This window comes from Lipophrys pholis, assembly GCF_963383615.2.
Source record: "Lipophrys pholis genome assembly, chromosome: 6".
Classification (NCBI taxonomy): domain Eukaryota; kingdom Metazoa; phylum Chordata; class Actinopteri; order Blenniiformes; family Blenniidae; genus Lipophrys; species Lipophrys pholis.
Window position 1 is genome coordinate 6828769 of NC_137629.1, and position 288358 is coordinate 7117126.

The 288358-nt window shown below is 41.0% G+C and overlaps 11 protein-coding genes across 28 annotated transcripts; 3 read left to right on the forward strand and 8 right to left on the reverse strand.

Moving 5' to 3' along the window:
• Positions 1-12355: 12355 nt before the first annotated feature.
• smyd5 (SMYD family member 5) lies at positions 12356-38773 on the reverse strand. Of its 3 annotated transcripts, XM_080466331.1 has the most exons (14): positions 38643-38773; positions 36919-37027; positions 35602-35741; positions 30969-31090; positions 30093-30162; positions 25126-25230; positions 24842-24904; positions 23481-23551; positions 23274-23380; positions 23016-23072; positions 22824-22918; positions 22303-22373; positions 21724-21827; positions 12356-15121 (listed from the first exon to the last, which is right to left on the reverse strand). In XM_080466331.1, exons 1-14 carry the CDS (start codon positions 38733-38735, stop codon positions 15105-15107), a joined length of 1224 nt encoding a protein of 407 aa, XP_080322457.1. In that variant the 5' UTR covers positions 38736-38773; the 3' UTR covers positions 12356-15104. The 3 variants fall into 3 exon arrangements, with proteins under 3 accessions (XP_080322457.1, XP_080322456.1, XP_080322458.1); XM_080466330.1 differs by lacking the exon at positions 12356-15121 and having other exon boundaries at positions 20642-21827; XM_080466332.1 differs by lacking the exon at positions 12356-15121 and having other exon boundaries at positions 21425-21793.
• A 3842-nt stretch (positions 38774-42615) lies between these two features.
• Positions 42616-56435, reverse strand: sfxn5b (sideroflexin 5b; the record flags this gene model as incomplete). Its single annotated transcript, XM_080466334.1, has 14 exons — positions 42616-42693; positions 42934-43051; positions 44419-44504; positions 44705-44820; positions 46164-46254; positions 46471-46536; positions 46762-46818; positions 46950-47003; positions 47146-47171; positions 47274-47328; positions 47416-47442; positions 47595-47672; positions 52049-52117; positions 56379-56435. 14 exons carry the CDS (start codon positions 56433-56435, stop codon positions 42616-42618), a joined length of 978 nt encoding a protein of 325 aa, XP_080322460.1.
• A 1856-nt stretch (positions 56436-58291) lies between these two features.
• rab11fip5b (RAB11 family interacting protein 5b (class I)) lies at positions 58292-71988 on the reverse strand. Of its 2 annotated transcripts, XM_080465768.1 has the most exons (6): positions 71288-71988; positions 68649-69172; positions 66957-67575; positions 63911-66313; positions 61623-61758; positions 58292-60195 (listed from the first exon to the last, which is right to left on the reverse strand). In XM_080465768.1, exons 1-6 carry the CDS (start codon positions 71665-71667, stop codon positions 59935-59937), a joined length of 4323 nt encoding a protein of 1440 aa, XP_080321894.1. In that variant the 5' UTR covers positions 71668-71988; the 3' UTR covers positions 58292-59934. The 2 variants fall into 2 exon arrangements, with proteins under 2 accessions (XP_080321894.1, XP_080321895.1); XM_080465769.1 differs by lacking the exon at positions 63911-66313.
• Positions 71989-74748: 2760 nt separating this feature from the next.
• On the reverse strand, positions 74749-85728 carry bend4 (BEN domain containing 4). Its single transcript, XM_080465815.1, has 6 exons — positions 84903-85728; positions 80302-80934; positions 78408-78499; positions 78175-78201; positions 77816-78056; positions 74749-76450 (listed from the first exon to the last, which is right to left on the reverse strand). The coding sequence occupies exons 1-6, from the start codon at positions 85345-85347 to the stop codon at positions 76218-76220; spliced, it is 1671 nt and encodes a 556-aa protein (XP_080321941.1). The 5' UTR covers positions 85348-85728; the 3' UTR covers positions 74749-76217.
• Positions 85729-86766: 1038 nt separating this feature from the next.
• On the forward strand, positions 86767-89926 carry shisa3 (shisa family member 3). The gene is made up of 2 exons (XM_080465070.1): positions 86767-87368; positions 88856-89926. The coding sequence occupies exons 1-2, from the start codon at positions 87098-87100 to the stop codon at positions 89425-89427; spliced, it is 843 nt and encodes a 280-aa protein (XP_080321196.1). The 5' UTR covers positions 86767-87097; the 3' UTR covers positions 89428-89926.
• Positions 89927-91321: 1395 nt separating this feature from the next.
• atp8a1 (ATPase phospholipid transporting 8A1) lies at positions 91322-206389 on the reverse strand. 3 transcript variants are annotated; one of them, XM_080465386.1, is made up of 37 exons: positions 205998-206384; positions 185658-185772; positions 177720-177819; positions 176261-176359; positions 172872-172917; positions 172312-172352; positions 167903-167976; positions 166484-166553; positions 166259-166386; positions 165524-165635; positions 165152-165317; positions 162025-162152; positions 160912-160989; positions 160719-160807; positions 157057-157101; positions 152234-152306; positions 147810-147915; positions 145137-145219; positions 143502-143551; positions 143101-143170; positions 140812-140896; positions 135991-136130; positions 133611-133749; positions 130297-130361; positions 124350-124522; positions 123005-123188; positions 120979-121089; positions 114512-114586; positions 113105-113227; positions 109021-109099; positions 107425-107486; positions 107125-107181; positions 106803-106910; positions 97757-97845; positions 97360-97452; positions 95826-95917; positions 91322-93736 (listed from the first exon to the last, which is right to left on the reverse strand). In XM_080465386.1, exons 1-37 carry the CDS (start codon positions 206044-206046, stop codon positions 93639-93641), a joined length of 3495 nt encoding a protein of 1164 aa, XP_080321512.1. In that variant the 5' UTR covers positions 206047-206384; the 3' UTR covers positions 91322-93638. The 3 variants fall into 3 exon arrangements, 2 of the variants coding, with proteins under 2 accessions (XP_080321512.1, XP_080321513.1); XR_013935411.1 differs by lacking the exon at positions 157057-157101 and adding an exon at positions 94535-94856 and having other exon boundaries at positions 91331-93736; positions 205998-206388; XM_080465387.1 differs by lacking the exon at positions 157057-157101 and having other exon boundaries at positions 205998-206389.
• Positions 206390-216204: 9815 nt separating this feature from the next.
• grxcr1a (glutaredoxin and cysteine rich domain containing 1 a) lies at positions 216205-223921 on the forward strand. The gene is made up of 4 exons (XM_080465962.1): positions 216205-216790; positions 219081-219320; positions 219393-219458; positions 222344-223921. The coding sequence occupies exons 1-4, from the start codon at positions 216392-216394 to the stop codon at positions 222521-222523; spliced, it is 885 nt and encodes a 294-aa protein (XP_080322088.1). The 5' UTR covers positions 216205-216391; the 3' UTR covers positions 222524-223921.
• A 1719-nt stretch (positions 223922-225640) lies between these two features.
• Positions 225641-240282, reverse strand: slc30a9 (solute carrier family 30 member 9). Of its 2 annotated transcripts, XM_080464946.1 has the most exons (18): positions 240165-240282; positions 239663-239932; positions 238587-238781; positions 238261-238308; positions 238052-238151; positions 237740-237832; positions 237553-237635; positions 236064-236122; positions 235576-235643; positions 234547-234705; positions 231679-231814; positions 231549-231588; positions 231393-231464; positions 230506-230613; positions 230256-230421; positions 229759-229888; positions 228712-228825; positions 225641-227024 (listed from the first exon to the last, which is right to left on the reverse strand). In XM_080464946.1, the coding sequence occupies exons 2-18, from the start codon at positions 239766-239768 to the stop codon at positions 226980-226982; spliced, it is 1722 nt and encodes a 573-aa protein (XP_080321072.1). In that variant the 5' UTR covers positions 239769-239932; positions 240165-240282; the 3' UTR covers positions 225641-226979. The 2 variants fall into 2 exon arrangements, with proteins under 2 accessions (XP_080321072.1, XP_080321073.1); XM_080464947.1 differs by lacking the exon at positions 240165-240282 and having other exon boundaries at positions 239663-240093.
• Positions 240283-249917: 9635 nt separating this feature from the next.
• Positions 249918-260222, reverse strand: gsr (glutathione reductase). Of its 11 annotated transcripts, none has more exons than XM_080466292.1 (13): positions 259992-260222; positions 257160-257322; positions 256025-256051; positions 255845-255933; positions 254984-255053; positions 254705-254852; positions 254536-254590; positions 254349-254448; positions 254011-254265; positions 252474-252585; positions 251801-251932; positions 251473-251606; positions 249918-250583 (listed from the first exon to the last, which is right to left on the reverse strand). In XM_080466292.1, the coding sequence occupies exons 2-13, from the start codon at positions 257301-257303 to the stop codon at positions 250434-250436; spliced, it is 1416 nt and encodes a 471-aa protein (XP_080322418.1). In that variant the 5' UTR covers positions 257304-257322; positions 259992-260222; the 3' UTR covers positions 249918-250433. The 11 variants fall into 11 exon arrangements, with proteins under 11 accessions (XP_080322418.1, XP_080322413.1, XP_080322417.1 ...); XM_080466287.1 differs by lacking the exon at positions 259992-260222 and adding an exon at positions 259000-259063; XM_080466291.1 differs by lacking the exon at positions 259992-260222 and adding an exon at positions 258783-259063.
• Positions 258665-269980, forward strand: LOC308111402 (uncharacterized protein). Its single transcript, XM_080466283.1, has 2 exons — positions 258665-258809; positions 265264-269980. Exon 2 carries the CDS (start codon positions 265399-265401, stop codon positions 267862-267864), a length of 2466 nt encoding a protein of 821 aa, XP_080322409.1. The 5' UTR covers positions 258665-258809; positions 265264-265398; the 3' UTR covers positions 267865-269980.
• Positions 269981-272683: 2703 nt separating this feature from the next.
• lman2 (lectin, mannose-binding 2) lies at positions 272684-281902 on the reverse strand. 2 transcript variants are annotated; one of them, XM_080465963.1, is made up of 8 exons: positions 281684-281902; positions 279657-279775; positions 279416-279533; positions 277355-277437; positions 276378-276539; positions 276013-276127; positions 275768-275887; positions 272684-275002 (listed from the first exon to the last, which is right to left on the reverse strand). In XM_080465963.1, the coding sequence occupies exons 1-8, from the start codon at positions 281817-281819 to the stop codon at positions 274842-274844; spliced, it is 1014 nt and encodes a 337-aa protein (XP_080322089.1). In that variant the 5' UTR covers positions 281820-281902; the 3' UTR covers positions 272684-274841. The 2 variants fall into 2 exon arrangements, with proteins under 2 accessions (XP_080322089.1, XP_080322090.1); XM_080465964.1 differs by lacking the exon at positions 277355-277437 and adding an exon at positions 277210-277289 and having other exon boundaries at positions 281684-281899.
• Between the last annotated feature and the right edge of the window lie 6456 nt (positions 281903-288358).

Below are 288358 nucleotides of genomic sequence, written 5' to 3' on the forward strand. Positions count from 1 at the left end.
ACTTAGGCACCGAACATTTGTATCCCACATACAGTAGAATAGAATAGAATAGAATAGAATAGACATTATCAAGCCCAGAGGGGAAATTCTTAAGTCTAAAGTTACAGTTGGAGAAAGTTACTCGGAGACATTTGTGACAGCTGAAAACACCAGGCGTGAGATGTGACGCCTTCAGGAAAAACACATAAGTCTTTAAAAAAACCAACATAAAATCAAATGTAAAATTTTGTGATATTAAATACTTTTATTCGGGCGCTCAATATAAATATCATTAAAATCCATTTAATGTGATCAGCTTGGCTTTGGGGGGATTAAAGCTATAATATGTAATTGTTATCGAAACAAACACATTGGGGGAAACTGTTGAAAAAGTTTTGTTGAAATAAAATTAAAATCAAAAAGTTTTCCACAATCCCATTTCTAAATCCTACAAACTGCTACTCTGCTGAACGATAGAACAGAACACGATGGGCACCTTTTTGTCTCATTTTTAGTATCAATGCATAAATCATCTGCGAACTGCGGGTTAGAGGTGCTTTACCAAAGTATATGAACAAAACACTAAAGTGGTTTTATCATTTTGAGAAGTGAAAATCATCACGTAAATTCAATGTTTTGACAAATATTATTCACATTTTGGAGTCAAGTCACAAGCTATTTCAATTGTGTATTCTCTGCTGAGAGAAATAAGTAGAAAAGGTAAAAAAATAAAAGGGTTAAGTTATTGGAACACATCAGGGGCAGTAATATGTAACTTGTATCTTGTTTCAATAAGGTTACTTGCCATTAAGAATTTTTTTTTTCTTCATGTGAGGACATGTGTTCATGTTACATAATAGAAGTAGAAGTTTCAAAATATTCATGCAAGTCAGTGTGATGTCCTTGAGCATGATAGATGTGCGTGTCTTGTGTGTGCGTTTGCTTGTTGTAGATCAGTTTTGGTTTGTTCATGTGAAGAGGATCCTAATTGATGCACATCAACACGTTATTTAGCAGCTGCCTGCTGTGGCATGTAACGGAAATTGTTGCCAACCCCCCCCCCCCCCAAAAAAAAAGTGTTGATGCTGATCATTTGACATCCGATGTGATAATTAATGATCTGTTTTCTTTCGTGCCGAAGGTGTGATGTACGTAAAGCCTATGGCTGCTCTGACATTAGGATGTGATTCAATCTTTTGCCCCAGAGGTAAATAGGTGCTATCCTTCAAACCATGCAGCATTCAGCTCCGTAGGTTTTTCATCGACTTACATTGCTTATACTGGCCTGAGGTTTCCATGAATATTGCACTGTACTCTTCTCTACGGTGAACTTGGTGTTGTGTGCAGTGTATCCCATTACTTCATGAATTATAAATGGGGGTTGTAGAGGAGCTTACCTCACTTTCAGTGCACTTCTCCAATACTGATTCTGGTTGAAATCAGGATATGTTTCCTGTATTTAAAACCTGATTTATTTCAAAAGATGAGCTTGTTGATTTATTTTTACTCTTTTGAAATGCAGTTAGTTCAAAGCTACTTCGTTTGTAACTAAATTATACACTGCAAACATGTTGTAAACACATGTTTATAGGTGTAATGCATATCAATGTCATAAAGAATCAGCATAAAACACGAAGTTTAAGTCTTTTTCAAACCCAACAAATAAATCAATGTGCAGGGGTGTATTGGTTATTTATGACTCACTAACAATGTCAGTGTAAGCAAATACTAACTAAATGCACAACATGGATGACAAAGCAAATGTTTGTCTTGAGTTTTTAATATGCATCGTTTTCTAAAGCAGTTTTTATATCCGTAAGTGAGATTAATCTGTCTTAGTTTTACTTCTGCATAAAAATCCTGTTATCAATTAGCACTCCAGTCATATAATTTAGATTGTTAATTTCACCTGCAGCCTTACATTTATCCCAACATATGTTACAGCTGTTTGTACTCTACAGGTTTCATAAATCAGCAAGAGGAGGGAAAACAGTCAGTGATGGTCACTGGAGAGGCTGTGTTATGATTTTAACTTAACTCTCTTTGCAGCCGCACTCTCGTAAGCCGTCATTGTAAAACCTCTCACATAACGTGCAGCAAGCATTATAAATAATAAGGCAATCTGCTGTAGGTGTCATCCCCGCCTGCTTTAATAAATAACTGCTCCAAGTACCGGTCCCTTAGTCTCATAGCGCTCGCACTTCACAGTTAAGCTGGAAATCACAGCTATATAACACGCTATATTCTTTGTTCTTCCTGCAAAGGTGAGAAATTCAAGACCATTTATTTGTTCTTTGTCTTCCTGTATGCATTCCCCTGCTAGATTTGTTTTCCTCTGCATGATTTACTGCCCAGTGTGAAGAGCTGCTTATTCCAGACTTTGAGATTGGTCTGTATGTTTCTGTCTACTGAGGTCTTTTGTGTGTCTTTGTTGAAAAAAACAGAAGAGTTACATGTTGCACACCACGGAGAGTCAGGTTGTATTTGAATGTGCTTGACCTGGTGAACTGCACGTTTTGACTGATGCTGCATAAACGTTCAGGTGGTATTGCTCAGTGTTATCCTTGGTTTCAGTTGAACTTCTTCATGTTGTTCAGATTTAGTCGCTTTCTCGAGTTTGTTCTTTTAAATTTAATCTGTGTGTGTGTATTTGCACCAGATAACAGCTTCTGGAAACTTTTGAACTCTAGTGTTTTTTTTGTTTTTTTTTACTGAAGTTATATCAAACATTACTTCTTGCTGGATTTCTTCTTGTTCTTAGGAATTTGTTTAAAAAAAAAACGTTTTTCAACACAGGCCAATAGTAACTAAGTATTTCTGCTTCTTTCCAGTACTTTAATAGATCCATCAAGTACCTTGAAGCCACTCTAACTGTATTTGTTTTTATGACAATGCTTCTACTTCAGCTAACCACATCTGAACACAAATATCTGCACTTTCTACTCTTTACATTTCCACTGGCTCGATGCTTGTTTTAATCTCTTGTGGTTAAATTCACTCACATGGAAGGGATCAAACCAGTTGATGGTAACAGTCATCTATAGTGAAGAGTGAATCATGTTAATCATATTTAAGTTTTAGGTTCTTTTCTATTTATTTATCTTTTTGTCTGTTTGTAATATACCAAAGGGCCTCTTGGTCAGGAAATGGTGAAGAAAAACCAACAACAATAAAAACAATATTAAATGCCTACATTTCCCATTTCTGTTTGAACTGAAAAGTGTTTTATTTTCTACCTGACTCAAAACTATAAGACTTTATAACTATGATAAAAACTCAAGTGGCCTTAAAAAAAATGTACATTGTGTAACAATAAAGTTCTGTTACTTCAGTTCATTTGTTTGGCCAAAGTAAAAGTACTAATTCAACTTTTTCTAAGTGACGTCTTTTATATTCTTTTACTTAAGATCATAAAATGACTACTTTTGAGTTCTTTAATTCTCTATGTAAGGGGATTTAAATTACTTGAAATGCCCCCTTGGTTATATTGTTTTCTTCAGTATAGTTAATGAGCTACTCAACAAAATCCGAAGCAGCGTAACTGGTAACATAAGAATAATAATCTAATTATCACACTGTCAAACATTCAGGTCATTTTTTACAGTGAAAAACAAACACTTAACATGATTGACACAACTTGAAACCAATTACAATTGAATTGGCCCCTCGGAGGAAGAATATGTTGACATATCAGAAATCTTTTGCTCTGATCTGTTGGAGAAGTTTAATGGATTTACCCCATGGATTAATTATGTAATCAAAATGTTGAACAAACAAACTTTACAATGTGGCAAGTTAATTAACAGTGTCACTGTGTGTGTTTTTTCAAAACCAGCAACAGAACAAATTTGTCACATTTTTCAGTTGTTTTATTTTCCATCTTCACATTTTGAGCCCTGGAGATGTCTGGTAGAAGTGCAGAAATAATGGAGGTACAATCAACTCTGATTGAGAGAATTATGCAATATCTGTTGACTAATGTGATAATTGGTCATTATGCTGCTGAGAAGAGAAGGAAGGTTGATAAGAGGCACTGTGCGAAAATAAATATTACATTTGTTATTAGCTCAAAAGTAAAGGCAAAGTTCATTTCACAAATTATATACTATTAAAAATAAATAATGCCAGCTCTCCGTGTGGTCATTAGGCTGGATGAAAAGTTGAAACGGTGGACTGAACATGAACCATTTCCATTATTGCATTATACATATTAATTATGTAATATGTCTCCTTGTGATTCCGTGGGGAATCTCATATCCGGAAATAGACATATGTTAAAAGCAAATGTGAGGACGATGTGATCAGGGGAAATCAAAGTTAATCACAGAAAACCAGTATTTTGTTTGATGTCGTTATCTGTGAGAGAAAGTTAAAGGGGGATCTGAGGGGCGAGCAGGTTCTTTGTCTCGGTGTGTTTTCATTGAGGGGCGTCTCAATACTTTGACATCACTTTCTTCTGAAATACATTTCATATTCATGATAAGACAAGGTAATCTAAAACACATGCATTTTATGATCTTATACTGCACATCACAAACAACATGCAGAGTTATTCAGGTCCATGGGAAATGTGCCCCTGCGTCCCCTGGGGAGCCCGAGTGAATAGGAAGATTCAGGATCCGCTCGGCTGGAGAGGGATTACATCCCACAGGGTCTCGAGGGGAGAAAGACACAGATGCTGCATTGATCCTGCTGATAAACACTGAATGGCTGGAAGCTTGAGTAAGTGTCAGGTTCCCCAAACGGAAACGACAAGCCAGCCCGGGATGAAGTTTAGAGCTACGCATGAATGATTTTCAGATAAAGCTGCAGTATGTAAAATTAGCAGAACTAATGTGTGTTATTTGCCAATAATCTCCATAATTTTCCCATTGCAGTGTAATTGATGGAAACATGAAGTTAACGAGAGACAGACCTGGGTGTTTTCCTCTGCAGCGTGTGGTCGTCTCTCACAGTGTCATAATGTGAGCAACATATAGACCATTACAATTCAGACAGGAAGAGAAAAGTCTGATTACATGACTGACAGTTTCATAATGTGAGGTCCTTGAGGAAAGCCTGGCTGTTATCCACTTATTAAGGGGTTAGGTTGCTTCGCTCAGGCTGCTGACGTGTGCCAAAATGTAGACCGAGGAACTCTTTCATACCTGCTGTTGTTGGCCTTTTGAACAGGGAAACGTGAGGTAACGGTAGCTGTTGGGTTTTTCTTGCTGTGTGTTTGTCTTTGTGGTCGTTACTGTTGTTGAATGCAAAACAAATCGAGCACTGAGGGTATTAATCATATCCTTGGTACTCAAACTTTTAAAGTGCACAGGAGAATCTACAGCAAATTTAACAGAGCATCACTTATTGTATTCTTGTGTAATGTCGGGATAGACATGTTTGAATAGATTTTGGTGCATGAAATCATTTCTTCAGCCAGCCACATGCTGAAAGAGAAGATGGCATTCATAAGTTCACCCTGCATCATTAATTAACCTTTGTTCTATCTTAAAAGATCATCAAATATCTGAAATACAAAAAGAAATGCTCGTATATATCCCGGGAACTATAATATAAGGAGTATGAAATGGTTGGATGAGTTTTAAATTATCTTGAATTTTTCATTCTCATGGTAATTTGGCACTACTTGTTTCTATTGTTGTTGTATTCTTTAATTTCTTTCTGCATGTCTTTTGTACCTGCATATTTCAAAAAGGGGTGGACACACTTAACAAGTAAGTCAATTTTGATGATGATCAAAAGCTGACAGTCACTAACAATCACACCTTTGGGAAATGTATTAATTAAATTCACCTCAGATGCATGTTTCTAGAGTGTGTCAGAAAAGCACAGTGCCCAGTGAAAACTTGCACGTGCATAGAGAGAACATGCAAACTCCACACAAAAAGTCCACAGGCCCAATACAGACTCGAACTGGGTCACATCTCCATGTGAGAAAAGAGTGTGAACCACTGCAGCCCTGTTCTGATTGCACAAGGAACAAGAGCAGTCAGAGATTTCAAGGGTCGACATGGACACAGGGAACTGGCAGGGGATATTCCACATCCAGATCAACTGCCTTTATTCATTCATTTAGTTTGGTGATCACGTGATTTTATTTCATAATTTGAAAAAACACAAGGTAAGACAATATATTGCAAAATCAACATTTTCTTTTGTAACAATTAGTTTGGATTTGGATTCCCACCAAGATTTAATGGGTTCTTTCTTTTATCAAAATGCACTTGTGTACCAATTTATATGACAATCTGCTCATTAGTTTTTAAAATATCTCGTTAACAGATGGGATGATTTTATAACCTCCTTTGCAGAGGTAATAATATTTAGTCTCAAGCTTTTTTTTTTTTCCCTCTAATTTCTTTTCAGCTTGTTTATTTGTTATAGCCTTTTTGTTCCCATTAGAATACTTTATCGCAAACATTTAAATAACAATATACCGTAAACATACTTGAACATCTTGCTTGTTGATATCTATCAAGTAAATAATTGATTTGATGATTAATTATCTCAGCACTGAAGACAGGGAATCAATACTGACGGCAATTTTCAGCTGGATATTTACTCTGAAATTGTTTTTATTCCAGCAGTTTCCCTGAAACTGTGCCATTAAAGACAAGATCCGCAGAAAGGCAGAGAAAACCAATTACAATGGACAAAGTGTGGGACCTTCACAGTGGTCACACAGTAGAACTGGAGCCTCCTGACCACACAGGAGGGGAGCTTCTGTGGAAAAGACAGGATGCTGCACAGTAGAGAGGGGAAGAAAAATAATCTCACCCCTACTGCTCTTTGATTTGCACAGTATGAAATGACGGTCCTGTTTGCATGAACAGGGGCTTGGGCCACCCATCAGGTAGGGGCTGTGGCGAGAGGTCCAAGAGGCCCTTGTGAATTAAGGGTACATTCATGGAGTCTCCAGGGAGGTCTGCTGATTGCCTGCAGCACTGCTAATTGATTTAGTGCAAGGTCGCAGCCTGAGTGACAGAGGGTGAAGGGAAGAATTTCCTGTTTCTGCATCTATAATTCAGTGGCTTCCTGTGTGCGATAGTGAAGACGTGCTCTTGTATTATGGAAATGCATTCATCAATTCACGGTGCTTCATAAATATCTACTTTACAGTGTACATAAACAGTTAGAAAAATATCACCATTCCCAGGGCTGTAAATCAACATAATGTTCAACACAGAAATAATCAACTGTTTTTATATTTAAAGCTGAAATTTGTCATAATGAAATTCTTCTTCTTTTTTTCTTCTTCAAATGATCTGATGCTGGCTTATTAGAGTAGCAATCTCCCACACTCAAGGCCAAGATTCAACTCCATAAGAATGGAAAATGTAGGTTTTCAAGCCCAATATTAAAATGTCATCATTCAGCAAATTATATTCACCAATTGAAGTGAAACTTGTTAAAAAATACAGGTCCCTATACCTATGATGCCACAGTAACAAATTATCTGGTAAAGAATTCAATGTTTTCCAGCTATGAGGTATTTTATTAATAAGAAACATGCTGATGGCAAAATGCTCTGTTGTACTTGCCAGATAAACATATTTTAAAGGGGGTGCATAACTGCAGAAAACTTTGAGATCAATAGCAACAGTGGTAGGAACTCGTACAGCACTTAATATTTAGTCAGGGATCTTCTTGCATGAATTACCACAGCATATATATAAAAAAGAAGGTGGGCTAATATTTACCTCTCATGCTGCAATCAAGCTGGTCCACGTGCTTAATGCGACATCGGTTCATTGATAAGACTGTAAAACGCCACTGCTGTGTTCTTTTTTTAATATCAGCATTAACAAATATTGTCCAAAATAAATGTATTTTCTGGTAATTCCTCCAATTATTGTCACCACATTTGATATTTTTGTTTATCTTCCATTTGGCTTCCTGGTGAAAACTGTCCGGGAGCCATGATTCTGGTTAATTCCAGGATGTTTACCTGGTGCATGTCTCATTGAATTCTTGTCTGTGTCAAAGACAAAAGCAACAGTCATAGTTACATTTCACTTTCTGTAGCTTTTTAGAATTGAACTAAGATCCTTTAACACACTACTATGTATTGTCCCTTATTTACCAAAACAGGTTGCTTTTAGCTGCTTGATGAGCTCCTTTAATCTGCCCAAATGGTGTCTTTACCCTCCATTCAAACCATCTTTAATTCAATCCAGTTAATTATTTTTCTCTATTATCAGTCTCATCTCATTCACTGCAGTGCTTCTAACTTATACATTTTGCAAGGGACTTCTTTTTTCAACTTACAGTTGTAACTCTTTAAAGGTATTTATGTGTATTTAGGACTTTTAGCAGGATGTATCATACAGACGAACACAGACAGACTAAACATCACCCAACCTACTAATGGGAATGCTTCTGGATTCCAGGAAGAAAAAGGATTACCAGGAGAAACCCCGCAAAGGCACATGGACGACATACAAACTTGACACCTGAACTTTTCCCTCTTCACAAATAAAGAGAAGAATTTGTTTTCTTTCACATACTATGATCGAATCTGTGATCTTTTCACGCAGCCTGCAGCAAATCAGTGTAACTGTGTCTTGGTCTGGAATTGTTTTGAAAGTTTAAATGTCTTGACCTGGACATGGCTTGTTCATCTGTACTGGTGAGTGATGCTTTGTTTTTGTGTGCCGCTCTGTTAACTGAGATTGTGTTGTACGGGACGCAAGCTGTCCAAACCAGCAGCCTGCCAACACTCTCCGCTGTGCTGTCTCTTTGAAGGTCTGGTGGATTTCCCTCTGGTGTCTCAAGAATCTTCAACCAGCCACACAAACAGACCGCCAGCTTCATGAGAGAGCCCTTTGTTTTTGTCCTCTTCCTCCACATCATTTGAGCCGTCCCGCTACAATTGGACAAACACTGCAGTGTTGCAGAATCTGTGATGCAATTCTTCTTCCCGCGAGCAGAAGAAACTAAACCACTGAAACAAGGAGCGACGCAATTTCAACTCAAGGTAGTTCAAGTCATTTACATAGTCAGAGTCACAACATGCACACAGTGGCTCAGTCAGAGCATATATGTGGTTTGATTATCCATCTCCTCCTGAAGATGCCAATTCATCTTTACATGACTTCCAAGGTGGTGTAAATTCATCTTATATGTAATTTCTTTTTCGCATTTAACATGCATTATGATGTTTATTAACATAAAAAGTTGAATAAGGTCAATGTTACATTATAAGTGACAGACTAGAATAGAAATATTTCTTTCTACAGACAGATATTTCATAATATTAAGAAAGAAATAATAATTTTGCTGAATATCTTTCTTTCTATGAAGTGAAACATGCATTTCAGTGAACATGGTAGTGTACTTTTTTTTCCCCGAAACCAGGATGTGGTCTCTGTTTGGCTTCATAACGCACACTGTTTTATTATTGAGGTACTTTTGTTGAGGCTACAATGACCCTGAACTTCTAAGAATTTAAAATAACCTAAAGGCTTTCCCCTAAATTTGTGGAGTGTGTCTCTCTGTAAGGAGGAGGAGGGGAGACTGCGTTGTTAATTTGCTCTCTGGACCAGAGAAGGTGTTTTCTACATCTACACGCAAAGCCTTTCACCAAGAGAAAGAACGAGACTGAATCAGCCCAAAGCAACTTAAGTGTTTCTCTTTCAGCCACAGTGATTCCCCCCCTTCAATATCCTTCCCCCAACCCCCGCCCCACCCCCCCACCCTCCCAAAAAAAAAAAAAATCCATCACATTTTAGAGAAACATCTGTCACTTCTGGGGCCTTCATTCTATGTCCCAGTAAACAGGTTTATGTTAACAAAATGCTAAAAGTCTCCAGAGGGGCCGTGCAGAATTACGGTGTTGGCTTTGGGATTTGTCCAACGGATCCCTCACCACAGGTTCAGGCCTTAATCACATTTCCAGCTTGTGCTGTTATCCGACTTTCTGCCCCGGTGGATTTTGCACCCCTGAACACAATCACAAAACTTTCTGGAAGAGTTTGGTTTGAGACAACGCAGGCCTTCAGAAGCATGCACTTCTCTTCTATCTGGAGAATCAGCAACGCCACGGTTTATACAGAAGCACCAAACACAGCGACTGATCACAGCTCAGCTGGACTTCTATGAGAATCCTGACTCATCTGGGAATTTATCCATATTGTGGGCATGAAAAATGGTCTCATTTTTAAAGGTTTTATCTGTTCATTTAATGAGGGAGTGTAAGATGCAATACGAAGCTGTTGCTAGATGATGTGCCCATTGTCTGTCTTTGCAACTGTGTTGCTTAGTAATTAACTGTAGATAATGCTCTGAGGTGATATTGATGACTCATAATATTTCCTCTAATAAAGGGAGCTCTGCTTGCAGCACGGAGCTTGTTGATAAGCAATATGTTCAGAAAAGGATTTGTTTGTCTATAATAGAGGCTTGTTGATAGACCATGTAGAAAACTGAAATGAAAAGGCCTTTTTTCCTGGATTTCATTCTTCTTTTCACAGGGTTTTAAAAAGCCGCACACTAAACTTGTTCTACAGGTAAACAGGAATAGAAGCAACAAATCAAAAACACTCAAATAGCATATTTTATTCACCTTAAAGAGAATCATTTTAAGCATTTAATTGTGCTCAAAAATAATTTGTACCTTGTAGTTTTTATTCACTTCAGTACTATTCACAGAGATCTAATTAATATTGAGATCTGCTGATCCGCATTTCTGGATCTAAACTGTTTCTTTTAACTGTGAAATGTTGTAATTTCTTCACTTCACGTTTCTCTGAGAGATTTTATAGTCATTTTGCTTTTTTCAATGAATATTAAGCCTGTGTTTGACAGTGTCATTTAAGGTGCTTCCAAAGTGGCTAAAATTTCTAATAATTTTTGAGAAGAGTGCATTATTACAACAGCAGTCACACTGTGTGTGTGTGTGTGTGTGTGTGTGTGTGTGTGTGTGTGTGTGTGTGTGTGTGTGTGTGTGTGTGTGTGTGTGTGTGTGTGTGTGTGTGTGTGTGTGTGTGTGTGTGTGTGTGTGTGTGAGACAGGAATGCAGTTTAGGTATCATAAGTATATATAAATATGGTATATATAAACACGTACAATACCTACACCTTTCTATGATATATAGCACTTAATGACAGAGTTAAATTGTTTGAATATTTCCAGTAACCAACAGTTTCAACAGAAATGTTATGAGAAAAACAATATTAAAAGAAATCTGAGGGAAAATTACAAAATGCAGTCACACATGACAAATACATAATGTGTTGTCCAATTAGAATCAGACAGACAAATAAACGCTGTGCGTGTCACAGGCTTTCTTTCAATCAAACATATGCAACATCCATTCAAGCAGCCATCAGAGGATTGTCATGCAAGGCAGCACGTTAGAAAAGTGGGACCTTCACCTTTTGGTTATAAATCTGTTTTGGTAAAACATTATAAGGAATCCTCTGATATTTATTGATGGATTTTAAAGCTGTGATTCAGTAAAATCTGAAATGCTGCATTTAAGGATAAAACTTTAAAAATCTGACGCTAATTAAGGCGACGAGAAATCAAGCTCTTGTGACTGTTGTTAAGGACCATTCAGACACGAGGCAGTTTCATTGAACAGTATTCATAACATAAAGCCACAACATGGACAAGGACGCAACATGTCTAAAATATTCACAACATATCCACAAAAGATACAACAGATGCAATTGTTGAGTGTTTTGCATGCGTGTGCTTTGGGCTTTGCCTCTATTGATAGTCTTCAAGGCCACCAAATAATGAAAGCCATTACTGTGAGAACTTGTTCGGTAGGTGCTTGAACATTATTGATGTACAATGATGTTTCATGTCAGAAAATACAAAGTGTGTTTGTGCAGATACAGCATATGTGAAGAGAAGAACAGGGTTTTCTCACCCTGAATACACAAAACACAATGATAGTGGCCTGCAGAAACCAAGGCTCCTCTGTGGTCGTTCCATGAGTAATCAATGGAGATTGTGAAGGCCTCAAATAACTGCAAAACATTAGGCATGCCACCCCTGCCTCCCCCATGATGGTCAAAGTATGTCCTCAGGGCCTGTGGTGATGAAGCAGGAAGGGAGGACTGGCTTACTTTCTCACGAAGGCCATTCCATTTCATTTTGGAGGGAGGAGTGAAATCTACAGATGCTGGATCATTTTCCTTTCAGCTCAAATATGGAGACTATACAGCTTGAAAGGATCACTTCAGTGGGGCCCCTGCAGACCTTTTGGAGATTGATGGGAACACAAAATTGTCATGAGTCCCAGGGGCTAATGTAGTGATCCATATGTGAAAGCCCCGGGAGGTTGGAGGTGTACAAAGTTATTCAGGCTCCGGGATTCTTTTTTTTTTAAGGTAATTCTAACCATTTTCTGGCATTTATTTTTCTGAAAGAATATTTCTGCAATCTTATACATTCAAATAAAATGCACAAACGTGTATTCGTTGTGGCCTAATAATGTAAATTATCAAGAGGAATGAAGTGATATTGCTACTTCTCGTGTTGTTTTAGTTTAGGTGGATGGAAGACTCTATTGAATTGTTATTGACTCTTGACTTTACATTTTGGTAAATGATGTTGGTCAATCCAAATGAAAAACTATAAAGCAGTTTCATGAATTATCCGCTAACATTTTGTAAATAGAGCTATGCTCAAGTATAACAAAAAAAAACCAAACACAACCCTGAATTGTCTCATTTCATTATTGGCCTCTGTTGTAATTGGTTCACAGATGTGACCTTTTGTATGATGAGCAGTTCATCAACCAGCAGCCCACAGGACGCAAGAGAAGCCCTTGATATTGAAAAGTGTCTTATCTGGCCAAGCTATCCTGCTAGCATGCTTATGATTCTGACTTGTGAGAATATGCTGCATATAATTGGATATTGTTGCGCCTTTCGCACTACGAAATGCCACAGCCCAAAGACAGCATTAGCCTCACACAGCAAGGATGTGCTGAATGTCCAGCGAGAGATGTGAGAACGAGATAGCACGAGATAAAGCTCAATAGCCAGAGTGTTTCAAATGCCTCATTTGCACTACATGAGTCAGACCATGTTTGGTCTCAGTGGGAATGTCTGGCTTGACCTTAGAGGAAGAATTTCTGGAGGCATTCACAGTTGATCACAGTTGACCTCGTTCACATATAGCACAAAGGCTTTATTTTAATTGTCGAAGCCTCGAAATTGGGGAACCTAAAATACAGAATGTGAACGTCATGGAGGTCATCACAGGGATCTCGACCACAGGAGAAGAAAGGACGAATCGGGAGGGGGGTGGAGACCTCAACTGATGAGATTCATATTTCTAAAGTCTCTAAAGACATTTTCTCACCTGCCGCCAACATTAGCCTGTTTTTTCCCGTTTGTAAAACAGAATATTTAAAGTTTTTCTGTGATTTTTGACTTTTAATCAGCTCGTCAACGTGTGCAGTGCCTGTGCTAACAAGCATCGACATTTACAGCTTTAGAATTACATGTACTGATATTGATCGGTAGACGAATGTAGCTAATAGTGTCATGTGACCACCTTTCTACAGGTGATGTGAGCCGAATCCCATCCAAAGTGTCTTATTACGATGAGGTCAGAGGAAAGAAGGTTGTTCACTGAATGTGACAAAACATGACATATGGCGGCTGTGGACAACAGCTGAAATCGATGAAGACATATAGAAGACGGATGGATGGACAAACTATAGAAAGCATTCATTGGAGGACAGGCCATGGAAAAGTAACGGTGAAATCTGAGATTCTCTCTGCAGATGTTGAGATCTTTAACAGATCAAGTAAAATTTGATCTGAAAACACAACAGATGAAAAATTGCTGCCTTCATTCGAATTGGTCTGCTTCACACTTGGGAAATCATGAATGTCTGCACCGAATGTTTATACGTTATATATCAGTCCTGAATTAATCAATTAATCACTAGTTGAGCCAAAAAACACCCTTGAAACCAAACAAACTACTTGAACTAGTCGTGAGCTCAGAATGTTGAAAGTCAGCAGTATTGTTCTGGTTCAGCCATCCATCAAAATTGCACAGTTCTGTTTCTCAGTCTCAACAGTGAAGCAACCCAAAACGTCTCTGTAGAATGAGCTATTTCTCATGTTTAACCTCCTATTGGATGCTGCTTTCACACAAAAAGGAGAATATGGTCACAGTGACATATCAAGTATCATAAAATCAGCTTTTCTCTTGTTTTCTTTTTCAATCAGTGGCGTTGGTTCTTCTGCGTGACCTGCTGCACTGTAACATTTGTGATGCTAAAGCCTCCCGTTTGGATGATTCATAACTCAATTCTTCATGTTCCGTTCCACAGGCTCAGGCCGCACACTGAGATTTATATGATGACATTGAGGCCTTAAACGTTTCCCCCCTAAGATGAATGCGAGGTTACTGGAATGGCCACAATGTTTCAAAGTATCCCAAATGGCTGCACGGCAGAAGCACCGACGGCGATTTGTGCCATTCTTGATTTTAACCACAGGGAACGATTTCAGCAGAACCGAACCACAGAAATCTGAAACACTGATCAGGACCAGCAGGTCACTCAGAAACCATGTTTGTCTCCTTAAACTGTGTTTCTGGTGTGTTTATTTTAATTTGGAGGTGAACTAAAGTGCAATAACTTTTACTTCAGGTCGGCTGATTTCACGTGAAGCGGTCATCCATCAGTGGGGTTGCAGCGCAGCCCTCCAAGGCAGCAATGGTATCCGTTGCGGTAACCGATGTGGACAGGGTTAATGTAGGCTGGAGATTGTTCCCATATGGGGCCGGCAGCAGACGGACTCGCTCTGCTTTGGGTCTGAAAAGTAGCTTCTATTTCATAGCTTTCCCACTTCGACCATTCAAAGTGCAACACTCAGAAAACTTTAGCACCAGCAGTCGTAAACAAGACTGTCGACCTTTGACCTCTTGGGATAAATCAGCAGCAGGTTGAAGCAAACTCCGAAGCTGATGACGTTTTTGCTCTTAAACCAGTTGTGTACATTTTACAACCAGGATTGTAGTGAATTGCCAATACAATGCTGTATTTCAGGGTATTTCAGGGTGTTTCCGTGACATCACAGGATATGATGCGTCCATGGGTTTTGTCCAGTTTAGGGGAAGTTGAAGTCGATCCCAGCTAAGTAAGGCTAAAGGTCAGTACATCCTGAAAATACACAAACACAGAGACACACAGTCACATTCACACTTACCTTCAATTTAGAATCAGAAATTTACTTCAAAGGCAGGATTTTGGACTTTGGAAGGAATCAGGAGTTTAAAACAAAAAGTCATTCTTCTGCAGATTCAACCTGCAAATTACAAAGACGTCAACCAGGGACATTCTGGCTGTGAGGCAAACTACTGCAGCACCATTCTGCTTATGACAGTTATTTAGATTAAACGCGGTAAACATTTATGGTGCTAAAAGATAAATACATGGCTTCACATTTTTACAGTAAAATTTCAAATATCCTTGATGACTTTTCATTCAGATTCCTGACTGTTTGATGGCTAAAACAAGATATTCAACTTAACTAGTGCTAGAGAAAGAATCAAACATATATGATGTAACCTTGGCTGCATTCTTTAAGTTATATATTTTTCCATGCCGTAACTACTCAACATAAATAAGTGCTACTGTACACTACAGTATAAATACTGTATAATTTATGATTACTACAAAGGGAATCAAGTAATCAGTCACATTTTTTTTTCCTTTTCTGAGTTATTCCACATCTTATGAGGCACGGCTCATATTTTATTCAACTGTATAGATCCCAGAGCAGAATTCCATAAGCTTCTCAGCTTTAATAAGACAATGTTTGGCCAGCCTTCCAAGTTATAGCTGACGTGTATTTCGTTCACATTACATTAACATTCTGAGGGAAAAAAAACATTTTTATCTGTTTAACTGTCGTCAAGTGGTTTCACTCCTCCAGCTGCATAAGAAATGACACAATATGCCAGTTTTATATCTTGAACTTGAAAAGTACTTGAAGCGTTTTGTGCTTGATTTGTCAGAATACTCTTTCCCTGTATAGCAATAATTACTCTTCAGAACAGTTGCTCTGCTTCCCTTCTCTTTTCCTCAAACCCCCGATTTCATTTCTGCTCCTTCACGACCCAAATGGGAATCTGTGTGACCCACTTCTGTCAGATCAGACCTCCATGATTCCTCTATGTGAAAGAACCAGGATGTATGGTGTGGAGACCTATAACAGCCACGTTTGTCGGCCAGGATCGACCCCTGCAGTGACCTTCTGCACCGAGGTCCATGTTTTCAGAGTTACAGCGCTCCTGGCACTGCTTCAGAGGAGCTCATCTGACGTTGGAGGAGCTTCTGTGGGGAGGATGTGAGCAGAAGACCTCTGACCTCACTCCGTCCCAGGTGGGTATTATTTCACAGATATAATGTGCTCTCGTTTTACATGTTTCTTTTTAGTGCATTCTGTATATTTTGATACAAAAAACTGGGTACTGAGTGGACAATGATGGAGGAGTGCTGGACATGTGGCACCTGGAAAGGCACTTTCACTGATTGGTTCTTCTCATGTATCTAATGCACCAATCACACCCTCACCTTCCAATAACCTAACCACCTAACTTAATGCTCACTGATCAAATAACTATCAAGAATTCTCCCTACTTTCTTCAAAATGTTAAAACATTCAGAAATATTAAAGTGATCAAGCATATGGTCTTTCGCATGAATATTTGCAGTTTCATCTTTTTGAAAGGAAATCCAATTAAAAGAAATAAGTGACGGGTAAAACTATCAATAAATGTATTGAAACACGTTTTTATAACTGAATTTAATGTGGGTGTGTTTAAAACAAATTAAACCAGATGAGCTTTACTGAAAAAACCTAAAAATAATTGTAACAGTTAAGAACAAATACTTAAATATTTTTAAAAAAAGCATTTAACGTCTAGTTGTGTGAGACAAAGCTCGTGTGAGCTGAAGGGGCTTGTGGGCCATTTTTGGAACCCAACATTGCAAACATTAAGTATTTCTTAACCCATTTCTGGAAAAACTGCCACATTAATGCCAAATCATATGACTAATCTGCCTCCTTAATGAGAGAAGCTCATTTAGCCAAGCTGCAGTGGTGTAGTGGTATGTGCAGCAAGAAGAACCTGGTCTGAACCCAGGGCCTCTCACTGTGCCGTTTGCATGAGCTACCCAGGAGTTATTCTCCTGAGATTTAGGGATTTTTCCTCCGTGTACAATAATCCAAATATTGAGAATACAAATGAGAATGGCGTGCCAAGAATGAATGTCGCCTCTTTTACATTGAGTCTGTTTTAATTATTTACAATTCAATATATCTAAGTTTGATAAATTGAGTTATGGGCAATTTACATACTTGGCAGTACTTTGTAATCTGCCATGCTCTGTATAGTCATAGCTGTTTATACAGTCTGAAATATTATAATGACCTATATCCCAATTCAGCATGAGTGGTTTACTGTAATTCAAAAAATATTAACACTTTCATTTCAGTAGAACCGAGTCAAAATAAAATGATCAATGTCCATGGTGGATGCATGTGAATAATAAATGCATAGAAATCATTGCTTTGTTTTTTTTTACTAAATTGCAGTTTCTTCTTCAGAAATTTAATGTGATTTATATGAACAGTGTTAATATACAGCAGTTGCCCAATGCCCAAGTTTTTTTTTTTACAGCTCTCACCAATATGCAATGGTTGTTAAATTTAATGAGATTGAGGTGAGTTTTGAGGGCAGATTTGGTTTGTTTGGGAGAAGTTTAGAGGTGGGAGTTGTGTTAACCACTGACAAAGTTTGAGTGAGCAGCTGAGCAGTTGGCATTTTTCAGTTGAGAAATGAGTTTTTAGGACTATAAAAGATTTTTAGCAAAAAGGAAGCTCGATACGACAGCTGAAAAACTAAATCAGGTATTCGACAGTCGATTTTTTTGCAAAGTGGATTAATAGCTTTCACGTTTTAAATGGGAGGACACAAAGAAAGACTTGGAAAATCTGAAAGTTTGAGATTTATTGGTATGAAAAAGGATCTGTAATATGAGCTGCCGACGTGGTTGAAGCAAGAGACTTTGTGGAAAAAAGAATCCACCCCCCAAAAAAACAAAAAAACTATTACAGAAAGTAAATTTTCCCTCTCCAGAAAGACAACGTGACGAGGATTTGTAGTTGCTATGCAAGGACTAAACAAATGTTTTAGCAGTACCATCTTGTGTAGCAAAGACAGGTGGTGTGTAAACCAGATAAATGACTCAACAGACATCCAATTTCAATGGTTTATGCCAGCGTAGTAAAAATGACAAGTCCCTGGCTCTGTTTGCGGCTGTTAAAACATTTAAATTTTACATGCGACTTACACAACCGCACCAGTGCGGTAAATGCCAACCGAGAGAAGCGGGACAAGTCATTCAATATTTCCAATCTTTGTTGGGTAAGTGAAAATATTGGGTTTTTTGATTACAGTCATTGTTATAATATTGATTCGTGTCGGGCGGCAGCAGCAATTGCACTGATGTGGAACTGCGGTTTGAAATACAGTTTTCAACAGAGGGCAAACAGTTACTGACAAAGCAATTTTCCACTCAAGGTCCCCATTATACATTAAGTAATGTTTAAGTTAACCCCATAGATCATGCTATGAAAACCAAACTATATTTCACTGGCTAGATGCCTCCCGTATGACAAGGCTGTAATTACACTGGAATATAAATAGTGTAGCTCTTCAGTATAATGTGCATAGTCATGTAAGAAACTATAGAAGAAGAGGGGGGAAAAACAAAAACCTCCTGAGAACCAGATAATCTTTGCTTAATCGATTTGCTTTTTTTACAAGGAATAAAAAAAATAAAAAATAAAGTAAAAAAAAACTCCATATGAGCAACACTGACCGAAGAAGAGTAGAAGTAATGTTTTGTTTTTGCTTTTCGCTCATGCACTTTGTCACATGAGGAAAGGAGCTGCGGTTTCGCTTCGCAGCTAATTACTATTTCAAATATTAACAGTGAACAGAATTACTCATCCGATCTCACATTACAGCAACTCTTCCTGCACAGCTTGACCAACAGGATGGCTGCAAAGCAGCAGGTCAACAGAGGCTGTAGACGGATAACTTCACACTAACAGACCAAGAAAACTCCTCTTTTAAAATGCTGTTGGGGTCTTTAGGTCCATCTTTAATATTTAATAGAACAGGTTAACTCAGGCTCAGGGTGTTCCCACATAATGCAACAAGAAGCCCACTTCAAAATATCAACAAATATTAAAAACATTTTCACCTCTTTGCAACCAAATTATCTCAGACACTTTCCATTTAAAACTTGGGGTACAATAAGCATCCCAACCCTTACTCTTTTTGCACTATTGCTGCTAAATGTTGCCGTTACTTCTTAAAGTCAATAGATTATCATTTCATTACTGCAGTTTCAGCTGTTAGTTTGATTTCCCAGCCACAACTTATATCATTATGATTGACTGCAGCAGCACAACAACTAAAATACACATGATTAAAAATACCAAGTTTAACTGCCAACTATCAGCCGGACAAACAATGTGAATGTTATTTCTTCACAGTGAAGAATTTGGACCAGATTCCAATTCAAATGTGTCATTTTCCCCCAAGAAATGGAAACAGATTTTTTGAAATGAAAGTTAAATCCTTCATCACTTTAGTTTCAAGCTGTAAGCTGCAACGACATGGACACTTTCCTTTGTATCTTCTGCTATTGAAGAAAAAAAAAAAAGGAAAAGAGAAAGATGTGATAATTCTAGCATTTCACTGCCCGTGTGGGTAAACTAATCATTTACCTCCACAAGTGTTCTCTGAAAGTACAAGGCCACACAGCCAAGTAAAGGAGACATAAAGAGATGTTTTTCCACACGAGAGTGGATGTTATAATGATCACGGGTATTGAAACACAGCCGAAGTACCCAACATGCTACTTGAAGAGACCAGTATGTTTTACTGAGGGGTTTCACGTGAGAATAATCATGCATAAAACACAAGTTCATCCGTAACTTAAACAACAACCTTCTGCTATTGTAATGTGGGAAGAAGGAAAAAATAAAACTGAACGCAGGATTACAAGGTGCCATTTCTGACCATTTAAACTCCATATAATTGAAAATGTAAACCCATCCTTGAAAACTGCCCTTACATCCTTAAAACCATGAGGTTTTTCTGCAGTTTTAATATATTTAGATTTTACTGTTTGAACACTGACAAATTACTTTAATGCTTTAGATTAATTCACATTTGGTCAGTCTTTCTCTTGCTGCGCAAGTTGCTTGTACATTATGAAGAAGCAGGTTTAGTTAAAATCACCAAAGCAAAGACTATGAAGCAAGTTGTAATATTCAACAGTGGCTCCAGCAAAATTCAAGAATTAAGGAAGCAGCCAATTAGACCTTACTACTATAGTTTAGAACATGGGTGTCAAACATAAGGCCCGAGGGCCAAAACTGGCCCACAAGAGACTCCAATCTGGACTAACCGCCAAGCAAATGCTAAACATTCCAAAGAAAACATTGATTTTATGCTGAGATTGCAGGAATTTTCAATCATCATTGTCATCCATTTCCATCACGTATACTCTGTGGCACAACAAAGAAAAACTTAAAGTTAAAGGTTATTATGGCACTAGTTCACTAGTCTGACCCACTTGCAATGACTCAAGACTTTTCATGCTGCCATCCTCTTTATGATATTTGCAACAACAGTGTATTTATGGGTATACAATTAGGAATATGCTGCAGGACGAATGGTTTTCTTGGACAATACAAGTGATTTTCTGTTGTGTTGTTGGCTATTTATTTTGGAGCTTTTGCTTCATTTCGACTGCTGTCTTAGTGTTGTTTACCTTGTAAAACAGGTTTACACCTCAATGAGCCTTTCTGGGAACTTAAAGGTGAAAAATGTTTAATATTAACCCTTTTTATAACTGGACTGTCTGGAAAACTCTCTGTGATTGGACGGCCCTGAAGCAAGTTCCTGATGAAATGACCTTCAGGATGCAAAGCTCCATTTATCCGTCTGGTAGTTTCTGAATTTTCTCGATATCATAAACGGTCCAGGAGTTATGATTACGAGAAGCACACCTGCCAAATCTCAACAGTTGCCACACGACAGATGTAAATGGACGGGAAAATCTGATGTAACTCGTAACACGTCTGTGCAGAACCAAATGGAATTGAAGGTTGCTGCTGTAGGCTTCGTCTTGAAGAGAAACATTCTGTTCACAGAAAGAGCAGGCTAAAAATTGGACTTTGGGTGAGATTAGGCTTTAAATTTATTTTTGAAATCAATTTCAAGGTGTTTAAGAAGTGAGGAGCTTAAATTAAAACCACACTTGTCTTTGAGATGTGTATTTGCCATTGTGTGTTAACTGCAAAAAAGCCAATCTAAAAGATCCTTCGCTCAAAATTTGCAGAGAATTCAGCCCCCAGATAATTGTCTTTGTTTTATTTCAAACCGTCAGTGCATAAGTAGAGCAAACACAGAACTGCCTTAACAAGCGGTTTATTGGCCTGCTTTGGATGACTTTAGAACAGAGAAGAAGTGGAATGTGTTGCCAATATGTCATCGTTTCACACATTTGGACACTATCCGCTGAAATGTGGATCAAGGTCTGGGTTGTTTTGTTTTGTTTTATTCTTCTGAGCTCCGTGGTTGCTTAGCGTAGTGGCGGAGAATGGGAACAATATGGCCGAGTCTTTCATCAGACATCTGTCATTTCATCCTCTAGCTCATCCCTCTCCGTTTCACCTTCTGCTTCGCCTTCGTCTTCGTCTTCCTCCTCAGATGTCACATCCAGCTCATCCATCTGGGAGGCACACTTTGGACACGAGCACACAAACAGGTAGTTCTCCCTGGGAAACAATAACGGAAGCACTTGCAGTCACGTTGTTGCACCTTTAATAGTCTGAAGAAAGCCTGCAGCTTCCCAGCAACTGATTAACAGTGTAATTAATACTCGTGGTACAAGTAATTCTTTCAGTCGGCGGGTGTGATCGCGGTGGTGTGGCTGCAAGTCTTTAGTGAAACGCCACCTTCTGGAGCCTGACAATTGTCAATTAGCAGCTAGATGCTCTCAAAACTTTGTGCAGCTCAGAGACTTGTTAAACAAACTTGGCTCCTCCCTCCCCCCCTCCCCTCCCTCCCGCCCGCCCGCCCGCAGTATAGGAGTTGAAATTCATATAGAAATTGACATAATTTGAATCAAACACATGTGAACACAAGAGCAACCATCAGACCCTAAAGCATCTCTGCTTCATGACCGCCCATATCCTGGAAGTCCCCCCCCCCAGGTCAATGAGAATTAATCAAGGGATTACAGATGTTTACCTCAGGATTTTATGTCTGCTGTGTCGGCTTCTGTCCCGTTGACAGCAGTCCAAATAACTGATGCAGATCTCCTGAAAATTGACAACACACACACACACACACACACACGCACACGCACACAAAATTCAATAACATCACATTTCGTTTATTCCTGCAAACATACTACGAGCTTTTCATCAGAAGTCTTGTATTATCAGCCACATGTCTTTGTTCAATTATCTAGGAAGTCGCTCAGTCCTTCCATTTCTCCGCTTGTAAAAAGCCGCACAAAGCTTTTTTTTTTTTTTCTGTTTGCCAGCATTCAGAGCTTTTGCTTTGCTGCGGCTGCTTTGACATTACTGTGCAGAGCAGATGTAAGGCTTCTCAATCTTTGTGACAGCTTGACAAACCCACTCCAATCCTGAAAGTCTCAGCCTTCTAATACCACCTGACAAGGGAGAAGACAAAGCCAGAGAGAGATGTTCGGCCCCGTCTATCCCGGGCCAACATTTATCACTCTGAACACAGACGCATCGGCTGACCTCTCCTGGGCTGATGTCACTCAGGGCACTGAGGTGAAGCAGGAAATTGTTGTCGGGGAATGAAGCCTCTGCGTTGGGCATACAGCTGTGGTTACCTGCAGGGGGGCGTCAAAGAAAAACCACCACGGATCACCAGAATGCCACTTCAGCACAGTAAAAGCATTTCTGACTTGAAGCAACATTGGTACTTACAGGAGCTTTGAAGCAGGAAGAGTCCGGATCCCTCACAGTTCAAAAAGTCTCCCGTTTCTGCGAGGAAAAGACAATAGTTATGCACAATTCTGACATTTGTTTGGATCAACACACTGATTAAATAATCAGAGCACAGTCACAAGTGAAAATTGCAATGCAGAAAATAATTAAGATTCACTCAAAGCAACACAACCGGCGCAAATCTGCAAAATAATTTACAATCCACAAATTCCTGCAAGACCGAGATAAAACTATGACCTTTTTCTATGTCCTTGTAGAGCTGGTCGATAAAAGAGTCTAAATGCTCCCTCTGCTGGGCGGGAAGCTCAAGTGCATCACAGGCGTGAACCCATTGACTCAAAGAGCTGAAAGGGCAGAAGGTGAATGGAAAGAAATAAACATTTGGGACAAACTCAAGAAGGATTGATATCTGGTTGATGTCTGGAAAACAACAGCAGGCTTTACCTGGTACCGATGCCTTGCCCATTGGTACCAACCAAAGCAAAGAGAGAGCGGAAACCTTCAGGAACAAACCACTGCAAACACAATAATGCCTTTATTTATCCAGGTGGAAAGATTTTCAATTGATTACAACGCTATTTGAGCTAAAGACAATTTCTGCAAATTATTAAAGGTAGATCTGCCGTATTTAAAGCGAGTCAACACAGCGCAACTGAAAGTTTGATAACTATATCAGAAGGAAGTTACTTATATCTTCATGATTTGTGTGACGTGTCAGCTCAGAGAAATGGTTTCACATTTTCTTATATCAAAAATGATAAATGCTTTACCAGGAGGATCTTCGTATGGACAGTACTTGATGCACAATGTCTCGGATGGACTGTTAATTACAGCAACAATAATGATGCTAACTGGCCCCCAGGAAAAAGTTTAAAGTTTGCAAATAATCTAAGGTAGAACTGGGATGGCACCTTTTTTCTTTGTTAGTGAGAAAAAGCAATAATGCATGATGGCAAATTAATCTGCTGTGACATTTTTAGAAAGTTTCTAATCAAATTTTTGTGTTTAATTCAACCAATTGCATGGTCTACAAATGAAATTAGTCATTGAATTGTCCATCCTACAAACTACTGACTGCATTCCTGGAGGGAGAGGAATTTCTGATATAGATGGTAGGCAAAGAAATATAATGACAAAAAAATTGAGGGCCGAGGAGAAAGAACTAGAGAAACAAGAGGGCAAGGAAATGATGAATTATAATAATTAGCAATGCTACAGATCTATAGCTGCATGTGTAAATATTAATAGAAACTCCAAATTTGTTATTCATCCAACCAATAGCCCACCACTTAAGACTTCACATTTGCAAAGATAATAAACAAAAAGTCAGCAAATCTGCACGTCTGAAGAGAAGTAATCAAAGATTGTTTCTTCAAAAACCTACTCAAATCAAACCATCCCGAGGGAGGCAGATTCATTTTCAGATGACTACTTCACACTAAATATCATGTATGACGAAACAGAAATAATCAATATGGCTTTGGGATGTTGTGAGAAGAATTTTTTATTTGAGTGAAAACTATTTTGCATCAGGAGGCCTTGAATTGAATTGTTTTTCAGTCGCCAACAATTCTTGCAGACGTCGTCGTCAGTGTGACACAAATAACATTTCAGGAGCGCTGACATTTACACAAAAGGTGATTTAATGGATAAGGCAACTTTTAAAAGGCAGAGAAGGCCAAATAAAATCAAAACTGTCAGCTCGCAGTTCACCTCTGAGACACTGTAATAAGCTGCGTGTTTTTGAGAGAGATGGAGCTTTTTGAATGTGATTTACAGGAAGCAGGCGTTTGAGACTCACTCACCCGACCGAGGTGGTCTTCATAAAGTGCTGCTGTGAAAAGGCTGTGTAACAACGCCAACTGGCCCTGAAAGCATAAAGACAAATAAATAAATAATCCACTTTACGTAAGAGAAGACATACATCATAAGCACAAGTAGCCACGGGGGGGATTGAAACTCCCTCACTGACTTGCTCATTGAGCTGTAAAGACGAGCGTGATCTTGTCTTTGAACCAAAGGACCTTGTGCGTTCTGCACCTCAACCGCTTTGCACCTCTCGAGCAGAAATAACATGAAAGTAACTCACTCTGAACTGTTCTCCCAGGAGCTTATGGGCGATTTCCTCCTCCTCGTTCGCGGTGCGGCTGCAGAAGTGAGAAAAGAGCTTCTGCCAGTGCACTTTATCTTTGGCCTGCAAAACAATAATAACACATATCACAGGGTGAGAACGCTGCATTTCTTTGTCACCGCCTATTCAGAAGGACAATAATCTATTTCAACAAAGCAGAGAGGTGTGATTTAGAGAAAATAACTCCTACCAACAATATTATTTAAAAGAATGTGAACTTAAGCTAAAACATAGCTTCTCAGCTAACGACCCCTCAGCAGTTTGGAAAGGCCTGCGAGACGTCACCAAATACAGGAAACCCTCCCCCCACCCTGCAGGTAACAATAGACTGGCTGAGGACCTGGGGCCTCATTTATAAAACTTGCTTACACACAACACTGGTCCTGAAAGATGCGTACGCCACTTCCCACGCAAAGTTTGTGATTTAAAAAAATAAACTTTGCAGAGGAATGTGCGTACCGGTACACAAACTTTGAACCTTGAGCAGCACATTTTGGAGACGGGGAACCTGCAGCACTGATTGTGAGGTGGAGAATTGAAGCGAGATTCATCTCACACAGTTAATATCTCCAAATATCAGACTTACAGATCCACGTAATCATAAACAGCCAAGCTGCAGTGTATAGATGTTTCTTTAGTGGAACATTAATACTGAATCAGCAGCTCTATGTTCACATGTCATAGTTTCATCTTCCAATGAAACAGAGCAGTGGATAGAACTGATTGATCACCATCAGTCTAATTTCAGGGTAAACACATAAATAGCGCGGTGACAGCCGTGTGTAAAGCTGCAATGTCGGGAGCGCACACTGACTGGCTGTCGATGGGGACGTCTGTTCTGTTCCAGCTGCTTTTATTAGGATTTACAGCTATAATGTACAAATATACTAAACTGTATGTACACGGTAACAACAAATGTGAGTCTCTGGGAAAAAACAGAGCTTTCAAAAACCGATGCAAAAACAAACTGCAATTGAGATGATTTACCAATGGGTTACATGTAAAATAAAGAAATTAAAGATTTTATATTGCTTATTTTATTATTATACATATGTGATATGTGATACAGTTTAGTATATTTCTACGTTCTGGCTGTAAATCCTTATAAAAGCCTCTCGAGGTACAGTCATCCGCTCGGGACGCACTAGGGCTGCAGACAGAACAACCTCCTCGTCACCCTCCACTTCCACCTCTGGAGTGACTGAGGATAAAACACAAAGTCCACTCAGCCTTTTTACAGTCCCTATTCAAATATTTAAATTCATACATTTAATAAACAGGTAAAACTGAACTTTCTCGGTCTGCTGTGTCTCCACCAAAATCTCTCCTTCCTCTCCGACACTCTGACACACGGTGGCCGTCACAACCATGGGGGCTGTTTTGGGGTCCAGCAGTGAGCTCTGGTGCTGATGCCATGATGTCACTCTCCTCTGGCCTCCACTTCAGATACTTCTTCTCCACCTCTGCAGTCAATGATCTCTCTGTGACTCTCGCACTATTTCGTTTATTAGTGATTCCACGACTGTGACACCAAATAATATCATTTTCCTGACCTCCACCTACTCCATGAGTATTTCGCTCTCCATAAATTCCTTTTCTTCGTCTTCTCTGTCATGATTTAACGTCAAATGCCGGCGATCAACAGGCTGAGTGAGATGCAAAAATATAGAAAAGGCACTTTGCATTGACCATATATGGTAGAAAGTAGGCGTGTTGAGGGCGGGGTCTGAACTGCACAACTTTCCAGGTGGACTGATATTTATAAAAGGAAAGTGCGTGCAGATGTGTGTACGCACGGTTTTATTGATTAGAAATTTTCAGGGCGCACGTCATTTTCAGCTTTTCGGCGCACGTACATTTCTTATAGGAATCCTACGCAATGTTTTATAAATGAGGCCCCTGAACAGCTTCTATTGCAGGTTTTCACACCCATCACATCAACATCACCCCAACACTCTGACTCTGCCCTACCTGCTCCCCCCAAAACCTCCTCCCTCTTCCCCTCTGACCCCCACACTGACGATCAGTGGAAAGGATGTGTGCCAGCTCTTCAAGAAACAAAAGCTCAGAAAGGCTCCAGGACCAGACGATGCGTCCCCCCCCCTCCTTCCTGAGAGTCTGTGCTGAGCAACTGGCCCCCATCTTCACGCAGATCTTCAACTCATCACTGGAGCTGTGCCAAGTGCCTTGATGCTTCAAAACCTCCACCATCATCATCCCAAAGAAACCTGCCATCACAGAACCCAATGACTATAGACACGTCGCCCTGACGTCTGTGGTCATGAAGTTGTTTGAGAGACTGGTGTTGAGACACCTGAAGGACGTCACAGACCCCCTGCTGGACCCTCTGCAGTTTGCCTACTGGCCAAACAGGTTGGTGGAGGATGCAGTCAACATAGGACTGAACTACATCCTGCATCACCTCGACTCCCCAGGGCCTTGTTTATCCTGTTTATGGACTTCAGCTCTGCCTTCAACACCATCATCCCAGATGTCCTGCACTGCAAACTCACCTAACCAGCCTCCACCTGTCAGTGGATCACCAACTTCCTGATTGACAGGAGGCAGCAGGTGAGGCTGGGGAGCATCACATCCAGCACCCGGACAATCAGCACTGCCGCCCCCCAGGGGTGTGTTCTCTCCCCACTGCTCTTCTCCCTCTACACCAGGAGTTGGCAACCCGCCACTCTGGAGCATGTGGCTCTTTCGTCCCTCTGTCCCACTGAAGTACATCCCTGAATGCAGCGGTTTGGTAAGGCAAAGCGCAACCAGACTCAACTGTGTTGCCCAGTCCCACTACAGAGGGTGCGGTAAAATGTAGGCGGGGTTGTGACCAAGGCAGGAATGTAATGTTATTACGTAATAATAGTGACGCAAAGAATGTGTAAGTTACGGCAGCTGCAGCTCCGTGGTCATCCGAGGCCGTGAGCTTCCATTATCTGAGACACAGTGGAAAACTTTCTCAATCCGAACTGCAGTGTCCATCTCTCGCTGGATCTCCTCCTCTCCTGAACCCACCTTTCGGTGCGGCTCCCAATGTGTTGTGTTCAGTGGGAAACAGGTCCAAATGGCTCTTGTGTTGACGGTTGCGGACCCCTGCTCTAGACCAACGACTGCACCTCAGGGGACCCTTCTGTGAAACTCTTAAAGTTGGCAGACGACACCATCGTCCTCGGTCTCATCCAGGACGGTGACGAGTCAGCCTAGAGACAGGAGGTGGAACAGCTGGCCCATGCAGTCAGGACCATCTGGAGCTGAACCCGCTCAACACTGTGGAGACGACAGTGGACTTCAGGAGAAACCCCACCATCACCATCCTGAACAGCAGAGTGTCTACTGTGGACTTCTTCAGGTTCCTGGGATCCACAATCTCTCGGGACCTGATGTGGACCTCCCACATAGACACCATCAGAAAGAAAGCACAGGAGATGATGTACTTCCTGTGTAGGCTCAGGAAGATCAACCTGCCCCAGGAGCTGCTGATCATGTTCTACACCTCCATCATTCAGTCTGTTCTGTGCACCTCCATCACAGTCTGGTTTGAATCTGCAACCAAACTGGACAGACAGACTACAGCGGACAATGAGGACTGCAGAGAAGATCATCGGTGTCGACCTTCCCCCCATGCAGGACTTGTACCAGTCCAGGGTCAGGAAACGAGCAGGTAGCATCACTGCAGACCCGTCACACCCCGGACACAAACTGTTCAAACTCCACCCCTCCGGCAGGCGTTACAGATCACCGTACACCAAAACAACCCGCCACAAGAACAGTTTCTTCCCCCAGGCTGTCACTCTGATGAACGCTACTCAGTCACTGAATGTCAGACTTAATGCTGTGGAATTACCCTGAAACAAAACTGTCACTGTGAATGTACATATATGTATATTTTTTAATTTAAATGATCATCTACGCACACTCTATAATGTAAATACTGAAAGTTTAACTACCTCATGTTTACTTTATCATCCTTTTGCACTATTCACCACTGCACTATTATCTTATGTAGTCTTGAACATATTTGTCTTTAATTATTAATTTATATTTTTTGTTTATTGTTATTATTTAATGTTTACATTTGTACAAAGAGAGCACAGTCTACCGAATATAAATTCCTTGTGTGTTAAACATACTTGGCAAATAAAGCTCTCAAACACTCAAAAAGTCAGATTAATTGCATACAAGAAATGTGTTTCCCTGCAGATAAGTGATAAAAGGGGTGTTAACACAGAATATATATTGATTATTATACATATGTATATAAACACTTTGATCTACTGTATACAGGAGCATCTTGAAACATTTCATCAGTGGCGGGCCGTCAGGGCCTGCAAGGCCTTCTCTGCAGGCCGAAGAAAAATAGCAGAATCACAAATTGATGCTGATTATAATTCTACAGTCTCGACCCAAAGTTATTCAATTCAATTCAACTTTATATATATATATATAGCACCAAATACAACACAGTTATCTCTAGGTGCTTCTTACAGAGAGAAACCCAATAGATCCACTTTTGTGACCTTGTAAATTACTCAAAAATTCAAATAAATTTACTTTAATGACTTTCATGATCGAGACAATAGAATGGCTTAAAGTTTTCTATTTGTACATAGGAACACATTATTCATGGAAGTACAGGGACAAAACAGCAAATATTTGTCTCATCAAGCAGGAAATGTCAAATCGAATGAGCAATCTTTTTAATTACCAGCATTTCGAACAGAAGCAGTTCATTTCAAGCTACGTTTAACACCATAAAGTACAACTGCTCATTCAATTACATGCAGCGTGCATTGTCCCTTTATAGTGAGGTGATTATTTTGTGTTTGTGATATTTGTTGGCTTTATTTGAAAGTGCACAGTGAAATATTTTCCTCACCGCAAAAAACGATAAATGTAAAAAAAATTTAAAAACTAACACTTGCCTGTTTGACCACAGCTACCATTCGAGCCATTAGCATGATGCTGGAGGTCTCCGGAGGATAATGCATACTCCTGAAACAAAGAAGGACAGAGGAGATTAGAATATTTCTGGAACAAAAGTGGAGATTTTAGAGACGAAGAGTTGACATTGCATTAGGAGGGAAATAAATGGCACCTTCACCTTCTGGTGAGTTTGAAAACTGTAGTAATGACATATTTCTTCCTACATGAACAAATCGTGACAAGAAAAAAAACAAAAACAAATAAGGTAAGCTTAAAACTAACTTCTACTTTATCAAAACACAGATTTGTGTAACTCACTGCAATGTCAACGGAATAAGGACGAGTTAAAGTCACAACAGTCACCTACATTTTAAAACCAACTCAAGAAGACCAAAAGACTAAAAGCTCCAGCTATGCTCTACTTTAAATAAACAAAGAGCAATCAATCCACACTCAGCCTTCATTAAATCAATATTTCTTCTTTTCTTTTTAAGTATTGCACAATAATAGTACAGTTGGCAGGTGCAGATATTTTTCCCCATATGGCCACTCTAATGCTCATGTTTTCTTTGGAATTAACAAAATTAGAAAGCATGCACACACTTTTTGACCACTAGTTTTTCCACAACTATTTTTTGTGTGTATATCAAAGTAAGCAATCTGCATGACAGTTTTTACATTAAGGTTTTAACATGAATTTGAGGACTGCTGGTTCTTTGGAAGCTTACACAACAAACCAATGTCATATTTAGAGGTGAATAACAGAAATGAACGGTGAGAGAAACTACTGACAATACGGCTCTGTGCCAACCTGTAGGAGCATCTGAGGCAATGCATAAATGTATATAATCCATGTATATAATGTGGTTTCTTACCTCCACGCGTCCTTGAGCTTGTTAACGGGGTGGTCTGGATCTTCCTGAGAAGGTCCCAAACACAGAGCTCGGTGGTACTGATCAGCTGCTGTTTGTCGACACTCGCTGCTACAGTACATCACCTGCAGATTCACACAGAATAATGTCTCATTAACGAACAATTCAGGTTAGAGGAAGTCGTGTTTGTCGCCATTAAAAAAGAATATTATATATATATATATATATATATATATAAATATATATCTACAGCACAATCACAATGTGTTCATGGAAATCTATAACTTTGGGAACATATCAGATTTTTCTAAAAAGAATAACTGATGATTTGCGACTACAGTGTGAGACAAGAGACAGAAAATTAACTCAAGCAACCATGAAATTATGTGTAATTCATTTGCAGATGAGCCATAAACAAACCATGAGGGGTAACTGTTCTCTTTCCTTTGCTGAACAGAAAAGAATAAACCGACGTATTGATTGAGAGTCGCTACAGGGTTTTTCTCTACATTCATTTAGGAGTGGCGGGCTCGCTGCTAAAGCCAGTTTATGTAGCGGCAGCTCCATTTCAGAGCAGTTTTAGGCATCGAGCCTCCAACCGTCATCTGTACGGTTAATTTTCGAAAAAGACGGACAAAAGATAGCACGCAGGTTGCTCAAAGCCTTCTAAAATATGTGTACAGTAGAACCCGGTAAGAATGGTCATGCACGGAGAGGTTTTAACTTTAACATACTTTAATGAGTGTACAGCCTCCCTCACAGCGCCATGATGCAATATGACTTTGCTGAAGTTTCACTTTCACTTTACACCTGGAGTCAAACATAAGGCCAGTGGACAAAAAACGGCCACAAAAGGCTCCGATACAGCCGCATAAACCACCAAGCAATGTGGTTATATAGGATTTATAGACTTTTTTTTTCTTCTTCATTTCACTGTATTTTGCAGTAGATGGTTTCATTAAATTGACTTTGTGTTGAAATTGTAGTAATATTTATTAGTAATTGTTTGATCTTGTTTCATCACCTACACTGTGCACCACAAAAAAGAAACACTTTCAAGTGTAGTTTTAAAGGTTATTCTAGCAATATTTTGCCAGTCCAGCCCGCTCAAGATGAAACAGGATGTATGTGACTTCTGAAGTAAACTTCTGAAGTAAAATTTCATCTAGTATTTATTTTGTATACATCTTTGAATTTTTTTATTTATAAGTGTGTATATATTTTGTATACATCTTTATATTGGTTCAGATAAGTGATTTTAAATACGTATGTTTCTTCCATAACATATTGGGTGTTTGATTCTATCAATATCAGCTAATTCTACAATTTATCACGCCACAATGTAGTATTTAGTAGGCCACAATGCACTAGAATGCACCAGTTAAGGTCATTTTTATCAAAATGTTCAGGTGTTTGTGACGGGCAAAACCTTTTTTTTGCTAATATATTTATTTTTAATTCATATTTACTTAATTTTATTTTATGATTGTATAGTAATAACAAAAATAATTAAAGCTGCAAGCAGCCTTGATCGGGACCTCGCACTCTGGCCCGTTGGGGTCGGGTCAATCATGGCCTCTGGCCCATTTATATATTGATAAAATATATATTTTGAAGGTTTTACCAAAAAAGGACTTTTATTTAGAAAAATGTGAGGGCTTTTATTTTGAAAGCCAACTAATCTCTAATCTTTTTAAATCGCTAAATATACATTTTTGAGGGTTTTGGTGTCATTTTTAATAAGGAGCGAGCTGTTCATTGTTTTGATGCCGCGGTCTGTGCCGTTCTCCTCGGGGAGCTGGAGTTTTAAAACAGTGACGTCTGTTGACAAAGCGACCGCCTCGCTGCACACCTGCTTTGCTAACATCCACGTTGCTGCGTTGCTTTGTGGTGTTTTGAGTGTAAAATACAAACAGCAACATGTTGTCATGAAAAGTTGGACAGTAGCACAGTGCGACTTCCCTAGCCTGCTCGCTGGCTGCAAACTGTGGAATGGATTTCCTGACTCATTCCTCCTCGTCTCATTGAGACCCGCCTCCCTTCAGAAATCCAGTCCACAGTTTGCAGCCAGCGAGCAGCAGCAGCAGCAGCAGCAGCAACACTTGTGGAGTCATTTCAGTAACAGTGAAGCAGATGAGGCTTCATGGATCAGAAATCCCCGCAGGTTGGATCAGAAATTTCCGATGCGTGAATTACGTTGGTATCAGAACCCGATCCCGGATCGGATCGGCTCCATCCCTAAAAACCACTAGCCCGTCCGGCCAAAGTGGGCAGATGACATGCGCAGGACGCGCAAGTCGTCGCGTGACCAGATCACTTGAGCAAGTCAAATTGCAGTCCTTGCGATTAGAAAATCCTGTTTTATCATATCGCGATATTTTTGCAAATGCAATTAATCGTTCAGCCCGAGTGTGAATGATGCAACACTGATGGACTCAGCTGCAGTTAGTGATGTCATCAGAGTGGGAGAGGATGGATTTTATCGACATATTTTTGAAAGAACTCCTCTGAATCACGTTTTCTGGCAAATATTTTCTTAAAATTATAATTTCTTCAGAGGAAAATTGGTTGTCTTTCAGTCTGTGTGGGTTTCGAAGAAGTCAAGACATCAACTTTAGACCCTAGGAGTAGGTATGTGAAGATCGAGGCCGCCATTTTCTTCCTGATTAGTGATGCACAGTTTGGTCAGTGACGCGCTGCGTCTTACCCGGAAAATATGCATTTTGATTGGATAGCGTTGCGGAATTCCTCGGGATTCCCTCGAATTACGCAGTCAGGAAACTCCTCCTCATCCGCCATTTTGAATTTTTCACTGTCAACATTCAGATCGTCACCGGAACGTTTTAAAAACTCAGTCGACTTCAACACATACAAACAACTTCAACGGATTAAGTGACGATTTTGAAAGGTAAAATGACGTATTTTTGATGATTTGATGAAGTTTCATAACTTTAATGTTTCAGAAAAAAAGTTGACTGAGCAGGAAGAGGAAGAGGGACGGGATTTGATTTGTTATTGACCAATATAATAAAAATACATGACACACATTTACCAGGTTATTAAAAAAACATGTATATGAATAAAAAGTGACTGATGCAATAAATATTGTGTGGTAGTATGCAGTATGTAGTAGTCTGGTAGTAGGGTGTGGCAGCTAGAATCTTAATACTATCAAATTTATTTCAGACCAAGAACAAACTTAAAATGGATGTTATTATTCCTTCTGATTGAAGAGTATAAAGAGATACACGTTCCCTGAAAGTTTATATCTTGATTATTAAAGAAACTACAAGTGTTTTTATGTAAAAAGTTTTTGGTCACAGATTTGTGTACTAAATACCTTTAAGAAAATTGCACTAATTAGTAAACTTCTTTTGCCAATAAATTCAGTATTTGTTAAGATATCTGAGTGGTTCGGGTGTTTTCTTTGTTTTTCCCTGCTCTTTCCAGTGGTACAAGTTCCATTCAATTTGGTTGACTTTTCCATTTTCCTTCACATGCCTGCTCGGAGGCTCAGTTTGACGCAGACGCACGATTTTGCTCCATCTGACTCCATGATAAATGTCGCTTGAAATCATGGGAACAAAAAACACGACAGCATTGTTCTCTCTTGTCAAAAAGGTCTTGTCGCGCTTCTGATCTGCTCGCTTTGTCAATCAGAGTCACGGTTTAGCCACAGTCTCCACTTGTTCTATTGTGGCTTTTTTTGAGGAGACATTTTGGTTTTCCCATGTATTTGAATGAGAGGAGGGAGGCGGCAGGATTTAGAGTTTGGAACTTTGACAGCTAATAAAAACGAAATCAATCGACTAGTCAACAAGTTGGACTGAATGTTTGAGAAGGAGCGTCTCCTCTGTCATTTAATAATGTTTTGAAGCCGATACGATATTCTCCCTCAGAGGAGATAGCGTCTGCGTGAGGGCCTTTTTTGGGTGAAAATCTTATTTGAAAGGCAAAGGCTTCCTGTTGGATTCAGGTCAGGGGTATCAGTGCGTGATTTTCAGGTCTTGATGAGACGAACAATTGGATTTTGGTTTGATCTCTCCAGGACATTTCTACAGGCCGTGGTGCCCGTTTTAGTGTTTCTAGGTGGCGTGAGTGAGCACATTTTGGCACTTTGGGGGTTAATTTTTACATTGTCTTATGTTTTTCACTAGTCTTGATGAGCATGTCAAATTTGACAAGCTTTTGAGTGCAATTAGTGGCTCAAATTTGGGTTTAATGACACGGCGAAATAACAAGAAGAAGAAGAAGAAACAAAATCAATAGTGTCCTGGCCTTTTGGGCTCGGTCCCTAAAAATTACCAGCACTGGTCGCTGCCCAAATGTTTCATGTACTAAGGATTAATACAGTGCTATAAATTTAAAAAAATAAAGATAACAATCCCCCCCCCCCCCCCCCCCCCCCCCCCCCCGGGAAAGCCTGCCCCTGCTGCTGAAAAACATCCTCGAGGAAATGATGCAGTATCTGTTAACGACTCAAAATGTATCTGCAAATCATGACATCTAAAACTCCCATTTTGCTCACTTCTGGCCGACAATTCAGACCTCGTCATGGTCTGGCTGAGCTTATAAGTAAGAGAAATAAGATCTATTTCAAGAACAAATCAGTCCTGACAGGACTTCTCAGACTTACCTGACACTGAGGGCAGGCTTGGTGCAGCTCAGGTCGAACGCTGCAGAGCTCAGGATGAGGGAGACTCAGTCCGGCGATGCCGCTGAGCCTCCTCGCATTGTCTTCTGCAGTCTCCAGCGCTCGTAAGCAGAACTCACAGGCTGTACGTCAAGTAGGAAAAGTAAACCAACGTCACTGACTCCACAGTCACTCTACCAAGGAGCACTGATTATTCAGTGATAAAGTACATTTCTGGATGTATTTCAATATTAATACAACTTCATTTAAATTCTCTGCAGGTGTGAATGTCAGTGTGTTACTTCCTGTTGCTATGTGTGAGAATGGTTGTTTATCTCTTTACAGCTCTTCACACGTCTCACAATATATTATCCTCACTATAGAAATGTCATAAAAGTCAATAAACAATTATAGGACTTGACGTAGCCACTACCCTAAATCTAACGTTAAGTTTTATCCTCGCCTTGATCAGAACTCTTAACCTGAACACTGTTGGGGCTTTTCCCACCAAAAAGAACCAGGTTCTAGTTCAGGGTCGGTTCATAAATGAGCACCGCCAAAGAACCGGTTGTTTTTCCACCGTTAAAGGAGCCAAGTGAGGCCACGTCATTGCGTCACTCCAAAATGTCGTATGTCACTGATTTCACAACGTAACGCTCATAAGGAACGGGGAGACAAACTGTATTATCGGTTTCATCCGGGTCGCTTCATCTAGTCTGGCCTGAATGGATATAGAACAAAGAGCCAGAAAACATTGCATCTCCTTGTTGCTCTATTGTTGTTATTTCACGTCCGTCTTTCTTTAGTCCAGAGCCCCGGAGTGGCCATAAATAATAATTTTTCAACATTCCATAGTGAATGTCTGCTCCTTTCACTTTATTTCTGAATGTGTCTGAATAAAATGCTTCAACATGGAGGAATGGAGGTGTAGAATGATAGAACGCAGCTCGACAGCCGTTTTCATGGCGACCTACGTAAACATACGCTGCTTCTAAATGATATATCTGATGTAGCTGACAGGGCAGGAGCTCTGCAGCATAACAGTTTGAGAGCCTTAGGTGGCTTTGTGTATGTGACATGTGCAGACAAGGTTAGAACGTTTAATGGCTGTTGATGTACAGCATCAATTAAAACAATCTTTTAGAGTATGATTTATGTAATTTATTCTCTTAATAATAATCATGTTTGTAACTCTGAGACTTCCCTGTTTGGCAGTGTTTTGGTTCATTTTGTTAAGCGTCTAATACAACTACTTCTCATGTTGTACCTTCAACATTTCAAGGATTTAATATAAAAAAAAAGATGATTTTTCTTTCTTACCTTTATATTTATACAAAGAATTCCACAAGAACTGGGCAGCGACAAGAGGACGCTCAATAAAAATAGTTTCTCCCTTCTTGATGCTTCTTTTGGCGAAGAGACCTTTACCCTGAAACATGAATAACATATGTCACGGTGGTACACAATTACAGCAGCATTCTTGGAAAGAAAGAAGGTTTAAAATACTTCTGCCACTATTAACCATTTTAAAAAGCCCTGATAAGAGCAATCTCAAATTGAACATGATGGTAGTAACAACTGTGAATAAACTATTTTGAGTGCAATTTGAAAGAAATGTTAAAAATAAACTACCAATAAAATGACTTCAGTCAAAGATTGACAACGCACTAGTGACTATCATTATTATAATATATAATGTATTATTTGCAAATAGAATACATTTAAAAATGTATTAAGTAGTGAGGGTTTTTTCTAACTTAATTTTTTTTTCTTCATAAACAAAACAATTGGTTGTCTAAAAACCTTAAATAGCTATACGAGTATTTAAAAGCTTTCTCTATCTGGTGTCCTGTGCCATATAGTTGTCCCACTTTAAAGACTGTTTAAAGAATGTTTTCTCTTTTTGCCAAATTATAAAGGTCAATTTCTCCATCAAAACAATCTCTGGCACAATATCCAGCCACTGTTCTTGTCTTGGGTCATTTGCATTGATTTGGAAGTATGTGTCTTCACACATAATATAATTTTTCTTTGGTACATAAGCTGTACATATGTTTCATATCCTTAAATAGCTTTTATGATATTGTTAACATGTTTTTCCAAAATTGGTTCACCTTTGTACAGGTCAAAAGGTTATTTAATGGGTCACATCTGCCAGTCCACTCTTCCTTTAGGCACTTGTTTTGTGTTAAAACACTTTCCTTTACAAATCATCAGGTTAAAGCATCAACCAGGGGCAATGAGCGAGAAGCAGGATGCAATAACAGCAGCGGAATAGATAGAATCTCTGCCTGTAAATCAGCAATGAGGATCTCTGGATTGTTCTGTTTTATTCAGGAGGATTAAATCACAGATGTGTGCAGTGCACATCCAGTCTGGTTTGTAGTCTTGACCCGTTTTCTTTGTTTTGATTTGTCTTTAGTCAGCAGGATCTCGTTCCTCAATGGATGTACCCATACTGAAAAGCTTTACTCATACGGGGGACATAGATATTAAAACCTACTTTAAGAAAACGCTGAATAAGGAAGTGGATATTTTAATGAGGTTTGAATAAATAATAGCTTATGTAAACAAAGTGCTAAACTTTATTGGAAAAGTCATTTTTCACATTAGGAAATAAACCAATTGTACATCATGTACTTTGATTATTACAACCACTAATTCAAACCGTTTGTGGGCTGTATTATAGTTATTTTCAACAGCTAATTGTTGACTTTTGTTCGTGTTGGTTTAAAGGCTAAAGTGTGGCTTTCATACACGTGTTTAAGATAAACAACGTTTGTTTGCTGAACTTTGGCCTTTTAGAGTCAGCTTTGCCGGTTAATACAGTTTTGCAGAGGTCTGTCATTTCGCTGTAGTTTAATAAACACGTAGAGATGATGAACTTTGAGGTTTGATGGATTTAGCAGCTCCACAGCTGAAAGAGTATGGAGATCGGCTGGAGCCGACACGAGACCAACAATCACCGCGCCGCCAGAAAACTCCTTCATTTAGCCACAAATCTGCTCCAACACGCTCAACGCCGCAAACTTAACCTGTCTCACCTTTACGTTGTCGATAAATCTCACTTCCACGCAGCCGGCAACTTTACTGGAGTCCACGCAGAGGGAAAACATGTCATCTAGGGGAGCCGCCATGTCTTCGACCACCTTTTACTTTTCAACCCTGACCCTGCAAAGGCTACCAGAGAGCTGCAGAGCCCTCCGGTGGCTTGGCGGGGAACTGCACCACCATCTTATGCCAGACGTGGATCAGCAGCTCCAACAATAACTGCAGCGTGCTCTAGTGGTCTAACGGTGAACAGCAGCTCCAACAAGCGGCTCACTGCTCAACACTGCTGGGATATCAAGTCCACGTCTACAGAAATCTTTAACAAGATCGATTCTGTTATTTAGGGCGAATTTTAGAAAAGTATTCCTTCCACAGACGTTATGAAAACCCGCTGAAACGCTCACTTCTTGTGCCCTTTAAACACTATTATTGCTACTTATTTTATTACCTTTGTCTAAATAAAGCGTATACTTTATTTATTCACCTTTTTAGAGTGTTCTTAATCTGTCTTTGTTGTAATATATTTTCCAATCTTGACCGCCAAAGATTTTTCATTGCATGCTTTAATGTATGTCTTTTATTTCTGTGTAAAGCACTGTGAATTGCCTTGTGCCTCAGTGGTGTCATATAAATGAATTTGCCTTTCCTTGACTTGCCGTGCCTCCATAAATAACATTTGCTCTTCAGTGAAGAGAATATATACGATTTGATCCGTAGAAATGATACAAAGTGAAAAATAGTTCCAATTTGCACCACTTAAACCATAATGAACCCTTGAGCATTGGAAATATATGGTTGATATTACTATTACTATTACTGCTGCTACTGCTACTCTTTCTTCTACTAATAATAATAAATTGTTGTCATGACCTATTTCATTCATTCATGTTTAGAGTTGTTTACCAAAAGCAGTTCATAGTTTGTGCATTGTATCTGTACAGTTTGCTCTATCAAAAGAATGACTTTCCACAGGTATGCTCTAAAATTCACTATCGCTTTAATATTCTTATCTGTTCACATCTTGTGTGCAACGTGGAGCTGCAGAGATCTTTTCTTTTCTCTTGTTGAAGTTTGTGCCTTGAAGCTAAAGTAGTGTCTCTTCAAGTGGTGTGTTATGGTTGTTATCCAGACCTTCGTGTGCAGCAATTCAAACACAGGAAGGCCTCTTTTCCACAGTTTGTTAGTCCACTCACTAGTAAAGTTTTTTTTAAATTTGTTTTGCATTATGGTTTTAAATTGGTGGTTGTGATTAAGTTAAAAAACAAAATGTTGCCATGTTTTTTCCACACCCTTTATTATTTTCTGCTAAAAGCAGGACTCACAGCTATTTTTTCTAGGATCATGTTTTTTAAAATTAGCTACCATCGTTTGTCTTTAAGCAAAGTGATATTTAGGTGTCTGTAAAAACCTTTGATAACAAAGTTCATGGTTAAATTTGGATGCCTTTTGTTTTTTAATCAGAAATATACACAAAAAAAATGTTTGCTTCATATTTGCTGTTAATCCTATTATGGTATAAATAAGCCTTTAAATGGTTTGAAGAATAGAAATAAAAAGCCCCACAGGAGAATACATGAAATGTCTTCTTGCACCATTAAGCAAGTGAAGCAGAAAACACACAAATTGCAAATAGTCAGAGTATTTATTATATTTTGTATAATGTAACTGTATTCAACATCTAATAAACTTGTAGTAGCAGTAAAAATATCATACAAATAATTACAAACAGAATTATTGTGTGTGTGTGTGTGTGTGTGTGTGTGTGTGTGTGTGTGTGTGTGTGTGTGTGTGTGTGTGTGTGTGTGTGTGTGTGTAGTAATCCATAAAATACAGCAGTGGATTGACATCTGACGAGGAGCAATATGTTAAAAATGAGTAAATGACACGTTGGTTAGGATTTGTTTACTTCACATTAGGTGGGTTACAATATGAACGATATCAAACATCTGGAGTGGCGTCTTCACATGTAAAGTATCTAAACAGTACAGTATGGAGCATACAAACTGTCTGCATGCACATCACTCACTTGCTTACAAGTTACAGAGTTTGGTCAAATCCTTATCCTTTTCTTTTCTCTCTGTCCTGCATCGAGCAAACAAGTTGGTTTTCCAGCTGTAAATTGTCCCGTAAAGGGTTGAACATGTTTTTATCGATTGTTGATCAGGCCTTTTGTTCAAACTGAGAAAGAGCTGCAAAGTTATGTGATCGTTTGTGACAAAATTCAACAATTCAACGAGCAGGATGGAAAATTCCCTGATATATGAGATCTTTCCAACTTAGCGTTAGAGTATTTCATTTGTAGAAGAACAATGAGGTTCAACTACAGGAAAACATACTTTTAAAGTTGCAGTAATATGTGCAAAAGGTGATTTTCCTTATGAGTGATAATGATAAAAAAAATTATCAAAGCTAACAATTTTGGAGGAAATTGATTGAAATAAATTACTCTGATCAAAATACCACTTTGTGTTAAAATTTAATACCAGAAATCCATCCTCTGTCTAAAGCAGGGGTGTCAAACATGGGATCGTGGGCCAAAACTGGACCGCAAGAGGCTCCAATGCAGCCAAACCACCAAATGGAAATAATTCAAAGAAAACATTGATTTTTTTTTTTTTTAAACAAATTTACTCAGAGTTGCAAGGTCGAGACAACACTGAGACCTCAGCTGAGACGTCGGTGATGCTGCCATGAAAGAAAGCTCCCTCACTCTTCTTAAACTAGCCTCCAAGCCGTGCTGTCAGGAGGAGTTTGTAAAAAAACACATAATGCAACAGCTATAGGAGAAAGTCTCTGAACATTTCACTGTATTTAGCACCAGAAGGTTTCATTAAAATTGGATTTATGTTGAGATTGTTTTCGTTTTTGATAGTAATTGTTTAGTTTTGTGACAATATAGACATTTCCATCGTGTATACTCTGCACCACAACAAAGGAAACACTTTAAAGTTTAAATTTGAAGGCTACGATGGCAGTGTTTCACCGGTCCGGCTCTCTCAAGGTGAAATTGTGCTGTTTGAACTGAAAAGTGTTTGACGCCCCTGATCTAAACCACTAGAATGGACTCCCAGGGGCCGAAGCTGCAGAAAGGAGAAAACAAATGTCTCGAATCAGAAACAAGAACTTGCAGCATTTGAAGATCATTAAACACATTTTATGATAGTTAAATTTCTTCTGATAAATCGATGCAACTCTGGAATTCAGTCATGAGATATGAAGTCCTCTCGGTACACGACAAACTGTGCAGTCATAGTTAAACTTTTAGAGGCTTTAGAAAATGGATGGTGGACTTCTTATGAACTCTGCAGCCCCCCCTTCAGTTGTATAGACCTTTCTGACCTCTTTTCCTGTTTGTCCATCGTCTGTTATGGCTCACTTGCAGCTGTTTTGTTAAAAGGGAAAAAAAACCTCTCTGCACACAGGATGCACACCACCGGATGAGAAACAGTGGAGCCTTTCACGACTCAAGGTATGGATATGTTTCTCTGAAAGGCAGTTGAGTTAATTAGGAGACGTAACAATTGGATTTATACTGCATTTCTCCATATGCGGTAGATGACTGAGCAGCTTCACAATAAAAGGTAATGATAAATCAGTGTATGTTTACATGAACCAAATCATGACGTATTGCTCATTCAAACTGATTTTATAAACATTTCTCATTTTAAAAACAGGTTCAGGAGTACATCAGCCACCAGGACTAAGTTAGTCAAACCTTCATATAAGTACTTTTATATAATAAATATTGTATTAATACCATAAAAGTAATTTTACAGTCATTATTTCTTAAGAAAAGGAAAAAAGAAACTCAATGATGGCTGGTACCTTGAGGACAGTAGAAAACAGGTTAAGAAATGCTGGGTTAATATAGAGACGACAGATAGTCATCAGACTGCTTCTCCATGACGGCTCGTCACTGTGCAGCCTTGGTTCTGTCCTCTCTGCTGCTCTGCAACGCACCATCCATCATAAACCCTTGTTGTAGGTCACCACCTTGCAATCTGTTGCCATGGAGATCTCGGGTTCAAGGCGAGACACCTCGATCTGTCAGCGGAGAAGAAAAACAGGAGCAGGTATGATTCAAGCCTTGTGTTTAGCCTTGAAAACCCTTTGAGGTTTGTAATTCGGCGTGTGTGTGTGTGTGTGTGTGTGTGTGTGTGTGTGTGTGTGTTCTGGGGGGTGCACAAAAGAGTGAATGTGCATGTTAAGTGGCGTGTATGTAATTGGAATGCATTCACAGCTGCTCCCTGAGCCTGGCCTGGTTAGCAGCAGCAGCCATGATACCTGGGACATCTGCGGGAACAGGCTGATGGCCACGGGCAGCGAGAGGCCGAAGGTCACCAGGCACACCAAGCTGTGGATCGGCAGCAGCAGTCTGCGGTTGCACTGCAGAAATCGCAGCCTACACAAGTCGAGACAGAGATGGAAGGAGATGTGAGGCTGCAATGTGGATCGATCCCCGATGACTACCGCAAAGCCAGGAGTTATTTTGGGATGTGGAGGAGAAAAAAACCAAAAAACATCATGTGCAGATTGGAGGAACATTTTCACACAATTACTGGGTGGGAAAACGTCTCAGTATGTGTGAGTTTAGTGGGTGAGATGAAGATTATGATTCAGGATGGAAACACAGGTTTTATCTTGTTGTTCATCTTTCCTATTGGATAAGTTTGCTTCTTCTCTCACTGTCCTGGCCTAGTAATAAATGAGCGAGTACAAAGAAAGCACTTTAGGGCAGAACATATGTTGACTTTGGCTCAGTGTGCACTCTGATATTTGCTGAGTATTTTTAGATCCGACTCCGGCAGATCAGATCAGAAGCCTTATGAAGACAGAGAGCAGCAACGGCAGTGAAGAATAACCGTTGTAAGGTAGATTATGCAATAAGTGAAACAATAGAATGTGGGATCTTGTAGATTGAATGCAGTTTTAGCCTGGTGACTTTATATTGTGTTGTCAGATGATTAAATATGACATAAAAACATAAAAATGTAATGTTGTTAGGAACTGAAAGACAAAAGAGTTCATCTTCAATCAGATAACTAAACTAAAGATTTTGCATTTATGCATCATATTTACAACTATTCATCTGTGGGGATTTAAGATGCTATTTTGAATTAAGCAAAAATTTACAATTTCTCTATAAATTGAATCATTATAACTTTATTTATACTTGTGTGCATCTTGTTAAGTCTTCGTCAGTGACTTCCTGAGGCAACCAGTGTAACAGCAAGCATCCAAATAAGTGGATGACTGGCTTGTGGCGGCTAAGCGTTGGATTGTTCACCCACTAATAGAGAACGTGAGCTTGGATTAGACCATCATGAGACACGTTAGTTTTACCCTACTGATGATGTGTTGTTGCAAGAGTGAACCATTTACAAAGGAAATAAATACAAAAATCAGCTTTTGTCTGCTATGGTTTCAGGATGCTGACACTTCAATAATGTTTTTCGATGAATCACAAATAACAGATTCTTGTTACAAGTGAGTTTTGATTTAACTTCTCTTTGCCGCTCACTAATATACCACTGACCTCTGCAATTAAAATATAAAAACATACATTTGGTTGATGAGATAATGATAACTTGCGTTGCTGCTGAGTTAACATATTTATTTAATGTTGTCCAGAGTATTTGAACAATTTTTTTTGTCGTGAACCCCTAAAAAAAATTGACATTTTTAATACTAAGTAACTTCGTTCTTAGAGAAAATATACTAAAATAGCCTTCATTTCTTTACAGGAAGGAAGAATATCCCAACACCAACCTCTCGAGGTAGGACATGATGATGGGGGGCAGGACAAAGATCGGCATCGGGAGGACCACACGTGTGAAGGCAGTCTCCATGATCGCCTGGGGACAAAACATTGTGCACACGCTCCATTTGAAATATTGCAATGACTTGGAAATAAAATCTCTTTTATGAGTTACAGTCCCGGCACAGGAAGTGATACGTGTCCCACAATCAGCCACCGTCACATTTGTAAATCAAGAAATAAAGCTGCAACTGTCAAAACGAGAGTGTAAGAAAAAATAAGAAAAGACGCACTCACATGTCTTGCAGCAATTTTTGAAGATCCCACCACATTTCCGTTGTTGTCCAGCACGTCGATCCCTTCAGACAGCTCGTTGTGTCTCATCAGGCCCACATTACAGATGTTTGCACTCGCTGAAACAGCAGAGAGACGTAGACAAACAAGTAATAAAGTCATATATCAAAAGTGAAATCCTTTAAGGGAACACATTACCACTTCAAGAGGTGTTAGAAAGCAATTGCTTACATTCATAAGAAACCAATCCAGCTCTGAAATTACAGATATTTGTATAATGTTTATAAAATGTCCATTAAATATCAGAAAACTACTGGTCGTTGCAATTGCTTACTTTACTGTTGTTTTACAGCACAACAGACAATTGAACACAAACGCTTGTTGTATGTCACCATACATCACTAACAGCAGTTTTCTGTGGAACGTTTACATGTTTACACATTTACATGAGATTCAAGTTTGGTTAAGGCTGAGTTGAAGAAGATGTGTGGCCTTTCTACCGTTGAACAGTTCGTTCGAACTTGGACCTTTAAAAAAGTCAAAGCAGTATCAAACATGTGTCATGGTTCTGGGGGGGGGGGGGGGGGGGGGGGGGGGGGGGGGCAGACCCAAGATGCAGAACACACGAGATAACGTTGGACAAATTTGAAAGGGAAAAAATCCAAAGTTTATTGGGGGATCCTTCAGCTCCCAGTCAACCGCCGCTGAGAAGCTTCTCCACGGTGCAGGATGGGAGAGGATGGCGAGGACCGGGAAACAGGAAATGTTGTGAGCTCTGGGATCATCACCAGGGGGTAAAACTCTGAAGAGCGCGCTGGCACAAACGACTACCCTCACAGGAGTACGGACTGGCGACGACCTACTGGCAGCTCCAGGCTTTTAAGGGCGGAGCCGCTGATGAGCCACAGGTGAAACGAGTTATCCTCTCACACTCATGCGAGGGGGAGGAAGGAACACCACACACAGAACAGAAAGACCACACCCGCCAAAACAAACAGAACACAAAACTGCCAGGACCGGACCCACCGAATCCTGACAACATGCAGTAATTGAAGTTCTTCTTCCTCTCATTATTTAGATTTGTCTCTTGGATGCTGTAACTTTTTACCTTTTTAATAACTTTCATTGAATGTGTGCTCTACATTTTTAATGTGATGCTACTTAAAGTGGAATTAATTATATATAAGAAGGCTAAAGTCTCTTTAGTATAAAGAAAACACATGACCATATAATGACTGACCATAAACACCTACAACACCGAAAGACGAAGGATTTGAAAAGGATCGCATTTGTCACTTTTAAAAACTTTACTTAACATTATAACAACAGCTTGCTGAAAACTCTCAGCCTCTGTAAAATATTTTCAGTGTAAATAAACGCTGACATAAACGTGACTCCAACCAGCAGAGGGCCACACAGTGACCAAACCTGCTCCAACACACAGGGTCGGTCAGAAACCCACCCACAGCCGGGAAGGGAACCAATCTCTGGATTATCATTCTGGTGGCAGGGCTCAACTTGTTGGCCTTCTGAATCAACACATTCAGTCCCACCTACAAAACAAAAAGAAAAGGAAAAAAAGAAACCTCAAGCACATCAAAAGGTTACATAAAAATGTAGAAACCCGATTGAAACACTGAAAAACACTTTTGCTTCTGAGGTAAAGAAGCAGTGCTCTGACATACTGGCAGCAGCTGCATTGTGTTTGTAAAATAATGTTTCAGACTTATAATGATAATTTGCAGCGATCGTAGTGAAGGAGCACTCACTGCGATAGACACGGCACTCGTCACAGCTCCCACGTAACCTTGGAGAAACTTGGACGTCGGGGTCGGCTTCAGGGAGTCAACAGAAGCATAATGTCACACCGTCATGCACAACTAATCTATTGTGATTACTGCATGCTTGTATTTAATGTTTTGAAGTAGTGAATGTTGTGTTTGAACTGGAAATAAACTTTAACATGAGGTTCTATTGTGGGGATCAAAGTGGTATGTACACAATCCAATCATAGAATATTTAAAAAAATATTTTAATAAATGATTAACAATTGTTTGTACCTTGGTTGCATTCCGGTTGGCGTAGTTCACACAAGCATTGTGACTCTGGTTCAACCACTGAAAAAAACGGGAAAGAATAAAAGTTAATTCCATGAGTAGATAGATAGATAGATAGATAGATCGATAGATGTTCATCCAGGTGGTAAAGCTCAGTTGAAGTGGATGATTTGCATGTTTCCTCACAGTACCTGCCAGATAATGGTGGACACCACAGTCTGGTTTGGGAGGAGGAGGCCAATGACCTAGATGAAACCAGGGAATAGGAGCTTATTTTGAGACAAAATAAGTTCAAAGGCTCATTTCATCTGCCCCAAACAATGACATGGGTAACAATCGAGTAAAGTCCAGTGAAATGTGAAACGTATGGCTTCATGTGGGACTTACAATTGGTGTTCCAAATGGTACATAACCTGCACAGTGAAAACATGAGTTTCAGAGTAAAAAAAAAAAAAAAAACAGTGGCAGAAATGGACTCGGCCAAATTCAGCAAAGATCTTCATCTGAAGTCATACCTGACATTCGAAAAGGCATGAAGATCTTCTCTCCTGTGTCAGGATGAATGATGGCCTGCGTGCAGAGAGCGTGAAAACTTCCTCATGCTGCCCAGACACTCAGATGTATGGAGAAGCAGTTCATGAACGACCAACCACTTACCTGCTTGATCTTCTGGGCTTCCCACAGCTGAACAGTCAAAATAAAATAAAAATTTAATTTATCATTGTGTTTGCACATCTCTGTTTACTACATTGGAAAAGTGGCAGTCATGAACCATATACTATGATATTACTGCCTCGTACACAGTCCTGGGTCACAGTAACTTCGGTCAGCCTCACCTGGCAGTCGGACACATCAGGTGGAAGGGAGCCATGTTTGTAGTCATCGAGGAGCTGGATGGAATCTTTCAGACGTTGCTGCAAAGACAGGAAAATAACATTTTAGAAATGTGGAATTCTTCTACATTATTGCAGAAATACTTCTTTAATATATGTACATATAGGGGAAGAAGAATTGCTTTTCACATAGATTTTTTTGAAAAATAAATCTTTAGTATTTTAGTTGTATTGACCAGAAGATTAAACATTTAGATTTAGTTTTTTTGTTTGTTTTAATTCTTAATAATTTTAGTATATAAGTCACAAAACTCTTCAGTAAATTAGAGGCCATAATTATTACGATACAAATGTTTAAATACTTGAAAATCTTCAGTTTATACATTACAAGAACCCTTTTACTAATATTAGGTTTTGGGGGAAATTTATTTTTGCATTTACCAATAACAGTTTAAAACAAGCAACTTAGTCTTACTTTAATAATCAAAAAAACAATTACCACATCAACTATGCCCATTTGAAACATGGACTAAGTTTGAGTACCCGAATGATCCTAGGAGCTATGTTGTCGGGGGGCTTGCCCCCCAGTAGGGTCTCCCAAAAGCAGTTCAACAAGCCCCCTATGAAAATACAACGAAAGAGGAAAGTGACGTCGCCCGGCGAGGCGCAGCCGGGGCCTCACCCTGGAGCCAGGCCTGGGGTTGGGGCTCGCATGCGAGCGCCTGGTGGCCGGGCCTTTGCCCGCGGGGCCCGGCCGGGCCCAGCCCGAAGGGATGACGCGGGTCCCTCCTCTTCCTCCTGTGAGCTCACCACCCACAGAGGCAACCGTAGGGGTTGGGTGCAATGTGGATTGGGTGGCAGTCGACGGCAGGGGCCTCGACGACCTGATCCCCGGACACGGAACCTAGCTTTTGGGACATGGAACGTCACCTCGCTGGGGGGGAAGGAGCCTGAGCTTGTGCGGGAGGTAGAGAGATACCGGCTAGATATAGTCGGGCTCACCTCCACCCACAGCTTGGACTCTGGAACCCAGCTCCTTGACAGGGGCTGGACACTCCACTTCTCTGGAGTTGCCCGCGGTGAGAGGCGGCGGGCTGGCGTGGGCTTGCTTATTGCCCCACAGCTCAGCCGCCATGTGTTGGAGTTCACCCCGGTGAGCGAGAGGGTTGCGTCCCTACGCCTTCGGTTAGGGGACAGGTCTCTGACTGTTGTCTCGGCCTACGGACCGAACAGCAGTACAGAGTACCCGACCTTCTTGGAGTCCCTGGGAGGGGTGCTGGATAGTGCTCCAACTGGGGACTCCATTGTTCTATTGGGGGACTTCAATGCCCACGTGGGCAACGACAGTGTGACCTGGAAAGGGGTGATTGGGAGGAACGGCCTCCCTCATCTGAACCCGAGCGGTGTTCTGTTATTGGACTTCTGTGCTAGTCACAGTTTGGCCATAACGAACACCATGTTTGAGCACAGGGGTGTCCATAAGTGCACTTGGCACCAGGACACCCTAGGCTGGAGGTCGATAATAGACTTTGTGGTCGTGTCATCTGACCTCCGGCCACGTGTCTTGGACACTCGGGTAAAGAGAGGGGCAGAGCTGTCAACTGATCACCACCTGGTGGTGAGTTGGATGCGCTGGACGGGGAGAAGGCCGGACAGACTCGGCAGGCCCAAACGTGTCACGAGGGTCTGTTGGGAACGCCTGGCCGAGCCCTCTGTCCGCGCAGTCTTCAACTCCCGCCTCCGGGAGAGCTTCTCACGGATTCCGGGGGAGGTTGGAGACATTGAGTCCGAGTGGACTATGTTCTCCACCTCCATTGTTGAAGCTGCTACTTGGAGCTGTGGTCGCAGGGTCTCTGGTGCCTGTCGTGGCAGCAACCCCCGAACCCGGTGGTGGACACCGGAAGTAAGGGATGTCGTCAAGCTGAAGAAGGAGTCCTATCGGGCGCTCTTAGCTCATAGGACTCCTGAGGCAGCTGACGGGTACCGGCAGGCCAGGCAGGCCGCAGCCCGGGCCGTGGTGGAGGCAAAAACTCGGGCCTGGGAGGAGTTCGGGGAGGCCATGGAGGAGGACTATCGGTCGGCCCCGAGGAAATTCTGGCAAACCGTCCGGCGCCTCAGGAGGGGGAAGCAGTTTTTCACCAACACCGTTTACAGTGGAGGTGGGGAGCTGTTGACCTCAACTGGAGATGTCGTCGGGCGGTGGAAGGAATACTTCGAGGACCTCCTCAATCCCACCATCACGTCTTCCGCTGAGGAAGCAGAGGCTGGGTTCTCAGAGGTAGACTCGTCCATTACCCGGGCTGAAGTCACCGAGGTAGTTGCTAAGCTCCTCGGTGGCAAGGCACCGGGAGTGGATGAGATTCGCCCTGAGTTCCTTAAGTCTCTGGATGTGCAGGGACTGTCGTGGCTGACACGTCTCTGCAACATTGCGTGGCGGTCGGGGACAGTGCCTCTGGAGTGGCAGACCGGGGTGGTGGTCCCTCTTTATAAGAAGGGGGATCGGAGGGTGTGTTCCAACTACAGGGGGATCACACTCCTCAGCCTCCCTGGGAAAGTTTATTCCAGGGTACTGGAGAGGAGGATCCGGCCATTAGTCGAACCTCGGATCCAAGAGGAACAATGCGGTTTTCGTCCAGGTCGTGGAACACTGGACCAGCTCTATACCCTCCACCGGCTACTCGAGGGTTCATGGGAGTTCGCCCAATCAGTCCACATGTGTTTTGTGGACCTGGAGAAGGCGTTCGACTGTGTCCCTCGGGACGTCCTGTGGGGGGTGCTCCGGGAGTATGGAGTCCGGGACCCTTTGCTAAGGGCTGTCCGGTCCCTGTACGCCCGGAGCAGGAGTTTGGTTCGCATTGCCGGCAGTAAGTCGGACCTGTTCCCAGTGCACGTTGGCCTCCGGCAGGGCTGTCCTTTGTCACCGGTTCTGTTCATAACTTTTATGGACAGAATTTCTAGGCACAGCCAGGGACCGGAGGGGGTCTGGTTTGGGGACCACAGGATCTCGCCTCTGCTTTTTGCAGACGATGTGGTCCTGGTGGCTTCATCAAACCTGGACCTTCAGCGTGCACTGGCGTGGTTCGCAGCCGAGTGTGACGCAACTGGGATGAGGATCAGCACCTCTAAATCCGAGGACATGGTTCTCGACCGGAAAAAGGTGGCTTGCCCCCTTCAGGTCGGTGGAGAGCCCTTGTCCCAAGTGGAGGAGTTCAAGTATCTCGGGGTCTTGTTCACGAGTGGGGGGAAGATGGAGCGTGAGATCGACAGGCGGATCGGTGCAGCGTCTGCAGTTATGCGGTCGCTGTATCGGTCCGTCGTGGTGAAGAAGGAGCTAAGCCAAAAGGCGAGGCTCTCGATTTACCAGTCGATCTTCGTTCCTACCCTCACCTATGGTCATGAGCTTTGGGTCATGACCGAAAGAACGAGATCCCGGATACAAGCGGCTGAAATGAGTTTCCTCCGTAGGGTGGCTGGGCGCACCCTTAGAGATAGGGTGAGGAGCTCAGTCACCAGGGAGGAGCTCGGAGTAGAGCCGCTGCTCCTGAGCATCGAGAGGAGCTAGCTGAGGTGGCTCGGGCATCTGTTTCGGATGCCCCATGGACGCCTCCCTCGGGAGGTGTTCCGGGCATGTCCCTCTGGTAGGAGGCCTCGGGGCAGACCTAGGACACGCTGGCGAGACTATGTCTTTCGGCTGGCCTGGGAACGCCTCGGGGTCCCACCGGAGGAGCTGGAGGACGTGTCTGGGGCGAGGGAAGTCTGGGCTTCCTTGCTTAGACTGCTGCCCCCGCGACCCGGCCCCGGATAAGCGGAAGAAAATGGATGGATGGATGGATGGACTAAGTTTTAAGAGCCTAATATGTCATCTTCAAAAGTACTTTTGTCTGATTTTCCCTTATTTGCACAAATTTATTCGAGTGAACCTGCAGCAACGGGTGTTGTGTAAACCTATAAAAGCTGATTAAAGTTAACCAAACACTGTCATCTCATAACTGACTGACTGGCTGACTGACTGGCTGACTGACTCAATGAATGAATGAATGAATGAATGAATGAATGAATCAATCAATGAATGAATCAATGAATGAGTGATTGTTGCCCTATTTATTTTCAAGATGGAAACATAAAAAAATGAGAAAGAAATTAAACAAAAGTATCAGGAGGAAGTTTAAATTCATCTACCCCCTAACTGAAAATAGGTACTAATATTTAATGAATTACTTATAATCAAAAACTTATATTGTTATATTATATTACAATATAAGCATTTGATAATTATTTATTATCAAATGCTTATATTGGTATATAACATATTCTTAACCTGTAATATATATATAGGATCTTATCGAAAAAGGCTTTCATCATCCTGATCATGTTTGTTGCTAAGACACAAACAAGATAATTGAAGTACATGTTAATCCAGAAGTTTGAAGTAGCTGCAGTTCAGTAGTGAGTTTTACCTCAGACACGAACAAGGTGCTGGGATCGATGATGTCCACAAAGTGTCTCAGCCGACCAAAAAACGAACCCTGGAAGTCAGACTAGAGTTAATTCCTAATGCAAGTCAATGTTTAGTAACAGCAGCGGATCAATCATCCACCCTGTAACTGTATCACTGAGGTCACATATTCATTTATTTACAGTAATTCATCCTCTGAGTTCATGTGTCTTCAATCACTCCCCCATGTTTATCTGGTTGTGAAGCCACTTATTAAACATGAAGAAAAGCCCAAATGTCATCTGTTAACATTCAACAGTACAGTCATGTGGATGAGGATGCGTCCCCCCCCCCCCCCCCCCCCCCCCCACCCACCACCCCCACCCCACAAAAGCATGCATTTCAATTGACAACTTTGAAAATGGCAGAGATGTAATCAAAGTAAGCATGTGCGCACACACAGGTTTTGATCTCTTGCACTAATGACTAATTGGTATAATTGGTGAATTCACCAGGGCCCCTCGGCTTCGGAACGACCTGCCTGAAGAGATAATGCCCACAGAATCAGTGACCTCTTTTAAATCACTTCTGAAAACTCACTTTTATAGACCTGCTTTTATTTGAAGTTTAACTTTAGCTTTAATTTGTCTTACAGTTCCATTGCTTTATTTTTACTCAAAATTCTGCCCTTTTATCTCACATATGTTGTCTTTTTAGCCACCGAGGCCTTAATTGATTGCTTGTCTCCTCACGTCTCACCTGACTTTTAAATGCTTGTTTTTACTGTCAAAGCACTTTGTGATTAAAGGTGCTCTATAACTAACTAACTAACTAACTAACTAACTAACTAACTAACTAACTAACTAACTAACTAACTGTCTAAATAAATAAATAAATAAATAAATGTTATGATTATTATAATTCTTCATCCTCTTGCTTTCCTTGTTCTTTCTCTGCCTCCTCTCTGAGATGGAAACATACAAAATTAGCCTTTTCTCGGAGCACAGCACTTTCTTTCACATATTTATTTATTTTACTAGAAAAATGTGAAAACATTTTTTCTTCATGAGACATTGAAGATAAACTGTGACAAAAAAAGGTATATTTAAGATTCTCTATTGCATCACTTTTTAAGTTTTAGTACTAGTAGACCATTTCAAGACAAATTACTTGATGAACTAGGCTGACTATTTCAAACGTTTACCATCATTGAGCTGAACGAACTGTCTTTGCTCTTTTAACTCTCAGGATGAAGCAAATCGCTGCAACTACTGTTGAATGTTTAAATTCATGGCTGATTAAACAGAGTTTGTACCTTTTTTCGCATTATAGGTTTTGACGGAAATGTGTGACAAAGACACATTAAAACCATGTCAGAGTTTTCTGGACTAATTAAACAAAATATATAAAAAAAAACCTATGTTCTCCTAAGTGCACAGTGTATAACTTTAATATGATGTTAGAACCTGTGTGTTAAGATTAAAGTATGAGAAACTGCACCGCTAATCTGAGTAAGTTCACATTCATCAACACAAATGGAGCTTTAAGCTGCTGGTCAGCACCCAGTTTATTTGGTTCCCATTCTCTGTCTTCATCAGCATGCCAACAGCTCAGTGTGAGAGCCAACAGTCTCAAAAGACCCAATAGCGCTTCATGCCAAGAGTCTCTTTGGCAACACAGATGGGCGACAACATAGCAGCTACAATCACATTCCCTCGGAGACATCTATCAGTTATGAAAGGCAGCAAACTGCAGCGGAAAGACAGTGGAACCGACGAGTCTCTACCTTAATTATCTCCCTGACATCTAATTGAAATGACTAGAAACAAACAGTCAGTTCCCAGGAAGACGGTGGATAAAGCTTTTCCGTCACTGCCAGTCCGTCATCACACGTCTCCTCCTCTGACAGGCCATATGTGCTGCAGTGCTGTTTTGTAAGACTGGGGGTAGAGAGAGGATCCATGTGAGGAGCTCTCTTTAATTATGCATGAGTTTCAGCTCCCCGGAGAGTACACAACAAGGCTAGCAGAGCTGGAACGCGGCAGAGAGCACACACAACACAAACCCAAACGAGATTTATGCTGATTCAAGGACTGGCCTCGTTTTAACTGCTTCAACGCAAAGAACCGAACGTATCACAGCACCATTATCATGAACTGCAGGGAGCAGATGGTAAAATGTGGGGTCACAATGAACAGATTTATTATTAGAAAGCACACAAATAGGCAAAAATATCTCTGTCACTTGTATATAAAGGTCATTTTGTATTATCTTTAAGTCAGTCTTTTTGTCTTTAGGCCGATTTGCGTCCTTCTGTAGCAGATTTAGTCAAACCTTCCTGTCTCAAACATTGTTCTAATTATGGAAATGTTTGACTTATTTGTATCCTTAGACAATTTTCCAACCTTACTCTTGAATTTTTATGCATCCGTGCATTAGTTGCATCCAACATGTCTTGCTGTGGCAATTTTGCATCCCTTCATACGAGCGAGGTGTTTTGGAAATGTTGCAATTCCTGTACCTGTCTTCTTTCTTTTTCTTGCATTTGTACATTATTTTTTTAACTTATCTGCATCTTGTGGCCGTTTTTAAACCCTCTTCTTGCACTTTGGAGCCTTTATGCTTGTTTTACAATTTTTCATCCACCTTCAGTTGTTTTGCATTCCACAGTGGAAACTCTTCAACCTTTTACGTATCCCTTTCAAGTCTTCATTGGGGCAATTTTGCATCCCCTTTCCCCGGTTTATGTTGCATTGTGACAAATTGCATCTCTCTTTTGGTGGTTTGCATCTCATCAAGGCAATTTTGCACCCCCATGTGGCTAATCTATGCCTTTTAATGTGACTATTTTGTATCATCGGGTTTTTTTTAGTCATGCAACTGACAATTCTGCACAACAAATTATGCTTATTTTGCTTGTGATTCTAGTTCTACACAATTTGTTCTGCATCAACGTAGCTGTAAACTCATCTTAAAACGTATCTTTTGAAGCATAATCATGTTGGTGTGCTGAAAATCTATGGTTTTTTTTTAATGTTGTTGCTGTCCAGTTACTGTGATTACTGCACAGGTGGAGTACCGATGAACCGATGCAGACCCAAGCATTTCTATTCAGTGTTCTTGTAGTTTAATTTATCTTTTTTTAAAGATGTAAAGCAAATGCTGAACACACCAGGTTTTCCGATAGAAAATTGTAGTTGTCTGTTGGTCTGTTCAATTCACTCCAACTCCACCTGTGCAGTGATGACATCAAGCGAACACTAAAGCACTGAAAAACCGTCATTTCAATAAAGTGACAATTCTTTATCTTCTTCCTGTGACCAATGCCCTCTAACATTTGCAACCTGTGCCCAACTACCGCCACCATGTGTCCAAATAATGCAACAAAAAATTTAAATAAACTAAATAACCTGCCAACAATAATTATAAATAGTTCCTACACGGTGTCTTTAACATCTTTATTTCATAATGTACAGTGACCTTGGACGTCCCGAAAGGTGCTTATAGTTAAAAATGGATCACTATCTATTTGTGTATATTTACTAATTACAATATTCGATTGATGTTTACATTTTTAATACATTCTGCATTTTTAAATGATTATTTCATATTGCACTTCTGATGACAGCAGATCAAGAAGTTCTGTCACAACTTGCGTTTTGCTCTGTTTCTATGTACCAGTCAAATAATTGCTGCTTTGAATGAACTCTACGGGAGGTGGAATGCATTTCAGTGTAGCTGGTCTGGTCAACGTGCCATGCAAGTAGACGTGAAGGTCACATCATCTTCCTGCAAGGCTGACCAATGCAAATTCATTTCTGGACGGACAGATGAGCAATGGGTTTCAGAGAGAAGGTAAAGAAACAGTCCGTCTGCAGGAAAACACCCAAACTTTAAAGGTATTACAGTGTGATTCTCTGTGGTGATGCACTGAATGAAACAAACGCTGGCTGCTTTAAATTGACGCGTAAAAATCAAGATGTCTTGGCCGCAGATCCAAACTGTGATATAATCTTTGAGGGAGCAGCAGCAGCAGCAGCATGCAGGCGGTGGAATCTGTCAGCGGAGATGAGAAACAGCAACGACGAGACAAACAAAGATCCCCGACACTGAAACTGCAATCAAAGTCAAAAGTGATCCGATCGCGCGCAGAAGTTCAGAATCAGCTGGGAGTTGTTTTCTTTGGAGGAAACAACAACCGAGATCGCGCATCAAAGACAACTTTGGCTACAAAGTATCATCATCTGGCTGGAGGGCGGAGGAGGAGGAGGAGGAGGTGAGGAGGAAGAGGAGGATGGGGGCTGTTTTTCAACCTGCAAAAACAAAATCCCTGCATGATAAAGAGGACTTACCTGGTCGTACCGGGCTCTCCCGAGCTGGAAAGCAGGACACGCCGCAGATTCCGCCATGACACCCAACTATTTATTTATTAATGAAGTGAATCATGAAGGGATCTCCAAGTGCAGCGAACTACATTCAACGTGTAACTAGTGGAGCGATGCGCCGCGACGTCTGCCGGGACTCGTAGTTTTCTGCTCTGCCTGAACGCTGGCAAAGTTGAAGCGCATGACTACACATCCCAAATAATCGATAAGGATGAGAGAGAAAAAAAAGCCATTGCATAACTGTCCGGATCGATCCTCTGCAGGAGATAGCAGTTGAGGCGTCACATCAGATTGACCCAATTAATCAGACTGAGAGGTGCGGCCCGCAGGAGGGAGGAGATGTCCGTGTGGAGCGACGATCAGACTGGAGAATGAACCTGCAGCAAAAAAACTGTAACATCAGTCAACACTGGACACTTTCATTATGCTCATGTCATGCTGCGACCACTGGCTGCCCCTTCTCTTAAACAACAACAACAACAACAACAACAACAACAACAACAACATTGATCAAAAATAATTAGAAATGTTTTCTTGCTTGCGTGAAAAATAAAATAAAAACGAAATAAAGACAACAACAGAATTAATGGAAAATGAGCCTTTACAATACATATTAATGTGTTTTCTTGCTTGTAACACATTTGTTGTACTTTGTTTTCTGCTGTTGATACGAAACATACATGCTCTGTTACCAGGCTTCATATGTTCAAAGTCTAAGTCTGTTTGGAGTGGCTAAATGTACTGTATATTCATGAGAGTAAGCAATAATAAATAAGATGAATATATCATATATATATATATTTGTGCACAGAGACAATACATTTCTCAACAGCTTGATGCATGATGTCAGACCAAATTGTCACAGCTTTCTGAAAGCTTCGATTTTCACAGTTGGAAGCTTGCATTTCACATTTCACACTCCCAAGACACACCACTTACACACCAGAAACCAAACAGCCATTAAGAATTTTTTTTTTGTACTTTCTTAGATTTTCCATTAATGTAAAATGTATCATGTACACAGAATCTCTTCAAAAGCATTTAACAAACATGATTTGATTTGAAATGTTGTCTTGCTTGCAACAGTGGAACAAATGACTGTAAATGAAACAAAATCAATAGATAAGTTCATAATGAATGGCAAAATGTGCTTATTTTTACCATTCCAGGTCCCAGTTCCATGGACACGGCATAATGATAACTGACTTTACCTGCTTATACTTCATTTTGTTGCCATTTAATTTTCACATTTTCATAATTTAAAGTCAGGCACTGTGTTTTGTAAAATGCTTCAATATCAACCTATGTTTACATGTTAAAAATTAAACCATAATAAATGTACCCATGGCATAATCTCAAATAAAGCTTTTAATTCTTCACCCAAAATACTTCTGCATGTTTTTTAAAGAGTAGGAAGAAATCATGAGTATATGGAGAAAACCAATGCACAGAAACAACATGCAAACTCAACGCAGACTCAAACTGGGATTGTCCTGGCTGTGCAGAATGCTACTTTAAGCCAATTTTGAACTGTACATATTTTGGGGTCAGATTGTAAAAATCTGCTTCCAGTTTATTAGTTTTAATTACTTTGTAGCCCATAAATGAATGTAAAATTCAAATTTCACATTTTGAGAGAGAGAGACAACTAAGTCAAGTGGTCATGAGTGGAGCTCATCCAAATACATGTACAGTCATACAATATAAATTATATTATATAAATGCTGAAACAGCAGGTATCCAGGCTAAACAGTAAAGACAGGAGTGCCTTCTAGTGGACATACACCATCACTGCTACATAATTGACAACATCCAGGACATGTTTTTTATTCCTAAAGAAGCTAAATCGGGATGATAAAAAGAAAAAAGCAATGAGCTTTAGTTCATGTGCAGTTTATTTTATAACAGTACAGTACTGCGGTCATGTAAAGCGTTGCGAGAAGCTACAGTGCTACTAGGGTGGAATCAGAAGATATATTATCTTGACAAAAGTACATGGCAGAAATAACTTAGAAGACTTCATTTTACTGCATTGTTACTTTGTAATACTTGACATGAAATCACAAAATGTTTATTTTAAGAAATAAAAAGACAACAAAACCTCCAAAATATATTAAAAGAATCTCATTGCCCCAGCCCAATTTCAGGGTTTTAAGAAGTACAATGTTTTTTTTAAAAAAAGAAAAGAAATAAAATACATACAATAAGTCTTTAGCCTCTTCATTCCTCCATCGTATGAACATGAGTATTTGTTGCTCATCATACAGCATTGTTAGTGCAGAAACATCTTTTTCTCATATTGTTGACACTGAAAAGCAACACTTTAAGGCGCAGTTCCACCGCACTTTCTGTGCCGGAGCGTCGCGGGACGGGGCGGGGCGGGATTTCTCGTGGTCCGACTGAAAAGTTGTGGATGGTACGGAAAGAACCCGCGACCACCGGATACGATTTTCCACTACCTCCCCGTTGAGGTACCGGGCACCGAGGAACGGGTCTGTGAGGACGAGCTGCAATGCAGCCGTCTGCTGATTGGTGGTGACGATTGTCACTCTCGACTTGCCTGCAATATTTAAATATTTCATCTGCTGTAAAAATCTGCTCACTGGTTGATTTGTTAACTGGGTTTACTGAAACGTCGGCGCGTGACACAACATCATGGTCTTTTAACGAGATACAGACGCTCCTCTCAGGGATAGGAGGAGGAGATTCATCAGGAGCGTGACGCTGCAATGAGAAAGTTTAACCTGAGTCACAGAAAACAACTCGGACGGCCACCGACCGCTTCCATGTTCTTCGCTGGACGCGTCTCCGAGTCGTTCACAACCCCGCCTACATTTTTACCGTGCTTTCTGTGGTGGGACCGCGCGACAGAGTTGGGCCTGGGTGCGTTTTGCTGTACCGTATCCTCCCGCCCCGGCACGTACTGCGCGGTGGAACAGCGACTTAAGTGTCGCAGGTGTATTATATACTTAAATGCTAACTTCATCTAGGTAATTAACTCAAGCTGATCTTAGTGACACTGAAAGGGACTATTTGAGATCAAACAGTCTCAAAATACTGTATCAAAAATGCTTTCTTTAAAACCCAATAGTTAATTCAGCGAACACTATTTAGCCCCTGAAGAGCAAATGGAATGCTCTTCAAATGAGCATTTTTTCCCCCTTCATTAATTTCCTTTTATCCAGAAGTGAAAGCAGAGGTGGTTTAAGTTAATCTGGCAAAAGCTGACTACCTTAATGTTTTCTAGTAAGCATGAGCGAAATAATCATCTCACATATCTGATGATATGAACTTCTGTTTGTGCCAAATTGAGACAGTAACCAGCATGCATGTGGGGTCATAACTAGTCTATATCAATGGGGCAGTATTTGCAGTGAGAGGACCTGGATTTTCTGTGAGATCAGTGTGAAGCATTCGTCCGGACTGCAGCGACCTCTAGACTCCCTGCCATAACCGTGTGTCGAACACTCTCTCTCCAGGAAGCACAATGCACACGTTGTGCAGACGTACGCCGGCGCTGCCGTCACTTATGTCGGGTGCGCACTTGCAACAGCGTGGGTGTCTGCTCAATGATGCGCAGCAACAGATTATCGATATAGTCCTCCAGATCTCGCACCTGCGCCTTGACCTTCTTCAGCTCGGCCTCACATTTCTGCAGCTGCGCTCCCTGACGCTCCGACGACGCCTGCTGCTTCTGCATGTCCATCTCCTGCTGCAGCAGCAGGGAGATCAGCTCCATGTTGGTCAGGTGCTGGTACTGAGCCGAGTTGTCCACTGTCGCCTCCTGAAGGATGAGATAAGATTAGGCAAGTTTGTGTAGATGCAAGTTTAACAGATTGCTGCAGAGATAACACATTATTGCACCCGTAAACAAGAAATCAGTATCGCCTTGATTTCAAACAACCAATCAGATATTTCCTCTCATTTTTACAATGTTGCACAACAAAACCATGTTATCACTACAGATTCATAAAGCACCATTCAGACTATCAGCGCATTACCTCACTGGAGCGAGCAGATACAGTTTATGTGCACACAGACACTGAACTGAAGTTTCTGCTTTGTGCCTTTGCAGTTCCTTCTTTTAGATACAATTTCAGAGCATTTAGAAATCTGAGCATGCATTGCTACCAATCTTACATGCTTAGATGTATTCAAGTAGTACGTGCTAGATTTTCATTCAAAGATTTTTATACCAAATGAGCCTGCGAGTAAGGAAACATTTATTTGCAGTGTATGTGTGAGTTACCTCTAGAAGAGAGATGATTGGACGCTAGAGGAAGGACAAACTGATTGGAGAAACATAAGAATTCCCTCCTGCCCTGTCTCCTTCCATGTCATTTTGTTTTTAGAAGTTATCATTTTTGAATAAGTTTTAAATGCAGGATAGAAATATTTTTGTGTTTTATAAAGAGTACAGAATGTTTTAGTCATTTCGTCATCATTTAAAAAGTCATTTAAAACCTTAAAGGGTGATGTTACCACCACAGTTAAGGTCCTGCACATCATTTATTAACACTATGTGCACTGTTGGTCTTAATAATTGCTCATTGAAGCATTTAACAGCCCACAGACCTAATGGCATACTGTGATTTATCATGACATGTTAATGACTTAATTTCTATGCTGTTTGCACAAAGGCAGGCATGTGCAGCATTATTGATATCATTGGGAAATTGGCTTGGCGTGATAAATGTTAACCCATAAATTAATTTAACTGTAGGTATAATAATGGACACCAGGCTCATCAGACTGTTTGTGCATATAATATAGAATAGATACAATTCAATCATTGATTCACGGTTGAACAGAAAGCTGGAATGTGACTAGGATTCTCTTTTTTTCAGTTTGAATACATCTGTTTCAGCTTCTGCATTAAAAATGTATGTTACCAAATAAGAAATCATGAATAACTAAACAATCTCACATTTGTATGTTATTTCAGGTAAGCCTGAAGGTCTGAACTGTTATCTGGGCCACCTAATTACGTCTCACATGAGGGAAGTAATGGATCAGTATTTCTCTCCACAGTGTGAGAGACAACCTCAGACTACCATGGAGCTGTTAGGCAACAGCTGCAGACTTTGATGTATTCTGACAGACTGATCCTGGGATTGTCTGAATATCTGTTGAGTCTTTATAGCAATTAAGACAGAAATAGTCCTTCTTCGTATCACAATGAGTTTTGAAGTGTCAGACTTTTTTTTTTACCTGAGTTTTCTCAGATTCAGCTGCACCCTGATGGGCGGAGCGTCCAGGGTGGATGGTAGATTTGAGCTTCTCCAAAACTGAGCGGCTCTCCTTTTTCTCTGATTGGCTGGACGTTAACGGCTTCACTGGATGAGATCTGGAAAAGCGAGGAGGTCAGGACGAGTATTTCATCACAGTGCAGGGTTTCTTCCTATTAATTCTCCTTGTCCAGTCAAATGATGGCGTGTCACAGCACTTCTTAATAATCAGCGGTTATCTATCCAGACTGCATATATAGAGGATAAAACAGTTCTTCCTGTATGAAAGGATGGTGGAGCAGTATATAGATTAAGATGGGATTTTCAAAGTGTTTGAATATCAGCTCCTTAACCCCTGGCGTTCCCCACCAACTCCTCCAACCTTTCACTATACTTATGAAGTAAGTAGTTGTGGTTTTTTTTATTGAAATGAGTCTAAAAGGAGTTTTTTTTAAGCTGGGACTATGGTTTATAACCTTATTGTATTATTTAAATCTCTATCTATACAACACTCACAATAAATGCAGTCATCAAAAAGAGTATTATAATTAAATAATCACATGTTTTAGCTTACACTTCATCTCCACCTGGACTTTTTAATCATAAGTTGTTTGATTTTTTTCAAAATGTGAAAAGAAAAATCATGCTGGGAGACGGCATTCTCCCTACAACCACTTTGAGAAGGCATTAGTCTAAAATACTGCTTTTAAGTATTAATATCTGCATTATACTGATACAGCTTCAAACAAGTGTATTTTAGATCCACAAATAAATTAAGACACATTAAAATCTAATAATCGAGTAACAATGAATTTTGATTATGTGGCCACGAATGAAAAAAAATATACTTCTTATAGAGAGGAAGAACAAAAATTATTATGGTGTGTGAATTCATCAAGAGTTCATTTTTATGTAAGGAAAGCCTCAAAGTGTAAGTCTAGTGCAGTACAACGCACCAGTGATGTTTGGGTGAATAGGTCAAATACATTAATTTACACAGGAAGTTCAATAAGGCCACATAAATAAATGAAACAGTGTGACTTTGATAACTGTATAGATGAGATCCAAACAGCAAGACAGCAGGAAAGATGGACAAAAGTTAACACAATTAATGCTGACATATTTACATTGTTGAGAAATCGAAAGTAACAACTCCAGTTAATTAATTAATTTTTTTAAATGGTCGATTTACCCTTTTCTCCTGGTCATTTTGCCACTGCCTCGGGGCAAGGTTTGCTGTTAGGATGACTTTACCTGGATAGAGCATTGATTTATCCAGGTTATGAATTTTAAAGGTTATTGCTGATGTTAATAATGTATTAATAATGTTACTAATTTTACTGTAGGTTTTATTCACAATGTGTATTGTGATGTTGTGTTCCTGCTTGTTGCCTTGTTTGTATAATGTATTGGATAGGATTTTTAGTATTCTGTGTGTATTTTAGGAAACAAGGTGATAGATTTTAATGGTCATTACTGATGTTACTAATGGTACTGTAGGCTATATTTGTAATATGTATTACAATGTGTTCCTGCCCGAGGACTACGGATAGAAACTAGCAAATGGCTAAATCTGGTACAAAGCATCTTTTCTTTAAGATTAATATATTTTGTACATGGTCCCTTAGAAATAAACAAAGAAACTTAAACTTATCTATAAACAGCAATAGTTAATTATAACCTCAATTAATGTTAAGGAGTACACTAGAACAAGAGGCAAATGGAGTATTTCTTTAAATGTGCTTTTATATTAAACTTAGAATTAAAAGGTAAAGTGGTTCTTTATCAGATTCACTGGTCTGATTTGTTGCACTTGTTTCTTAGGAAGCCATTTGTCAAAATATAAAATAACCCCGGGTACGAAACTGATCATTCACACCGTAGTATATCAACATTCAGAATATGTGACTACAAGACGGAAACTTATCTTTCAATAGCAGGCAGCCAAATAGCAGCAAAATTAACAGGGTAATAAGAGTACGACAAAATTACAATATAGCCAACAAGAAGCTGAAACGTGAGATGAAGAACAAAAATGGAAAGCAAAGCCAAGAATAAAGAAGCAGAGCGCCATCCAACAACTTTGGATGAAATGGCAGAAAATAGGTACAAAATGCATTCAAGATCTAAAACAAGCCAGAGCAGCAAGTAAAAAAACTGTCAGAGCAACCAAAACCAAACAAACATCCTCTTTACATATTTGGTGGTAGTATGTGTGTGTCTGTTGTTTTGGGTTTAGTACGGCTTGTCTCTGTGTATTCAGAGTCTCACCTGCTCTCCTGACGGGGCAGGTTGCTAGCTGGCTGTGTCTCCTCAGGCAAAAGTGAGTGCCGTGCAGCCAGGGGCTGGTCAGTGGTGGAGGTGGTGGAGTAGGAGGAGGTGTAGGGAGCCACGGCCAGCGTAGTGCTGGCTCCAGCACTTGGCCCTATGCTTGAGGGATGTATGGAGGGGAAACAGACAGGGGTATCAGCTGGTAAGGAGAGTGCAGAGTAGGTAGAGGGTGAAGAGGATTCAGGCTCTCGCAAAGATTGACCAATCTTTGTCTTTGAAGGGGTTCTCGAGTTTGGTGCTACTTGTGCGTGAAGGTCTTCAAAGTTAATCTCGGACAGCTTTTCTGTTACACTGTGATGTGTTTGGTCATTGTCGACGCTGCCTTCAAGCTTTATGGAGGGCATAGCTGCTTTAGTGGGCTGATACGATGATGGACCTTCACTGAACTCATCGGAGATGTTTTGAACGAGGCACAAAAACTGTTCAAACTCCCTTTCTCCACTTTTGCTTCGGCCATTTTGGCTGTCAGTGCTGCTCTGTCGGGATACTCCCTTTGGCCGTATTCGTGCACTAACTATCGCTGGAGTAGAACCTGTCTGGTCCGGTTTGGCTAACTCGGCTTGCAGATTGCCATTATCATCAATGTCCCTCTGTGTTTTTTTCAAATCTTCATCACTTCTTTGCATCTCATCTCTGTCTTCACTTTCAACATCCAATGAATCTTGTGCTTGACTATAAGACATTAAAGCAGCAATATCTCGACTATTTACCCTGGAGTGACCGTAAGGTGCGATGTTTTTCAGTTTGCACTGACATTCTTGACAGTTGCCTTGGCAAACTGCAGATATTTTACACAGTTTGTGTGAAGACACAGTGATTTCGAAGGAAGAGTTAATCTCAGGTATGTAGGTGTCCTTCAGCATGAACATGTCTTCTGGTGCTTTTGTCTCGTTGCAAAGAGCCGTTTGGGAGTCTTCTGGTAGTGGCGAAAAAGTCCCGCTTAAAGTATTGATGCTTTTGAGAGTATCAGCTACCTCTGATAGAGAAGATCCATCAGAATCGATAAAACCAAAGTCCGTATGATTCACATTCATGTTCTGATCCTCTAAAGTCAGAGAGAAGGACACGTTATTGTTGATGCACATGGTTTCGGGTGGATTTGCCTCAAGTATTTTCTCCATAGGAATTGATAAACTATCCTGTACGTTGACATCTGGCTTTGATGGAAGAGTGCATGGCATGTTCAAAAGGTCTGTAACAGAAATCTCTCTGTCACCAGGCATGTTTGGTCCTGAGTTCTTTAATGTGTTCACAGTTTCGTCAGTATTTGCGGATAAACAATGGTTGTTCACTTTAGGTGCTCCATAATTTGCTCGACACATTCGTCCATACAGGTCTTGCTCAAACAACATCCCGCCCCAGCGATCACTTTCATCCTCCAAAGGCTCATATTTGAACTTCTTCTCTCCCAGCATGAAGTCTGGAGAGGTGATGTTTGTTCCTGGCTGGGATCGACGGCAGTCTGTGGTTTCGCTGCCTGAGTGAGGGTCTGGAGAAATACTGTTTCTTTTGGATTCCCCTTCTTTTCCACGTTGCAGTGAGGCCACGCCGGTCTGAGAGAGGAGGTAGGCCTCTTTATGGACAGCTAGCTCCTGACCTCTGTGCAGCCAGCCATCAGAAAAAATCTCATTCGCTGAATTTCGTACAACTCTCCTCGGAGGTAACGGTGGAGGCTCCACTTTGCATGTCAGTAGTTCCTGTGCCTGATTATTGTGACTGAGCGGAGGATAACTACGTTTACGACACAAGGTGGGACTGGGTCTTGGCTGCTGTGGAAGGAGGCTCTCTTTCGGGGAGTTGAACCTGCTAGCGGCGAAGGCGTCAAAGGACTCATCATCACGTTCTCCTGCACTCTCTGACATGGAGCGAGGAGCCGAGTTGGACAAGTTCGGGGTGGTTCCTTTTGGTAATAACACAGGGAGAGATATCTGCCTGGCTACTGGCCTGGGGCGTGCTCGCTTTATGGAAGCCATACTTGCAGTGATGACTTCATGAGTGGCGGCGGCTGAGGAGGGCTGATCGGGGAGGGTGGTGTAGTGAAAGGGAGATGAGCCAGAAGAAGAGCAAGGCACGAAAGGAGGCGACTTCTGCAAGTCTTCTGCTACGAGTTCCTCAAAAAAGGGGTTGCACTGGATACGTGGGAGGAAAGGGTTTGAAGGGGAGATGGGTGCTGAGGATGGGGAGGCTGAAGGGGTGAAGAGATTGATGTGACTGCAGTCATCAGGTGAGACATGACTGGGGGGGGAAGCAGAAGGAGAGGAGCACTGAGGAGGTACGGGGGAGCGAGGCGGGAGGGGAGGGGGTACATCTGAGCTGTTTTCTACCTTAGGAGAAACTTCCAGCCTGTGGAGGAAAATAGGGCACAATAGTCCTCTTAGTTAATGATGTGCCAGGTCACCAGATGGGGAACATTGTTCTCACACAAACAGAAAAGACAACCAGACTATGAGTTGATATAAAAGGGGGGGGGGGGGGGGGGGGGGGGGTTGCCCACTATACAAACATCAGAAGATATCAAATTGGCCAAATGACGAATTTATGGAAAAAGGCAACAGAAATTTAATTGAAAACCAAAGCACTTTTGCAAATAAATTCAAGCAAAAATAATGACGGATGCATCATAAGCCATTCTAGCACCACCTGCATAGGCAGCTATTCTGTTGGGTCAGCTCATATCATCATGGAATGATTCACAGCAGATCTTTTTTTTCTGTTTATCATAGTGACTTTGCTACAGAAACACACCACAGTAAAGAAAATGGCAATGGTGAAGTGCTCTTAGTGGAAAATGCAGTATGAGGCGATGACACAGCATGGTTTTAAAATGGAGAGTGAACTGCAATCTAAATCAATTCCATTTTCAAGATGAGCAGTGAGCAGAGCAAACCCTGGACTCTGGACACCCAACTGAATGCAGGTTATTTACATGCCTATGTAACAAACCCACGAAGCCCAGAGGCCAAGCTGCCAATGAACCCCGACTCACCTCGGCTTGTTCTGGGAGTCGCCAGAGCCAAACCAGCCTCTGAGTCTCCCCTCAGAAGCAGAACCAGCCTGGTTGAGGTCCGACTTTGCTGGAAGAGAGTCACTCCTCCCACCAGAGAATAACGTCTTTCTTATTTTCCTGGTTTTATCAGGTGAACCATCAGCAGAGGAGACGTTTGATGTTGCCGCCTGAACCAAGCGACCCCCGAGTTGAGCCTCTTGGTTTGGAGGCGACGACGACGACGACATCTGCGCTTCCTGTTCGTCCTCTTTCTCTTCTTTTTTGGTCTTGTCAAAGGACCAACGACGGCCCTCTGCAAAAGAGCCTTTGTCCTCACTTCTTTTGGTGAGATTCTGCAGCGACCGAGACAGCGGGGAGCATTTCTCCAGTAGGACCAGCTTGGACGGGAGCGCTCCACAGCTCTTTGGAGTCGACGGCTCAGAGTCGTACACATGGCTTCCATTTATACACAAGGACGACTTGGACTGAGTCATGGTCTGGCCTTTGAGAGACTCCACTGCGGGATTTGTTCGAGGGAACGCTGTGGTGATCTTGCTAACTTCATCGCTGAAGGCTCGCTTGTGTGTGAGAACCTTTGTGGTGTGCTGGCTGGTGAGCACTGGGAGAAAGACAAAAAATCACAAACAAAATGAAGATCGAAAGGGATTTTTCTATCAAATCTTTTAACTTAACCTTGATATTCCTATCCTGTTACCACAAATAATTATTGGCAAGCCAATTATAATAGAGAAAATTAGTCAGTAAGTCTCAGGACTTCCTCAGTAAAATCGTCCAATCATGGGACAAGATGTGCCAAAAATAATTGCCAAATATTCAAAGCTGAAGATGGGAAAACGTTTGACAATTCTGCAGCCTTAAAAGCTCAATAATCCAGAGGGTTAAAGAATAGTCTCATTTATGATTAGGTGTTCTGTGAAATGCTTATTATTGTTTTTTCACTTTCACAGCTGTAGTGAAGTGCACTGACAAAGTGCACTGACAAAGTGGGACCCCAAGTGGATATATAAGAAATAGCACTTAATTCTAGTTAATTGCAGCCTATGTGTGTTGAGCATTACATTACTAGCAAAAACCCTTAAAGCCTCACTTCCTGGGCCGGATTTGGTCTGCAGGCTGGAAGTGTGACACCCCTGCTGTGTGCACTATAGTTGAAGAATTACACATGTTGTTCCTGGTTTTAATGAGTGAGGACAAAAAGGGTTTGGAGTTGTTGAAGTTTATAAATTGAGAAGAGTTGAACATGTGTTTCATCATTATAATAGTAAATAGTTTTCACCACTAGTTAAATTATTTAGGCTTAGTAGTAATCAATCTGATTGATTACAACAGAACATGGATTCATATCTATGTTCAAACTTTCGCAATGTCTGTAGCTAGAACTCAGTGTGGGTAAAGGAACAACCTGCAGAGGTCCATCATGGGGCGTGTTTTTGGTGAACTCAGGTTAAACAACAGAACAACTGTCTGTGGTTATCAAGATGTCTCTTATCAAACCATGACACATCACAACATGTTCCCAATGAAGTCATCAGATACAGGTTCAAACAACCCCCACATTTAATGAGTATTTGTGTTATTTTGTGAAAAGAAAAAAAAAAATCTACTCATTGATTATTAATCTGATGGATGATGGAAACCGTTTTTTTGTTCATGCTTCTTTTCACAGCCTACCTTTCTTAGCCAAGTCTGTCTCTCCATAGTGGGCGTCCACTCTCACTTTGCTCGTGTAGACGGGGGAGCTGGGAGGATCTGACAGCAGGTTCAGGCAGGGGGGAGGCCCGAGGTTATCGCTGGCCATGGAAGACAAGCTGCTGTCTGAAGCAAGCGACGAGCACGACCTCGTGTCGGACGACTTCCTCAACCTGCCCTTGAAGAAATCCTTCACCTTACTCCTCTTCTCCTCTGTTATCTCTGCTTCTCGTGACTGCGCCAGCCCTCCGCCCTCTTGTCCAAATGGCTGAGAGCCGGACAGGGCGGCGTAACGCCCGGGCACGATGGCCGAGGAGGATTCCATGTCCCCCCTCTTCCTGCCTGTGACGCGGTCCTTCAGTTTGCCGAACGCTGAGCGAGGTTTGTCCTTCATTGTGAGGTCAAACATGCTGGCGGTCATGTTGTTTCGAGTGAACTGGACTGTCACCTGGAGTTCACCTCGCTCCTTCTCCTTCCTGCCGGCCTTAGAGTTGAGCTTGAACCATCTGAAATGAATGAAACACACTGTTAGAATCCATGATAAGGCATTAATCCAATATGAAAACTACACAACACTTCAGTATCTTCAGTGTGATGAGCATTTCAAAGCTCAAATCCCAACTCCTGCAAGAATTTCCTTTTGGAAAAATCTGTCCACATATTACATAATCTGGATGTATTGCTCGGGGGACGGTGGTAAAAAGCATGTCTCTGACTAGCTGTTTTGTAAGACTAAGAGCAGGAAATCCCAAATTCCTCCAGACAGGGTCCACCCACCTACACCTGAGTATGTGCTGGGAGAAAAAAAGACACAGAGAAGTCCACTAGTGAAATCCTCCCTCTGTCCCGGCCTCCTGCGCCCCAAGTGGACCAGAGAAAAAGGTACAGAACCAAAACTAACAGCAGGAATTCATGAGCAAGTTTTACTGAGGGGAGAAACAGGAGAGAGGGCGGAGAAGCCACAATTAAAGCCAGATGTGTAGAGCTGTTTCTGCGCCTCAGTGCTGATAGTGGACGTTTCACACAGTAAAAATGAGTCCAGTTATGTCATCTGTTTCACAACTGGGCTCTTCAATAAATGATCACAACTCATGGCTCTCAGCTTAGTCTGGTATTGTGTTGTTGTTTTTTACATATTGCTTCCATAAAGAAAACTAATTTGGACCAAAGCCTAAACAATCATAGACATTTAGGAAAGAAAATTGAGAAAAAAACTATAAACAACCTTTGATTTGAGCTGCTGGTTCAGATAGAGTTCATCCTCTAATAAAAGTTTAATAACTGAACAATGTCGCAGCATTGCAAAATCTGACTGTCACTTTTCTGATGCAGAGCTCCAATAAAGAGACACACTATCAACTGCCCTTCAATACTCAGTCTATTTGCTCCCTTGTCTTTCAGAAAGAGCTTTATATTTCAGTTTAGCCAGTTACTTTTAATCATAATGTGTTTCATTGAGGAAATGTGTCCATGCATGACCACTTTTTTCAATGTTTAACTTCCAAGTGAATCAAAATGTCCAAACTGTAGTATTCATATCAAATCATGTAAACTGACTTTTTAATTCATAGACATTTACTGGTTATTATTCCTGTTTTTATTAACAATGACTATGCAGCAATCCAATCACATTTATACTGGTACATGGCCGATTCTTCAAGACTGACATAGGCCATGTTAATTAAAAACACTCATCTGGCTTTCCTGTTGTGTTTTGACTGCATGGGTCAACGACAGTGGATGTGAATTACAGTGTTTCTATGTGCTCAGGTCTGTGGTCAAGTACAGAGAAATATTCTGCAAAAGCTTTTAATTGCACTATTTTTTTTCTTTTCATAACTACAACCATTATGCATTTTTATGATTCTGTCTCTCTGGCTGGCGACAAAGAAGTGCAGTAGTTGAAGTCAGTTCTCAGGCTACTACAATTTCCTCCCACAGTTCAAAAACCTGTGCTTTAAGCTAATTGGTGGATCTCAGTTGGCTTGTGTGTGATTGTTTGTCTCTCTCTCTGTGATGGACCTCACTCCTCATCTTGATGTGCAGTGCAGTGCAGTGTGCAAACTGCTGCTCGTGGACAATATAAATCTAGAAGAGCAACTATTTTCGATATGTCATCCTCCAAAACACCACATCTGAATTGAACTCCTCCACAACAAGGGCATCAAACTTGAGGCCAATGGGCCAAAACCAGCCCATTGGAGCTCCACTCAGCCCATGGAATGACATTGCAAATGTACCAAAAAATACAAACATGCCTTTTCAATGAAATAAACTTCTGGACTTAATTTCTGACTTGTCAGGTGTATTTCACCACACTAAGACCAACGAATAAAGCCAGATTCTATAATTAAAGCTTTCACATTGGCATTAAAACTGAATATTTTGTAAAAACAGCATCAAATTGTACAACCTTGCACTAAAACAAAGAGTTTGACAGCTTTAGACAGTTACTGGTCAGATCATGGCTGTTAATCAGTGTGCAGTGGAAAGCTGCATGTCATCCTGATCATTTTATCTTTATGGACATAAAGACGTGACTCAACACTTTGTGTTTCTGAGCAGTAAACTAACACATGGCAAGAAATAAAAAAATAAAAAATAAAAAAACCACAACCTACTCATCTCTGGGACACACTCCATCCTGAAAGATCTTATCAAGAGGGATGATGGTTTGACCGAGGAACACGTCCAGGCCGATAAGGACCCGGTGCATGACGGTGAGCACCAGATCCCCGCTCCCCGGGGGGTACCCGCCGCGCCCGCCGTCCTCCAGGATCCCGGGCAGCAGCTCGAAGCAGCACTCCTCGTTCCACTCCGGCACCTCCGCCTTCTCCACCAGCCCCGTGGTGTACTTCTCCTTCCCCGCCTGGATGATGGTGTACAGGTAGCGGCTGCCATGCTTGCCCTTGGTGCGCAGTCCCCGCGCGCGGAGGACGGTGACATTCACGTGCGTCGGCACCCACCGCTGATCATCGTCCAGATCGATCAGCGACATCATCCTGCACGGCTGCACGGTGGGGGGCCTGAAGACACCCGCAATAGTCGGAATTTGGCCTAGCAGCTGCAGATTTCATCGACCATCCCTCCTTTTGTTTTTTTTTAACGCTGCGCCAGAGTTTCCGTGATGCGCAAAATGCCTCTGCAGAATCTCTCCAAAGTCTGTCAGCTCCCACACGGCGACACTCGGCCTCTGCTCTGCTCTGGAACCTCCTATGTTCTATGTTCTATGTTCTATCCTCCATCTTCTATCCTCTATCTTCTATCTTCTACCAGAGCAAATCACGTTCAGCAGTGACGCGACTCAAGAATCCTCATCAGTGAGTCCACACTGCGCACACGTGTGTGTGTGTGTGTGTGTGTGTGTGTGTGTGTGTGAGTGTGTGTGTGTGTGTGTGTGTGTGTGTGTGTGTGTGTGTGTGTGTGTGTGTGTGTGTGTGTGTGTGTGTGTGTGTGTGTGTGTGTGTGTGTTGTGGACCGCCCTCCTCCAGACAAGAGGAGGGATGCCGCAGAATTAAAGAGAAACACCCAGCCGAGCCTCCATCTCTCTCTCTCTCTCTCTCTCTCTCTCTCTCTCTCTCACACACACACACAACCAGCTTAAAGTTAACTTTTTATAAATGTTTTGTTGAGTCATACTAATCCCTGTGCTCTAATTTCTCCATTAATAAAATCTTTACGTTGAGGGACATCATCTACTGCAGCGCCATCTAGTGGACTTTCATTCAAGTTGAGAAAAATCAAGACAAAGACAATTAGACATCACAATACTTCCAGATGGAGGAGCTGCAGGAGTCATTTCTTACTCAGACTAAATGAGCATTACGAGGATTTATGGTAAACCAAAACAGTTTAATACATGAAGGAATATAAATGGGTCCGTAAAATTTTTCAGTATTGTATTTAATATTATTTGTGTGTGGATATTTTAGTTTTATCTTTATTTTCATCTATCGATCGATCGATCGATCTATCGATCTATCTATCTATCTATCTATCTATCTATCTATCTATCTATCTATCTATCTATCTATCTATCTATCTATCTATCTATCTATCTATCTATCTATCTATCTATCTATCTATCTATCTATCTATCTGTCATGGCTTGTAGGTAAACCTCCCAGAGACACTTGCTGCCTTAAACATTTCTGTGCTATATTAAAAAACATAATGTATCAAAAAGAAACATAAGCTGATGTAACTCACTATAATCTTTCCATCGTACATTTAAATAGCTCATGTTACATTCAAATACAGACAAAAAACCAACACTCCCACATGACTTTTCATGATGCATTTTTGTTTCTCAGAATTTTGAGAAATCATGATAAACATAGATAAATGGAACAAAAAACGAATAATTATTGAGTTAAAATAAACATTTTATCATTGGTATAATCTACATTTAGGGGGGGTTAAACATGTATTTATTGAACAAGTTTCTGTCTGATCCTAACAACTGAATTCATCATTGAGACGAAGGTTAAAAAATGGGTTGGAGTCACATTTCTCTTCTTCCAGAAAGCTGAAGAGATTCAGCTTCACATAAAGGTTTTCAAACATATTCTGCATCTCAACATTTTATCTCAGATGTGAAAAATTCTGCAGAGTACGAAGAGACAAAGTGCCCACACTGAATATTGATTTGACCTAAATTTTGCTATCATCACTTCTTTTAGTCCAATTACTAAAATATGAAATAAACACCTCCATTTATTATCTCATTCTCTCAATCCTGCACAGAACAATATTCTAATACCAGTTTTCCCTCACAACCCCTGTTATCAGATCACTTCCTGATATTGCTTTGAATTTATTTACTGGCTTTACAGCACCTGTAAATAAATTAAAATATAGGAGATTTCTATCAGACAAAGTTGTGGCCAAATTCAAGGAAATAATCCTATTGATATTGACTTCAGTCCCATCTATGTATCAAGTGGGAAACATCTGTCATAGCATTAGCATGAGCATTAACATTAGTCCCACTCAAGGTGATTCTGTTACAGATGGAGCATCCGACTCAATTTGCTCCACACTTGATTCTGTTGCCCCCCTGAAGATAAAAGCAACAAATCAGAGGAGGCTAGCTCCATGTATAATGATCATTTGCGAACAATAAAGAAATTAGCATGAAAACCGGAGAGGAAATGGCACTTAACTCAATAAGAAGTATTTCAAACAGCCTGGAGAGATAGTTTATTAACCTATAAAACAGCCCTCCGCAAAACTCGAACTGCTTACTATTTCTCCTTAATAGAAGAAAAAAGGTTCAACCCCAGGTTTCTCTTCAGCGCTGTAGCCAGGCTGACAAAAAGTCACAGCTCTGTCCAACCTCATATCCTTTAACTTTGAGCAGTAATGACTTTGTAAACTTCCTTAATGGCAAAAATCTATTAGGGATCAAATCAAAGACTCACTGCCCAAAGCTGTCGCAGACCTATCAGCCACATCAGCTTGCTAAACTAGACACTTGTCTTGAAGTTATAAATGTCTGGATGAGCCATAATTTTCTATTTCTGAACTCAGATAAAACAGAAGTTTATCATATTTGTCCCAAAGCATCTGACAGAGAAATAATCTGAAGCTATAGTAACACTGGATGGCAATACTTTGACCTCCAGTGCCGCTGTGAAGAACCTGGGACTTATTTTCGAACAGGAATTATCTTTCAACTCTCACATTTGACAAGTCTGCATGGCTGCCTGTTTTCACCTCCATGATTTTTCTAAAATCAGCAACATGTTGATTCAGAGTGACGCTGAAAAACTAATCTGTCAAATTTATACTTATTACCATCAAATGTTGCAAATTTTATCTAGAAATCTATTCAGAAACATAAGAAATAACAAGAAATGTATCTAACTGGGTCAGAAATTGAGCTCCACCTCATCAACACCAAGACATTACATCAGTACCAAGAGCGATCCTGTCTAACATTGACATTTAAACATTTTTTCTCTCAGTAAAGTCTCAATAGTGTTTTTTCTTAACTACATCACGTACTTCAATAACTGACTCAACAACCTACAACTGATGTGATGCTATTGATTGGTAAATGAGTGAATAAACATGTTTTCATCTTCAGTGCTTATTTTATTTAACATAAATAAAAAACAGAAACTATTAGATCTGTAAAAATCCGACTGATGCTTCACAGTGTTGATAACAGCCACTTTGAGGGTAAAGGAGTAAATACAAACCAATGCTCACATTCAGAACAGCAACACAACGACAGAATCCGACTGCTTTAAGGTTTCTGTGGCACTTTTCTACTTGGCTTCGTAAAGAGGGAGACACCTCGCACAATAACTGTACTTTATATTACACATTTACACAGCACTGTTGACGTGGCCAACTGATCCCGATACAAGTGGTACATTCAAACGCAGGAAACAATGGAGTGGAAATACTGAACGACAATTAAAACAAAAGCTAAACAATAAAGAAATGATTCAACTCAGCTCAGGAGCGTCTCTTGAGACACCTGAAAGTGCAAATGAGAATTCAGTAAAGTAGATTTGCTCCATTTTATTATCTACCTTGATAGGACTTTATAGAAAACAACTTTAGTTTGAGGCAGAAACTACACACGTTAACACTTTTAAGACTTAAGGCATTATTATGTGACAGCTACCTTAAACTATAAGATTTCATACGTGCTGACATCAACAGGATTAGTAAGAGCATTGAAGGAACATGCCTGCGGTCCTGTGAGTCCATGAAATGGACCATTTCATTATTTATCTGTCCCCTCCACAATGATATTGAAGTATCAATTCTACAGAATCTGCATCAAAACACTGCCACAAACCTCGTGTAACTTTATGAGAATTCCAGCCAATTATTTAACAGTTGCTCTGTAGAATTAAAGAGGAGGGAAACTTGTGCTACAAATCAAACAGCAGTTAGTTTAAAACATGGCCAGCGTTTTTTGTGCCTTTTTATCAGTGATTATTTCCTCACAAATACTTTTGGAATTGGACAGATTTGATTGAAAGAAGGTTAATTCCATTAAACTTTCTCTTCCAAAGAGAAATATAAAGCAGGACACATCATAAATGATTCAAAATTATTTGAATGTGCAGAGCTACAGGTAACAAAACTTTTCTCCGAGGCACTCCTGTAGAAGTAAAGGTGCTTCACCAGTGGCAAAAGAAAATATGTAAGTGCTACTTTTCAGGAGGAACAAGTGCAGAGCCAGAGATGGACAAAAGTCTCTGATTGTGGCCGTGATGGAAACACAAAGCAACCTTCAAATGTTTCACATGTGGTGACACAGCATGAACCCATAGAAAGAGTAGCATATGGAAGACTCAAACTGTGTAAAATTTAAAGAGTCAGACTTTTGAACACACGAAACTTTAGGTATAAAAATGGCAATCAAAGCTATAAAACTATCAGAAAAGAGGACTGTCGGTATAGTTCTGTGATAAACCTCTGGAATGTTTTCTTCACTGTGTAAAGTGACAGGATAAGGTCGGTGTTTGGGATATGTTGTTGTACAGCTACATTTCAAGCATTTCGCAGTGTTTCTCTCCTCGGGCTTCAATCCGACTGGCCGTTCTGGCAGCCTTTCAGAGACAGATCGTCCTGCGACAGCTGCCACTCGAAGGCGTCCGTGTAGAGGCTGCTGGTGCTGCTGCCGCTGCTGCTCAGAAACGTGCCCACCGCCCGGCCCTGGCGAGCGTGGCCCACTGCGTCGCTGAACACTTTGTTGATCTGCTCCTCTGAAGGCATCCACCAGTCGGGGTTTGAGGCACAGTGCATCCGGATAAACTCTGCCAAAAGTGTGAAATTAAACTTTTAATTCAGATTCTGGACTTTTATATAAACTATAGTTTTAGGGAAATTTGAATTTCAAACTGGACACCAGTGTGAATATTTAATATATCCGCTGCAAAGGATCTTGTACCCCCTGCAAATGAACAGATTGCCAAAGCTTTGGTCTAAATGAGCTTCTTCAATCCAAAATTTTAAGATTTGGTAGATCAATCTGTTTTTACCCTCCACTCTCATCATTACACTCCACCAAAGAGACATTAAAGGACACCAGTTCATGAACACAATAGGCATATCTGTTCTGTCATCTGATAATGTCCAAAGTATTTTCACTTTTATTTGTGAAATGTTTGAATATCAGTCTTATAAAAATATAATCAAGGGCTAAAAAATTGAGTTTTGTCTGATTATTTGATATTCTTTATATAATCAAATAAATATTTAGCTTATTTCCCTATCAGAAGTGTGAGGTGGCTGTTGTCTTATTGGAGGTTCCTTAAATGTTCTAAAATTTGAACAGGAGTTTTGAGCGACCAGGGTCTTCTAAAGTGCAAATAGTTCCCTGTTTTCATTTGGTAGACAAACAAAATCTCTATTATTCAGATCAGACTTTAAACTTTCATATTCAAAGTTTTCAGATCGGGCGGGTTCAGCTCAGTTTTGACCATTTTCTAGTTAATCTGCTCTAGGTTTAAGTTATACTGGCTTATGTAGAGCTGTTGGGTTGTCCTCTGTAAAGGTCTATTTCAGTAGTATTTTAGGGTATTTGTACTTTCATCAATATTTTAGTCATACTTAAAGGAACCTTTTATTACAAGCTACTACCAGGTGTTTTATGGATTTGGGATAGTGTTTTATTTAAAATCTTTTCATGTACAAATGTAATTTTGACAGTTAAAAGAGCAGACCCTGTGGTTGTTGCAACCCGAGACTCTAGGTTAGGAACCATTTTTAAAAAAGATCAGAAAAAGAAAACAAATAAACTGAATCTGATCAACTGAGATTTGTTGTGACTTTAAAGTTTTGAGATAGTCCACATCTGCTCTGACATTTGAATATTCTTGCAGTAATTCTGCTGTAAAACCTGCTCGTACGACACCGTGTCACAGCTCCAGTCACTTCGTTGTTGCACATTAATGAGCCCAGTAGATCCCTGCTGCTCTGGAACCATAACTCATAGAAGTGAAGTACACGAATGAGGATGACACTTCATCATTCAAACAACATATAGGGACAACTTTACAAGAGAACCCTGATGAACACTTTCAGTGAAGTTCATATAATATGTCATGCAGGGAAGTAAAGCGGAGTGAAGCGTGATGTTTCCACTGCTGCGGCTGAATGGAAGCATTCAGGGTGCTCACCTCTGAGGCAGCTGACTTTGACGGGGTTGAGAGGTCGTCTCTCCAGGCCCGGATCTCCTGAGTGGACTGAACGCTTCCTTTTGCCCAAACCGCAGGAGAACTTGAGCTCGTCTGTGGTGAAGACGTAGCGGATCAGGTAGCGCAGCAGCCGCCTGCCGTCTTTCTTGGAGGAGTTGACGGCCTCGTCCCACTGCTTGTTAGTGATGAAGAGAGGGTAGTTCTCCAGGAGCTGTTTGCTGCCCTGCAGGGAGAACAGGAACAGTAGCAAAATAGCTTTTTAAAACATGCACACCTGATTTGAACTTATTGCATGCTCTCTGTAAAGGTGTTGCATAAAAACCATAACTCAAGACACAAACCTCAAATACTGTCTGCCGCTCTTCTTCCTGTATAATAGACCCGTATTTTAATTACATATTTTCACACCACTTGATTGCATAATTATCACCGTGAAGACATTTCCATGGCATCATTTCTCTAATTTGGTGATTTTTACTCCTAAAAATATGCAAAAGATAAAGCAAGCTTTAAATAGCAGTGAATAATGCGGAGGAGGAGGAGGAGGAGGAGGAGGAGGAGGCTGTTTTCTTACCTCAGTGAGTTGCTCCTCCGGCAGAGGCTGGACCAGCTGGTTGTGAAACTCAAGAACAGTCTTGAAGTAGTCAAGAACGTTTTGACAGGGAACTGCGCAAAAACACAAGCTCAATGTGACCAGTAATAAAAACACAGGGGCAGAATTCATCCGGCCCAGAAAAGCAAGGAAACAACCCATCTGGTGTGTGATTAAACAATAATAGCCCTGAAACACTTTCCTGCCACCTTGAAAAGATCATTCTGGCTCTAACGTTTTGGTAATTATGAGATCAGATGGAAGCACTGTACTGTGTGTGGAATTTCATATGCAGTTAAAATAAGCTGCTGTTGTGGAAATTAGGTTAGTGTGACACTGGGGAGCTCAGAAAGATTTGGAGCGAGCTTGAAAGTTTGCAAAAATAGAAGCTCTAAAGAAAAACGAAAGCATTCAGACAGCAGGAGGAAACGGAAATTAACCGTCGATCTTTCTGAAAATCCCTAAAAAATGTGCTTAATGCATCAAACTGCCTGATAATTTAGCCAATAGTCCTGTGGATGTCAACATTTACAGTTCAAGTTGTTTTTGTGCATGAAGGCTGAGTTTGTCACTCCAGAGGCGGGTTTGTGTGATAGATGGGCGACTTTCCCGTGTGTATCCTGCCTGGTGGATGTAAAAGATCCAGATCAAATGATAGTCATCTAAATTAACTGGCTTTGGTTTCTTTTGATACTTTTGTTTGACAAATCTCATGAAAACCACACAGAATTTTGGATTGTTTTGGATAAGGAGCAAATATTAAAGGGGCCATGTTATTCAGCTTTTCAACACTTTCACATGGTCTCGTTGGTCCAAAAAATCTATTCAAAATTTATTGCCCCAAATCCAGCTTTTCCTTGGTTTTCCTCCGTTTGTATATTGGATCTTAGGAGCTGCATTCAGAATCTGCTGTGTCTGTGTGAGTTGGACTGGCTCCGCCCACACATGCCCATCTTGGGAAGAGGAAGAAGTACTTCCTCTCGTGGTGCCATGTGCCAGAGCAGAGGTGCCTAATTGTGGGAGGAGTCAAAGGGAGGGCCTACCTTGACTGGGATTGGCTAAACCCCCGATGATACTATATAGGGTTTGATTTCTGATTGGCTGGTTGGAGCAACACACTTTTTATGTCCACCAAGGACGTAATAAAATCATCATCGTATATTTGTTTGTCTGTATATCTGTGAGCAAGATTAAAACTACTGCACAGATCTGTGTCACCACAGATAGATATTAGGCCATTGGAAGACTCTATTCAATTTTGGAGGTGAACCGGATCCGGATGCGGACCCGGCTTCTGGATCAGGATTTCATTTTTTAGGCTTTTAAGGATTAATATGTCAAAACAACATGACAGATTTTGACCACATATTCACCACTGATAGATGTAGCCTTTGGCGGACGTCAGAAATCACTGATTGCTCTTGATTGAACATTGAAACAAGCCAGGGAGAGAGAGGACAGACTTTCTTCACTCGTTCCAGGTTTGGGGATGATTATTACTGTTGGAAAACCATTAGAAAGTCAATTTCTCTACCCCCTCCCCAAACCAGGGTCTGTTTCTTACCCCAGTCTGCCTGTCTGTCCTCTCCTTTTCTCTCCTCTATTCCTCGCCCCAACAGGAACAGCAGAACCTCACCAGCTCTGAGTCTGGTTCAGCAGGTTTCTTCCTGTTAGAGGGAGTTTTTCCTTTGCATTTGGCTTCCCAGACATCACATCTCAATCACACTACTGCCCTTCATAACTGCAGGAATCATTTTGGGAGTTCAGAGCTGACACGTCTAAATCAACTTGAAAACTGCATCACAGCACATGAATGTGTCACTTCTCTGTTTTAACACGGCCGACCTGAGCATCGCTGTGTGTGTCATTACTCCACCTGGGATATTCTCCAGCTTGTTGCGCAGCTCCTCGTTCTCCTGCTGCAGAGACAACACCTCCTGCTCCAGCTCCAGGCAGCGTGGACAGCAGCTCTCCTCCTCCTCCTCCTCCTCCTCGGGCAGCGTGGACGACGGGTGGCCGTACGACTCTGACGGTGTCGGGGAGCCCCAGCCCCCCAGACTGTGTCGTGGAGGAGACAGCCCCGAGCCGGGCTCTGCTGACGGACACTGCTCATCATCAGTGGCCAGATGTTGCTGTTCCAGATGTTGCTGCTGCTGCTGCTGCTGCTGCTGCTGCTGCTGCTGCTGCTGCTGCTGCTGCGGCCTCCGAGGCCCTGAGAGCAGATAGTTCTGGAGGGAGTCTGTGAAGATGCGGAGAACTGCAGAGGTTTGCTGTTGGTGTAAATGGCTTTGTGGCGCCTCCTCCTCAGCGTCTGTGGCGGGGGAGCTCTCTTCAGACTTGGACTTTCCCTGGGAGGAGCACTGAGGACCCTGAGAGTCCCCCGGCCCGTCTTCCAGCTTGATGGTGGAGGTAAATGAGGCGGAGGGTGGCTCCAGGAGGCGGCCATTGTTGAGCAGGCTGAGAACTCGACTGCACTGCTGAGCAAAGGCATCCAGGATGAAGCGATTTTCTACAACAAAGGAGGGACATGGAGGTATCAGGGAGGCTGAAAACTCCCCAGGTCAGTCATTAATAAACTGATTTCCATTGTTTTTCCTGGACTTACTTTTCAGAAAAGTTCCTTCTTAACCTTGAAAACAGCAGCTGACAAAACATTCAATATGAGGCCCATTCATAAGATATCATCGTGTAATCAGGGGACAAAACGTCTCATCTTAGGGTATAATTAATTCTCATTAGCAGCTTCAATTTGTTCAGTTTCTACAGAAACTTTCAGAAAATCAACAGGTGAAAAGTCCTTAAGGGATCTTTTCACAGCAATCAAACTTGGGGATAATGTTTGCTTTGGTGGCTGTAAAATCAAGATTATTCCAAACTCAGAATCACAGAAAACAAAGATCATTTACTCAAGTGAAGCTGTTAGCAGTACAGACGTACTTCTGTCCTCGTTTCAAACCCTAACGGATTTAGATTTTGAAGCTGAATCGAAACGGAGCTCATGTTTATTTCATGTTGGTGCATGAAACATCAGAGTCTGTTGAAAATGCTTAAGTTCAAATATTTATCGAAATGCAGCTCATTCACCAAAAAGGTAAATATTTCCATCTCCACATCCCAATTCGCTGCTCATTTTGTCATTTGCGTGAGTTCCAAAGCCAGACCACTTCAGAACGACTCAGTAAAAATGCATTCAGATTCATGAATCAATGAACTGAAAGCTTTTTACAACATAATCAGCAAAATGAACCAAAACAGAAGCAGTCATTCTACATCACGTTATAGACCAGGCGTCTGTAACCTGCTGCTCGGGAGCTTCATGTGGCTCTTTAGTCCTTTTGTAGTGGCTCTGTGAGCCCTTCACAAAATTATACCTAAATAAACATTTTATCTTCATTTTTGAAAATTACAAAACTTGTTAAACAAAAAAAAAAGAGCCAAAATGGTTAAAACAGCTAAAATGTCAAAATTGTCTAAAATGCTGAAAAAGAAAGTTGAAACTAAAATCAGGCACGAAACAGCTGAAAATGTAATGAAATGTTGCCCATCTTAAGCTGTAATTAAACTTTTACATCATTTATGTTCATGCATAAAAAAAGTTACACTTGTTTTGAGGCTCCAGTTAAATTAGATTTTGGTGGAAAGTGACAAACGGCTCTTTTGGTCCTAAAGGTTCCAGACCCCTGTTCTGCACTGATACATCTTTTCAAGGATTTGTATTGTTTTCTAAGCTGTTTACATTATTCTGATTTAATCTCATGAAATGTGTTGTACAAATTGATTTTATTTGACTGATCGGTTTGTGTTGCTTTGTCTCCGGTTTAAAATGCTGAGTAGAACTACAAGTTGATGTTAGAAATCTCAGATGCATCAGTGAGACAGAGTCTTTTCTTTTTGAAGCTCTTCACGATGTGTTTACCAGTGTGCTTACTTCTGATGTTTAGTCCATTCACTCTAAAAAATGGTAAGTCAGAGTTTTTCCAATTGGGATCATACATCTGAATTTAAATTTGACATCACTTCATACTGATTGTTGTTGGTGTGAAATGAACCAGCCATAATAAGCCATCATTATAAATGAGTAGAAGTGTAGAGCATGAATAATATTGGCATTCCAAACATAATTTCACTGGTGTGTGAGCTTACAAGGGAGAAAAGCAACAGTATTCTATGTTGTTGTTTTTTTTTTGAAGATTATGTGAAAGTGAACTTCTCAGCTGTTTCTTGTCGTCATCTGACTGTTTCCAACTTGGAAGTAGGACCTTCCAGCAACTTGCTGAACGCACCATGAATCCAAGAGATGAGACTTTCAGTAGTTAGAGAAAAAACATTTCAACTGAAACAGCTCAAAGACGCAACTACAAACTTCATTTACCCCGAGAGAGGACACTGGTTTAATCTTTAGTGATGCCTGCTTTTATTGAGTGTTCTTTAGGTTAAATCCTAATCTGCAGATTAACTAATAACTTTATATGACGACTGTCAAAGTATAATTTATGGTGGAAAGTTTTTCTGTTTTCCTGTGTGAAGTATCTTAAAGTGAAACTTTAACAGAGAAGGAATCCAATAAAGCTCTTTTCTCATGACCGCTGATGAAACTCGTCTGCAACATGTTTCATGTTTACACAATTTTCTTACTCTGTCATGTTTGTATTGTGGGGAAGCTTTCCTTTACAGTAGGCCCCCGTGTTCAGAGCACTCCCGGCTTCATTATGCTGATTTATTCAGATGTCAATAAATTCCAAAGTCACAGTATCTGCTGAGACCAAACCCAGCCGAGCACAGAGAATCAGCACAGGAGCCATTGTCCACAAACAAACCTCGGCGTCTCTTTTGGCTGGTAGTCTAGGCACGTCTCAATGAGATGAACTCACACACCTCCATGTAATGATTATGAGTCCAGTGGCCACATACACACGCACACACGCGCGCGCGCGCACACACACACACACACACACACACACACACACACACACACACACACACACACACACACACACACACACACACACACACACACACACACACACACACACACACACACACACACACACACACACACACACACAATGAGTTTGAGGCCGCCATTGCTGCGTTGCCACTCGCTCAGACGTGTCTATCAGCCTGGCGCAGATGTGTCGCATTTATTAATATGCGTACTGTCTGTTTACCCGCCGAGATGTATCTGATATCATTCGCCTTCACACCCCCCTCCCCGCTGCCCCCCACCCCCCCTCGTCTCCTCTCTCAGCAGCTCTGTGAGCTGAGAGCCTCATAAAATTTCATTAAAAACAACACAGTCGGCAGAGGCAAATTTATGAGACCCATTTATTTTAATCACAACTCTTTGGGAAAGGCTTTTCAATGCAATTTGTGTTATTGTGTGCTGAACTGATTGCAGAGTCCCACAGTCTCTGGTGATTCTCTCAATAAGAAAGGACATCAAGTTGTTCCCATTTTGCAGATAAAAGCACTTTGATGTGTCATTATCAGTCCTAATGCCCAGCACATTTAGCTGGGATTGGATGATGCATCTCATGCAATTCACTGGAGCTGATGAAATATAGTTTAGTGTGATTATTTCATAAGTGACATCTGCATCACATGCATGCAACAATTCATGCAAAAGGTAGGATCAACATTGAATGTTATGTTTTGCAGATTTAATTGAAATAAATACAGATCAGGGTTTTTTTTAAGTTCACATGATGCACACATGTACCCATTCATTTGTGTATAAGGTGATCCAGAACTACAGTGCAACCTGAGCTCTTGATTGTCTGTGCAGCAACAATAACCAGCAGCAAAATGAGCCTGCACTGCCAGCAGTGATAAAGAGATTAATATCTGATTAAAGGATGAGATGCCTAATATTTAATTTCGCAACTGCCTGGATTAAGGTTCATTGCTTTCATCCTAATGTTGGTTCCCATGGACCCGCCCTCCACATGGGGAACACATTTCTTCCTGTACAGCCCTCTAATGAACCGCAGCTGAGGAGAAACACTGAGCAGAGGGAACAATCTGTTGTTGTTTTTTTGTTTATTTTTACACACAAACACACGCAAGAGTAGAACACACAAGTAAAACACACAGGCGCAGACAGACCCAATGTACTTTTTAGCACATGCACACTGGAGATTGAATCAGGACGGCTCTCATTACAAGAGCAAATCAATCACTGCTGACAGGAGGAGGAAAACAAGGGGGAAGAAACGGGAAGAAAACAAAAAGCTCAGGTGATGTGGAGAAAACAAAAGAGGTGCTGGCTTGCTGATTTTCATTTATGTTTAGTAACTTCGGGGAGGATTTAAACAATCAAGTGCAGCAAGGGGAAAAAATAAATAAATATATATATATATATATATATATATATACATATAAAATTGACTGGAAAAAGTCTCACGATGCATAGAAAGACACAATAAGGAGAGACTGAACAGACTCTTCTCACTCACTCTGAATAAGTTTGTGACCCACCTGTGCTGATCCCGTACGTGCAGTCTGGGGATAACCGGGGCTCCGCTCCGCCGCCACCGGGCTGGGTACCGGCGGATGCTGCCGGAGCGCCGCTGCCCGCCGCCGCTGAGGTGGATGTCGGGACCCTGCTGCTGGGCCTGGCCTCACAAGAGAACCGCTGTTGGCTGCTGCTGGTCGCCACGCTGCTCTGACGGAGCAGCTGCAGCCGCTGCTGGTGGTGGTGACGGTGCGGCTGGAAATGATGCGGCTGCTCGGGATGAAAGGTGAAGTGATGCTGGTCGCCGAGCAGCGGCACCTCGACCACCGCGGACCAGTCGAAGCGCGACTTTCCCGCGGAGCGCCTGCTCTGGAAGGGCTTCAGGGTGCTGTAGGGACCCCGTTGTTGTCGGCACATCTTCGAGGCGCAAGGCCCTTCGTCTGCGGGCTGCATCTCCCCCTCCATCATCCCGGCCAGGTGTCACCGCGCGGCGGAAGGCTGCGCGTCGTGGCGTGGCGCGTCGCGGCGTGCTGGTGTGACAGACAGCTGATGAGTGAGGGGGATCAGATCGTCACTGTCTGGCTCGGTTACCCCCCTCCACACGCCGTGGGGAGGGTGGGCTAATTCACTGACAAGTCGCCGCTCCAATCCCCAGTCGGGAGCTCCGACAGTGAGACTCCTCCGAGGGGAGACGCAGGCGGGACTTGCGCGCCACTGCCTGCCTCCTTTGTAGCCAACATCCTCCGTGAGAACAACGGGGCGCTGTGGCAACTGTACAATCTGGAAATAAAAAAAGGAAAAAAAAAATCCCACAAAAGAAAAGGCAGAGGCCATTTTGCTCCCGAGCTCAAAGCACCAATGGAGCAGATGAGCGCAAAAGATGGACAATGTTTACGCGCACCTGGAGCAAAACCAGAGCAAATAGTAAGAAAACATGTATGGGGGTGTTTTTACCTATGAATAAGAACATTTAAAAAAAAAAAAAAAAGGAGGAAAATGAACACATATCAATGAAAGACAACATATTTATCACTGCATTTTAACTTAAAGTAATCCAAACGCCGTCACTGACATTTACAGCCAAACTTAATCCAAACAGGGGAACTGCCTCGGACGTGTGATTTCAGTCCCTGAGGTCTTCTGATGGAGGCAGGAAACATCTGTCAACCAGTCCGCGGCTCTGAAAGTTTGCTGCGCCACATGAGGGCGCCGCATCAATAGGTTTGACACTGGAACGTCTGATGGAGACGCAGACCTGGTGCTGACTGTGTGGCACACGTCTCCTCCTCGGCTGCCTCAACAGGACGGTCTGGTCGCTGGTCTCACCTCAGTGGGTTGAAAAACACAACTTCAGGAGCAGAATCAGTCTGCAGTCACGGATGTCAAAACCTGTTAAAGTTCGAGACACTTAGAAAGAGATATGTTGACAAAATTACATTTTAATAGTCAGAAAACACAGAAAAGGCTTCTTGTTTTTTGTTCTACCGTTAATAATTTTATATATAGCCTAATTTCTTCTTTCACTGGAATTTTTTGAGCAAAAATGTATTTTTAAACTTTTGTAATCTTGTAAATAAGAAACTATTTACACATGGCGACAGACAGACAGACAGACAGAGAGAGAGACAGACAGACAGACAGACAGACAGACAGATAGATAGATAGATAGATAGATAGATAGATAGATAGATAGATAGATAGATAGACAAACGATTGCGTAATTTTCCACAGTTTTATATCATTAACATTGTATATTAATACTTTCATCGGGGAACATTTATCCTCCCTGAAGCGCCGCCGCACAGCGTGCTCGCGCACGTTCACTTATTTTGGGGGGAACGTGCGCGCGTCCGCAGCTCATAAAAACCTGCAGCTCTGCGGGACGACGCACAACTTCAGCAACATTCGGACAACAGCGCAACATGAAAGAGATGTAAGGAAACCGGGTGGTATTTTCTTTTTCGAACTTCAGTTTCGGGACTGAAGTCCAGTGATGAGATTGTTCAAAGAGACTGGAAGCTTTAGTTTGGACAAACCGGAGCGGATTCAATTAAACACTCAGTGTTGGCTCACAGCGGGGAAGATGACGGTCACATAGCTTCACGTGTTAGGATCCGAGTTTCTGGGGTTTATTTAGGTAAAGTCACTCCACATGTTGAGCCTGTAGCCCGCTCTGTGAGAGTCTCCCGGTGTCCGGGGGCTGCGGCGGCTCGCCGGGATGGTGCGCCTCTTCAGCTGCCTGCTGCTCGGATATCTGACCTGCAATCTGCGGATATCAGACGCCCAGGGAGAGTACTGCCACGGCTGGCTGGACGCTAATGGGAATTACCACGAGGGCTTCCAGTGTCCGGAGGACTTCGACACGCTGGACGCCACGGTGTGCTGCGGCTCGTGCGCGCTGCGCTACTGCTGCGCGGCCGTGGACGCGCGGCTGGACCAGGGCGGCTGCACCAACGACCGGGAGGTGGACAACACCGAGTTCGCAGCGCGTGAGTCCAGAGTTTACAAACTTTTTGGATGGCATCGATCCACTAGTGAAATGTTTTTTTTCCCCTTGTCGTTGATTAACTTCAATGTGTAACAAAACACTTAAAAGTTCATCCGATGGGAACGCACGTTATGTTCTGTGTTGGTTCTGTGTTGGTTCTGTGTTGGTTCCAGCCAGAGGTCAGAGGTCACTTGACCAATCAAGACACAGCAGCAGACTGAGATTTCAGTGCTTTGCTTAAGCACACTTCAGCTGGTTTTCTACAATCAGACCACCCCGCCATCCTTGCAGATAAATAGATTTCAAATTAAGTGATTAGGTTGTTTTTTTTAATTAAAAAAGTTTGTGGCCAAAACTTCAGCAAATGTTACTCCTCTAGAAATAATACAGCCTTCCTTGCTTGGCTTAATCCATGTTTGTCTGGTTAAAAGTTAATTGTTTTTGCATTACTAATTTTTTATAAGCTTCTGTATTTTAGCAGGGTTCAACAGGAACCTAAATATTAATAGACAGTTATAAAGGATTTCTATTATCTCTGCCCTCATGCCTTCATTTGACCACAGCTCCAGATATTTGACAATCTGGCCCCGTCAGTCACTCAGCTCTCCTTGTCAAAATTTTTTTTTTAGGTAGAATTTAGTTTGAAACTCGATAAAGCTCAGCCGGATTACAGTGCAGGAATGTTTTCCAGAGTCAAAACTCTTCTCGTACAAGCAGACCTATTGTGCTGCCAAATAGAAAGCACACTCTACTTTGACAGTTCACTAATTTTCAAGCAGAAGTAATCACAACATCACGAGAACGCAACTCATTTCTGTGGCTTCTTTAACCCACCGTGGTTGTGAAGGTTTTAATAATGACCTACTTCAACCCAAGAGGCATTATCAGTTTTCTTTAAATTTCCTGAAAAGATAAGCTCATAAGCGTTTAACTTAATGAGCGGCACGCTCAGAATTTCCTATTTTTCTCCCTGTGAAAATAAATAACCACGGGTAGATTTCCTCCCCGAGTGTAAAAGAGCTTCATGAAGTGAAACTGGAGATGTTTGTGTTTGCAGCAGGAATGTGTCTCTGTTTTGTTCAAAGGATTTATAATCAATGAGGTGATTTGAAATGTTTAGTATTACAATTATGTCCGATATAAACAACTGCTCTTGCTGTGGTTCTCGGTGATAAACAAAGTAAGACTCCACTTTATCCTTGTGCCTGGGGTTTATAAGCACTTTGTAATGCATTTAAAAACTACAAGTCCTGTGTGAGTAAACCAAAAGAATTGTTTATGAACACATAAAACAGTTAAACTGCATCAATTATAAAAAATAAATAAATTGACTTTGAATGGGGGAAAATTTCTATAAACGTCGTTAATGGCAGTTATGGTCCTTGAAAGTGAGATAGATATTGATATATGACAACGTCTTGTCTTTACTAACTTTACCTCACCTGAAGCTGCAGTTTATGTCCTCACTGTTGTTTCCTCCCACCTCAGAGCCCGTCTACGTGCCCTTCCTGATGGTGGGAAGCATTTTCGTGGCCTTCGTGGTGGTGGGCTCGCTGGTGGCCGTCTACTGCTGCACCTGCTTGCGGCCCAAGCAGCCGACGCAGCAGCCTATCCGCTTCTCGCTGCGCAGCTGCCAGGGCGAGACCATCCCCATGATCCTCACCACCGCCCCGCCGAGCCTCCGCGCCCCGTCCAGACAGTCCAGCACTGCCACCACCAGCTCCAGCTCGGCCGGCGGGGGCAGCTCCATGCGGAGGTTTTCCCTGGGCGGTCAGCAGCAGCAGCACGGCTGCCTGGTGTCCGCCACCGTCTCCTCCCCGGCTTCCACTCCCACCCCACAGACTCTGCCCCCGCCTCCTCCTCCACCCTACACATCCCCACCAGTAGCCATGGCAGGCGGCCTGCAGCACACCTCCACCCACACACAGTTGCAGCTCCACCAGCCCTCCCATCACCCCCCCCAGAGCGCCGGCTTCCTCTTGCCCCAGCAGTACTTCTTCCCCCTGCAGCCCGACGCCTTCGCAGCGGCCAAGGGCTTCGCCGACTTCGGACAGAGCTGACAGAACTCTCAGCGGGAGAAATTGAGGGATTAGCAGCTTTTCAGACTGAAGGACACGAGCTGGTGAGGACAGACACACAGCAGCACAGCTGGAGGTTTAACGGGGCTGAATGGAAGCAGAGCTGGAGCCTGATGAGCTCGGCCTGAAGCACTTTTCTCTGCAACATCAACACACCTGGGAGGAGGAGCAACACCCTCAATTAAACACACTTTTTTACACCATTAACAGACCTCCCCGGTGTTTTCCAAAGTGGATGTGTTAAAACCTAGACTCCCCAAGTGTATGAGACGGTGTAAACAAGGGCATGGTGGGGTTTTTTTCTGTTGTTTTCTAGACAATCGAAGGAGACTTGGAACATGTTTTGGAGCAAATGTGAACTTTTATGAGATTTTGTACAGGTATGTCTTTGTCATTGTATTGGTTCCTTAATTTACAGCGAATAATGTCAGTAACCTGTGTGCACTGATATATGTAAAGTTTATTAAATGACATCCAAACCAAACAATGTTTGATCATCAGTCAGGCGGGGGGGGGGGTGGTGGGGTAACCGGAGCGGCAGAGCCAGCACAGCAGCTCTACCTGTCGCTCATTCTTGCGCCAGACTTCCCCGCAGGAATGCAGCGCTGAGATCAGTCATTGTCAGTGTTCAATGAGCGTGGTATGGTCACAGTGTCAAAAACAACTTGCCCCAGAAATAGAGGTTTAGGTTGCAGCCCGGCAGGTATGGCAGAATCCCAACAAAGCCGGCTCTGTTTTTAAGGTTATCTGTCTGTGAAATGGACTTGGCCCGTTGGAGTCTCGTGAGGCCGTTCGGTACGAGGATGCTCACATCCAGAGACGTCTGCAATCGGCTTCACAAAAACAGGACGTTGGGTAATTTAATTCCTCGCAGATGCGCTCACTTGCTCAGGTGCTGTTTATACGGTCAGCTTGAACGTCGGTATCACGTTCCACACTGATTAGACATTTCTAAATCATTCAGACGGGTCGGATTCTTTACATCTTGGCCAAGATTTAAAGAAAGAAAAACAGTTTCCAGCTTCTTCTCCAAGTCATCCTTAAAAGTAATGATCCGGGCTATAACTCCACATAATGAATCAAGCTTTGCTTCTTTTTTTGGTCTTGGACTTTTGGAAAGCTGATTCAATCAAAGTCTTTTTTGATAAGAACATCAAAATCATACTCAAATTAGATTTTTGCAAAAACTTAGATTTCATGTTTGGCTTTTAATCTTGTTATAAGCAGTCACAGGGTAAGAGGCATAAACATACGCCTGCTGCTTTTCACTTTTCAATTCACCTTTATTTAACCAGGAAATCCCTTTAAGATTAGGATCTCTCTCTCCCCCCTCCCAGCGGAGACCTGCTCAATGTAGCAGCAGTTTGAAGCGACTTCTTTATTTGGCTGTAATCAGATACAATCACGGGCTCCTCTGCTTCTTAGCAAGTGTTTGTTGGAGCGAGAAATTGCATCTGCAGCCATCACCTGTAACCAGATCACACAGGGCAGAAATATTTAAAACTCTTGAGTCAATTGTGGAATAATTATTGACTCTGTGTTTCTCTTATCACAACTGAGAATGTGCAGTGAAGTTTTCTGTTAATAGCTTGATCATGCCTATAAATTAAAAAATTCTATACAAGGAAAAGCCTCTTTGCCGACTTTATAAACAAAGGACTTAACATTAAAGTGAGTCAACAGGAACAGACTGAGTAAGATCCAAAAAGCAGAAATTTGACTGAACTCCACAATCATAACACATACGGACTGAATATATTGTTATTCATTTGTTTGCCCTGTTCCCAGTCACAATGTTGTCCCTGCCTTTTTCTGTTTACATTACCCCTCCCCCCCCCGCCTGCATATACATGGAAAACAAATCAAGTCGTATGTTCACATTGTTCCTTGAAGATTGTAAAGTTTATTTCAGTAGTCCTTCATGGCAGTAAAAGACAACACTTATAAGTTTGCAGTCCCAACATGCAGAACAATCATTGAACAAAATGACAGAAAAAGAAAGAAATATTGAAAAAAGAAAAGTTAAAGGTGCATTTTTTTCCTCTTTTGTAAAGTGATCAACACTCGAGGGAGAATCAAAGTAGTACAGTTAACACTTCAGAGAACAGTTTGTGTTTTCCATTCATGCAGCCGACGACCTTCACAGACGACGTGTGATTTTATGTTTTCTGGAGAAAGAAAGCAACAGTCCAAGCCTTCCACAGAGACGACATTCACATTCAGCTGTTTGGACATTTTTCGACGAAGTTGACAACCAATCGAGTTTTCACGCTAGAGACAGGCGTAAAAAGTAAATAAAACACAAAAGAGCTTTCCCGTGAAGCAGAGGTACACCGCGTGAAGAAAAGAAGTTACAGACCTGTACACTCAAGAAGAAATCATATACAGAGACCAGATAATACCAGGTATCCACAACTGGAAAAGGTACATCGAGTGCATTGTGCAACATCTCCTGTGGAAGCGAGCAGAACGCCACAGTCCAGACCGAGGGTCCGACCGCCAAACACAAGGTCACACCGGACAGCGGCACTCCCACGTTCCCATACGGGCCATGCATCAGCACACAGTAATACACCATAGCTATACCTGGAGTCGTGCAGACAGACAACTGGAGCAAGCATCACTACACACACGCACGCACACGCACACGCACACTTTCCCCCATACGTACAGCACGTGCACATGCAGGCAATAAACCGACACACACATACACACATTCAAACCATCAGAAATCGGATCTCCCATAGGGAGAAGAAAGCATTCCCACAGACATTAAGTAGTCAATTATAAATAAATCAAGCTGTAACAATATTAATATTATTAACAAGACATTTAAGAAAGCTCCAATTTCTCATTACATCTATCCTGCCAGTTTATCAGAGGAAGAAAAAAAATAAAAAATTAAAAGTTACAGACGAGTCATTACAAAGCCAGTCAAATGCAAAATTCATACATCTCCAATATAAAAATACAAATCCACAAAATAACTATAGAGACAAAGTAGTTTCCATACTGTGGAGATTCCTGGCTAATATCTTTCTCTCCCTTAAGCTAATGGCACTTATGTTAGAAGGATAAAATCTCCATTTTAAGGGAAACACTACTGCCAGTGTGAGCTTGAAGGAGACCGTCAGAGGCTGCAGCCCGCCGCTGCAGGAATAATCATAGTTTAAATGTCTGCAGTTTTCACATTGCAGCAGTGCAACACTGTGGTGGGAGACAGTGACGTTGTCTTCAGTAAGTGTGTGTTGGTGTGTAGCACTGGTGTAAGCTAACTGGCTTCACTACGCTTGGCTATCTTTTTTTCTTCTTCTTCTAAGAGGGAAAAGTTGTACTTAGGCACCGTTGTGAATGTTGAAACAGGAGTGATGTGTGGAATGCAACTGTACGAGTGGAGAGAGCAATACTTATGCTGTAGAAACGGTGGAAAAAGACGAGTGTAGGCTGCAGCAGGCAACTCCTTAAAAGCCTAAACCAAAAAGGTTAAAAACAAAAAAGAAAAACCAGGCACGAGCTCTAAATACTTAAAATTACTTGTTTCAGAAGAGACGAAGAAGAACAAAGGCATGAGCAAATGTAAGGCTTTACACAATAGATGCTTCTTTGAGTGCAAAAAGAAAACGATAATATTACAAACATCTGCTCCGAAGTGGCCTGTTGAGTGCTGGAATACACGCAGGAGTTTAATCACATTTGGTTCAATGTTTTCCGAATTAACAAGTACTTGGACGATTGTATACACGACTGCTCTTTGGCAATCTCACAAGTTTGAATCCTCTACGGCTACTCATTGTCCAGTGTTTTTACCTTAACAACAGTGTTTAAGATTTTGAGACAATAAGATGATTTTATTACATTTTTTTAGGCATTTTGGCTCAGTGCTAAAAGCTTCCTAAATCAACAGGAAGGAAACTTTCACTGCGACAAACTGAGCAAGAACAGTGAAGAACTTCAGACGGCCAGGAAAGCACAGTGCTCATCATGTCTGCTGGACACACAACTACAGCTGATAGTGAACACGGTTTTGTTTTGTTCCTTGTGATTTTTTTCTTTTTTTAATTACTTCTCCCTTTTTCAAAGACGACACTACGCCCCCCTCTGTCTGTTTCATGTCCGTAAACCCTCCTGGGTGCTGGAGGCTCGAGCTCGCGCCGCGCGGAAACGGCTGCTGCGGCTCCGGACTGGCCGGCGGCTCACCACTCGTTGGTCCTCTGCTTGGTGGTGTCGTACGCTCTGATGACTTCAGACTGAGACACCACTCCGTTCTCGTCCTGAGAGAAGGCGTAGCCGTCTGGAAACAAAAGAAAGCGGTTAAAACTCGATGGCAGGTTATTGATTTTAAATGTAAAAAAAAAAAAGTACTTCAAAATGAATAAATTGAAATAAACTAAAATGAAGTTTTGGGGTTTTTTTGCTTTCTTGAAAATGATGTGTATCTCATGTCTAGTTATTGAATAAAGGTCACAATTCAAAGCTGCTCACTTAGATAAATGTGACCAAAGAAAACAGAACACAAAGCAGTTCCACGAAAGAAAGAAAAATAAAGTTATGGCTTGATTATTTTTCAAGTGTGAAAAGTGTAAAACTGTCTAAGTCACGTCTTTACAGAGGGTTACACGCACAGTGCTGTTCCAAATCTAAGAGGGAAGACTTACGAAGAGATAACAGCACTTAGTTAATAAGTAATAAACTCAAAGGAATTTATACTAAACTTAGGAGTAATGGAGTCTGATCTGAGGCGAGGAGGTAAATAAGAATAATACATCAGCTAACTTTTTGTTTAAAAGTCCTGATAAGAGAGATCCTGCTGAGTCTTTATGCGAAGCTGAATTTACTATTATAAACTTATATAGACAGAAACAAGTTTCAAAGAGATAGTTGTGTTATGTGGTATAGCTGTACAAGTACAGAATATTTAAAAAAATAACAAAAGGCTCATCATTTAACCGTTCTGTTAGATAAAATCATGTCATTAAAACAAAACAAAAAAAAAGTGTAAGAATGACTTCCCCACGGTCTGTTGTACAAAAGCTGCTCTAAAATCTATCACCTAAACTTTTCTACCCTGACCTTTGACCCCTGAACTCACCTTCAGGTGTCAAATGACTGGCTCAGTACCTGGAGGCCAGCGGGCAAGTTCAAAGGACCCCGCAGAGACGAGTGCATTGTGGGGGAATAACAGCGCAACATTTCATCATTTGATGGTTATCGGGTTGTACCGAGCTCCACTCAGGAAGCACGAAGGCACACGAGGGGAAGGACAGGAAGTCACTACCAGAGAGGGAGGGAGGACGGCGGCGATCGAGGGGCTACACAGAACTACAGAGGGGCTGGAGAGCTTAAGGAGCTGAGGTTTGAGTAATGAAATAAAAAAAATAAAAGGAATCACACAACAACGGTCTCATCCCCACCTATGAGACAAAAAATAAAAAATAAACGGATCAGACAAAAGACAGAAAAGAACAGATAAAAACAGAAAATACAAACCAAAAGACAAGCTGAGAAAAATCACTGAAAGGATCGATTCTGATTAAAAAATAAATAAAAAAGGTCAACATAAGCTACGGCCATTGAAATGGGATTTATGGCTGTCGGGGTGGTTTCGATAACAGTTGCCCTGGTCAGTGTTTAATCCAGTGAGGAGCGCTTCTGTTTTCACCTCCAGCCCAGAGAAAACTGCAGCTCTCATTACTGAGCGACAGACTCACTGGGCCTCCGCTGGTTGAGGAGACGTCCTGAAAGCTGCTTATCCTGCATCAGCTGAGCGCAACGTGAAGGAAACCCAAGATTACAACATCGGTGCCTTTGTTTGAGTGGCTTTGTGTCTCGGATTCAGTCTAACACCATCAGCGAACCAGATGTTAAATAACCGACATGAACACATCTGTAATCTAATCGCTGCATGTGATGATTCTGGTAAAATAAAGTAAAATATATCTCCCTAAGTTTGAAACTAGCCGACTTAAATTCTATGAGTATTTTGTCTGATTGATGTACAGATCAGGACACGGGGAATTATAGGAGCTGTTGGCAGAACTAAATGTGATGAACAAATGAGCTTCCATGGAAAAGAAATAATAGTAAGTGAGATCAGCAGTCTGTGGCTCCCTGGTGACGGGAGAGAGAGAGAGAGAGAAAGAGAGAGAGAGAGAGAGAGAGAGAGAGAGAGAGAGAGAGAGAGGCCGATAGGGAGGTTGGAAGGAATAAAGAAAAAATAATGTAGGAAAGAAGGAAAAATCATAGATACCTGTATGTAGGAAGAAAGAAATGATGGTAGGAGAGAAGGAAGAAAGAAAAATGGGAAAGAAGGAAGTTAAGAAGGAAGGAAAGGAGGAAAGAAAGAAAGAGAAAGAAGGAAAGAGAGAAAGAGTATGACTCACGGAGCAGGTTCTGCTGCATGGATTCGGAGCGGTACAGACTGACTGTGCTCTTCTTGAAGACGTTCTTCAGGAGCTGGGCTCTCTCTGTCAAACTACACACACACACACACACACACACACACACACACACACACACACACACACACACACACACACACACACACACACACACACACACACACACACACACACACACACACACACACACACACACACACACACACACACACACACACACACACACACACACACACACACACACACACACACACACACACACACACACACACACACACACACACACACACACACACACACACACAGAGAGAGAGAGAGAGAGAAACACACAGAGAGAGAGAGAGAAACACGTAGTGTGTTAGCGGCACCACAGGCAGATTTAATGACTCATACATCAAGGCTGTCGGAGCACCGACGTGTCAACATCTACCTGCTGCTGTATCGAGTCGGGAGAGAGAGCGACCCGGGGTGACGCAGAGGGAGGAGAGGGTGAGGGGACGGCCAAGGTGCATTCATGTCAAGCTAATGCGCGCGCGTGTGTGTGTGTGTGTGTGTGTGTGTGTGTGTGTGTGTGTGTGTGTGTGTGTGTGTGTGTGTGTGTGTAGCCTGCTGAGTCTGGGACTGCAGCCAGGTAGAAGGATCACTTTCAGCCAGTGGAAGATCTCACACTGATGGACTCCATGTTGCCTACACTCCTGCAGGCCTTTGACTCCACAGAGCCAAGTGGACCTGCATCAGCTAACGTATATCTTTTTTTAATAGTGTATGGCTTTAATATAGGATGACTGCTGCTATAAAATGAGACGTGCAGCATTTCAGACACAAGCAATCTTATGACATGATTGCTGATATTACAGTCAATCGTCTGCAATTTAGCAGCAATTTTGAGCTTTTTCTCTTCCACATAGGAATACAGCTGGCAGCAGGGCCTCCAGGATTTGAGAAGTTTGATGGATTTAGTGGGACATATGTGAATCTCCCTCCAATTTGACGTTGAGAAAATGCTTCACATGTTGTGGAAGACAGAAAAAAGAATCAACGGTGCAGCCATGATCAATTTGAGAGACATGATACTCAGAGTCAATATGAATTTATCATTTGGCCGTCGTGTTAACGTGAGCCATGTGAGCAAATCAGACCGTCTCTATTCATAGAGGAGTTTCCCATCCACACTGAACTATGTATGACTCGACAGTTTTTATCTCACAACATTTTTAAAGAAGAAATGGAAAAACTCAGTGATGGTTTTCAATGTCACTTAACTAATTTGCAGGCAATGCAAACGCGTGAATCATTAGATAGAAGCTTAAGGAGAAACACTTCGATTCTATATTGAGTAAATATAAAGAATTGTTTTTTCAAGGTACCAATAGGTACTGGTTGGTTTTAAGCCGGTGTACCGCAAAAATGACTATTTTGCACATTTTGTGCTTCACACAGACGGTAAAGAAATTGAGGCAAAGGGACTCAACATCACATCAAAACACAGATGTAGTAAAGTAACGTAAAAGTGTACCTCTTCCCATGCACCACTGCTCCAGGGTCTTTGGATAAAGCCTCAAGCTCCTGAACCTCATCCACCAGGGTCTTGAAACACGCCTTCTTCACACTGTGAATTTCCGAAAACGGAATTATACGTTAGATGTCTTAACGTGACAAAACCTCCATGAGTCAGTAACTGAGACGGTAACACGTCCAGCTTCATAAATTGTCCCGACACTATGAAACTGCTGCGGGCTGGAGCTTCCCAGACCCGGGATAGTGTAGGACTCACAAAGGGAAGATGCCAGAAGTTATGAGGGAAAAGCTCTTGTAGGAATTTGTTTTGCAGATAGGAGAGATTCTGCAGGAATTTCCTGTATCTGATGTGTGCCGGACAGACGGTGAGCAAAGAGAGTAGAGAGAGGACTTACACTTTGTAGGCCACGTCAAAGACCAGCGAGGTGATGGGGATGAAGACCAGGCCCGTCCAGAAGACTCCCGACGAGAACATCATGTCCGCCTGTCACACATGCACGCACACGCACACGCACACACACACCATCACTGTAGACGACGCAGAGTTCAACCACTGAAGAGATAAAAAGAAGAGCTCTTAAAGAGAAGAAACACCTGATAAGAGCAGCCACCCTCTGAGGCACCAAATATTAAACAAAAACAGCCCAAAACAAACTCTCTCATTGTGGAAAACGGAGAGAAAATGGCTCCAAATAATGTTCTGATGTCGGGTAAATCCACCATAACTAAACGATACCATGTTAGTGTTTGGAGCTTCTCTACTGCTGGGTCCTCCGGGGCAGAGGAAGTACCTGCGATGTGTTTAGACAGCGGTATCTCTTTCAAAGGGAGGCGGCTCAGCTGTGCACCGTGTTGAGAGTTCCTGTCACTTCATCGCGGGACACGGAGGGTCGTCATCTGAGAGCCCTCTCACGATACCTTCATTGCAGCAGTCGCTCAGTGTGAGTGAGTGTTGATGAGGTGCAAGAGAGTGTAATTACCAGTATTACCAGTATTTAAGTTTAATATTAGATTTCAGAGACGTTAAACAGAAAACATGCACTTAAAAGCCAAAAGCCAAAGACGAGGAATGTTTTGGTCCAGGTCCAGTACAATTAGTCGGTACCTGACTGATGTAGTGCATTACGAACCAATCTCTACATTCTTTTCTAGATTAAATGCTGTCCTAAATATGTCAATACTATAAAAGCCTACTGCTGTTTCCCCACACATAGACACAAAGAGCATAAAATAAGTCTGACATTTTGTCATTGCGAAGTTGACTTAAAGTTCAGACTGAGATTTTTTACTCTGCTGTCACATACCTCCTTTACATAACAAAGCACTGTTTGATTTCAACACAGTAAATAACAAATGTTCGCTCTGACTTCATGAGCGATGAGGCTGTTCCGGGTTCAGCGCGGCGGAGAGACACTACATCGTCTGGGTGGGGGTGAAGCGTCGGAGCTCGGTGTTTGCTTTGGCGCGCTGCACTGAAACAATCTGTCATTACATGTCAAAGTGCAAAAACTCACACTCCTCACATTGTGGTGTGCCACTTCTTTAAAGCGAGGCCCCTGGACGGCGTCCTTCCTGTACTGTGACCCTTAGAATGCACACGCACAGATCAGTGTCACAACTATCAAAGCACTTGGCTTCGGTCTAATTAGCTTATCTGTTCGCCATTACCTGTAAATCGATGTCTGACAAAACATGCCAAGCGAGGGGAAATCCCAAATGACAGGAAATCAAAAATTGCTTCCCCCCCCCTTACAGTTTGAGATGGGAAACGAATGAATAAAGCTTCTATGTGTCACCTGGAGCATGAAAATATATTACATTGAAGCAAAGGATATTTTCATGTCAATTTTGAAATGACGCAGCCCCGGTGGAAACATCTAGGCGTTTTTTGGGTTTCTTTTTTTGTAGGGAGCCAGTTTAATTATTTTCGTTTTCATTCAGTGTATCATGCATTTTAATGGGGTTGTTTAAGCTGTCTTGAGAGTCTTTTGAAAATAAACTTGGGATGTATGCTCAACATATTAAATCAAAGTCAAACAGCTTGAAAAACAAACCATTTCAGTCTTTCAAAAGCTCCATGTATGAACAATATTTATACGTCTCCTATGGACCACTGAGCTACAAGTATAAAGGCAAGTTTCTCATTAAATCACATAAAAAGTGTGTCACTTAACTGATAATTTGGTAAAAATTTTAGAAACAGCTAAACACCAACATAGTGAATCTACATTGATTTATTGTTGCGTCTTAAATTTGACGTCAGCATTTAGTCCAGTACCAAATAATAAATGTTTGTCCTCAGGCATCTGGACAGGCTCCATGGCTACGAGCGGGGCCAGCGGTGTTGGTGGATGCGAGCAGTGTTTCATACCAGGGGGCCCCTGGGAGCTGGACGGGGTGAGAGGGGGCCGCGGAGCACGGCTGTGTTTTTAGGACAAACTAATAAACTTGTCTGGCTGGACAGACAGTAGAGTCCGCTGGAGTGGAGGGGTGTGTTTTGACAGGCCGTGACCCCCTCATGGCCACACACACACACACACACACACACACACACACACACACACACACACACACACACACACACACACACACACACACACACACACACACACACACACACACACACACACACACACACACACACACACACACACACACACACACACACACACACACACACACACACACAGTTGGGATCTGGGTTTTAGATTATTTAAAGCTGTTCAAGTTATATTATTGCATTGGTAACTTACATGACCTATTCAGTCATCGTGAGTTTCCATGAACGGTTAGATGAGCGGGTCGCTTTAAGTGTTGATGCTGCAAGGAATTGTGGGGAAGCATGATCTGGTCTCCTTTGGTAAAGGATGCATCAGTGTTTCCTAGGCTAAAGGAGGTTTTAAAGGAAGCATTGAGTCCTTTCCTTAGCTTATAGAGAATTCGAACATTCCTTCACTTAAACACTTCTGTGGTTAAGGAAAAGTGGATAGGAAAGGAGATAGGAGAGACTATTCTGACACCCCCCATAACTAAATACTTCTACCAAGTAAATGAGGTGATGTCGTGGTGGTTAGTGATCACAATAACTGAATATTTACCATCACTGAGCAATTTTATTTTAACATTGATGGAAAAATTGGAAGGATGACCATTATTTTGACAAAGCTGAGGCCAGAGCTTTTCAGTGCTGTGCAGTCGCCTCTGTGGCAGTGGTAAATAAATCTATAAAGAGCAGGTAGATGTGAAAGTATAAACCCAGAACAATAAACAGATTATAATGTGGAACTTATATCAGGACATTTTTTTATACAAATGATGCCACAATTTTGCCACAACATTTTTCAAATATTGTCATGTTTCAACTTGTGTTCTTTGGGGGGGACAAACAGCATGAAAGTTTTCAAACCACATCACGATACTTTAAGTAGTACTCATATCTTTATTATCAAGTCATACCACAAAATTTTCAAAGTACTAGAATACTTCATGGTGATTATGATTCTCTTTTCACCCATTCACACACACATTGACACACTGATGGAGCCGGCTGCCATGCACGGAACCAAATCCATCCATTGGAAGTCATTTGGGATTCAATGTCTTACTCAAGGACGCTTCGACATGTAGACAGGTGGAGATGGGAATTGATCTGGCAACCTTCTGATTGGGAGATAACCGCTTATGTGTCAAATTCATCACGTCAAATGAAAATATAATGTATTAATAAGATACAAAGCTGAATTTGGATTCTGATCAATCTTTTTGAGAAATAGCAGCCGTGGCGCCGTTATGCTTCAGTAAACTGTATTATTACTAAAAGACAAACAACAGTGATTTTTTTTTAAATGACAAAAAAGAAAAAAGCCTTGCACCCTCTCTGACATGCAGTGTCTTTTGAAGATAACAACTCAACTTGAAAAATGAACTGTGTAAATATTCTGAACTACTATGAGTTCATCACTGAGGTTGAACATACAGTAAGTGTTTATTTACCGGCTTCCTTACAGGAATTGTAAATGAAAACATCATCTGCAGTAATTATACTCATGTTTACCGCTCTGCTTTCTTTGCTTCTTTTCCCCTCAAAGAAAAGTTATGCATCGCTGTATAAAACCATCACCTGCTCATTAGCACAAGACTGAACAATGCTCATGAGTTCTTCCAGGGAGAAGAGCTACATGATACAAATCAGCATCTCAGATCACACAAAATCCAAACACAGTTAATGTCATGGATGCTTCAAGGTAACAGCTTTTTTGATTTAAAGTCCGAAGTTGGTTTTTCAGTTTCTCACAAACTTTGAATGGAGAAGTAATCCTATACGCAGCATTTTACCCACATTTACCTCTGGAAAGCTGTTCAGTGGTCGAGACTTAAGATTGAGGCTTACATTGAATGTTCACGGTATCTCTGTGGCGTTTTAAGGAAAGAAGAAACTCACCCATGTCCAGCCATTTCTACACTGTTTAAGGGCACATCATTGTGATGGTAAATGTGAGATGAGAACATTCACGACTTCACTCTTTATTCCGCAGACCCAATGCACGCTATAGGTTTAGTAAACGAGACTGAAGAGAGAAGCCAACTTCACAATGTTCTGGCAGCTGTACAACATCCTGGAGTCGCTAATATCCAGACACGAGTTCCTGAAGTACACTGAGCTTCTTTGTCGAGCACTTTATCTTATTTGGAAAAGCATGAAGATGCTTTGCCCAACTGGCTTAATCAGACGACACTGTGCATGTTAGTTTCATGTAGAGAAGAGAAATTAAAGGTGAAATTATACATTTGGCAAAACCGGGCTTTGATCCCGAACAGCATGTTTTGTGCAGTTAAACAAGTTAAACCTTGTTATGAATCAACGTCTGCCAAACACAGCCCACTTCTGAACAATCACTCGGCTGGGGATGGAGACTGTGACGAAGAGAAATGGCAAGGAAAGCTAATAAAAAGGACAAGCTTTAGCAAGACGAGGCAAATCTGCAGATTTGCAGAAACAGATCAGCCAATAATTTTGCCAAAAAAAGGTCAGTGCGGAAACAATGAGTGCTTCAGTTTGATTCATCGTTCACTTGCAAAGCATTTCATTGTTATTAGACAACGCTGGTGTGATTTACTGTGTGCGTACAGCAGGTTAAACTTCTTCCCGTCAGACGCTGTATGCTGACCTTGTGATGTGCTGTATTTTAACCATTAACTACTACGGAGTTAAACAAAGACAATAAAGCTTGTAATGTAGCAAAATAACCTGAATGATAACCTAAGTAAAATCATTTTAAATACCAGTGTCGGAAGCTTGTTTCAGTCTTCAAAAGAACAGAAAATAAATCAATCAATCGATGTCAGTCTTGTTTCTGTTTAAATTTCAGTTTCAGAGCTGGTATAATATGGCTTGTAATGACTCTCATAGGTACAAATTTCCCCTTATAAGCATCTTTCACTGGCAGGATTCTTGTGGAAAACAGTATATTTGCCAGCTAACTATCGAATTTCAAATGCACTTTCAGGTATGATGCAAACAATTACAAACACATTTAACTGAAAACTAAACAGAGATGATGGATAACCTCCCTCAAGCAGGTTTCAACTTTCTCTGAGTTTTACAACACAGAAATATACAGACACCAGTGTCAGGGCTCAAAGTATGGAAATACTGAAAAATACTGAAAAAACTTTGGAAAATAGTCAACAATAATGGAATAAAAATGTAAAGTCAATGGAAGCATCTTATGCACGGCAGGGTTTAACCACTTGATTCACATCCAGTCGCCACTGACAGGATTCATCATAATCAAAACGACATGATCAGTTTGATATGAAGAAAAATCAAACACTGCCAGAAAGCAGAGAAATGAAACTAGGTCCACTGGAATTCCTCAGGATGAATTCACAAATAAGATTCACCAGCACGTCACACATTTCACGACAACATGAACTTTTCAGTAATGTGAAAACACACATTCAAATAAAGAACTGCCAGATGTTGAAAGCGGAGTTTAACTAAAAAGTAACAGAAGCATAAATCTCATAAATCTTATCAATCAAGTCTTGAAATTGTTAAATATTGTTAAAATGCTTTGTGATGATCTAGACTTGGGGACATTCTGTGCAGAGTCTGCATGTTTTCCCTGTGTGTGTGAGAATTGTCTCCACAGTCCAAAAGATTGTATTTCTAAATTACAATTTTACCTGACCAGTAAATCAGTTGTGAGTAAATTTCCATGTATGCCTCATCATTCTCATCAATATCTCACATGAGGACATAAACATAGAAGTATTCACTCCGGGCAAGGAGCATTAACATTAACCTTGATGGTACACAGATTCCTTTCTGAGAAAAAGGTTTCTTATCGCCGAGCAGGAACTGTGAAAGAACCTCATGCGCACTCGCTGGGTGTAAAATCCACATGCTGATGACAAGTACTTGAGCCTGACAGAGTGAGAAGCGCTTTGCTGCAGCTTGCATCAGAAACAGAAAAATAGCAAAGGGGTGTGTGAAGAGTGTGTAGAGAGGAAGGAGGCGCTGCACTGGAGACAGCTGAGCTGATAGCAGAGGCGCAGGCAGCAGACGGCAGGTCAGTGTGACAGAGCGTGCATGAGACATCTCCTGAGGTGCAGCTAAGCCTCTTAGTGTGGCAGATTACACTGCCCGTGCAGAATAATCTGACATGTTCTTTTGATATTTGTGTCAGACTTTTGTGAGGTGAAAATGGGACGAGATGTGTGGTTTGGGATCCAGCCAGTCTGAGAGAACCTTTTGAAAAGCAGACCAGCTGTTTCGGAGTGTTTTGCGACTGGATCCTGCACCTGCCTTGTCAATCGTCCAAAAAGTATTCTGCCTGACAGTGATGAATGCATCCACATGAAGCCGAGTGCTGCTCAACATCTCTTGTTAAAGGCGGCGAGCTGGGTAATGAGTGAGAGCAGAAACAGGAGGAGAAGGGAGTACTGGTGTCTGTTATGCCGTCGGGCCTCAGGCAGTTTTTCGACTGGCAGAGGTTGGGCGGGGGCAAGCGAAGAGAAGAAAAAAGCTGAGAGAAAAAGAAAATAGATGGAAAGACGGGGAGCACGAAAGATTCAAGCACACGTTGGGGAGGCTGAGTGAAATATGTGGGGCTACATCAGGGTTGGGAGTAATCCGGCTCTTCAGAGGCTACAAGGTCTTGGAAGTAGAGGTTTTTGTCTCTGATGCCTTCTCGGGTTTCAGAGAGATGTGTCCCTGTTTGATGATGTGCTGGCATCCCTGAGTTAGAGCTGGGCATAGAGTTACCAACTACCCACAGGACACCATTACTGTCTTCAGTCAAGTGCTGCAGGGCATGGATGAAAGCACCGGGCTTCACAGACAGAGGAGAGGATAAAGCTAATACACCTCTTGTGTGTGTGTGTGTGTGTGTGTGTGTGTGTGTGTGTGTGTGTGTGTGTGTGTGTGTGTGTGTGTGTGTCTCAGAGTTTAGAAGAGAGAGCTTTTCTGAGCATGTGCAGCTAGTTATGTTATTTATCGTGTCATGCACATATGAGCAGCAAGGCAAAAGAATTCAGAATAAAACAGTCAGAAAACTCTGTCAGACAGCAACAAAACTTACAAGTTGATGTGATCAGCTACAAAAATTTGGGTGTTTTTTTTTCCCAGCTGCAAAAAATGTAATTTATTCAGCCAACAGAACAAAAATGAAAGACATCTCACTGAAGATTAGAAGAAAAGCTTATGGGAAAACTTTGTTTTGGCAGTTTACATAAATTCCACACAAAAAGTAAGCCTATTTCTATTTAGTAAATCATTTCATTTTGGTCACGATGCACCTTGGCAATGAGTCGTATAACATTGGAAAGTCTCATTCTTTCCATTGTAAGGAAAATATATTTGTGGGATGAGCAGCATCTTTTTGCCACATCTTCTCTGTCAGCCAACATAGTTGTGTTGGTCACTCTGGCACAAACAGTGAAGCTAAGCTGTTCAGGACTGCAAGCAGATTCACTCCATCCTCCACACTGAAGGTGGACTCGCTGCATCATCTTGGAGGGTTAAGTGTGATCCCAGACTGTGGATATATTCGATTACCATAGCTTGGAGAGGCTTATTTAGATAGTTCTTCACATTGGGAGGTGCTAATTAAAAGCCTGATAGAAGTGTTGGCTTTATGGTTCAGAGTTCTCAGCTAATAAACGAACAACACGCACTGTATTACCGAAAGAGCTTCAGAAGAGCCGGTACGTAATTATGTTACTGGCATACAATATCACAACATGTTGGAAGTAATGATGCTTAACTTCAGCCAAAGCCGTGTAAACATGTAATAAAAGGCTTACGAGCCAAGGCTTCCTACAAAGCGGAAAAGCTCCTCTGGCCCGAAAACACCTATGATGTTGGCTAATTGACCATCTTTCCTGTTATATAAGAAATAATTTGAGTTCAACTTCATCTGAACTGGGCAGAGAAGCTGTGGTAGGTATGCTAGATCACGGTGAGACGCTTCAGATTTGCATGTTCTGAGTACATGCTTTCTCCAAATATTCAGGCTTTCTCAGATCGTTCAAAGACATGAAGACATACACTTTGAGTGGTTGAGATCATTCCTTGTTTGCAAGTGAACAGCCATGTGTGAGAGGCTTTTTTTTTTTTTTTGAAAAGAATATTTCCATTTTAAAGAGGCGATGAAACTACAGCTTGAACTGATCTGTTTGCACAGCAACCCTGCAAAGACAATATTTGCTCTGAGAGGTTATTTTCCTCAGCAGCAGGCTGTGTAATGCCAGCCTTTTTCTTTGAATGGCTCCCTGCTGAGTTCTTGTTCTGCTATGAAAAGATGCCTTGGTCTCGTCCCCGGGATGCACTGAGAGATGTCACCTGTTTAATAGCTTCCTATTGGCCACATGTGGTGATCCAAAGAGACATTAGTTACATTCACATGTAAATAACAGCTTCTGAAAGAAAAAAAAAAAAGAGTAAGCACTATAACTTAAGGGGCCTATTTGTTTATTTTGCTCGGTTTTTAAAAATGTAATGAACTTCCAGGGGCATTTTGAAGTAAATTTCTAATCCTGCGATGGTGGGGTATTTTTTCAGAGCATTAGTCACCCCCAGCTCTCTCTGCTTAGCTTTCAGACTGCCTCACTGTTTCAGTGTCACCTGTGGATACTCAGAGCCGAGGGAGGGAAATGTAACACAAACATTGGGCAAATTGGCCCAATTAGGTCATTACACAACACAAGCCAGAGGTCTGACAGTTTTCACTCCTCTGGTCTTACTTACAAAGACCTGTGCCCAATTTAACTCTGAATTTTCCCACAAACATCAGTGTGAAGAAAACGAATTGCAAGGTGCTACTAGTCTGTCAGTGATAGATGATTGTATCAGCAGTTTCTTTTAGTAATGGGGGGGGGACTGTTGATGTGAGAGTGTGCATGTGTATGAGAACATGCCAACATATGTGTGTTTACCTCGCCTGACATGTCGGGTGCCAGAGGAATGAGAGGCCACAGAGAGGAGTAGATGATGAAAAACACCACCCACAGGCCGATGCTTCCCCAGATGGCAATGTGACTGAACTGTTGGAGGAGTCAGACTACAGTTAATTTACAGAAAATATTATAAATTCTCTTTAATAAATCCTATAATGAAGCATTAAAGTGTCTTCTGATGACTTGAAGACTTTACCATACATGTAATTTCATAGGGTTTACAGTTAGAAGCCCTCAAGATTAAACAATAGAGTTATGTCACAAGTATCAGTAGTGAAAGAGAGGACAGCCGTCAACTTACCATTGTCCACGATGACGTTTCAAGGCCGGCTTTAAGACAAACTGTGATGACCACAAACTGCAGAGATATAAATCACACTGTCACTGAAGCTGGTCATGAGAAATGCATCAAAAACCTCTGAATATGGGTAAAGAATGGAACACACATAACGTGCAATATAAGAGTGGGAATGACCGGCAGACCGAATGAAAGGCAAAAGAAAACTGGTGTTTATTCACAGAAATTGGATCACGCTTGGCTCAGACACATGAACTCTTTAGCACAACAAGAACAGCCTGTCAGGAAGGTTGGTGCACTTACTGTGTAAACCATGTTGCCCAAGAGGAGATAGTCTGGAGTTCTTCCGTTGCCAAAAACTGTATCTGTGAAGGGAATCAACAACGGAGGCGTTTAGGGTTGTTGCTCACTTTCTTTTTTCCAAGCTCTCAGGGTTTCACACAGTGCACATATGATATTACTTTAAGTACTTCTCAGTGTGAACTGTGCTGTAAAGTGCTTGGTGTAGAACAGGGAACTTGAAGTGAAAGCCACAGTCGAATGTTGCTTCTGGCATCATCAATCAAGAGAGGCTGGGAAGTTAATTATTTCGCAACGATTAGGAAATAGAGTTTGTATAAAAATTCATCACTAGAATTGAATATCGGCATGGCCCAAAATGAAATTTTCTGGATGATTTTTTTTGTTTGTTTTTGCTGGGAAAAGAGCAGATGGTGCATTCAGGAGTAACTCAAAAACTTCCAACTGATGAGTGTGGAAAATGCACTTGAACGTTATCAAACTTAGCTAGTGGGACATTTTATAGAGCTCTAAATGACACTCAACATGGCAATATTTTTGCATGTACATCAGTCAAGTCAAGTGTTGTTTGTGACAAATAAAGGACTTGACTATATGGAAAAAATATATGTTAAAGTTACCATATGTAAAAAAAAAAGAAAACTAGTTTATTACAGTTAAATTGTAAATAGTCTTCATTAATCTCACTTTTAGAATTTGTTAATTACAAAAGAAGTACACTGAATGAAAATACAATAATGAAATGACCACACAAGCGTGATTTTATCTCTGCGCTGCCAACACGGGTGGGTTACGTTATTTGTTGACATGTGTACACCCAGAACTTTTTTCAGAATTTTCCAGCTGCACTAATGCACCACAAATGTTTTCTTTGCTTTCCCCAAAAAATTGAAATCATACAGACACTTAAGTGAACCCAACACTTTGTTTGGAGCTCACATAATTCATACAATGAAAAATCATATAGATAAATGGATTTAGACTGTGAGTATCATCAGAGTGCCGCTGCCAGTAAAGAAAGAAAGAGAGGCTCCTTTTCCTTTTACTTCCGGCTGGTCACATGTTGTCTTTGCTGACAGCCCGTCAGTCAGAGTGAAGGGGTTTGGCGCCTTTGTTTGGAAAGCAGGCCCAAGCTTGTGTGGTCCACAACTCTGGCCAACCAAGACTTACTGCCTCAAAGATCCCTATTCTCTGGGCGCGCGCTCACTCCAACACACACGCACAAACCTTGCATCTTAATGTGCAAAAACATGAACAGTCAATCCTACATGGATCAATGAAGTTTTTGTACGCTACATTTAAAATCATGTGCAGAAAAAAACGAACAAAAAGGCAGTGGACAGTTACACATCTGAATGATTTAAGAAAAAGAGGAGAAGTTCTTAAAACGACATGCAAAAGTTTGCTTTTCTTCTTCAGTGCAAGCACAAGCACGGGCTTGCTAATGTCGCTCACACTGGGGCACACACATGTTTGCAATTCATGACTGGACGGTTGAAGAGAGAAGTAATTAAGACAAAGTATGTGAGTTTGACTGTCCTCCCTCTTTATCCTCCGAGTCCACTGAGAGCTGTGGAGGAGTCCCTGGGAGCTACTTACCATGCTGGAAGGCTTTAAGGGGGAACCAGAAGAGGATGACGGAGTGGAAGAGGCCGTTCAGACAATGGGCCCAGAAGACCTGCAAAAAAAAGAGAGAGGCAAGAAGGATGGAGGGAAAGGAGGCAGAAGGAGGAGGGGGTTTGTAGGCGGCAGGAGATTCCAGGAGAGAGTGAGAGGGAGAGACAGAGGAGAAAAAAAAAAGCATGTGAAAAGGGTGTGGGGAGCTTCAGCTTTCCAACTGACCCCTGACCTGGGCTCTTTGTGCCAGCCCAGCGCTAGGCTAAGTGGCGGTTTTGTCGGGGCCTCCTGGCTGAATAGCCACCCCGCTGACAGACACGTTGTATATCCTCTGTGTGTGTTATGGGGGAGAGAGAGGCTGCTGAGTGTGTGGACCAGAAGTGAAAAGCAAGCGGACAATATCAGTGTACAGGTTTTAACTTACTGTTTTCTCTTGACATGAGTTTATTCAACTAAATAAAATTACAGAAACTGGAAGATTAAAAGAGAAAAATCCACATGATTGACTTAATATTCAGAACATTATACAGCATCATTGTATGTGCTGCAGATGAGCGACATTAATCTCTTTATATTTCAGTAAGCTTCGGCCCTTTCATACGAGAATTTTACCTACTGTAGTAATAAATGACGCAGGGGTTAAAAAAATAAAAAATAAAAAAATCGGTGAGACTGACAGGCTTGACAGAGATTAAACTGTTTTCACGGTAATTATTAAGGGCCTGGAAAATCACAGTGTGGACCGCAGTCTGCATGTACGTCTCCCACTTTGGATGAGCCATTTAAATCAATACTCCCACTCCAAAACTGTGTTGTTTCAAATTTACTTTATTAGGCAACGCCACAGCCAAACAAAACACTAATGGGCGATGTAGCATGAAACAGCCATGAAATCTATTCTGCAAAAAAAAACGTTCCACATTTGTGCCCCTCTACTGTACCAACCCAGACGATGGTGTGAACCTTGAAAGATGGAAATCTGTCAAATCTAGCGAGGAAGGCTCATGGATGTGGATTTAAAAAAACAACAACATTTAAATCTTTGGCTTCTTTTTAATCATCAGCTCTTGGCAGACGACAAGTTGGAGGCTGGCTTTCTTAAACACACACCTTTTTCACCAACTTCTGCAAAGCTGTCAGTAACACATTAAACACGGTTTATTTGAGACAAATTAGACATCCTGAGAAGTGAAAGTTCTTTAGATTTCTGCAGGTTCAAGTCATTTTGGAACAACAATTACCAGTGGGGGCTTATGCCAAATATTCTGCCAGGAAAGGGTGTGAGGAAGAAGGTGAAACAAGAGCCGGGTGAGGCAGAACAGTGTACAGTGAATGAAAATGTCCTGCTGTAACCCAGTTTAGTTTAAAGCCTTTACAATCTGCCTCAATGGCACAACATCTCCAACTAACAACCAAGTCCAATAATCCCCCCCTCCCCACACACGATTACCTCACCCTCCCGCTGTGTACACAAAACCCAATACACTGAACGAGGGATGGCCAAAGGCCTCCTCCGTCTCAGTGGTCAAACGCGTATTAAATCATCACTAATGTAACAATCACATGTTTATCCCAATTAGCCTCCCACTGACAAGCTGAGCCCTCCATCAGCCTCCTCCGCAACTCTACCATCACAAACACTGTGGGGTGCAGACCAGCCCGTTTCCTCTTTGCAATAATGAATGTTAATCAAATCAATAAATGTTCATAGTCATTTGTCACAGTGAGATCCTGCTTTTTACTCCTATAGCCACCCGGCTTCCTGTCATTCTCATGTGTCCCAGCTAGCTGCTGAGAATCCTCTCCCCATGAATGCACGGTCTGTCCGGTAAAGATTTGGCCCTTTGTGAAAGCCCTAATTGCAAAAAAAAAAAAAAAAAAACCTGAAAGAAAAAAGTGAAATGCATGAAAGCGAGTAATTAATATCGAGCCAAATATTTCCAGAGCTGCCCACTCTTTCCTGTTTCTATTTGACCGAGCAGGGTAAGCAGAGGGAAGAGGGAGTGGAAGAGTGGAAAAGGTGCTTTATAAGAGGTGTCAGTTGCTGGTAAACTGCTGAAATTACTGCAGCCACTTGAAGAGAAACGTGGATTTATTAGAGTGGCTCGAGTGTCCCAAATATGTAATTAAAAACCTGAGGCGTGGCTTCAACTCTGTCGCTCATTCACTTTTAATGCCCCCAGTCTCTCCCTTCTCGCTCCTCAACACAAATAGTTTTAATTCACAAAGACAGTATCTGTTGTGTACAAAAGAGCCAGGCGTGCAGAAAGAGCCGGCTTCGAGAGGCCAAATTCCTGCTGGATTTTCTCTTCTCGCCTCGGGCCAGCTACAAGGAAAATATCTCGGGAAAAGAGTGGACAAGCCAGCAAAAACAGCCTGCTGACCTGGCCGAGTCATCATTTGCGGGACTTGGAAATTTTGGCCCAAACAAATGGAAGTTAATTTGCGTCTAACGATTAGACACATATTTGGGTGATCTCTTTTTGGCAAACAAAAAAGAAGACTTCAAAAAAGGTGATGAAAGGAATCTACCCCACAACAACAGAAATATTGGAGGATTCAACAGAAGCTGTGTGGTCATTAATTTTAATCTACACTGCCATGAAGTGTCTTGAATAGAATCTGTGTTCAGACTTTCTAGTTTGAGCTTTGGTACTCAGTAAAACATAAAGCTTTATTAGTCCATTAAAAGTTCTTGTTTAGGTAAGAATGCAAGTAATGTATTTATGCAATGCATACAAAAAAAATTTGTTTTCAGGTGTTTCAAACCCTTTACCTAAAGTTATTTATTGCCTATGGATCAAGCAATAACAAAAAATACAGATAATCTAACAAAACTCACGACTGAATGAGAGTGATTTGCATAAGTTTTCACTCTCAACATGTCAAAGTTAACCGCTCTGCTTTTGATGTTTTGTCAGTTCATTTGCCAGCGAGATACATTTTTTTGCTACCTGCATTAAAAAAAAAAATTAAGTAGGGCGCTACATAGACCAGAGGGAGTATATGCCACCATCCTATCAAGTACATCAAGTACTGCTGGTACGACTGATTCAGTCTTGAAACTGCTTCTTTGACTTAAACAGACAGCTGTTTAAGTCAAACAGACTGTGGCATATAGCATCACATAATGAAGCCTGTCTGGTCCCGAGTGTTAAATGTGACCCGATAGCGTTACTTTGAGAACAAAACCTCTAGTGCTTAAACAAATTGCATTTTTTTCCGTAACAAATGACATCGCACAATGACAGCACACTTCTTTTCCCCCCTACCTTGCTACGATTCTTTCTGCTGCATCCCCCAACCCCTCTGACCTCGACTGCCCCTGACCACCATGGCCAATCTGCCTTTAATCCACCTCCATGTGGCACTAACTAGGTCACCACGCCTGTGAGGAGGGTCCAGGAGTCTGTGGCCCGGCATGAAGAAAGGAGGAGACAACTTTATTACCAGCAGGGGAAAGCCAACAGACAGCCCAGGCAACCCAAGAGGACAGGTCAAGCCAGGCCAAAGTTGGCTGTGACTGGAAACCCACTAAATACAGCTGCCAGGCCTCTGAGATGGGAGACACATGAGACCCTCAGAGCAAAAGAACAGAAACATCTCCTGCCGTTTAACCTGACCTCGGGTGGTTGTCAGAGCTGGAACTTATGACTACTTCATATGGAGGAGGAGCGGAATAGTGAGTGAAGTGTATCTACATATAACAGCTTGAATACTGCACTTGGTATAATATTGAGGTACATCTGAATAGAATTTAACAAAACTGTCAAAATATCTTACGCAGATACAAATATGAATGCATGTATCAATTAAAAAAATAAAAAATAAATAATGATACATTACAATTACATAGCTGTTTTTATAGTACTCTATACATGTCAAAGGAATCTGAATGTAAGTGGTGTTATTGGTGAAAAAGCAAGACCAAAAATATTCAAAAGAATATATATATATGACTATAAATACTAAGGTGAGGATTTAAAAAAAATTCATTAGTGTGATCTGGAAGAAATTAAATTGTGAAGCAGCACGTTTACATACATCTGATGGATGCTCGAGTTACCTTAGTGTTAAAACCCATTGCATTCTGGGATGTTTTGTAGAGTTCTGGGTATTTCAGCATATTTTCTTTCCTGCAGGAGCGCTCGAATATTCCCAGAGTCAGAGGTGGCAAAGCAGTGAAGATCTGCATCAAAGATTAAAACAAAAAAAACAACATTGGTTACTCCATTAAAAGGTCTGTTCTTGAATCATCTGTCACGTCGTAGGAACTAAAAACGCCATGTGTTAAACTGGTTGAGGAATTTGCTTCATTCTGTTCTTCGCTTGCTTCACTCTCAAGTTTACATCAATAGAAGAGCACTGACCTCAAAATCCTCTGGGGTTTGTTATTTTGATTTGTCATGCTTCACCTCTGTTCACATGCAAACCCCATCTCAATGAACATCTGCGACTTTCTTGACTAAGAAGCAGGTATTCAGGTCTGGCTAAAGTGTAATTTCTTGGCAGTGTAGTAATGTTCTGTGTAACAGCTGCTCAGAGAGGAGTGATGGTATTGTGTGGCTGAGGGGCTCAGTTGGTGTGAGTTCCCTGCAGGCCCATCTGGAGTGCGAGTCTGCAGGCCTCAGTCCACAGGGCCAGCGGGCCACAGGACATGCTCCACTGGACTCCTTTCTTATTCAGAGCCAAGCCCAGGAAGATCTCCATTGAGGGGCGGATTTATCCCACTGCCTCTGACAGACTCCCACTGAGGCAGAGGAATGCCATCAGTTTTCAGATAATGTAAAAGACCCGAGTCGGGCTCCCACCACCCAGGAGAGAAAGTTTAGCGCCTAATTTATGTTGCTTTATTATGAAACTAATGTGAAGAGCTCATTTGTGGAAATACTCCACAGTTTGTCCCTCTCATAAATCACTTCCACTTGAGGCCTATCAAGAGTGTGCAGAAAACTTCACTTCACACATCTCTCATTCATTATTGCTGATAGAAGTGCATTTCTTTTTAGTAAACAGTTTAAAGTTACATCTGTGGTCTTCGTAGCTTGGTGTTAAAGATTAGCCCACAGATGCACCTTTTCTTCTTCAACTTAACTCATGACAGATATGAAATATGAGCTCATTAGGAGTGGTCCCATTACAGTGCCCTGTGGGATTCCCTACATCGGTCGCCAGCACACTTGCTGCTCCAGTCTTCCTCTTCTTTTTATCATACAAACAGAGCAGCTCTACTAACTACACTCTTTGGGGCAAGAAAAGCTGTTGCTCTTTCGCATTCAGCACATAGTTTAGGGCACAGAGGGAATATGGACCTGACAAGAGGCCATAAATAAAGAAGAACATTTTCAGGACGTGGATGACATAATCATGTAAAAGAGAGATTAGTTTGGGAGCAACATGGGAACAGCAGAGTTCCTCTTCAAAGAAGACAGAAGAGTGAAGGAGTAAAGTGTGCTCAGTTGTGGGTACTCACCACGTTGTATAAGCCGATGCACCAGCGCTCAAACAGAATTTGACCGGAAAATCCATTAACGAAAGCAAACCAGATCTAAAAGAAAAGAAACACACAACAGAAAAATCACATAAGACACACAGGAAGCAATTTGTTGACATAGTTGGACTATATGTATAATTTCGGGGCAAATAATCCTATATCTATAGCACATATCTTTATTTTCCAATACTGTCAATTTAATCAAAAAGGCACTTGGTCATGAAACTGGAGCAATGACTCAAACATGAAGATGTTCATTAAAATGCAACCACATTTCAGTAGTCTTTCTACTTGCCTTTTCAGTACATGTTTTCTATTAGTCATAGTGATGTTGAGTGACTTATGACAACAAAGCACTATAAAAATGGTGTCTACACAACATTCATCCTATAAAACATAATCGAATGAGAACGGACTCTTGCTGGTTTATCTTTAAAATGGCTGCAAGGTTGATGTATTTTGCTGAAAGTTGTTCTGGGAGAGCAGAAACAAAGACTTTTCTATCAATAAAGAAAAAAGTAGGTTTAAGGGGTAGGAGTAAATAAGTTTTTTACTACTTCCTAGTCCCTTTTGTTCATGTAAATGCAGATTTAGTGGATTGTGTTGTTTCTTTTGCATTTGTTTTGTTCATCTAAATGTTTGTTTTCCTTTCTTTTTCTGTTTGTATGTTCGAAATAAAGAAATAAAGTTAGGTGATGCATTAGTACAGGATTGTTTGATGTGCTACAATGTGATGAAATTGTCATTGGTCGAGCTTTGTGAAATTTTGAAATCAAGGAGGGCAGAAGGACCAAAACAAGCCAATGAGGACACATAAATGACGGTGGGAAAGCCAGGACCTCAAGATACCACCTCCACGATGCAAATTACGCACCGGATTCATCACAGGATTACCTTCAAACATATATCTTACCAGCTGTTTCCCTCTGATCTACCTGTTGACATGTGGGTGACAGATGAGGTTAGCCGTAGGGCCAGAGTCAGGCCTGCGGGTCTCTGAATGATGGAGACTTTGATATATTGTGGCACGAAAGGGAGACAGAGATAATTTAAACCATCTGCTGGATGGAAAGGAGGTTTATCAATCTGTTGATTAGCCATACTTATCTACACAAACACAGCCTCTGAGATTAGCACAGGAGCAAAGTATTTTCAAGGAATTATCAGTAGACCAGCAGATACAAATAGTTGGAAATTGTGCACATATCATAAAATAGATTTATCTATGAGGCAAAGCTAACTATAAAACTTGAAAAATGGTTTCCCTCGTGTGGATCAGAAGCTTCCCCTCACAGAGTCAAATGTTTGACACTCTGTGGTCCAGGACGGGCTCTTGCTGATGCTAAAACTGTCAAGGGAACATCAGGGGTGCTGTGTTTTGGCCATGGCCAACCAAGCATTTCTTCGCTTCATTTAACTTCTTTATGAAAGCTTGAACTGCTACAAATTCTTGGAGGGCTCCGCCCGCTGCTGCCACCGTCTGCACCACCAATACCAATCTGCCGCTGGTCTTTCCCATTTAATGGTGTAAGTGTATGCACGAAAACAAATGTCATCACCCCCACTGTTCATTCTCCTCATAAAGGGGTGGTGGGGTGCACTTAGTCTGAGTTTCTGTGCAAGCCCCCAGATCGTCCTGCCCCTCCCCTCCCCCTTCTCCACCACACCCACACAACTTAGATCCCACCTTCTAGTCCATCAGGTGCACTCTATCCATGTTTTTTTTGTTTCTATCATATCAGAGGACCTACTTCTAAACTAGGGATGTTCAGCCAAATCTGGGGCAGCACATCTACTGGCAATACAATAATAGTTTAGGATTTTTTAGTTTTGGCTTCTTAAGAAATACATTGAGATGCTATTGCTCAGGGTTATGTGAAGATGAAGTCCAAGCCATGAGGCAGGTTCAGCCATTAGTGTGGTTCAAGCAATGGTAACGAGAGGCTAGCGAGTAGGTCAAACTGCTGAATTAATTAAAGCTCTGCTCAATGTGAGGCTCTGGGCTGATATATTGTTGTGCTAAGTTAAAATAGGCTCCTATTCATAGCATGTGGTAACTGCTTCAGTGTGAGTGTTTTGGCCTGGTCTTTTGGGTTCCAATAGCTCCTCTCTCTTTCTCACTCATTCCGTCTCTTGAGGGACAGATGCATTGATTTGCTCATTAGGGGAAGTACCAGGCAGGATTTTTCTTCCCCTTTTCTTCTCCTCATTGAGTACCACTCAGTGGAGGGGTGTGGCTGGCCTCTCTCCCCCACTGCACATCGTGAAAAACAGTGATGGAAGAAAAGCGAGAGCTCAAAAAAAGGGAGGATTGTGCAGGGGCTAGCCGATAAGAAGACTTGCATATTCATCAGCAAATGAAAAATCATTGATTCCAGGGGTACTCTGCAGCTTTGCTCTTTTGTCTAGAAGTGGCTTGGGGGTTGGGGGAGTATGGCATTTGTCCCCAACAATATGAGCCCTGATTCTCTGAAGCTGAGCAGAAGCAGAATCACAAATGGCATTTATACACTAAACTAGCGAATAATATACAGAGACAAATACAAAGCTGATAAATATGCTGGAAATATGTGGCGCAGCAAACAGAAGCTGGCTCACAATTCCAGGCATGTGGTTTAATTCAGTGCTCGTCGGCGGGCATTGCTCTGCTACTCTAAACCATCTTTGACTATGCTGAGCGCCAATGAATGAGCTTTCATGTAATTGCCTCATAAATGCTACTTGTCCATCAGCCCCTTCTGTAGCACCTTGGCAATGTGTCAATCAAACCTGAGTGGCCAGCTGGATCACCCTTTTGAATCAAGTTGCTATGGCTTCCTTTAGAAAGGTCTCTTAGCTTTGATGTGTCTGAATTCCATTCTTTGTGAGGCTTCTCCTTAGTTTTCGGGCTAATTGGTAACAGAGTCAAAGTTATAAACGTCCAACGTTACTCCTGAAGTTCATTAAGCAACTGGGCACGATGCTTCAAAATACATATTTAATTACAGCTGTCAATTTTAAGTTACATATAGAGTCATGCTTCGAGCCTGACCATGCTAGAACTGCTCTCTAAATGATAAAAAAAAAAAGGAAATACAAAAACTATAATAAAAAAGGATCAAAGACGCTAAAAGAAATACTGTGAAGGAGTTCCATGTTCCATCTGTCAGTCAATCATCCACGAGAGTGACAGCCTCCCATTGTGACTCACAATTAACCCTCAGTGAGGCTCTGAAAATTCTGCACTGCTCCAAGAGCTTCAGACTGAGTAGCGCTCACATTCACGTCTTTCACAATAGCCCAAGAATCCTCCACCATCCTACTCTGTCTCTTATAAGGAAGCAGAGACTTGGTGGAAGAGAGGGAGATGAAAAGAGGCTTAAATACAGAGTCTCCCAGTGAAGGCATTCAAATTGTAAAGAGACACTGTACGGGACAATGGTGCTGCGAACAAAAAGTTCAAATTCTCCACAAAATCCGTGATTCTCTTCTGCAAGGTACCTTGAGAGTCGAGGGGAAAAACATGCACGCTCAAAAGTAAACCTATTATAGCAACAAATGCAGCTTTTACTCATAGCCCAGGGTTGCTGGTGTGTTAGATGTCAGGGTCTTACAAAACAGGGACATTTGAAATACTGAAGCAGCCAAATAGTAAAGAAATGTCCGATTATCTACCTCAGTCCACTGAAAAAGTGAAGCGCAGGGCAGGAGGGGAGTTATGTTTTCAGTAAGCAACAAAAGGTGAGCGAGAAAGAGGCTCTCTCTGCAGACAGAACTATAGAGGTTATGTTCTAGTTGTTGAAAAAGGCCTTTGAAAATGGACCTGGCATGTTTCAAATAGAAGCTGCGGTTAGACAGAACAAAAAAAAAAAAAAAAAGGATGCTGTGAAGGATTTTGACCAGACTTGTATATGATTATGAGCTCAGGTCTATTTAGAATTCAAATGAGGAATGACAATAACTGTAACAAATGGTGCAATCTTTAATCAAATGAACATAGGAATTAGAAGTTGCTACATTTAATGGACCAATACATCAAAACCAGAGAAAAAAAAAAAAATAAAATAAAGAATACAGATGGTCTAAAACAGGCAAACAAGAGTAATTAAATTTCCTGGGAAAAGCCGAGGAAAGCTGAAATGTCAAATGGTTTTGCCAGATGAGAATTAAATTAGCATAAATTTACTGTTAATTTGCATATGTAACTGGGATTTTACCATATCTGGAAAAGGGAAGCACAATCGAACTTTTGCTATGAATTTATAACAACATTTAAAGTCTGGAAAGAGACCAATGGCCCTCTTTGACTTCAGGCCGCAGTGCGCCAGAGACAGACACGCTGGAATGTAGAAGGTAGTCTACTGATTTTTCATGGCATATAAACCAGAACAACTATGAAAAAAGGGGGAATCAGAGGTCAAGTGTCACAGACAGAGGATGAATACAAGAGAAGTTTAAAGGGCTCATGTTTCTACTACAAAGTTATGTAGTGATGCTATTTTAAAAATGTGCAGCTGATCACTCACTCTCAAAGCTTGGCTGAGGAACAACCTCTTCAACTGTATCCTTTCTTGAGCAAAGACATTGAAACAATCAATTGCGTCTTGTCTACACTGAATATCCTCAGGTAACATGATTGTAGAGACTGAGGGAAACCTCTCTAATTACTGGTCTGTAGTTTTTTGCTTCCTGATCCTTCAGTTTTACTGCAAGTATGTAATTGTCTTGTCCACATTAAAACAATACCTGTAAAAATGCTGTGCCTCGATCCTGATGTAGAGCTTTATCCTCATGAAGTGTTGCAACTTTTCAGATCATTACCAATCTGGATATTCTTAAATAATGTCAGAAACGTGAAGCACTATTGATTGGAGGGCCGGTGTCCTGCATGTTTTAGCTCTCTCCCTGTTTCATCTTACCTTAATCTAATGATGATGTCACCACCAAAGTTGTGAAAAAGCTCAATAACGAGCCCCTCATTGCAATCAGGTGTGTTGCAACTGGGAGAGAGCTAAAACATGCAGGACTGCGGCCCTCCAGGAGTTTAGGCACCCCTGTTCTAGACACTAAAGACATTCACAAATGTGGTCAACTCCTAATAAGTTGAGAAATTCATATGCATTTTGTTTTCAAATCAGAGCATATCTACTTTTTATAACTACATTGCTTCAAATATTCAAAGCACCACAGCACCTCGTTAAAACCGCCTGATATGTAGCGTGCCGGGAGAGAAACGCTCATCACTTGGCAGTATCTGATTTTGAGTTTTCGAGCAGATTCAAAGCTTAAGTTCCTACTTTCATCAGACCAGTGCAGTGCCTGTAGATCAAAACATCGGAGCACTGCCAGTGATAAAGCTGCCGCTGATAGGAAGCACTTAACCTGTCTGGTCACCCTTGGTTATAGCTCTGAGTCTGCAATCTGTACTGGGTCTGGAATCTGTCAAACGCCATCAAATCCACCGCACACAAAGTGACCCACACTGGGAGAAACATACGATGAAATGAGAATCCATCCTCTAATATACAAATGAAAGTGTCTTTGAATTGATGCTATCAATATCCTTATCCAAATTATTATTATTTACAGAAAAATTACAAAAGGTTTGATATTGTCTGAATAATTATCATCCAAATACACTTAAATATTAATTAATATTAATTAAATATGTTACAGTGGGATCAAATGGCTCAGAAACATGGAGTTTGCAAGTGAATAAAATTGAGACAGAAACAAAGACAATGTGATGATAATATCATGTGATTACTCATCAACAATTTATCTGTTTTCAACAAGTGTAGTGGTTAACACTCTTTTTCACAACAGGATGCATCAATTCTGTGCTGGAGCTGTTCGGCTTGGCGGGTTCTCCCTGTGAACGTGCTACGTTTGTCAGAGTACTCTGGCTTCATTTGGCTTCTGCTAATTCGTGACTGCAGGTGTGTGTGTGTGTGTGTGTGTGTGTGTGTGTGTGTGTGTGTGTGTGTGTGTGTGTGTGTGTGTGTGTGTGTGTGTGTGTGTGTGTGTGCGTGCGTGTGTGCGTGCGTGCGTGCGTGCGTGCATGTGTGTGTGTGCGTGCGTGTGTGTCGTAATGGACTAGCAACCTGTAATCGGTGTACCTTGGCCTATGCCAAATGTAAACACTTTAAATCTCTGAAAACTTGAATAAAGCAGACATACAAGACAAAACAGGATGAAATGAAGACATATTATTATTACAATGTTAGACCTAAACACAACAGGGTTGGATGTGCAATTCTGAGGATTTTGTTTCTGGTGACTGCTTTGTAAAGGCAGACCTGCTGTTAACGACACATTCCCTTCATTACTGTATTTGCGAAAGCCAGTCGACAGAAATACAAACATGGAAACTGCAATTCAGAATCTTTAATAAATGGAGCAGTGTTAAATTTAATTCTTATTGAGTGCATGAATTGGAGTCTTGAGGACTACTGTTTGAGACTCACCTCGATGATGTACAGGACAATGTTCTTGTAGAAGCAGTACAGGATACACTTGGCCACACGATTGTAATTCCAGGCTCCGTGAACGAGCAGCAGATTTTTCAAGTATTTGAACTGTGAAGGGAAGTAAATGGAGGAAAACGACAAGATGAATGAACAGCAGAGGCCTTTGTAAAGCGGACTGTCTAATGGCTCCTCGCAATCAGAGATCAGTGTCGGAACAGTAACGCAGTTACAGGATGGTCAAGATTAAAGAAAGTCTTTTGTCACTGTCACGCCGAGAGCTAAAGAACTGATGATCCATTGTGGCTACAACCCAAGCTAACACATTCCAGCACTATGGAGTCAAAGACTGTGACACTGAGCTTTAAGTTGCTGAAATTAGCGGGGTTCATATTGGGATGTTGGTCTCTGAGGGGTAAGTATAATATTTAAATGGATTCATAATGGCAACATCATTTATGGCCTGTAGAGAATTTCCATTACCAGGGCAATTTTAGACAGATTGATGTGATAACAGTGCAACCGCAATAGAAGTTTTTCAGGGCACTATGATGCCATCTAACAATGGAAGTCTTTAAAAATGCCCATAAAACTTAAGCGGAGGGGCCAGTGGAGTAGAATTAAAGTTCAGCTTCGGAGAGGAACACAGCTTAGTTTATTTTTGAGGGCTGCTCGTCTTTCAGCTTCGCCACGGTACTCTTGTGTGAAATAAAAGCACAGTTTGTGTGACCCCTCGAACGTCTGGATCAAACATCAGTTCACACAGAGAGAAGCTGATGACAGACGGACAGCAGAGGTGCCTCAGCTCGATGCCTCTTTCCTCTTTGGCTCTCCTCTGATCTTTAACAGAAAACTGACCGTTTAAGTATTAAATCTTAGAAACCAGCTGCCAAACAACAGCACAGCAGCGAGCAGCTCATCTGACACTCCCGGATATCCACGTAAATCATGTAATGCAACAGGGGGAAAAATTGTACACAACCTTAAAGGATTGATTTCAGTTTGCAGCCAGCAAATTACAGTTAAAAGTACCATTACCTTTAATATATGGAAAGCATCAGTGGAAGCCTGGAAGTGTAATTTAATTTTGTGCTGGGACACAATCTAAATGGATTATTGGAGGCCACCTGTCCCTGAAAGACGCATATTGTGGATATGTCACGTGGACTAAAGCGAGCACTTAAGGAAAAACCTAAGTACCTCAATAGTAATTGCATAGTAAGGCACAGAGAGCGCACTCTCTCTCAGTCGACTATTAGTTTTCTAAACTCTCAGGCCCCTTGGCTGGAGTACAACCATAATGTACAGAGCATAGCGCAGCGGACTGAGAAACAGAGCCATGATACCACACGGCTTTAGTTGCAAACAGGTGTCACATATCGATGTAAAGTTACTACAATGTGATTAAGTATTTAAGTAGCAGAATGTGCTTCTACACAGTTATTGGGGGGATAAGGTGTCGCCTCATGCCTGTTTTACAGGTGTTACTACTTCACTGCGTGAGCTGAAGCCCTTTAAGACTTCTGACCCATTGTTAGGCAGAACAAAGCAACAAGCTATCAGTAACGTGTTGTATTTGTGAATCTGTGGAAGCTAAGTTTTATAGGGCAGGGCATGAAAATCTGCATTGGTGCCAAATTAAAGACACTTGCAAATCCAGAGTAAGGAATTTATTATCAGTACGCACTTATTTAATATTGTAAAAGTCTGACCTTGGTGATCGAGTCTTTTTGTGTGATTTTTTCTGGTAGACATTTTTATTTGATTTACTTAATTGTTATCCGATTAATAAGCTTCATCTTTGTAATCTTTTGAGCGTCCTTGAAATTTGCTTTTTTTTTTTTTTTTTAAATGAGCAATATTCTGTCTATTAAAATCAGGCTTTTAAGTACTTTACCACACGACAACAACACACTTCATACACAAATCCTAATATGAATAAAAACCAATTAAGTTTGAATATTCATGTTTTCATCAAAATCAATGTGGTTCAACGCTCCTGCTGAGCCCTCGCCATCATGCTGACCTGAGCAATGGAGTAGTCCGAGGAGTTTGCAGCCTGCAGACCTTCGTTTCCCGAGATTCCCACACCGACATGAGCCGTCTGGATCATTCCTACGTCATTAGCTCCGTCGCCAATGGCCAACGTGATCACCTTTACCTGCTTCTTCACCATCTCCACCACCTCAGACTTTTGAAGAGGGGATACTCTAGAAAAGGGACACACATTAATAAACATCCCACCACAAATTCAAATTCATAAAAGATCTGTAGCTTTAAAGTTAAGCGGGACTTTACAACATATAAACAAAAGAAATACAGAATACATTTTCATGTGAGGCTGTAAAGAGACAATAGTGTGAAACCCACAGATGCGGAGGTGTGCAGAAATTTCCAATATCAATTATATAAATGACTTAAATGAACAGTAATTGGCAAACTCAGGAAATTTAGTCTGAAAATATAAACAAAATTGAATTCAATTGAAATATGAAAAACCCTGTTATTTGTGAAGTACAAAAGTTGAGAAAAGAAACTGAACTGGTGTGTTTGGATACCATAAAATGATCATTCATTGTAACTGTTGCTATTTCTTAATGCAACACAAAAAAAGACAGTAAAGATGGTCATAGTCAGGCTTCTAAGGAAACTCAGCCACTTCTCTTGGTGCACTCAGATATGCCTTCAAAAAAAGTCTCTGGAGATGATGTAGTAAACTGCATGTCTGTCTTTAGCTGTGAAGCAGTTCATGTTTATGTTCACCGTGGTTTCAGGGGCCTCATTCATCTCCGGGAGTATCTCAGTGCCCACAGAGTGTGCACAAGTCAAAGGCAGGTAGAGGTGGGGGGGATAGAATAAATAGAATAAAAAATAAAAAAAACTGACAGTGCACAGAGTAACAGTGTGGCACCTAAAGGTTTGCTGTTGTTCTGAAAACCTGGTGCAGAGTTGTGGCCCCAAACTTCGTCATGGCTACTTGAGTACTTAAGTACTTCCTATTATTTATGTGGCCTGGGCAGGTCAACAGTGTACCTTCATAATGTTGAAAGTTTCCATTTAAATTTATGACTATCACACTTTTTAAAGTGCTGCTATAAGAAAACCAGTGAATGACCTTTGTGGCGAAGAAGTAGCACTTTGTAGTTTGACCAGAAGGTTCTTAATTTCATTTGGTTCATATTTTGGGCAAGCATGTCTACGTTGAGTTTAACGTTTGGTTGTACAGAACAAGCAACCTCAACTTGGGCTTAACTATTTTCAAAATTGTCCACTGTTGTTTGTTAACGTTAGTCCTGTGAGCACATCTTGTTTCAACCTTTTTACCTTGTGTCTCGGGTTGTTGTTATTTATTTAATTTTTTCAAAACTTACCTGCAGCATATGACAGCTTTACAGGACAAGGCGAGGTCGAGGAAGTATTGTCGTACGCCAAACGTGAGGGCGTATTTGAGAGTCTTCCCATCAATAATGAGAGCAAAGTCGTTTTCCTTGTAGAGGGCATCTCCCAGCATTCCACAGTGGTGACTGAGTGTCTCCCTTGTTGCCTGCATAATGAGGAACATTACGTAAACGTGTATTAGCTGATGCAATTAGTTGAATCTTTTCAAAACCAGCCAGAGGAAATGTATGCACTCTTGCTAGATAAAGTTTGTTTTCCTCGACTGGATTGGCATTCAAAAACTTTAATTATGATTAATTTAAAAACATTTGAAAAATCTATTTTAAAAATGCCATCTGTTCTTACAATAAGTGATTGAGTGTGTACACGTGTCTATGAAGCACACATTAATCATGTTTGTAAAGTAAAATTAGATTTGTCATGGATAATAAATCAAAACGCAATGACACACTGTGAAAGATATGAAAAAATATGGTGGGTTTCAACAGCAATATATTAGAAGTAATACATATCATTTTTCCCCCCTTGTGAGAGCTCACAACACTAAACTCCAGTTTCTGAGTTATGATGGTACAATTTCTGATATGTGAACTGGATTGAATGTTTTCATTTCATTATTGTGGGATCTGTGGTAGAGAGCACACTAACTATTCATTTTGTAATGTTAAATATCTGCTAAATGTTTTAAATAAAACAGCATCTAACAATGGTCAAACAGATTTGCATCACTGCCAGCTCAAATATATTCTGTAGTGCAATATCCAATGACTCCACAATAGCATTTTTATCTATTAACAATGTGCAAATTTTGAACGTATACTCAAGAGATTTTACAGTCCTATTACATTATATTAATTTTTTCCACCGACACCCGTGTAAAGTTGGCGGATCACTTCTGCAGAGCAGCTGCGCATCATATTTCATATATTTATTCATCATGAGTCCAGTATTTATTGCGCTGCAGTCCTGTCTATAGGGTGATAGCGCAGATAAGTTTGGCGACTGGGTCACGTTTGCTTTTTCAGTATACATAGATACAATGATGAGTGATGATGAAATTATATAAATATCAAACTAAGATTAACTGTTCACAGGCATGTGTGCTGAATGGATGGATTTAGTGGTGAGATCATCAATTTATTCTTTATTCAATCATCTTCATCACAGATGGTGAAGTCATCAGCTAATAAAGTTCTGTATGTGACTATCATTTATGTGACTTCAGATTAATTTAATAAAAAACTTTTAGTCGGAATTTAGTAAACGCATCTATTTTGTCTGTGTCTAGTAAATATATCAAGTGTAGCTACACACAAAGAATTATTAAATTAATAAAAAGCGATTGACTGCTGCATGCGAAGCAGATGCCCAAACAGCTGAAATCATTAAATAAAATGGAGGCCATTACCAGGACTGAGCACGGGAGGGGTCCGGCCTGGTGCCGAGGTCAGATATGTCAAAGCAGTCATATTGTACCAGTGGGACCGTGCACTGTTCGCTTGGCATAACAAAACTCTGAAACCCCAGCTTAAAGGAAATATTTGGAGAAAGGGGCTTTACGTTTCACAAAGCAAGAGACGGAGAGTGAGAGACACGCACAGAAAGAGATGATGGATTAACAGAGGAGAGAAACCGAGCAAGAGGATACAAGCAGAGAGCAGCTGTGAGGACTTAGCCATCCCTGACAGGGTCTTGAAAACTACACAATCTGGTGAGCGGTGGGCAGTGTGTGTGTGTGTGTGTGTGTGTGTGTGTGTGTGTGTGTGTGTGTGTGTGTGTGTGTGTGTGTGTGTGTGTGTGTGTGTGTTGCCACAACTTGTGATATCTATATTCAACTACAGCTCCTCCATCCGCGTAACCAGAGAGAGCTTTAAGATTACATCTCAGATTCAGCGCCTGTTTAAAAGCTGGCATACTCTAAGTATGAGAAAGAATTCACTTTGTTCAGAGCACAATCTATTCATCACACACACTGATAAGTAAAGTTTACCATTTCCTTAAGTAGAATGGCCATTAACCCCCTAATTTCCGCTGCGGAATTTTAGCACTAATGCTGCATGTCTCTTCCTAAAGCCTCTTTGTTATGGCTATAATGACCAGTTTAGCCAATATGACTAGCTAGTGTTTAGTTTCGGGGTGAGTGTGTGGCGACCATTCAGAAATCCACAAGAGCGTCCCATACAGACGGAACTCTTTTGTTGATATAGACCCTTGAGTGATACAGCCAACAGGACATGACACTCATGATGTGGAATCTGGACATTTGTATATGTGTAATGTCATCATCTGTCTTGACTCGGGGGCACCGAAAAGGGGATGTTCCACCTCAGAAGTGTGAGGACCAATAGACCCTCCTGTTGTGTTGCCTAGTGTTCATTCAATGTTAAAATAAAAAATAAATACTTATAATGATAAATAGTGTAAAAAAATACATATAACTCCTTGTTGTATTAATGTATTCTTGTTTGCATTTGTTTTGAAACCATCTCAATTTTTCGTAAAGTCCATAAAGTCGGGCCTGTTGTGTTCCTGGTTGAAAGTGGTGGCAGATATTTTATTGGTGTATAAAGGGAATTTTCCCCAAACTACACTTGAGAAGCTCCCATTTCAATATAAATGTGTTAATATATTAACACAAGAAGAATATTACAATGTTCATCAGTCCATCAACTTGGTGGAGTGTGTTAACTCACACTGCAATGATGTTTTGTTTCTCATATTTGCAAGGAGCATGCAACAACGTGCACATATTGTCCAAAGTTTGGATTCCATTTTTGAGAGGACATGCTTGTTTTAACCTCTCTTGGTGCACACAGACTGCACTTCTTCCTCTTGTCACTTCTGAGCCATCTTCATTCAGTTATATGGATTCTCTCCCCACTATTGTGGTGATAAAACTGAATATGAAATATTATTGGAATGATTTCACAACTGTGTGTGTGTGTGTGTGTGTGTGTGTGTGTGTGTGTGTGTGTGTGTGTGTGTGTGTGTGTGTGTGTGTGTGTGTGTGTGTGTGTGTGTGTGTGTGTGTGTGTGTGTGTGTGTGTGTGTGTGTGAAGTCAAGATGTTATCTTCTGTATTAATTTCTAGTCCTGGTCATTTCTGACAAGGAATACCAAGTTTACAAAAAGTGACAATAACACACAGAAAAGTTTGTTGTTGTTGTTGTTGTTGTTGTTGTTGTTGTTGTTGTTGTTGTTGTTGTTGTTGTTGTTGTTGTTGTTGTTGTTGTTGTTGTTGAAAAACATGTTTTTGGACAAAGTCTGTGAATCTCAGGCCAGTCTGATCAAATTAACAACATTTTTCAGAGATAAAACTTCTTGCTCAAAGTTGACTTGAACACAACAAGGTTAGGGTTAGGACAAGGTCGCAAATTAAGCTTTGCTTTAAAAAGTTAAAATACATTGCTCATCTTTGACTGTCCTTTATAAAAATGAACATACTGATCCATAGTAAAAGATACTGTGTGTGAAGCTACTGTTTATCTGTGTAGTTGCAACAGTAGGTCTTCCTAACCCAGTTTCAGGGACCTCAGTGGGTATTGGTTCTAGTTGGTATGGCAGATGAATTCATGACCCATCAAGCACCTAAGATGTGGCAGTTTTCAGGACAAACACTGACCTGAGTGGCAATCTGACATTTCCAAGTTCCAATTCATCATTATTTACTTATTCTTCTATCAGATGTACTTTATGATTACTGTGCCAGTAGAACATAAGGAAAGCAAAAATATTGCCAATCATCAGCCCAACATACGGATCAGACAGTCCAAGAGTATCACTAACAGAGTTGGTGGCAACTGGATTCATCCATTTGGTGCTACACTAGTGTGTGACGTTACAGGAAACCAGAAGAAAAATAAGTGGGGGAGGTGTGATGATGCTGGTGTTTCTGATAGACTGGTTTCCATTGGCGAGTGTGGTGGTGTATTGGGCCATGGGTATACTCAGGGTACTCAAGTTTCCTCCCGCAGTACAAAAACATGCATTTGAGGTTAATTAGTCACTGTAACTTGGCCACAGGTGTGAATGTGCGTCTGTGTGAACGTCTGCCTTTTTGTTTGCCCTGTGATCAACTGGTGATCTGCCCATAGCGTCCCCTGCCTTCACCAACTGTGAGCTGGGATCGGCTCCAGCACCCAGTGACCCTGACTCGGTATAGAAAATGGATGAATAGGTGTCATAGTGACTGTTGACTACTTTCCAACTGGGTGGGCGGTTTCTGGGCGTTACAGCAGGTGTTAAACAAGAGGAAAAACATATATACGCTCCTTCAGTTTTACAGCTCATGACGTTTTCAAGAAGTTATTAGTTGACAGTTTGTTTGATGAAAAGTGTTATGAACAAAAAAGCAAAGTTAAAAAGTTAGTGAGTAGCTCAACACTTTGTAACTCTATTTGGTGTCTATTTTCAATGTTATGAAACTCACAGATTTGTGCGTGCTGTATAAATAAGTGTATAATTACACACACACACAAGCACACTTTTTTTTAAAAGCAGTTATTTTCTCAATGTAGGCAGATCATTCACACAAGCCAACCAAGTACGTGTTTCCTCGCTCCAAGTCCTCACTGCTATAAGTGACTTGCTGAAGAGTGATTGAACTCAGAGTGGATGACAAAACTATAAAGTGTGATAAATATCACTCGCTCTGCCTCCATCCCTTCTCAGATCACCTCTCTTGTGTTTGGTCTTCCCCTCAAATCCACAAAACAACTGGTTCAGCACAAACGCATCCTTTTTGTTGTTTTTGTCATAGACTTTGTCAAGGACAATATACTCTATAGTAGAAGAGGCCTTCCGTGGTATGCTGTCATTCTTGGTTTGGTGTTGTAGGTAAACATTTATAAAAAAGCTTTTTTCTCACCTCAGGAATTTTCGTTCGAATGTGAGTCAGTATATGAGATGTCAATAACTCTTGTGCACTTTTAATAATAGTCTTGAAACAGAGCAAATAATGAAGACATGCTCCAATGACTCTGCTTCACAGCACGAGAGCAGTCAGACTGAGCCCCGCTGGTGCCCCGTTCAGTCTTGGCGGAGAAGTGTCTATTCTTTTGTTTTAACAAACTGCCTTATGTAAGCATCTGCTCAACCACACCAGAATGGGACCTGACATTTCAAAGTGCCGGTCCGTGTGCTTTGTGAATGCACCGTGCCCAAGTTTCCAACTCAACTCCATTCATCATGCATAACGACTGGCTGACAGAGTGAAGGCAGTCCGTCATCGCCTCCAACCCCCCCCCCCCCCCCAATCCACTTTTTCCTCACCATTTCCGGCCTTCTGGTACAACACATTGAAATGCAACCGAGTTTGTCCTCCCATCCTCAGCCCAGCTTTTGCTCTGCTAGAAGTGCAGGGACTTGGCCTTTTCAGTTGCAGAAACAACAGACAAGACTCTCCTGCCGGGGGGTCAACAGACTTCTCTGTCGGGAGTCTTGAAGATGTTGAATGCAGATTTGGGGAAATGTGGTGGTTTTAGATGGAAGGCTCCCTATCGCCTCATCCATTCACTTTACAGACAGCTTTTTCATTGGGATTGAGTGAGGATGTTCTCACGTCATATTTAATTCTTGAGAGAAATATGCTCAAGTATTTCTTAGTAGCTGCTCTCAGCCAGGGGTGTTGGCCCGGGGCCGCATATTTGACACCCCTGCTTTAAACTGTGCACAGCTGTACATGTAGTTTCATGCAAGTGTATATTAGTAATGCTGTACGTTGTTTTATAAGTGACTAAAACCTGCCAGAATTTTGTGATTTAACTGAAGAATGTCCTTTATATCAAACTTACACATGTGTTATAATGTTTGGAAAAACTGCAATTGCATGAACCGGATGACAAAAGACGAAATGATGCTTAGACTGAAAAAATAATACCTGTAGTTTGATGATTTGTGAAGTAAAAATGTGCATACTTACATCTAAAGTGTCTTCATTTATCACGAGCATTCCCATGTTCTTAGTCAGTAGTTTGCAGGAATGTCCTACAGTAAAACAGAGAAACAGATAATGAAAACTTCAGAGTTTACGCAAGAAATATATTAAAAAATGAAAAGACTGCAATGTAAGCATGTAGGTCAAAAGAAGATGTTTACAAGCTTAACTGCTGTTTAACTTCTCCATTAAAATTGTGTTTATTTTAGTTTCAAGAACCCACTCAGGTCAGTGACAGCTGACAAAAGACACAAGCACACAGTTCTTAAAGGAATAAAAGAGGAAAAATCAAAACAACCAACACGTTAAGGTGTAACAATTAAAATGTTACTGCTCAGAGGTAGTGTCTCAGGACATGACTAATGAGTTTGGTTTACAAGAGTTTGTCAGTTTCCTGTTTTAATAGGCAGTTACAACTCTGAGTTACACAGCATGGCTCTCTGGGGAGCGTTCCCCTCAGGTCTTGGCTGGGACAGATGCTCAGGGTCACCAGCAAGGTGGTGCAGGGAGCCTCCCATTGGGTGAAAACAGAAATGTTTCATGAACCAAGACTGAAGCCTTCAGTTTAAAGCTTTGACTGCCTGGAAAGGCTGCCATCTGTGGCACAACCACATGAATATTTGTGGGCTTCAACACTTTGCTTCTGTCTGGAAGGAGATCTTTGTGTCTTAGCGGAGGCTACTGCAGAGTCAGTGAATACATGGGTGGCATTTTCTGTGAGTGAAATTGAGATAAGATTATGCACAACGCGCGCGCACGCACGCATGCGCACACACACACACAGGAAATGAGTAAGTCTCACCTCCAGAGTGAAAACCAAACAGGGTCTGCAGGATTGCTTTCTTAAGTGTAAAGGTGCAAATGTCCAGAAATTTGCCAATGTGTGGAAAATGTCTCCCCATCTCAACACTGTCTCTGCTCCTTTCCTCCTTGTTAATTCCTGCCACAGCCCTTCCGCTTAATGGGTTTGCCTTCAGCTCATTTGACTGCTTTTTTATTATTGTTATTATTTCACCAAAGTTAAATTCCTGGACTTTCTTCAATTCAGATGAACTAAACACTGCTCCTGTGAGGCTTCAGGAATGTTTATTAATGACATGTTGCTTCACAAGCAACAAAAATACACATTTCAGCCACAAAGCGCAGAATTAAGAGGCCTAATAGCAAAACAGTACCATGGTAGGTAGATGCAATGTGAAGTCTGGTAACTTTTGTGTTTACTCCTGCTTAAGGGGATGATGCCCAAACATTGCACAGCATTAGTGAAGTGAGCAATGTTTCCTTTCACTGAATTCTGGCCTCTCTTGTGCATTACCTACATGCAGCTCGGCACAAGCATCGGCTCATGGAGCATGTCCCAGAGCAAACATTTCTTTTTCCTCAGGCAGCCAGACGCATGGCTTCAGAGTAGGTACTTAACATTAGGTCAGGTTGGTTCAGGCTCACACCAAACTAAAACAATGGCTGGATTCCTTTTTTTTTTTTTTTTTTTGTCAATTCATAAACTCTTCGGGGTCTACTTTCGACTTTCTGTTACAGAAATTACATTTGAGTGGTTTCTGAAACTTTAAAGAGTAAAAATGAAAAAATGTGTTGGACTGACTTCATTAGTCCAAATGAGTAAAATATGCACCCTTAACCTCAGTGATGGAGATCATCTTTAAATGAAAATAATAAAAAAATAAAGTCAATATTGAGCGGAGCTTTTAAAGAGCAACTTAGTCATAAAGTGGACCTGTAAAATATGTCAGTCAGCATGAGCATCTGCAGGGATCCTTCCCATCTGGGCACAGTGGGCACAAAGGGCTGATTCAGTCGGGCTACAGTGGTCACTATGGCCACAAATGAAGGTAACTTTGATCTATTTTCCAAAATGATGTGTCGCAAAGTAAGTTATATGCAACGCTGATCCATATGTGGCTTTTACACTCGTATGAAACCTAGCAAATTGAAGCTATGGGGAAAATTAAATTGTTCAATCTGCATCACCTTTCTGATAAAATCTGCAGGGCTGGAATCTCCAGGGCAGCTGGATAGGTGAGTTTTCGGCTTGTGTACATATGCATGTTATTTATTTCATGTCAGTGTAGCGTGCCCATACATCATTCGGCATTCTGCGACAGAAGCTTTTTCTGGATATGTGTGACAAAGACACATTCAGCTTGTCAGTACGTTGGCCTGCTGCAGCGGCGGTGAGAGTCTGGCACAGGTTTAATCACAGCGCGGACCAGATTCACCAGCAACTTCAGTTCAGTGGGAGGCCAAGTGCAACAAACAACAATAACGTGTGTCGTAATGTATCGGCCTTTAAAGGTTGTTTTATTTTTGAAACTTCACTTGAGTAGCCTGTCCAGAATCATAATTAGAAAAAGACAACACTGTTTTGTCTTTTATGTTTTTCAACAATGCTGCGCTTTCCAAAAAGCACTTGTAATTTTACACCAATGTCATCTTGTTGCAAGCTACTGATGTGTTTTTTGCAGGTAAATATGTAAACCAATCGGCGCAAGGCTGCCATTAGCTCAAAGCACCTTGAAGTTTGAACTGTTTTCTCAAAGGAGAAACTTCTACAGGCATAGAAATGAGTATTTCGAACTTGATCCATCTATTATGACACTTTATCCACCGGTGAATTGCAAGGAGTTGGTTGTAAAGGCAGTTAGAATTAGTTGACATTGTCCATGCCGTTTAACACACACACACACACACACACACACACACACACACACACACACACACACACACACACACACACACACACACACACACACACACACACACACACACACACACACACACACACACACACACACACACACACACACACACACACACACACACACACACACACACACACACACACACACACACACACACACACACACACACACACACACACACACACACACACACACACACACACACACACACACACACACACACCAAATTGACCCATCCATGTAAAAAAAAAATCTGGTTTGGATTGTTTCTATGATGCAGAAAACTCAAGCAGACACATTGAACATGCAAACTCCAGTCATAAGGACCCTGAACAAGAAATAAACCAAGTTCTTTTTGAAATAAGATGTGAAAGAGAATATTAAGTCCACTTAAACAAAACAATACAGTTGCTTACATCATTCTTCATGAAAATTTTTTTAATAAATTGCACCATATTTGGTATTAAAATAAATCATATGAGCGATTAACCAGTGTGAAACTTTACATGATATACGTCAAAAAAATATCTGCATAACACACACAGTTGAAAGACCCCAAAGTCATCTGTGGCTGCTCACCAATATTGATGGCTGTTTCCTGTTTGTCCCCAGTCAGAATCCAGATTTTGATGTCAGCCTTCATTAGAGTCTCAATGGTTTCGGGCACTTTATCTTGAAGCTTGTCTTCTATCGCTGTGGCCCCCAGGAGCTGCAGGTTCTACAAGAAAAGTCATGGGGGGGAAAAAGGCCTGCGTGTAAGGATCATAACAGAGGAAGGCCTTTAAAATGTCATGTGTCAGACAAGCATCTGAGCCAGGATTGTGTCACTCAGTCAGTGGTGTTTTTTCTCCTCATCAGCTGCTCTTGTTGATCACCCAGAAAAATCCACCGCTGGCTTAAGGGGTTTTGGATCAGTTACTGTGGCCCCGAGAGAGAGTATTTGTGTGTGCATCCATGGAAAGGATCTTTCCCACACAAACACACCCACAAAATACGGTTGGTATTTTTCCCAGGAAGCTCTGTGGTTCTGAGGGGCTGGTTGTGGGCTTGCATGAGCCCATCATGAGGCCCTGGATTTGAAAAGACGCAGGATTAGAGGAGAGACGGGAGCCACTGGTGGAGGAAATGCTCTGTGTGCAACAACCTGAGTGCTGCTGGTTGTACGTCTGAGCTCTGTGCTTTCTGATCACTGCATGAAAAATTGCCTGTGGACAAACATGACTTTATCGACAAGGGCACTTGTTGTGGATTATGATATAAGAGCCACTTCAAGGCTGTAGCTAGGATTTTTTCGGAGGGGGGGGGGGTGGGACGACTCAATGTGTGGTGTGCATTTTACGTGCGGTTGTGTGTGGGTGGTGTTCCCTTGAGGTGCAGACGCTCCTCTCCATAACAGGTGAGGAGATTTAGCAGCAGCTGGACGCGGCTGTTTGGAATGACAAAGTTCTACAAGCTGTGTCACAGAGAACGGAGGCTCACGGCTTTACTCGGACGGCCGCCTGAGTTGCGGCCACAACTTCTCTGTTGGTCCTGCAATTACTATTGAGTAAAGATGTCATATGCCTGTGTCGTTAAGTGGCGTTCACAACACTGCTTATATTCGAACTGTGCTCTCTTTGGTCCCACCACAGGGCTGGGCACATCTCATCTTTATACCTCGACATGCCTTGAAGAGCTTGGATAACGACCATTGGATCATTGCTGCAACTTTCACACAGCAGAGGGGGACCCTAATTGAGCAAGGGCTTGGAGGACACTTCCTAAAAAAGACATTTAAATAAACTTGACTTAATGTTGCTTGGGGGGGGGGAGGGCTGAAGCCCCCTCTTCCCCCCACCAGCTATGGCACTGCACTTGAACAAGATTTCAATCTATCAAGGAGGAACCAGAAAACAAGAAAGCAGAGAGCTGGTAGATATCCATTGAGTTTTTGTACAATAATAAAAGCATAAGGACAGAGTATCTCCTTAAAATACCTTAAACGCTGGCCTGTCTTGCCTACAAACTGCTCACATTTTCACAAAGTGGTGCTGCAGAGGAAACATGCATTTGCATGTAACACTGAGATCCTAATTGTGTTCTGGGACAATTCTGTCTAGGTACCAGTAATTAAGGCTTGGTAAGTAGTCAATTTAAGCTTTAAACAATAAGGCCCTTACTTTCACGAAATTACTATAGGGCATCACAAAATGGGAAGTTCAAAACATGTCAAGCAATACAATAAATAACCCTATACAGTGAAAGTAATAGAAATAAACAATAGAGGGTAAAACTTTAGGGAAATTAGCATCACAACTGTAAAATGGGACATTATTGGCAGATTCAATTAATCAATGATGTAACTCATTAATTGAATATCAACATTTTCTTAGAAAATACATAATTACCGGTTGAGAGGGTTGTTAGAGAGATGATTTGAGGGAGTCCTTTGGATAAAGTATGGCTTCACAATTCCATTATGACTCCACTGTGCCCCCATGTGGCATCACTGTGAGCAGTTTTAAATATGGGTGGTCCTCCGAATGGCAGCGATGCTCAAAACCCTCGCAGCCGCAGTGCCACACTTCACTCATTAAGCAATGCACATTACATTTTTTTCTCTGAAAGCTTTTATGTTTATTTCAAGATTGATTGTCTCTATTTGTTTTGGACAGCCGGGAGGAGCCACGGAGAACATGCCAAGTGCCTGATTTACAACTGTGGCTTCCTGTGTTTGACTAACGACACACGGACCCAGCTCCCTGAAAACCTTCTCCGACTGCTGCTGAACAGCATGAAACGGTCCCAAAAAACCCTCAGAGCTTTAAACTGTTGTATGTACTTCAGTTTATACTAAATCTAATTTCTCTGTAAAGGTGTTTCAAATACATGATTTGTATAACATTTGGCATGTTAACAGAAGAAAGGCTGTCTGACACACAAGACCTCAGATGCAATTTTACTCTGGAAATTATCAAACCTTTTCTATCAGTTCGTAGCTCTCCTCTAGTTTGAGGGCTCTGTTTTGCAGGGCGGTGCAGGCTCTGTGGTGGATCTCCTGCCACTGCTGATAGGACGACTCACTGATGTCTGCCACTGCGAAGCACAGAGTGCGCAGCCCTGGAAGACACAACACAGCAGCACAAATCTCACCTCAGACTGTCAAGATTTTTCACTGTTCAACATTTAAGTACTCTGGTCACTGCTGAGTGTCACTGAAACACACCTACACAGTAGAACCCCTCCTCACTGTACTGTTCAGTAAAAGAGCAATTAAAAGTCTTGGTGGGTAACTATTTGTATAGTACGATATAAAGCTTAAAGGTAGCCCCAATGAACCACAGATGTGTGGAGTTAGTTTTATAGCATTCTTTTTTCTTTTGCTTATGGATAGCATGTATATTTAGGATTTATGTCTGTCGTCATATTATTTATTTGTGAACAGTTTAAGTGAATAATTAGTTTTCCTTCTTGACAATAAATCTTAATAAAAGGAAAGATTATTTCCTTGTTAAATCATACCACATTTCTGAGTTGTCATGGAAATTTGTGTAACTTTCTATGCCAGTGGTTAATCAGTTGTCCTGCTTCAACCCCATAGGGTATGGGAATCCCACAAGGCCATGTTCCCTATTAATGTTGCACTAATTGAATGTGGATAGAGAGGATAAGTTTTATTGCCACAAACCAATGTTACATCAAATAAATGGATTTTTGTAAAAAAAAGACAAGTTAAAACAAATCTGTTTTTAACTGTTCTGTTTAATGCCAAAGAGATGATATAACGACCGTACATTTAATAGAGCAAGTGTAGTCTAAATGCACATAATTATGTAACAAATTATGTTCCTTTTGACAAGATTTTAATAATACCTGAAAGATGGCACCCACCATGGTCGACGTGTTTGCTCGCTCCACTCTCGAATGCCAGCTTTTTTGTCTTTATTGTGTTTTTTGTTTTCACCACAACTGTCGTGCACTGCTGACATACAACAGGCAGACTCTACTGAACATTGCAAACTCAAAACGTTTTGAGTTTAGTGGATTTTTATCTCCGGAGCTACAACCCATTGTGCACTCCGAGGGCCACCGGCATTACCACCAGGAAGATCCAGATGCACCGACCTCGAGTGAACCAGCTGACCCGAGGCGAGTACTTCAGAGACAGAGAAGTACGAGAGGCCAGAGGGGAGGGCTCCATGCTAGGCTAAACGCCCGCGCTAACCGACCACCACTACCCAGCCTCCTGCTACCTAACATGGGGTCTCTGGAGAACAAACTGGACGAGCTAAGAGCCAGGATGACAACACAGCAGGAAATGATAGAATGCTGTGCCCTAATGCTGCCTCTTTTTTAAATTTTTTTTATTTAAGTCGTTTTTCTTTTGGTACAGAAAAAAAACCCAGAACAGTGAAGCAGGCAACAAATAACGAAACATTGCCTGTATCTTCATATCCTTCCCTTCACATTTAGGAGTGTGGTTAACAAAAACAGAGAGGTATATGGCAAGGGGATACATACATGTGAATCTACATTCCTATGCACATATCTATGCACGCACGCACGCAGGCACGCACGCAGGCACGCACGCAGGCACGCACGCAGGCACGCACGCACGCACGCACGCACGCACGCACACGCTTTCCCCTACACACACGTACACTTATGCACACGTGAACCGGAGGACACACATAAATATATGCACATCTCCATGCTCATGAACACAAACATGCGGATACAAATATATGCACTTGTGCACACTCATCCAAGTACACATATACACATAAATACATGGACGCACCAACACTCCGCACACATACAAACATACACGATACATGCACGCGCACACATCCAATGTATTATAGACACATCAATACCTATAAAGACACCAGCGCGTCTACGACACACTAATATCTGTGCCCTAATTTTCACCAAAACCTGGCTCTCACACAACGTCCTGGAGTCAGCTGTACAGCTAGAGACTCACTCGGTGCACCAGGGCGACAGGACAGCAGCCTCCTGGAAGAGGAAAGGAGGCGGTGTGTGTGTGTGTTTATCAACAACACGTGGTGTGCAGATATGCGGACTGTGCACAAGCACTGCTCGCCAGACGTTGAGTTTTTACTGCTGAGATGTCGTCCCTACTCCTTACCAAGGGAATTTACGTCTGTGTTTTTGGCCGCTGTTTACATTCCTCCACGGGCCGACTCCACGGCAGTGCTTGGCAAGCTTCATGATGTCAGAAGTGACGGCTCATCTTGATGCCGTTTTTATTGTCGCCGGCGACTTCAACCATTGCAAGTTACGGTCTGTATTTCCCAAATATTACCAGCATGTTGAAATTCCCACCCATGAGAAAAACACCCTGGATCATGTCTACACTAACATACATGGGGCATACAGGGCTGCACCCCACCCCCATTTCAGACACTCGGACCATATCTCTTTGTTCCTGTATCCAGCCTACAGACAAAGACTGAAGCATTCACCCCCTGTCACCAAACAGGTTAAGCTCTAGACCCCAGAGACTGAGGGCACACTGCAGGACTGTTTTGCTAGGCCAGACTGGTATGTGTTTAGAGCTGCAGCCACACTGGAGGACTCTTCTGTCAGCATACAGGACTATGCTGAATATGTGACTGGGTACATTAGCACCTGTGTTAACAACATTGTACCCACCGTACAAGTCAAGAAGTTTCATAACCAGAAGTCCTGGATAAACAGTCAGGTACGACACATGCTGCATGCTCGCTCTACTGCATTTACATCTGGAAATATGAGTGAGTATAAAGCTGCAAAGTAGGAACTGAGGAAGGCCATCACAGCGGCCAAGAAGCAGTACACAGAGAAGCTGGTTGACTTTTTCTCTACTGCTGACTCCGGGTGGATGTGGCAAGGCTTGTAGCACATCACTGACAACAGGACCAGCTCCAGCACCATCAGCATCTCAGACAGCCTGCCAGACGACCACAACACCTTCTACGCACGCTATGACAACTGCACCCCCAGCACAGAGAGGAGGAACCCACATAACCACCAACCCACATTCGGAGCAGTATACCGGACACCTTGGACCCCCTGCAGTACGCCTCAACAGGTCCACCTCGGACGCCATCGCTGTTGCCCTTCACTTTTCCTTCTTCCATCTGGAAAATAAAGACTCCTACATCAGGATGCTCTTTATTGACTACAGCTCTTCTTTCAATACAGTCATCCCCACAAACTGCTTTCCCTTGGACTTCATCCCACCCTTTGTGACTGGCTCCTGGACTTTTTGACTGGCAGGCCCCAGTCTGTCAGGATTGGGCACAGGACTTCAGCCAGCATTATCACGAACATTGGCACTCCTCAGGGTTGTGTCCTCAACCCCATCCTCCACACCCTGTTCACCCACGACTGTATCGCCTCCAATAAGAACAACACCATCCTGAAGTTTGCGGATGACACTGCAGTGATCAGACGCATCACTGGCGGAGACGAAGTGGCCTACAGGAGGGAGGTGTCCAGTCTGGTGAGATGGTGTGATGACAACAACCTCACCATCAACACAGACGAGATGAAGGAGCTGATAGTGGACATGAAGGAGAGAGGCCCTCATCAGCCACTGTCTATCCAGGAGCTGGAAGTGGAAAGGGTGAGCAGCTTCAAATATCTTGGGTTGGGGACCTCACCTGGACCCTCAACACCACACAGCTGGTGAAGAAAGCTCAACAGCGGCTGTACTTCCTGAGGAAGCTGAGGAAATTTGGCATGTCCCCAAAGATCCTCAGCAACTTCTACAGCTGCATTGTTGAGCCCATCCTGACCAGCTGCATCACTGTGTGGTACGGCAGCACCACTGTCATGGACCGCAAACGCCAGCAGAGAGTGGTGAAGACTGCTGCAAAGATCAACAGGACTCCACTGCCCTCTCTGCAGGGCATCTAAAAGCGCAGAGTCCACAGGAGAGCGGCTGCCATCATCAAGGACGCCCCCCCCCCCCCCAGACCTCTCATTTACACTGAATTTGCACAACTTCTGTACTGTATATACACTTTAGATGCGCACGTGTACAGTTCACATCTGTCCCATCTACAGCTGACTACCTCGCACATTTATGTACAGACTGTAGCATTTTTTACTTCCACCTTAAAGTGTATATTGTATATATCACTTGTATTTGGCACAATTTTAATTGTATAGGTTTATTTTTCTATTGCTTAAGTTTGTTATAGTTTTTATAGTTTATAAATTATGTGGTGTTTAGTGTGGGCAGCAAAGTAAAAATTTAATTGTACAGGAAAACACGTTCCTTTACTGTACACATGACAATAAACACTTTGAATCTTGATGTCTATCCAGTGTATAATTTATTCAGAAATTTATTTGAGTAGAAAAAAGTCCAGAAAAAGAATATCTGGGTCCTTTGTAAAATGTTCAAAGTCTAGACATCATATTTTCATCATTACAGTGACTGAACAGCTTCACAATCTATCCTGAATGCTATATTTATCCTACATACAATACTACTGATGACATCGTTTTGCTAATGTGTCACAAGGGGGCAGTATTGACACAAATCAACAAAAAGTGTGTGTGGTGCAGTTTTCTTCAGGTTCACCGCCTCCTCCAGTTGTTATTACTACCAAATCCTCAAACTGAGATTAACTCTTCGATACTGGAGGAAAGGCTTGTGAGGAACAAAAACGTATTCTACTGCTTCAGTAGAGGATCAAGCGGTGATTATGAGTCGAAATAAATTGGAGACATCCTGAAAGAGGCTTCCTTTTTGCCCAACAGGGGGCGGCATTTGTCCACTCACCCTCAGTTGCAAACTGCTCCAGGTGCTTCAATGTGATCTCTTTGTACCTCGAGCTGTCTGCCAGACGGTCATAGATCACGGTGTCCTGAGGGGAAAACAACACTCACCGGTTACTGACACCCGGAAAGGAAAAAAAAGGAAGCTGCTAATGTGATTCAGGAGCTGGATCCGGTCCTCATGATTCAAACTTTGTGTTTCTACACAGCAACTGCTTAGAAAATGGTAACGTAAACCGAGTCAACACACGACTAATGTATGTGAATCCTATAATTGTGTTGTAATGTATAAGATTCATCCATTTTATTGTCTTGAAGTCTAACTTCATCAAGACTCTGACTGTGATAACATATATACAGATATGTCAAATTGAAATGTGCAGTTTGTAAGCTTTAAAGACAGTTAGTGGTGAAGGGGATAACCAAATTAATATTCTACTGATAGTTAGTGGCAGCACAAATCCCAAATGGCCATCTCTACATCCTGCGTTTGTTTTTGTCCTCGTGGACAACGATGGACACACAACAGGACAATATGATGCCGTAGAAGTAGATCCATTCCATATAAAGACCTTTTTGTAAGGTGACAAAATCAAATATTTGTATTGCCAAATGATCATACACAAATGAAAATAGAATTATGAACCTAAGCTAAAATCTTACATTAAGAAGTTTTGAGTGTTTTTTGTAAATCTAGTTTGCTAGCCTGACAAATGAAAAGACAGAAATATCTCAAATTAAACATTTAATAAGTGTGCACAGCCAGTGTCTTGTTTAATAAGCTTAATATACACATGTCTATATCATAATACAATCAGGAAGATTAAAAGGATTAAAGCCACAGCAGTAGAAGCATAGGACAGTTTATTAGGAGTAAAAAAACTAAAATGATAGAGATCAACCTTAAATGGTGCATTCAAATGCATTCTGGACTACCAAATACTACATTGTGATATGTAGATTTTGCTTCTTAAAAGTAATATATTTTCTTTTCCCCTTGACATTTTTAGTGAAGCATCCAATATACTTTCTTACTTTGTTAAAAAGTTGTATTTTTTCTTTTCATTGGTGATGGCTTTCACTTGTACCTGACTCATTGCTTCTATCGGCACCCCTAAACTGTACACCTGTAAAGTTTGAACTCCGAAATAGTTTCTATTACCCTCTTATTAGTTTTTAATTGAATATTAGATGCTTATTTGTTATCTACAAGCCACCTATAGCTCGGTCCCAAGACTTTAGAATGTCACAGTCACACATATATTGGTGATGGAGTAAGCGTAACTCTCAATATTTATATCAAAATCAGCATTTTCACAGCAAAAAATACTTTATTCTTCAATGAAAAGCATGAAAGATGTGCAGTTATCCAAACATGTGCCAACATCTTAGAAATGAAAAATTAGATTGATCATAGGTCAATAGATAGAACAGATATAATTACTCAGCATTTTGGAAAGAAAATCCATCTAAATTCGTCCCCTCTGCCCTAGCATTTGAACGCATCAGGATGAGTCAGAGAATTACGAACCAATGGGAGGCCGCCTTTCAAAAGGTAAAGACCACATACTATCAATTGACCAATCATGTTTCTCGTTACTGGGCGTAATACAAACCAGAAGTCAGTCGCGTGTTTACTCGAGTCGATAATTCGCTATATTTTGGCGAAAAAAATATGAATTTACGCAACATTAGACGGTGACAAGTAATGATGGCCGTTATACACATATTTTAAATGGCTTTGAGCAAAACGTCCGCTATTGTTTTGTCCTTCTTTTCCAAAAAATGACTGGCTTGCTGCCTAAAACTATGCATCTTGGAAACAATTTATCACTTCAAACTACTGCAAAATCCAACTTCAGTAATAAACAAGTCAGCCTGAAGGTTTTCAAACAGAGTCAAGCAAAACTGAACATTATCATCATTTTAATGGCAGAATTTATGGCAGAGCAATTGAACTGGATCACATTAGGTTGTTCAAGTGTGTTGAAATTAAGCTTGTCTGGTAGTATTATAAGCTGTGTTCGTTTGTAATAATCCTAATGTGTGTTTGTGCATGTGTGAATATGTGAAATGGTAATGCTTTATCCTGCTGCGCCCGGAAAAGATTTCCTCACACGAGCAAGAGGCAACAGGGGCAGTGTGTGTGTGTGTGTGTGTGTGTGTGTGTGTGTGTGTGTGTGTGTGTGTGTGTGTGTGAGTGTGAGTGTGAGTGTGAGTGTGAGTGTGAGTGTGAGTGTGAGTGTCGGTGACGGACTGTCATGCGTTGCCATGGAGAGAGACAGACACTTACAGCTCCTTTGCAGTAAAGGCGGATCTTCCCAGATGGGGTGCGCATGATGACTGACATCCTCTTCCTCGTGCTAGGAGACAAAAAGCAGTGAGAGTGAGAGAGAGGGGGAAGAAAAGAAAGGGTGAAAGCAAGTGAGAGATTTCACATTACAAGGTGTTACAGCAAATTGCGACATACTGTATGAGCACACAACTGCAGAAAATTTGATATCAGAAAGGTAAGCAACATCACACTATATTCACAGCATTAATTTGTGCAAATCACACAGGAATAATGAGACTATAACAAGTTCTTTAAGGATCAAACAGCAAATGTTATTTTTATGGACACTCTTGATCCAGGTAGCGAATGATTTACTGCACTAATATATACTTAGTAAACAACAATTTTCAAAGAATTACCTTGTGAACTCCAGTACATGAAGAAGTTCGTACTTTTCTTCCGTTCCAAGCTAAATCAAAGAGACATGCAAGTTAACAATCCACCAAGGATAAGCCTCAACCTCAGTCTTTTAAAAGGGGGTTATCATAAATAGCACAAGCCAATCCCGCAACCCTCCTCCAATCAGCTATAATTGCACTTTAAATGCGTTTATCAGTTGCCTGCATCTAGCTGATGGAGACAGAATAACAAGGTAAAATTCAATTAGCTCCCTTAATTGTAGAGACAGCGAGGTGCAAGACAGAGTGATTAAGTAGATGCTGAGAGCTTTGAAAGGTCTAATGAAAATAAAGAAATTGGACGAGTGTCAAGGAGACAAGATGTTCTGACCAGGAGGGAAAAAAAAGAATGGAAATGGTTCTGGCCTTTCCTATTCAGCCTCTTAAAGTGCAGTCATCAGGTTAGCCAATTAAGGAAACAGCAGTATGGGTGACCTGAGCTGAGAGAGGACACGGTGCCTCGGCTCAGAGTATAATCACAACAGATGTGGTGTGCGACATTTTCCATTGCTGTGGTCCACATCAATACAAACAGCATACTTTATTTTTTAAATGTCTGCTGTGGAAATTGTGAAAAATATAAAATGAGCATCAATTACTGAATTTAATGCACACAGCTGATGTACCAGGACCTCTAAACCTTGAATATTAACACATGATAACTCCTCTTTATGAACAATTTCTTAAAAGAATTTACCCGGATTAGTGTTGAACATTGTGGATGAGGTGTAATAATTTCCTGTGATCTCCACTGATTGTCTCATGTTTAATTATGAGCAATTAAAGTAGATTTCAAAACCATATTTTATTATATTCCCTTTATTGGAGTCAAACAAACATGCTTCAATAGGTTCCCTTATTCAATCCAGTTTTTAAGGCCTGTAGTTGATGGACAATCTCCCATTTGTCCATTTTGCAAATTTAATGGCAAATAAAATGAATAAAAAGTACCACACATTGTTTAATGTATTTTAAAATAAATGTATGTATTTCACACACAGAGTTTTGGAATGAGTGGAGCCTAGTTTTTTCATCACCAGACAACAGTTAATAAGTGTTAGTTTGAACACAAGAAGTGGAAGATACACTGTGGACAAGAGTCACCAAATTAATCTTCAACACATCTTTTGGCCTGTGGAATAAAAATGGAGTGCATGGAGAAAACCAATGCATCCACAGGATAGAACATGCAAAGTTCATACAGAAAGGTCCCAGGCTCCTGGTATGAGGCCAGACTGCCACTCCTCCAATGTTAAGACTCAAAATTGTATCTCTAACCATATTAATTTAATAAATGTGCTCAAAAGAAAGGTCAAGTTTTCAAATGGAGGGAGAAAGTACAGATTATTTTCTACACTTGGCCTTTCAGTTGTTAGGCCCCTTTAGCCTTCAAGATATCGAACAATTTGGTTCAACTCGGTTACATTATTTTGTTTGCATCATCAGTAGCTCATATCTGTAAATGTCTGAGCGCAGTTTTAAACATCTCGTTTGAGGTCATATGACACCATCGTAATGTCAGTCAGACAGATTAAATGGGTCCATCTGTCAGTGCAACAGCTTGCAAGCCTTTCATTCTTATCTCATCAGACTTACCATTTCCACAATGACGCTGTCGGGAGTTCTACCTGAAAACACGAAGCCCAGATTTTGTGCTGCTCTCACCAAAGCCCCCTCATCTGTGAAGCAGAGACAGAAATGTTACAGGAGAGTCTACCTGCTGTACACGTGCACACACGGCTGAGAGACTCTCGGTTTATATGAATCCTAACCTGACATTTATGATAGGAGCCACATTTGTGTTTGATATACAAACCTGCTTTGTTCTGACACATTTTCAGAATGAGAGCAGTGACTGAAAGCTGCAGCCAGGTAACCTATATTGCGGTTGCTGCAGGGCGACAAAAAAAAGCTCTCTGCTTGTTTTTTTACAGTTCACTTAACTGTTTTCAGCAATTCCCCACGCAGCTTTAAACCCCAGAGCATCATGGGACTATGTTTGTCCTAAGCAATGAAGCAAAATAAGTCACGTCTCTCCAGAAGAAAAACAAAAATGATATGCAGTCACTGCTGCTTTTTGATTATATTTATGAGCATTTATCAAAAGCACAAACTAAATTTCTTAACCCTATATTGCTCATATTGCGAGTTAAGCTTTTCTTCTAGGTTCTTTCAAAATAAGGTGTGTTCTTTGATGACAATCATATTTTTCAAGATTAAATTGTGACGCTAAACAATGAGACAGGTGCTTCTGGTGAAGCGTCTTTCCATTTCAGTCAGTTCAAGTGTTTCACGCATTTAAGTGAAAAGGTTGTTTCATACGGGCTGACGTATTGAAATATCATTAGACAGCACTTTGTTTCAATTCAGGGACCACATACAGTCCAATCTCATCTCAGATGGGCATGATCTGTAAAACAATAGCATAACAATCTATCCTGACAATTCCTAAAGTGTAAGAGTACACTCTGGAAATGTTCACATTTAATAGTGTCGATACACTTTGCAAGGGTTCGGTGGACTGGAAAGTAACCCTGGCATGCCAGTTTTGGGAAGCTGGCTAAATGTTTGAAACCCCTGATATAGAATTTGTTATTTGTATGAGTGCCCGATTAAAAAGTTCAATTACAAATAATGTAAACATTTGCTGTTTCTATTTTGAATTAAAGATCAATCTTCTGTTCTTATAGCAATTACATCCAAAGCATTAAAATGCCTCACAATTAGTTGCAGTTTAATGTTCTTTATATAGCACATGTCAAAGTGACTTAGAAAAGATTTAAATTGTTCCCACTTTGACTACAGGGCTGCTACTTACTGAGCTGTTTCGGATGCCCCTTTACTTTCAGGAAATGTGCTTAGACTCAACCACTATAAATGAATATGGATGTGAAGCATGTTTTTAAAATACAAGGGAAAAAAATAAACAGTTCTATTTAATTTGGTTTGTGTTAGTCTGTGACAGGGTCATTTTTACAGCTGGAAAATCACGTTAAAGGGCATTATTCTTGACTGACAGCTGTCTCAGTGTGCTACATTCAACGAGTAAAGTGGTAGACTGAGGTGATCTGAGTGACGCTCCAAGAATAGAAGTGCCAGATACCATGCATTTTGTAAACAAGACTTTTTATTTTATATTATGATTCCTGGCTCCCTCTACTGCTGTTCTGATTATATAAAATACTTTTTATGAAATACTGGTGCCTCAAGGCAATGGGGGTGCATTTCTATGTACTGGGGCACGAAGGTCACAAGATAGAAAATTAAAAAAAATACAACTAGGCACAGAGGATCACAATGCAAAGCACCTACACCCAGTTCAAGTCAGAGCAGCAGCGCCAGAATTATAACATCAGCACTTTCAGACCTGCACCTTTGGATTCACAGTGCGCGTCCACTGGTGCGGCAGCAGTTTGGAATTACAAAGAAAAGCCGCCGATCGTCACGTATGAGCAAAGGAAGTCGCTGTTTCTGCAAATTTGACTGTTATTCCATAAAAGGCCAACAACTGTTGCAGGAGCCAAGTCTCATCTATTTTTAGGTGCAGTTAGAGATGAGAGCTCGCACTGTGCCATTGCAGTCTCAATTTACACATTAGTTGGCAGAATTACGGACGTGCGAACATTGTGCAGGGTACGTGTGCACAATTGTGTTATGATTATGAAATAATTTTGAACTATGTACCTCAGAGACTGTATTGGTAATTTGCACCAAAAAGCCACAACGCAATTTCTTGATAAGATAAGTTAATAATGTAACAACAGGACAGATTAACGTCTTCACTATAAACTCTGACGTCATGAAGCTTTTATGACCTTAATCAACATTATTTATGACCCATGACTCGTGGAGGATAATATCTCACCTCCATGGACTCTGATAAGTATTATGCAAGTGATAAATAAATTATTCTGATTACTCTTTAACTTATACCTCTGTATTTCATAGGTGAATTTATCTTCAGCATTGTCATTTCCTTTGACAGGAGAGGGCAACATTATCATTTCTTCTGCTTCAGTTTCTACACAAGTTGGCAGATGAGATCTAACTGCGATATGTTTCCAAGCCTTGGAAAAAGAAACACTTCTTTTAAGAATAAAAAATAGAGAGCACCACTTGTGTGTTTTCCTGATGTCACCGGCTTCTATAGTTTAGGTTACTTATAGACATTCCCAAACAATAATGTGTGAACACTCATCTCACTGGTTTATTACCAGCACAGCATGATTTATACCCAGAGGCTTTAATCTACCAGAGGGTGTGAGGCACCTGGAGATGCTGCCTGGTAGGTGATTTTCCCATCCGTGTGCTCTGGGACTGCAGTGTGACAGATGGCCATCATGGTCATGAACTCCAGGATAACAGCAGCTGTAGGCTACATGGAGAGGAGAGGGCACCATGACTTTTAATGTACTTTAATAAAATATTTAACAGAAGCACAATAAATAGGAAGACCTTGACGGCACTGTAGGAAGAGAGAGAGAACAAGGGCAGAGTGTAAACACTCCAACAGAAAACGACCAACCTGCATTTACATGTGACAGATGTATAGCATCCACGACCTGCAGCAGAAATCATTACAAATACCGTATTTGTAGACTGACTTACAGAAAATGTATTTGAATAAAGGTTATGTAGAATTGAGTTCATTGTCATTCAATAGCCTTTGATTACTAGATGTGTGCAGTGAATTCACAGTCTTGGTTATTTTGGTTATTAATTGGACAACAACAACAACAAAAAAATGTTCATCCTGTGTGGGTTTTCTGCTCCCATATAGTGACACACAATGGTACACTTTGAATTTAATTCAAAACATTCTAAGAATCACCTTGAAGCCTAATTATTGATTGTAGACATAACATTTAAGCATAATAGTATCTAAACAGTCATTAGCTCTCCGCCTTGATCCTCAGCCAGCCCGAGGTGTGTTACTCTCTGAAATTAATCTGGCTTCAGTTCTCACTACTCAGGTTTGGCCAGACAAATGACAGCTGGTCACAAGCCAAAAGGATTCCACATAACTTGTCAGCAGCTGACAGACATTGTGCTTTTCCGGCCAATATAAACTGTGGTTTAGTTAAGAAAAAGAAGAGAAAAAAACCCCAGTCAAGCCTATATTCTGAGGGCTTTTGTCTTTAATGAGGGGAACAATATGACTAACGTGCCGTAGGGTCAAGTCAGACAGGCATCTGCTGGGGCTCCTGTCTGAGGCTCGAGGACCACCAGCTTGTAGTCACTGACCAGAGCTGAGGCAAAGATATCGGTGCCTCCAGGTCAACAACAGGACTGAATAATGCAGCAGCAGCCTCAACAGCACTAAGGCTGTAGTAATTCTGAAAATACACAGCAGATCTAAGAGATATATTTATCTGCCTTTTGAAATATTCTTAAGGTTTTACAAGGAGTCATTGCTATAAAAAGAATTACTCAAAAAAGCCTGTGTCAGTTCCCCTACTCAAACAGAAGCCTGTGTTTTCTCACAGTGCCATCAAAATTGTTCTTTCTGTTGGCCATGGAAACTGCAATGAGAGGACCAAGGAACAAAGGAGCAAATGATGAATTGGGGGAGGGGGGGGGGGGGGGGTAAAATCAAAGGGCCTTTTGTAAATTAAAATACACAGAGTCTATTACAGTCCAGGTGGCTGCGAGAGTCCCTGTGTATCCAGGCAGCATGCTAATCTGGTCTGAGATGACAGGTATCCTCTGAAGGACATGTCAGTGTGTGTGCTCATGTGTGTGTTTTTCAGGTATACACCCTGACAGCGAGTACATTTTTTAAACTACCGCACTCTCACTTATTTAATGGTTATTCAAAGGTCTGATTTTGTTTTTTATGGTTAAGATTACATATAGGGCACAGTTAAATGTACTTTCGAGTAGATTTATAGAGTGTAGCTTCTCATTTGGCAACTGCATGCTGTTTTTAGCCTGCCATTCCAACCTAATGATGACAAGGCTTCAAGTAAATAAAGGCTTGCAGTCATTGTGTGAAGCCAAGAAGAAGCAAACCAGCCAACGACCACTCATAAATTACTTCTGTTTTCACAAATTTAAAACACAGGATATTGTGTGTTAACTAATGTGCTTTAGGCTAGTTTCTTTATTGTACTATGTACTGCACTTCCAATAAGCCACGGTAGAGAACACCCTGGATGATTCCCAAACACACAACTCACAATAAGACGTATCGGCAATTTATGGTCATAAATTAGAATTTGGATTATCGGGGGAACCTGGAATACACAGACAAATCTCACACACACAGACAAGGAGTCCAAGTCCACACAGAAAGAACTAGCCCAAGTAGAGACACTGTTGCTATGGGGAAAAAGCGATGTCCACAAAACCACTGTTTTATTAATCCCTCTCAGATACTGTTATTCCAAGTAACTGAACACTGGAAGCTATGTTTGTTTCCTCTGTCTTTGTAAATGATCATACATTTAAGAACGCTTATCTAATATCTTGTAGGGGTTTTCTGAACATTTTACAAAATCCAAATTGAAGGAGACTTTCATACTTGATATTGGAACAATTCGTCTGAGCACCAGGGGCTTTATTATGCAAACAATTACATTATATACTGAGAAAGAAAAAAGTATCTTTCAGTTACCATTTTTCAACTTTTTTGGGGCGGTGGGTGGAGGAGGGGCTTGCTGATTTCTGGGCTTTAAAATAAAACAGACTTTTGATGATGAGATATTAAAGTGATAAGAATGTAACCACTTCATGTCTAAATACACTTTTGCCATGCTGGCTCAGTTATTGAGAGCTGTCAGAGTTATAGAAGCACAAACGTGTGTGAGATATTCAGGGTGGTGGGACCCTTGACAGGCTCTTCGAACTTTGCTCTGATGGCACAATTAGATGTGACAGTTAATCCTGTGCCGCCCGCACTGCCAGCGATCACACCCACACTGACTGCTGGGTAACCTGTGTCATGGCAGCAGTGACAGACACTCATCATTTCAGACGTGCCCAGTGTGGAAAGCACAGATGGGTCAGGGGAAAAACGGGATGGAGAACCCCAGCATGCGAGCAAAACAAACACACGCTGCAGCTCTGCAGGCAGAGAACGTGTCCAGTGACTCAAGAGAACATGAAAAGTGCTGGAGGGGATGTTTATTTTTGTCAGCACTAGTAGTTCCCCTCTTCTCTAGAATGCCGTCCCCTTCAACACAGTATCATCATTACGCCTACAAACAGCCAGCAGCCATGCAAAACTGTGGGTAATGATCAGGGTAGTCAGGATGTGCATCCTTATCGTCACAAGTGTTTATGTTGTGAGGAAATCGGGACTTGAATGAAAAGCATTTCCTAATTTACCGATTAGCCGTAATATCATTAAGTCTGACAAGTGAAGTGAATATTAATGCCTATCTTCTGATTATAGCACCTGTAAGTATATAAGTGTATAATCATTAGCAACTGAACATTTTGTCCTGAAAAGCATTTTGGAGTTTACAAGGGTCATGTTATGATGACAAGACAACAATGAGATATTCTCCAAAACCGCAGCTGTTGCACTATTAAGTGGTCGGTATCTATGAAAACTTTTCCATGGAAGGAAAAGAGATGAACTGGCAACAGGGTCATTGGTGTCCAAGACTCATAGATACATGGAGGCCCCAACTCGCAAATTAAAGGATATGAAAGGGCAGCTGCGGCTCAGCTGGTAGAGCAGGTTTGATCCTCGTTCTTGCTCCATCCATATGTCCTTCAGCAATGTACCGTTGGTGTGTAAATGCGACTGACTACGTAAACCACATTGAGAGTGCCAAGCAGTATGATACAAGTACAGTTCATTAAGGTGCTAAGCTGCTGCCACCATCTCGACACCAGGAAAGTCAAGGAAGTCAATTTATATGAAAAAGAAAAAAAAAAAAAAACACCAAGAGAAAGAACTATGATTCACATTAGTGCTACAATGTTAACAGACATCCACCATCAGCAGAGTATTAGCAGTTTGTTTCTGCAGCATAATTAGAAGTGGGTAAGATGATATCAATATGAAGCTAAAGCAAATCTGGGAGCGACTCAATGTGTGGAGAGATTCTGGTGTCATAACAGAGCAAATATCACAGTGGGATTACTGCTTTCCCTGGGCGGCACTACTGTATGTAATTAAATGTGACATTTTGCCTCCCCCACATGGGGCGGCAGCTGAGTGACTCAAACAGCCAATCCATCACGCTCTAACATGACCACAGGTGGCCATCGCTGCTTCTGTTTAACAACACAAACGTATTCAACAGTTTGTGTTTTGGAAAAGATTGTGTCAAGCCACAATCACTGGTGGTCTCCTGAGTTTCTCAAATGGGTGAATGAAGCCCTTCTCTTTATCAGATCAGACCGTTGAAACAGCATATGCTATGCAGTTTGTCTCCTGCTTGGCTTGTGTATACATCTTATAGGCTGTTCCACCACATTTTACCTGGAGAATATACTATAGTGGTTTTAAATGTGTCACAACTTGTAGCTTCTTGGTAAAAAAACTAAAAACATGATGCATGTCATATGAAATTGGACGTTTTCCATTAATAGACACAATACAGAAGCTAACACAGTGTATGTATAATGGCAAAAAGGACATAAAGTAAAAGTCACAATTACATTCAGAATCCTTCTTAGTTTCGCCCTACAGTGGCTGTTGCTGCAGGCAGACAGCGAGGATTCCCAACATTACTTACATGATTACTTTGGAGGTTTTCCAGTAAGCTCGGGTCATTAAATCCAGCCTCGTCCGACGAGTGTGTGCTGTGGCTGGAAAGAAGGGATACAGAAGTCAAAACAAGAGAGCACACTGGAGCTCTTCAGAACAACACAGAACAGAAGACAGTCTAATAAAAACATGCTGCCCTGAGACTGGGGCCAGACTTTGTGAGGATCAAATCATTTGCATCACGATCATATCATCATCTGACTGCAATAAAAGGACAACAACTTTCCGGCAGTTTTCAAATAAAATTAAGTACAACTGTAGTGTCGTAGCAACACAGAGACATTTTGTGTGTTACTGGCATGTACCCCGAGCCCCCCGAAGTCTTTGTGAAATCATGGATTTTCCTTTGGTTTTAAGGGGAATGTTTTCAACCATCATTGTACAGCCTGACGGGCTTATTGGAACATGAAATCAAACTCTGGCAGCAAATCTAACACTGCATTTACTCTAGTTTTAGCAAATAATACATGATATTTATATATAAATAAACTGTAAAACACCCAACAAATACAATTCTATGAATGATTCCTTTAATCCAAACAGAATCAAATAAACCAAATTACCAAAGTATAAAGATATGATAGAAGGGATATTGCAATCTGACAACCTTAAATTTATTCAGATTTTTAAAGTTTAATTAAAAAAGTTTAAGAATATGGCTCCAGTTCATGAGACACAAGCAAAAACACATCATATACAATCCAACCAAGACTCATTTACATGAATGCAAATTCTGTTGGCATCAATGGGTGACAGGTCATACACCTTAACACAACAGCAACACCTCCGACAGTCTAAACTTTGCTACTAAGCTGTCCACTAAGGCTCCGTTTATATGACAACGTTTCACGTGACAACACCTAATCCGCAAAAAAAAATATTGTGTTTACACTGCTGCAGCGGACACGGAGACAACAATGTAGTTAGTATGCCGGGCCACATGAGAGCGCTGTTGCTTGATTTAGTAATGAAACTACACAGACGTGTGTGCAGAGAACAATACACTATAAATGTGAAGAAAATGGAGAGAACCTGAAATCCGTATGGACTGATGATGCATCGGATGCTATCAGGGGTGAGTCTCAACTATAAAACTACTGATATGGACGATAAAACTAGAATACAGACCGCAAGTAATAACACTAGGGGGCCGCCATGTTTGTTTACAACTGGATGAGCAGGAGGGAGGGGGAGAGATGTGCATGCACAGTAACGGGCTTATTAGCCTCCATCAGTCTCTGCAGGAGGGAATAGCGGTCGTGAAAAAATCTTTCCACCTTGGGAGCCGGATTAAAAACTTTGAGGATACAGCGGATACGCACACTGGTGTCATGTAAACAGACCCCCCAAAAGTGAAGAAAGTTTTGTGGATACACTCGTATTCGTTGTCGTGTAAACGGGGCCTAAGCCTTCTCCGCCCACATCTGCATCTGAAGTGATTACTTTTCACACCTTCAGAGTCCGTAGTAGATACATCCCCCACCTTTTCAGGGTGTAGAGGAGAGCTTAGTAAATGTAAAAAAACCAAAACTTTATATAGCTGCAGACTTAATCAAATTTGTGTGTTTAACCAATGAACTTAGAGCACAGCTTTATCATTCATCAAAGTACAGACTTGAAAAAAATATACATTCAAGCTCTGATCGACAACAACAAACAACATGATAATGGAGTCATTCTAAACTACATTACATTGTGTGTGGGAAGACATAATCAAATGCGAACCAAGTGTTTGTACTTTTTTCTGTACTTTTTAAAATCGACCAACTCATCTTTCCACTTTCATCTAAAGCTCCTTGCACAGAGCCTGGCATGACAGAGCGAATCTCAAACTAGTCACAGCACAGTGAGTGCTGTGTGCTCACAGCATTGACATTTGTTGAGTGAAGTATTAACCACAATGCAGGCAGAATGCAAAAGCCGATTTCCCCTGGGCTTCAATAATATGATTTACAGTGCGACTGTTCAGGGTTCTGTCTGAGCTGGCAGAAGTAGATCATTCCTCTGAGAAAGAAATGTGCTAAAATGGGACGTTATTATTATTTCACAATGCACAAAGAATCCATGCTCATACATTTATTCACAATCCTATTTATATATAATATTCTCTTTGGTCATTTCTATAAATAATAAATGGCGCTCCCCTTTGCTTGGGAAAAAGAAGAAAAATGCATAAGGAAGTTTGCACAGGGGCAGCAGACAGGCTGAGTATCTGGCAGACAAATGAGACCACATTACTCATCCATTAATCAAAGCCAAACCCTAATAAATGAATAGAATCAAAATTAATCTCTCGTACTTGAACTAGAAATACATTTTGTTTTTGGCAAGATGCAACATATGTAATTGAATACCATAAAGTCCATGAGAAATATGAAGAAAGTGTATTTTTCAGTGACAACAAAAGACCATGCTCAACTGGTTAAAAACCACAATTTGGACAGAAAAAAGGAATAGGTGTCTTGGTTTTCTTTTTAATCCCTTTAACAGTGGCTTAGGGCAGAGGTTTTTGTATGTAGCCACCAGCTGCTCGCTGGCTGGCTGTCCAGCAGGGATCGATTCATGATTCTGTGATAAATAGAGACCAATAGATCAGGCAGACAGCAGCTTTGTCCATGGCACTGGGGTTTGATAGAAACGTTACAGAGGCTGCCATTAGCAACCGTAAGTCTTTTTAATCCCACAGGATATGCTGTTGAGATCTCAGAGAGCCAACCGGGGAGCTGGCTAGTAATACTTCCATCTCCTGCACAGAAAATGGAGGTTTGGAGAGGAGAGATTAATTGAAGGGAAGACAGCTGTGCAATTTAACAGTAGGGCTGGTGTCAATATTGTGTTCAATTGCATCAACGCACTGGAAGTTAAAGAGATTCATCATACGGCCAGACCTTATTTCACTAAGGGATTGGAACACAAATCAGATGGATGAATGCTTCAACATTAATTCAATAGCTAAAAGAATTGAATTTTATATTAAATAGTGGAAAAAAATAAAGAAATACTCATTTTGAAAACAGCAGATTTAAGATGTGAAAACATGGAAAAGTTCTGCAAAAACACTGCATGCGCAACATATTTGTCATAGACAATCTATAACATGAGTGTCAAACTCATTTTACTACATGAGGGAAAATGTTTACTTTACAACCTGAAATCACTTACAAGACATGTTCAGCTATTTTTGGGGTCCACTAGTCTCAGTAAAAATGGACGACAACGAACAATGATGTAATGATGGCCAATCAGAAAAAATCTATAAATAATGTCCAGTAGTATAATATGGTGTTCAAACCACAACTGTAGTAACATTTTGCCATTAATGAAATAAGTTATTACATGGTTGAAGTATCATCCTTTGAAAAAGTAATAACTGCAGTCAATAATACAATAATACATAAACAGGACTGCATTGCTTGGAAAAGAAAGCCTTTTTGCTGGTTTTGTTAGTCTTCATATTCATTCATTGAGGATACAAAATCTGCAATAATCTCTCTCAGTCATGGTTGTTTAACATCTATTACTATTTGAAATGTATTACATACATTATTGGCTTTATTACATTCAGAAAATGATATTATGTTATTGGTTGTTACAGTGGACAAAGTACAGAAAGTAGTGACGCAACTTATTCTTTCTCACTTTTACACTTTGCATTACCATCTCTCCGGCAGGCCTGTATGTTTGACATCCCTGACTTCCAGTGTCATCAACACCCTCAAACTCTTCATGCTGGAGGAGTCCCCCTACAGTCTGCTGCAGCAGCGCTGCTGTAACTCGTCATGTGGATTTGCGAGGCTTGGTGGGGAGGATGCTCAGTTATTGGTTATCTGCCAGCACAGAGGTCCTGTCACTATGGGAACAAGAGTACTGGCTGTTCACAGTCAATAACCCAGAATCTGCTATAGATCAAACCCGTGACACAACATGCTGTCCTGCTCCAGTGAGGGAGAGGAAATTAACTCGTACCTGAGCCGTGTCAGAGATGTCAGCAGTTTTAAAAGGATCACACCTGGGATCCGTGACACTTGTTTTGAAAAAGAACTAAAATTTAAATGACACTCCTATTGTAGTTTTGAATATTTCATCCACCACCAAAATACTCTCATCAATATTTCAGCTGCTGCTGCGTCTCTAACCTGTGTTGTGCATAAAACCAGCATCTAACCCAGTTTTCCAGTGAAGATAAACAGCACAGAGAAGACACATGCTTTCAAGACAGCTGGCGCAAGATTCAAAATTTTTGGCATAATCGGCATTAACAAACAGGTTAAATCTCCCATGCAAAATGGATGAAACACTCCCATGCTGTTACTGCAGATCTCAATACTAGAGCAGCTGGATTTAAGGAGCAGGACTGTGTGAGAAACCGAGAGAACACGTACTAGAGTAGCTACTTCCTTCATAGTTAGTTTCATGTCAACATACCGAGCAGAAGAATGAGCTGCACAACTTCAGCCTCAACACAACAGACAGTGAAACACATTCCTACAACAAACCTGCTCATGTACACGTGTCTGTTAAGAAGCCACAATATTCTCATGAAGCATCATCCTCAAATATACAAATTGAAGTTCACATCAACAGATATACAGCTATACAACAGCCACAGTCACATACAGCACGTCCCAGGAGTACTGAACGCACAAAGGAAAAGAAAACAAACACACACTGAGGTAGTGTTCAAAGTCACGAGTTCCACAAAGCAAGGCAGCACTGATACATCACAAAAGCGAATAGCGCAAAAAGAAAACAAAAAAAACAACCATCATCATTTCACACCCATCATCTTACCAGTCGTCCTCTGTAAAACTACCCTCCTCAGGTTCAGGGACGTGACTGTTGAAGCGAAGGTAGAGAACAAAAAGCAGCTTGTTGACAAAAGTCTGTTGTTAACATGTGGTGTGAATGTGCACTTGGCAGGGTTGGAGTTAATATGGGGTTGTTCATGAGGAGTTAAATGTGGCAGAAAGTCAGACTTGGATGTTGGGAATAGGTTGGAAGCAGTGATAACACCAGGTACTGTAATGATCTATGCTACAAATTCATAGTTTTAAATAATAATAATTTAAAAAAGAATTGTGGGGACATGTTAATAACATTTACCAGGAATAATAGTAATGGCAGTCACATAATACATGATTACATAGCTTTTGAAAAAAGGATAGGATTTCCATAATAAAAGAATTTGTGCTATGCATGATTTATGACATTATCAACATGAATATTTAGTGCAATTTTCAAGATGTATTTTACTGAGAAAACTATTTAAAAAAATGCTTAATAGAGTCTTAATAAGTTGCATTCTGGGTACTTTTTTTTTATTTTTTAGGAGAGCAGCATTGAATAGATACACATATAGCTACCATCTTCTGGGTTTTATTCTTGCGTTAAGTCTGCTAATCTGTCATTTTTATAGTTGTAAGGTCTTCTTGAAGGCAATAATGGGTCTTCTGGTGAGCCAGTTTCTTGCCCATGTGCTGTATGTTTGACACCCCCTGCTTTAATTAGCAAAAAATGAAAAATAAAAAAAATACCAGAAAGGTTTTTTTATTTTTCTAAGAGGACTTTCTAATAATCAAAAGAAAATAAATATTGATCATGGCAGCAGAAGCAGGTATTTGCCCTCTATTGATTCTAACAAGTATAGCAAACTAAAAAGCATTGTAAGAATCTAAATAAAAGAATCTAAAATATAAGAATCTAAATATTCCAAAGCAGAGAAATCACAATCATGTGGAGCTTCAATTTTGAGCAGACGAACTGCAGAGCAGGATTCTGTTAAGTGTGCAAGCAGACGATGTGCTCCACTGAACATTACAGCTCTCCATTTGATTTCAGCCTCAGTTTGTTTGATATGCTGAGCCTCTCGCTTTTGTATGGTCGGTAACATTAACCTGTTGTAGACACATAAAACAACACCACTCGGTCGGAAACCTTAGCACATTTGAGTTTTTAAAAATTCAAAACATATTTTAGGTGATTTATTGTTTCTTTAAGTTGTTGGTTTTTTTTTTGTTTTAACACGTTTGCTCAAGGCTTCGTTCCTGGAGCTTTTATAACCTAAACCGTATCTCTCCCTCAGATTTGGACTCCAATCCAGAGGAATTAATTAACGTCTACACCCTTGGGGATGGCTTTATTAATTACAGCAGCACTTAATTTGTGGTGAGGAACACATGCGGGCGGTGAAATCAGGGGGGGGCTTTGTGTGTGCGTGTGCGTGTGCATGTGCGTGTGTGTACCAAATGAAGTCATGCTACACATTAAGCACTAAACATATGCTTGTTAATTCACTAGTAGCAGACGTGTCATGTTTTATTTTTGGATTTAGTCTTTCCTTTTGCACAATATTACAACACCTTCCTCGTGTAGAGTAAGGAACTATTTCTTGAGCATAAAAGGCTAAAAATAAGCATTCAAGTATGCTAATTGCAGAATTTAAAGTTTAATCAGACAATGACGGCCTCAGAACTACTTTTGTATTCATATTTCATGGCTAACCTAAGGCAAGCTAGGAGCTGAAAGCACCCACGATAAGAAGGACGGAGAGAGGAGCCAATTCGTGTTTGAGAGTGTGCAACGGATTGAAGCAGACTGCCGTGTTTCACTTTTGGGGAAATGCGAAAAAGATTAACAGCGAGTTTCATATTATGAAACCATTATGTGGTTTCATAGATTTCATCAGTGCTGCTTTGTGCTGTAAAAGTATTACCATTGTGAGAACTTATAAAGAAACAACGGCCGTGGTACTTGAGATATGCATTACAGGAGTACAAATTATTTCTATCATTTTAATTAATAGTAGCCTTTAGCCAACTTATGATTGCAAGGATAAATACAATTCAATTATATTCAGGCCACCTGGATTTACTTAGATTTTATAATTGTCAAGAAATGTGTAATGGGTGAGTGCTTGTGCCCTTTATTCTATGACCACTTTGCATATGTGGCTGTACTTCAATTTTACTGTGTTTGTGCATATTGCAAATGTGTGACACACTGGCAAACCTTGTGTAAGTGTACAGTTGGACTGTGGGAGTCCTGGGAGTCACTAATAACTTACAGACGGAGTTTAATTTTCTACGTCACACACAATGTCAAAGCATTCCAGGTAAATGGCAAATGTTGTCACACTCAACTGAATAGGGTTAAAAAGGGTTGAAATACTGACTGTTAAGTTGATGTTTCATGAACTGTCCAAAAAATTTTTTGTTTTGTGCCATCTTGAATCCAAAAAGTTTAAATAAAGGACAAAGAGCAAATATTCCCTCTTTAATGCTTTGTCAGAGTCTCGGTTTATATTAATCTTTACAGTGCTGTACTATTACAGTTTGTATGCCCTCACAACTCTTATTACAAAAAGCAAGAAGTAAAGGTATAGCTGGTCAAACGATGGCATCACCAAAACAGTCTTGCCTCATTAAAACCTGTCACCAACTCTCATGCTACGAAACACTCATCCATATTTATCAGTTGCATAAGAGGGAGGCCTCGTTTCAGAGATTCAAAGAAAAGCAAATCCACCTCGGATGAAGGAAGGACAGACTGCTGTCTAACTTCAGTCAGGAGGGTGGAGTGCTCGTCTCTGATGTCCGCCTGTACTGACCCAGTTAATTCAAGAAAAAAAAAAGAAAAGACAGTCTGCAGCACTGAACATGGCGCACCAAAAATGACACATTTGCTGTAATTGAGAATCAGTGGCAGATAAAACAAGTTTGGAGGTATCACTTTACCAACATATAGAATGAAACTTTGCTTCATTACTGAAGAATGAGCAGTTGCCAGTGACGTCACTGAGCTAACAGGCCGAACAAAGAGTGAGTATGGAAAATCCCAGATCCTTCAGTCTGCACTTCATCAATCATGCTCTCAATTAAAAACTAATGGGATTAATCTTGTACTGTCACGCCTGCACTTGCTTTGGTGCTATAAAGACACTCTGCTCTCCCACTTGTTTTGCTACCAAGACTAATTAGGTACAGACAGAAATGAAATGAGAGGGGGAAACATTAACAGTTGATTTAATGAAATGTTACAATGGATGAGTTTTATATCACTGGGGCAAAGGAAATAAGTATTTGAATTCATGTTTCTAATCATGATGCTGCATGGCACCAACTTGTGTGAAAACACAGTCAAGCTCTGGACCACATGGAGGAAATACTAATCATTGAAGCCGGGTCTCATGACATGACAAACTGTGGACAAAATGCCTGCAAAGGAGAGTGTGAAGTGCCTTTGCTTGAATACGTCTGCCTGCTTTTTATTTATAGTTTATGTTGAGAGGAGCACTGATGCAGCTACTAATGAGAAGGCAAGGGAGGAGAGGAGAGAGGAACGCCAGATGTACAATGATGCACACTCGGCATTTAATGAAGGTGATGAGGGAGGCAACGACAGAGGATGGGGGGGTGGTAAGAGGGATGGGGTTAAAAAAAACAAACAGAGCATACCCGTAGGCCACTCCGCCGATGGTGCACTTTTTGAACTGCATTACATTGCAGGTCAGAGTTCCCGTCTTGTCAGAGAAAATGTACTTTACCTGTAGAGGGAGAGAGGCACGGATTAAAACTGGCTGAAGAAGGGGAGGAAGAAAAGAATAACAGGTCTTTCAGGTGAGCATTTGGACAACACAGTATTGTGTACCTGTCCTAATTCTTCATTCAGGTTGGAGGTGCGGGCCATGGCGGGAGTGTTTGTAGGCTCGTAGAGCATATCAGTGTCCTTCAAGCAATTACAGAAGAGCATTAAGGCAAATTTATGTGTGCAGCAATTTTAGAAAAAGCAATTTAAAGGGATAAACATAAACAAGAAAGTAATCATTGGGTAATGATTTAAGTTTTCTTCAAAACAAACTTTGAATCGGTTGTAAAAACATTGAAAACATTTGGTGCTTCATTTCAATCGTTCCACTCCACTTTCCTGTCAGAAAATACTGATCCAGCAGGAGCCGAGGGCAGAGATGCCAGCAGAGATCTGCTCTGAATGCTGCTAAAAATGACTTGCATTTAAAATTTAATGAAGAAAAGAGGCCTCAAATAACTTTGAGAGGAGGAAAGAAAAACTGAACTCGTCCAGTGAGTTTATCTGATGAGGTTGGCCTTGCTGCTAAAAGACCCCTAGTCTCTCTCACACAGATGCAGAAGTCAATAAATACACAATACATTTCTTCCCCCTAAATAATCAATGTCTGGGCCACTTAAGAGCTGTCCATTAATGGGCATGTGTTATGAAATTATTGCTCCTCCACATAACAAATATTTCATGAATTATAAAGATGCTAATGCAGGTCCAATTGTTTTATGGTCATTAAAAGGCCCTGACCAGCAACTGCTCAAGTGGCATCAGGAGTAAAACTTGGACCAAATCAAACAGCCAAAACGCACTCTCTCAATACGTCTGTATTTTGCTGTGGTCTCTCCCAGCACCTCAGAAACTCTTGAGCTGATAAATGTCATCTACATTCACCAGTTACTCACTTTATCTGTCTACTAGATTTGCCATTTGGTTTTTACAGTTGTGACTGTAACAAGTTTCAAAGCAGTCCAGTGCACAATGTAGAAATAATTACAATCTGGGATTTATTGTGCAAATAATCCATCATCTCGTCTCAGGAACAATTACATCATTGGATGAATGGCTGTACACATAATGCATGCAAACACGGAGGTAAACCTAATAGTCCTTTTTAAAGTCATCACTGAAAAGAAATTAAGTTTTAAGAGGTCTTTTCACATGTCCACAGCAGCTTTGACTCACCCAGTTGATAAAAAATGCCTGAATGAACTTGATAACCTCCAGTGTGACCAGTAGACTGATGGGTATCAGGTTGTTGAATAGGATGATGAAGGTAAGAAAGTTGAGACCAAAGTTTGCTGCCCCGCCATCTATCAGGGGACAAGTTGTGAACAAAGGGAAGTGATACACAGAAGAGTCATCAGTGTTGGCTTCTAAAACAAACAAACAAAGAAAAGTCAGTTAGTTAAATGAAAATGCCCAAAGCTACTTCCAGCCAATGATCAACATTATCCCAATTCAGGGAATGCTTTGGGGTAATATTGTGCATTAGCTGGAATTAACCATTTCTTCCACCCAACCTCATCCTCTTACAACTCAACCGATTAGCAGTCCAATTTAATGTCCCAAAGTATCCAAGTAGGGAGTAGGGACTGGAGTATCTCAAATGTCATTAGTGTCACAGCAGCAGCCTTGGCATCCAGCATGATCCAGGCAATGAGTTCCACAAAGCACTATGCAAAATGATGCTGGTCTCCCAAAAAGCCCCAGCCAATTGGCAATGATCAACAAGTAACCCCACTGACATCAAACATGAAGACAGGAGGGGTGTGATTTACCTTTCCTCAGCTTGCAGGAGGTGCAAATGTTACCTTCCTCAACCCAAGCCTTGATCTTAGCATTGCGGTTGAGAGGGCCAGCCCTTCCCCATGACAGAACGATTTACAGAACAAAAAAGAAACTGAATGGCACAAAGGAAGTGGCAGAATGGAAGCTACTGCTACAACAACACATGAAGGAGGGAGTACTTGTTCAGAAGTGAGGGGGGAAGACAGACAGATCGGATGCTTTCAAGACAAAAGGAGGGAGATTCAGTCCACAGCACATTCTCAACCAAGAAGAAGTGGAAAAGAGTGGGTGGATTATGCTGCCAAAAAATTTGGTTGTAAATAATAATCACGACATCAAGTCATTTCACTCGATTCTAGTAGTTAGCCTAATGTGTTGAACAGGAAATCTGTTATTTGATGAGAGTTTAAAACTAGTGGGGTCAATAAACAGTTAATGTGGCAAATCAGTTCAGTCAACAATTGAAAAACTACAATGGATGTGTTGTCTATGTAACTGCAATACCACAATAATGTCAAAATAGGATGTGAACAGGCATGTGACTAAAGTGATCATAAACTAAATGATGTGATCTTTCTAAGTTAACTTTGCTTTGTTTTCACATGACATGTCAGTATTTAGAGTGAGAAAGAAAAAAATCCACACTTCTTCCAACACCATGCTAAAAGCAGAAGTGTTACCAGCATGTCAGCCAAGAAAGCAGCCACATGCAGATACTCTGCAGGACCTCGGGGATGTGGCCAGAAAATACCCAACTACCTACAAAAACTAACAGTGGGAGATGGAAGGAACACCCTACTTTAGCTGTTACAATATCTGGCTGTCAACAAATGCACTGACAACTGTCAGTATTTTGCAACAGGTCAGAGTCAAATTCATTATTCAGCTCGTGTGCATGATCACTGGCATTTGTGGTATGTACCAGCCTGTGAGCTGTGGTGTGGCCTCACAGTTTCTTCTGGTCCGATCTACATTTATCATCCAAATGTTGAGTGAGTGCAGTTGAAGAAAAAATTATAATTAAGAAAACAAACTGGTGATAGTAAATCAGCTGTTTGTGACAATATCCCCACCTCTCTTTTGTCACAGGTTGAATAATACACACTGGACAGAGCCTCGGCAACTCCTCATGAAGGTAAAATCAGTCTCAAGATGAAGCTTTATAACTTACACTGCCCTCATTACTTTGACATCAGGTCTTTTAGAAGGTGGTTGGAATGCCAATGTGGCCAACATTTAAAATTTAAAAAAAAATTTAAAAAATAAAAAATCCAATACTAAAGTGTTTGAAGAGGACAAGTGTAAGTCATAATGCAAGCTTAAACTGACCAGGGCACAACCTCTCCTATACAGGCCTATCAGGGTACAGAGTAATGGCTGAAGTGTCACGATAATCACTTTGCACACCAGGTTCAGAGCTTCATCACAACACATCCAAAGCCAGGAAATGAGCAGCCTTCTTTTAAACTGAGCTGATGTCTGTTTCAATGACTCAAAAAAGACTAGTGTCCTATAATGTTTTGAAATGCTAGTAAAAAAAATTAAGTAAAAATTCACCTCTATTCCCTCCCCTCCCCTATCTATCTGTCCTTTGAAAAATCCACACAAGAATAGAGGGCGGCAGAGGCATTTAGAAAATGTCAGCTCGTGTCCCTCGGGTCACATCGCATGTTGTGTTCAAGCAACAAACACATATAAGCCTCCTGCGATGAAAAGCTTCCTGAGCCCAACCTCATCTGCCTTGCAGTCAAAGTAAATGCTGCTATTCATTTCTTAGAGGAAAAAAAAAATATATATATATATATAAAAAAAAATGAGGACAGAAAAATGACAGTCTGAAGCTTGGGAGCTGCAAAGCGTTTAACGTGGCACAAAAAAAATGGAGGAAAAGTGAAACACTGTTTGCATCAGGCACTGAAAATAACTAGACGAAGGTATAAGAGCTGGAGGGGAAAAACCTATTGTTGGATCCCTGGTATGTGCTTGTCCATGGCATGGGCCCATACAAAGTAGGGCAGCCATATAGGGGCGAGGGTAGGGGGCTTCATTTGCTTAGCAAAGGCAGAGCTTCAGTAAGGGGTTAGTAAGGGAGGGTCATTCACGGATGGCCAAGGCTTTTAAATGGTTGTTACCTGGAGCTGTTAAAAAAACGACAACAAAGAAAACAACAAAATCAAACAGAACATTAGAAAGGAACAAAAAAGTACAGCAGCGCAGTGATATTCAACCATTTCTTTTTTTTCCAATCAGACTCATTCACAACACATTTATGCATGTCTCAGCTGTCTTTTGTCACTTAAAAAGGGAATTCAATTATTCCCACATTGCCACATATTTCACTTGTAATGCGAAACGTAGTTTGACTAAGGCAACGTAAAGTAAAACTTGGAGAAAAAAAACACACGACACAACACATACCAGCATTTAGGAACTTAAAGTGACAAATAAATAAGCTGATATGGACAAGTGAGACATAAATATGCGCTATAAGATGTGCAGCAGGGGCTGTTGAGACTCTTACAGTTGAGGTCCATGTACCAGGCATCATTGCCATACTGGTACTTCCAGATGGTTTGGCCGATGGAGCAGACCAGAGAGATGGCCAGCAGGCAGCCAAACAGCACGAGGATCTGAAAGTTGGTGATTCGCTCTACATTGGATAGCTTCAGAGGAGGCCGTGTGGAATTCTGGGAAAAACATCAGAAAACAGCCGTGTCAAAGATAGACAGCAAATTCTTCTTGTGCGGTCTGTGAAAGTGGAAAAACTAATTTGAGTAAAACAAAGTCTCTGTATAGGTTATAAAATATCTACAAAGCGATAATTACTGAGAAACATCAAGACTGATTATTTTCCAGCTAATAATACACTAAATGCTCTACATGCATGCCTCACCTGCATGAGTTTTGTGTCATGTCCCGTGTAGACAACCACGCCATGGATCCACTGCGTGTTTCTCAGCTGTGCTCCTCTCAGTAAGATCTGGTCTGGGCCCAGTGGCATTGTGCTACAACGAGAAGCATCAATGTCATTAGGAGGTTTATTTCCTATTAAGACATCACAATCAACTGGGGTTCCGAATTGTATGTGCTGCTGTGACAGACTGGCCTCCATATTATAATTAGCTGTTTACAAATGCTCTAGTGGTAAATGTTCATTTGAGACCAGAACATACAAAGTGTGTGAAATTTTTAGGAATGAACAATGAAACATGAAAACGAATTATAGTAGAACTGTGAACTAACAAATATGGAGATGACCCTTTAAGGATTAATGACTTCAGCATCCCACTGCTAAAACTGAACAAAATACACAGTACTCATTATTAATAACATTTCAGTCAATATGAAGATATTGCATTACACTTTTAACTCAAGTCTTTGACTCTTTGGTTTAAGCCACTGTGTCCTAAAAGCTGCCACACAGACACAATGCATTTTCCTTACAATGGCAAAGCAGGTTTGAAATTGAATATCACTGAAGCAGGTCCTTTAATTTTATTTAGCAGAAAGATGAAATATTCCCTGCAACCTCATAATGCTCCGGTATTGGCTCTGGTCCTGGCTAATGCGCTATTGAGTTAGTAAGAGCGGCACAGAGCCAGGAGTGCAGCCCTGCAACTGAGCCCACCTGTGTCCAGTCAGGCGGATGTTCCCAACAAACTCGTACAAATGGCGATTTGGGCTTTCGCACTCCATCCGCCCGGATAGACGCATCAGGTTGTCAATTTCCTTTATCTCTGCAGTCACTTGGAGACCCTGCAGATGTTGTTAAAGCAGCTTTAAAGCAGTGCAACATTGTGTGGACTGAAATTCATAATGGAAATGTAGAAAAAATTATTGAGAGAAAAATCACCTGTCGTATTTTAAGGTTTGTTTCTCCATCGAGGTTCGATGTTTCAATGTAGCACATACCCTGTGGTTCACTGTTGTGGAGCGATAAGATAAGACATTTGGGAGTTGTATAATAATATTCTGACAGTGAATTATTACTCCATAACATGTTCCAGATTGTGTCATCTAAACTTGTTTTAAATACTATTGTGTAGTGATAAGCAAAGTACTAATTATTTCCCAGTGATTACTTCTCAATATCAAGGTCAATTTAATGTGTTACAACAGAACAACAGCTTGAAAACAGCTAACAAAGATGCTTCATGCAAGCCAAAGAAAGCCTCTAAACAACATCAGGGCCTTAATGAAGTCACCCACTTAATGTACAGTAAACCTCCCAAAGACAGACATAACATCTTTGTTTGGTGTTCCCAAGGAGCCTTGCTGTCTTTCAAGTGAAGCTAAAATACACAGCAAAGGCACCAATAGTGAAGACAGGGAGAGCAAGAGAGAGAGAGAGAACATCAAGAGTGGGGCGATCGGAGCAAGCAGGCATACCAAGCACAGCAAACAAAGCAGACAATAGAGTTCTGACAGACTCTGGGCACACGGACAGAGAGTTGTACAGCATGCCGGTGGATGAGGTGAGCTGGGTCGCTGGTTAGCTGCTCTTAATGGAGTAAATTATTCATAAGCCCTTCCACAATCACTGGAAGGTTTTGAATCTGCTGCTAATAACTATTAAATGAGTGTTTGATTGCAGAGAGATGAGCAGAAGCCTACTGTGATGGCCACAAAGTGAAAACTTACATTTATTGCTGTTCTACTTCTTGCATTGTGATTGTGAATAACTGAATTACATGTAGGCTGCTCCAGATGGCAGCAGCATGTTGTGCAAAGTTAGTAAATACTGTAAGTCCAAGATGTGGGTTTTATTCCCCACCTTTTTCATCTTGGATTATGAGTGCATGCAAACTATAACACATTCAGAGTGCCATACAAGCCATGCAAGGGCAGGGATATGGAGAATAGACTCAGACATAAAAGAAAGTATTTTAAAGGAGGAGCATGTGCTCCTGTGGTGTAATACTACAATCAAACTGAGCAGTGTTAGAAGTTTCAGCCAAAGATTTAAAATACTCCACAATACAATGTAAATGGTAAAACAAAATCAAACTTAATAAAGCTGCTAATACAAACAGCCAATTACGGCTGCCAAAAGACAACATGGAGGAAAAGCAGAAAACAAATAAGAAAGACACATGGCATTGAAATATCTGGTTGTTTCCAAAACAATCACAGGCCCTTTCCCTCCTTTGGTGTGAAAAATTAACTATTTCTCAATCATGTTAGGAGAGCTACAATGCCCCATCTCAGTTGGTACACACAGCCCCCATCTCTCCCACCGCTGTATTGTTGGTAATGTTGCTGGTTTCCTGACCTGGACGACAGAATGACGAGGTCAGCCGGGAGGTGATCCCCATTTGCAGCTCTGACTACTTCCCCAACAGCCACCTGATATTACCAACCACACACCAGCAGGGGGAGTGTGGCAGTTGTTTGCACAGGGAGGGCAGGAGGGGAGGATGAGAGGGGAAGAAAACAAAGGAAGGATGGAGAGGTTTCAGTTTCAGGGAAATGAGAAGAGCACAATGATCAGTCCTGTGTGATCAAAGGAACGGTTGGTCATCTGTTCACCTTTTCACAAAACTGTTAAGGAAAAGGAACATCTCGAAAAAAAAATATTCACTGGTTTCATCGGAGGAGAACATGAAATAAATTTGAAGTAAAAACATTTAAGAAGGGCAAAGAACTGCTGTTAGTAGGAATATCTCTTCCATTGCACATGGTTTTTGAAAAGGTGAAGGAGGTAGGTAGGTTTATGTTGATATGACCATTCAAATCTACTCAAAAATCAGATTACCACAGACCCAACTGAAGAAATGATGGTGGCCATGAGAGGTAGTGAATTACCAAATGCTTAAATGTCATATTTATATACTAGTAATACAGCTGACTTCCAAACTCAAAAACACTGGCTCAATGATTCTCTCAAACCATCACTTCTTCATGAAGAGCTGACAGAGAGCAAGAGGAGGAAAAGGAAACAGAGGGAGAAGTTCCACACAGTCCGGGCAGAACAGTGGCCTCCGATACCTGGATGATAAAATGGCAGCATCCGCAGGTACGAAATCACTGCCATTTACTCTAATAATATCGCCCACCTCAACCTGTGAAAATAAACTGGTTACTGCTGTGAACTGCCGAGAAAACAGCAATTTCAGCAAAAAACTGTTTCCAATATGACAAAGACACACTCATCATTCAGATGTAAGAAAACATATTCAATATTTTTAAAACCTTTGACTTGTTTGATGATGGAAAAGCTTGACTTCCTAGTTAATAGTGAAAGTAAGATATCCAGAGGTTATGATGTGACAACTGTCATTTTGAATGACAAAGTCAACAAGGTCAGTAAATTCAACTTCTGCTTGATAGATATCAGGAATTTCCCCTCTGGGGATTAATACAGTGCCATAAAAAAAAAAGCAGGAACGAAAAAGTGGTGGTCAAAGCGTGTTGTTTTTCTTTTAATATTTGTGAGGAAATCTTGATGAAAATAAATTGTCACAGAGTGAAAGTATAAACCACGTTACAAAAAACAGGCATCCTAAGAACCCAACATGTTGATAATTACATATTTAAAGGATAGAATAAGTTCTCATGCATAATCAGAAATAAAGCAACAACTTTCCATTTTGGCACTGCCTGATTTTAAAGATTATTATTATGCAGCCCAGACGAGCCCCCTATTTAATTTGTGCAACCAATCCTTTTAAGCCAGATGGAAGGCTATCAAACTTTCTACTCTGGTAGACCCCCCAATACAAGCAGTACTACCTCACAAACACTGGGAAGATTCATAGAAAAGGCGCAGAACCCATGGATTAAAGCACAGTTAAAAATCTGGAATATGATGAGAGAAGAGTACAAATTAAATAAATTACAGATAATTTAATGGTGTGCCTATTATCCAGATTTTAGGCCTAACACATTAGATAAGGGTTTTAAATAATGGATTTTAAAAGGAATAACAACATTTTACTTTCTCACAGAAAAGGGACAATTTAAAAACATTGAGAGGTTAAGGGAAGACTATGACCTTGAAAGAACTGATTTTTATAGATTTCTCCAGGTACAAAGCATTTTGAAAGTAACATCAGAAAGGAAATGGACATTACTGACCCAATATTGATCATTTTTATGAATGCTTACCAAAGCAAATCCAATAAGGCTGTAATCTCCAAATTTTACAAAGGCCTATTGTCGAAAAAGTCCTACTGTACAAGATATGTTAAGGAGAAATGGAAGAGGGAGGACAATCTTTTAATATCGGAAGAGGATTGGCTTGACATTTGCCCTTCTGGACAGAGCTCCACAAAGTGTTAAGAGGGATATTTAACACTAACCTCCAAATGCAGTTTACTACATTACTTTTGGAAAATTTACATTTCCAAGTTAGACAAGCTAATGAATATTTTTTGGGTCAGGGTTAACTGCTGATAACTGCTGGTAAAAAAAAGCCATTATAAGGCATTGCTTGCTTCTGACTCACCGACAACACAGGACCGGATAAACATAGTAGATGACATTTATCTGATGGAAAGGATTGCCTTCTCCCTTTGCCATCAGATTAATGTATTTACTAAACTTTAGACCAAGTTGGTTAGATATAGGAGTTCCCTACAGATGGAAGTACTAACTGAATGATTGTATAATGTTTTGATACTTTACAGCTAGATATTCTATGGGGCCTAACAATTACTCTTGTACCACTTATACTTTATGTAAAAACTCCCGGGTAGACCTTTCTTTTTCGATTAGCTTTTTTGTATCTGACCATCTTTACTGATATGTTCAAAGTTTGTGTTTGATTTTCTGTATTTTGTTTCTTATTTTGTGTAGGGAAAAAATATTGTATATATATTGTATTATGCTCTCACAAAATAAAAAAAATAAAAAAGAAACATGAAGGGAATCTGTCCAAAAGTTGTCAAATTACTCCTCAATACTAAACGAATCTGCCACAAACAATGAATAATCAAATACTTTCATTCCTTCAGTATTATCACAGTCAAATGGAACATATAAAACACATGATAAAACACCTGATGATCAATATATTCGCTATAACCACAAGTGAAACATCCTGGCCTGATTCTGGTTGGCTTGAGATTAACTAGCTTTAACAAACTTAGGAGGCCAAACAGGAATTTATGACTGAAGCTGCTTATATAATATGCATGATGCAGATATAAAATGCCTGGATTATTTGAGTCTACACTATTTGTGGGCTCTTTTATGTTTATAAAGGGAAAAGACACATTCCAGTAAACTACACTGTTGAGCTGAGCTGCAATGCCCTCTTTCTGCCTGAGTGTATTTGGGTGTGGGTGTGGCTTCCAGGCTGAATGCAGCAGCTCGATTCCATCAGGTGGAGGTGATCTACTGATCAGAAAAGTTTGGAACCATTCACTCAGAAGGCAGTGAGTCTGGACTGCAAGATCAAAAGGAAAAAGAGACTGCAAGAGAAAAAGCGTGCGTCAAAAACAAGGAGCCGGTGAGCTTTGGGCATGTTGTGTTTTCTTGCATTTGGATTGCCATGAGCTGTGGTTAAATCATGTAGTCAGATTTCTGTTAAGTTGAAGTCACGTGTTTAAAAGGCCATTAAAATGTTGTATATTAACATGTTAGTGGGAAGTACATTTTAAAAAACGTGTATCTTCAAAGAGGAAAGTTGAAAGTAATTTCAACATAGGTTTATGGGAGTTAAAAGGTGCTACAAGTTAAAATCAGTATTGAGCAGTGATGTAAAGTGTAATTCATTTATTTGGGGTATTTTAAGTATGGACAATTTCTACTTATTACCAATGTTCTGCTTAATTTGAAGGTTATTTTTTCTTAGTCAAAAATTTAAGTATTGGATTCTTGAGTTACATTTGAGTGTCTTTTTGTGTTTGTATTTTAAGGTTTTTCACTTGTTTGGCCGGGACAACTTTCAAAATAAAAAGAAAAGAAACAAAGTGGTCATTGAGTGAATTCCAGGCAGTATCTTCTGAAGCAAGCTACCCTTTCAAGTGGGTGGAAAATTGAAGAAACTGAGAATTAAACCTTACAAAAGTAAGGAGCACTTGACATCCACCACCACGAGATCAATTCCAGGCAGAAATCAAATGTTTTTGTTACAAGGTAAAGACAGAAACAGGTTTTTGTTGCTCTTCAGTGTAGTTTCAGTTAATGGACTCAAAGCAACATAAACTCTGTAAAAAAGATTTCTCATATTGGTCTTATTAAATTCCATTTTAATTGTTGCAGAAATGTTCCTGTGGGAGTTAAAATGGAAGCACGATAAGACAGACACTCCATAATCTGCAAGTAATTTAGTTCTCCAAAAATGTTGCGCAATGTGAAATAAAATATTCTTAATGTTCACATGTTGAATATGTATGTTTTTAATGAACAGCGCAATATCATTCTATAGTCTGTGTTACTGGAATGCCAGGTGATAACTCTCCAACACCTTCGGCTTTAAGCTGAACTGCTCCAGCCACAATAATAACGTTCCATTATGAGGGAGGAGAGGAAGCCGCTCTTTGTCCTCCAGCTTAGCCTCCTAATGACCGGCCACATGGAAACACTGGATTAATTAGTTTAGTGTGTGTGTGTGTGTGTGTGTTCGCGCTCCAGATGATGATAGCATTGGAGGTGGTGAAAGGTCACGGGATGAAGGATATGTTTGCTGCTCCAGAAGAATAAAATGACAGCCAGTGATGCATTGTGGGTACATACCTTCTCCCAGTGCACAATCTCCCAGGCACCATTTCTCAGTACTGCGGAGTGTAGTAACAGAGATCCAGGAAGTTCCGAAACGACAGAGGAAGTGAGAGAGACGAACGAAGAAAAGAAAAACAGAAGCTGTGAGAAAAGATTCGTTGTCAGGCCGGTTTCTGCAACGAGTGACTCTGGAGTCACTATTTAGCGTCTCTGTTGCAACTCTGAATTTGTAGCTCAAGTTTATAAATGTAAAACTCAAAGAAAAGAAGGTTTCATTATTTCGTCAACTGAGGTACATCCTCCTGCCTCCAGTCATCAGCCTGGTGTTACTGATGACAAGTCTCACTAAGAAAACCGTAGATAAAGGCAACAAGAGATTTCATAAGTGTTGTTATGGTTATTTTGAAAATATGAAATATTTGGCATGAAAATGTTTCTTGATCTAAATTAATTTTGGAGCATGTCAAAAAGAAATTCATTGTTTTAATAAAATGCTATCATATGTCAACATTGCTACACAAAATGACATTCAGCAGTATGCTTTCTAATAAAACAAGGAAAGGGTTTTTCAGTACCTTGACATTCCTTCTTGTTGACCACATTGTCAGCATTGTGACGTTTCTGGAAAAGCAAACGTTCACATTACACGCATATTATATTTTCCATTCACTCATAAGCACCTAAACAATAATTTTCAAGGTTCAAGGTCTTCATTGCCATTTCCCTGCTTCCACATGTAAACATATATTTCCATTGACTTTAGAGAATAAAGAATTGAAGAAAATAAATACAAATGTTGAAATCTAGGTTAAATCGTGCAGCAACCAAGACAAAACCGGATTTGTAATGCTTAATACAAGACGTGGGTTAACATTAAAAAGTATCATGATTACAAGAGCTGCAGCTGATTTCATAAGTTAACTTGTACTGATACGGTCGGCACAGTATCTGATTGTTTGTTACAAGAAATAGAAAATACCCAAGAAAAAAATGGCTTCTACTCATTGCAAATGAGACTGTCACTGCTATGCAATGCTGGTTGATGAATCATTTCATTTATTTGTCAACATACTCCAAACAACTGGTATGCTGATTGTTTGCTGACCATGAATAGCCAAATAATCAGCAACAAGCCTACACGTCTTCATACCGACAGTGCGTCTTCCAACTAACTCTGCGAACTAAACTATACTGTGTGTGACCCCATCAAAGTCCAAATCAGCAGCATTACGTCTTGCCGTGTCGGCTGAACAGTCACGCAGTCAACTGACTTCGGCAGCTGATTCCAAGGGACAGTCTGTCAAGTGGCATCATGCTGAGTAATAATGTGTTGCTGCGTTCCTCTCATGTAACCAAGTGATCAGTGGGTTTCAAAGTCTGGGCCCTGAAAGCAACATGGGCTATTTGTGATGAGCAAAGAGCGGGCAGGTCCAATCGGATATGTGTTCTAAATCATTTCGGGCTCCTTCCAGTTCAAGTTCGGGGTGATACTGGTGACTTCAGGGAGGAAATAAGTCTTCAACCTGCTGACACCGAGACCAAGCGTGAAAAATGGGTTTGTTTTATGTGCATTCACACGTCACCCTTCTTTCCAGACTTCAGTGGGGTTAAATTTGATTTGATAATCCCCGCAACATGCTGCGGTGGTCTATGGTCTAATGAATAGGCCGGTAATGTCACAGGGATTCAGCCTTTCAGCAACTTCACAATGCTCCGAAAAAAAAAAGTTTGCTGATCGAAAACCTTTACAAAGTTCATTCATCATCCCCTGTGCAAGAGTTGTGGGCTAATTTCATTCATCCACCCTATTAGGTCTGGTTCTAGAAAACCCTCTATATTTACAGAGCTGTTTTTGACAGGTACTTCACAATTTCTACTCCCTTTCATCCTTCTCGTCTTCGCCGTTACGGCCTCTCTCACTTCTTGTTTCCCGGTGGAGTGAAAAGGAGAGGTGCTGTATTTAGATGATGTATGTAATCACAGCACAGTGGAGAAGTTCTACGTGAATACTGCAGTATTGGGCCTCTATAGACTTCAACCATAAAGAGAAAAATAGAGAAACTACTGCTACTGTAGCTGAAACAGCTAATACTATGAATGTTAAACATACATTTAATGAGACATTGAGCTGTAGTAAAGGACATTCAACCAGAGGGAAAAAATATAATTTTCTTCAGTTTATCATGTGCTGACTTTCCTTTTCAACACACCATTTAAAGACTGAAAGTTTGGAGCCAATTCTTTATCCAACACTGTTTACATTTTAGCCTGTGTCTGCTGCAGCAGAGGCAGCCAGCAACAAGGTAATGTTCGTGCTGTACTGTGTGTATCCATAGTGCATGATTCATGAAGTTAGGGGTCGATGTTGCCCTGTCAGGTCAACTTGTGAGGGACAGCACAGTACAGGGAACAGACGTGTGTGCAGGTGACCTTCAGCAATAAAGACGGAGTCATCACCACTCTGTTCCCATGTTTTTCACAACAGGCCAGGAGAAAAAGTGCTGTGCTGTTCCCTTCAGCACCAGATAGAAGCTAATAGTATAGAGTAACCGTCCACTGGGACCTGCAGGGAGGATCGCATTGCAGGGTCCCTGCAATCCAGTGCAATGCAACATTCTCTCACTTAGTTTAGACAGATGTGAGTGGATTACTTGCAAACGTCTTTTAATTCAACACAAGAAAAAATTCATATAGTGAAAAATATGAAAATCCATCTTGTATACTAAATAGAATTCTTAAGCATCTTTCTAACAGCTCAAGCTCACTTGGGGGCAGACAGTTGGTGTGTTTTGTGTGTGTAATTGCCTTTGTACATGAGCATTCAGTATCTAGGTTAATTGACTGAATGAGTACCCCAGGTGCAGTAGGCACAGCTGTGACCTCTGAAATATGAATGTGTGTATGTACGACGACGTGTGATGCCATGTCTATATGTTGGGGAAAATCCTGCTGTGGTCACATCATCATCACTGCCACCTCACTGATTCAGGACTCGGAGGACTCACTGCGCAGTAAAAGCACTGCACACTACACATACAGGGGGGACGGTCTATTTTAGTTAAGGTACTACGCTTCAAACGAGGATCTCTGACCTACTAATAATACAATTATAAAAAATTTGTTTTTTTCTTTGTGTTTCATGAACTCAAACTAATTATTTGTATTAGATTTAGTGTGCTATAAAGGTAGACTTGGATGAGGAGGGCTTTTATCAACCACTGAAGACACAATTAACACTTTGTGGCAGGCATACAAGCGTAAAACCATAAGGCCTGTATGCTTTCCGCTTTATAGGAAATTTAGTAAAAGCTGGTTTAAATTAAGTGCAAATTTGGTCTTTTAAAGAATAGTGATGGCCTTATTTTTTCAAGTAAAGGTTTTTATGTTGTACATGTAAATTACCTAAGAAAATTTAATTTTTAAGGCACTACAAGTAAACACTGAAAGTTGCAAATAATTATTAACAACATCTGATGATTATATAGTCACTAAATTTGTCTTAAAACAAATCAGAAAACTGAAAAGAATGTTATGTGGTACACGCCAAAGCATTATAAAGTGTAATGTCTTGTTTTCTCTTAAGTGGACTTAAAAATAGCTACAATGAAACTAACATGGACTAATTTGCATATTTACTATCAAGATCAGGAGTGTCAAATACATTTCAGTTCAGAGGCCACATACAGCACAAATTCATTTTGAGTGGGTCGGACCAGTAAAATAGTGCCATAATAACCTTGAAATTTAAACGCCATCGTTTTTATTTGTCATGACGCAGAGTATATGTGATGAAAATGTCAATATTTTTACAAAACCACAAAATTACTACCAGAAATTACTACAATCTCAGCATAAAACCAATTTTAATAAAAAATCTGAACTAATTTTGAATCATGTTTTCAGGCATTTTTCATGGAAAAGTGAGAAACATCTAGCACCAAATAATACATTGAGTGTGCATTACCAGGTCCTCGATGATCTCTTTAACAGCAGCCACCACAAGGATGAAGAGCAGAGGCACCAGCGTGGTCCAGCGACCCGTGGGGGACACATCTGGAATTTGCTAAAAGGAAACCACAACATGTGAAAGTTTGATCAAATGTTCACAACAGTTGTCTTGACAATAACATTGCGGCTTCCATTTAGGGAAAAACACTGTGTAAACTGAGTTGTACAACAGCTTTCATCAGTGTGAAAGCAACCAGTGAAACGAGAACAATGGCCAACAGAAAAGTGCTGGGCGACACTATAACGTTTTTCAGCTGAATTAAAAGCCTTTTCTTGACAGCCAATTCCCAGTTCCCCACTTGTTGGTTTTATTTACAGTGTCAAAGGCTAAGCTGAGGTTGTCTGGCTCCAGACATACCACAAAATTTGGCAGCATTTCACTTATAGTAAATGTGAAGTCTGAGATACATCCAGCCCACACGAGTCTTTTAGCACCATAATAATGCTCTCATTACCACTGAATGTTAATTATTTGGCTACACTGAGTCTCTCAAAATTAACACTCAAATGCCAGCATAATTAAAGCCAAACCAAGGCCACAGGAGACCGTTACACTGCTCGAAGGAAACTTGAACGAAATGGATCTCCCAACTCTCTCATCTGCATAGATGTTTTATTCAAGGTCGAAACATCGACAGGCCAGGTAATGAAGATTCACACTGGCTGCTTTTCAAAGCAGCTACATCAAGGTCACTGGAGAGAGGCCTTTCCCATCCTCAGCTCTCATTAATGCGGGATAGTCTGTCAGTACAAATACAGGTGGAGATAGAAAGTGGAGGAGGCTTTTTTTGTCCTTCATTTAAACTGTCCCGGTAAGCTTTAAATACCTGATATTCAAATGTCAACTTCTTTGAGTTAAAGGTTGAGGTTTTAAAATCTCGCAAAAGGGATTCATGTTGGCATTTACATGTGAAATGCTCCCAAAAGGTGGAAAAATTACTTGTGCCGAGTTAAAACATCATAAACACAGTGACAGGAACTCCAATTTCAACAATCTTTAAAGATGAAGCATTTAACCTCACCTTGAGTTTTCTGCTTGTGGCTCTAAATATCACATTATTGTGTCCCATGTCAAATTCAAAGCACAATGCGGTTTCTGTAGTAGAGTGTAGTGGCATGAGTACCATAAAAGGAAAAAATACATAGTCATCCTCGACAGGATGTGGTGTAATACAAAGTATTAGTGTGTTGAGCCTGTAGGTGAATCAAGCTTCCTTTTAAAGTAGGCACACATGGTATTGTATGCATTATTCCTAATCAGTATATATATAAAATCTTGTGTTGAATGTGTGTATCTGTGTGCATATGAAATTACAGACACGACCTCGGGAAGTTGTGTCTAGGGCATGCCAAACTCATTTGCACATTAATACTGCAATTTCTCAATAACACAGCAAAAACACCATCAGCCTTACCTGCAAGAGTGCAATGAAGAGAAAGAAGGCGTTGGCCGCCCTCCTAAACTGTGAGTAGAGGAATCGCGGGAGGAAGGTAAGGACATTATATTTGGCGGTGCTGAGGGCCAGATCAGACAGCGAATGAGGAGACGGGTGGAGGCGGAGTGAGAGGGAACAAGAGAAAAAACACTGGTTAGTTACAAAATATGGTGATGGAATAACAGATAAATAAAATAAACGAAAACTTCATTACACAACCTAAATGAAAAGTGAATAACATGTTTAGGCTGTATATTTAAAGAAAAAAGAACAATCAAGAGCCACCTTGTTGTTCCTCAGCTCAGCCACTCTCCTTTGTGCTCCTGATCAGTGTGTCGGTGCTTGTGTGTGTTTGTATGTGTGGCTGACAAACTGCCGAGGCCTGTGTCCTTAATGATCATAAAGAATAATTAGGAGAAGGAAGGGAGCTGGCAGAGGGAGCATAAAGGCCTCCTGGCAGACATGAGCTATGGTGCTGGTGGTGGTATATTGAAAAGGGTGGAGCTCCTAACAGCCCCACAGTCAGACCTCCATTGGCCTGATTTACAGCTGCGGCAAAGGGCCGGTCAGAACAGCCACTTTGGAAGAAGATATACTCTACGGCATGATGTAAGCCAAGCTGCTGGCAAGGCAGCAAAGTGTGTTGAGCGCACGCACGCACACACTAGCGACTTAGCATACGGAGCTTAACATCAGCTATTCTACTGTTTTACTCGAGTTACAATGAAATAGGTGGCACATTTTCAAGCACAATGTAAAGTTATTGAAAAGTGGACCAGCCTTGAATTGAGCACAGAAAAATAAAGTCGCAGTCATCACGGCTGAATGGTACAGTGGAGTTATCTGGGACAGGGTGATGGCTAGTGAGTAGGAGCCTGGCATTGTTCTGACAGCAGTACACTGTGATACCAGCCTCGCACAGGAGCTCGGTGAAGAGCCTCAAAAGAAAAAGGGTCAGGAAAGGAAAGCTCTGATTAGTCCATTCTCTGTGAAGTAAACAAACCATAATTCCAGGTTAACTTGTAATAACTAAGATAGTTATTAGAGACTAAATGAGCAAGGGGAAATATATAAATTGGCCTGCTTTTTTAATAATGCGTATTTTATATTCCGGTTTTTACTGACTCAGTAAAAATTCTGAGATTTCACAGTTGTTTTTGCCCAACAATTCACCATGTAGAAAACAAGACAGCACAGGACATACAGAGGCATGTCATCCTCACAAGCAATAGCTCCGTGTTTCCCATCGTAAAGGCCAACAAACAAACCAAGAAGGATATGCAAATATCAAGAAGTAGAACAGCAACAGCATGTGAGAGGAAGGAAGAAAGAGCCGCCTGGATCATCTGTGCACCACATAACTTGTAGTGTTCTCATTATTTTTCTGACCTGAAGAGTATGTGAACCATCCAGATATTTTATTTAAGAAAAACTCAACAGTAGGTGGGATAGCTTCTTTTTTTCATTTCTATGAGAGGAGATAATGGACTACCACTGCCTTTCACTAAATACATTTCCATACATCATCCATGACTCAAAGGAACAACATGAGTGCTTTCCCATTCATAGCAGGGTGAGCCCTCTGGGTATTAAACACCTAAGTGCTAATGTGTAGTTATCACCACAGTTGTTCCCTTGAGATACAAAGATATAGTGGCTGGGGAGCTGTGATGTAGGTTAGTCTAACAGCCAGGGGCCAGCTATCATCCCTTCCGAGAGGTCTTGCTCGTATTTTATGTTCTTGACTCAACTTGTCATTCCGATCTCAGGAGGGTGAACTTTTAGGCAGAACACTTTCAATCCGTTTTCTTAATAACTTCCCGCACAAAGCCAAGGCAAGGTAACAATTGATTGCGGATTATTATTGGTCTTCGACTTTTACTTCCCAGCAAGATCATTGAAATTATAGTTATGATCAATGCACTTCTCACATTTTGTTTATTGGAACACATATAGATAATAGAATCCCCCAAAACTGTGGCTGGGAAGGAAAGCATCATTAATGCCAACAAACACTTTATACTTGCATGTTAACATGTTTTTTGTTACATCCATCCATCCATCTTCTATCCCGCTTGTCCAGTTCAGGGTTGCGGGGCGCTGGACCCGATCCAAGCCTACTGTGTTTTTTGTTGCGCTTTTTAAATATATTATTATTATCAGCATTATTATTATAATTATAAACATTTAAAATAAGATCAGCAAACCTCACAATCAACCAGCAGGTGATTCAAATCTTTCACACGATTACAAGGATGATGGCACATTCAAGAGTTTCAAATCAGGGGACCACATACACAAAATTTTAAATTAAATACAGTGTTATCCAGCTGTTGACAGATTTATTTACTCTTTATTCAGTCTTAGTCTACTAAATCTTTACTAATAGAACAAGAATTTCATATAATTTATCTTTAATCTCGTTAAGATCCCATCACAATTCTTTCCTTACTCTTTATATTCAGGAAAACGCGGGGTTTAATGTTCTAAGTGTTAAGTATAATTAAAAAAGGATTTGCAGGATGTGTCCAGCTGTACTCACCATTACAGTCATGCCTGAAAGCTAACTAACCCTGCTGTCCATCAGCATCCACTGAAGACTTTTCCACTTGCACACCTTTAAAAAAAAATAATTTGTCTGCCACTAACACCTGACCTTGAATGGCAGTCCCTGCAATTACCAACATCCCATAGTATATTTTCTGAAAAAAATTTGATTTCTTGTAAATATTATATTCTTCATTTCAATAAAGCCTAATCTGTTCCACCTTGTCCTCTTATCATTTAGTAGTGGAAAAACTAAAAGCAGTGATTGCATTTTATTTCATACAGTTCATGTGAAGAAGACATGCCTTAATGGGATGTATACATATATATATATATAACTATAAATGCACTATTTCCTTGATGACTGTGTGCTCACACACGTCATTAGGAAAAGGTTAAAAAATAAATAAATAAATGAAGAAATAAATAAATAAATAGGAACAGTAACATTTTATTGCATCTTGAAAAATGTAAATCTTCTGGTTTGTAAAAATACCATGTATCAAAAGCTCCAGATTTAAATTATGTTTTTCCCTTTGTCCAACACGTTCTTCATGTTAACACAGCAGCAAAGAAAGCTGGAATACTGGTTGGACGATCAGCCTTTAATGCCTTCCTGTTACTCAGCATTGGATGATCGATGCATCTCAATGTGTACAGCATCTCTCAGTCTCCATGGTGAGGATCACATGCAGTTTATTGTTGATGTAGTAATGACATCCTCTTACAACAAGAAGTTGTAAGAGGGAATTCATACAAATACCAGTTAGTGAAAAGAGCAGTTGCGTGGTTGGGCGAGTGAGACAAATTAAGATAAACGGTCTGTGACAATTATAGTAATTTGTGTGTGTAGGTGGGGACAATGTGTGTCCAAGCCCATGTTTGTCTGCTTCTATTCACATCTCACTCATCCCTCGCTTTTCAAATGAGACATCAGCATTTCATGGACACTCAGCAGTAAAAGGGTTTGCGCAGCCACTCCTGTTTGCCACGGGATAAGCCGTCAACAACTCAGCGATTAATCACCTTTACATTACAGCCAGTTCTGTCAGCGAGCGATGCAGCTGAATAAACAATCCACGTCAACCCTTACATATAATAGCACAACCACAGGACGCGTGTGCAGCTGAAGTAATATGTGTGTGTACAGCAGTGTGATGGTGAACCGTGGTGCAGAGGGAAAATTAGATCAAGTGAAAGCGAAGGGGGAAAAAAGTGTAGCCTGTGTTTTCTGTCTGTTTTGTAAGATTGCATTCACCATTTGTCACAGGACCTGCACCTGTAAGAGTCTCCACAGGTCACTTTGAGACAGCAACCAATCCCGTTGAACAAATTACATCTTTACAGCAGCGTACAGCCGCCAACTGCAGGGCCTGAGGCAGAGGTTAGGCCACATTAGGAACTAAAACAACTACTAGGACAATAACAGACATACGCAAAAGAAAAAGGAAACTACTGACAGTGTGTGCTTGAAAAACACAGTAGTCATTTCAATAATCCTAAGATACAGCTTGAAAATGTCACATTCACATGAGAAAAATATGGATTCTTCTTAAAAAGGTTGATGTGCGATTAGTTTTCAAAAGATCACTGCTGTTTCTCAAGATCTCGCTATGAAAAATATGTAGACGAGAGCAACAAAAAATGAATACTAAGTAGTAAACACCTGAATCAGATTTCACTAAAACTACAATATTGAGAAGAGTCACTAGAAAATGAAAGATCCAAAACCAACTATTACCACAATAACAATTGCCTTACTATGACTGCAATGTGTGTACCAGTTTAAACTGAATAACAGAAATGTGACAATTTGGAAAAAGGTTTAGCAAAAGCAATCTTGTTTATAGGAAAACATTGATTTTTCTCAAATAAAAATATTTAAGAAAAAAACAACAACAACAACAAATGCATTCCTGCCTCATATTGAGACTGTTGTGGGTACAAGTGGAGTCTGCATGTCCTCTTTGTGCTTGTTTCGGTTTTCTCCAGGTACTCTGGTTTCCTCCTACAGTCCATGCATGTGTCAATGGCGGATGATTCTATTGCCTGCAGGTGAGAATGGGAGCGTTTGTCCTGTGATGTACTGGTGTGCCCTGGGTACCCCAGTCCATGGAATCCAAGAGCTGAATATTAAACCCCAGATAGATATTTGCAGTCAGAACCATACGCCAATAACTACATTCACAAAAAAATTGTATATACCGATTTCATTGCCTGAGGTGAGGCGTTTTTTTTTCCAGAGTAGAGTGTTTATTTCTTAAACCTGTAAATAATCTAATAGAATTTAGAAAGACCTTCTGCAAGTGCCTTAGCACCTTTTGTCTGTTATATCCCATGTTATAATGTTAGAGCAAGAAAGAAACGAGCACCGTAGACTTAATTCATACAGTTTTTCCCCATTTACTATTCCTGTTTAGTTTGAGGCTGTGTCTGTGTAAGCACATTCATATCTCAGGCTGCTCATGCTGCAGCAATGGTAATGGTAATATTCCTTGACAGAGGATGGCCTAACCCAACAATCTTGACCTTTAATGCTAAAAGCAGAACGCGTCTCCACAAGGAGCTCCAGGATAAAGACGCCAGTCTGGAATATACGCACTAACCCAGTACTTGATCGCAGTAAACCAAATCTTGTAGGTATTTATCAAATATCAGATGTCTGAGGTTATTGTCACAGCTGCAAGTTTGGAGCGCCTCTCTCCACTGCAGTGGCACAGTATAGTGTTTCAACTGTGGTGCATCTTTTCAGAAGTAATTTTAGGAAAGCTGATTATGACATTATATTTAAGATCAGCCTGTTATTTACTTTTTGCTTTGCTGTCTTTTTCCAAAAGGGGCAAAGTTTGCCAACTACATATTTTCCCTCTTCATGATTGATTGTTGGCAAATGCTTTTCATAGCATATTGCCAATTTAAAACATCTTTTGCTTGTAGTAAAATCTTACCAGGCAGACATTTGACTATATTCAACAGTTGTTCGCAGTGAATCTGAGGGTCGACGCCAGGTTCAAGGCAGGTTCTGTTGTGGGTCTTAAAAGAAACCACAGAATGTATGCAAGTTGCCAATATCAAGACTAAAAGCAAAGTTCTCCAATGAGTACAACTTGAGGTGAATGTTCTGGCAGCTGAGATAACATCAAATTCTGAAAAATGGCACAGGAAAAGCTTATTTGCCAATGGAAACATTGGATGGGGAGTAGCAGGGGTCAACACTTTGCGATATATTTGATTTTTCTGTTTTAGGACAAGCAGGGCAATGAGTTGGTTCATTGCATTCCCCAAAGCAACATTTTGCCTTTGACTTCTTTTTTAAAGAGATTTCTAAAGAGTAGTGGACACAACACTGAGCTTAGATATTGAGGATGCTGCCATGAACGCTAGCTACCTCACTGCGAGCAAACTGGATTTAGTCTCGAAGCCATATGGTCAGGACGAATTTGTATTATTCTTACTACGGCTAGATGTTTAAATCCCTTGATAAATCAGATCCTTGCTGTTGATGGCAACGTCCTTTTGGTTGGGGTTCAATTTGAGGAAGGCCACCTGGTGTCTCCAATACGACACAACACCGGTTGTGCACCCCGGCTTGATCGGGTGTTTCGGCCTTTTATCACAATCCACCCTCACCCAAGGCTGGCACACCGCGGGCTGATCAGGCCTGGGCGTGTGTCGCACCGGAGGCTGCATGAGATCACTTGGCAGCCCATGACATCTCCTTCCGCTTCAGCCACAGCCAGTGACTGCTTCTTCGGCTGTAGCCCCCAGCTCTTTGATGGCCTCCCGTTGTGCTAATCCTTTGATCCATACCTCTTTTAGTAGCCTTGTGGTGGATCTAGCTACAAAGCCCCTGCAACCCGCTTCCACTGGACGCACATGTACATCCACGGCCCTCTGCTTCAGTGGCCAAGTTTGCATATCACAGCCTTTTCCTTTCGAATGCCTCATCGATGGCTTCCTGCCAGGGGACTGTCAGCTCAACGATGAAAACACGTCGTCAGGATTTGGACCATAGGACCAGGTCTGGGCACAGGTTGATCACTGCAATTTCAGGCGGGAAAGTGAGCCTCTGATTTAGGTCTACTCGCATTTCCCGGTCCCGGGCTGCAATCAGTGGACCTCAGTCTGGAGACAATCGGTTGGACAGCGGTTTCTCCCCTTTCCGTACGAATGATGTTGGTTGCCGGATGGGAGACTGGGCTTCTGGGGCCATGGCACTCCAGTGCAGCAGCCAAGTCACTTCAGCACTTGGTTTGGCGCCAGGTGCATCTGCCTTGGGCAAGGCTGGTCTCGCAACGCACCAGGATGTGTTTTAGGGTTGCTGGAGCCAGACACTGGAAACAAGCTGGATCTTCTCCAAACCAGAGATGTAGATTGGCTGGAGAGGGCAGGATGTCATACGTGGCTCTGATAGTAAAGCGCAGCATATCAGCCTCCACGTTCCACAGCTCGCTCCACAGCTTGGCTTGGGACATGGCTCTGGCACACCGGATCGCTTCCTCCTGGTGGCGCACCTCCTCAATCACCCTTCACCTGCGCTCAGCTGAAGTTGCCTTCTGCCATGTGGTTGCTATTGCACCCAAGCCTAGGCCCCCTCTGCAATGCTGGACATGACCCACTATGTCCCGATGTCTCAGGTTGGACTTTGCCTGTGCCACTGCTGAGCCTGGCCTCCACTTCCTCCCTGTGGCTAAGGTGGGAACTGCACTGCAGACAAGAGGATCTTGGGATTCTATGAGGGTCATTTCAAGTCTTACCTTACAGCGTTTGTACTCCTCCACCAGGCTTGAAATTGGCAGGGAGAGGGCTCCTTTCCGTACAGGCCTATGCTGCTGAGGCATTTTGGTACTCCTAGTCACTTTTTCACTTGTACATTCATCAATCTCTCCAACCGATTGGCGTGGGACAAGGTGACCCCATAGATAGAAATTGGCCACATGAGGCGGGGCAGTAGACTGAACTGGAAGAACCAGAGCTTCAGCTTCCCTAATGTTTTTGGGACATTTCAATGTATTTTGCAGCAGAAGGTTTGATCAAAACTGGCTTTATGTTGGGATTGTAGACATTTATTGCAGTAACTGTTTGGTTCTCCTCTGTGCCATAACAAAGAAATACTTGCAAGTTTAAATTCAAAGGTTATTATGGCACTATTTTACCATTTTGGCCCTCTCCAGATGAAATTGTGCTGTATGTGGACCCCTGAAAACCCTTGTGCGTGACCGTCTGTCTTTGTGTTGGTCCCATGACTGGCGGCCTGTCAAAGGCTTTACAACGTACATCTTTGATTTTCCTGTTCCACTCAAAGTGGTACTTGAATCCTGTCATCAGTTCACTTCCCATCATGTATGACGTTCAGTAAATAAGACTTACCTGACTCGATTGCTGCAGAACTTTGTGAACTGCGGCTGGTTGAGGTATATCAGTCGGGCATCTTCTTGGTCAGCCAAGGATGTCTTTTCTGATGTGTCCTCTGTCTTTTCATAACCTGTAGCATACAAGGAAAGAGATTTTATAAGTTTCAAAGGTAAAAAAAAAAAAGAAGAGAGCTCTGCCTTGAGCACAGACAAAAGTAAGATGACAAGGTTGTTTGAAGTGTTTCAGATGCTGTGTGATGAGAAGTCCCCACAGAAGTCAGGAAGAGGTGAGTTCGTAACTCAACGAACTGTGTGGGGAGCTCAGCTGACCTTGATGCTTTAGATGGCTTACACATACAGTTTACATCCAACTTTTCCAAACATGATAAATGCAACTGGAATAGCTTGTTTTAGGATTTCTGATGAATAATCCTCATTTTGCAAAAGTGTGTCAGTCAAAGTGTGTTGACTTACATTTATTTAAATGCATCTCTGATAAACTGCACAATATTTAAATTGAACTGTTGGAAGTGCAGCTGCAATCAGTTCAGTTGAAACAATGCATTGAGGAGACATTTGTAAAGTAATACACTGTAAAGGCCCCTTCATACTCCCTTTTTGAACTCATAAGAACAAGAAGAAAATTCGGCATTGACGTCAGCCAGCTGCCGAAAAAATAGTTTTTTCAGCAGGACTGTTCAAACTTCAATAAGAAGCTGCCGAATTCGCAAGCCACGCCCCCTCATAGCAGCCACATGTCTGTGAAGCGGCGTTTTAGCATTTCAACAGCACAGTTTATTTCTTGCCTCCAGTGCTTTCAGAAATGCATTTCGCTTAACTGTTTCACTAATAAAAGAGAGTTTTTGTCTGAGCGCAATGTTGGTCCGGTTTTAACTACAGGAGCTGACAGCTTTTCTCGATGCGTTCAGGTGCATCACGTAAGCCTGCACTCTGACATTTTAACAAGCTGCGGTGCTCGTACAGTAGCAATGTTACAAGCTAAACATGAATAAAATATGACCGATAGTCATGAGCGAGCTGGAACATGCATGCGCAGCACACGACAGTGCAGAAGTTTCGGCAGTGCGGCACCTACACAGTTCGGCCAGGACAGTTGGCACAGTCGAAACAAATTTGTTCGACCAGAAGGAGCTGGCCGACGGAAATGACGTCATTTTGTTCGGCAGGACCCCACACTGCCGAACTTTCTTCTTGTTCTTATGGAGGATGAATTGGCCTTTAGTCTGTCTCGCCTCTTGAGCAATCGTCTGATGGCAGCATAATGCCCAAATTATGATCTTAATCGGGAGAGAGGGTGCTTTCTAAAAATATTACGGTGGGCTTGCCAAATGACATGTCACTGAGAATGGAGAGAGTATTTTAGTACTACCTCCACAATAAGATGCCAAGTGAGAGAAATACTTGTTCAATATTTGTACATAGAACAACATTTCAATTTATGTTACCAGAAATTATTGGAGAAATTTAGACTGAACTATGTCACAAATGGGGAGTAGTCCAAATACGGAACACGTGCTTTAAAGAAAAGCGAAAGAAAACACACACATATAATTTCCAAACCACTTTGGGAATATATTGTTGCTGCAAATTAGTTTAAAAGTAACATTTCCTGTCAACAGTGACATCCTGCTGCCTGGAGCTCACAGAACGTATCTGCATGGATCAGCTGCAGCACTTTGGTGTCAGATAACTACAACATACAGGAGATACAAGCCATCCTAGAGCTTCATCAAACCAGATTGATGAATTAAATGATTCTGTATTTTTCTGTTGCAAAGGATTGATGGACAGTAACAATTAAAAAACAATCTTTGGTTCTTACTCAAACTTACCATAAGGGTGGTGTAGAGAACCCATTTATTTCACAATTACTCATTCTGCTTTATTCTGACCTCATGAATAAAACAACAAAATTGCTTTTCTGTGTTCAAAACTGCTTTGACTCGGGTGGATAAAATCTCTTTTCTGGAAAAGCGAGGCACGGTTCTGCTGCCACTAAGTTCAATGAAGTGGGATGGAGCTGTGTTGGCTAAATCAACCCTACTGAGGCCTGTTCAGTTCTGCATGTGGGTTGCAAATACATGGAACTCATTTTTGTTGTCTTTTATTTTCTGGCTGTAAAGAGCCTCCTGCTCTGCCATTACTGGCAACGTATTAAAGTTCAACAAAGACGCCATTGCTACAGCTCAGCTACAACATTAGCATGCATGCTTTTGCTTCTGGAGACTGCATGCTGCTGCTGCGTCATGTAAAAAGGCTGTCCAGGGTCATTGCAGTGAAATCCCAAATGTGCTTACTGCAGAAGTGGATGGACAAAGCATCTGGCATCTTGACAGCAACTGACTTGAAAAATGTATGCAGATGTGCATTGGTCAAGTGAATGTGCAAATGTTATCAGGCAGGGGCTTTATCCACATTTCTCATTTTGACAAGCTTGGAATATCTAAAGCATTTGCTCTAGAAAAGTCAAAAAACTTTTTCTTTAAAAGACCACAAATAAAAGAAGGACCCATCTCTGTTTAGAGTTTCCAATTTCACTCATCATGAAAGTAAAAGTTAAACAATATTTAAGGAGTTAACTAAAAGAAATAAACAGCAGCACAGCTTTTCATGGATCAGTCATTTCAGTTTTCCACAAAATGATTTGCAACTTCTCTTACACATGTATGGCAAATAATAACTACTTATTAGATTTAAAGTAAAACAAAAACTCAATCTTTTGAGAGTATTTTGAGAGTTGTAATTAGCCACTTTAAAATACTTTGTAAATACATTTGAAAAATGATGAATATATAGTGAAATTGTATTTTTATATTGTTGTACAGCACTTTGGTCAACTGAGTTGTTTTTAATAGTGCTTTATAAATAAATTGGATTGGATTGAATTGGATTGAACTGCAGTATGTAGAATCAAAACTCAAATTTAGACATTTAGAGATCGTCTACATTTATCAAATTATTTTAGTGAGTCTGCAACTTTAGTTGCACTTACATGGACCATAAGTAATCCGACTAAACACTGATCCGATTAAAATCACTTCATAACCTTCCATCTTAGATTCGATTGGCCCGATCCAATTGATCACAAAACTCCATGATCGGATCAATGGAGGAGGTATAACCCTGCTTATGATCCCATTTGAATATCTGTGAACAGATCATCCAATTGGTTTGTGCCGTCTGACCTTTGTGTGCATGTCCGAAACATGAAAGGTAAATGGATTTCACTTTTGCAGTGCTTTTCAACTGCTTAAGTGAGCAGATGACGATTCACACATGGAGTTTTGAAGGCAATGGCTGACTGAATTGAATCATAGCTTTGTAAACACTTTGTTCAATGAGGTTAAAGGGACGCGGGAAAGTGTGACATGCTAGGCTGTCTCACTGATGCATGACTACAGCACACACAGGCACACGCAGACACGCACACACCTACTTTGAACCCAACATGAAAGCTAAGTAGACACCTGACACTTTGACTGATCAGTTGATAGTTTATTTTAGGGATGTCCCGATCCGATATCTACCGATCGGATCGGGGCCAATATTGGTGATTTGTGACTGATCGTGAATCGGCCCGATCTAAAAATTAATTAATTAATTTCACGTCAGCTGCCGTAAAGCGAGCCCCGTTTGCGACCAGCTGTAAACTGACATTAGCAGCCTAAAGCCATTGAGTGGATAAAATGTCAGCAGTCTGGAGGTATTTTAAGGTTGACAACGAAACCAGTCCAGCGGCCAGTTGTACTATTTGCTTCACCACAGCCCAGAGAGGTGGAGTACCAAGCTTTGTTTAGCCAACTAATTTGACAAGACATCTAAAAAGTAAACATGCACCGGTGTACGCTCAGCAAAGACGATCATCCGTGGAAAAAATATGACGTAATCGCCCCCCTCCTCCCCCCACCGCGGTCCACAACGTCACCTAATAACCACAACAATCACGGATTACAAGCTCCTGTCGAGCTGCAGAAGCTAGAAGCAGGCGGAGCGGGGCCATAGACCTATAAAACTAGAGTTATATATAGTGGTTTATGTGCAGAAGTCCACTTCTAAATTTCTATGTGGTCTGTCTTCTTCTGCGTTTTTGTTGTGTTTGGTGAGTCACAGCGCCCCTAAAGACAATTGGAAATTGGGTTCTTCTGAGATTGGTTTTACTGAATACTGTTCATGTTGTAGTTTTTTATAGTTTATATGTTAGTCAAACTGATTCACTGGGTTTCATTAGTTTTTTTTTTTATTTGCCACAAAATCCAGGTGAAGTTGTTTAGGTTAACATAAATAAGAGATACAAGACTGCAGAGTGTAATTGTTTTTTTGTTGTTATGACTGAATAAAGTTTAATAAGTTCTTAAGTCATTCTGAGAAGAATTTTGATTCAATAAGTGAGTTTTACAATCATTTCTAGCTAAACAAAGCTTCTGCCAATAGTGCTTTTTGCTTCAGACATCTTAGTTGCTCCAAAAATAGACTATTGAGTATATTTGCAATTGTAATGTAAGTATCAGATCAGGAAAGTATCAGTATCGGCCGATACTCATTTTTGAAAAATCGGATTGTATCAGGGGCAAAAAGGTGTGATCGGGACATCCCTAGTTTATATATTAAAGATTAACTAATCTTTCACTAAACTAAAACTTAATTCGAAGCAGCAACATCTGAAACTGCCAAAGAGGCGGATTAGAGAAGGACCATTTTGTTTGTGAGATGAGAACATGAACCTGCCTGAAAAAGGTGGGGTTTCTAAGGTGCACATTTCCTTGTCGTCTCATTGTGATTGATATATCTAGAATTAAAGCTGTTAACGCTGCCAAGCGAGCGCCACTGTAAAACTCTCATGTCAACAGTATTCCTCAGGTCTCAGGTTGCATACATGTGATCCTGTGCGTGCTGAATGGCCATCCACACTGTGTAGTGGTAGTAGCATTGGGGGGATATGGAGTAAGGAGAGCATAGCATAGCTTCCAGGACTACGCATATAGTAGACCCTGAAGTTGAAAATGGAAAGACGTGCTTTTCCGACGCACAGACGGAGAGTGACATGAGCGAAGGAATCTGCCTGCTGGAAGCACCAACAAAAACAACAAAACGCAGAGTCATGAGCTCCTGTCACCAGAGCCCTTGCGGGACGTGCCCCAGTTGCAACCTACACCGTGAGTTCCTGCCAGTGGTATTTCTTTCTTGTCACGACAAGGCAAAAGGAAACAAAGTTCAAGGCTGACGTCGTATTCAAAGTCACACTTTCGCTGTTCTTCATTTTCTTTCTTATTCTCACCTTACACTCTGCACTTTCTTGCCGCTGTTAAACCAGCCCTGAATCTTAAATTACAGCTCTTGTTATTTTAATGATCCACTTGGCTTTGCACAGAGAATTACTGAGGAGTGACTGCCAAACATCATCTCCTCATAGTTTCTCATCTTAGCATGTGCTCCCGGGCTAAAAATAAACTGCCCTCTTTAGTCTTTTGGTCAATGGGGGAAACATAGGTTGGTTATCCTGGCTCTGTTATGCAAGACGTCAGATCACCATCGGTGGTTTATTGGATTAGGGTGAGGGCAAAACAGCAGTTAGACATAACAGGAGATTAAAGAGTAATACCTGTATACAAAGTAAAGAACTGACATCCTTGTTGTCTATGGAGGTTGTAAGGGAGAACTTTGTATTACAAAAAAATATTAATCTTAAATACTAATCTATGAAATGAAAAGCCTCACGAGCATTACCTCAAGCAGAAGTTTAGAAAACACACAATCACAATTTTGAATATTGTTACACCAGACACATTTAGCTTTAATGTTGACCCAGTAGAGTTTTGGGACTGAGGAGGGTGCAGCACAGTGGGTGTGAACATGACAACAACACTCTGGCCTGCAAGAGAACACCTCTTCAAGCCCATCACACCTTGGTCCAGTGCAAGAGTGGGTGAAAGCAACTGCACCAGAGTCCACGTCACACCATCAAGTTTTCGCCGTCCATCCTATTGTGCGTACAGCAAAATATAGTATTTTTCTCGACATGCAGCCACACTTCAATGTAGAACTGTAAACATCTTGACCAGTCGCACTAAAAACGTTGTACCGCTGTCTCCATTATCAATTCTCACGTGTTTTTCAGAATTTTCTTCTTGTGGTTGGTTGCCACTTCCCGTGGGCTCACCACCCGCAGGAAAGGTTCTTAATCGGTGCAATGTGATCTGGGTGACAGTACTCAGACTGCCATCCCCACGATCAGGAAACGGATAAGCGGGAGAAAATGGATGGATGGCTGGATGGTTGGTAGCCACACTTGATGTGTGGAAGGTGTGGAAACACAATAAAATGTACACTCAACCAAAAGAAACACGACTGTAACCTTATCAATGACTCAAGGCTTGACAGAACTGTATATGCCAGGGTGGAATGGATCGGTTGGTAGAGCGGTCGCTCCCAATTGGAAGGTTGCAGGTTCAATTCCAGTCTCTGCCTGTCTACATGCCAAAGTGTCCTTGGGGCAAGACACTGAGCCCCAAACTGCCTGGGTGAATGCAGTGTGAGAGTGAGTGGTTGGTGGTGGACGGAGGGGCCGAAGGCGCAGTTTGGCAGCCTCGCTTCTGTCAGTCTGCCCCAGGGCAGCTGTGGCTACATACGTAGTTTACCACCATCCAGTATGGAGTAAATGGATGATGCAATGTAAAGCATCTTTGAGTAACCTCGAAAAATAGCGCTATATAAAACTCATGCATTATTATTATTTTAATAATAATTATTATTACATAATGTGTGACTAGCTGAATGTTCTTGCGCAATATTTAATAAGACTCTTTGTTGAGAGAATGTAATGGAGACCTTGTTTTAACAGGCAGATGAAGCAGCAGCTTTAACCATCACATCAAACTTTGTGCATTAGATTATTTTTGTTTTGATTTTCTTTACTTTGGTTGCTTCTCTGGTTGAAATAAATCTCACTTGATTATTAGTGTATTTATAGTTAATTTATGTATTCACATGCAAATCATTCCAAGTTTTCATTTTCAATCATTAGCATAAGAAAAAACAAAAAACAAATTAAAAAAAAACTCAGTTAGGGCTGATCCTGAGTTATTGCACTTTCTCCTGTTTATTTTTAACACCGTCACTTTCAAATCAACATAAACATGATATCAAATCAAATTAAAGGAGGCTCATCTTGTTCACTTTTATTACCAAATGAGAGTAGCCTGGCTTAGACTCTTCTATCCTAAATTAAAGGTGAATTTGCAGCCAAGAGCTCACCTGGTAACACTGGGACGACAGGTGGTTAGCAATGAGTAACAGCACTGTGTAAAGGTGAAGGAAAGGACATTGACTCCAAGGCAAGCTGCCTCATTGAGACCAGAGTGGATGAGGATGGGAACACTCGCTGCAACGGTACTAAATCATTGCAAGCTTTGCTATGTTGCATCTATAACACATTATTAGCTGGGTGATTTCAGGACAACAGCACAAACAAGATGTTGACCTACAGTTGAAAGAACATTGATTGCACATACCACAGCACGTTGGATTTCTATGAACACCTGTATTATTAGAAATTCCAGCATCAATGTGAGACACAAGCATAAACTGAATCACAATATTACACACTGGCAACTGACTTCTTCTTGCAAGTTACCCCGATGCTTTCAGTGCTTAGTTTCTCACACCTAAGAAAAAAAGATATTTCCTCAACAATTATTACAGGAACTCACACACTAGAGTTCTAGAAGCGGGCAGCCTACAAAATACAAAGGCCTAGAGAAGGCATAATGAAATGTCAATGATAATCATTTATATGCCAAAGAGAGATCTCTGACAAAATCAAGGAACAAATCCTTAGTTAGTCAAGAAGCTAAATCTTTAAGCATCTTGGGTAATCAAGGAATTAATGTCTCCAATGACAAATTGAGCGAGGGGACTGGTGTGGCTGTTGACTGCAGCATAAGGCCTGTGTGAAATAACAGGCCATAGGAGCTGGCTGAGCTGCTGTGATTGATGCTGTGTCTCTCTGCTCTGAATGAGTCTTCGCAGCAGGAGCCTGTGCGCTGAGGTAGGCCAGGTGCTGCAATGCACCAGTTGCAGCTGGTGCTGCTTCTGCTTAACTCGGTCCAATACCTCTCTGCTTTTAGCAGCTTTGACACAGGGGATTGCTTGCAAAGTTCAAATAAAAGCTGACAACAAACATTCTGTCACATCATATGCATCTTATGCGGCTGTGGTTCCAAACAATGGCAATATCCAGTGTTATCTTTCTAAAGTCATCCTGTAGATTAACAGAAAAAATGGGGCTGAAGCAGTCAGGAATACAAGAAATTTTGGATGTTTCTTTTTCCACCACAATGCATGCATTTCTGTCATTCTCTGACTTGAGTGTGGTCTCCACGTAAAGCACAGTACAACTGATCTATGAGCATACAGTGTATAAGGCAGTGTATTACTACCAATGTGAAAATGATACATTGCACATTGTAAGTATTTTCATTGTAAGTTGAAAAAAAATGTATTCATGCAATACCACAATGAAAGTCATAGTTTTATAACCAGAGTTCATTAATCCTCTATTCACCCTCGATGGGGTTTGTGGCAATATGGAGAGTAAAGAAGCCCAGGCATCCCTGATCTTCCTCCTGCTCATCCAGGGGAACCCAAGCAGCTTCCATGTCAACTATGGCATCCAAATACGGCCACTCGCTCATACTCCGAACTAAAAAGCAGTTCATGAGGATCAGTAACATCTGCTCTAAAATCTTTGGCTGCCCTTCAGGATCCCCTTTATTACTGTATGACCAGAGCTGCAGGAAATCCACTAGCGTCACCCTGCGCAGATTCTTTCCCCTGCATTATAGTGGCTCCCATCCAGACGACCTCTGTGTAGCCCAGGCTGCTGGACTAACAGGGGGAAGACTAAGTTTGCTCCAATGGCAGTGTGACATTTAAACCAGAACCCTTCCACCGTCCACTTCCATTCTGTGTGCCACTGACCAGCAGCAAAGGGTCCCTGCATTTCAACAATACACCATTTTAGGTTAAGTCTATATTTTTTGAAGTGGTTTGTATGTTTGTCTACACATTTGCCTCTCAAAAGGATACATAGTGGTGCACCTTGAGGGAGGTTCTCTCATTCAGAGTGGAGTGGGTGTGTGTTGGTGATGCGGGAGGTGTTAAAGGAGGAAGTGCTGTGATGTATGGGGTGAAATGTTTGACAGGTCTAATGTCATGCTGTGTGAAGCAATAAAGAAAAACCGACTCAACAACTCTGCCTCCTCTTTCACAACATTCTTTTTTTTTCCAATTCTAAAACATGAGATTTAATCTCCCCAGCTTGTACTGGGTTTTCACCTGTGCCAAAAACCTGTTGGACTCCAATGGGAGGCGACCCAGAGGAATCCTAATCATCATTCAGATAGCTCGACTCAATATCAGCGAGGAACAGCCCCATCACGCGGTTTTGTTTAAAGCACGGAAAGTCTTGCCGTGCTCTTACTCTGGGGATGCTTGAATCTGTGATCTTAGGGGCCATCCACACGAGAACGTCGTTTCATGTAAACGCACCGTTTTTTGCCAATAAAACACTTGAGGCGGCGTTTTTGGAGCCTGAAAACTCTCTCGCTATTTGCAGTAATAACCAAATATAACTCAAGAGTTATATAGAAGTCTATGAGCAGGAGTCAACTTCTATATTTCTATGTTCTCTGAGTCTTCTTCTGCATTTTCGATGTATTTGGAGAGTCACAGCGCCCCTAAAGGCCTGGCATATGTACTACATGCCCTTAGGCATTGTGTTGAGCCCTGTCGAGCCGTGTTTATAGTGACGTGTGGACGGAAATTATTTTGAGAACGCCGGGGAGAAAAAAGATCATTTTGGGTCATGTGGATGGGGCTTTAGTCGATCGGGCATGACCCAAAATTTGTGACCACAGGTAACAGTGTGGATGTAGACCAACAGGTACACAGTCTTTGCCAGGGAAGAGTTGCATTTCACAAATCCTCAGAAGCCAGCCGGCTTTTTCCCTACAGCTACTATTCTTGACACCTGATCTACTTAAAGGCTACATGTAAAAACTTTAATTGGATTTGTGGATGCAAGTAGGGCTACAGCTAAAATGTGGTAAGCAGAGCTTGAGAACTTGAAAGGGAAACATTGTTCCAAACTCTTTTATTCCATATTGGCATAATTTAATATCACAGTGAGTTAGGATCAAACAATGTCAGCAACGATTAAATCGTCCTCAACATTCATGCGCAATGTTGCTGTAACTGGATGCAAAATTTAAGTATTCCAAGAGGCCACCAGGCCAACACCACAATTCAAAATGCTTTTGGTGTAAGAAGTGGAGAGAGTCATTAAAATAACTGTTCCCCAGCTTGCGCTGCAATAGGTAGTGGTATAGCCAGTTAATTTCCTTAGTTTGTGCCACACTCTGGATAATGTACTGTGCCATAGATGTTTCAGTGGGAACTACTCTTAATAATCCCAAGTGGACAATGTGCACTTCCTGGGCCCTAATTTCATTAACCACAGACATGTCACAGCTCAGCTACCTTGGCATCACTGAAGATGGTTGGAATGGGAAACTGGGCAGCCACAGCCAGGGGGTTAATTGTTTATCTGTGTTGCATTAGACTTCATACCAACACCTTTCATTTATTAATTGAACCACCACACAGGCCAGCCATACAAAAACAATAAAAGAGGCGTAGAAATAGAGGAGGAAAAAGAGTGACAAGAAGCTAAATAAAGCTCAGTAGGAGTGCAGAGCAGTCACACGTAGCTCTGGAGGGGAAGCCTCAAGAGGAAGGATCAATGTCACCAAGTGTCATAATGAGTTTGGATGCAGGCCAGATGTCAGGATTATTGCTAGTGTCAGCCAACAGACAGATGGGTGGAACAATAGCCAGAAGGAGCCATGTATTTTGGAGACGGTACCCACTGGGGAAAAAAGTGGTCTTGGAAAGGCACGGCCAAGATACGCCAGTCTTCCCCTGCATGCCTCAGAATTGTGTCCAGGAAGACAGAAACACACACACACAAAAAACCTTCCCCCAAATGGATGGTAAAACTTATAAACCCTAAAAGAGACTTTTTACAAATATTGCAAGAATATAAAATAAAGTACACCATTTGTGGCGAGATATTAATTCTGCTATTCCTACAAAACGTATCGTTTGAATGGCGGAACAACGTTCGTACACAAACAGGTTCAAGATGAATGAAACTTCTCCCAGATTTATCATGTCTTGGGTGGTAATGTAGACACTCAGGTCAGGTAGATGAATTGAGGGTGAAAAATTATTGCGGCCATGACTGTCACTGTCAGCAAAATTAAATGAATCTAATAGGGTGCATTGACAAGTGCAACAATGACCCGACAGTCAAGTACATTATCGAGCACCACATCTCATAGGCAGGGTTAAATATCACAAAAACAACTAGTAGCCATACAGAGATAATTGCAGTTAGAAGTACATTACAGAAATATTCCAAAGGTATATTGTCGCAATAATCTAACAAATAGATGCTTTTAAAGTAGAAATTGAAAAACAACCACTATTGTCTAAATATATATTAGAAGTAACCCTACCCTATCAATGCTTTTCCTGAAATAAAGCTTCATAACACAAGTCATAAAAGAAATCATGTCACATGCTGGCTCAAGCTGAAAACTACTTTTGGTCAGCACCTACTGTGACTTTGATTGCACAGAGAGGATTCAAGTGGATCCATGACTAATTCTTCAGAGGGCCCCATCAGTCAATTCCAATAAAAATCTAGAAGTAAATCAAAAGGTAAAAAGCCTTTTGTTTTTTCAGAAATAGGTCCAAGCAGGGTCCGGTCTGACTCTTGAGGTACAGCACAGGCACTAATGAGCCTGAGACTTGTAGGCTGGTCAATAAAGTGTAGATGAGCCATCACGTGACCTGGCCAAATCCCTGCTCCCACACGATTTAGTCAATGAAGCCAGGATAGGTGGGGGGCAGGCAGCTTGGGGCTACTGACATTGATCTAACACGAGCAAACGAATTGCTGCCAAACCACAGTCCAGAAGCTTTGTGAAGAAAAACTGCAGCCACTGCTCCACGAAACAGAAAATACAAAAGAACTATAGAGACAGTTTGCATACAAAGCTAATCACGTAAACTAATAAAAAGGAAGCTGTCCAACTTAAGAAGAAGTTACAAACCTCTAACGTTTTGATGTCACAGTCTCAGAAACCAGTGAGCATTTATATCTGCTCTTGGCCACCAAAGAAAGACTGCTACATGATTCTTTTAGATTAATATTTCAGTAGACAGAGCAGCCACTATTCATGGGAATCATCGTCACAGAGATAAAAGCCTCCTCCCCATCTCTGACCATTTGTGAATGAGAAGATGGGTTGGAGGGAAATATATATATATATATATATATATATATATATATATATAATATATATATATATATATATATATATATATATATATATATATATATATATATATATATATATATATATATATAATATATATTTCCCTCCAACCCATCTTATATATATATATATATATATATATATATATATATATACATATACCTCATCAACCAAAGCAATGACAATATCTATAAGGCGCTTATCAGATCACAATGCTGTAACCAGCACTCACAACAACAACAGGGCAGCTGCGGAATTAATCCCCCCTCCTCCCCGTCTGGCTCCTCATAGGCTCAGGCGGACTACAGTGGGACAGACAGTCCAGGGACAACACAGCAGCTGGGGTTTGCAGTGACATCACGGAGCTTAGCTCAGCCACATTCGTCCTGGGAGAGAGAGACCTTCCCACTGTGCCTTACTTTATGAATGATAAAAAAGAAGGGTATATGTTGTGCAATTTGATCGTCTCAAAACAGGAAGTAGACCTTGTGAATGTCAGTCAACCGCAAATATAGCTGCGATGTACATGCTTTCATTGAAATACATCTTAACGAGACATGACTTGAATCTAAACGGCATGAGAATGACCATGTTTGTTTTCTTCTCGATATTACTGAATATGGTAACTTGTGTCTCTGACAATAAAACAATAATGTTTCAGCATTATACACAGGGTATTAGAAAATACCATAAATACGGTGCAGCTAGTGTAGGACAAAGAGAGAAAACTGCATTAAAATGTTTTTGTTTTTTTTTTAAAACAAAGCGTCATTTGTCTTTTCTGCAAGAAAGCACATTCAGAGGATGACATCCTCTCGTGGCGCACATCAATTTAGTTTTGCAGCAACGAGGACAAGAAAATGCAATTGCATCGAGCAAATTGTTGATTTCTACAGCCGTGTGACAATGACAATGTCGTCTCTTGTCTGGCTGGTTTTGTAAGATTCCTTCTGAAGGCTGTTTATACAAAACAATGCAACGGCATTAGTTTGTGTAAACTTTCAAGGAACGAAGCATGATATTGCGTGGTCAAATATGAACGCTATTGTGAAATTAATTAATCAAACCTTTTTATAATAAAATGTAAAAAATCTACCAGTGGAAACAGTGTTTTCGTTATTTGAAGGACGTTCTGTTTGTTAAAAAAAATATAACGAAAAATAATCAAATTCAAGTCTTACCACATGAGCTCCAGAGATTTTGTTGCGCATACTAAAATAGCAAGTAATCCATATTGAAGCTCAAGACTGAGATTTAAAATGAGGGCAAAACACTGGGGGTCAGCAATTTCTGCCACGTTCTCTAAAAATAGCTGCAGTGTCCAAATGACTGCACAATGACAATTAATCCATGCCCGTGTTTAAGTGATGTTATCAAACTTGATGCGACAGTAAAAGCAGTCAAAACCACCACCTGCGTCATACATGGAAACATCATAAGTGGCACACAAAACACGCATGCCCCCGAGCCTGGGAGAGGAACCAACAATGTGGAAGCTATTCTCGTTTGTTATTGATTCCAGTCTCGGTCTTCAAATTGGACCATCTATTTATGTCAGCTATCGCACTGCCTTTATTGCAAGGGCCTGAAAATGATGACTTCACATATTGTCAACACATCTATCCACATATTATGACCAATATATGACAAGCATTATAGGATCACAACTACTATGTAGATTAAACTAAAATCTGTACTGCAACTTCAATGACTTAAGATAATCTTTACATGGATGCAGCTGGTGTAATTTATAAAATGTGTTTTTGAAGAACTGGTCAATGATCTGTAGATGTGGCACCATGGCCTCGCAGAACATAAACTTTCCAGAAGAGAGGGTTTGTGTCATAAAATGCTCCAGCACTTGGAGGGTCAAGGACAGCAACAGTTTCATCTTCTTAATCATTGATGGTGTTGCTTTCTTGTGGCGTGCCTGCCGACACCTCTCCATCTGACCTCGTCATCCCGCTGTGACACCGCCTTGTACGTTTTCCTGCTTTTCGAGCGTGTGGTGCATCACAGCACACCAAAACAACACGGCATGAAAATACTGATCATCAATAAATAGAAAAAGTTTAAGACTTCTGTGGCAGAGAGGTGAGGCAGCGCACCTGACTCTCATCAGGTGCTAATTACCTCTCTGCCCAAAAAGGAGGCGCTGCCAAGACATGAGGGGTGACAGGCAGAGGACAGTGCAGCCGTGCACTGTGTGTTTGGTGATTTGGGTGGTTCAAGAATAAAAGAATGGTGAACTGGCGATCAGACTCCATGTCTCTGTGTGTGAACCTGCGGGTGGCAGGCACGTCTGCCACAACTTCTTATTTAGCATTCTAATATATATATTTCATAAATCAGAGGAAGGAGGAAGTGATTTAGAGTCCAGCTGATCTCGAAATTAACGCGTATGGAGGATTTATCTCCCGACAAAGACCAATTTGTAGTGCTGCCTTTCAGAGATTCATAAATAAGATCCAGTCTGTACAGCACTGCTGAGGATCATCGTCTAACTTGAAGATCAGAGGATCTAATCAATTCCAAACCATGGACAGTTCAGGGACTCAGTCAACCACTCACAAAAGCCACATGTCAGATTCTTCATCTACAAGAGTAATCTTGCAATTGGATAAATTATAAGTAGTTTCACATAAGATGAAATGCTATTTACTTGATAGCTCACATTTCTCCGTTTTCATACATTCATGGCAACAGAGATGCAAGACAATGTGCTCGCCCTCCATTTGGGGTTGGTGTCTTGCCTAACAACACAGTCACAAACATGTGTGGCATTAATGACCAAACCTTTAACCTTGAGCTCCAATGTTGACCACCTCTACCACCTGAGCCACAGCTGCTCCCTCCCACAAATATCTAGTAAAACAAATCTTGTTGTTTTTTTTAATCCCCCTAGAACCTACATAAGAGTTAAAAAACGACAAGAATAAGTATTCATGGCATTATTTTATTTAAAAATGTGAAACTATCTCAGTTAACAATGTCTCACAGCAAGTGAGAATATCGTCTTCATTATCTGAGGTCAGTTTAACAAATAACATAACAGTGTGTGTGTGTGTGTGTGTGTGTGTGTGTGTGTGTGTGTGTGTGTGTAGCAGCTAAACTGAAGCCGCTTTGCCTTTGCATCCGTCTCTATGGAGGACACGTGCACAGGAGCGTTTTCACATTTCCCCTCATCATACCGACCTGCCACATCCAATTTGCCTTGCAGACAGGGGGGGAATCGTTGAGGTGAGGCAAATTGAATATCTGAAGAAGCAGATATTAGACTGGCTGCCGGTTAGTGATGAAGGGAGAACATGAAGTGGAAAATAGAGGAGTGGAGATGTCCCATGCCGGCACACAGAGTAGAGAGCCCCGAGGGGACTTGATATGACACACCAGCGGGCCTCGACAGGGGATTTAGTGGTGTGTTGGGCTTTTGTACCACATTATTATCAGGCAGTGATCCGCCAGGCACATGGGCAGCTCTCGATCTCTTCAGAAGGGAGCAGTCTATCCCCCTCCAGTCTCCCTCCCTGTGCTGCGCCCACTATTCAGACAGGTTTAGCTGGTGTTATTAAAAATGCTACAGGGGAAACGGCCTTCCTCACTTATGCCTGGGGAAAAAAAACCTTGAGAATAACAGAAAGGTAGCAATATGTTAAAAGTCTACTTTGTGACTCTTCAAACTAGCTTACAGACAATCAGAGCTTAAAAAGCATGAGAATCAGATGACTAAAAACACAAGACTTTAGTTCTTTCGATTGATTCGTCTCTACAGAACAGAATTACCTGCCCATCTCTTTTTTTCAAAGTCAATTGTGAGGGGAGATTGAGCTTATCAGCGGATAAGCAAAGAAGCTAAAATGGCAAACAGGATGCTTGAAGCCATCAGTCTGGCCTTAACGCGCGTGATCATCTAGTCAATCACGTTCTCATCTAGACAGTCGGGGAAGGTATTAGACGTCATCTCAGCATCATGAGAATCTGAAGAGTTCACGTCTAAAAGGTGCATGTCTGTCAACTGCAGAATTGCACATTAACGGCGCTGATAGCTGCTGACGTCACCTGAGTCCCAAGTGTCCCAGATAAGATTATTTTGGCAGCACATTTAGCGCCAGCCTGCCAGTGATCATCGGATGTTTCCGCAGCATGGTAGAGAAGAGTGACAAGGAGTGGGGCGGCACGTGGTGGCCAAGTCTGGGGAGTGTGCAGTGTGGAGAGCTGATGGACAGGCCGTTGATGGATTAGGTGGTAAGCCTGGCAGAGGGTTGCCCTTTCTAGATGGAAGCCTGCCTGATGTACTGTGGTGATTAAAATATAAAACTGAAGGGTGGGGGCTTAATCTCCCATATAAACAGCCAAAAGAAAACTTGCAGAACAGATGCATGATTGAGAAAAATACTAAAGATATGGAGAAAGGAAAATAGCTGAGGCTGGAGCAGAACAGTAGTATAAGTCATCAACAGTGCGGGAGCACAGGAGGTGAATCCACCTTTTCGAAAGATGTATAAAAAGAAAGCATGAAACGGTCATTTTCCCCAAAGCAAGAGGATAAGAGTGCACATCTTAGAGTATCAGCGCTGAGAGTAGTGAAAACCTAAACTGTTTGCCCTCTGTAGCCTAAAAAGGCTGTGTGAGGGTGACAGCAATAGCTGCTGCATAATTCATGCGTTCAATCTTGTGACTGCAGCAGCCGCATTGATCAACAACTGTATGAAGAACCTACATTAATATTTAATTATTAAGGGATTCACCAGTATGAAGCACAAAACAGCACAGTATATGTTGCAGTGTGCAGGGTGACAAAAAAGCTTTGCAGTTACACCAAGCAGATCACCTTTCAACCAGAGCATCAAAATCTGAAACGGACCAGAATCATTCCTTTGAATTTATTGTTTGAAGCAAATAAATGCTAACCAATCTATTCAACATAAAGAATATTATGATTATTTAAATCAGTATGAATGTCACTTCTATAACTATGGAAAATCGTTAATAATAACTAGGGATACAACGATCCATGTTTTTTCCCTTCCGATCAAATCCCGATACCTGAATTTGGATATCTGCCGATACCAATAGTATTTCGATACCAGAGCTCTGTTTGCTTTAATATTATTATTATCATTATTGTTGATTTTATATGAGACTGTAAAAAACTCCTCTCTACAGGCAAGTATGAAATGTACGAATGTATACATGTATTCTCCCAAAAGGCAACTTGAGGTTAGTATAAGGTCAGAAAAGGAAGCAGTACAAACTGTTTTTGTTCCATTTGGACAATGTGGGGGTCTCATAATAAACTTGTTATATCTTTAAAACCTCAGAATCACTTTATTAATCCCTGGGGAAATTCTTTAGCAATGCAGCACAAACAGCAGTGTTTTGCGTGGAGTAGGACGCAGCTTCACGGAGATGTGAATTGCTTGCTCCAGCGTGGAGGAGCTGCTTTTCATTGTTTTGATGCTGCTGTCGGCGCTGTTCTCAGTGAGCTGGTGTTTTAAAACGGTGACGTCTGGCGGCAGAGCGGCCGCTGTACAACGGCTTTGCAAACATTGCACGTTGCTGTTGCTTTGTGGTGTTTTGAGCGTAAAATACGTCCAAATAGCAGACATGTCATGAAAAATTGGATAGCCACAGTGCTACTACGTTAGCCTGCTCGCTGGCTGCAAACTGTGGAATGGATTTCCTGACTCATTACTCCGCGTCTCATTGAGACCCGCCTCCCTTCAGGAAATCCAATCCACATTTTGCAGCCAGTGAGCAGAGCAGCAGCAGGGAAACACTTGTGGAGTCATTTCAGCAACAGTAAAGCACAGACGAGGCTCATGGATCGGAAATCTCCGCAGGTTGGATGTGACATTTCCGATCCGCGAATTACGTTGGTATCAGAACCCGATACCGATACTGGATCGGGTCGGCCCCATCCCTAATAATCACCCATATGATCAATACTGTTAGCCTATCTTAGAAAAGCTAAAGGACATGCCTTTATTTTAAATGTTTGGGTTTTGTTTATTTAGCCGTTATAGTGCTCCAATGTAAACATTGCTCGCTCTCACAACAATTCATATTAAAAGATCAAGGCCTTTGTATAAAGGAGAAAAACTCAATTCAGTTGTACTTGGAATATTTTTATAGTCATTAAGAGATATAAAATCGATTTCAATCCATCTTCCATCATGCTTTATGTAACTTTCACATTCATTCCTACTAGCAACTTTAAAGTAAGTAGTTAACCACAAACGCATGTTTTGGGATACATTTTAGAAAGCCATTTTATTGTCTGCCTTTAAACCAGATCAATAAATCAGAGTTGGTCAGAACTGTGAAAGAAAATTCAATAGAATGTTTTGACTGGAGACCACCTGTTGGTAATGTGACTGTATAAAAAGGTTGGACCACAGCGTTCGAAAATGTCTTTTTAATATTTCTGAGGCAGCCTGAACATTTGGACAGCAGAGATGCCTCATGGAAGATTATGGTCAAGATGTGTAATGCCATAACTTCCAAAACATGCAGCACAAACATCACAACTTTTCTACTGTGTACATGTGATGAACACAGTAGAAGCATCTATATAATGTAAATCTTCAAGCTTTTTATGAAATGAAGACAGCTCTTCCACTTGTCACATCGAAAGAAATTTCGGTAATGAAAATATATTCACATTTAAAAACATAAAATATATTCTGCATTGTAGTAAAAAAAAAAAAAAAAAAAAATGAATACTGTGGTATGTTGAGGACATTCATGTAATTAAGGCCTGTATGGATTAGGTATTATAAAGTGGTTATAGTTCAAACTGAAATAATTACTTTTGGTTTGCATGAGCTTGAATACAATATTTGATGTGTGAACCAATGAAAGAAAGTTTTATTTAGTTAACTTTAAGAGAACAGGCTCCTCAGTTCAACAGGAAACTATGTACTTCAAAGCAACACCTCAATGGGGATATTAGCTTAGACATAATTTGTGTCAATGCCAAAATATTGCAAACTAAAATAAAAATTTAAAACACAACAGCACTGTTACATTCTCTGTGAGGAAAAAGCAGGAATCATGGCAGATATCAAAAACAATTTGGATGTCTTATTGATCCCTGCAGATGAAATCTGCTCGGGCCCCAGAGGTCGGAGGTCAGGGTGATGGCTACAAAGCAGGGAGTGTTTTATAAAGACACGCTGAAGGACTGTGTGCACATGTAGCTATGGGTAGATTTACCTGCATGGGATAAGTCAGAGACACTCTCATAGACAAACAAACACACCTTAAAAACAAAATTCATTAAAGCAACAGTTCGACCTTAAAGCAAACAGACTCCCTTATGAGTGTTCACATCATGCAAAGTATTCCTATCTGCATCCTCTTTCTGGGAGGCAGTGGAAAGTTACTGGTGCAGGGAAGGAGTGGGGGGTCCCGGACACATTACAATGGCTGTATTATTAGACCCACACTGTTGTGGATGCCAGGAGCCTGACACTTGCTGTCATTGCTTGAACAGCCTCTGTCACTAAGCTATAACTTGCCTTGCTCCCTGATATGATGGCATGTTTAAATGGGGGGGGTCCACCTAGGGGAGATGGGTGCTGGGGTAGCCGCGTGAGGTGCACCCAGTGCCGGGTTCCTCTGTAAACTGACAGCCTTGTTTTTGAATGCAGATGTGGAGATGACATCAGGCAAATACCGTGCTTTTTAGGATTACTCCCACAGCAAACCAAGGGACATCTCGTGTGAAATCTTAATGGAGACTCCTTGAGAAAACTTTGCAGGCCGCCGGGGGCACCGTCCCCGGCGGACCGGGCAACGGGCATCACGGCTTTAGCTAGCAACTTCCAGAGCCGCCGGTCGGCCTTCTTGCATTAACGAGCAAATGTTCGCGGAGGAGTGTGCGTGGTTTTTTCAAAACATTAAGACATGATAACAATCATTGTACATACCCTCCGACCGGGTACGAAGGTCTGACATAGTTCTCTTGACGGGCGGCATCCCTCCACTGCAGAGCCGGGCGACGGCACCTGTCAAGCGGCCGCTGCTGGTTGGTTCTGCTCCCTGTGGCCGCTGCTTCTCCTCAGCCGTCACACAATTCACACAAACGGCTGAAATTCAGCGGAGGAGCGTCTCTCGTGCGGACCGTACCGCCGCCTGTTTGCTACTAATGACAGGCAAGGACGAGGGGCGACCAACTTTCATGTCCCGGTGGTGACTGAACCATGCTTAAGAGCACCGGCGCCTCACGGAACCTCCCAGCATCCCCGGTTCACACGGCGGATCGGAGACGACAGACGCGCGCGGGGCGGCGAGAGGAGCGAACACGGACTTACCATAAACTGAAGCGAGGGGGGGACGATGCCGCTACACATTATGGACCGTACCACTTGCAGCCGCAGCGGGTGGGTCCACGCAGCAAAACAATTAATGTTCAACACGATTTTTTACTGAAAGATGCCGCAGTTATTATATTGTTCATTCGCAGTGTAAATAGAAAAGTGTTGTATTTTAGTATATTTTGTATATCGTTTTAAGAAATTAGATTTCCAACAAAACTCCCAGTAAATTGCTGTTGACTGTGACCGCCTCCCCCCTCTGCGGTTGCTGCTGTTTACGGGTTAGGAGTTGGCCTATTACAATTTAATCGCGTTTTTGCATAAACTGTAAAAATATATTTGTAATTGTAAACTATTGTTGTTATCTAAATCCCTCAACAAGCTAAAAACGTATCCTAAAATGACTGCGATACTACTGCAGTTTCTTAATGAAAGCAATATGTCCAGAAATTTGTTTTTGAAAAACATGCACATTTATTTCTCTACAGATAAGCTTCATAACCGTCAATTTTTACCTATTTATGTGAATCATAAGAGTGCAGGAACAAGCAATATTGCATTATTTAGGACTGTATTGCATTGTCAGACATGTTCCACCACTCCATAGATAGATAGATAGATAGATAGATAGATAGATAGATAGATAGATAGATAGATAGATAGATAGATAGATAGATAGATAGATAGATAGATAGATAGATAGATAGATAGACAGATAGATAGATAGACAGATAGACAGATAGATAGATAGATAGATAGATAGATAGATAGATAGATAGATAGATAGATAGATAGATAATGCATTATTGTTTTTCGATATATACGCCCATAGGCACATATAAGAATGAAATGTTTACGCACAAGGCTAAAAAACTAGGCTTTTAAAAAGTGTCTAAAAAAACAGGAACAGTAAAAGTATAAATACATATAGTATTTATACTACATTGCCAAAATGTCATTTTGAAATTAGACCTGAATAAAATAATAGTTATTTCTTTATAACTGGTCCACACAATGAAAACATATCAAATCCATATTAGATGTTATTTTTGTTGTAAATAATCTAAGGACTATAATTTATTAATAACACTTCATGCTTCGCTGGGATGAAAATTATCATTCTTGTCAGTTTAAAAACAATTTTGGAGCAGCTGTCAAAGTCAGTCTTTTTTTTTTAAATGTGATATGTTACTCAATGATGTCTCTTCATGAATTAAACATGTCAGCTTATATTTGTGTCTTTGCTGATTGGCCTTTATTTATCCGCCTTCATTGAGTCAAGAGACTCTGCTGAAGGGGATTAAACGGCAACTGTAGCCTAAATTTATTATATTATTGTTGAATGTTTCATTAGGGCGTCATTTCATTGGAGAAGACAACAAGGCAATATTGTGATTACAACTGTGTCTTCACAAGTGAGAGCTTTTCTAAGTTTGCCTCCATCACTTTATCTTCCTCCCAAAGTCAAAGGTTAGATTATTTTGTGACACGAAACTGGCTGTAGGTGTAGGCGTTTACTTAGTTAACTGTCTCTTTGTCAACCCTGTGATGGAGCAGCAACGTGTCCATATGTGCAATGTTAGCTGCAACCCTAACTTGACTGATTGATAAAGATGATTGATGGATATTCTGTTCATCTTGTCGGATCCTAATGTGTGTGGGTTTGTTTTTTTAGAGATCTCATTTAAAAAAATTGTAAACCAGCAACAGAAACTTCTGACAAGCAAAAATATAAATTTCATTGAGAGAGAGAAATCCACAGGTAAAAACTGCCAATGACTTCAGAACACTCTTCCTTGCATCTTGACTTATGAAATAAGCTGTATTACCTCCTGCGATGAGTCGTGGGTCTTTAAGATATTGCACCAAGATTGTTGCTCCTTCAAATGTCTGCCCAAAGCAAAACAACATGTGAAGGAAATCCACATCATCACATTGATAGATCAAATGGATACCGTGTTTATGTTGAACAGCTTACAAACAATTGCAATATGATCAGCCCTATCCAGCAGAAACCTACAAGTGTCAAACAGTTTTGCAGCAATAGCCCCAAACAATGACGGCGACAACAACAACAACAACAACAACAACAACAACAACAACAACAGGAGCAGTTGTAAACAGACACTACTATAATTCACTGTCTAATTATGTGATTATTGTCTAGAGACGAGCTCAGCAGAAGACCTAATCTGGGGTGACTTACTCAAGCTCACAGTTTCCTTTATATCCCTCGTCAGAGTGTCACTCTACTGTCATGAATCTGCTCTCACAGGGTAATCTAAAGTAGGACACATAAATAAATGAAAGAAACTGAGATATATAACTGACATATATATATGTACAGTATATATGTGTTATATGTGTGTGCGTGCGCAGAAGAAAGAACCAGCATCAATGTGATCTTTGCTGCTGCTTGTCTGCCGTACATACAGTAAATCAAAGTGTGTTCTCATTCCCACTGCAGATGAAATGCAAATCACGCTGGAGACAGCATTTGTACAGCAGCAGCACCACTGCAGTTGCTTGAGAGAACTGCAGACACGCTAGAGCTGTCTGATGTGAATGTTTCCCCAGCATGTTTTCACCTCCTGCATGCTTGTATCCACAGACAAATTGTGTATTTACTGCTGCCAGACCTCTTGCATATTTCATGTGAGCTGAAACTCTTTGCTTGGGATGATTTAGCAGACTCTCATGCTATTTCTACTCATATTCTCCTTTAAAATTGAAATGTTTTCACTGCAGTGGGGATTAGAGGAAAATGAGATTATGCTTCTGCTCCTGGAAACAGTCTGTAGGCTTTGTGTGGGAGCGGTGCTGCAGAAGGTGTTGTTTTCCCATTCCTTTAAATCTTTAAGTCCTATTCTCAGCACCCAAAAAGGCAGGGAAAAAAAAAACCACAACAGGAACAATGAAAGCACAGGAGGTCACGATCCATCGCATCCAAAAATAAGAGAATGAACACCTGAACAGGTTCGCCTCCTCCTGCACCCACTATGGAGTCTCATCTCTCCCAAAGATTTCCTTTCTTTCACCCCCCACTCTTCCTAATTCAACATCAGCTTGCCACCACAGGGATTTGGCTCCGTAGCTCCAGTGGTTGCTAAGCAACAGTGACAAGAAGCCTGCCTCTTCGATTATGTGTGAGTTGCACTGGTTTTATAGCGTATCCAGTGCAAACAATGACTCATTTACCAATCGCTCAAAATCTCGACCACCATCAAAATCTGCGTCAATTACAAACAGTACGGATATTTGAGTTGCTTTATTTATGGGCAGCGTCAGAAGATTTTTTCAAATACATTTGTTCTTTGATAGCCTATCACTGGGTAAACATACACTTTGGCAGGCTGCCATTAAAATGCTAAGAATGACTTACATTGGGAATTAAACAGTTCAAGATTGGTTCAATTCTAGGTTTAGGAACTGTATGTGTGTAGTGTGGATGCTCATGTGTGAACATGGAGTCCAAAGTCAAGCTTGCTGGGTTAATTAGTGACTTTGAATTGCCTGAAGGTGTGAATTTGTGATTTGTCTCTCTGTGTTTGCCAAGTGATGGACTGACGACCTGCCTTTGTTTCACTCGGTGTCAGCTGCAATCAGCTTGAGCCCCTATGACCCTAAATTAGTACAGCTGTTATAGAAAAAGTGTGGATGGAAAATGTTGCTGTCATCCATCCATTTTCCCAGCCATCAAGAGCTCGATTGCAAGTCCATCACATAGCTAACACAAAGAGACATGAAACACTGATCAGCTTTATATGCATGTCTTTTAGATGGGGGGCAAAGTACCCACAAAGAAATCCACACAGAAAGTCCCTGGCCCATAATCGAATAGGAGTATTCTCACTTTGAGGAAAGGCGACTCAGCACTGCTCAACCAGCTGTACATTTCGTTTAGAGCCAGCTGACTTATTAGTGGTGATCCACCACCTCATCACTATGATCTACAACAAAAAATTCCAACAACCAGATGTGTTGTCAGTTCAAGATTGAGCAGACGTTCATGTTGCCCTCAGAACAATTCTATTCTATTCTATTCTATTCTATTCTATTCTATTCTATTCTATTCTATTCCTTTTTGCTGAAGGTTCACTGGTTAATCCAAGATGGAGATATTCAAGAGACAATTGTCATAGAAATCGACATCTCTCCTGGGGAAACTTCACTAATTTAAGTACTAATTGTGAGATATTTGCTCAGTTCACAGATAAATTTGATGACAAACACAGAAACAATGAGTGGGATGTAGCTCAACACCACTGAGACTTTTTTCAGGCACAAGCTGCTGCAACAGTCCACCCGAGAATCTGAGAGCAATAACATTGAAGCTATATCAAAGTATTATTGTTTCACTTTAGTTATTTGTCTTCTTAAGGGTTTTCTTTTCTGTATCTAACTTTTAATATTTGCTCTTAGTAGTCAATGCATCCTCTTTTATTGTTGTCTTTCAATTTACGGTCTTGTTCTCCCTTTTTTCCACTTTCCGATCATCTGTAAAGGAATTTGAGTCATACTCAACTGCACAAAAAGTGGTATACTAATAAATTGCGATTGAATTTAAATCATTGTTTCACATTGTAAAAGGTTTTAGTCCTTGGAATATGAAATTATTGCCCCTGAATAAAATTAGCCAATATCGAGCCTCACCCTTGAAACTTGAAATGCCTCATCAACCTTCTTTAAAAGCAGCCCTGTCCCATCAAACCATAATGAATTTTCAGTGTCCTTCAGAGATAATGAACAAAAACCAGGTTTAATAACCAGCTTAAACACGTTTGTGTGCGAAAGCTCTTGCCTCGGGGGCTTTTTGCTTCAACAGGAAAATACTTTGAGCCACTTTGCTGCTGGGGGAAAAATACTGAGGGAAGAAGTAATGCAGCTTAAACCCTGCGACGGCTTTACTGGATCCCATCCCAGATGCTTTTAAAAAGGTATCTCATTGACTATGGAGGATTAAGCATCGGCTATATCATCCACTGATACCTTTGCTGCCATTGTGAAACTCTGAATCTTCAGTGCTTAACATTTTGATAGGATGCCAGCGTTTCTATATTTAAATGGTTTGATTCAATCAATGAACTGTGTTTCACACAAACTTGAGTTGAAATCATCTGTCGTTTTTAATGCTTTGTGCACACACAGCTGTAGCTACAACAAGCGTGTGCATTAAATATCAACTTTGTTTACATTAAGATTACATCTGAACACTGTTTTGTCATCAAATTGTATCATCAATCATCAGCTCAAAATGAGCAGCAGGTTGTAGCCATCAGACCTGCTGTTGTGTTCTTCAGTCCTTGCCCACAGGTCTTGAGAGAATAATTGAACAGAGTGACATTGAGCTGTAATTGAATTGCATTCTGCCCCCTTGTGGATACTGATCTGGAGACAGGGGGAAGGGTGAGACGCCTCTTTGGCCAACTAATTACCAAGTCACTACTGAGTCATTTGACCAAACCCTGTATATGACAGCTAATCAATGCAACCAGCTCGTTCTGTAAAACCTGTATTAAGACACATAAAATTGTCTGTTACTGGTAAACGTTACTGGTAAGAGCTCTGAGGTTCATTACCAGTTTTAAATGTCTGACACATCATTGTCTGCTATATAATCGTGTTGGACGGTCTTCTTTATATGTTTGGAGACTCAATGACTGGAATGTTTTTATTTACAAGTGTATTTTAGGTCTGCTCCCATCCTACATTCAGACCTACATCAGTCACAGAAACACACTCTTATGATCTTCGCTCATAGGATCTTCTTTTACTGTTCTTTGACTGTTCCTAAAGTCGAGACTGAACTGGGAAAAAAAGCGTTCAGGTTTGCGGCTCCACATGCAAATAAAAAAACCCGGAACTCAGAAACCTGGTTTCACTGGACTCTTTCAAAAAATTGCTTAGCGACTTGGAGACAGACACATCTGTCTGCAGATGTTTTGAATGATGGCCTTAATTTTCATTTGTGGGCAACTTATTTTTTTTAGCAAATTTTCATGTTTTTAAAGTATTAACATTTTTTATTATACACTGAACAAAAATATAAATGCAATTCTTTAGTTTTTTCTCCCATTTTTTATGAGCTGAAGTCAAAGATCTAAGACTTTTCTATGTATGACTTTTCAGCTTCCAGGAATTGTGTACAGATCCTTGCAACATGGGGCCGTGCATTATCATGCTGCAATATGAGGTGATGGTCATGGATGAATGGCAAAACAATGGGCCTCAGGATCTCGTCACGGTATTCTGTGCATTCAAAATGCCAACAATAAAATACACGTGTGTTCGTTGTCCATAACACACGCCAGCATGCCAATTGCATGCTCCCTCAAAACTTTCAGCCCATGGTGGCGGTGGGGTTATGGTATGGGCAGGCGTATGTATGGACAACGAACACAGGTGCATTTTACTCACCAGACATGTCACCCATTGAGCCTGTTTGGGATGCTCTACATCGGCGTATACGACAACGTGTTCCAGTTCCTGCCAATATCCAGTCCGAAAACCAGTCAGTATGAATGACCTTTTATTGTGGCCACCGTAAGACACACCTGTGCCATAGTCATGCTGTCTCATCAGCATCTTGATATGCCACACCTGTGAGGACAAATTTGTCATCAATATTTGAGAGAAATAAGTGTTTTGCATACATAGAAAAAGTCTTAGATCTTTGAGTTCAGCTCACGAAAAATGGGAGCAAAAACAAAAGTGTTGCGTTTATATTTTTGTTCAGTGTATGTTTCATGTGTTTTATGTGCCCGTCTTGTCTGGAACCTTAATGTACTGCTGCTGGTCTTGGTCAGGACACGCTTGAAAAAGATTTTTAATTTCAACAAGGTTTTTTCAGGTAAAATAAAGGATATATAAATAAAAATCAAAAAAAAAAGTTTGTCTATTTTTTTATGTTCTCATGTATTTTCATGGAAAGCTTAGTCTCAGTCAGAATTTTCCCTATCACAACAACTCCAACATGCTCTGCATATCAGTTACATGAAAGAACAAAACATCAATCATGCAGGCAATCTATGAACACATCAGTTTATTCAAGCTGCACAAAATTAAAATCATTTATCACCCTGCACCGTTGGGCTTCTTCAATTCAATCATAGCCGAGCCCACAGTCAGCAGAGAAATTAAAGAGCGTAAAAAGTATTTATCTTTTCAAATAGCTTCTTTTTTTTTAATAGCAGTTGGGGTGGCTGCTGCATTAGCGCTACCGATGAGCAGAGCAGACGAAGATAAGCTCTTGAGGTTGAAAAGACTATCACCATCACAGTGTTTTCTTGTCTAAATGTGCTAAAGTGAGATAAAATGGCTGCTTGACTCAACATGGCTTGGGAACGTTTCCACGGAACTCTAGATAAGCACGTCTCCCCCTTTCCTGTCTTTACAGGAGGATAAACAACATGGCCAGCTTGTTTTAATGTTCATTTTATCTTAATTCATCTGTTGTCGTGCTTCTGCTATTGTAGCCACGGGAAGACACCATCTGAAAAGGCTTTCAGCTGAAACGTATGGGGAGTGTATGTGGAGGTGGTGTTGATGGAGAAACTGCTCGACAATTGACATAAAAAAAACTAATTAAAATGAAAATGATATGTAAAGACCATGACTGATTTCTTCCATTTTTAGGGACAGTGTCTTCGACTGGCAGGCAGAGAAACATAAGCAGCTTTATCCATACGCTGACTGCCAAATGTGAAGTGCAAAGTCTCTAATCTATACATGACCGAGGCTATAATATAATATAATATAATGTAATGTAATGTAATATAATATAATATAATATAATATAATATAATATAATATAATATAATATAATATAATATAATATAATATAAATTTGATAAATTTTATGGAAGGAAGTTTTTATTTCCCTGCAGAATCGAACCTGTGTGACGCTGCAAAGCAGAAACAACAAATGTTTCACTACTCACCCTTGACAATATTCATCACTGGTTTGAGGATCATTAAGACATTGGAGCTCTTAGTGCTTAACCATTAATGACTGTGGTCATAAAAATCTGAATGTCTGAAGAAATATTGTCAGTAAGGAGGAATAAAATCAGCACTATAAATTGACCTAGTTTTTCCAGAGCTTTTAGTGGAGGAAAGAGTTAAGGGGCAGATGGTGCCTTTTCCAAGCATGACCTTTTTTTCTTTTTCTTTGAATCTTCATGAAGAAATGATCAAAAGAAAAGCTCCACGGAGAACCATTATTGGGCAGTTCTCACTTAACAACATTTAGAATATAAGACTGACTCATCATCAGCTGGAAAATTGAATGCGGGATTTATGAGCAGCATTCATGTCCGACAAGCGTTCACAGACCGCACAGTAACACCAACCACCCTGTCCTCCGGGTAGGAGATGGTTTCAAGAGATGTGGGGTCACTTTGGATCAATATGATCTGCAACCACAGTCCCACTCATAGCAGCACTGCAGCCTCAACACATCACTAGATCTTAGTTTGACACAGCCCTGATGGATTTTCTCTAATGATCAGCATGAGATGACGTGAACAGGTGATGGCATGCTGTCTGTGTGTGTGTGTGTGTGTGTGTGTGTGTGTGTGTGTGTGTGTGTGTGTGTGTGTGTGTGTGTGTGTGTGTGTGTGTGTGTGTGTGTGTGTGTGTGTGTGTGTGTGTGTGTGTGTGTGTGTGCTACCTCAGGGGCCAAACTGTAGCACTCAGACAGAGTGGCGCTGTCACTGCTGTCAGCTGACGTGTCACATCACTCTCCTCGCTGCTTCATCACCTGTGACACAGAGAAAAAGTGTCTGAGACGTCTCCGGGGGCCCCGATGTCGTATTGTACAGCGGTGACACATTATACAGTCTGGTCCCGATGAACACCTGCACTCCGAGACACTGTCAGAGAGTCACGTTTTTCACTTGACTACGTTTTGGTCGTCTATTTCTTTTATACAAACTAACAAAAACGTGTATGTAGGATCAATTGCATTATAGCCCCCACCCCACCCCCCAATAAAAAAAAAAACCATTCACATCAGAGTGTGTTTAGGGAAGATATTGAACCGTGACTCACTCCCAATGGAGGGTGACCATGTTACATGGCAACTGTCAATATAACAGTGTGATTGAGACTGCATTAAGTGGAAAAATACACTAATACTAATACAGAATTGTGGTTTGGATTTCTTTACCTTCATATGTCATGGAGTTTCACTCAGTGGGACATGGAAAACAACCGCCCATGTAAATGTTAAGTGTTCAAAACAAGAACAACACTAAATTAGCATGTCAGTCAACACACGTTTCGTTTTTTTCACAGTGGAAAAAAACAAACATAAATGTCCTCCTCGGGCATAATAACTTGAGTTCTGCACTTCTTGGTCACATCACTTCAAGTTGAATTTCCTTTTCAGACTTCAGTGAAGGCTGTCAACATAATGTATGTAATGATTTATTCATGATAACCAATCATAATTGAAGGCAGGGCCTTTAAAATCCATTTCTGGTATTACAGTTTTAAGTTTAAGAGTAGACTGTTGAAGTCACAGCTCTTGAATTACACTTTAAAACAATAAACTTTTGTGTCTTTTGTATGGTGTGCTGGTGAAGCAGCTTTATTCTCATAGATTTAATAATGAATGTTGGTTTGGAGCTGTGACATAAATTTCCAGAGCATCATCTTATCCAAGGAAGAGGACAACTCTGTTGGTTTGATTAAAGCATTTGAAGTCAGATCATTAAAAGTCTTCTGTCAAAGCTTTTGGTGAAAACTGTGTAACAGTGTGATGAATAATTCAATGACAACTATCCCTTTACTTGTGATTAGTTTGTTGTGTTGCCATGGCGGGGACGCATGTATAATTCACCGCGTGCGTCCGGCTGCGGGGCCGCAGCTTACAGAACCGCCGGTCATTTTTAGAACCTGTGGGATTAAACGTGGCACTAATCCACGGTGAAAAACACGGAGCCGCGCGTCTGAGCCGCGTCTTTTCCTCCGAATGAGAGGCGAGGAGCCGGCCGGCGCGCGCCATGGAGGGCACGACGCACGACAAGCCGCCGCCGAAGCGTGTGAGGTTCCGCGTGGCCTCGGGCAACAGCGGCCGCGTGCTGAAGGAGATGTTCAAGGATGAGGGTCCGGCGGACTCCCTGGACTCGGACTGCACCAGCAGCTCGGACGCGGACCGGGCCAGCACCCCGTCCACCAGCGGGGACGCGCAAGGCGGGCACCTGTTCGGGTACCTGGGCTCCGAGCTGGACGACAGCGGGAGCGAGCCCGATGAGCTGCTGCTGTACGCCGGGGCCACCAAGGACTGGACCTTCACCACCAAGAGGGTCAACATCCTGAGCAAGAACGGCACCGTGAGGGGAGTCAAACACAAAGTCAGCGCCGGGCAGACTCTCTTCGAAAACATTTCTACTACCAACAGTGTGAGTGACTCCATTTATACGCCATTCACTCAATCACAAGTAAAAAACCAAACCCAGAAAACTGTTCAAAACGCTGTTAAAAGTGCAGATTACATCGATATTAGTTGGCATTTTAATTACATTATCATTGGACTCAAACCCAGGTTTCAATCAAGGTCATGGATTAGTGGGATGCCCCACCAGGGGGGAAACAAACAACAGTATATTGATGATATATCTTTGGAAAATGTATACAAAATGTACAAATATGCAAATCCTATATAGAAAAACCCGAATTGTGTTAATGTGAGTGTAAATATATTCAGTCACAACTTGTGATTTTAGACGTGACGAAGTGGACTTACTGGCTGCAATTGTACTTCCAATAAATAGGGGCAAACTTTATTGGGTCCACAAAAATGTCACCATCACTTCCAAAAGCCAAAGTTAGGATCAATCATTTTACATAAATAAAAAAGGATATGGTAACTAATTAACTCCATCAAATCTTTCTTTTTTTTTTTTCAATTAAGACAATGACCAGCATAAAAACGTGCCACATTGAAACATACACACTAAACATAACATCAACATAACTAACAAACACATTAAAACCATCAAATCATGTGGACTTTTTTTTATTATTTAAAACATAAAAGCATAGAATGAATTGAAGTCCTTCTTGCATGCACTTGCTATTTGCCACATTTTACATGCATAATACAATAACTACAATTAATATGTAAAATAAATGTGAACCTAGGAAATGGATAATTTGCAGATTTTTCTTCGTTGATTAATGTAAAACTGTGACAGATGCAATATGTTACTCACTGACGCCCATGATTGATTTCTAACAAGCAGCTTCGTAACTTCCCATCATTACCTGGATGATTTTAAAACTTGTTTGCCATCAGTGTCAAGTCTACTTACAGGAAGAAGGCTGCATGTACTGTGGCTGTGTGGTTGGGATAAGAGCTCACAATAGAGGACAAGGTCACAGAACAATTAAAGATTAATGACGCATTTCGTTAAGTGTTTGAGGAGAAACTAATCAGGTTAATGAATTCTCGGCACTTCGCTTTCTAGTATCTGCACACAAAGCGCTGTTTGTTATTCTGAGGTAACTCCCAGGCTGCTGCAAAAAGTGATCCAGAAGGTCATATCTAAGAAAGTGCTCACTGCAAAGTGGCATTAGGTGAAGGTGCAGACGAGACAAGATAAAGCCTCTCATCACGATTATGTTAGATAATCTTTTGTGTAAGGTGCAGTTTGAACTCTTCTCAAGGTGAAGCAGTCTGATCGGATCCAAGTCGGGGAAAAATCCAACATTTCAGGGTGATTTATGATGAAAATCAGAAAGAAAGAAAAAAGAGTTCTTTTACAAAAACAAAAAAACTAAATCACGGGTTTGTTGTTGCACTGACATGCTGAAAGAAAAAAGTCTATAGACTATCATATATCTCACTGCAACTGTAACATGCATCTGTGATTAGAATCACTTGCCAATTATGATTTATTACCTTTATCAGCTAAAGTCATTATCAAGTCTATCAGGATCAAATTAATTTCCGAATTTTGTTCCAGTCACCATTTCAGAATGGCCGTCTGGGATTTAACACATAATTTAAAGTATGAAAATCCATATTGATCATTTTAAAAAGTAATTAATGACTTGCATTGCTGACATGTATTACTTACAACACATATTTTCTAATATGTTATTATCATTATACAGTGAGTCTGTTCACAAACAGCTCCTGTAACGTTGCTTGTTCGATCCTCACTTGCTACAATTTGCTTCATTTCAGAGATAAATGTTTTGTTGAATCACAAAACTGAAATGAACGAAGTGAAACGTGACACCTTCAATTTATGTGTTGTTGTGTTTTTTTAATACACTTAGAAGAAGAGACAAAAACATGACAGGTTTGTTTCATAGTAAGATAATAACCCTTCATTCCTTGACTTGGGTTTTGCTGATGACTCAGCGATATAATGGGTTTGCCATGTGATGAAAGATCCCTGGTGGTGGTTCTTTGTTTGGAAGTACAGTAATAGTGTACTGATGTTGAGAGCAGTTTAAGAAAACCCCAATGCAAAGTTTGTATTATTAATATTATTATTATTATTATTATTATTATTATTATTATTATGGGAAAAAAACTAAATGACTCATAGGAAAAGACTCTGATGGAAGACAAATGAGACGTTGCTCTATAACCAACATCTATATAGTTACTCTCTACAATTGTCATCTATAATAATACATTTAATAAAACCTTCATCGAGCACCTTCACTCCCTCACAGACGGAGCTGTCACTGGAATTTGGTCGAATTGTGATTTACACCACGAGCTTCCGCGTGGTGCGGACGACCTTCGAGCGCTGCGAGCTGGTCAGGAAGATCTTCCAGAACCACAGGGTGAAGTTCATGGAGAAGAACATCGCGCTAAACAGCGAGTATGGCAAGGAGCTGGAGGAGCGATGCAAACGTGTCGGGGAACCTCCTTCACTACCGGTCGTGTTCATCGACGGACACTACCTTGGGGTCAGTTCTCGAGACTATGAGGTCAACAGCTTCATGATCCGCTCTTGGCTCATCACTGAACTTGCCTTACAGGGTGCTGAGAAAATACTTGGCATGAACGAGTCAGGAGAGCTGCAAGATCTTCTGACAAAAATCGAGGTTGGTTTGTTGCAAAAATCGCATTATGAATAATTGATGTTGGTCAAAATGAGGATTTTTCCTGTGTTCAGCCAGCTGCTTGATTCAACCCATGCACAGGTTGAATTATTCAGATATTCTCTTGGATTTGCTGAAAAATATGTGTTATAGCACATCTAATATTAAAACACACTATGATTTGAACCACAATAAATTAGCAGATTGTATTCACACCAAGCCATTCAGAGGAACACAATGCAAACAGGCACAGTTTAGTGGCCCTCCCCAGTGACGTTATCTATAAAACATGAGCAAACTGCAATGTAAAAAATGCATGTACTGTACATCAATAAGCAACCATCAATAATGAAGGACTTGTTATCGAGTCTACTGCAAACACATTCCTTCACATACAACAACATGAAGCTTCGTGTCTCAAACTAAATCTGCAGAAACTCTTTCTGTTTCACACTGAGTCACTCTGGTATCGTCACTCACACAAGTACTGGCCTTTTCCCAGGCGTTGGCTGAAATCTGTGGTCCAGACACCCTCACACACACACACATACACACACACACACACACACACACACACACACACACACACACACACACACACACACACACACACACACACACACACACACACTGACAAAAACTTTACATGTGAATACAAAGTAGTACGATGACATTTAAGTGATGCATGCAAGCCACTGCTGGCTATTAAAAAAAGTGTGTCGTGCTAAAAGGTCATGCATACACTAATCAGTCCACCACTCGCCGCCGGCATCAGTCAAGTATATGTTTGTGATTGCTTACAGACCTAAGAACAGTTAGTAGAAGTTCTTAAAAAAGAAAAAGGGTGAATATACTTATTGTCAAGACTGATTCATAGCATGTTTATGTGCAGAGTATACAATGAAAATAGAGACACATGTTCGTGCCACGATGTAAAGACTTTCTTGTTAAGTAAGGTTATAAAAGGATCCTAATAGCGTTTTTCCACTAGTATCTACTCAGCCCAACTCGCCTCGACTCGCCTCGACTCAGTTTCATTCGTTTTCCATTACAATAGGACCACCACGGGATGAGCGGAGTCATCAGAGCTTTTCCCCATCGCACAAGTGATCACCCCGAAAGATTCTGTATCTTCTGATGCGGAATGAACATGCATTGGACATCAGCTCAAATAATAAATAAAATAGTATATATTTTATATATATTAAAAATATTACAAAATGCGGATTGTTACGATTGTGCTTCACTGTCTGGTGTTTGTTTCATTGGTGCCCCTGTTAACTGGTGACTTCTGCCACCAGTCGATAGCAGCAGCTGATGTTGAAATTAGACAAACAAACGGCGCGATAGCTAAACGATGTTCACCAGGACAGCTATGGAATTTGGTTGGGTTTTTATCATCTGCTCTGAAAAGGGGACCCTTGAAGAAGCTGGTCACCAGTTTACAGGGAAACCGGTTAATCCGAAACACCAATGGTGTCCGCGGCTCGGAGACCTCCTGACACCAGTAGCAGGTCGCTCTGTGGAGCTCCCTATGAATCATCTGGCCGCCACCAGACAAAGATACGCTCGCACATCGTTGCTGCTCCACTGGGTTGATTTCTGTGCATCTACCTCTGTTTGTGAGCGTTCCTGTTGTGATCAGGTTTAAAAAATGACGGAGTGAATGAACCGACTGACTCATCTGTGTCGTGACGAGCCGGCCAATCAGCGACCTGCCGTCTGCCAACGTCACATTTTCTACTCGCCTCAGCTCGATTGGGACCTCGGCTGTGCAGTTACCAGGAAAGTACCTGGTACCAGGAAAGTACCTGGTACCAGGTACTAACCTGTAGTGGAAAAGCGTCAAAAGCGAGGCGAGTCGAGTCGGGCTGAGTAAGAACTCGTGGAAAAGTGCCATATGTTGGTGTCGTAAATGCCCATGTCTATGATAGTGTGTCTCTGAGTGAGCAGTTTATTAATATGTATTCATTCTAAAACAATTGAAGATAACTTCATCTATCTATTTATGTTCGGTATTGTTTAGGGTCTCAGAGGGCTGGAGCTAAGCGACCAGTCCATCACAGGGGAAACACAGACACAGACAAAAGTTACTCAATTAACCTCAAGAGAATAGATTTGAATTGTGAGAGAAAACGAGATAAACGCAGTGGGGGACAATGAAACCTTCATACAGGGAGGCTCCCAAACCTGGACAAATCAGCAATATTCTCACTCTCCTCCAATCACTGCAATACAACTACCATGAAGCCTGTGTAGATAACATATCTTAATTTTAGCAGAATCATTCATGTGGACATTATTTAGATGTCACTGCCACTAACGAAGGCTTTGGAGTCATTCTGCTAAAAGCTTGTTGACATTTCACTGTGCATAGACATTGTTTTGAAAAAACAAAGTTAAAAATTCAAACCCTTACGGCAAGGAAAAACTCCAGGTTTTATTCCAAATCCTGGACCTTTCATTGTGGAGTTCACTTGTTCTGCGCATCTTGAGTGTGTGCGCGTGGAGAACATGCGTGTTTTGTTTATGCATGGACTTGCTCCAGGCGCTCTGGCTTCATCCCACAGTACAAACATGCTCTTTAGGGAAACTGGTGATTTGATTGGTGCTCAGCGTTTGCTCTGTTATGGATTTGCAATCTGACAAGTGTGCACCCTGTCCTTTTGTCAATGCCCGCCGCAGTCCCCCCCCCCCCCCCCCCCCAGAATACTGCTACTCTAATTTGGATTAAACAGGTCTTGAAGTTACTATGATACATAAATATAAGCGGAGATATACTGGTCGAGTAAATTTCCTATAGCTCAAAATGTGGTTTTGTTCTTTCAAAAGTTTTAGTGTAACTTTGTTGCTCTGAAGTGTTTCTTGCTTGATGTCCTTCTTTTCAGAGGGTACAGCACCCCCAGACGTGCCAGACCTGTGGAGGCTTCGCCTTCATCCCGTGCCCAATGTGCCATGGCAGCAAGATGTCCGTGTTTCGTAACTGCTTCACGGATTCTTTCAAAGCCCTCACGTGCACTTCCTGCAACGAGAACGGTCTGCAGCCCTGCGTGAGCTGCAGCCAGTGAGGAAGTGAAGTGCCTGAACAAACTTCCCTCTACGGGACCCGACACAGGAATCTGACCAGAACTGCAAAAAAGCATGCTGTGAACGACCCTGGGCAGCAGGACTCATACTCCATGGCCATTGTTAGTTCAGAAACGGGGTATTTGTAATAAAATATTTGGATTCGGTATCGTCACTGAATTTCTGCGCAAGTCAAGACTTCATTCTTTACGCAGATTTTTCACTCTTTGTCTGGCAACATAAACAGGTCTGCAGTCCTGTTCACGTTGAAGTCATGAACTAGTTTCCCCTCGAGTAAACCTAAGCTTCATAGTGAATTAGTGAGGAGGCTCCTTCATTAACAATGCTCCCGTCACTAATCCCGTATCAGACAGCGTTAAGGATAGCAGATACTCAACAGACAGGGAGAGAGAGAAAGTAAAGGGCTCAATTTGCAGGAAGCAGGAAATTCCAACTTTGTTCACAGCCTGGCAGGAAATACTCTTCAAAACTAACAAGAGAAACTAACTCTCAGCACCATGCAAACGTTTCTGGTTTGAGACCTTCATTCATGACATGAGGGTAAAAGGTCAGCATCAAAATAACACCAAACATTTTAGTTCAAATCTCAGACATTAAATTCTTTTTGCTAAAATTAGATTTTCTCCTAAATCCTCCTTTCATCGCCGATCCTAACCTTTAGGTCCAAGTTCAACACTGATCATAAAGTGTAGTCACATCAAACAATAACTTACTTTCAGCTCACAGGAAGCCGCATGAAGTTAATCACTTATTAAGCAGGAACAATTAATAAATGTACATTGGTAAGCTCCACCCTTCAACCAATATAACCTACTTTAAATGAAACTCCTGCATAGTTGTGCAAGTTCAAAAGGTTTATTGCACACAAATGAATCATGAAATCCAACAAATGTTTTATTAAGGCTTTATATATTTATGTCCCTTTGCACAGATACAGTCATACCACTCAGGCAGTATACAGCAATAGAACCAAACAGGTCTCTTATGTGTCACCATTACATTTTACACAGAAGCATAAGCAGCTGATCACTCAAATGGAGATAATCCACCAATATTTGAAGCACTTGGATGGTTGTTTATCACACCAGAACTTTTTTCGGAGGGTGAAAAAAAGAACATTTTCTTTCTCAGAGAAAAAAAATTTTCTGAAGGGTCACAGGGTCTGAGGACAAATAATTTGACCACCCCCTTCAAATCAGAGGAGAATTACACCAAATACTGAAAGACAGCTATCAACTCTGTGGTACTTGCCTCACAAAAATGTGAAATATTAGATGAATGTCCCTGGTCTTTACAGTGCTTGGCACAGATTGACAAACTGTGGATTTAGATGGTGCCTGTTTAACAACCTGAGCCACCCCACCGGGTTTGATATGTTTAAAAAATAAAAAATAAAAAATATATATATATATATATTTGTGTTCTGATAAGTTATGATGCATTCAGAGAAGGAAAATACAAGAGGACGTGCTTTATTTATAAGCCTCCAGTGTGATGATTGCAGCCTACATGACAAAGGGTGACGTTGATGCAGGAGCAGTAGAATTGGTTCAATTATGCATTGGCTGCAGTGAGTCGGGTTTGCATTAAATTATTCAACCGAAGGGGGAACCCCAACATGTTCCCGTTTTCTTTTGACCTCAAGAAGACAACAGTACATGTCGTTTTACTGCATCAGCACGACAGTTAAAAGAGCAGTCACCCATTGCAGCTTGGATCAGACGCAGTCCTCAGACGTTTTGGCCGGATGATGTCATGATCGGTCCGGTGGGTGTCCAGGGGTGGTCGGAGAGGAGGCGCACAGCTCTCTATGCTGTCATAGCCCTGTACAATGCTGCTTGAACACGATTAGACAAGGCAGCACTGTAAAGAGGCTAAAAGCGTAGAGCAGGGTGATGATGAGGATGGTGATGGTGATGGCGCTTGGTCCTGATGATCCAGCTCCTGAGACTGAAACAACAAACAAAACATCAAATAGGAAATCCACACACACGGTCCGTGTGGCTCAAGTTGTTCTGCGTGCAAAATGATTGTGTTCATGTCTTTTCTCTAATTCAATGAGGACTAAATGGGGTCGGGGTTTTTGTGGTGATGGAGGGAGGCTTCATGAAAATCCAAGACCCCGACTGTGCAGGTTTACTGCGCCCCCATCCGAGGACTGCTGGACACGAAAATCCTGACAGGGAAAAAAAACCAACAACAAAAAAAAAACAAAAACACACAAACAAAAAACAGGACGCATCGAGAGTGTCACAGAAATAGACATATTTTTCAAAAGCACCTGCAAATAAGTGTCAGAGTAAGGATAATGTTTTTGTGTGTGTGTGTGTGTGTGTGTGTGTGTGTGTGTGTGTGTGTGTGTGTGTGTGTGTGTGTGTGTGTGTGTGTGTGTGTGGACGCCTGTTTCCGTTATAATAATGAGCCAAATCAGCCCGAGGATACGACTGCATGTTTCCCCCCTTTTTTCTTTTAATCAACGTGCAGAAGAAAAGCCTTTTTTCTTTCTGCGAGGGAACGGAGGAGGAGGAAGAGGAGGAGGAGATGGAGAAATTAACAGGATGGGCAGCGGCACAAGCTGACTTGGTGGTTGATGGTAAATGACGAGACATGACACCGATAAGCAACATGAAGACATTCAACGGTGTGGAGGGGAAAATAAAAAAACAAAAAAAACCTGCAGATTGTCCGCATCGTCTCCGCTCCTCTGGTCTTCGGTGAGAGATTATTTCAGTGGAGTAGTCTGAGCGTGGTCCGGCCGCGATGCTGTGCGTAATGTTTTGAATGGTCGGTCAATGCGCAGCCTGGTTGGAGAAATGACTGTTTTTATTGACGTCAGCGTACAAGGCGAGTCCCCCTCCTCTCTTCCCCAACAACTGCACCATCTAATGGCCCTGGCTTCACATTCCACTCAACCGTCCCAAACAAATAACCAGCATTCAAAACCTACCTTTTTCCTTTCCTTTTATTTTATTTTTACTGTCGCTGAAGTCCTCAGCGGAGCGTTTCCTCCATCTTCTTCACTCAGGAAGTACGTGTTAATATAACTCCACAGTTTACATAAGAGTTGGTGTCACATGGGAAAAAAACAACACATCAGAGGCAGCAAAGGAAAGCAACATAATTTAATAAATTATTTCAAATTTATTCCAAGTCCTTCAGCAGGGGGCAACAATGTTTAAACCCCCCCTCCCAAAAAAAAAGAAAAAAAAAGGGGGAAATATTTTAATAACTTCAAAAAATATATAAATCCAGCTTCTCCACACAGATGATGTTGATGGGCAGGTGTGTCCCCATGAAATCAGAAGCAAACCACTGTATGGTTTGTATTGAGCAGAAACAGGATGTCGAGTCACAGCGGTGAGCGCGTGCGGACAATACTGTAGGAGGGTGTTCTGAAGTTGTTTCTCTTATAAACCAACTTATTTACAAAAAAAGGGGCCAAAGACACTTCAATCCATCCACCTCGCACCTCCTCTTTGGATCAATACAATCAGTGGTCTGCTGATCACCTCAGGTTTCCGAGCCTAAAAATTTGGAGAACGTCATCGCGTGTAGCTTCTATCTGGCAATAAAAGAAGGTGAGCGGGGGAAGAGGTGTCACCGCCTGTCAGGTTGGTCCTCTGCTTGAAAAGATACCATCTGAGAATTATTACGTCCCACAAACAGGTCATAAAAACAACTGTTCAGCTTCATAATAACACAATATGATTAATTCAGGTTGGAACATCTTGTTTCCTAGTTTTGCATAAGCTGACGACGTTCATCAAATACACTTCATTCTTCAACTCTGCCGCTGCCGCCCGATGAGAAAGTCTCGCCAGCATTTAGTTTGCATAAATTCCTGCCACAACAGTAAAATCTATTCATCAAACATCCGTCTTGATAAAAGATTCTGCAGCATCCTGTTATTCAAGTTTCTCTCTATAAAAAAAAAAGATTTAATATAGTCTAACTATTAAATAAATCTGATGAGAATAAGTAGCTCTTAGGTTCCCTAAAGAAGGAAACCCCATCACTGTGGTTCAAGCAAAGCAAAGTACAGGCGTAGGAACGGATACTGGAGTTGATCTTGGTGAAATCCTGACACATTTATGGAGGAATGTGAGATTGAGCCAACAACCTGGAGACTAAACTGTTGCCGTCAAGCATTCTCAGTTTTTTTTTTATCTTTTCCCCCCCGAAACGCTCTGGCTTGAACGAGGAAGTGGATCTCTGGCCAGGTGAACTCAACACCGTCGTTTAACTGAAGGACAAGCGCTGCTCCATCATTGTCCGTGCTTCACCTTCTGCAGTAAGACTTGACGACTTGTGCGGGGTTTGTTTGTTTTGTGGATGTGAGAAGGGGAGGCCTTTCAGAAGGCAGACTGGGCGCTCCTTCACTCTCTTCTTCTTCTGGGGTTCCTGCAGGGCGTTTCCTCAGTGCAGAGTCCAGAAGTATTATAGTATCTCCAGATCCACGTGGCGAACCTCTGGGTTACGTTGCTGCAGATGAACAAACACATAGTTACACAGAAATCCGGTTTAGAAGGTAGTTATCATGCAAAATAGTCAGTTCAAGTAAAAAGTGAAGTACTGTTTTCCTCAAATTGTCCCAGACACCATTTTTCCTTGGTTAGCGCTCTCATCTGGTAAAAACCTCCTCGTTCCCAAGGTTCTAGTGAAGCTTGTTGGAGACTTTGTGGAAAGAATGAAGCAAACCACTTGCATGTATTCTGGACTGCCAGGTTATCAAAATGCTTTAGGAACAGGTCCATGAACATATAAATAACATATTTGGTGCAAACATTCCTTTTAGGTGTGAAACAATATATTTGGAAAATCAGACCCCCCCACCATTGAGGAAGGGATCGACATTGATTGAGGCGAACATTATGGAAAAGCTGTCTTTCTCCCTCAGGGTGCAAAAAGAAAAGTTTTATTGGATTTGGACTAAATGGACCGAGTACAGACTTTAATTGAACCCACCTGTTAATAAGTATAATCCCGTCTCTTTATCTGCATTCCAGGCTAGAATCACAAATGTTAAGCTCCCGTTGGTCAATTAGTCTTATGTGTTCATAAATGAATGACGTAAGACAAAATACTGGAAAGGCAGGCGAGAGAAGGATTTGACGACACTACTGTTTTTATTCTATACATGTCGTCTCTTGTTGGGAGAAACAGAAACAGAATCAATGAAAGCTGTGAAGTTTTGCTTTTTCAAGTGAAAAGAAGTTTCCTGTTGTGAGAGTTCAGTGAGGAGCTTGCATGTTCTTCACATGCATGCAGATTTTCACTGGTTTCCTCTCACAGTCCTAAAACAGGCATTTGATGTCAAGCGGTCACTCAAAAATGAGCAGGATTACGATTGGAACGACACATCATCACCAGAGTAAAACTAACCTGTCCCACGACGGTCTGCGTGTTTCTGCCCAAAATATTAATACTGATAAATACAGTTTCCATGATCTGCAAATCTACTTCTGTTGGAGGTCGGTGTTAAAATAAACTTCACATATGCTGGTTGGACTTTGTCTACTCTATCTTGCTCCCTCCACTGGCCCGACTTTCTCCCACAGTGCCGTCTGGTGCCGTGTGTTCATGACTAAGTCAGTGACGCGCACCGTGCAGCCATGAGAAAGAAAAATAAAAAATAGAAAGCGTGTGTGTTTTTTATTTACAATGTACATCCGGCCACTTTCACTCCTATATTTTGTTAGGGGTCTTATTCTTTTTGCCACTTCTATAACTAGTTCAGTTAAGGTTATTTAAGAGTTTATATTATACTTTGTACCTTTTTCTGTAACTTATCTTTGTTGTCCTCTGTGTGCTGCTCCTCTTCTATTAAGCTGCTGGAACTTAAATTTCCCTGACGGAGTCATTCCAAGGGATAAATAAAGTCTACATGTGTGTACGTTCGCCGTTTCCACTTTCGATTAACAGCATGAACATCCTGACAGGTTGCAGCCTCAATGTCTTTTGAATTCTGACACCTTTCTAATAGAAGCAGTCGTAGTTTTAGTGTCTGAGTATGGAGTACATGATAAAGAGATGCTCTGTGTTTTATCTTCACCCGTCAGTGCTCATAATATCACGGCTGAATAGATGCAGGAGCAGCTGCAGCCAGACGACAAACTACTTCAACATTGTTGTTGTTGGGTTGTTGTTGTTTTTTTTAAAATGCCAGTACCTTGAGTTCTTTCTCCAAGCGGTCCACCTCGGCACCGAGGGTATCGATGATGTTCTCTCCATGTTTCAGCATGAAGTTCTCCAGCTCCTCAGGGGTCTTCACCTGTTGAATGTCCTGCAGGGTCAAACACAAACACACAGCAGCCACATTTACTGACGCAGCAAAAGCTGGGACTTGGAGACAAAAACCAACAAGTCCTTCATCTCAGCACATCCATCCGTCCATTTTCTCCCGCTTATCCATTTCCAGGTCGCGGGGGTGTCAGTCTGAGCACTGTCACCGATTAAGAACCTTCCTGCAGGTGGTGAGCCCACGGGAAGGTGGCGCCCGGCGTGGGACATGAACCCTCTACCTTGAGACTGTGAGTCTCATGCTCTACCAACTGAGCTGGCCGGGGACATCGCAGTACACAATAGCATAAATGAGACAAAACACTTTGTTATTGTCAAGACTATATGTTGTAGATGAATACTAAATATTCAGACACTTGGTAAAGAAATCTTCCTAACATCACATATATGACAACATTTCAGTGCTCGATTAATATTCCCTCATAGAAATGCATTTCTGCAAAACAGTGTATGCTTTGTGTTTTCATGAAGACCGAGTTAAGTGACAACTAAACTTATTGATTTAATAATTTCAAAATATATTTTATAAGTGTAGGGACTATGAACATAGAAAAACAAGATCAGCAAAAATGTAGGGACGAGCAAGAACACAGAATCACATGCGACATTCACACAGTTTAGGTTAGTGAATGATGAGACAGATTTTATTTTTTGAAAAACATTTTAAATACTGCACATAAAAATAATTCTTGAATGTCTTCAATAAATAACTGATATTTTCTTCTGAATTCTCAATAATTAAAACTCAAAACAACATAAATGGGAAAAAAATGAACCTTTTTTAAGTTCACTGGGTGAGGAGATACACGCCTTTTCTTTAACTGAGAAAACTTTTGTAATTAAGATGAAGGTTAGAAGGTTAAAATTCAAATAAAATCAAATATTAACATTAAGGAATAAAAGAATTAATACTCACGTTGAGGATTTGGTCAATGTCTTGTTTTTCCAGATAAGACCGCGTCACCACCCGGCCATCAAAGTCGACTTCAGCCTTGAAGCGCACTTTACTCAGCCCAATGTCGGTGGCCTTCACGTCGTGGATTGCCCTGCTCGTCGAAAAGAATACATAGAAATTCAGTAGGAGAGCAAAGCAGCACTGCTGGATGTGACAGAGGTTCAACATGTGACTGTTGGCGAGGAGTTTATCACTCATACCGTTCTGTTCATGTGACTGAGGCCTTTGCTCTGAATACAGACGGTAGCAGGTCACCTCCAGGACGCGCCCGCTGCTCTATTTAAAGCCTGGCTGGTGTTCATTAACATCTACAGGCCTATAAAGTCCTGGCTTGACAACCCAGAGTTTATTATTGCTCTCATGAGCGAGTCCAGTTCCAACAGCAAGACTTGCTTCACGTTTAGAGTTTGTGGAGCGGATTGTAAACATTTGGTGTGTGCGTGTGTGCATTGGCTGACCTGACAGCGGGGTCGTTCTCCAGAAACTCAGTGAGCTTCTGAACACGCTCGGCCTGTATGGAGCGTCCCAGCAGGGCCTCAGTGTTGGTGTAGATGAGGAAAGCCGAGACGGCGCCGAGCAGCGTCCCCACGCCGAGCGAGCCCAGACTGTCATACAGCGGGTTACCTACCAAAACAAAACAGGTCCACTCGTGTGTTCCTCAACACCAATCACTAACAAAAACAGGATGAGTCCAATTCTTGTCTTCACCTGTGAGGGAGGTGAGTCCCATGCAGCCGGAGGCCAAAATGACTCCCAGCACTGCGGCGGCGTCCTCCAGCAGCACCACGTTCGTGCTGGGGTCTCGACTTTGCATCACTGCGCACACACACAGCAACATTCACACAAACATGCTTCCAACAAGTGATCTCTCTGCAACTCAATAACTGGATCATTTGATGGAGCTTTGAGACGCAGCAGGGAGAGAAAAAGTTCTCAGAATGAAAATAACAGCAACCACCTTCAAAGTGATCAGCGCAAGAGGTCACAGCGGTTATTTCAAAGGTAATTCAAGTGCAAAAATAGCATTGGTTCTTTAACCATTACATCTCTAGGGTGACCATTTGTACAAGTCCTGTATTGGAATCATGTTTTAAGAGCTTTTTAAAAATACATTTAAGCCAAGATTCAGATAAAGTCTCATATTCTTTATTTTTATGTAAAAAAAAAAAACTTTTGTAAAAGTAATTACACTTTTCTAATTGCATTAAAAAAAAATGAAAGTTCACAACTGAATTGGTACAGTACCAATTTCATCAGTACCAATGAATCGGATCGTGATTTTAACTTGCCTCAGTTTTCGGTCTGGCAAGATATCATATAAAATGCATAAGCTATATTTATTTTTGAGACAGAAACAGGAAGTACTGACATTTAAAGTAGATAACTAAATTCACCGCACCTTTAGTATTATAAGTTATTACTGTGACCACTGGATCCTTTTACTGAAACTCTGAATCTTCAAGTAAATAATGAGGCAGGTTCACAAATGTATAAAAGTAAAACGTAAAATGTTCTGAAGTACAGTAACAAAATGCAAACACTTTATTTTCCACCTCTGATGGACCCAACAAGTAACAGACTGGAGCTGAACTTACCATATTCATAGAAAGACAGTCCATGATGGAGGGCGCTCCTCCTGATCTCATTGATGGCAACTAGTAAAGTGGCTGAGGGGAGACAAAAAGCAGGAGTGGGTGAGGAATAACTGCAGGCAGCGCAGTGAAAACATCAGCAAACATCCAATAACCCACCTCCTTCTGACACCAGAGAGCCCGCCAGAATACAGTAAGCCTACAACAGAGGGAGGTGAAACGTTGGATTGTTTTGTGTTTTTTTGGGGGATAATTAGACACTCAGACAGAAATCTGCACCGACGCTCACCCATAACAAAGATTCAATAGGCTCCGGGTGCAGTAATCCCATAATGCCGTGGTACCAGGAGAGGCCTGCTCCCATCATGAAGATGCCCACCCCGCTGATGAGAGAGGCGATGTAGCGCATGTTGGAGAACCCGTAGCTGGAACACACAATAGAAGTCCATTAAAGCAAAGAGAGGCGAGTTCCTTTCACTTTATTCACACACACTTGTTCTTCACAGAAATAACACACGCATGCAAAGTTAATTTCTGTTTGCAGGAATTTAACAATCCAACTTCAACCCAAAAGTAACTGACTAATGACAGCAAATCTGCCAAATGTTGAGAATTCACAGATTAGTTTGGTTGCAATACTTTTAATCCTGCTGCACCGAGTTCAACATGTCCAGGCTCCCCAAAAAGCTTGTAATAATTTGCTGTGCATTCATGTGAGTTTTTCCATAAGTTTTGTTACTACACGGTTCAGAATTAATGTAGCAAGGCAGAAATGAATATCATTTGTGTAGTTTACTGATGAAGGTTATGATTTATATCAGGAGAAGCTTTTGTAAGAGACATTTTTATTGCTAGGTTCTTTGGTTAATCCTTTATTTTCTTTTGTCTGTATGAGATATATATATATATATATATACTCGGTGGGTACGGAAAGTATTCAGATCCCTTTAAATTTTTCACTCTTTGTTTCATTGCAGTCATTTGCTAAAATCAAAAAGCTCATTTTATTTCTCATTGATGTACACTCAGCACCCCATCTTGACAGAAAAAAACAGAAATGTAGAAATGTTTGCAAATGTATTAAAAATGAAAAACTGAACTATTACATGGTCATAAGTATTCAGACCCTTTGCTCAGTATTGAGTAGAAGCACCCTTATGAGCTCATACAGCCACGAGTCTTCTTGGGAATGATACAACAAGTTTTTCACACCTGGATTTGAGGATCCTCTGCCATTCTCCCTTGCAGATCCTCTCCAGTTCTGTCAGGTTGGATGGTGAATGTTGGTGGGCAACCATTTTCTGGTCTCTCCAGAGATGCTCAATGGGGTTTAGGTCAGGGTTCTGGCTGGGCCAGTCAAGAACGGTCACAGAGTTGTTCCGAAGCCACTCCTTTGTTATTTTAGCTGTGTGCTTCGGGTCATTGTCTTGTTGGAAGGTGAGCCTTCGGCCCAGTCTGAGGCCCTGAGCACTCTGGAAGAGGTTTTCTTCCAGGGTATCTCTGTACTTGGCCGCATTCATCTTTCCTTCACTTGCAACCAGTCGTCCTGTCCCTGCAGCTGAAAAACACCCTCATAGCATGATGCTGCCACCACCATGTTTCACTGGTGGGATTGTATTGGGCAGGTTATGAGCAGTGCCTGGTTTTATCCACACATACCGCTGAGAATTAACACCAAAAAGTTTAATCCTGGTCTCATCAGACCAGAGAATTTTATTTCTCATAGTCAATGTGGGCTTTCATATGTCTTGCACTGAGGAGAGGCTTCCGTCGGGCCACTCTGCCATAAAGCCGGACTGGTGGGGGGCTGCAGTGATAGTTGACTTTGTGGAACTTTCTTCCATCTCCCAACTGCGCCTCTGGAGCTCAGCCACAGTGATCTTTGGGTTCTTCTGTACCTCTCTCACCAAGGCTCTTCTCTCACGATTGCTCAGTTCGGCTGGACGGCCAGGTCAAGGAAGAGTTCTGGTCGTCCCAAACTTCTTCTATTTAAGGATTATGGAGGCCACTGTGTTCTTAGAAACCTTGAGTGCTGCAGAAATTCTTCTGTAACCATGGCCAGATCTGTGCCTTGCCACAATTCTGTCTCTGAGCTCCTTGGGCAGTTCCTTCGACCTCATGATTCTCATTTGCTCATATAGCACTGTGAGCTGTAAGGTCTTATATAGACAGGTGTGTGCCTTTCCTAATCAAGTCCAATCAGTTTAATTTAACACAGCTGGACTCCAATGAAGGAGTAGAACCATCTCAAGGAGGATCAGGAGAAATGGACAGCATGTGAGTTAAATATGAGTGTCACAGCAAAGAGTCTGAATACTTATGACCATGTGATATTTCAGTTTTTCATTTTTAATACATTTGCAAAAATGTCTACATTTCTGTTTTTTCTGTCAAGATGGGGTGCTGAGTGTACATCAATGAGAAATAAAATGAGCTTTTTGATTTTAGCAAATGGCTGTAATGAAACAAAGAGTGAAAAATGTAAAGGGGTCTGAATACTTTCCGTACCCACTGTACATACACACATATGTACATTCATTATGTCTTCAATATTATATATTTTTATTGTATACATTTTAATATAAAACTATAATATTATATTGTAATTAATTTGATATTTTTAATGCAGGAAGATAATTAAATAAGATGGGAATTGAATATTGGAGAAGGGGTAGGATTAGACAAGTTTTACTGCCTCCTACCCTTTTTCAGGCATGTCAACAATTTATATTACAAATAAGGGTTTTATGTACTTACTATTGCAACAACACATCATCAGTAGGGTGAAACTAACCTGTCTCATGACAGTCTAAACCCAGCTCACGATCCATATTAGTGGGTGAAAATCCAACGCTTGGTGAATTCTGCTAAATATATATAGAACACTGAATTGTGCCCGAGATGAATGGAATTAATGAATAAATGATCAAAATATAATAAAATACACTTTTTTTTATTTGTGAGCTTAACTTTGCCTCTTTAGTCTTTATGTCATGCAAGCAATACGATTTACTTAAACATTTGGTCAATGCTTATTCTTTTTGGAAAGATTTTGAAGAGAGTTCAACGATAGTAAAACCTAGATTGTCTAAACCTATAAAGATTCCCCCTCGACTTTACCGAGTTTGACGACACAACATAACTTCCGGGTACTTACGGGTGACCAGCGTCTGGGTTGCGGACAGACTGGCTGATTCCCAGAGCGAGCAGCGCCTGGTTGCAGGTGTCGGCCAGAGAGTGGATGGCTTCAGAGAACATGCTCGCTGATCCAGTGTAGACCCAAGCCAGGAGCTTGAAGAAGAAGTTCAACCCATTGCTGCAAAGAAAATAAAAGAAATACTTTAATTGCTCCAAGGAATAATAAAAAACCTAAAAAAATAAAGTGCTTAGCATGTAATCAAGAATAGACCTGATTATGGGTTTCTTCATTTATCAAACTGTATTCATCTTAATCAAGCTGGAATACAGGCCCCATTAAATATACAAAGTTGTATTTTATCAATACCAACCACGGATTGTAACAAGATGTGGGAAATTATTAATTTATTTGATTTAAAAATTCAGAACTGGTTAGTATTGCACACAATTCTTACATCCAACTACTCCTTGTTAATAACTTGGGCTTGTATGTTTATGTATTTGTTGATATTCACAGTATTTCAAATCAATATATACATACAGATAAAATACACAAGCTATGTTGAAGATTATTCCTGCTGTTCATAAGCAGAAATGAGAGGAACCTCTTCCTCCTTTTCTTTCTTGTGCTTGTGAATCATGAGTATTTCTTTACTGGGTCTTGGGAGCCTTTGCGTCGACTCTTTAAACCTCATGTGACTCCACATGTTCTTTAACACAATCAACATAATCCAATAACTACAGCAGCATGTGAGTCCACTCGCATGCACTTCTTTTAATAGTTCATTTCTTTTTGTTTCACATCAATTCTTCTAAAGCACAAAGTCTTAATGGAGGCAGGTCTAAATGGTTTGCTGCAACAGATTTCTGTTTGCTTTGATACTGATCCAGCATGCGTTGTTGCGCAGTAGCCCTGCTGAGAACACACCTCCGATAATCCAAACCCTCCTGCTGTGCGTGCTGCGGCTCAGGGCTCAGTGAAGTCTCCAAGTGCAGGAAGACGTCACAGTGGGAAAGAAAGGAGAGCAGCAGCAATCTCACAACTTACATGCAAATTGCGACCATGACCACCTTCCCTGGACCCTGTAGGAAAGTCGCCCGCTTTCCTGATCGTGGCTACATCAAAGAAGTAAAGAAAGAAGATACGAGGGTCAAATGGAACTTACAAAAGAGAGAAGGCATGGATTAAAATTTTCATTTTCCTTATCTTGCCATAAAATCAAATCTTGCCGGTTATGTCAGTATTGAGCTTTTACAGCTATATAAGAGGGGATATTGTGGCACAACAAGCCAGCGTAGTATAGAATATACCACTGCATACCAGACAAGCACTGTACAGTAAAGAGGGCGGATAGAAAGAATGTGAACACATAATAACATTGTCATATAAATACAGTGACCTCTGGAGAGGACAAAGGTCACACAAACTCTGTGGCGTGGGTAACCAGGGCACAGTGACAGCAGAGGGGCAACAACACACACATATATCATCAACAACAACAACAACAACAACAACAACAAGGTCAGAGGGCTCACCTTTGTGTTTCCCCAAAAATCTTTGTATTCCTTCAACAACTGCTGATTTCGAAAGATATCTGAAGTTCAGAAGAAAAAAAGAAAACTGACCTTTAACAGTAACAACGAAAAAGAATCAAAGTTGGAAAATAAGGTTTTCAAGACATTTGTCTTCAGTAGACTGGACAGTCATGTTGTCTTCCTAGAAATTCAGATTATTTCAAGTTATGTTTACATAACTTCTTGTTGTCTCTGCTTGTTACATGGCATTAGCTTGAAGCGAAACCTTTGAATAAAATCTATAATTAGGATTTCAAATCCCATGTCAGCTTATTTAGAAGTGCTGGTAGCTCATTGAGGTGAGTGTACCACTGAGCTCCGACTACTGGAAGACAAGTTTTATTTCTGAAAATGAAAAATCTCAGACATCAGGGTTACCTTGCCAGGAACAGGTTGGACCGCCTTTTACCATCAGAACTCTTGGTCACATAGATTCAACCAGTCAATATTTATGTGCCAGCATCACACATTTGGTCCAGATTTCTCAGCTGCACATCCATGATGTGGATCTCATCTTTCACTTCATCTCCAAGGCATTTTTTTTAATCAATGAATTTTAGGGACTATGGAGGACTTTATGTATTCAGTGACCTCATTGTTGTTAAAAACAAAATACAGTTTGAGATGATTGGAGCTTTATGACATGGTGTGTTATCCTGCTGGAAGTACAGTATCTATCAGGAGAACTGACGTTCACTTGATATGTTCTCTTTTTCTGACCGTTTTCTATATAAGCCGAGAGATGACTTTTTGTGAAAATCCTACTAAATCAGCAGTTTCTAGACTACTCTGTCCAGCTCGTCTGACATCCGACAACCATGCCAAATTTACAGTTATTTAAATCACATTCCTTCCCTATTCATGTTCAGTTTAAACTTCAGAAGCGCCTCCTGACTGTGTCCACGGGTCTAAATACACTAAATCCTATAGGTCTACCGAGTGAGTTTAGTCCAAAACTTTGAATGAAAAGAGATAAAACTTTACTTTTGTGTTTTTTTTCCAATGAATCCTGTAAATCCAGAACCAAGAGGTCAGAGGTGATGAACTATCACAATTTGTCTTGTTGGAGATGAGTTGATAAGTTTAGTTGTCAGGCAACATTTTGAACCGAGCCTGCTCTTTCAGTTAAATGACTTTAATGAACAAAATGTGTGTGTATATATATATATAAAAAATTATTTTACTTTAACTCTTGCCTTGTACAGTGTGTTGCTAAATTTTGCACTAAATAATCCTTACATCAGCAGAAAACTTGCCTCCTCCGTGTCCACTGTATGTTCATGTTGGAGACTTATTTTTTCCTTCGTTACAGACTGTAACAAGTTTTAGAAGCAATAATTTAGGCCTTTGCTCAAAGAAAGTGAGCGAGGTGTAGCTGTTGCTTCATAGCTACATTTGAAAACAGTATTGAGAAATGTTAAACACACGACAATGAAAAATAAAAACCTACTTTCTTGGTACTCTCGCTCCACTTCTTTCCTGAGGTTTCTCTCTCTTGCAAGAGCTTCCTGGCTTCCCCACACATCAAGTGCCCTAAACGTCACACAGAGAAAGCACTGGATCAGTACAAGTAGTGGTTACAGGTGTTTTATTTTTGTCAGACGACATTTTGAGCAGTGAGGGGGTAGAGTACTGACTTGGCCTCCACGTCTGAGCGCAGGAACACAGTGAAAGCTTCGGTGTCATCGTGGGGGCTGCGCCTTCGGATCTTCCGCAGTTGCTCCAAATCACTGTGAAAACAGAGTTTGAGAATAAACTGAATGACTGGGAGTCTTATATTAGTTAATCACAAGAACATGGCTACTCATTAACAGAGAAGAATTTGTGGCCTGAATGCATGTCAGTTAGCATTTACGAAGCGGATGCCACTCACTTAGTAGTGGTTATATGCAGTTTACTGTGCTCAATGAGTTTGATATGTAGGACATCTACTGGAGCAAAGGGGGTACCTTGGTTTAAGACAGAACTCATTCATAGCTCTGACAGCAGTGATGAAGTTATTCTGAGTGTATTTAGCTCCATATTCCCTTTTCTTCAGGACAGCCCGAACTGCATGACAGAGTGAAATGAAAGTCTCAGTCTTGTTCAAGGCACAAATGACAACACTGCAGGCATTAACAATAACGCGATAGATGGATAGACAATAGACGCTTTTTACCTTTCACTTGAATTGTCTCTGCTTTGGTCAGGCCCTGGGGCGTTATACCTAGGAAAACATTCAAAGTTAATACAGAGTCAAAGCTTCAGATCCACACCTGGAAACATCTCTAAAGAAACATTTCTGTTTACATAGACAAGTATAGAGAGACTAAGGCAGGAAACTGCTAATATTTCTGTACACTATTACTGTATGCTACCAAGAATCACATATATCACCATATCATCATAATAAGAATACTTCCTCATATCAAATTATCAACGACTAGCAACAAAAAGACATTAAAGATGAGTGTCACAGCTCCAGGAGCTCCAAAAGTGACTTACCCATTGATGCCGGGGACACTTTAGCAGCACCAGACAGAATCTTTTCTGCCGAGGGAGCATCGCCCGGTGATTTCGGGGGTTCATCTTTACTGCTGCCGGATGTAGAGTAATACTGAGCCCTCGCCAGCCCCAGAGATGTGAGACGACAGTCAGGCAAACTGAACCACAGGCTATGAATTCCTCCACTTTGAAACCCTTAAGAACGTGACAGAAAATAGGTTTATTCCTGCTAAACCAACATTCCTGATGAAAAGAAATTAATGAGTCGTGTATAAATGATCCTCGTCAGTAATCTGTTGATTAATTCCTTAATTAATAGGTTAGTTATGTCTTAATGCATCAAAAAAGAGTATAAAGTTAACATCTCTAAATGATGATCACAGGTGTAACCAAAACCCTCCTCAGATGTGGCTGAAATGTGTCATTTTGTCCTGATCAACACTCAAATGAGATCTTTATTTTAAAAGGAGTAAATAATGCAAAGCAACGACAATCAAATAATAATGTTTTTGAATCTGTCAAAAGTATTTCTATAGCAACATTCAGACACTAGGCAATTCATAGTGCTTTACAAGGAAACAATAAAATGCATTGAGAGAATAAGATGAAACATTTTTAAGATAATGGTAATGAAATTAATGAAATTCCATTGTGTAATGAGGCTGTAATAGTGTTTTAAGGCCTGATTTAAAATGAGTGAGTGTTTAAGCAGTCCTCAGGTGTTGAGGGAGTTTATGAAGAAATAGGAATTAAAAGCTGCTTCACCTTGTTTGACTCCGAATACACTCAGTAAACTGTGTGACCTCAGGGGTCTGGATGTTTCTTATTCTAAGATTTTGCTATTAAAACTGAGTAAGGCTGAGAAGTAAGATTGTAGGAAAGCAATGAAGGAGAGCAATCAACATTTCCAGATTATAATAGGATCACAACAAACCACAGATACTTTCGAAGCCGTAAGAAATACTACATTGATTAAAACCTCAAAACAATTGCTTTCCAGCGCAATCAGCCAATCAATCGACTGACTGATCCACGAGCTGCAGCGAGGACAGGATCAGCAATGTGTGGCTGCTCACCGTAGCTTTGGGGAAACCTCGGAGATCGCTGTGACAGGGGCGGCCTGTGTTGCAGGGAGACCCTGCAGAAGACGTGCCACGGTCGGTGGGCCAGGCTGGGGAACATCCTCGCAGCGGCAGGACTCGGGACTGAGGCGCAGGAACCGGCTGGATAAAGTCACACAACAGCCCCGGGTCGACACACTTACCCCCGCACCAGGCAGATTAACGCCGAGACATCGCCTCTCAAGCCTCCGGCAACAACACCGTCACGCAACAGCGTCAGCGCGTCTAGAATCACAGCGTTTGACACATATGTCACTGGATGAAGTTAAGCGACTGTCACACGGTTAGTCGATCGAATCCGCCGGTTGTCTGAGCTGCAGTTTCACACGGAGCCGCACTGAGCCTAGCAAGCTAGTTAGCGCTATTAGCAAGCAACCTCCGTAACCTGCAGCTTCCGGTCACTCAAATCAAGGGACTGGTTAGGAGACTTAAAAGGCTGTTAATTGTCCAACTCTACCTTTTCACGGTGAGGTTTGTCGTGCACTCTCTGTGTCCATTTTGAGAATCTATGACCAACTGATCGTAACTAGGGACGTAAAGCGGTACAAACACAAAGTGACGTCACCCGTGACGTCGAGAGTAGTCTCGCGAGAGATTCGGAGACACCGCTTTTTAAAACGTAATATCGCGATACTTGAAAGGTCGCTGAGCCAACAAGGTCATTTTGAGTTCGTAGGTCTGGAAACTGAACTCAACTCTAAACATATATCAAATATCATTATTAGGTGTTTTTTCCCCCCTACATGGCAGAACATCAATGAAGTAGCAATTGTACCTTTTTATGGAAAACAATATTCTTTTTTTATAAGATGAAGGTACTAATAGAACATCTGAAGTGTCTATTGGGGTTTCATTTGGAGCTATTTCTTCAAATACGTACTTTTCCTGTATATTGAAGAATATCATACTTAGCTAATGATCATAATCTTATACTATTAAATTTCTATGCCATCCAAGGCCTAAAAAAATGCTAGAATAGAGTGACTTTGTTCAAAACTCTGAAGTGAACAGGTCCTTGCATCCTTGCTGCTCAGTGATTGGAATCATGTCCCCCAGGTAGCACCGCCTGTGGTCATACATGTAAATTTTGAGGCTGAGTGGAGCATGTACAGGGGCATGTCCTCGTGATCCTAACTTTGAACACAGATGAAGGCATGAATAAAATCGAAACTGTATTTCATTGAATTAAAAAATTCAGCTCCCTAATTCATTCACTTTGCAGAGTCACTTCTCTCCAATCCAATGTTTTGTGCTACACAGCTAGGCAAAACTAGTCGAACAGAGATGGGAAGAAATTGCTTTTATGACAGCAACCCGCTTTACATTTTTGACCTGGCATGAACTCCTCCGATAAAAATATTAATTGGAAATACGACGTGCTTGGTGGTGTACTGGCTGGCTGGCATACCGAGACAAATCCCAGGGGGTCGACATGACTTTATTGTGATACCCATTCAAACCAATAGATTCAATTTCAAATTAGATCATTCCGATTAAGATTTAAAGAATTCAAATTCACTGCCAGCTGGCCCAAGATTTATCCTATACCCAAGAAGGTTTTGTACCAGGCAAAAATGCTGTTACATTCAAATTACAATAGAAAAGCAGATGAGAAAACATCTTCAGTAAAGCTGAAGCGACGACTTAGCAGCAATAAACTAGAAGCAAAACCAGAAACTAACGTTTATCCACTGTTGTGAACTGATGAGTTTTATTTGTGTTATTAAGCATCATCATCAGGTTAAAACAATAAATAGAAAATAGAAAATGATGCTATTCATATTATGGTAATAAAAACAAATGACGAGTGGGGTGGCAGCGGGCAGAAGCTTAGTCACTGCAGGGTTCTTGCAGATCCTCTGGAATGGGGAGTTGTGGATGTGAGCATAAAAGAAGGGCTTGATCTTGGCTGGATGTGGGTGGATCAGGCCGAAGTCATCAATCCAATGCACTGGGTTGAAGCAGCTCTTTCTACTGCACTTTAAATGAAAGTGCATTAGAAATTAAATGTATTGTTGTTGTTGTTGTTGTTGTAAACAGGCAGCCCTGGTGTCTGTGGAGGATTAGGAGCGTCACTCTTGGTGGAAGCTGTTGTCTGTGGTCTTTTATTAACTTAAAACAGAAAATATGTTAATTACTCATTTGATTAAAAAAACAACAACACTTTTTACAGTTTTAGTGACATCATGTGAACATTTATGAGTTTTAGGAGATGAGAGAGTTCATACATAGTTATTGACGCTCAACCAGTCTGGGTGCTGAAAGTATTTGTTGCTCCTGTTCTGGTAAGGACTGCCACTGTGGAGAGATGACATTAAATTGTCAGCACACATATGGTCACACAAAGACAAGCCAGCTTCTATACATGAGAAATGAATTTGTATCTTCAACATGTAGGAGCAGACAACTTACCCTCTTTCCCACCTTCCCGCATTCACAACCACACTTTCTTTGACATTACAATCGGCCTTTGCTTCTTGAGGAACAGCATGAAGGCGTTTTGTGGCTTCTTCATGTGTGACTGGTCGCCATTGTGCTAGTTGGCACACTTTCAGTGCATTCCGGAGGATTTCAAACACAAACCTACATGTAATAGGATATATGGTGTTACACCCAAAGATGTGGCACACACTCAGGCCTGACTGAGACTAAATAAACAGAGGTTTTCTAACTGTGGAATGACTCAGAGCTTGAAGTAAAGCTCTGATAAACAAGCTGAATGTAATGATGTTCATGTAGGTAAAAACAGCCAGAAGTGTATAAAAAGCCAGAAGTGGACAGGTGAACTCACCTTGAACTGCAGGTGTTGACGAGAGGAGCAGCAGGGTTGGCAGGATACAGTTGTCCATTAAAAACTCTAACGAGCTGCAGATTGTGGGAGATTCCTTTCTCAGGAACAACAACACCCTGTAGACAAAAGGAAAGTGTTAAATGCACAAGTTCCACAAGTTGAGCGACTGTTAAGATCAACACCAGTAGACAGCAGATTACTTTGATTATGAGTCAACACACACGTAGTGAGGTGGTATTTAAAGGCTGATTGCAGGAGGAAATGTTTGTTTTTGTGGAGTAATTAAAGGGTTAAATTGTCCCTTGTATTGAATTCAATGTGATTTGGATCAAATGTGTCTTTTTTCAAAACATTTTGTTGTACAATTAAAAGAAATACAATCTATCGATCACAAAAACCAGCCGAAGTATTTTCTATGTTTACTACATTGAAAACTCAGTGATCAACCATCTAAACAGTCCTTTCTGGGTATTTGATTTATATTTTATCACCTGAATAGTCCCAACATTGTGCTACAGCTTTAATTTCTCAACAGCTGAAATCACACCTCTAAGTTCCTGTCACTGAGTGGTCACTAAACCTCTCATCTGTCCCTGGCTCAGAGGCTCCGTCTGGTTGGATGGATGAGCCTGATAGAACCTGCTGGGCCACACATTTCTGATAAGCATAAACCACAATTCAATAGCTGTAGTAGCAACAACTACCAGTGCAGGATAATTAAATGGAAGATAAATGTTTAAAATATAGTGAAATGCAAGAGATTGAACTTTGTCTAAAGTTTCTGAGTGAAAACACACCATGTGAAATGTTACTTTTCCCACTCTCTTAGTTAAAACTATATTGTATTTGGAGTTTTTCCAGTATTTTTAAACTGAACAGTTTCTCATCAGAGTTTAACTCCTGTTTCTGTGTTAAACCATCAAAGCATCTCAGATGTAAACTGGAGCCAATAGACTGTGAATGGCACTTAATTTACTATTACGCCACCAGCTCATCTCCTTCTTCCTCCAGTGACTGGACCAGGTCTGGCAAGGAACATTCATCGTAGAGGCATAGAGCAGGAGTGAGGCTGAAATGAGCACTGGGATGGTAAAAGCAAGCTGGGGGACTCCTCCTTGGTGTCAGATGTGCAGATGTCCTCCACGGGGCCTGTGGCAGGGGTCTTCACCGCAGTCCGGCTGGAATCTGGTTTGGGGTGCTGGCTCTCTGTGTGATGCACGGCTACATACTCCAATGGTGTGTGAATGTGTGTGTAAATGGGGGAATGTGATGAACCATGTAAAGCGTTTTGGGGCTGCTGTCAACGAAAAGATGCAATATAAGTGAGTCCATTTACCATTTACCATGATGTCTGAGCCTCTTGTTCAGGCAGGCCCTCTGTGCCCTGGTTATCTTGTACCTGTCAGCACAGTGCTGAAAACCTGCAGTCTCCATGCTGTGAGGAGGAGGAGGAGGAGGAAGAGGAGGAAGAGTCTTCGTCTGACTGTGAGACCATCCGGCAAAAGGCCACAGAAGTGACAAATGAAACACAAGTGAAACTTTAATATGGTTTGACTAATCCAGCTGAGTTAAACTTGAGTTCAGGAGGCACATACAGCCTCATTTGAACGCAACTCTGGAAGACCAGTAAAACAACAGTATGGTAAAAAATGTGCATGCCCTTCAACTTTTGCTGAAGAATTGCTGCATAGCTCAGTTGGTAGAGCGGTCGTCTCCCAATCGGAAGGTTGCAGGTTTTATTACCATCTCTGCCATCTCTGCCTGCCTACATGCTAAACTTCCCCCATTGGAGTGACAGCACCTTGCACGACAGCAGCCTCCAATGGTGTGTGAATATGATAAACCATGTAAAGCGCTTTGGGGCTGCTGTCAGTGAAAAGGTGCTATATAAATGAGTCCATTTACCATTATGATACTGTTTTCATCAGGATGGCCTGTTGTATTTACAAGCCACGTTTTAGGTATCCTGAACTTACCCAGTGGTAGGAGAGCATGAGAATTTTACAATTAAAGCCAAATGGCGGATTTCCCGTTGGGATTAGTGTATGGTTGTTGGTGATAGTTTTGTGTGTCCTGATATGCTTCACATCCCTGACAATCTCAAAAATGATATCACAAAGTTTTGGGCCATGGTATGTGGAGCCATTTTGCTTGACACACATGCAACGACCACCACTTCTGACATAGTGTAAAAATTTTCAGGAAATTTTATGCATGTTTAGGCCATCAAAAATGCAGCAGTAGCAGCAAAAGTAATAATAATAATAATAATAATAATGACATTAATGATCCCTTACATTCCATTAGGGTCTCGCTCTGCTCAGGCCCAAACAAGTCGTTTCTGATATTTGAGTATTACATTTTGCAGGAATGGAACAAAACAGTGCAGAGCACAGAAAAAAGCGAGCAGCATGCAAACATTTCTACATGTTGAGGCTACAAGGCTAAAAGGGCCAAAGAAGACCCAAAGGCAGGGCAGAGAGCAAAATGTAAAAAATAGTCAGAAATCCAATAAACAAGAGGTCATGACTTCAACAAAACCACAAAACAAATATGCTAAATGACCTGACTGAGCAGAACTGTTGAACCAAGCAAACAGACCTTCAGGAACAACAACAGGAACCCTGTGAAACACACAGGGGAACATAAGACACACAATCAAAGCAGGGGCAACAGCAATCAGCATACAAAGAGGAAACACGGAGTCACACTCACACAGAAAAAAATTGGTAAAACAAGAAAACAGACTCTGAGGGAAAGGATTGAAGCTGCAGATAAAATGCAGAGGAAAACACTTAAATCATGACTCTGAGCACAATTATCTCCAGTAACGATTCTATTTACAGGAAGGAGTTCACACAAAGCTTTAACAAGAGCATTGATTCCACCATCATCTCACTTTTAACCTTTTCACAGTGAGACTAGCCACCTATGGTGCACAGATTGGGACACTCTGCACACTCTCAACTGGCGCCCCATCTCATCTCCAGGACACAGAGTGTCAGCATCAACATAAGAAAGTGACAGGAGAACAATATTATTGATTTAACCACTTGAAGAAACCCAATGGGTCTGTATTGTAGGCTGTATGGCTGAAATAAACAGGTCCAATTATTCATTCTCAAGCTTCTACGATCACCAAATATACACTTTTACACTATTGAACTAACTCTGATTAATGGGAAATGTACACAGACACATTAGAACTATATTAGAGTTACTCTTAAAAACATGATGAAATGCAGGAATATAGTTGCTATCAAAGAAAAGGCATGTGGCTTCTGTAAGGAGTATAAAAAAAACCTCACTTCATTAGAGAATTGTAAATGTTAGCAGAAATGTCAGTGCCGATCTTTACTTTGTTGCTAATAACCAGTGATGCTGGTAAGGTGTTAATTAGTAAGGCGTTACTCTGTTATGACCTTTTTTTTTAGTAACGAGTAATCTAAAGCGTTACTATTTCCAAACCAGTAATCAGATTAAAGTTACTTGTCCAAGTCACTGTGCGTTACTATTGTAGCGATCTGCAGGACGAGTTTCTTGTCTGCAAAGCCGCTTTATTATTAAACAGAACAGGCCTCTCTTCCATCGCCACACACGCAGCGCATGCATGCATCTGCACGCCCACCTGACCCGCCCATTTCTACACTCTCAGCCAATCACCGGCCAACCTGCTCTAACGGTGCGTCAAGGTGACACAAAAGAATGGGAACAAACTAACGTCATCAATAAACCTTAACATTGCAATCAGCCCCCCTTTTTTTTTTTCAATCAAGCAATCAATCAATCAATGAAAGAGGGGTTGCAATTAAAAGGTTGCATAGAGCAGGCAGTGCGAATAAATAAATAGATAAATAGTGCAACAACAGACTACAACTACATCTCTGGGTGAATAAATACTCGTAATATTAAAAATCTGATAATGAAACCATGAGTCAGATATTGTCTCATGTGTTTGCATTGTATCCTGTCTGAATGAAATGTATTGATGTTAGATGATCTGTTGACCGTCATCAAGTTCCCTCGAGTTGTCCTCCCCTTTCTAATATTGTTGAAATACAGTTTGAACCTGTAACTTTGCTGTAACTTTAAACCAGGAGACGTTGCCAACACAGATCAGGTCGTTCCACTCCTCTCCTGGTCTACAAAACCGTTGTTCATTCTTTCATCTCTTTCTCTACTTTACTATTGCAACATACTTTTTTTTAAAAATACCCTTACGTAATGTTTTTCAATGGCTGCAAGGTTTTCAACTCAAATTTAAAGAACAAACCTCATCACATTAGTTCTCGCTGCCCTTCACTGCTGCTCTTTGATTTTTAGGACGACTGTACTGTACCGGCTGCTTATCTGTAACACAGTTACTGCTGTCTGAGATCCACCAGGAGAACTCAATTAATGAATCCATTATCCTTACCACACACCACACACTTGGCAACACAAGACGGTCAAATTTCTGGAAGACTTTCAATTTACTTTTTAAAATAAACTCAGATGTTTGAGAATCGCAGAAGGAGTGATCCTTCAAAGCAGAGGCATAAAGAAGCAAAAGTCTCTCCTTCATTCAGAGAACACAGGGATGGAAAAGTGTCATGGCTTTGAAGAGACATGTTCATCTTCTTCAACCTTCATACCTTGTTCATAGGCCTCGTTTACACAACAAGGTTTTCAATTAAAAACACCTAAAAATTATTGCATGTTGGGAGTCAGTTATTTGTGAAAATGACTCCTAATGTGGGATTTTTTTCAAAATGCTCCGTCTCCAGGAAGATAGCACAAACGCTGCTAATGCACAGGTGCACCACATCCATAACAATTAATTCCTTCTGCACTCGGTCAAGAAGATGGACAATAACGTTCTCCCCCAGAGTCTCATGACTCCCAGTTCATATTCTCTTGGGACAGTCAGATGTAACAGTGCAACTTGCTCGTCTGTCCATACGAATGTCCATGTACTCTCATTGTCAATGATTATAGCATATTGAGCTTTGCACTCATGTGTGGTTTCATTACAAAAAAAAACAACAGCATCCACTTGTTGCCCAACTTGAAAAGTACACCGTTTTCAGCATTCCTGCTGTTGCTGTGTGAACAGACATCATTGTCCATCTACTGAGCATGTGCAGAAGAACTATTAATTACAGCCTGGTGCCGTTTCCATGGAGACAGAGTCAGAATGTTGTGGCTCAGAGTACCAATGTTGTGTTAACAGAATCACAAAGCACTGATCACACAAATAGTTCTTTTTTGTTTCTATCAGCATTGAATTCCAGAAGAAAACAGGAACTAAAACCAGAATTTCAAACCAGGCCAAGGAAATACGATCAACAGGGAAACCACAACAAGCTTAAAGACTTAACAGGTAGATCAACAAGGACACAAAGACTGACAACAATCAAAGTTAATCACATGGAGGTTGAAGCTAACCTCGAACACTGCGTTTGAGGTCCATGTATTTTTAGGGGCAAATGTCTAGTCATTTCTTTTGGTTATTTATATTGTTCGTTTCTTTCCTCGCACTGTGGGCTTGTGTGTGGGTATAGGTGTTTATGTCTGTCTGTAGGTATGTATGAATGGACGTGTATGTATATACATTCTATGTGCTGCACAGGACGTGTGTGTGCGTGTGTGTGTGTGTGTGTGTGCGTGTGTGTGTGTGTGTGTGTGTGTGCGTGTGTGTGCGTGTGTGTGTGTGTGTGTGTGTGTGTGTGTGTAAGAGATGGAAGGAAGTAATTATATTATTTACTTGTGACAAGGGGTGAGAGTAAATAAGTTTTTACTTCTTCTCACTCCTTTTCGAATACTCTCTGACGATGTTTTTCTTGATTTATTTTATATTATTATTACTGTTATTCATTTATTTATTTATTTGAGAGGAAAACTTTGTTGTTAATTTTCTTTTCTTTTTTTTTCTTATTGTTTTCGTATTTGAAATAAACATTTCAATCAATCATTTCAATAAATGTGTTTGAAACGCATGTTTATGGACTGTGAAAGAAAACCTGTGCACTGGGAAGACGATGAACAAAACACTAAAAGCCAATGAAGGACTAAAAAACAGAGCATGAAACTAAACATGAGGAGCCACAAGGATAACAAGACATGAACCAAACATGAGGACCTAAAAAATAAATACATAAATACATTTAGTGCAGTTTCTCAAAGTGTTGTATACACATACAACATTTAATACAATAACATTTTAAAACACCTGAAAAAGCATAAATTCCCGAAGAAAAGGGAATAATGTTTTGATATCAACTTAACAATAGCTGATGCACAATATAAATACATATCAAAACACTAAAGAGGCAGGATATGTGTTAATATCTGTTGATATTTTTAAAATGAACAATTGCAGATTGAAATCAACGGATGCGTTGGTGCTCAGGATCACGTCTCCACAGGATCCGTTAGTTTCCCACCTCCTATTGATTGTCTATGTGAAACACACCACAGTGCATGCTGGTTGAGATGCGGCGCATTCCGAGCTGTACGGAGAATATTTGGCTGGAAGAATTGTTGTGGATGTGGTTAAGAGACTATTCGCAATGGAAAAAACTACTTTCTCTCAGAAATAGAACTGACTTTTTCAAAAATTGGGAAAAGTGGATTAGGTTTTCTTTAAAGGAAGAGGCTTTGCGGACACCTGCCTTAATTTAATATGAAATCATGTTTCCCCCTACTATCCTGTGTTTGTTCTGTCTTTTTGCTTTGTTCAGTTCTATATAATGTCAAAATGCTCAGCCGATAATGAAGAAAAAAAAACCCTGAAAAATTAAAGGTTATTGTGGCACTATTTCACCAGTCCAACTCACTCAAGATAAAATCAGGCCCTTGTGGACCCTTGGTATTAAAGTGTGAGAGGAACCCTTATGACTAAGTTTGGAGGTTTTAAATCCCACCTTCATATTGTCTGCATGGAAGGTAACTACAAATAAGATGGGTTGAATTCAGAGAAATATTTCTGAATTGTATCAATGGGTCTTATGAAAACACAAAATATAACAGGCTGTTTGGAAATGGCAGAGGGAAAATTACAAATATCTAATAGGTGCAACACACATACTCAACTCTGCTGAATATCCCACAAATGCATTGTCCTATAATAACATTGAAAAAGAAAACAAGGCATAAGATTTACTTCCAAAATTAACACATTAGTTTACCAAACACTGAGCTCTCTGTTGCTCTTGATGCGACATTACCGTTTCACGTTTTGATTGAATCATCCAGTCTTACTTTGCCTTCAGCATGAATACACCCCCACCCACTTTTTTTATATATAAATGTAAAGAAATTAGTCATTTTTGGCCCAGCCCAAGTTCATTGTAATCAGATGGAAGGATGGGCAGTTTACCAGTATTACCACATACCATGTAGTCGAATCACCGAATGGAGAGAAAATAATGACAGCAGGTAAGAAATAAGCTGAAGGTTTATTGATTCTTTTGAACAGTACAGTTGATATATATCATGACCTTGCATTGGTAGTTAATAGGTGCCTTAAAAAGCAGCAGTGTTATTTTGTATTATTTATATGACAAATGACTAACAAATCAAACACAAACAATCAGAGATAAGTCGTTCTGACTTCTTCTGCCATCTGATGACCACAATACCTGCAGATCCATCACTTCCATTTCACAATCACTTAAAAGAAACTCATAGTATTCAATTGATAATCAAGACCCACAGTACAGTTTAGAAAGGCCATAACTTGGTCTTGGTCCATCAAGGTAGAATTAGAAAAAAGGGAAACACTGCGCACAAAAAAGGTCAGTTAAATGGAAGAAATGGAAATTTGTAGGTAGTTTTTATAAAGCAAGTCATCAAACTGCTGCGAGAGTATTGAACAGGATCGATTCTATCCTGGTATGCTTTGTCTGGGCGTATAGGGATGCATGGAGGGGCCGGTGGGTGGAATTGTTGGTGTTAACGCATGGTGACAAACTCCTCAGAGGAGGTGGGGTGAATGGCGATCGTCTTGTCAAAGTCTGCTTTGGTAGCGCCCATTTTGATGGCGACGGCAAACCCCTGCAGCATCTCGTCACAGCCCAGACCCTGCATGTGCAGACCCACCACCTGAAACCAGACAGCTCAGTGTTAAAGTACACAAAATCAAAAATACATCAACAAACAACATCTGAACAGGCTTTGGTTGGAACAGAAAGAACCTTTGAGAGATGAAGTCAAGGTTGTTGTTTTTTGGAATGAATATATACACGATAAAAGTAATTATAGCAACTTCCTAAACTTCATCCTTGATTGTGATTTTCAAAGCAGATGTTGCTGCTTGAGCGCCACTGCCCTTCATGTTCTAGACTGTCCTTCAAGACCCCTGATTTGAATTAGCAGCTTGTTTCCAGGCCTTCTGCAGAGCTTCACGATGACACATTGATTAAATTCAGGGCTGTTATACCAGGAAGTCATTTACAACCAGCAGAACTGAGGCCTTTCAAGACCTTGAGTGCATTAATTAATGCATGTGTGTTCTGACACGGGGAGAGCTACTGTTTCACTCCACAGAAAATAAAAGGAAAAAGTCACATCCCACATTCAGGATTTGGTCCAGTATACCATAATATTAGTCAAAAATCTAAGGCAGTCTTCCTTGATGGTTTTAATACTGGAATTGTATAAAACTGAGTAATTTATGCTCTATGTATAAAATCTCTGTAATGTCAGTCTAACTATACATTTATTAATTTATTTTCCCCCAATTCCAAACAGTAGCCTGTGACTTGATAACATTTTCTCATATTTAAATGTACCTCTTTTGTGTTTGTGGAATGAATTCCAGAGGTAAAGTTCACACATTTCAAATAGAAAAGGTTGAGCGTTAAATGTTAACTTCTAATTACCACAGGATTATTGGAGTTCAAATCATGTGAAACCTGTGATTACTGAGGGGAAAAAAATTATCAGTTTCTGGAATTGCAATTTCTTTGTACACGAAGTTGTTTGCTTGTACCTTTTCCTCTTTGCCCACACACACCAGCTTCATGATGCACTGGCTCTTCCTGCTTGTGATGGCATGATACATCGGCGTGAACGAAGTCTTGTAGATCTTCACATTCTCCTTTCCTCGAGATTTGATGGCCTCCTCTGGGACATGAATAATATAATGAATTAAATGTGAAAACTGAGGAAAAACCAGCATGCACACAGTATTACATGTACATTAAACTTTTATCCATGAATTAAACTTCAGGAAGGGCAAACAGTGATGAAAATGCAAACTGCCATTGTTCATCATCACATAACTCCACAGCGGTAAACCCACCAACAGGCGTACTCACCCTCGGTGAGGCCCACAGTGCCGATCGGCGGGTGGCTGAACACCACAGTGGGAATGCAGGAGTAGTCCAACTTTGAGTCCTTCTTGCCCTCAAAGAGTCTGTGGGCCAGTTTCCTGCCTGCAGCGATGGCAACTGCAACATATAACATATTTATACTACTGTTAATACTAATACTATGTGTATTCCCCCCCCCCCATATTTTCACTCAATGTATTTCCAAGTCAAGTCCTATATTTATCTCACACAACAGTTATACATAGTATAACATGCAGTGAAATGCTTTAAGTACATGTTCTGCTCCGAAACAACTGTTTTTATAGGACGGAAGAACAGAAATTTTTAATTAAGAACACAAATAGGGAAAATCGCACACTGTATGACAACATTAATCATAAAGACAATTAAAGCACACGAAAGCTAAAGAGGAAACTGAAAAATATAGGTATCTACAGTATTTATATTTCCATAGTCTATTCTCTCTTGTGCAACTATCCTGAGTACTTGTGTAATGTTGCACTGCTGGATTGACTGAATTTGCCCATGTGGGATTACTATAGTCTGATTTTATCTTAATCACCTATTCATATGTGAATGTTTACCAAATCAAATTATGAAGATATATAGACAACCATTCAAAAATATAGTTGAGGCAACTTTCATTGCCGCTTCCTACCAGGTGTGAGGAGAGCTTTGCCACAAACATCCCCGACAGCGTAGATCCCCGATCGGCTGGTGTTCTGAAACTCATCCACAATGATGTGACCTCTTTCGTCTGTATCGAGACCCTGGAAAAACACAGTGGAAAGAAAGATGAAACAAAGAAAGACTGCTCGGATAAAAGAGTTTTAAGAAAATATAGGATTTATGCTTTGGCTGCTTCTGGTTTCTCTTCCTGTCCTGTGTTGACAATGAAAATGCAGTAAAAAGACAAGAACCAAGAAACCAAAAAAAATTAATTTGTGCAACCTGCACCTACATCCCTCATGGTCACAGTCCTCACTGAAACAGCACAAGAACAGTTTTAGGTTTGCAAAATATGACTTGCCGTTACAATACGTCATTTACACTACCCTTGACATACAAGAACTGTCACTTTAAAAGCCGTCGTAGGAATATATTGGCTGCACTGTTTTGAATGTGGGCCAATTGAATGGTCAGACATGGCAGCCTGCCAGCAACAATGATCTTATCATTGTATGACATGATCACCTTCTTGTTTATCTTGGATCATCATCAAGCAAAATATTTGCGCTCATTTCATTTTGTGAACTCCGGCACTCCCCCGAATTATAGTTTTCAATGTATCTGAATACTCTGAGTTTATTTGTTGTTGACACCATTTGTTTCTCTGTTGAATGTCTGGGTTTGTACTAAACCCTGCATCAGAGGAAGAGAACAGTGTGCAGAGGAACACTTGGTATGGCCGTTGAGTCCAATGTTTGAGATTTTCCAGTTTTTGAATGACTCAGCAAAGATTCTGTCCAAATAAAAAAGTAAAATCATGAGGCTGTGAGATTTTCCATCGAGTCTGAGATGAACTTCTGACACAAAGCTGCTCACTATAAACACAAGCACCTCTTCACTGGTTTGGCGTTTCTACAAAGATGAACTGAAAGACATTCCTCTACCGATAACAGTAAAGAAATTGTCCCTTCGAACTGAAGGAGGTGCTCACACTAGGCACCTCAACACCGTCCCTTCAATCCAACAACTCCAACTATCCAATAAAATCCCTGACCTTGGGGTATCTGGCTTTCTGCTGAATGCCCTCTCTGACTAGCGCAGAGCTCAAACAGACTGCAGAGAGCTCGGAAGGAGGACTTAAAATATTTCTGTCGACTTAGGACTCCTGAATTCACTGTGGATTTTTTGACTTAAACACCTATCTTACAGCGCAGTATTTTTAATAGGTTACCTTTTTCTTTCACACACTAATTTTACATTTCATTTCAAATTTACAGAGCAACACAGACATCCCTCATTGGGATTCTAAGCCCAAACCCTGACGTCACAGCGTGCTATTCTAACGTCTAATACTAATTAATCTTCCTGTTTCGCTTATAAATGTTGTTTTTTCTCACCCCATTGAAGCTCCATTAGGAATGATCACAATAACAGCTTTGGATAACCAGTCTTTCAGTAGACAACTGCCTGCTTTTCCATTTTTCCAAGTTGTGAATCAAATCCACAGTAAATGAGCAGACTGTTACCACATTGCTGATGTTCAGTCCATTGGTGTTTGGCTGCCTGCCGATGGCCCACAGGAGGCAGTCCACATCCTGGATGATGCTGATCTTCTCCTCGTCGTTCTTCTTCTCTGGGTCTTTAGTGACGAGTGTCACGTCCAGACCGCGGTCCGTCTTACTCACGCACTTCACCTGAGTGTTCTTCCACAGATCTACGCCAGAGTTCTGCAGCTCTTTAGTGCAGTTTGCACTTATGTAAGCGTCAAAGTTCCTCAAAACCTGCAGAAAGAATATAGGAACAAGTGAATTGGAGGCATTTATTCAAGGCCTTGGTTCAGGGTAACTCTGGGTTTGGTTCTTACTCCTGTCTGCCGAATAACAAGGGACGTTTTGGACCCCAGAGTGCAAAGAATGCCTGCCATCTCCACCGCAATGTAACCAGCACCCACAATCACTGTGCGTCTGTTGGCACATTTGATATTTAGCTCCACATGCCGATGTTTATGATGCCATCCGACAAACACTGGAGAGATTACGTATGAGACTTACTTTGGAAGGCTTTCTAACTCAAAAAAACCATCGCTTGTGATCCCCAGGGCAGCACCTACATTTTATGGGAAAATAGCAATGTTTTAATGTCATGGTTTCATAATTTGTTGATTCATGCTCAGACACAGCTACATCAAGCAATGTTTGCATTCCACGTAAAATCTCCAACCTGGAACTTCCTCATCACTCATAACAGAAGGATGCCCTCCAGTGGCGATGAGGATGTGAGGCGCCGTAAACTTCCTTCCATTGACCTCCACAGTCGGCTCGGGATCATTGGTAAAACTGGCATGTCCTTGGATGCTTTGGATTTTAGCCTTGAAAAGAGCAATTCCATCATTTTTGGTTTGGTTTTATTTTACACTTTTCGTTCCACGCTTCAGTACACAGCACAAACAAACAAACAAATACAAGGGGTCAAATAAGCAAAAACAAAATAAAAAATTACCCTGTCAAGATTGCTGCGATAAATGCGGTTGAGGTGACTGACATAGTTATCTCTCTTGGCCTTCAGAGTTCTGCAAACACAGAAATATGTTATTCAGCAGCAAGAATGTCCGCAGCATAAACTGTCAAGTATGAACATGAATATTTCTTCTGTTTGTTCAGTACAAGAGAATACTCACTGTCACTATAGACGGAGAGAAATAAACTGATTGTGACTCAAATTTCTTTTGTCACGCAGCTGCCAAGTGAAATCTAGATCTTAACATTTGATCCAATAAAACATTTAACGGATGCATCATGCAACAAAACACGTTACAGGGTTTGAAAATTCCTCGTCTCTTCAAATGGATTATTTATATAGACAAAAATGGTTCTGCTCTTGCAACATGCAGGTTATCAAACATGTCAACAAGAGAGCCAAATCAAAAGTTTCATAGAAATGTCACAAACACCAAGAGCTTCATCGTGTGTCAAAATGTCCATTCTATCAGATACATCACTTTTTGCATCACTGATAACTGCACTGTTCACACCTTATGGATATATGCAGGAAGCCTTCTCACTGGCACACCTGAATCAACCTGCGTATTCAGACGAGTCATTGTTCAACATTTGTCCTCATGTTTCCTCATGTTTCTCCAGGCCACTCCCTCTACGGGGCTTATCTTTAACGGCCATCTTAGTTAAACTAGACGGTGCAGAAAAACAGAAGTGGGCTGAAGTGACTCAACAGAAATATGACAAACCGCAATGTTGTGCTGTGAAATCAAACACTGCGTTGTTCCAGGAACAGCAGCTTTCAAATGAGCTTTTTTAGTTGCACAAAACAGTGAAAAACACCGGAGCAGTTACTCCAACTTACTCCCAACTGAAACGGGCATTTCCTGCATCGAAGCCATAATCACTATGATCGTGCAGATACTCAGCATGAACTGCTGCATTCCACATCACCTGTAAACAAACAACGGCACAGGACTGGGTATCTTGGGAAAAACTTCATGCATATTTTGAAAGTGAAACAAAAATAATAAAGAAGCCGTACCTTCTTGGGGACACAGCCAACATTGACCTGAAAAGGGGAGAAAAAGGACAAATTAATTCAATATGAGATGGATTCAAATAACATATATTCTTCACAAAATGAAAAAAGAAATGTATAGGAAGCAGGCATCACAATCAGACGCGCATAGATTAGGACGATGATTGAAAAATAAGAAATAAAAATAATCAAACTCTTTGCAATGCAATGAAACATATTCCACTGTAGCTTCTTGTGTGACAGAGGTTCACTCGTTGGAATATTTAGCCTTTGCTTGTAATTTGCTTAATAAAATCCTAAAGTGTTTAACTACATTTAACTATGCTCATGTAGCTTTGCTACAATGACACAAGTTAAGTTATGACTTCTAATCAGTGTTTTATTGTCAGTCTGAGCAGTGGCTATTATCCTGCACATAAAACCTAACTCTGGACAAATCCATCTTATCCATATTTCCTTAATCATTACAACAATGAGAGGATTAATTAAAAAAAACAAACACTTGTGCGTTTGTCATGTGGACTGATCTGCTAGATTTGATCTACTACTGAATACATCTAAATGTCTATTGTGTGTGGAGGCAATAATCCAACCCCTATTCAATGCACTTCATGTAATATGATATCTGAGAAAATGGAAAGAGGAACCCAACATGAGGTGCTCAACACAATGTAAAAAGCCAGTCTCCAATGAAATATTAATGGACTATGTTACTACTTCTTTTACCTCAGATACCTTTTTCGTTTTAACTTATTGGTGGCATTTATTCATAATCTGTCAATTTGGATGCTGTTCATGTGCATTTCTGTTGGTATTATAATAAGGATTTTCAATGTACTTCTTCCTGCTGCATCTGAAGCACCTTAAAAAGAAAGTACAGAAATATATGCGTGGGACACTTTTTAATCTTTAAAATAACCCAGATCCTTTTGGCTCATCCGTTCTATCAACTTGGCTTCAGGACCAGAGGAGCCAAACAAACCCACGTTGGAGATAAACAATAAAAGAAAACAGACAAAAGGAAAGCCCGGAGGTTTCGCACTGAGCCTGGTAACTAACGAGTGTGTGAAAGAGTGTGTGAAAGCGCAGCCTGGAAGAATAACAGTTTTTTGTTTTGTTTTTTTAAATCTTTACTCACGCAGGTACCTCCGAGTTTGTGGCTCTCGATCACGGCGGTGGTCGCTCCGAGCTCCGCCGCCCGCCGAGCCCCGGCCAGACCCCCGGAGCCGCCGCCGATCACCAGGAAGTCGAAGCGGGTCGTCTCCGCCGGGTCCGAGGCCATGCTGCGGCGAATAACGAGCCTGGGAGGAGACGAGAAAAGTTTCCTGGCGGTGAGGCAGCAAGGAGCTCGCGTGCGGCCGAGCTGGATTAATGTTGCCATAACCAGGAAGCTCCAGGCGTTTTGTGTCCCGGCTCGCCGGACCAGATGGGAGGGCCAAGAGAAAGCCACTGCTGTGTCATTATGAATCGCAACAATGGTGTGCAAATCCCAGAATCACTTTTCACAATAGTCACGGTGATCCTCGCACGAGCTACAGCATGGGGGGCTACAATAACAGGTGGAAATCAGATCTGCAGCAAGAACACCACCGTCACCGTCCAGACCATTTATAGATCTAATCAGTGAATATCAGTCAGTCATTATTTTTGTTAAATCCCTAATACACCGTATTACTCACCTGTGTGGCGCCAGAGTCCCTGACAGAGCAGGAAACAGCCTGCATATTCTTACAAACACCATGTTGTTTGATTAATTAGGGCATTTTCGTCCACAGCGTGCCCTTGTTTACACCCGTGTGGCCCCTGCAGCCTGTGGTTTGACTTTATTACATCTGATACAAAAGCTTCAAAGCACTTCCTGTGTCACTGTGGACTCAATAAACACAAAGCCCTTAAACACGCCGCAGAGACAAAAGACGACCCCGCTGACCGTCTCTGAAACGCGCAAAAGTGACGCTGGCGGTGTTTTAGCCGCGTTTTTCCTGAACAACTTTAAATTTTATATCGCGAAGGTGAAAGTTGTCATACTCGAGGGCGTAGACCTCAAAGGTGTCCAGGGATGTACGCTGTTTTTGTGGCGGCAGTGAATCGCAATCCGGGTAAATATCCAATTTCTGCGTAATTTCCTTTCGAGAATCCCTTCGTCGATGCGGTCTTTTTAACGACTTGAATAAAGAGGAAAAAAAAGCTGCATATTCAGTTCCGGTGATGCATTTCAAAATAAAACCAGACTATAGTCGCTAATCACACAATGCATAGATGTATAGATTATTTATTCTTTTGGCGAAATATCACATCCACTGTTCCAAATGCAGAAGCAAGAAACGATAATTTCCTTGTTTTAGTAATGAGTCTAAATTGTATTTTTCAGCACTGCAGAAATTGACGGATTGGAATATGGCCCAAAAAAAGTATCACCAGCTATAGCGATTCTTTTTTTTTAGGATGTGTTTCCTTTTGCGTACATTGACTGGACACCTAAAAGTGCAATGTGTAATACATTCAAATACGATGAGAGAAACTATTACAAAATGAAGATAAAAGTGAGTGTATAATTCATTTGTGTTTCGTGCTTTTATATTGATATTCTCCGGATATTGCTTTCCTGTCCTAGCATCAGATGCTAACTTCCAGCTATCCCTCAGCATAACGGCACAACGATGCTAACGATTGATAACCATTGACAACCGTTAGCATCCCGTCCAGAAAAGGGAGTTTACTCGTTTCTTTCTCTTACTTGGACGAGGCGCCGCAGATTCACCTCCTGTTTGATGACACTTCGAACCAGGTACGTGTGAGGAATCTCGACACGGAGACCGTGTTAACGTTACAGCGGGTCTCCGGGAACCTCTGTTGTGGTTCGGTGGGGCCTTTTGACGAGGTTCAAAGGGAATATAGCTCCGTAGTCCGGACTACTGCTGTGTTTCAAACACATGTAGATGTGGAAAAAATAGCTGAGATGTTATCTGTGCGCTTACAATGCTAGGCCCATGAAGAAAAGTAGCTGCCGACATTAAAGAAATCGCTGCAGAAGCTGTACGTGAGGGGGAGGGGCTCAGCGGGCCTCTCCTGTAACCTCAGTCTCAGCTGTTAGCCTCACTATGTCATCGATACTCTCATGTAAAATCAATTCTAAGTTGTTGGTTTTTTTAAAAAAAGTTTTTTAAAGATGAACACAAATAGAAATGTATTAAATCAGGGAAAGACTATTTCGAATACTAAACATATCACCCGGCTTCTTCTCTCTGATGCTGGCTAGCCCTTCTGTGGTCATTACACTTTAATATACTTGGAGAAAAAAAAACCCCAATGCATGCAAAGGTTGGTAGTTGTAGTCAACTCCCTTTAGAGATTTACTATCTTTAATAGATAATGCAATCACAACTGGGATTTACAAAATTACATCTGGATTGCATTTTCTTAAATTATTATTATTATTATGAATGAAGGTTGGTCAAGACATGAAATCTTAAATCCCGTCTAGTTTTATCTTCAAAATTCTTTAATTGAATAATAATTAGTGTTTTGTTTATTTTTATTATAAATCTACTGCATTGTAAACATTTGGTTTTGCAACAACACTGACAATCAAAAGCAGGAACATTGTCATGCCTCAGGAGTAGTTCGGTGGGCAAGAGTGGCACATTAAAATGAAATTAGATTATGTACAGAGTGGTAATATTACACAGTGTAGAGTTAAACGTAAACATTTAGGTAAAAATTGCACATGGAGACATTGTAATATTGCACAAGAGACAATATTGCACACAGCTATTGTATCCCCTCGAGTTCAGGAGAACGGTGCTGAGGGAAAAGGTTGCTTTCCTTCTCTGGGTCTTACAGGCTGGACAACGGAACCCGCGATCAGATGGGAGCTGCTCAAATGTGTGTGTTCAGTCACTGTCAATACGATTAGACAGACCCAATGCCTCAGGTGGGAAACGGGACATCTAATAAACTTAAAACGCACCTTCACAATGTTGTGCAGGCGGTTCCTGTCCTGTAGGGTAATGGAGAGATTCCAGCAGCATCCCGAGGAAGCTAAAACACTTTCAATGAATGTGTAATAGAATGTCAGGAAGATATTTTCAGTGACAGAGAAGGAGTTCAGTTTTCTGAGTAGGTACATCCTCCTCAGGATCCCCTCTGTGTTGGAGGAGAACCTCAGTTGTTTGTCAAAGATAGTATCCAGCCGTGGATCAGGGCGGTGTCAGCTACCGTCACTTCCCTTCAGCTGCTGGAGAAGGGCGCCACCATCTCTTTGGTTTTGCTGACAGTCACCTCCAGGCGGGAGGTGTCACACGAACTGCTACAGAGCAGGTCTGTGGTGCAGGGAGGGGGCAGACAGGAGAACTGTGTCGTCAGCAAACTCCACCAGGTGTGAGTGAGGTTGTGTGGATCTGCACTCATCAGTGTACAGTATGAAGAGCAGCGGGGAAACCACGCGAGCCTGTGGGAGCCTGTGGAGGTGGTGAGGAGATCAGAGAGGTTCTCTTTAATGGGGTTGTTGGGTTGCAAAGTGTTTCAGGTGGAGGAGAAGTCTGCAAACAGGAGCTTGCCAGATGTGTTGGGAAGCTCCAGGTGTCTGTGGTTGGTGTCGATGATGGAGGCTTTGGCGTCATGGACACCTTTGTGTCTCTAGCATGCAAATTGGAGCGAGTTCAGCTGCGAACAGGTCACGGTGAGATAAAAGCCATGGAGCAAGCATCTCCATGGCCTTCATCACCTGGGAAAGCGCCACTGGCAGAGGTCGTTCAAGGTTGTGGGGGGACTCCTCTGCGGAATTGCAATGATAGTGGAGTGTTTCGACCACTTGGGGACATTTCCACTGCTAATTGAGATCTGGAACAGGTTCTAGAAACTGATAGACAGTGTCTGCTGACCTGGCTACTGATGTTAGCAGCACTGGGTGCTGCTAACATCTTAAGGGTTCTTAAGGGCCCTTACAGCGTCTGTGGTGAGGAAGATGATTGGGGCTTGCCAGGTTTGAGTTTTAGTAACGAGGTACATTTAAATGACAGTGTTCCCTTTGGACAGTGGGACACTGTGTAAAGTGTTCCACTGTGAATTCTTGATTAAAATTATATTGTTGTCTACATCCCTGTTGCTTTCTTGGATTTGCTGGCATTAACCAGGGTTCCTGGCCAATGCAAGTACAAATAATGAGATGCCATTTGCTAAAAATACCCATATACTACTTCTTATAACACTATTTTGTGCAAATAGCTGTGTTGTTGTAGTGTGACACAGATGCTGTGCTGTCAGTACTCCTGGTCAGTATCATAACTAACGTGACTTTCATATAACTTAATGAAGTGAACAGAAATACGTTACTAACCCAAAAGCAAAATTCTTTGTAGCGTTTCTCCAAGCAGAATAGAGCACAGCATGAATAGAAGTTAAAATGTCAATATGACAGAATAAAAATAAAGAAGTTATATTAAGTAAGTAATATTAAATGCATCTTAATATTTTTCACTAGAACGGGCACTCAGCGGAACGGATAACACATTTGTTTGCTGAACGGAGTTAGCATTGCTAGCATGATAGTCGTTAGCTCATATCGATGCTAACGAGGTAGGTCAGGTAGCTACATCAATGTGTGAAACACTGAGCAAGGAGCGTCTCCATGGCAACAGAGGTTGATCTACTTCATGAGGTGCCTTTCGATCCGCTTTGTATGAGACATTTTTTTGCAGTTTTTTTGAGATTTATTGAGATGCGGTTAGCCAATAACGTCCCAAAATCAAATTCATTGATCCTTGGATGATGACAAATCACCCCTAAAAATTGAATGCAATTCGGGTGAGTAGTTTTTGTGAAAAGTTGGTAAAATATATGGATTCATACAAACCAATAAGAGTTAGAGGACTGATATGTTTGAGAAACGTATAAGGATGGGTAGTTTAAAAAAGTTGAGGGACGGGCCATTTTAAAAGGGATAGAGGAGTGTTATTTTGAAAAAAGTTAGAACCAATAAGTACCAGCAACAGTGAAGAACTACCAATATATTACCAATAACATTAGCATGTTAGTTTGAAACTTACCAGTAAACGAGTGTCATTCCTCTCTCTGGTCAGGGATTGAAGATTTAGATAGAATCCTCGTAGTATCTGAACCCCGCTAATACGATAATGTTTGTGCGTTTGTGTGCTTAACTTGTCCCTATGGAAACGGCTCAGCTGCCAGGTTACGGAGCGGCTGCAAGGGTTTCTGTATTAATGCTATTGTTACTAGAAAATTTCAAAGGAAATTTAATGTGATGAGGTGAAAAGAGATGAATGGGACATTTTTTTCGCAGTTTTGCAGGATTTATTTGGAAACAGTTTGACGTTAACTTCCCAAAATCTAATCAATTGGTCCCTGGATGATGACAAATCATCCTTGAAAATTTTATGCAATGTGGTTGAGTAGTTTTTGTGAAAAGTTGGTAAAATACATACAAACCAATAAATAAATAAATCACGCAGACGAAAACATGACTTCAGGTATTGACAAGTCACCCTGAACAGAAAGACCCGCCCACAGCCCTCGCTGATTTGCATTGTATTGCTTTTGTCTTTTCCAGACGCTTGACTCATCGAGTAAATGCAATGACAAAAAGCAAATGGAAAAGACAAAGACAAAAGAGGAGAAGCACTGAGAAAATGGAATAAGCAAAGACAAGATAGAAAATAATATGACTGCCTTTGTATATTTTTTTTATTAATGGTTCTCTTTATATTTCCACATTTATTTCCCTCTAATTTTGGCACTCCTGTGATTCCATAGTGCAGTAGCTGGAGTCTGTGGTAAAGAGGAAGGGAGAGAGGACGGTGCCCTGAGGGGCTCCGGTGTTCCTGACCACTCATCCTGACACACATTCTGTAATAGCTGATGTGACTGTCAGCTGATGACGATCGCTGAAGTAAATCCGTTACTAAAAGGTAGTAGATGGATAAATAGTGATGCACCTATATAATTTTGGTCTGTTTGTGCAGGATGTCCTGTAGCATCACATATGAAGTGAGGCCCGGTGACTATAAAGATGTATCAATGCTCCAAATTCTATTTAAGTGACACTGGAGACTCCGTCATTTCCTGCCATTAAAAAAAAAAACACAACTAAAATCTGCAGTTGTTATAAATTACTTTAGCACTCTTCGGACTGGTTTGAAATTAAAATGTTAAAATTAAAGTCTGTAATTGTTGTTCTTTTAGGTCTCAGGCCTACCTCAACCGCTCCTATTGGTTCTGACTTGGCATCACATTGAACTTGGCACAATTAATTAATCAATCAATCATTAATGCATTAACTTTCCCAGCGCTATTTTATATACCTTCATCCATCCATTTGTCTTCCTTCTCATGTAGTTCATCCGAGGTCGCAGTGGTGATATGAACAGCAAATAATGCTAAACATCACGTCATCCACACCCGTCTCTGGTCCCGGCCATGTCAAGGCAAAAGGGCTTATACGGTCATGCAATCTTTGTGTGATCAAGTCTTTAAAGCGTGACGAGTCTGGACAAAAGGTCCAGAATAACAAACACAAATAATTGTTGGGCACGTCACCTGCAATGTCTACCATGTGTAAGAGGTGAAATGATGGTCAGGCATTATGAGAAAGCCATACGGTCTTGAGTTATACCTTGATGTGACTCATTAAAAGTCTCTACACAGTTCGCCTCAGTTGAAACTTTTGTATTTGTGCTACTGTGTGGCTGAACAGAGGTAGATGTACTCTCCGAATATCTACTTCACTCACTATGAAGGACTAAATTCTTTTGTAAACTCATTCCATGGCAGATCCAGAGATTACGGCCCTCTGCTTCAACTGGTCGGTTTAGTGACGAGTAAAGGAGAAAAGGACAAACGATTGATAGAATCAGCATGCCACAGATTGATGAGGGTGGGGACCACAGAACACAAAACGGGCTTCACAGCCTGACATACCTGTAAGAAGATGGAAAGAAGAGATAAATGGTTCTTTTGCTCTGAGCTGAAGCAGGAATGATCACCTTTGAAACTATATTGTTAGGGATAAAGAAACTGAAGTTTACAAGTTCATTTGTACTCAATGTCTGCTGGCTTACAGTTATCATTAATGATGTTTGTTGTACCCATATTGGAGCTCATATTTTGATTCTATTTAAATCTTTAACTTCAGTAGATATTTTTGCACCAAGAAATATTTCACGAAGTGGTTTTTATGCTGTATTTCAGGAGTCACCAACCTTTTTGATACTGAGAGCTACTTCATAGGTACTGAGTCATACGAAGGGCTACTACCAGTTTGACACACTCCTCTGAAATACCAAATTTTCTCAGTTTGCCTTTAGTTATGCATTATCAATAATTATGCTTATCTATCTCAAGACGCTGATCACATTAATGATTTCATAGAAATCAACATTTCATCGAAAAAATGTCCCATTTTTTACTCGCCCAGGGGTCGGTGTCCTTCAACACTTAAGAGCCGTTTAGACCCAGTTCCCACTGAACAGAAACTCTGGAGGCACAAAACCCGCTTGGCATAAAAGTGAAGATAAGACTGCATATATTGACTTTAACCTCAATGCTACGTAATAATATTGAGGAATGGCGGATCGAAAATAAAAAGAATAAACAAAAGCGTGTCTTTAAAATAATCAATGCACCGATTAGGACTCGAACATTCGTCTCCACGTACGGCAGGTAAGCATCAATGGACTACGGTGGCATCGTAGGTGAAAAGGCTTCCTACAATCATTTTATCACCGCGTCACGCAGTCAAATTTTTTCCCTGTACAAAAATCACTAGTGAGGAGGACAGAGAGGAGGCGGTGGCGGAGGCAGCAGCTCCTTTCCGACCCAGAAACTTCTGAGCCACTGGGAATTGACCAGGACCTTCTCTGTGTTACGAGTCGTCGGTCCATCGCTGTCGCCTGCCACCGCTACAATATTATTTAATCGGCGCATATACAGTTTGCGGGAGTTCAGGATCTTTAGAAGCGTGAGTGTGAGCGGTGTGGCTTCAGGCTCATTCAGTTGTTGTGTTGCTGCCGCTATCTGTGGCAGTGAGGTGAGGAAGTGAAGGACCTTCGTCTGCGTCGTTCCTCCACACAGCGCACCAGGGATCTAAACTTCATGTATTATAAACACTTTTTTATTGACTTTATTTTCAAGATATTGTCATTTTAAATCTATATAAATGTGATTAAAAAATAATAACAGAATATAATTACTTAATTAATTAATTTTCCCCTTTTTGCCTTTCACAGGATCATGACACCTTGTGGCAGCCATCCCGATGGATAAACCTTCCAGACGTCACATAGAGATGGATTTGTACTTCACTGTATAGTTGAGACCTTTAGTTTGTGAGACCATCTGCTAGATGACCGGTGGACCGCATCATGAAGCCCGTCAGCTATCAAAACATGCCCTCTTCTGTGCATGGTGGACATCCCAACATGGACCACGTGTTGGGCCCTTCCAAAGTGATGTACTGTGAGAAATGTGGATTTGCCTCGACAGATGCCACAGTGTTTAACAAGCATATGATGGAGCACGCAGGAACGCGATTTTACTGTTTTTATTGCAATAGCGTCTCCTTCAGCGAAGCCGAATTGAATGCACACCTGAAGCAACACACATCGAAATATCCGTTCGTATGTCCTCACTGTGGACAAGGCTACATGAGGAGACTGTGCCTTGTGAAGCATATCGACCGTTTGCACAGCAAAAGCATCAGTCAAGGGCCTGCTAAGCTCGGGATGACAAAAGCTCCACAGGTCCCTGTCTGCAGTGCCTTAACAAGCGCATCCACTGCTGATCCAGCACCACCTCGACCAGTTGTCCGAGTGTCGGTACCCCCCCCAAGTGTATCCGCAGTCAGACTTGGAAAAGATGAGCAGAGAGGGAAAACAATGAACACAAATGTTTCACACGTCACTAACGGTATTGCAGAACGTTCCCCCTTCAATGGACTCATTCAGCACAACAGGGCTCTCACAGTTTCTCTGCCAGAAGAAGTTTCAATCCCGGCTGGCTGCCTGGTTGAACTTGTTGAGGTAAAAACTGTCAATGGGACAAAGGAGTTAAAGCTCAGGCTCGTCTCTCAACAAGAAAACGAGTCCGTTATCAAAGACACAAGGACCATGGTCCCTCAGAACTTGACTGTGGGAAAACCCTTGTCCTCCACAATAAATCATCCAAACACAGCGAGGTCTAATAGTATGGGCACATGCATAGTCAATAGGAAACAGTGTGAACAAAAAGCTGTGACTGTTGAGCACCCAGCTGTAGTTCCTGTGAGTGTTTCCAACAACCTCCCAAATACTGTCATCAAAAGTAAATGTGGTTTAAAAAGACCGGCACAGGAAATAATCAACTTGGACTCGAGCCCAGTCGTCCCAAACAAGATTCCAAAAACTGTCCTCTGCCCTGTGCGGGAAGGCAACAGTGGCACCAGACTACCGACAGCACCCGTGAGCCCCAAGGCAACTTCTTCCACCGTGGCCTCCAGGGGCGTTATAAACATGTTGAATACCACGCTGCATCCAGACAGCAAAGTAACCAGCATCTCTCAGAGAGCGGTGGAAGACAGGAAGCTTGTACGTCCAGAGCATTTCCTCAATATTCCACCCAGAAGGCCAAGCGACCCCAAAAACGTGTCCGTGGCTGTGAAGGTGGAGCCCGGGGTGAGCCACCATAAGAGCAACGCTGTTTCCAAAACCATCAAGGAGTCCGCCTCCATGACCCCGCAAAATCTGAAATCAGCTTCTCCCTCTGTCAGTGTCCCTGTAGTCACAGCTGCTCAAATCAGACCTCCAGCCGTTTTACTCAGTAAGGATAATAGTGTAAACATGCCTTTTTCATTACCCAGGACTCCTAACGTCCCCTTATCAATCAAAACAGATTTCCTCTCCAACTACACATCTTCAGAAATCTTTTCTCAGTCTCAGGATGTCAAATTTAACGAGGTGACAAAAGAAGCGGTTGTGTCCGAACCGGAGAGTTTTCCAGTAATCTCTTCTGTGTTTTCATTGAGCCAACAGCCAGGGGAGGATCAAGGTCCCATCAAGCCCCTTGTTATGGCTCTACGAGGAATCGTGATGGATAAAAATGTGGGTTCTGCTAGTGCAACTCAAAATCACACCAAGATGGCAAATGTCGCCGAGCAGATCAACAAAGCTCCGATAACCAGCCACTGTGCTCGGGTGGACACAAAGAACGGATCGCTCACCCACGACCTGCTGCTGACCAAGAGGATAAACGACTCTGTGAAAATAGAAAAGTCGGACAAGGGTATTCAGCAGCCTTCTGCTCTGACCCCCAGCAACAACTGCGTCAAGGAGGAGAAGAACTGCTCTCTAACAGATGATCCCAAAAGCAGCGGGTCTACCGATTCCAAATCAAACACAGATGAGGAATCTAAAAATTCCACGTGTGCAAAGGAGCCTTCGACCCCGGACGATTCTCAGCAGGCAATCAAAACTGAGCAAGACATCTCTTCAAAGTATTTGACTGTCTCTCTGAAAAGGGTTCAAGTTGGCGTGTGGAAGAAATGCAAGAAGGGACTAAAAATGAGAATATCCAGATATAAGGCTCAGGTACCTGTGGGGGGCGACTGGACCGTCGTCCACCCGATGCCGCTGAAGGTGGACCAGCTTGTAAAGCGCCCGGGTCCGTACCAGCCGGTGGTGGTGCTCAACCATCCCAAGCCGCGGATCTCTGCACAGGGACTGAGAACGGACACTTTTCCCGACACTGAAGGTTCTGAAGTGGTTCCAGAGTGCCAAATCCTAAAAATGAGACTGAGCAAAGTGATGGGACAAAAGTATGAGGTGATGGGCTACACTGTCAGAGTCTTTCCATGAATGTATTGACCAGTACATCTAAAGAAACATGTACCATTTTGAAAAAATAGTATTACACCTGGACAATATTAGTTAAATCAATATCAAGACAGTTGTTTTTTTTTAAATTGAAGCATTAAGTGGATGTTTTTAACATCTGAGTATGACTAACGCTGTCTTTATGTATTATATGATATTTACATGATATGATTTATGAAAAATGGGCCCTCTGCTATAAACTGCAATTAGTAATACAGATGTTAAATACTGATACAGAAATAAAAAACCCAGCAGATCTGTCGGAGACATCCAAGCATGCGGTTCATTTCAGTGGCGGTCGGTTTTTGATTTCCTCTTTTGAATGTGTGCATCATCTGACTGAACTCGGACTGCAGGCTCATTTAGACTTCTCACGCAGTAATTATGAAATATATGTGCTGATGCTTTTTGTACAATGTCATTTTTTGGGGGGTTCAATTTCATTTGCAGCCGTTGTCAGAGAATTAAAATTGATCTTAGTCAAGTATTAGGTTGAATCCCAGTAATGGAACAACAATCAGGTTGAGGAGAGTAAAGTTGTCTGGACCCAAGTTGTGTTTCCTCGACGGCAACGCGTCTTGGAAATTGATTTCTGTCCCATCAGCTGGCGTCTCTCCCCCATTTTCATCCAAGAAAAAGTCATCAAATACGTATGACCTTATAGATCCTCAAAGGGCCCGGCCACTTTTGATTCTCCTCCCGAAAGAAGCGGTTCAATCCAAATGGCTGTTTGTTTTCTGACGACACGTGTAAACAGTTGTGTGTGTCCTGGTCTGTTCCTCAAACGACACGGAGCCATGAAAAGCCACTGCAAGGTGTAAATACTGTCATTTGGATGTGTCATGAATTACTGCGTGTAGCAGGAACATCTGCTGCGATGAATGAAGTATTTCAGATTGAACCTGATGTAGATGACCAGCAGTCGATGCGCAGTACTCTGCTAGACATGTCAGTGTAAAAATACTGTTTTAAAGTAAAGTGGTCAACCTGAAATAGGAGGATTAGAATTTCTCCTCTATTCTGTCACTTTACATTTAATTAAATTATCAAGTATCAGCTACGTCGTATTTTTCCCCACACCTCACAAAAACCTTTGCATCGTACTGCGTAAACTCTTGTGATATTAAGAAGAGGTATTTACATTGATGCCGACATTCTGGTGATAAACATGAGAGTTTGGGACTTTGGCCTGTTTATATAGAACATGAACTTGCTTGTCTCTTATAGACTGAAAATGTAAAGAACAACATAAAATTTAAAAATTTTGTTTTCTTGTACAGTTTCGTGTGAATTACCCACTTTCATTTTAAAATTTTGTTTTGGGGCATTTTCACTTGAACTTTGTTGCATATATTTTATGTGCGCAACTCTTTAAGTTTGTCTTCCCGAGAGTCGGTTTTGATTTGTGCACAGGTTCCATCCTGTGAGATTTCATTTATCCTTGGGATTAAACAGTCTTGTGTGCAGCCACAGCTAAATAAAAGCGACCCATATTCAGTTATTACTGTAACAGCGAGAAAGCCATGCACCTTTTATTTTTTCCTTCTTTCTTGAAGGCCACTCCTGACTAGAGGAAGCGCGTGTCCTTCGTGAGCACTACAAACTAACAAACAAGTGATCCTGTCTTCTCTGGTCACAGCATTAGGACAGCTGTTTATAATATGGTGATTAAAGAGGTGCTAGACCTGTGGTGATAGGGTTTAGTTGCCCCTAGTTTTTATTTTGTATATATGTTTTTGTTCAGGCTAAAGATTTATTGTGTATATATCTATAAATATAAACTGCTGTTCATACTCCATAAAGAAGGGTCTCCTCTGACCTGACATGTTGGCTGTGCTTTACTTTACCTTCCAGTGCAGTCTGAAGCTGCTGTGCAGTCTTTGTTATGAATAATTTTAAAGTTGTTTAATCGTTTTTCTTTTTCTTATTAATCTTTCACTTTGCTTTTTTTTTTTTCCTTCCCTCATTTGTGCAACTCTTTGTCATGTTCCTGTTAAAGTGGTCTTTGTTTTTATTACATTGCCAGTGTTCATTATCATAGTGACCTTTGATTTTATAACAATTGTGTAACTTTCTTTTTTCTATTAAAACCCAGATAAACCTAAAAAAAAAAAACTGTCTGTGGCCTTTTGCTTTTTCTTCACCTTAATTGTGTAACATGAAGTTCTCTCATCATTTTGAAACCTTGTTTTCAGAAGAAACAGTCCTTCAAATACACGTTTGGTAGATTCTCCTCATTAGATTCCTTTTAAATGGTGTGGTGGACATGCATTTGTGGGATTAACAGCAGAGCTGAGCGTACGCTCTCGTCCAACAGTATTGGACCAGTGAGGCCAGTTCTTTTAGTTTTGTAGCTTTAAAGACAGGAAACATGCAAAAGTATTGGAACAGCTGACTGGCAGTTGAGTCCGGTTACATTGGTTATTCAAATCCCCACATTTTACGCATGCAGACTTTGTTTGGGTGAAAAACAAATGTGAAGCTGGGGGAACATGAAAAATACTTGCAAAAAACGCAGGCTAATGCCAGTTCAACCGTCAAACTTCCTGGAGAAGAAGGACGTCTGTGTTGTAAGAAGATGTGAAACAGATCGACGAGGAGGAAACGGCTGAGGACAGAACCACTGAGACTTTAAGATAAGATAAGACAAGATATCCTTTATTTATCTCACATGTGGAGAAATTTGCAGTGGTACAACAGGATAGTAAAAAAAGAAAGAAGCACACATAGCAGAAACTAAAAAAAAACATAAAAATACAATATAATAAAATACAAATAGATAAATATTAAATATTATGCACACGGTGCCTATAAGTGTGGACATGTACAGAATATGGGGGTGGATGTATTGCACATAGTAAATACGTTTTTATAAATTATTATTGTTATCGCACCACTTATTGCCCAGTTGGAGTGGAGTGATATTGTCCGGTTGTGGTGTGTCAGTGGTCTACTGGGAGCAGGCTTGGTTGAAGAGTCTGACTGCAGCAGGGAGGAAGGACCGGCGGAGTCTCTCCTTCAGACACCGCGGTGGAGAAGCCTGTCACTGAAGGAGCTGCCCAGTGATGTGACGGTACCATGTAGGGGGTGGGAGACGGTCTCCATCAGGGATGAAAGCTTCTTCAACATCCTCCTGTCTCCCACCACCTCCACAGGGTCCAGGGGGCAGCCCAGGACAGAGCTGGCCTTCCTCACCAGTTGGTTCAGTTTGTTCCTGTCTGCAGCCGACACTTTAGAACAAGTGTTGGAGTCATCGGCATGCAGAGCAGGAGCGAAGCCATCACAGTCCGCTGTTTTCAGGAGACTTCATGAGCAAAAGTACAGAGGCCGTAACAGAAAACCACTAATGAGCAAGACAAACTGGAAGAAGGACGGAGACGAGCGTCAGACAATCTGGGACAAAGGTGTTTGAAGGAAGAAAGGATCTGCTTGTGATCTGTGAAACTTCCACTGCTCACTGGATATTCAGCTTCCAGATGAAATTTATGAAAAATGTAAAAAGTCCATGGTAAGGCGACATTATGTCATGAAACATAAACATCTCAATGCGAATTCCCTCCACGCCCGCCAAGTGGATGTTTAGTGCACTCTCCATATATTTTGTCAGTCTTTGCCTGGATTTTTAGTATCGAGTTACAATTCCCATTTTTTCTTTTATATATATCAGTTGAGTTTTTGTTTATTGTCAATTTTTGATATAGTGCAGATATTATTCAGATTTCTTTGCCCTTACATATATTGATTATGGTTTGAATCACTCCATTCACCTCCATGGAGGGGTTCTTTCTGTATAGTCTCTCATTTGTAAATACATATAAAATTCATGTTTTCCCTGATTTTTTTTCTCTCTCATATTTTGGAAACTCCCCAGCTCCCCGTCTTCATCTAGAGTACACCTGTACTAATTGTAATTCCGCTGGTCTCCCACCGAATCCTTTGTCGTATGCGGCCAGATTAAAGTTACTATCAAATGTAACCCACTTTACCAGGTTACAATCCTTCTTTATCCCATAATTTGTAATTATTCTAAACCATAATTCCAAAGTGTAACTGAATCCAGTTGCTTTTTATTTTATTTTAGTGGATACTTCTTTATCTCCAATGATGTTTTGGATGGGGTGGTCCCTGAACTCTTCTTCCACGTCTTTCCATTTAGCTGTGTAGTTTGGTTTACACCAGCTCATCAAGCAACGAAGCTGAGCCGCACAAAAGTTTTCTCTCTCAGAGGGAAACAGCTTCCTTTAAGTATGGGTGTTAAACTTAATCTGGAATATTTTAGTTTCATATGTTGATAATCGCAAAGAATTGGCCAAACCAGCATGTAAAAGTGATCTTAACTTCATTTGCAGCTATCAGGTGAATACAGTGTATAGAGGATTGAGTTATATCTTTCAAAGTACCTCTGTTCCTGAAGGTTCTTCATCAGGGAAGGTCCGGAGCTTTTTTTGATGCCGTCACTCACAATCCCAGTCCTTGTCAGTCGAAGCCACGCTTCATTCTGATTTATATTTATACATCAGTCCTGGTTTTCTCGAGCTCTTTAGTGAAGAACCACCAGATGGAGACAGAAACAAGCGTCACAGTGTGATCAGAAGGTATTTCTGACACCCAAACGTTTCCCTACTGACACAAGGTCATGTGCTTATTCCGTCACTTCCCAGATTACTTTCTCATCTTTTTCGTACGAAAGACATTGCTTTTGGATATGTTCCCCGAACTTTAACATGTCTAACACTTTAATATCTTAAACATAACTAGAATTCACTGTGAGCCAGGTTCCTTTGTTTGTCCTTTTTTCTTTAATAGGGCATACGTTTTGATGAGCGGAGCCATTTCAATTCTCTTCACAAAATGAACTGATGTGGCAGAAAAACAAACTGCAGGATGGTGAAAACCTTCAGATGCTTTTTAACAGAAACAATCAAATATTGAATGCCTTGACTTGTCATTTGTTGAAAGTGGTTTAACGGTGTAAAGAGAGATGCAAACAGAAACATGATGGTGGTGATGGAGGAGGAGGAGGAGGAAGAAAGATGAAGGGGGTCATTGACAGTCACTGTAATTGTTAAAGTGAACAAACATTCCACAATTCTCTTCATGAGCAAATTTCACTGTACTGAAGAAAAGAATTGCAGAGGTGCAGGTAACAGTTTGGTATCAACTAAAAACAACAAAAAAGACATGTTCTGGATAAAACTGCTCAAAAGGTCCATCAATCATTCAGGTGTGTCGTGTTCGGATTTAAAAGGTTTGAAAAAAATTTACTTTAACTCAGTGCATGGAATGGCATCTGAAATTCCTCTGGAGTGAATAAAAGTGTTTTTCTCAGATTAAAGGTTTTTTGTTACATGTTGACTTCCTCCTTCCTCATTATATGTTTGTCAAATTGAAAATATTTTCAATATATTCTCTTTGTAATGGTACCGGTACAGAGCAGCTAGAGTTGCAGCAATAAAATAATTAGACATCATCAATATATATAATCAATCAGCAAAATGACCATTTCAGGTACATTTCAAGCTTTATTCTTTTTAATGTCTGCTTCTAAGTCAAGAAAAGCCAAACAGTATCACAAAATATTTAATAAGATCTGATATTTTTTATGATCACCACAAAAAATAAAGTTAGAAACAGTTTAGTTTTAATGTTGAAATAACTGTCAAAACAATTAACTTTTCACTTTTTTTTTTTTTTTAAACAATTTGAACCTTTTAAATCAGGACTGAAGAATTTTGAAGAGGAACTACATGAATTTGACATCTTCTCAACCATAATGAAGGATTTTGCACAAAGTGACTAAATATGTGATAAACAGGACTTTGTGTTGAACTGAACAGAACTGGGCGCATTACAGGAGCAAAGCAGGCAAATTAAGAGCACAACTTGATCATCAATAGAATCCATAAATCAGTCAGTACTCTGGCGTTCACATGGTGGTTCCACCCCAAAACAGCTTTTCTCTTGATACACGTCTGCTCATCTGGTGCCAATACTGATATTCACAGCTTTTACACCCAACAGCAGAGGTCTTAAGGGGACATGTGTTCACACCATTACAGTGGCACAGACAAATGCAGAGCTTTTTAATAATTTATCAATTAAAAAGAAAAAAAACAAAAAAACAACACATTAGATTATTCAGATTATTCATCCCTCCATCCAGCTGGCTGTGAGTGAAGGGCATCGCACAGCAAAAGCAAATTCGTGGACTGGAGTGTCCAGTAAACTCATGCATGTGCAGGGAGAACATGCAAACTCTACACAAGAAACGGCCTAATTGATAATGTTGAGTTAATATTGATGAATTCCAAGCTCACATCAGCTGCTCTAGACTCTTAATATTTTTTTTAATTGTTGTTTTTAGGATAGCCAACCCCCATTAATGTTCATAACTGCGTAATAATCTTGACTGAAGGAGCGCTGGTCGTTCCACAGGCAAACCAGGATGTTTCCTCTGGCTGCTAATCACTTCTCAACACGACCGCAGAGACAAACAATCCTCATAATGAATCACAGACGATGCTCGAGGTGAGGCTACGTCCTTCTTCCATGAAATACATGAACCCCGCTTGAAAGACACACACAAAAATCACATTCTGCCTAAATTCATTATTTCACAACTTCAAGTAGAAAAGAAAAGAAGTGAATATGGCCGGAGATGTCTGGTTTATCAATGAGTAGGCCGAAACAATTGATCCTAATCCTGCTTGATGAACACAAGGACATAAGAAAAAGTATTCAGGGTCATTTAAGAAGCTTGCCACCAGTATCATTTCCTTACCAACAAGTTGAAATAATACACTCCTGACACACAGTGCTTCAAAAGCTATAAACATTTGTACAATCTTTAGAAAAGAAGAAAAAAAAAAAATTTCACATTGCATGTGCTCGATCGATCGGTCATCTGGACACAGTTCACTTCACCACAGACGCCCCTCAGCTGAGGTTCTCCTTCGCGCTCAGTAAAACCTCTTGTTTCTCTCCTGTCTCTTCTGGAAAACCACAGCTCCCACCACGGCGCACACCACGATTCCCAGCAGGGCGCACAGCAGCAGCAGGAAGACCTTCCAGCCCGTCAGCGGCGTGCCGCGGAAGTTTCCGGTGGGGTCGTCGATGTTATCTGAGAGGGAGGGACAGAAGAAATCCCACCAATTGTTTTTAAGACGTGTCAGAAGAGCAAAGCACATAGAGCAAATGGACTAACGTTAATTGGGGGCCAGCAGGGGGAGCTACTGAGCAAGTTTCAGCAGCAGAGATCAGGTGGAGAAATCCACAAATTGGTCCAGAGAGGGAAATCCATCAAGAAGACAGGGGTGTCAAATATTGGGCTCGTGAGTCAAAACTGGCCGGCAAGAAGCTCCAATGTGGCCGAACCACTGAGCAAATGGTAAAACTTAAGAAAACATTTTCTCTTAAGAGCAGCAGATACAGCACAAGGCTGCGACAACAGTGACGCTGCCATGAAGGCCTCGAAGCCACGGTGTCAGGGGGAGTTTGTAAAAACATGCATAATGTTTGAGCGGTTTGGCGTAATTTTAGGTAGTATGTGTTCTTTTTGTGAAAATTCCATCACGCATACTCTGCACAACAAAAACATTTTAAAATCGGGCTCAGTGAAGATGAAACTGATTCTGTGGCCCTGGAACTAAACTGTGTTTGACACCTCTGCATCAAATGAGAAGGTATTTAATACTCTACCCAGAGTTCAAATAAAAGTTTGTTAACTGCTGTTCAGGCTGTCATAGCTTTTCTAGACCATCAGCTTCTTGTGTTTGGCTCGTTTAACTTTTGGTTGTCGTTTTCAGTGTTGCCCAGACTTCTAGAAAAACATAAATATATGTGTATATTTTGACAGTAGGTCAGGTTCTCCATTGTTTGAATCTACCTTTGGGGGACTTGAGTAGGCTGACGCTGGGCTCGATCTTCGTCCAGTCCAAGTTCTCCTCCTCTGGAGAATGTTCCACCATCAGCTGGTAGAGCTTCATGGAGATGATGTCGTGGTTATCTGCAACGTGATGCCAGTTTTGTCTCTGAGCAAATCACTAATAATCACTCGCATATTATTTGATGGAGTGGATGTTAAAACACCCCATTTGTTTCTACTGTTTGTTGGTGTGACTCTGAGGCTACCTGAAAGGTCTCCAGTCGCTGCTGAGGCACCAAAGAAATACCCAGTGGGAAGACGAACGCCTCCAATGTCGATGCACTCCTTCCACTCGTTCTTGTCGTCCACGTCAACCATCACCTGCAGGACAGACCGGAGGGCAGCTGAAGCATTACAGCAATTCGCAATGATTCGTTTTATGACAAGTTGAAATGCATATGTGAAAAAGTGAAGAGAAAAAAAAAGTCCACCCTAATGTTTAACATAAATCCTGACATATTCAAATGCACTATATTATGTAAATGTATTATAGTGAAGATCAGTGTGTTTGTAATCTTCTGTCCAAACAGGTTCCTGTGTGTGCTGTCAATGTTAATCCCCCTGGACTCACAGTGAGTCTTCCTTTAGAGTAGCGGACGGCGAGGTAAGTGTCATGCTCTCGGTTCCTGAGCTCCGCCGAGCAGCCTCCCAGCTCCGACGACCGTCCGTCTTTCCCGTGGTCGTAGTTGACCGAGCCGTTGTTGATCATGGCCGAAATGTACGGGAAGGTCCGCTGGTGAGAGACGAGGCATGATCAGCAAATCACTCTTTCAAGCAAGCAGAGTTCTTGGATGACAATGAGAGACAAACGAATGAACGAGTCAAATAAAATAATGTTGACATGGTACTTTTCAGCTCATACCTTCACACTCATAACATGAAGGTACTGTTGTTCACACACTGTGTATTTGACTTTTGAATGTAGAAAACAAAAGCAATCAAGGTTTTTAATCATTTGTTATATGTTGCAGTATTCAGAAAGTTTGATAGGAGCCTGAAAAGGCAGCTAAACTGCACGGAGAGATGAGAACAACAGTAACTTGGACAGTTTTAGCTGCATTGTTAACGAAGCTTCACTCATAGGAAACACTCTGGTAAAATAAAGAGGACATTTACACATGTGAAGACAATACAGCCAGAAATGAAGAAGTAGAAGTAAATGAAGCATTGAATTTTTTTTAGAAAGTATAGATGGATTAGGAGTATAAAATGAATTAGAAAAAGTAAAAGAAGTAGTTAAAGGTTCGTAGAAGAGTCTTAGTGCTGAATCAGCAGTGGGAAGAAGCATTCTGAAACAAATGGAAACTGGGCTTTCAGCGTGAGCATGCTTTTCTCACAACATGCCGTTTATACAGTGTGGAAAACAAACATGCCGACGAGGAAAACCTGAGAAACCCACTCACATCCGTGGCATCATCGTTAGAGTAAGTATCTATAAAAATGGCCAGCCCGTGGAAGAGAGCATTGTTGGAAAACACAGGCCCTGCAAAGAAAGAAGCCGGGTCAATGGCCTCCAGCCACATGCACAAACACACACTGCACACTTACATCCATCCCATGGAGGTCATTGCGGAAGGTATCCAAAAAAATAGCCAGGCCAAGAAACTGATCTTTGTTTCCAAACACAGTACCTGAGGATGGAGGCAGACATGAGGGCAGACATGAGCAGACAACACCAGACCCGTCCTGGTTGGAGGTGGCGACAGGACGCCGAGACAAAACAATGACATGAAGCTTCCAAATGGAGTGAAGATGAGGAGTGCTCGATAAAGACCCCATCAAACAAGGTCCAACTTACGCGTTTCGGGGGAAACCCCCCCCCCCCCCCCCCAACACTTGAAGGTAGTGTGGGCATCTTCCAGACATGACTTACATTTTGAGGAGCTCCACCAGCATTAGTTGATATCTGAAAATGGCGCCGCTTTTTATGTCGAGGAGAAAACCACAAAACTACTCATGCATTTCGAATGGATGAAGAATGATCAGATATTTCACAGTTACTCTACAACAAGAGAAAAAAAAGGGCTTTGGATTTGTAAATAGTCTTGATAAAACATATTTACTAAATTTGGAACAAATCAAGAAAAATTTTACAATTTACCCATAAAACACTAAGAAATCACTGTACGTAAGTATTAACAGTCTTTGCTGTGAAGCTTAAACTCAAGTACATCCTGGTTCCACTGATGGTTCTTGAGATGTTTCTACAGCTTAATCATATTCTGCTCATGGAGAGTCCAGTTCATTGGACATGATTTGGAAAGACACACACTGTCGAAATAAAAGGTCCCACAAATGTTGGATTAGTTGAGTAATTTGGCAGCTTTCATGTGCATTACAGAGTATGGGAGTGGCTGCAGTAATACAGAGAGCAGTGGGGATAAGTTCAGGCTGAAGTCTGCTTCAAGAAGTGTAAAGTAGCAGCAGATGTTCACTTTCAGAAACAAACACTGCAGCAGCCAAAATAAAAAAGAGCATACATCAATGACCGTTTGGTTCCTGCTCAGTCAGACGCCAGGGGGGTATTCCAGGAAGCGGGTTTTGTAGAAACTCAGAGCATGCTAATCCTGAAATGCGGGAAACTCTTGAGTTTTCCGTTCCAGAAAGAGGTTAGTCGCCATGGTAACAGACTTGGAACAGAACCTGCTCGCTGGCAGGTTTCGTAGAGGAAACCCTGAGATTCTGTCTCCTCCCACCTGAAGCAGCTACTAGAAATGGATTGTCCGTTACTCCCAAAGCCGATCGACATTGAGGCAGAAATAATTTGAGATAATTTATGTCGCGAGAGAGTCTCCTGGCCCCTGAGGCCGATGTGTGTGTAGTATTTTATTTATTTATCGAGCGTTGGTGAACACATAGTTACATTTTAAATACTCCTAAAAATGTCTAAACACTGTGTTAATCTACTAAGTAGGATAATAGAGGACGAGTTAGAACATTGTTACTGGTTTAAATTACTACTTGAAGTAGCTACTGAATAAATATTTTTTTTTTATTTAAGAGCCTACATCAATTTAAATCCTAAAATTAGAATCAAAATGAAGTACAATCACAGCATATATACATATAAGCCTTTTCATTCTGAAAGATGTTTTTAAATTTCATTTTTAGCTGCTTCCAGGTCGCCTTTCTCCCGTTGGATTGCGCCTCAATTTTATTTATTATTTCTACCTGAATGCTGTAATCTTAAGTTAAATGTTAAATCAATGGAGTAATGTGTTCAAACTTATTAGAGACTCAAAAATTGTTGAACCTCCTTTCTGGAATCCCCCCTTGGCCAAGGTCCTGATGCTGGGTTTGTTAATGCTGAAGATGCAGTCTGATATAAATGGTTCAGACGATTCAGGAATGTGATAAGCTCGTCGATCGGCATTACCAGATTGGGAACCTTCGGACCATTACTCAGGAGATTCCAGGGGCAGGTATTGGTCAATATTTTTTTTTAACCACTTTAAAAAGATATACAGATATATGTTATACATGCACTGTTAAAAACAAACTCCAATAATTTTAACAGAAATGCTTGATATACCCTTAAAACAGAAAATTGTCAGTCTTATTTATATAAATGTGAACATTAAGAACTCAGACTGATGAAAGCAGCATTACCTGGATGCAGTCGATCCTTCGTGTACCAGATCGCAATGCCGTCACCATGAAGATTCTTCTTCCCCGACCCGTGAACTTTGAACTGTACATGCATTTCCCAGTCCTTCAGGTAACAAGGCTGCAGCATCACAACATCAAATACACATTGATACCTTTTACATTTACGAATAACAGCCCATTAATCTTTTTTGTTTCTGTGCAACCGCGTTGACATGTGTGGATATGGACAAGATCTCCTCACCACAGTGTTCCAGATGGATCCCTGCTTGCTCCGCTCGTCTGGCGTGAGTCGCACATATGAGCTTGTGACCAAAGTGCTTCCAGAGAAGTCCCACTGACTGGAGGGGCTGCTGCCAACACCTGCAAAGAAGTTCAAACATCAGACACAGTCAGCTACACAGAGCACATGAATCAGGAAAAAAACAACAGCAACACGGGGCTCTTACTTGCTCCTTCATATAGAAGTTCCTGCTAAGTAAATATCATCACAGCTTGGATTTCAAAACAAGTAGCCGTTTTAGAGTCCAGGTGACATTTTCAGAAGAAAAAAAGCAAACCTTGTTAAACAGGTAGAACAAGGTAATTACTAAACAACAGTTGTACTACTGAGGTTTGCTGGACATTTTAGTGTTTAACACTTTCAACAAAAATTCAAGTTGGAAAAAAGTGACAAAAACATGCCAGAGAAGAGTAAAGTTGTTTAATAGTAAAAAAAGGGACAAGCTGTCAGAACACAGGAGAACGATCTCAACCCTCCAGTTTGTCTACTTGCTTTTATGAGCAAATGGGACACGCCCTGAACAAACTGAGGTCTACAGGAGACTTTAGCAGCACTTTTAGAGGCGTTTTCCATACAAGACTCATGCAAATTACACTCTCACAGCAAGACGTGAACTCATCAGTTTGAGCAATGTTCATTATACATAGTGGGGGCTCTGTGAAGTGACATTAAAATGCTGCTAATCAGAAATAGGTTTGTTAAAATGATTTCAATATGAAGTATTTTGTGTGACCTGTTGGGTTTAATCTTGACTGAAAAGGTCATTTTCTATCTCATGCTATATTACACAATATTACCCCATTAGTAGTTGCAGAAAGTGCACAATTATTCCCAAAGATCAATCAAACCCATCTGTAATTTCTGAACGTAAATATAATTATTATTTCTTTTCAAACTGAAGATGAAGCGTCGTTGAAAAGCCTGCAAATTCTCATTCATCCATTTATTGCAAGCTGTTTAAATCCTCTCTGACTGACTTATTGGCTGTGCTGACTTCTGTCAGGGTTTATCTATTTTGGTCTGCGACATGATAAAGCACATTATATCTTTTTGACTTACAAAGAATCACAGGACCTTTTTTAAAAATATAAAATAGGGATTCTCTTTTTGTAGCTTGGAGTGAAATGGAAAAGTTACGATTTTTTGGCTATGAGAAACAAAACATTGGTTGTTAGGCAGGGAAACGTATTTCTATAGCACCATTCAGGCCCAAGGGAATTCAGTGTTTTACAAGGAACCATTAATACAAGGTGATTAGGAGTCATACGATTATATTGGAAAAAAGGTAATAAATTAGGTATAATCTTTTCTTTAATTTGCACAGCTGCTGTACTCCCTTCTGTACTACATTGTAAAGCACTTTGTTCCTCCCAGACTTGGGTGTACATATTTTAATATTTATATTTTACCTCGGTTTTATTGTATTTTCCACCATTGTGTGTTTTTTTTTTTTTTTTTACTGCTGTTGCTGAGGTTGCTGTCACAACATTTCACTGCTGCCAACACTGTGTTTTAACATAGCATTGTTTTAAGGTCTGATTGAAAAGAAGTGAGTTTGTCAAGTTTTTTTTCCACAGGCGAAGAGGATAGGAACTAAAAGCTGCTTCACCTCGTTTCCCCCGCAACTCTGGGAACACGGAGTAAATATTTCCTGAAGACCTCAGAGGACTGGATGTTTCATATTCTACTGGTAAATCTGAGCTGTAATCAGGCCCGACACCATTCAAAGCTTTAAAGACAAGAAGTGAGAAACTGAAGTCCATCTTTTGACACACACGCAGCCAGTCTAACTTTTAAAGCGGCTCGACTGAGCAAACATTAGACCTGTTTTGAGACGTGTGTCTGTTAACATTCTTATAAAGAGCGAGCCCTTATCAGGGGGTGGATGGAAACAGCTAGTGTCTAAACAGTTAAAAAGCTCATTTAAGACTCCCTAAACGACAGAGAGACTGAGGTGGAAGCTAACTGGAGGCTAAGCGACTCGTTACCTTGGTACGGCTTCATTAACGAGTGTTCTCTCTTCAGGTGCTCCGCGTTTCCGTCGGTTATATCACAGCGAATCAGACACACCTCGAACATCAGGAACACCAGCGCTGTGCTCACACACGATCTGAATTTGCCCATTTTGCTTCAAAGAGAGAAACTCTCAACACAAATTTCTTCCACCAAACTCCATACAAGCCGTCCCTACTCTATTGTCTTCCGGCGAGAAACCACGCCACTCCAATATTTATGACCCACCCCCCTCTCCGCGATAACACGAGGGGAGTTTCTACAAGAATCAGAATAAGTGAAATTACGAATATGAAATCTAAAGTCTTTCCGACAATAAAATATTAAATTCTATGGATGTACTTTGATTGTGATTATATATCGGGAAAGTTAATCTCAATCTGTTTCTGCCCGGTACAATTTTGTAGATGGCAGGCAGTTTATCAGCCAATCAGAGACAAGCACATCGCAGATTGAGCCAATCAGAGAAAAGAGGATTAAAAAAACAATTCTCCACTAGATGACGACAAAAGACAAAATATGAATACAGTGTCACTGTAAATCAAACATCTTGATTGGACCGGACCTGTGAGATAGAGCAACAATAACCTTTAACTTTAAACTTCAAAGTGCTTGTTTGTTGTGGCGCAGAGTATAGATGATGAAAATATTGATATTTTAGCAACAAGCTGAATGCATCTTTTAACAAGTTCCCCGCAAGACCCCCTGTTGAGTATTCCTACGCCTTCCATACTGGACCAATCTCTGCTCTGCCCTGGACACCCACCTCCAACCCTCCTACGTAGGAATGTGGCAATTGGTAGAGACAGCTGGAGAAGCCTCACCATGGCACGGCTGTAGTATCACTGCAAGCATCCTGGTGATCTGTGATGCTGAGTTGTTCTGCTTTAACAAACAGGCAGAATATTATTTTTTTAATTCATTAGTGTCTTAAATTCAATCCAGTCTCTTCTACCAAAGAAGAAACTGATCATTATTGTTGTCAGCACTTTTAAATGTCTCATTAGTTGCTGGCTATTACTTGGATTGGCTTCTGTTTGTATAGCTTTATGAGGATCTGAATGGTGTAGGTGTGACAAGTTCAGAGCTTTGTCCAGGGTTTCTATCTTGTATTTGTTATTTGCTTTGCATGTCCTGTCAATTAGAAACTGGACTTTTCCTGTGAAAGTTCTACCTCCTTCTGCAGAATGTGGGCTCCGTCTTTCTCACTGTTCTGTGCAGTTGCATTAGAGAGGTGGCCTCAAGCCTCAAGCATAAGGAGCAAGTTTGTAAGGAAACAGAAGGTCAGTGGATGACCTCGTGGACCAGCAGCACACTTTGTGGTGAAAATAAAAGCCCAATCATCTTTGTGCAATCTTAATCACAACCACTTTGGGCTGTTGTAGAAAGTCTCTAAATAGTGAAAATCCTCAAAGTGAGGGGCCCAAGACACATGTTTGACAGATCCAGTCATTCACGTCTATTGGCCGATGAAAAGAAATCTCCTTTTTAATCAAATGCTTTTATGTTTCATTGATTTATCAAGCTCAATTAATCTGTGACTCTAAATTAGTGATAGTAATGTGTGTGTGTGTGTGTGTGTGTGTGTGTGTGTGTGTGTGTGTGTGTGTGTGTGTGTGTGTGTGTGTGTGTGTGTGTGTGTGTGTGTGTGTGTGTGTGAATTGACTTTGTCTCTCTGTTTGCCCTGCGATGGAATAAAAACCTGTCAGGTTTTGTCTATGACTCGCCTGATGTCAACTGAGAAAAACTTGGACATAACCGGAGTGGACATTTTTGAGTAAGTAGCAGAGTTGTTGACATGTGACACACTTGGTTTAGGAACTATTTTGATTGTTTCGTTGCTTCGTTTGCCCAATGTCAGCGAAGATATTCTTCAGCCACCACAAACCCAATTGAGATAAAATGTTCATAGAAATTGTGTAGATGCATGTTGCATAGTCATGTATCACATATTAAAGTATTTAATGTATTATGTGGGGACTGAAGATGAAAGGAAAATGATCTTCTGGCTATATGTGGTATTAGACATGGTCTCTCATGGACAGTGATTAAAGTTTGTAACATGAGACAAGTGACACTCGCTCTCTCGCTCTCGCTCTCTCGCTCTCTCTCTCTCTCTCTCTCTCTCTCTCTCTCTCTCTCTCCCTCGCTCTCTCTCGCTCTCTCTCTTTCTGTATATAGATATAGTGGGGTTAAAATTGATGTTGCTCCTAAATGTGAGGAATCCATGTTGCACAGCGTAGCAGGTAATAAACTGATCAGAGTGCTAAAGTCATAAAGTCTGAGCTTGAACTTTCATGTGATCACATTTATGTGCAAGCCGTTTGTGACATGTGAACGTCAGGCTTCATGCTGAAGCCCGTCTGTATTGTAGGTGGACTTGTTTGGATGGTTCGCACACTGACTTAGCCTCAGTGCACATATACATTAATGAGAACACAATCAGAAAACCTCAAGATAAAACTGAAAAGAAGAAGAAAATCTAAACAGACAATCTAAAAAGTAAAGCACCAAAATGATAATTACGTCTGTCTTTGTGTGTTCTACCAACAGAACATCTGATAATAAGATTGCATTTGAAAAAACTTAAATGTGAAGTCCAACTTGATGCTTTTCTAGTCTTGTGTATTCCCTCCACCTGTATCATGCCATAAATGTCATTGTTTGTCCACTGCCGGCTCTGTGACTCACCGTCTGCACACTCACACTCACACAAAAAATAAACCCCAGCACAGTCTCCTGGTTTTATCGTCCTGGCAAAGACATGAGAGCAGACATGATCCGTGGTGATATAGGATTTCTCCAACAGGTTACATTCGACTTCAGCTTCACTGTAAGCTATCAAAACACAGCTTTCCTGTCAATAATTCAATGTGACGTAACAACAGTGGAATTGCACCCAAGGGAAATGCACTGCTGTGTGTGACGAAGGTGAATACAGTCTGTTTATTCTGTCTGCTTCATTCTGTGAACAGTCTGTGTTTTTACATATAAAATGTTTGAGTCCTGCTTGAATTAAAACAAGTATATTCTTTTTATGTTTTCAGTTGATTGGATGAAGTTCAAATGATAGATGAAATTAAACTCAAGCTCTTTTTGTTCAATAAAGCAGAAGTCAACAATGTTATTTGGGTGATATTTAATTTAAAGAGCAGCTGATATTAATGTTGTTCTTGAAAGATCCATGTGAAACAGACAATAAACAATAAAACCACACAAAACAGTCGATGAAACAATTACACAAAAAGTACCTCAAGTAAGTCAGTAATAACATCAAGCTTTCTTTCATGGGGTTTCTACTATTGGACTGTAGAATTGAGACACTCAGAGTTGAGTGATGTTGTTGGCAGATGGGACCAGTAATGCACCTACATTTCAGTTTTATTCTCATTTAGACGGAGAAAGTCATCAATCAAGCAGCAGGTTAAAGAACTAAAGATGAGTGTCAGGCTTGAGTTACAAACATCTGTGTTTTGAAGACAATAACAATTTAATTGTGGTCCAGATCCCATTCAGAAAACCAAGGAGTAAAACACTGTGTTGAAAACAAAAAAGCAAGTAAGGACAAAAACAGAGATTTGATATGTTATGCAAATATGATGTGTTAAAAAATTATTTTAAAGTAAGATTCATTTCCAAGCCAGAAAAAAATTATGGTTCCGAATTATTGCCACAGACTTCTGAAACATTTGGGGAAACCAGACAAAGTGACTAAGGCTGTGGAGACAACCCAATAGAGGTTAACTTTGACTCTTGCATGAATCATCTCAATGATAATAAATATCTCCAACAATGTCCCTTTTGGCATTTTGCCAGGAATCAAATGCAAGTCGCCCATTCAGCATGTGGGGACTCCACCAGTGAATGTTCAGTATCTGCTGAAAGTAATAAAACTGGGCTCAGACTTCAGAATGGAGACAGCTGTGGTGTTTGAACAAATTAAGCATTATTTTCATGAATGCAGCGCTCTGATATTTCAATATGCTGGGCACTTTATCATGTCGCATTATCACCAGATCTGGCAGTATGATTCCAGATGATGTTGCAGCTGTGGCCCAAAGTTACAGCCAAACCTCCACCTATGTTGTAGAGAATTGAGGAAAATGTGGTATTATGTCAACATTGTCACAAGAAATAAAATCACTGAAAGTAAGTTGGAAGATTTTTAAGTGAGAATTAACCTTAGACTACCTTCTTTTGAGCAGTTTCAGTGTAGCATAACTGACCCAATGTAGGTGTCTATATTAATAGTATGGATAAGGTATTTATCTTTAATTTTATTTGTGGAAAATACATCATTCAATGGATTTTACTGCTTAAAAGCGAAAAGATTTAATTCAAACATCAGGGTTATTTCTGCTTGGACTAAAAGCAAAAACTCCTAGTTGGAGTTTGCATGTTCATGGGTTTGAGGGCCTCTGCAGCAGAAACCAGCTCTCCTACTAATAAACTGTCTGTGAAACAAATAGCTTGAGTTTGAGGCCCCATTTACTTGACAACATTTCAAGTGAAAACGCAGTGTTTTGCATTTTGGTTTCAGAAAAGTTTAACATTTACACAACAGCATTTTGAAAATGAGATCTGTTTACAAAGAAATGGCAGAAACAGTGAAAAAAATGTATAGTTTTCATGTTGGGCCACTAGTAGGTGCTGTTTGTTTTTGTAGTGAAACCACACACGCACATGCATCAGAGAACAATCCGCTCTAAACATTAACGTTTGTACACAGACATTCTAGTGGACAGATGACCAAGTTATATTGTTAATACGGTGATTGTCAACTATAAAACCTCCAACTCCCACAAGAAGATGGACTGGGAGTCATAACACTGGAGGAAAACGTTATCATTGATGTACTCGTGCAATCACAGAAGAACTATCCACCATGGCCGTGGTGCACAAGCGCAGTAGCAGCACTTTAAAAAGTTGTGTTTTCCCCCGTTTCCAAGGAGATAGAGTTGGAGCATTTTCAAAAAGTTCCACTTTGAACTGTTTGAAATCCAATGCTGAAGCTGCACAATCATGGAAGCGCCTTCCTACGATCTGTTTCTCTGTAGTCCACACTATAGAACTGCTGTAATCACTGAGGTAAAGGTTTATACATTTTCCTTCATAATTGCGTAATTGACACAGAACTAGGAAAATCTTTCAATTACACACATTTTGAAGTGTTTCAACTGATATTCTCAGTCTAAAGCTGGATTATCATCATTTAGTTAGCTTGAGTCCTCCTGCACCTCTTCCTTAACGAAGAGTTAAACTACTGGGACACTTTACTGATGCATCGTATCTTCTTTTTCCATTTCTGTCACCAGTGCATGTATTCAACTGTGTGCTGTGCTTTCTCCTCCATCTGTACACCGTACAGGTATCTCCTTTCATGGACCCAGAAGTTCCTGATCCTTAGTTCCTGCTCCCGTCAGCCTGTACTACATTAATTAATCTAATAGGTTCTACTTGTTAAAAGAGAACTTTTTGTCACCTGTAACTGATTGGATCCAAAGTTCTAGCATTTTTTTTTTTTTGGGTGGAATAGACTTCTTATTTTCATGGGTGTGTTCTTGGTTTGGGGATTTAAGTCATGACCTTCCCGTCACAAGCTGGCTCGTCTGCCCCCCCCACCCCGAGGCCACCGCTGGCCGCTGTGTTTGGCTGTGAGATGAAATGACCCCAATATGTTGTTTGGGTTTCCTCGTCTGGTTTGGGCTGTTGTACATCTGTGTAAATGGCATCAGATTGGTCCGTTTTGATGTGGATTAGATGGAGCCAGATGGGTTTGTGCTTCAGTGAGTTTGGTGTGTACATATGCAGCCTGCAGCCTGTGTGGCTAAATGTGATTATTATCAAACTCTAAACTTAATCACTTAAATTCAAAATGTACAAATCAATTCTAGTAAATATAATACAGAAAGGGCATTGCACTGTAGCACTGCATGTTGTTCTGTTGAACCAAGCATTTCCAGCTGTTTGTCCTTCCCACGACACCGTAGTCGCCAAATGTTCCTTCGGGGGTGCCATGTTTCTTCTCTTTTCTTTCTGTTGTTGAAGGGAAGCAGTGCTCTGGACGACACACATGTGGAGTGGTGGGTCAGAGCTCTGTGAAAAGTGAATAAAGCCCCGGAGATGTATCTGTGACATGAAGCTCGTTAACCCTTAGAAATCCATATATATATTCATTTTAACTACTTGTTTTACTTATAATATAATTATAATTTATTTTTCAATTTCCAGTAGCCTACAGTACCTATAGGTTTTAAAGTGTCAGCATTTTGTGCTTTTCATAGCCCAAATGACTCAACACTGCTATATCCTGGTATGGCAGAGAGGCTGCACAAGTCACTGGCCGTTCTCCAATACCCATACTTGTCCATACTTGTGTTCTCGTGGAACATCATCAGTGGGAGACCAAGTACTGACTCAATTCTTAGTTAATTTCTCACCGAGTACGCATGGAATACGAATGTGTCCTCGCTCCACCCACTTTATCGAGGATACATCGACACGGACCTGTGCAGGCTTGGGAAGCCAATTTACCCATAATGCATTTGGCAAGAGATGTCGGAGGTGATGCCGGAGGACAAAACACACAACGGTGAGTAAAAAATCTGAAATATTAGCGTCATTGTTTAACAGAGTGTAGTTTTAAGAGT

What these genes read in the sequence shown, in the direction of transcription:
- smyd5 (XM_080466330.1), bottom strand. Translation starts at nt 38,735, where the DNA reads ATGGCGGCTCCCCTAGATGACATGTTTTCCCTCTGCGTGGACTCCAGT. An exon ending in AAGCTCAAGGACGCGTGGAG is followed by an intron (nt 30,163 to 30,968) that starts GTAAGAAACCAC and finishes TCTTTGTTTCAG; the next exon opens with GAGTATGCATTATCCTCCGG. An exon ending in TCCTGGGAGAACAGTTCAGA is followed by an intron (nt 24,905 to 25,125) that starts GTGAGTTACTTT and finishes TTATGCTTTCAG; the next exon opens with GGCCAGTTGGCGTTGTTACA.
- rab11fip5b (XM_080465768.1), bottom strand. Translation starts at nt 71,667, where the DNA reads ATGATGTCGCTGATCGATCTGGACGATGATCAGCGGTGGGTGCCGACG. An exon ending in GGAGTGTGTCCCAGAGATGA is followed by an intron (nt 69,173 to 71,287) that starts GTAGGTTGTGGT and finishes CATTCATTTCAG; the next exon opens with ATGGTTCAAGCTCAACTCTA. An exon ending in CTGAATCTGAGAAAACTCAG is followed by an intron (nt 60,196 to 61,622) that starts GTAAAAAAAAAA and finishes CTCATCCTTCAG; the next exon opens with GAGGCGACAGTGGACAACTC.
- bend4 (XM_080465815.1), bottom strand. Translation starts at nt 85,347, where the DNA reads ATGATGGAGGGGGAGATGCAGCCCGCAGACGAAGGGCCTTGCGCCTCG. An exon ending in CAAGCTGGAGAATATCCCAG is followed by an intron (nt 78,500 to 80,301) that starts GTGGAGTAATGA and finishes GTTTTTGCGCAG; the next exon opens with TTCCCTGTCAAAACGTTCTT. An exon ending in CGGAGGAGCAACTCACTGAG is followed by an intron (nt 78,202 to 78,407) that starts GTAAGAAAACAG and finishes TCTATTATACAG; the next exon opens with GAAGAAGAGCGGCAGACAGT.
- shisa3 (XM_080465070.1), top strand. Translation starts at nt 87,098, where the DNA reads ATGGTGCGCCTCTTCAGCTGCCTGCTGCTCGGATATCTGACCTGCAAT. An exon ending in CAACACCGAGTTCGCAGCGC is followed by an intron (nt 87,369 to 88,855) that starts GTGAGTCCAGAG and finishes CTCCCACCTCAG; the next exon opens with AGCCCGTCTACGTGCCCTTC.
- atp8a1 (XM_080465386.1), bottom strand. Translation starts at nt 206,046, where the DNA reads ATGCCGCCCGTCAAGAGAACTATGTCAGACCTTCGTACCCGGTCGGAG. An exon ending in TTCTGCAGCAATCGAGTCAG is followed by an intron (nt 177,820 to 185,657) that starts GTAAGTCTTATT and finishes TCTGGCCCTCAG; the next exon opens with CACCGCCAAATATAATGTCC. An exon ending in CAACAAGAAGGAATGTCAAG is followed by an intron (nt 172,353 to 172,871) that starts GTACTGAAAAAC and finishes TACACTCCGCAG; the next exon opens with TACTGAGAAATGGTGCCTGG.
- grxcr1a (XM_080465962.1), top strand. Translation starts at nt 216,392, where the DNA reads ATGGAGGGCACGACGCACGACAAGCCGCCGCCGAAGCGTGTGAGGTTC. An exon ending in ACATTTCTACTACCAACAGT is followed by an intron (nt 216,791 to 219,080) that starts GTGAGTGACTCC and finishes ACTCCCTCACAG; the next exon opens with ACGGAGCTGTCACTGGAATT. An exon ending in ATCTTCTGACAAAAATCGAG is followed by an intron (nt 219,459 to 222,343) that starts GTTGGTTTGTTG and finishes CCTTCTTTTCAG; the next exon opens with AGGGTACAGCACCCCCAGAC.
- slc30a9 (XM_080464946.1), bottom strand. Translation starts at nt 239,768, where the DNA reads ATGTTCCCCAGCCTGGCCCACCGACCGTGGCACGTCTTCTGCAGGGTC. An exon ending in GAGTTCTGTCTTAAACCAAG is followed by an intron (nt 237,833 to 238,051) that starts GTACCCCCTTTG and finishes CTGTTTTCACAG; the next exon opens with TGATTTGGAGCAACTGCGGA. An exon ending in CTATTGAATCTTTGTTATGG is followed by an intron (nt 231,589 to 231,678) that starts GTGAGCGTCGGT and finishes CCTCTGTTGTAG; the next exon opens with GCTTACTGTATTCTGGCGGG.
- gsr (XM_080466288.1), bottom strand. Translation starts at nt 257,402, where the DNA reads ATGGCAACATTAATCCAGCTCGGCCGCACGCGAGCTCCTTGCTGCCTC. An exon ending in TTGGCTGTGTCCCCAAGAAG is followed by an intron (nt 255,934 to 256,024) that starts GTACGGCTTCTT and finishes GTTTGTTTACAG; the next exon opens with GTGATGTGGAATGCAGCAGT. An exon ending in AATGCCCGTTTCAGTTGGGA is followed by an intron (nt 255,054 to 255,844) that starts GTAAGTTGGAGT and finishes CTGTGTTTGCAG; the next exon opens with AACTCTGAAGGCCAAGAGAG.
- LOC308111402 (XM_080466283.1), top strand. Translation starts at nt 265,399, where the DNA reads ATGAAGCCCGTCAGCTATCAAAACATGCCCTCTTCTGTGCATGGTGGA.
- lman2 (XM_080465963.1), bottom strand. Translation starts at nt 281,819, where the DNA reads ATGGGCAAATTCAGATCGTGTGTGAGCACAGCGCTGGTGTTCCTGATG. An exon ending in GTTAATGAAGCCGTACCAAG is followed by an intron (nt 279,776 to 281,683) that starts GTAACGAGTCGC and finishes ACTTCTTTGCAG; the next exon opens with GTGTTGGCAGCAGCCCCTCC. An exon ending in ACTCTAAAGGAAGACTCACT is followed by an intron (nt 276,128 to 276,377) that starts GTGAGTCCAGGG and finishes TCTGTCCTGCAG; the next exon opens with GTGATGGTTGACGTGGACGA.